The sequence below is a fragment of the Pristis pectinata genome, chromosome 23 (genome assembly GCF_009764475.1).
Source record: "Pristis pectinata isolate sPriPec2 chromosome 23, sPriPec2.1.pri, whole genome shotgun sequence".
Lineage (NCBI taxonomy): Eukaryota > Metazoa > Chordata > Chondrichthyes > Rhinopristiformes > Pristidae > Pristis > Pristis pectinata.
In genome coordinates, this window is record NC_067427.1 from 1,049,847 (window position 1) to 1,318,531 (window position 268,685).

At 46.6% G+C, this 268,685-nt stretch overlaps 1 protein-coding gene and 1 pseudogene across 1 annotated transcript; both read right to left on the minus strand.

The window, feature by feature from the left end:
* Positions 1–41,136: 41,136 nt before the first annotated feature.
* On the minus strand, positions 41,137–240,438 carry LOC127582148 (multiple epidermal growth factor-like domains protein 9). Its single transcript, XM_052037198.1, has 6 exons — positions 240,170–240,438; positions 178,859–179,054; positions 122,584–122,723; positions 96,583–96,732; positions 57,400–57,663; positions 41,137–46,624 (listed from the first exon to the last, which is right to left on the minus strand). The coding sequence occupies exons 1-6, from the start codon at positions 240,432–240,434 to the stop codon at positions 46,167–46,169; spliced, it is 1,473 nt and encodes a 490-aa protein (XP_051893158.1). The 5' UTR covers positions 240,435–240,438; the 3' UTR covers positions 41,137–46,166.
* LOC127582115 (60S ribosomal protein L7a-like) lies at positions 183,414–185,754 on the minus strand (annotated as a pseudogene).
* Positions 240,439–268,685: the final 28,247 nt, after the last annotated feature.

A 268,685-nucleotide genomic window follows, 5' to 3' on the forward strand; every position in this document is an offset into this window, starting at 1 on the left:
AGTGGGACAAACCTATCCAGAACCCCATGCAAATGTTCCCTAACCAGCCTCCATGTTTCTGCTGTGCATTTCCCTGGAGCATCTGTTCCCAATTTACACTCCTGCTGAAGTTCCTGCTGAATACCATCATAATTAACCCTGCCCCAATTAAAAACATTCCCATATCATCCGTTCCTATCCTTGTCCATTGACTAGACTAAAGGTCAGGGAGTTGTGGTCACTATTTCCTAAATGTTCGCCCACTGAGAGGTCTGTCACCTGACCAGGTTCATTGCCAAGTTCTAGATCTAGTATGGCCTCTCCTCTTGTCAGCCTGTCTACATACTGTGTCAGGAATCCTTCCTGGACACACCTAACAAATTCTGCCCCATCTAAACTTTTTGCACTAAGGAGGTGCAAATCAATATTAGAGAAGTTGAAGTCTCCCACAACAACAATCCCGTTATTTTTGCACCTTTCCAAAATCTGTCCACTTATCTGCTCTTCAGTGTCCTGGTGACTATTGGGCGGCCTGTAGAATACTCCCAATAGAATGATCGCTCACTTCCTGTTTCTGATTTCCATCCACACTGGCGCTGTAGATGATCCCTCCACGACATCCTCCCTCTCTGCAGCTGTGATACTATCCCTGATCAGCAAAGCCACTCACCCCCCACCCTTTTACCTCCGTCCCTGTCCCATTTGATAAGATAAGATAAGATATCATTAGTCACATGTACGTCGAAACACACAGTGAAATGCATCTTTTGCGTGGAGTGTTCTGGGAACAGCCCGCAAGTGTCACCATGCTTCCAGTGCCAACATAGCACGCCCACAACTTCCTGACCCGTACATCTTTGGAATGTGGCAGGAAACTGGAGCACCCAGAGGAAACCCACGCAGACGCAGGGAGAACGTACAAACTCCTTACAGACAGCGTTGGGAATTGAACCCAGTCGCTGGTGCTGTAAAGCATTATGCTAACCGTTACATTATCATGAAACATCTAAACCCAGAACATCCAGCAGCCAATCCTGCCCTTACGACGGCCACAATATCATAATTCCAGGGGCTGATCCATGCTCTAAGTTCATCACCTTTATTCTTAATTCTTCTCGCATTAAACACATTTCAGCCATTCCAACTGACTGCATTTATTCCCTGCCCACTGCCTATCCTTCCTCACAGTATCTCTGCGCATCGCATCTACCTTCACACCAACTGCTCCAACATCTGACCCAACACTCTGGTTCCCATCCCCCTGCCAACCCTCCCAACAGCTCTAGCAAACCTGCCCACAAGGACATTGGTCCCTCTTGAGTTCATGTGTAACCTATGCCTTTTGTACAGGTCATACCTTTGAAGCCTTAATTTTCCAAAATCTCTAGAATGGAAAACAGCAAAGTAACTCCTTTATCCAAAGAGGAAAAGAGACAGAAAGCGTAGGCTGGTTAGCTTAACATCTGTCACAGGGAATATGTTAGCAGCTATGAATACAGGCATTATAACAGGGCACTTTTATGGTAATTGGGCAAAGTCAGCGCCCCTTTAACAAGTTTGACCAATTTATTGGAGTTGTCTAAAGAAGTAACAGGTGCACTGTGTGTGTGAACCAGTGGATGTTAGAGAACCAGTGGATGGAGAACCAGTGCATGTGGAGAACTAGTGGATGTGGAGAACCAGTGGATGGAGAACCAGTGGGCGTTGGACAACCAGTGGGTGCAGAGAACCAGTGGGTGTGGAGAACCAGTGAATGGAGAACCAGTGGGTGCGAACCAGTGGATGGAGATCCAGTGGGTGTTGGAGAACCAGTGGGTGTGGAGAACCAGTGGATGTTGGAGAACCAGTGGGTGTTGGAGAACCAGTGGATGTTGGAGAACCAGTGGGTGTGGAGAACCAGTGGATGTTGGAGATCCAGTAGGTGTTGGAGAACCAGTGGATGTTGGAGAACCAGTGGGTGTGGAGAACCAGTGGGTGTTGGAGATCCAGTGGATGTTGGAGAACCAGTGGATGTTGGAGATCCAGTGGGTGTTGGAGAACCAGTGTATGTTGGAGATCCAGTGGGTGTTGGAGAACCAGTGGGTGTTGGAGAACCAGTGGATGTTGGAGAACCAGTGGGTGTGGAGAACCAGTGGATGTTGGAGATCCAGTGGGTGTTGGAGAACCAGTGGATGTTGGAGAACCAGTGGGTGTGGAGAACCAGTGGGTGTTGGAGAACCAGTGGGTGTTGGAGAACCAGTGGATGTTGGAGAACCAGTGGGTGTGGAGAACCAGTGGATGTTGGAGATCCAGTGGGTGTTGGAGAACCAGTGGGTGTTGGAGAACCAGTGGATGTTGGAGAACCAGTGGGTGTGGAGAACCAGTGGATGTTGGAGAACCAGTGGGTGTGGAGAACCAGTGGATGTTGGAGATCCAGTGGGTGTTGGAGAACCAGTGGGTGTTGGAGAACCAGTGGATGTTGGAGAACCAGTGGGTGTGGAGAACCAGTGGGTGTTGGAGAACCAGTGGGTGTGGAGAACCAGTGGATGTTGGAGATTCAGTGGGTGTTGGAGAACCAGTGGATGTTGGAGAACCAGTGGATGTTGGAGATCCAGTGGGTGTCCTGTACTTGGAACTGTAGAAGCCATTTGATGAAGTGCTGCAGTATAGGTTACTGTGGAAAATGAGCTCATGGCGTAGGCAGTAACGTGTTGGTGTGGATTTATGCTTGGCTGGTAAACAGGAAGCAGAGTGGGCATAAATAGGTACTTCTGTTTGGCGAGATGTAATGAGAAGTGTGCCTCAGGGATCGGTGCTGGAGCGTCAGCTCACTATGGGTTATAGAAATGACTTGGATGAAGGGTCTGAAGGCACAGTTGGTAAATTTGCTGACGATATAAAGGTAAGTAGGAAATTAAGTTTTGAAAATAAGGAGGCTGCAAAGGGATATCAATAGATTAAATGAGTGGGTAAAAGGAGTTTCGTGTGAAATTGTCCATTTTGATGGAAAAAACAATGATCTAAATGATGAGAGATTACAGAACTTTGAGATGTGGAGGGATCTGGGTGTCCTGGTGAGGCTGGTGGGCGGATACAGCAAGTAATTAGGAAACCTAAGAGAATGTTACTGTTTAATGTGAGCGGAATTGAATACAAAAGTAGGGAAGTTATGATTCACTTATCTGTTGAGAGCACACCTGGAGCAGTGTGTACACTATCGGTCTTCTTGTTTAAGGAAGGATGTCATTGCATTGGAAGCAGTTCAGAGAAGAGTTGCCAGATTGATACCTTTGAGAGAGCAATTTGCCTTCTGAGGAAAGGTTGGACAGGGTAGACTTTTATTTACTGGAGTTTAGAAGAGTGAAATGGATTTCGATTGAAACATAAAACACTGAAGGGTCCTGACAGGATATGGAGAGGATGTTTCCCCGAATGGGAGATACCAGAACTAGGGGTCACCATGTAGAAATAAGTAGTCATCCATCTAAGGCAGAGATAGGGTGACAGTTTTTTTTCTCTCAGAGGCTGGTGAGTCATAGAACATAGAAGCTAGATCATAGAAGAGCACAGTACTGGACAGGCCATTCAGCCCACAATGTTGTGCCGATCTTGATGCCAGTTTATACTAAACGCCTTCCTCCTGTCTCCTGTGTATCATCCATATCCCTCCATTCCCTTCATATTCGTGTGTATATATAAAAGCCTCTTAAACTCCACCAAACTGCCTGTTTCCACCACCACCCCTGGTAACCCATTCCAGGCGCCTACCACCCTCTGTGTCAAAAAAAACTTGCCCCTCACGTCACCTTTAAACTTCCCCCTCTAACCTTAAAAGCACGTCCTCTGGTGTTTGACATTTCTACCCTGGGTAAAAGATACTGGCTGTCTAGTCTATCTATGCCTCTCTTAATTTTATAAACCTCTATCAGGTCTCCCTTCAGCTTCCGCTGCTCCAGAGAAAACAACCCAAGTCTGTCCAAACTCTCCTTATAGCCCATGCCCTCTAATCCAGGCAGCGTCCTGGTGAAACTCTTTTGTACCCTTTAAGAATCTTTGCAACTGTTTTCTTCAATGGGCAGTAGAAGCAGAATCTATGAATGTTTTTAAGGCAAAGTTAGATAGATATCTGATAAGCAGGGGGTTGAGATTGGGATCAGCAGCCATAGATTTATTGAATGGTGGGCAGGCTCTGGGACTGAATGGCCTGCTGGCCCTCACTTTTTTTTGAAGTTTCTTAACACTATTGCAGCGCCAGCGACCTGGGTTCAATTCCGGCCACTGTCTGTAAGGAGTTTGTATGTTCTCCCCGTGTCTGCATGGGTTTCCTCCGGGTGCTCCGGTTTCCTCCCACATTGCAAAAAAAAGACATACAAGTTAGGAGCTGTGGGCATGCGCCCTTGGCACCTGAAGAGTGGCGACACTTGCTGGCTGCCTCCCACACATTCTTAGTAACGAAAAAAAATGCATTTCACTGTGTGTTTCGATGTACATGTGACTAATAAATAAATATCTTATCTTATCTTCTTTATCTGAAATTTTCCATGTAATTAGCTGAAGTGCTACCGTTTCAGTAAATGTTTGAGAAGAGTTCTGGGTTGCGCTGCCCTGCCAGTTTGACCAGTGTTATCCCCAGGATGGGTCAGGCTGAGCATGGATGACAGGGTCCGGGGGACCACTAGCTCTGCGTACAGTTTGTGCTCTCCATACAAGAACATAGGAGCAGGAGTGGGCAGTCAGGTCCTTCAAACCTGCCTCACCATTTGATCATGACTGATCTATGCTGGCCTCTTCATTGCCAATTATCCAAACCCCTCTGTTCTTCAAGCTTTCAAATATTTATCCATCTCCACTTTAGATACTCCTAATGATCCAGCTTCCACCACCCTCAGGGGCAGGAGATTTCTGGAGATTCACCCCCCCGTGAGAAATTTCTACGTATGTCAGTGTTAAATGACCAGCCCCTTATGGTTATGTCCCCTTGTTCATGACTCTTCCATGAGTGAAAACATCCCAACATCTACCCTGCGGAGCTCCCTTTTGGATCTTGTATGTTTGAATAAGGTCACAGCTCATTCTTCCAAACTCCAAGGAATACAGACACAAACTATTTAGTCTCTCATGGTAGGATAACCCTCTAATCCCGGGAATTACCCAGGTGAATCACCTTTGGATTGCCTCCTATGTTGCTGTAACTTTTTTAGGTGTGGAAACCAAAACTGTGCACAGTAATCCAGGTGTGACCTCACCAACATCCTGTACAATTGCAACAAAACCCCCCTATTTTTAAACTCCAATCCCCCTGCAGTGAAGGCCAAAATGCTGTTTGCCTTCTTAACTACTTGTTGGATCTGCCTGGTAACTTTTTGTGATCCATGCACCAGAACACCTCAATCCCTCTGCACTTCACTCAGTTGCAGTCTCTCCCCATTTAGATAATAATCTGCCTTTTGATTCCTCTTACCGAAGTGCAGGACCTCACACTTCCCCACATGAACTTCAATTGCCTGTCTTTCGCTCACTCACTCGATCTATTTATACCCCATTGCAGAATGACAGTACCCTTAGCCCAACACGACCTGCCACCTATTTTCATATTATCAGGAAACTTGGGAACCTTACACACTGTTCATCCTCTCGGTCATGGTAATTGTGGGCCAAGGATTGATCCCCGGGGTACTCTGCTAATTACCTCCTACCAGCCTGAAAAGGACCCATTTATTCCAACTCCCTGGTTTCTAAGAGACAGCCAGTTTTCACTCCAACACTGACACACTTCCTCAGATACCATGGGCTCATGGGCAGTTTTCCAATCTTCTGGTAACTTCCGAGAGTTTAGCGAGTTATGCAACTTCTCAACCAATGGGTCCACTTTCTCTCAGCTGCTTCCTTTAAAACCTGAGCATGCAGTCTGTTGGGTCCTGGCGAATTGTCCACCTTTCGCCCACTGAGCTTTTCCAGTACTTTATCCCTAGTAGTTGGGATTTCTGTAAGTTCAACCATGTTATTTGAAATTAACCCATCTGATATCTTCGGGACATTGGCAATGTCTTTCACTATGAAGACTGATGCAAACATTTAGTCAACACACCTACCTTTTTTTGTTTTTAATTCACCAGCCTCGTTCTCTCAAGGCCCCACATTTGCCCCAGCTGTCCTTTTCTATTTGTTTGATTTTGTACTCCATGCAAGTTTTCCCTTGACAATCACTTTCTCCTTGATGCAGGGTTTCGACCCAAAACATTGTCAATTCCTTCACCCCCGCCCCTCCCCCAGGCCCTGCCACAGACACTGCTCAACCTGCTGATTTCCTCCAGCAGATTGGTTGTTGCCCCAGGTTCCAGCGTCTGCCATCCCTTGTGTCTCCTGTATTCATTTTCTTCCTTCTTATGAGCTTTTTAGTCTTTTGCTGCTGCTCCCTGTGGTCTACTGTCATCTCTTGCCACTTTGTAGACCCAACTTTTCAATTTAACATTATCTTTGACCTCCTTTGCACACCACAGATTGTCCCTTTTTCTCATGGAATTCCTTTTGATTGGAATAAGCTCTTGCTGAACATGATAGACTAGCTAATTGAATATCTGCCACTGTTCCCCTACTCATTGGTCTCTTCACTTGTTTACCCAGTCTGCCTTAGACAACTCCTCTCCTCATACCATGCTAGAGGACCTCATTTAAGCTGGAGACGCTGATTATAGACCTTTGGTGTTCATCTCAAACTGCATGTGGAATTCTATTATATTGTGGTCACTACTCTCTGGGGGATCTTTAACCACAAGATCCCTTATTAATCCTTCCTCATTACATGCTACAATAATAGTTTTTGCTAACAGGCCATGTCTGCAGCTGTGTGTGTGGATCAATGGCAGAAATTATCTTACAGATTCATCAAGAAATAATTTGTTACTAGAAAAATCCACCAGATCTTCCCTTCCAATCCATCACTCAAATTTATTTGTGGGCAACCGTGTTAGTGGGATGCTGCTCAGTGAGCACAGCACAGACGGTGTCACCAGCAGCCAAGGGGTTTTATCCAAGTATTTCTTTCCATAGTTCGTGGAGTTCATACAGCACGGAAACAGGCCCTTGAGCCCAACCGGCCCATGCCGACCAAGATGCCCCATCGAAGCTAGTCCAATTTGCCCACATTTGGCCCATATCCCTCTAAACATTTCCTATCCATATCCATCTGTATGGATATCATATCCATCTGTACATGTTCTTGACTCCCCAAACCTGGAAAAAAGACTGAATGCATTCACCCTACCTATGCCCCTCTGTAAGATCACCTCTCAGTCTCCTAGGCTCCAAGGAATAAAGTCCTAACCTGTACAACCTCTCCCTAAAACTCAGTCCCTCAAGTCCTGGTAACATCCTTGTAAATCTTTCTCTTCTAATCCTTGTAAATTCATAGTGGACATGGGTCATTCAAAATCTGACTGCGATCTCCTTATTCCAAGCAGAAACCACATTAATCCAAATAGGCTTCACTTCCTAAATTACATTAGTTGTAATAGAATTATAGGAGGTTTATGGTACAGAATGAGGCCATTATAGGAGGTTTACGGTACAGAATGAGGCCAATCAGCCCATCCTGAGGAAGAATCACACAGTGCACCCACACAGCACTGGGTCCACCACTCGGCAGATCACAGCTCTTCACGTGCACAGTGAGTGTGATGAGGGTATCTGCCTTCACCGCTCTTTCAGGAGTGAGCTCCAGACACCCACCCACCTCTGGGTGAAAACCTTTCCCTCCCCCCTTCCCTTCCTTCCACCAATCACGTGAGATCGATGCCTCCTGGCCTTTGACCCCTCTGTGAAGGGGAAATAGACCCGTCCCATTTCCTCCACCAAGGCCCCTCATTTAAGTCTCTCCTCAGGGTCCTGATGCAGGGTCTTGACTCGAATCACCGACCATCCCTCTGCCTCCACAGATGCTGACTGACCCATTGGGTTCCTCCCGCAGTGTGTGTGTTGCTCCAGATTCCAGCATCTGCAGTCTCTGGTGTCTCTCTGTTCCAAAAACAACACCTCCAGTCTTTTCAATCTTCCCTCGTACCGACAAGTTTCCAGTCCTGGTGACATCCTCATACATCCTTCTTTCCCATCTGTCCTTGCAAACACACCTTTCTTCTTCTGAGACAATCCCTCAGGATCGAGGATGACTTACCTCCACTCTGGTTCTGTGGGTCCTGAGGTGACTGATAAGGCTGATATGTCCACAGGTGGGGCAGGAGGTGACTGATGGAGTAGCCAGTGTGTGAGGAGTGTATCCCTTCCCTGAGACAGGGCATTGTGTGAACTGATGAATATGTCCGCGGGTCTGGGGTCTCGGACACTCCTTCACCTTGGCCAGAGATGCCCAGGAGTTGGTGGGGATGTTGCTTTTGACAAGGAGACTTTCAGCACATCCTTGAATCTTACTTTCTCTCTGCCGTTCTGAATGGATCCCTCAATTCAGAAGTCTGGTATTGTCCACATAAACTGCACGGCTGTCCAGCAGAACCTACTGAGGGCTGCAGTGCTGTGGATGTTGACCAGGGAGAGGCACTGCCATTGGTTCCCTTGTCCTGCCCGTGGTTTTGGAGGGTTTTACAGAGGCAGCTGTGGTGATTGCTCTCCAGTACTTTGAGGTGGGTGTTGTGGGTAGTCCTTGTCTCAGGCGTGTGCAGGAGGGCAGGATCACTGCTGCCTGGGACATCATGGGCTGGGTTTGAGGTGTCAGGTGGCCATTGGCTGTGCTGGTGCACTGAAGGTGGTGGGTGAATCTCATCACTAATGTCTGTCTCTGCTAAGCAGCGGTTCATGAGATGTGGGAAGTGGTCCACATTTTCTTTCATGGACCTTCGTTAACAGAAGATGGTGTTGTAGAGTGGGGACAGGTAGGCAGAGATAACAGGTGACAGTTCAGTGTAAGGTCCATCCTCTTGTATGCTTCAGTGAGGGACGTAGTAGGAAGCTTCTCCCCGTGGCAGAGGGGTCTGGAATCAGAGGGCAGGGGTTTAGGGTAAGGGGTAAGAGTTTTAGGAAGAAGTTGTTTCACCCAGACAGGGGTTAGAAGCTGGAACACACTGCTTGACAAACATTTGAATCGCCGAGGCTATGGGCCAAGTGAGAGATCAAAGGATTAATGTCATGGTGGCCAAGTGACCTCTCCTTGTGCTGCATGAATCTGTGACTCTGCCATCATTCCCAAGCTTGGGCTGTCTTTACTTCTGGGGTGAAAGTGGTGGGTGGAACTGTTACCCGTTAATGTAGATTAGCTACACTGCAGTGAGAGCCTTGTCTGGGATGAGCTGCAGCTCTGTGGAGAGAAACATGACATCTGCTCTCGAGGAATTGATTCTTAGTTGGCATTCAACCTTTCCAACTTCCAATCAGTGAGGGGTGCAGTGAGATGGACCTGAGAGTCTGCTGCAGAATGGAGCCAAGGACACTCACAATAATGAAAGTTGTGGCCAGGAGTTCTACAACGTGTCCCTTACAGCAGGTGCTGACTGCCTCTCTGTTGCCCACATGGCTGATTCTTGTGTCATCTACAAGTGTAAGTCGTTAACAAAAAGTAATATAGAGAACACTGAGCCCTGTGGTACTCCACTGGCGAACAGTCTTGTCGGTACAGAACACCCAGAATCAGAATCAGATTTATTATCACTGATATATGATGTGAAATGTGTTGTTTTGCGGCAGCAGTACAGTGCATGACATAAAAATCTATAAATCACAAAAACAAATAAATAGTGCAAAAAGAAGGAATAATGAGGTACAGAAACCCCACAAACATCACCCTTTGCTTCTGTTTTGGAACCGGTTTGTCTCTCCCTTGTATCCCATGAGCTTGTCAAAGCCTTGCTGAAATCTATGTAGACCACATCAGTCATCAACATGCATTGTTACCTCCTCAAAAAGGTCCAGTGTGATTGGACCGGCTGAGGGAGTGGCACATACATGAATTGTACAGAATACTGTGGGCAATAACAAGAAGGCAGATGATGATCTAAATGGCCAGAGTTTGGGGAAGGGGAAGCTGCCACGACATGTGTTGTTCTTGGGCACCAGCCACTGCAGGTGCAGCAACTGGGTATGAAGGAAAATGGTGTGCTGACCTTCACAGCAGGAAGATTTGGGAACAGAAGGAGGGATGTCCTGCTGCAATTGTACAGGTCCTTGCTGGGTCCGCACCTCGAGTGTTGTGTGCAGTTTGGTCTCCACAGCTGAGGAAGGATGTTCTTGCTATGGAGGGAGTTCAGTGAATGCTCACCAGATTGATGCCTGGGGCGGCAGGACTGATGTATGAAGAACAACTGTTTTGTATTCACTGGGGGTTGGAAGAATGACAGGAGCTCTCCGAAACCTACAAAGTTATAACATAACTGGACAGATTCACTGCAGGAAGAATGTTCCTGATGGCATGGGAGTCCAGGACCAGGGTCACTTCCAAGGATAAGGAGAAATTTCTTCTCCAGAAAGAAGTGAACCTGCGGAATTCTCCACCACAGGAAGAAGTTGGAGGCAAATTACCAAATATATTAAAGGAATTGGGTATTGTCCATAGGGCTGGAGGAATCGAGAGATGTGCGGAGAAAGTTGGAACAGGGACCTAACGTGGGGGATCACCCGGATTATTTTGGATGGTCGAGCAGGCTCGAGGGCTTGACTCCTGCTCCTGGGTTTCCACGTTCCTCTTTTCTAAAAATTCAACCAACTTAATCATTCACAACCTGTTCTAAACAAATCCATGTAGACTGTCCCTGAAGAATCTGTGCCTCAGAATTGATTCCAATGTTGCGCCCAGTACCAGTGTGTGTGATTACCCAGTTAACTCTTTCCTCTCCAGTTACACAACGTGCAGTCCCCCCAACCTCCTGCCCCCCTCCTGGGGCCTGGGATGACTGAGTGTTGGTCAGAATGTCTGCATCTTCCTCCCTGCTTCCTTGAACAACCAAAGGGGACTTCAACAGGCTGTGTGACTTGTGTGTTCCAGAGGTGCTCATCTCCTTGCTACTTCACCCTTCACTGTTTATCTGATCAGTATTTCACACCTTTCTCTACATCACTGCAGTGTCACCATCATTCCCCTCTGGTGTGATGAATTATGAAGAACCTGACCACATCCTCTGCCTCCACACTGTGCACCTATTTGGTCCTGATCTTTTCTCGGTTTTTTTCTTACACCTGATGTACTAATGAAACAGCTTTGGATTTTCTCTGATTTCATTTGCCAGTAATCTTTCACGCACTTTCTTTTCGCATTTCCCTTAAATTTCACCCTACGCTTCCTGCACGCTGCTTTCTGCTGATTTACGCTCTGTGTGCGACACGGGCTTCCTCTGTTTGCTCTACCCTTTCCTCTGTCCACCTTGTCAGCCAGGAGCACTGGTGTGCAGTCTGCAGGGATGACCCTGGGCTGCCCATTGCCTGTCCTTTCAACCCTCCATCCCACTCTGACCTCGGTGTCAGAGTCCTCCTGCACCATGACAACAAGGCCCAGCATAAGCTTCAGGAACAACACCTCACCTTTTTCCGGGGCACTTTGTAACCTCCAGACTCAATCAATTCAACACTTGGAGTATGGCGCCTTCTCTAATTGTTGGTTCTGCTTTGGGGTTCCATTAGTGACACTGACTCAGTTTCCCTCCCCAGACACTGCTGAGTGTTTCCGGCAGACCTGACCCTCATCTTGCAGCTTTGGCTCCCTCACTTCTTTGTTTCTCTTACTTTATAGTTTCCCTCATATCAACCAAATGACTTTATCCACATCTTATCCCCATGGTAACCCTGGCCCCGCCTGTTATGTTTGTTCTTCATCAAGAGACAAACTTTGCGTGGGTTTAACACCTGAACATTTTATTAACCAACACACCGGCTTGGCTCGCTTTCCCTCTCTTTTTACAGCCACTTCCTGTTCCCCATGTGACCCCCTTGCATTGCCTACTGGGAACTGTAGTTCTTTATTATAACTACATAACAACACATAATAACACATCTTCCCCCTTTAAAGAAAAACAAATACAATACTTTGTCCTTATAAACCTGCCAAGAACCCTTGTCCACTCAGCAGCTTTCAATCAGTCTCTGAGGTGGTTTAATGGTCCTTTTTGGTCTGGGACTTGTTTCTGCAGGTGTGTTGCTTTCATTTGCTGCGTTGGTGTTTTCCTGGGAGCTCTGGTCCACATGTTCACTTTCTCCATATGCTGGCTCCTTTGGTGTGCTGACAGGGGACGGGTCACAGCCATGGGTTGGAGCTTGTGGTTGTTGATCCACTCAGTTCCTCCTCAGAGGTGTCCCTCGCTCTGTCTGGATCTGGTATGAATGTGGATTTACTTCCTCTTGCACAACTCCTCGCATGGACCATGTGCCAGAATCATGATCTCGGATCCGCACTTGATCCCCAGGCTTCAGGACTAGTCGGCTTCTCGCTGTCTTGTGATTCCGTTTCTGTTTTTCTTTCCCTTCCTCTTTAGCCTGTTTGACCTTGTGTGCTCCTTCAGGTGTCAACAGGTTTTCATGTATTGGAAGGTTAGTGCGTATGCGTCGACCCATCAGCATTTGAGCTGGTGAAAGGCCGTTCCGCAGTGGCGCACTTCTGTAAATCATTAGACTTCTGTGGAAATCCTCTCGTCCATCTTGCGCTTTCTTCATGAGACCCTTCACCACCTTAACTGAACTCTCTGCTAGGCCATTCGATTTTGGGTGAAGTGGGCTTGAGGTTATATGTCGAAACCCCCAAACATTGGCAAAGGATTCAAATTCACAGCTCAAATTGTGGACCACTGTCTGATACTACTTCACATGGAACCCCATGCCTCGCGAACACAGCTTTCAGGAACGAGATAACTGCTTTGCTGGACGTTGATTGTGGTGTTGCAACCTCTGGGTAATTGGAAAAGTAGTCTGTTACAACAATATGGCTCTTCCCATAACAGTCAAATAAATCCACTCCAACTTTGAAATACGGCCTGTCTGGTACAGGCTGTGGTGTAAGTGGTTCTGCTTGCTGCTTTGGTCTGTAGATAAGGCATATTTCACATGAAGCAGTGGTCTGGCTGATGTCTTGGTTCATTCTTGGCCAGTATGTCACTTCACGTGCTCTACGTTTACATTTTCCCTCCCCAAGATGTTCTTCGTGTACCTTCTGGAGCATCTCTTTGCGTAGTGACACTGGAATCACAAACCTATTCCCTTTGAAAACCATATCTTTCACTACTGACAGTTCAGCTCTGCATGCCCGATGATCCTGAATACACATTGGACAGTCATCCTTTGCTACTGGCCATCCTTTCCGTATTATATCCTTGAATATTTTCATTGTTTCATCTGCCACTGCTGCTTTCCTAATCTGCTCTGTTCTATCCAGCGGTACTGGAAGAGAGGTGACAATCATGTCAACATCGGCCTGTATATCTGCATTAACCTGTTGGTCACTCTTTTCTGTCTTGTCGACCACTCGAGACAGACCATCAGCAGCAAACATATATTTTCCCGGTGGGTAAATCATCTTCACATTATATTTCTGCAGCCTGATCAACATGCGCTGTATCCTCATGGGACAGTTATTCAATAGTTTGGACATAAATGAGACCAATGGTTTGTGGACTGTCTCCACTTCAATAGCTTGCCCATAGATGTACTGATGGAACCTTTCACATGCATATGTAGTGGCGAGAAGCTCTTTCTCTATCTGTGCATAGTTGGCTTCCACACTTGTTAAAGCCCTTGATGCAAAGGCCACAGGTTGCCACGTGCCATCATGCTGCTGCAGTAGTACTAATCCAAGACCATGCTGAGACGAATCAGCTGATATCCTGATACACCTTTCCGGATCATAAAACTTCAGCACGGGCTCTTCAGTTAGGACCCTTTTCAACGTCTGGAAACACTCTTCTTGCTCATGAGACCAAATCCATTCATTTTGTTGCTCAAGGAGTGACCTAAGTGGTGCTGACACTGTTGACAGTCGAGGGATGAACTTAGCCAGTTAAGTCACCAACCCTAAGAAACGTCTCACCTCCTCTTTGTTTTGGGGGCCTCTCCGTGTTTTTAATGGCTGACGTCTTTCTTGGGTCAGGCTTCACTCCCTCTTCAGATATGACATCTCCTTTGAAGATCAGTGTCTTAACACCAAACTTACATTTCTCTTTATTTAATTTCAAATTGACATTCCTTGTCACGTCAAGCACTTGTCTCAGTCAAGTGTCATGTTCCTCCTTGGTGGACCCTCAGACTGATGTCATCCATCATGGTCTCGACACCAGGTATACCCTCAAAAATCATGTAGATGGTTTTATGGTAGACTTCTGGTGCAGACAGGATCCCATATGGCAGCCGAAGATAACGATATCTTCCCTGTAATGTGTTAAAAGTACACAGTCTCGAACTTGCCTCATCAAGCTTCATCTGCCAAAACCCAGCCGATGCATTGAGCTTGCTAAACCATTTGGCACCTGAAAACCGGGACATGATCTCCTCCCGTGTTGGCAATTTAAAATGCTCTCTCTTGATGGCTTTATTGAGATCTCTTGGGTCTAGACATATCTACAATGTTCCATTTTTCTTTTGCACAATGACCAGTGAACTCACGCAATCTGTTAGTTCTTCAATTTTCTGTATGACATTCATCCGGTCCATGCGTGCTAGTTCTTGTTTAAGTTTGTCTCTAATTTGAAATGGATTTTTCCTGCATGTATGGACAACAGGAGCCACGACCTCATTTATGTGAATTTTGTGTACACCAGATAAGCATCCGAGCCCCTCAAAGATATCTGCATACTCTTCCATGAGTGTTGTGTGGTCTTCTTTGGTATGTGAAGCTACAATGAAAACTCTTTTCACTAAGTTGAGCTTTTCACATGCACTCAGACCTAATATTGGCTGTACTCTCTTTTCTACAATCAGTAGCTGTGATTTTAAGTGCTGCCCCTTGTGCTTAAAGGTCACCATATAGCCCCCTTTTACTGGAACTTTCTTTCCAGTGTAGCCTGTCACTTTTAACTTCAGAGGGTAAATCTTACTCTTTACTGTGAGAGTCTTATAATCATCCATGGATAACAGATTCACCTGAGCTCTGGTGTCAAGCTTGAATGGAATTACTGTCTCATTCACAGTTACTGGAACAATCCATTCTGTTTTACCAGCAGCCACAGTCTGTACAGAATCCACAAAGAATTCCTCCATTTCCTCATCAACTGTGTGCACCTTTCTCTTGTTAGCCCCAGCTTTGCAGTACCTTGCAAAGTGATTCTTCTTCCCACAGCTATTGCAGGACTTCCCATAAGCAGGACACATCTTTGGAATGTGTCAACCTCCACATCTGGGGTATTTGCTGTTTGAGTCTTCCTCTTTGCTTTGCTGTTGCTTTCGGAAATGCCTTGTGTGTTGCTTCTCTGTTTTCACAGCATACACTGTTGTGTCTGCCCTGTGCAGCTCCTTAGCTTGAGCTCGTGTGGTTTCTGCTGACCTACACATATTCACCGCCTTTTCCAGGGTCAGATCTTTTTCACGCAACAGTCTTTCTCTGAGTCCATTATCTGGAATTCCACAAACTATTCAGTCTTTAACTAGAGAGTTTCTCAAATCTCCAAATTCACAAGACTTAGGGTGTGAAGCTCAGCTAAGTATTGGTCGAAGATAACACCTTGTTTCTGGTCACAGGAAAATTACTTCTATCTCCCAGATGTGATGTTTTTACTTGGGATAAAATACTCCTCAATTTTTTTCATCAAAGTGCCCAACTTAAAAGCTGTCTCATCATTTTGAAAGCCGTTAGAGATGTCCAAAGCATCTTCACCAATCATGTGTAGAAAAATAGATGCTTTCAATTTTTCATCATTCCCTCCCACTCCCCGAACATCTAAATATATGTTGAATCACTGTTTGAAGCATTTCCAACTATCGGTTAGATTGCCAGTAAACTTCATAGGTGTGGGAGGACTTAGCTTATCCATAACGGGAACTCTCGGCCTCTCACCTGAATCTCTCTTGGCAAATCCGGTGACTGATGAACTTCAGGAACAACGTGCTCCCTCGCCACACCGGCCGGCTTTTTCTCCGTCTTATTACAGCTTTTCTTTTGTACTCACTGAGATTCTTTCTCAATTTCACACAGTATTCATCTACTCTCCCTGTTCGGACCTCACACCAACTTCTGACACCATGTTATGTTTGTTATTCATCAAGAAGCAAACTTAGCGTGGGTTTAATATCTAAACATTTTATTAACCAACACCAGACTGCTCGCTTTCCCTCTCTTTTTACAGCCACTTCCTGTTCCCCATGTGACCCCCTGCATTGTCTACTGAGAACTGTGGTTCTTTATTATAAATACATAATAACACAGGTACCTGCAATGTGCTGCCAGGGGAGGTGGTGGAAGCAGATAAAACAGAAACATTAAAGAGGCACTTAGACAGACACATGAACAGGCCGGGAATGGAGGGATATGGGCCATGTGCAGGCAAATGGGATGTAGATTGGCATCATTGTTGGCACAGACATGGTGGGCCGAAGGGCCTGTTCCTGTGCTGTACTGGTCTATGTCCTACAGGGGGCAATTAACCTATCAATTACATGTCTTCGAGATGTAGGAGGACACCAGAGCACCCAGAGGAAATCCACGCAATCACTGGGAGAGCATGCAAACTCCACACAGACAGCACCTTTGGCCGGGATTGAAGGTCAGGGTGTCTGTTGCTGTGAGACAGCAGCTTACTCACTGCACCACTGTTATTGTATGCAGTTCTGAGGGACAGTTACACAGGCACAGCTTAACCAGGGGCTGTCAGCGTGGATTTGTTATGTTGTGTCCGGTCTCTGCAATCATGGCCTCTGTCAATGTTGACTTTAATCAAATCACCACTGCCTTCAGCTGGGACCTAAAGTCAGGGATTTCCGCCCTTAGTCTCTCCCCACCCCCAGCTGTCTTTTCCTTTAAGGACCCCTTAAACCCTTCCTCTCTGACATTCCAAGTTCTCCTGAAGTGGCTGTGTTGATTGTCGATATTCCTGCGAAATGCCTTGGGACATTTAAAGGTTGTCTAGAAATGGAACTTGTAGTAAATTGAAGTCTCTCCAGTTACATTATCAGTTCTTTCACTGAATTTGTGCTTGATGCACAAGGTGGCAGTGTGTCACATACATCGGCCATTCAAAATGTTCTCCTGTTCTCTGATCTTCAATTGATTCCTCAGCAGGGCCCTGAGACAGAGAAATTCCTGTTCATTCTTTTCGGAAAGGAAAGTGCTTTTAAATGCCCAAGGATTCAGATGACTGGGTCTTAGCTGAGATTTTAATTCAACTTGATCACAGATGGTATCTGGGCCCCACTCTCTCTGCTTGGCGTGGCAGAGTGAACCTCTAGTGTCTGAATTCCAGAACAGGTGCAGTGGTCTGAAATTTGGAGCAACATCATTCGTGGGAAATGTGAAACTCCCCGCTGTGGACGGCCAGCTCTCAACTCTGCAGCTGAGGCTGAGAGGTTTTTGTTAATCACAAACATGGGGAAAGGTTATGGAGCTGGGCAGAGATACGCCACAAGTTCAGAACAGGAGGCCATAAGGACAGGGAGCAGGCACAGACCACTCGGTCCATCGGCTTGCCCCATCTTAGCATACAATCGTGGCTAAACACCACTCACCCTGCATCTCTTGATTCATTTAACATCTACAAATCTGATGAACTTTCATTTTGAATACAATCAGTGACTGACCCCCCCACCACCACCACCACCCCCACACTTCATCACCCTCTTTGTGAAGAAGTTTCATCTCATTTCTGTCCTGAACAGCTGATCCCTTATTCTGAGACTGTCACCCTTGGTTCTAGACAGCCCAGCCAGGGTAAACATCACCCCACATCTTCCTGTTGACCCCCATAAGAATGTTCTATGTTACGATTGCCTCTTATTCTTCTAAACTCAAGGAAGTTCACTTAATCTGTCCTCAAAGACCAAAATCCCCATCCCATGAACTAATCTGGTGAACCTCCAATGTAAGTGTAATCGTTCCATAGCTGTTAGGACAGATCAGCACACAATATTCCAGGGTCAGTCTCACCAGAAGCTCACATTAATGCAGTGAGATGCCTTTCCCCCTGTACCCAAATCTGCTTGCAGTAAAGGCCAACATACTGTTTGTCCCCCTGGTCACATGATCCACATACAAATTAGTTAATTGATTCCTCTGTAAGGAAACCCAGGACACAAATTGGAACTGCCCTGTATTTCTTCTGTTTCAATCACTCACCTTTTTTGTTACTGAAATGATGGCCTTACCCCCAGTTTTCCACTGAAGCCTCTCTGCATCCTCCTCACTCTATCACTTTGTATCATCACCAAATCTGGATATATTAAACCTGGTCCTCTCATCCAAAGTAACTGTGAACAGCTGGGTCTCAGCACCACTCCCTGCACTCTGCCACTGGTCTCAGCTCCCAAGACAAAGGGACCTGTTTATTGCTACTCTGGTGTTTCTGTCCGTTAAGAAATTCTCAGTCGTTGTCAGTATATTAGCCTCAGTAGCAAGATCTCTAGTTTCATTTAATAACGCCCTGTGCAGCACCTTATCAAAGGCCATCTGAAAGTCCAAGTGCTACTTCCTCTGGTTCCCCTTGTCTGTTCTGTGAGATACCACCTCGAACGAACTCCAGTATGATTTCCCTTTCATAAACTCAAGTTCACTCAGCCCAGACCTGTTATTATTTCAGTGCCATGTCGTAACTGCTTTAATAATAGATCCCAGCACTTTCTCTACTGCTGATGTCAAGCTGAGGGGTTTGCAGTTCCCCTCAATGGGATTACGTCACCTACCTTCCAGTCTGTGGGAACTGTTCTAGAATCCGTGGAATATTGCAATATCTACTCAGCCACTTCCTTCACAATCTCAGGATTCAGGTCCTTCACTCTGCACCTGCACTACTCAAAGTCCAGAATGTTTTCTCTGATTTCTTACATGAAAATATACACAGAATATTTGTTTAATTTCTCTGCTGTTTCCTTATTCCCCAGTATGATTTCTCTGGATCAGTCTCCTTGGGACCCAGGTTAAATCTTTTTAATCTTTTCCTTTACACAGACCTTTGGAAGGTTTTGAAGTCTCTGTCTGTGCTTCTTGCTGAATTACTCCCGAATTCGACTTCCCTCTCCTTATCAATGGCTCGATCTCCTTTCCTGGGTTTGGAAATGTTCCCATTTCTCAGGTTTGTTCTTCCTTTGGCAACATTATTCACCTTTTCTGATCTAATTTTAGTTTTACCTTCTTTGATGAGGGTTCTGACAAAGGCTTTTTGACCTGACACGTTAACTGTGCTCCTCTCTCTGTAGATGCTTCCTGACCTACTGAGTGTTTTCAGCATTTTCTGTTTTTATTGTAGATTTTACTTACTTTAACTTGCTGACCACTGCTGGAACAGGTTTTCTGACAGCCTTCTGTGCTTTAAAAGGATATATATTTGTTGTAAACTCTGTGCTTGTACGCTGTCATACCTTTTAATGCAGTTCCCCCATCTCCTGTAACCAGCTTACACCTCATGCCTTCATAGTTTGATTGCTTTATTTAAATTTAACACCCTGCTTAATTACTTGAACATTTTAAGTACCTTCACTGCCACAGTGTCATTCAAACAGAGTCTCTGGATCACTTGTCTAGAACCATAGCTGCTGGTTCAGTAACTTAACTCTAACAGCTCTGGGGGAGCTAGAGCTGACTTCTGTTTATGAAACAGTGAAATGTGTGCTTGGGATTCAGTCATAGCACAGGTGGAAAGTGTCATGGTGAGATTGGGGAACACCATCTCGATCACACGGTGGTCGAACCTCGTCTTTCCTGACCTCCGGTTGCCTTCTAGCTGGTGATCTTTTGTCTCATTATTCCTTTGTATTCCTCTTCTGCCTGTCTGTAAATATTTGGGGTTGGCTGTTCCAGAATTAATTGCACAAATACTGACCAAATTGGAAATGTATCAATTGCACAGATTGTATTGTGAAAGTGAGAAGGATGGTGTTTTGTGCACTTTTGTAAATAATGAGGTCTCAAAATGTTCAGACGATTTCAGAATCCTGCAGAATTTTTCAAATCCAAGCAATCATCTGTGTAGAAAGATGTTTTGTGTGAACCAGTGAGAAAGTAAAGAGAATTGGCCCAGGAGGTGGGAAGGTAATCGTAGTACTGAAGTAATCAGAACTGTTAAAACTGGAATTTAACGCCAGGAAATAAGACCCTGCTGTCGGCAGAAGAGAAGGATCTGGGATTATATTTACACAAATCACCAAAGGGATCAAATCATGTTAGGGTAGGGTGCACAGTCTTGCAGCAGTTAGTGCTGCTGCCTCACAGCGCCATAGATCCAGGTTCAATCCTGACCTTCGCTGCCGTCTGTGTGGAGTTTGCGCATTCTCCCTGTGACTGCGTGGGTTTCCTCCGGGCATCCCAAACACATGCAGGTTGGTAAGTTCATTGGCTGCTGTAGTTACCCTTAGTGTGTGGGTGAGGGGTAGAATCTGGGGCAAGTTGCTGGGAATGTGAAGAGATTGGGTTACAGGATTGTTCTGAGAGCTGGCATAAATTTGATGGTAGAACCAATGAGAAGCAGCTATTATGTCACATGACAGGATCAGCCAATGACCCAGAAATGTCAGGACTGGGTGCACTGCAGACTAGAATGTTATTGCTGAAATTGCTTCTGAAACTGCCAAGTGAAGAAGTTTCATTCTGCATCTACCTCTGTTGTGTCTGACTCATAGTTGACTCTGGAATATACAAAGATGACAATGCTGTTTTTAGATTTTTCCTTTCAAAAAGATTTAACCATCTTCCTCCACCTACTCTAACAAGCACTTGCAAGTTATTCCAGAGCTCCCGACCCCCTTTAATATGAAGTGTCACTCTGGATTTGAAAGATTGATGCTATTTACCTTTATATTGATCGGACTAGCTTGGTGCCACACTGAAGGGGGAGATTCTCTTTGTCTCCTGCACTCATGCAATTGACAAGAGAAATTTTTACAGAATGGAACCAATGTCTTCAGGCTTCTGTTCCCCAGTGACTGGGATTCAGCGAGAGATCAGGCCACAAGCATTCTCAATGCCAAGGAATCTGATACTTTCAGTAACCTTTGATCATTTGGGAAGATTTGGGCCTAACCTGAAATTGGCTTTTCCCCTCCGTCATTTTAAAGGGTTACAACAATTTCAGACACGATTAACAACAACTGTCAAATGGGCCCCTGGGGTTGAAATTCACTCTACCCAGAAGCAAGATGGTAGCAAGACTTCTGAAATAATCACCGAAAATGCTGGGAAGGTCTGAAGCCACAGACACTCCCCAAACAGCTGAGAGTTCCAACGTTTTCTGTTTTGATTTGGTGTCAGCTCTTCTCTAGCTGAGCTTCACACCCCAGCTGGGGCAAGGCATTCCGAGCGCACCAGAACAATGCCAATTAAACACTCGGTTTCTCTTCAGCCCCATAATCAGAAATCAGAGTCACTTCTCAACCCAGTATTTCAAAGTAAGAGCCGTTGTCGGAGCTGATTCTGAGGTGGAAGAGACTGCTGTCGTGATGAGGATATTTCTTCAGCCTTGATAAAAGCAAGATACAGAAAGATCTGGCAGCACAGGTTGGGATGGGAACTCCTGCTGTCTGGACATTACTTCCACTGCAATTCGGCTTCGGAAACATTGTTTAAAAGTTCACAAAACATGAAATCATTTGCCAAAGTGACAAATCTGAAGCTTGCTCTGAGATTTTCTTCAAGACTGCTTTCTGGACATTGAAAATATTCAAACTGTAAAATGCGATGTGCGATGAGACTGACTGGGGTGAACTTGGGGGGACCAGCCTGTGTTATTCATTGCCACTCAGATAAGGGATCAGCTGTGTGATGGTAGGGTTAGTAGCAGTTCTATAGCTGGCAGTGAGGGCTAACACTGCACTGGCTGATGTACTGCACCGTGACTGGGCGTTAAGGGAACATCTGTGATGGGTGACTGACAGTGAGAGGGTGACAAGGGTTCGGGGCAGCAGAGTTGATGATGATATTGTATTTAATCAACATTTTATTTAAGGATTAACTTAGTTTCATTCCCATCAATCAGTCCACTCTCCCTCCTGCTGGGAGCTGTGACAATCAGATAATTTAATGTACTTCATTGATTAATTTTTAATGTGAAATTTTAATCAGAAAAATTAATTTTATTAATAGGCTTTGTAATAACATTGCGTTTTATATGACAGCCACAATCAGACTAACTACATGTCAGATGTGGATGGCACCTTCACAAAGCGTTGGCTTCATATCACTTACAAATTACTCAGTATGAACAATGGGCACCTCCTTTAGATTTAGCGTTGGTGCTCCTGAATGATGTTCTTCTCAAGGTGAGAATTAGAGAGCTGTGATTTGTCCCCATTTCACCATTCTGCTGTCTCTCCCGGTTTTCCAAGTTACTACACGTTTCCATCTCTTCCTTGGTTTGTGCAGCTCAGCATCTCAATCAGCGACTCTTTTCATCGGTGGTGCAGTGGTTGCTGCTGTTGCCTCACAGCTCCAGTGAACCCGGTTTGATCCCAACCTTTGGTGCTGTCTGTGTGGAGTTTGCACCTTCTCCCTGTTCCCCTGGGTCTTCTGCTTTCCTCCTGCATCCCAGCGATGTGCAGATCGGTCAGTTGGCTGCTGTGAGTTGCCCCAATGGTAGGTGGGTGGCAAAAGAATCAATGGGAAATTGACAGACGTGAGGGAGAGTAAGTTGTAGGGGAGGGGGGGGTGGGGGTGGTGGGACCACTTGTTGGCACTCGGTGTGAAACTGGCATGGACCTGTATCACAACAAGGTTGGTCAATCAGGTCTGTTGCTCTTTTCTTGCCCTTTCTTGTTATTCATTTTTGAAAATAATAACATTGCAGGTTACCAGCAGGACCAAGGCTTATCATGTTGATTTGAAATTCCTCTTCTGACTAATTCAGCTGAGGTGTTAACCTATTTAAAGTAGATGAGTTAACCACTCTGCTAAAATAGTGGAAATATAAACTTCAGATGACTGTATCATGTATTCATTTTGTAGTAGCAATGAGCTCTTCCTGTAGAACCATGGCTGGCGGAGAAACCCTTGTCCGTGGGTCGGAGAATCAGCTTCCTCGTGTCACTGTTCTGGGATGGATGCTACAGGCACTGAAGATCTATTACTACTGTTTGTTTAAACTGTATCTGCGTCATTGTTAGCATTATTCACACTGGCAAACTTTGGTGAAACTCTCCATCTGATTTGTTACTTTGGGTGGGATTCAAGTGCAGCTCCCTCCATTATCATAAGGCCCACCGATGTCATCCTGTCCTGTTGGTACAACATTCTCAGTTTTATTTCCAGATTGTTGATGCTCATAAAATGATATTTTTATTTTAAATAATTACATTTTAATTTATTAAAACTTCTGTCAATGTAGCTGCAGAATAACTGGGAAAAATACCCCCAGCCTCTACATGGAGAGTTTAATGTATTGCACAGGTGGGGAGTTGTCTCTCTGTCCACCCCTCCACGTACAGAACTTCTGGTGGCTCTGACTGTGTGGAGGGAACGCTGCTTAACTGAGTTCATTTTCTTTCAAATTCATCCACTCTGTAAGCTAAAGCTAATTTCACTGCCCTTTCCTGAATTTTCACCGTGGATGTCTGAAAGAGGCAGCGAGTGATACTTCGGTTGGAATTACTCTCAGCAAGTATCTTCCTTCCACCAGTGACGGCCACATTTTCACCAGGACCACTGATGGAAAATGTCAAGGAATGAGTCGCAGCAATTCCCTTGGTGTTCAGGTCAAGTACTTAGCCTCTGGTTATAGGCGCCCTCCCAAACAATTCCCAAACAATTCCCTAGTTAATGAAAATCTAAATAAACTGCAGATGCTGGAAATCTGAAACAAAAACAGACACTGCTGAAAAATCTCAGCAGGTTAGGCAACGTCTCTGGAGACAGGACCAGTCAGTTTGGGGTCTGTGACCCTTTAGTCGTTCAGTCAAAGAGTTGTTCAGTGCAGGAACAGGCCCTTCAGCCCATCATGTCCATGCTGACCTTCTCGTCCATCTACACTACATTTGCCTGCGTTAGGTTGGAATCCTTCTATGCTTTGCCTATTTAAGTTCCTGTCTAAATGTCCTTTAAACGTGCTGATTATGTCTGATTCTACCACCTCCTCTGACAGCTTGTTCTAGATATCACCCACTCTGTGTATAAATAAGAAAAAACTTTCCCCTCAGATCCCCTTTACAACTCCTTCCTCCCACCTTCAACCTTTGGCCTCTTGATACCCCTACCAAAGGAAAAATACTCTGATTATCTACACTATCTCTGCCTCTTATAATTTTATAAGCCTCTATCAGGTCACCCCTCAAGCCTCCTTCATCCAAGGAAACCAGTCCCAGCCTGTCCAATCTCTCCCCATAACTAAAGCCCTCCAATCCAGGCAACATCCTGGTGAATGGTGTCAGAACAATTTTGTAGTTAATTTTGTTTTGCCCAACATCACTGGAGAATCACATGTCCTTAAATAGTAGCGGATGTACAGATAGCAGCCCCCCTTTTGCTGCAGTGTAGAATTCGAGCTGGTCTGTTCATTCCCTCCTACATATGGAACATTAATCTTTTAAACATTATAAACAACTATTCTGCAGATAATCTTGGAGCATGGCAAAAAGGCTCTGATCCTTCGGTAACATGGGGGATTTCCAATTACCACAGAACATTCTATGGTTCTGTAAAATTGTCATTCAGTAAATCTTTGTCAGTGTAAAGGAAATGGACTGTTCTGAAATGAATAATCTGCTGTTAACTGTGGCTCATTTACTACTGCAAATGCAACTTGGGCTGGCTCATTTCATACTTCAGGTTTTAATACACAGCCACAGAGCAGCATTTATTGCTGACTTCATGAAATTGAACAAAGTACCAACAGATTCAAAGAGCTGGCATAGACTTGAAGGTGAATATCAGTCCTCCGCATCATTCAATGGGAGTAAAGTCACAATATTTGAAGATCTCAATATTTAGTTTTCGCCATTGGTATGAGTGTCCCTCGAGCCTAATGACCACAATTACATGGGGCTTTGGTGGGACACACCTGGACATCATCTGCAGATTTGGTCCCCTTACTTAAAATAAATCTTCCAAGAAGATTCTCCCTGGAGGACACATCTATCACACAAAGGGACATTGTGCAGGACAAACATCTGTTTAGAGTTTCGAAGAATGAGAGGTGACCTCATTGAAAAGTACAAACTTCTTTGAGAGCACGAGGAAGTGACTGCCAGGCAGGTTAAGGGTTTGCCCTGTCTGAGGAGTGTGGAACTGAGGGTCAGACACACTGAAAACTGGGGGGTCGCCATTCAGGACTGAGATGAGGAGAAACTTCTTCAACCTGAGTGGGTGAATCATTGGGATTCTCTACCCCTGAGATCCTTGGAGTCACAGATTTCAAAGAAAACCCATCTGTAAATTATGAAGGAGTCGAGGGATATAGAAAGGAGGGTGGAAGTGGTGTTGAGGGTGATGTGTTGGATATGTAGGCTGGGGGGATGAAATGTGAGGACAAGGGGGAACCTCGTCTGCCACTTCCGCTATCTCCAATGAGACCCCACCACAAAGCATATCTTCCCCTCCCCACCCCTTTCTGCCTTCCTCAGGGACCCTCTCTCCACAAATTCCCTAGTTCACTCCTCTACCCTCCACCCCCCCCCCCCCCACCCATCCCGCTCCCAGCCCGGGAACTTTCCACTGGCCCCGCCATAGGTGCAACACCTGCCCCTACATCACCTCCATCCAGGGACCCAAACAGTCCTTTCAGGTGAGACAGAGATTCCCCTGCACCTCCCTTAATATCATCTACTGCATTCGGTGCTCCAGGTGTGGCCTCCTCTACATTGGTGAGACCAAACGCAGACTAGGTGACCGTTTCGCAGAACACCTGCGCTCTGTCCGTAACCGCGATCTGCATCTCCCGGTTGCCGGTCACTTCAACTCCCCCTCCCACTTTATCACTGATACGTCAGTCCTCGGCCTCGTCCACTGCCGGGAGAATTCCAAGCGCAAACTGAAGGAACAGCACCTCGTTTTCCATCTTGGAACTTTTCAGCCTAACGGCACGAACATTGAATTCTCCCATTTTAGGTGATCCCCACACCTCCCCCACCACACCCCCCAACACCCCCCCACCACCCCCCCACCCCATGCCTTTTCTTTTCTTCCCTTTCCTAGCCTATCTCTCTTTTCTCTGCTCCCCTTTTTTCCCTCCTTACCTTTGACCCATCCTCTGCTCTCCCCTCCTCCCCCGCACCTGCCTCTCACTATCTCTTACCTGCATCTACCTACCACCACTTTCTGCCCACCCCACCTCCCCTCTTTTGTCCACCTATCACTGCTCTGCTTTTCCCTCCTATATATCGGGCTTCCCCTTTTCCTATCTTCAGTCCTGAAGAAGGGTCCTGACCCGAAACGTTGACCGCCTGCTTTTCTCCACAGATGCTGCCTGACTTGCTGAGTTCCTCCAGCATCAGAGTGTTTTTCATCTAGATTCCAGCATCTGCAGTCCTTTGTTTCTCCTGGAGTATCCTGTTCTGGCCAAATTTGACTGATGAACACATGTCCTTTCCTGAAGTGATACTTTGGCACTTTCCTCTCAGCCGTGGGCTGAGATCAGTTGCCATCAGCGACCCTTCTGTGGTCAGAACCCCCACATCAACACCATTGTTGACCGTTGGCTCCACCTGTTCAACTGCCAGGACTTCTGGTTGACAATTGCCACATCTTATAGTGACCCAGTGGGCAAAATAAATTCCCTCTAACATCTAAGTTCAGCATGAAGGTAGAAAAGGGCAAATAACCAAAATCCCCCTCCCTCCCAGATTGTTGGAGGACATTTAAGGTTGTTGGTCAATGCTGATACTCAGATGTGAAGCATTTCTAACACAAGAGTTGTCTAAATAAATAATTGCAGCATATAGTTAAGGGCGCAGTGACTACTATAGGTGTACATTTTAAATTCTCTGTGTTGTAAAATATTTGCGGCTGCAGTAAGTTCTCACACACTTGAACAGAATGTGTTCCACTTTCTGTTCTGCCCCTGGGAACCCTGTTACCTCAACAACACAACCACTGTCCTTGTGATAAGTCAAAGTCAAGTTTATTGTCATAATCATAAGTACATGTGTGCCCAAGTGCAATGAAAAACTTATAGCAGCATCACAGGCACATAGCATCAGAGAAGCAGCATTCACAAGAAAGCAAATATTTGTAAAGTAAAGATAAGCAAGTGAATATTTGCTTGGAGAGAATGGTGTGTCTATAATCAAATGAATCAATTTATAATCAATAAGTGGCTGCTGATTAATGCATCTTCAGAGTAGTTGAACACAGACGACTCCTAAATGCTCACATTAATTGTAAGAGAGATCAATGGTGATTGAGTCAGGCATGGCCTTCATTATTCATGCCTCATCCCTCCTTATCTGGGCACCGAAGATATTTCCTGACCAATTAACAAATTGATCTTCCCTGTCTAAACACTGCTCCAGATTTAGTTCAGCCTAAAGGCAAACCCTTAATGAAGAAAGATCTCATACACTCTTGTCCTCTAAACTCCTCTAAACCCATTTCTACTTTACTCTGAATAATAAGGCTACAGGCTAATTAGAAAGCTGAATCACAGCATGAACCATGGCATTTAAGTAGTTTACAATTATTATCTATTCCTTGGTTGGATTCCAGCCTTTGACTTTTTCCCCTTCGATATATCTCTGTGCTTATTTAATTGGTGTTTTTGTTGATGATGTTGAGAGGGTGTACAACGTCCTTGGTGCACTGAGTGTTAGGGGTGATTGCATTGGTTGCAGTGTCTTCAGACATGTTATTATCTACAGAAATAATTCAAATTAAATAAGCAAGATCTTAGTAGCAATCTTTAAGGTGAGCATTGAGAGGGTTCAGAGAGGCTCCATGTGATTTGGAAGGCTGAGGGAGAGGGTAGCTACATATGTTGTGGCTAAATGTGAGGTTTGGCAATAACAGGAAGGCAGGTTATTAACTGAACAGTGACAGATTGGGGAGGGGGAGGTGTAACAAGATCGGTGTCCTTGGGCACCAGCCACAGAAGGTGGACATCAGGTACGACAGTTGGTTAAGAAGGCCAAGGGTGTGCTGACCTTCATAACGAGAGGAGCAGGGATGTCCTGCTGCAGTTGGACAGAGCCTTGCTGAGGCCACACTTTGACTATTATGTGCAGTTTGGTCTCTGTATATGAGGAACGATGTTCTTGCTGTGGAGGGAGTTCAGTGAAGGTTCACCATACTGATCCCTGGGATGGCAGGACTGACGTATGAAGACAGATTGGGTCAATTAGGTTTATATTTACTCAAGTTCAGAAGAATGAGAGGGAATCTCAGGAACATTCAAAATTGTAACAGGGCTGGCCAGGTTAGATGCAGGAGGAGTCCAGTAGTAGACTGATAGTCTAAGAAGACAGGGTAAACTATTCAAGACTGAGGAGTAATTTCTTCTCCCAGAACGCAGAGAGCCTGCGGAATTCTTTACCACAGAAAGCAGCTGAAGTCAGATCATTGCATACATCCAAGAAGGAGTTGAATATTATTGTTGATGAGCAGTCTGGAAGGGTTGAATGCCCTACTCCTGCTAGTCCTTTCTCTGTTACAAGATGGTGTGTGGAGTTGGCCTTGCATCTGGTCTCAGCTCTCCAATCTCTGTCCACTTTTGTGAATCTTCTGACGTACCTTCATGTCCCATGAACCAATCAGATGCCAGGAGCTCCGACTCCAGCAGACAGGGGCAGCCGTGGATGGTTCCTGCTGCTACCTGAACACGGGCAACACAATAACTGACTCAGTTCTGAATGATGGAGCAAGAACAGAAACACTGGTGAACTCAGCCAGTCAGGCAGCACCTGTGGAGGGAGGAACCAGTCAGTGTTCCACGTCCGGGACCCATGCTTAGAGCTGGGGGACAGGGGAGGGGTGGCCGTTTGAAAAGCAGAGCTGGGGGCAGAATGAGGTGGGAGGCAGAAGTCTGTTTGGGGACTGGTTTGGACAGACCAGGTGATAAGGAGGGTGAGTACGGACCGAGGGAGACGTCTTACGGGAACGGGGTGAGGAAGGGACATCGGCACGATAACGGGGACGGTGAGAGAGCAGTTCACCTGAAGTCGGAGAACTTGGTGTTCATTCCAGAGGTTGCAAAGTGCCCAGATGGGAGATGAGATGTTGTTCCCCTGGTTTACGTTGGGCCTCACTATGGCAGTGGGGGAGGTCGCAGGTCGCAGGCAGAGCTCACAGTGGGGTTGGCAAAGAAATTGCCAGCATCAGGAAGCTCAGGGTCACCCCTGTGGACTGAACACAGCTGCTCCACAACGTCCTCACCCAGCTGTGTTTGGTTTCTCCAGTGCAGAGGGAGCACACTGTGGACCCTGAGTGTGCTACACTGGGTTGGAAGAAGAGAGAGTGACTCACTGCTTCACCCGGAGAGATAGTTGGGTCCCTGGGTGGTGGGACGAGAAGTGGTGAAAGAACAGGTGGTGCATCTCCTCTGGTTGCATGGGAAGGTGCGGTGGGATAGGGAGCGGAGGGTGGGGGATGGAAGAGTAGACCAGGGGGTCAGGAAGTGAGCAGTCCCTGTGAAATGCTGAGAGGGGAAGAGGTGACTGGTGGCGGGGACGTTGGAAATGCCTTTGCAATTGTTCACACACATCAACTGGCAGCAAAATCCAGAGTAGCTCCCTCACCATTTGTGTAGTAAATGAGCAAGAGATCAACGGGAATAAATGGGGATTTACCTAGCAGTTCACTTCTGGAAGTCACAGAGCAATGCAGCACAGAAATAGCCCCTTTGGCCCAAATCATCCGCACCAACCAAGATATCAAAACCTTTCCTATCCATCTACCTGTCCAAATTGTACCTGCCTCAACCACTTCCTCTGACAGCACCTTCCATATACCCACCACCCTCTGTGTGAAGAAGTTGCCCCTCTCACCTTAAACCTATGCCCTCTGGTTTTTGATTCCCTTTCCCTGGGAAAAACACTGAGTGTGTTCACCCTACCTATACCATTCATGATTTTATACACCAGTATAAGGTCACGTCTCAATCACTTGGAATAAAGTCCCAGCCTGTCTACCCTCTCCCTATAACTCAGGACCTCGAGTCCCAGCAACATTCTTGTAAATCTTGTTAATGCCCACATGGAAGTTGTGCAACCGGTCCAGGGCCAGGTTCAGTGTGAGGTTCCTCAGACACACAGCGTTCCTCATGTTTTGCACAGACTGGGGAGTCAGCTGCTGATTTTCGGAGAATTTACAATAAAAACATCTTGTTTGTGAATCAGAAGATGAACAGATTAACATCAGGCTGCAGTTTTTGCCTCTTCCTTTTTGGTAGATATTTATTGAACCATGATGTAGTCACATCTTTTAGATATTTAGTGGATTTAGGATTGTCAGCCAATTGAAGCAGTTTGCCCTGTGAGATTTGATGCTTGGTTGTACGATGAAGGAAGGGGAGCTGAGAGGCACCCTATCAGGCATCTTACCATGGGATTAGCTCATGCGGAGTAGGACACTAATGATCTGACTCTCTGTCCCTTCCCCACAACTGCAGCTCGAGTCATCTGAGCTCATGCGGAGTAGGACACTAATGATCTGACTCTCTGTCCCTTCCCCACAACTGCAGCTCGAGTCATCTGGAAACAAATGGCCTGAAGAATTTCCATCTGGCAGCCTGAACTCAATCCAATGGTCTGTTGCAATGTTAAACCGTTATCAGCAACACAATGATTGGAGGATGGAGGGGGCTTGGTCAAGTTCAGTACGACGATATGACAGAGGTCCACAGTGCCTGTGATCTGATTGTGAAAGCCCCGTCCAGCTAATGTTTCACTGCGGAACCTTCCCAACAAGACAGCAAACAGAACATAACGAGAGACCAGTGTAGGGGCCCAGCAACCTCTAGCCAGTGACAGGCCACACTTTCATACCCTGTAGCATCTGGTTAATCATTAACACCAACCTTAGCCTTAACTACACTCTCTGAGTCATATTTCCTTCATGTGCACGTGGGCTTATCGAGTCCCCTTACTGTAACCAACAGTGTCACAGCAACCAATCATCTCTGACCTGTTCGCAGGAAGTAAGGCTCAGTCAATATTATTTGTTCAACTATTTTCATTTCCATAAAGTATTTCAGATTAAGAAATATTTCTTGTGTAATAAGGATATTACACTGAGACAGTTAAACGAATAGCATAACTGCTATAAACAGTTGTGGTCTTGTGATCTTGCTGAGTATTCACAATATCTAGTCTAAGTGTGAAAGGATGTGTTGCTTATTGATAAAATCTCATTAGTTTCTGCGTACTGTTATTTATTTACTTGAACAGGTTTGTAATACTTGTCGAAATGTCATTTATAGAATTAGAACAGTCCAGCACAGGAACAGGCCCTTCAACCCACCACGTTGTGCCAAACTAATTAAACTAGTAATTAAATGCCTAACTAAACTAATCCCTTCTGCCTGCACAATGTCCATACCCCTCCATTCCCTGCACAATCGTGTACCCATCTAAGAGCCTCTTAAACACCTCTATCGTATCTACCTCCACCACCACCCCTGGCAGCACATTCCAGGCACCCACCACTCTCTGTGTAAAAAAAAACTTGCCCTGCACATCCCCTTTGAACTTACCCCCCTCTCACCTTAAATGCATGTCCTCTGGTATTAGACATTTCAACCCTGGGAAAAAGATACCAGCTGTCTATCTATGCCTCTCACAATCTTATAACCCTCTATCAGGTCTCCCCTCAGCTTCAGCCACTCCAGGGAAAACAACGCAAGTTTGTCCAACCTCTCCTTATAGCACATGCCCTCTAATCCAGGCAGCGTCCTGGTGAACCTCTTCTGCACCGTCTCCAAAGCCTCCACATCCTCCCTGTAATGGGGTGACCGGAACTGAATGCAATACCCCAGATGTGGTCTGACCACAGTTTTATAAATCTGCAGCATCACTTCCTGAAAGTTATGTCTGTTACGGGTGTCTAGGGCCCTGCACAATGGGAATTCCAAATTATGGCTGCAAAGTGAGCAATTCTGTCCAAAAAAATCCAATAATGTTTCTTGCAGGACTATAATTGAAAAGAAACCCCCTTTGTACATTTAGAATGACAGTTAAGTTTTTAGATATTTCACCATCCAAACAAACTGTAACATTGAAATTGATCACTTTCTAAACTGCAAATAAGAGCAACAGATGAAAATATAACAGTTTAGAGCCAGGAATGGATAAGTATTGAAATCACATTATGAGGCAGAAGGAGTAGCACTTGGACGCTGATATCCAAATGAGAATGGTAACAGAACTGAGGTAGAATTCACCACATCCACCGCCCGACTCACTTACAACACTTACAATGCACCAGAGACAAACCAGTGTGATTGACCCAAAGACACTCGATTCAAAGGCACCTAGGGATGGCAATAAATACTGACTGATCCAGCCACACCAGGAACATATCAACAAATAAAAAACCTTTCCAAAATGATTGGAACTCATTACCATTTCATTCTCACTCTGAAATGTCTGACAAGCAAGGTACCAGCACCAAACCTTGGAAGGATGAAGATCTATTGTGGTGCCCTCTTTAAAGAACATTCCCTGTATATCTCACACTGTAGCTATTGCATCTTGTACCACAAACTATATCTCACACCACCGTTCACTAAATCAAACTGTATTCTAAAGAATACTATGGAAAATCTCTTTTTCAATAATGGACTTGTTTTGAAAGCCAAATCAGCACCAAAGGGTTAGTCATAGCCCTGGTGAAAGGGTTAGAATTTCCTATTATGTTATAAGTGAGGGGAAAATTCCAGCCACATTGCCTAAAGCTAGGAACACAGGTGGCTCACTGTCTGTTCATGAAAACGTTGCCTCTGGCAGATTTGCACCATCAGCAGAATTTGACATTTGGAGCAAAAATCCCTGGGCCTGGCTGCACCAGAAGGTTCACCTCAGTGCTAGGCCTGCAGTTGTTTGCTCTCGTGTCAAGGAGAGGGAAGACCAGTGACCACACATCACTAACTAGCTTCGGCACTGCTTGCTAGAGGAACATTACTTTTACCTGGTTGCTACTTGTACTCTCCACGTGAAGACTTTACTGCCACTGTAACTGCTCCAGACAGTGGAACAGCAGAACAACACTGTGATGTGTGACGTGATGTGGCCGCACTGTTGTGATCAATGCTGTGTTCTTAGCTTTGAGGGGGGGGGAGGCTTCACCTTCTTCTGCTGTTCAGCAGTTTTACTCAGACTTCACTGACCTTGAAGTGGAAAGTCCCAGGATTTTCATAATTTTTGCTAATCTGTTTGTTTTCTTATTTTTCTTAAATGCTTTTTTTTGCATCACAGAAGGTTTCTGAGCAGTTGATTGGTTTCTGTAACCATTCAGTTGTGGTCAGATTTTCCTTCACTGTTAATCAAATTCTTTAAAATATTGTCAGTGCAAAGTGAAGTGACGAACGTTGAGTCAAGTTGGATCAGGCTGGGGATGGCCATTTGGAGCACAATGCCTGAGTAATGAGCACCTGTCTCCTGCTGCATCAGTGCACGGTGTTTAAGCTCTGATCTCACTATCAGATTTCAGCAGGAGCCACCACAGTCCATTCCCTTCACACACCACCATCTCATCAATCAAGCCAGTTGGCACCCAGTCAAGCCAGCCTGCATCTCTGAAAAGGGGAGGTGGTGGGAACCATTACCCAGCTACTGGGGCCTTACAGGAGCCTCTGGTGTGTAAGACGGAGAAGGGGAGAGAGATCTGTCCTCACAGTGGTCGGGAAGACCCCAGGCCCATGCTGAAGGAGCAGTGGGGAGAGAGGGTGTTGCTCTCAGTGGGATGGGTCAAACCATAACATGGAGATGCACTACAGGAGGTTCGTTGGTCTCACACATAGAACTAGGCGCAGCACAGGGACCGTGCGATGCAGCCTCTCACCAGTGTATCACCCCTCACCAGTAGTTTCCATCAATCAGTGTTCATATCGTCCCCACAGCCTCACCTTGGGCCCTCGCCACTTCCACACACTGCCAGCTATTCAGCCATGGCAGGCACTTGGAGACGTGGATGCATCTCCCTCTCCTGCAGGACAAGACGGTGCATGACCCATACCACCTCCCCTTGACATGCCAGGGCATTACAGTCACCGAGTGGCCCAGTCCAAACACACCGGCAGTTGCAGTAACCAGAAACTCAACCAGATCACCACATAAGCACCGTGGCTATGAGAGCAGGTCAGAGGTTAAGGGTCCTGTGGTGAGTGACTCACCTCTTGATGCCCCAAAACATTATCACCATCTACAAGGCACAAGTCAGGAACAAGATAGAACACTCCTCACTGACCTGGATGAATGTGTCTCCAACAAGGACCAAACGAATGACAGTGGTAGAGCACAGACGCTGTCGGACCAAGAGAGGTGTCTGGCATGAGCCCAGACCACCTCGTCCATGGCAAGGGGTACTGTCTGAGGTCAGGACATCCTGGCCAGAGCTGCTCCAGGTCATCCAAGGGGCTGACTGCAGCTCTTCCACAGCCAGTGACCTAGCCCCTCCCTCCTCTGGGACTCTGCAGTCACAGGGGAACAGACAGATACAGGGAGACTGGCACTAGAAGATGCACCAGGGTGATGAGTCAATGAACTGGACCTTTGTCATCGTTGGATGTGCCACATTACACTGCTCTGTGACTGTGATTTCAACTCACGTTGGTTTCTCTCTAACTCTGACTCTGAACACAACCCATTCTGACAACAGAGCCCATCCCCATCTGTACAGGTGACTCCTGTCTGCAGTTCCCTTGCAAATGGCTCTTTAACCTTAAATATTACTCACATGTGCAGCTCTTGTTACCTCCAGATGATTTCAAACAGAACTCGTTCTGGTGATCACTTGGAAGAGTCTGTTCTAATGTGTACAGGGGATTAATCCTGTTCACAGCTACTAGCAGGTTGCCAGAGTTTGTCCTGGACCCTTGTTGTTTGGAATGTAAAGGTCACACCCAGGACAATTCACTTGGTGGACCTCCCGTTGATTCTACTGTCTCCATCCTGAGAGTGTTGGGGACCTCCTTCCGACAGGAGGGGACCTGGGAACTGAAACGTTTCTGCAGGCCTTGTGTGGACCAGCCTGCAAAGATTGAGGAGCCCAGACAGTGGAGTTCCACAATGTCCAGAACCGTTAACCCTGTTTTTTCTGCACAGATGGTGCCTGAACCACAGAGTGCTGCCAGCACGTTCTGCTTTCGTTTACCTCCACGTTAATACCAGCAGCACCGATCAATGAAGTGACTTTGCTCTGGTGCTGTGGTGTTTTCTTCCTTGTGTACCTGTCCCAGTGGTTGTGGAGTAGTTCTCCGGACCTTGAGCAGAGCTGAGGAGAGGAATGGGTCACACAGAAGGTTATTGCAATGCATTAAAGATAAGATAAGATTTCTTTATTAGTCACAGGTACATCGAAACACACAGTGAAATGCATCTTTTTGTGTAGGATGTTCTGGGGACAGCCCGCAAGTGTCGCCACACTTCCAGTGCCAACACAGCATGCCCACAACTTCCTAACCCATACGTCTTTGGAATGTGGGAGGAAACCGGAGCACCTGGAGGAAACCCACACAGACACGGGAAGAATGTACAAACTCCTTACAGACAGCGGCTGGAATTGAACCCCGGTCGCTGGCACTGTAATAGCGTCGCGCTAACCACTACACTACCGTGCCTGCATCTCCTCAACTTAATGCAAAGTTCACATGAGTTACTGCTTTTTGCTAATGACATAATTTTACTGGCAGGAAACCTTGTATCAGGGTGCAACACTGATAGGAAATGGCAGAGGTATGAACTCGCTCTTCACAAACCAACTCTGCCCAAAGTCCTGAGGTGGGTCATTTGGGTTAGAGACCTATACGTGCAGAGATCAGTAGAGCACACCTAGAAATAGATGAGACACTCGCTCATATTTTGAAGATGATTCCTAATGACAGCTCGACTTGGGAGCTGAGGGCAGTGATACATTACAGCAAAATTTAAAAAAAGGACGAATGTATCAACAGACATCCGGATATTGGATCCAATAGTGCCCAGTTTTCATACTCACATTGTACATTAAAGATGACTTATCGAGCAAGATTGAGCCCATCAGGGAACAGCCTCCACCACTTCCGTAAACACTTCTCTGTAGCACTTTGACATTTTCTGCCATTGTAATGCATCATGTGCTAGCATATGATGTCACAAGTCATAGACCACACACTCTCTCCAAAGTTGCCTTCAACTGGAACACGGGGTCCAACCCAAAACTTTAAACACACAAAAAGCTAAAGCCAGTATTACGATATTGTGGTTTCAGTGTGCATCAGGAACACGGGACAGGCGCCCATACTCACTGTGGCCCTCTCCCTTGCCTTTTCCCTCAAGCCTGCGGCAGCTTGTTTTACAGCTGTTCTATTGCTACCATGGGAAGGGTCCTTTAAGGTTGGATGTCCCTCCCAGTATGGCAAAAGCGCAGTGGTTGGGACTTCCCAAGTAGCTGCCATCGGGGACTGCGTACTTCCCATCCCAGAACAGGGTTCTGTGTGCAAGATGTTTTCAACTTATTTTTAGCCAAAGCCATGCACCTCCTGCAGGGAATCCATTTGAGTGTTTGCGTCATTCACAGAATGTTTCACACTTCAAAAGTGGTGTGAGTCTGATTTCCAGGCAAGTAACCAGCGGAACATCAGCTGTGGACAGCACATCTCACCATATCCACATGTGCTGCTTGAGCTGAGGGATTACTGAGACTCCACGCTCCTGAAAATCTTTGCTCAATGTGGAGCTGAATAAGCCTGTTGATACATTTAGCATTCAAAGCTGGCTTAACTACAGATGGTGCAATAAGGCCCAAAGTCTCAAAGCTGTGTTAAATCTGCTTCAGAGATTATAAATGAGCACATCTCACTGAGTTGAGTTGGTGCAGATATTTTCATGAAATTTAGCTGAAATGATTCACATGGTGGAAACTTTCCCCCTTCCTGCCCCTCCCCCATTCCTGCCCCCCCCCCCCCCCAGGCCTGCACATTGGGGTTTCCATGTTATTTGTAAGTTGGAACCAAAGCCACTTTTGGACTTTGCTTCCGTTGAATCCAACGTTCACTGGGCAAGTGGTCTGGTCATGGCGCAGGTGTTGAAGGATTCCTCCCGGCAGCTCTGGGTTTCTTTTGAGTGTGACACGTGTCTGCTCCTGGGTGCTGCTCCCTGCTCCCTGCGGACTGCGGTGTTTGTGTTCAAGGTTGAGGCACGCCATTATCTCTCACTCTCTTCACTTCCCCCACCTGTGCACAATGCTCTAACTGTTGTCTCATAGTGGGGGCAGCTTGTCCTTGGTCACCAGCACTGAGTGTATTCGGGACTGTCAGTACAGGGCTGTCATCATTTCCCGATGTTCACTGAAAAGCTGAGCACGACTGGCACAGTGTGGCCCAGGAGGCACATTCCTCCCTTACTCTGATCGCCAGTCACTTTGTAATGAAGACCAACATATTTGCTTTCCTGATTGCTTGTTGTTGTTACTTACTGATTTGTGCACATGGATACCCAAGTCCCTCAGAATGTCCACGAGAATTCCAGTCGGAGAATGGTTCTGGGAAGGCCGGTGGATCCATTTTACACAACATGATTTACAATCATTTGGACAATTTGGTGTTGGACATTCTCAACATGATTCGGAGAATATTGGTCTGGTCTCAGTGCTCTGGGTCATTTGGAGGAGTGACCAGTACAATGCTCGATGATCAACTGCGAAGTCAGATCCTCAGTTTTTGTTGAGCATTTGGTGAAGACCTATAGAAATCAACTGGTTTTAATCAAACCAGTGCGATTATTGGAACAATTTGTACTGGATCACTAACCCATTAAGGCCTCATTGGGTTATCATTAATGAGGTCAGATATAATGCGGTCTGGTCATGAATGGAGATTCGCTATCTTCAAAGCTTAAACTTTGATGGTTCACTGATAAGTTAGATTTACTGATGCCTTAATGGGGCTTTCGAACGTTACGTGATTGAAATGTCATTATTTTTCATTTATTTACAAGTTGTGTTTGGGAGGGGTCACTGCCAACATTTGCCCTTTAACAATGCTACCAGGTTCATCACCAATATTCTTCCAACTCTGAGCTTTTACTGTTCATGTTATAACATTGGATGATTTGTACCAGGCAACTTTTCGATAACATTTAATTTATATTTGTTTTTTGTGGATGGAATGAGCAAGAAAGTTCTCTCACAATTAACTGAGTAGCATCACCCGTTTATGGACATCAGACCAAGGAGGCCATGTTGAGTCATGGAGCAGAAGGGAAGTCCCCCTTTCATGCTGAGGATTTACCAGAGATGGTGAGAATGTGGGATTTTCTCACGGAGCTGTTAGTGCAAATAGCAAAGTGGATTTTCAGGGAGAGACAATGTAAGAATATAAGAGGCCAAAGAAATGCAGAAGATTGGGAGGAGGTTGGAGTGGAGCATAAATGTAAGTACAGACTGGCTGGGCCGAATGGCCTCCTGTGTAATAATTCAAAGAAAGATGAAAGGCAGGTACAATAATAACTTCTAAAGGACAGTTGGAGAGGTCCGTGGATTGAAAGGGTTTGGAAGGTTATGGGCCACACACTGGCAAATGGTAGCTTGGATGGGGCATCTTAGAGAAACAAAGGACTGCAGATGCTGGAATCTGGATGAAAAACACAATGATGCTGGATGAACTCAGCAGGCCAGGCAGCATCCGTGGAGAAAAGCAGGTGGTCAACATTTCGGGTCAGGACCTATCTTCAGTCCTGAGGAAGGGTCCTGACCCGAAACATTGACTGCCTGCTTTTCTCCACAGATGCTACCTGGCCTGCTGAGTTCCCCTAGCATCACAGTGGATGGGACATCTTGGTTGGTATGGACCAGTTGGGCCGAAGGGCCTGTTTCTGTGCTGTATAACTCTATACCTTTACAATTTATTTTGGGTTTCAAAGACATGGTGCAGTTTGAGGATAAATATTTCACTAATACCATGACACAGTAAGACACAGTAAGACTTGCAGAAAATTCAAAGGACAATCAAACTTCCCATTTCCTAATTATTGGCCAAAGCCCCTGGTGTGGAGGAACAGAGGGATCTTCGGGTCCACGTCCATAGATCCCTCAAGGTTGCTGCGCAGGTCGATAGGGTTGTTAAGGAGTGTTGGCCTTCATTAGTCGGGGTATTGAGTTCAAGAGCTGCGAGGTAAAGTTGCAGCTCTATAGAACTCTGGTTAGACCACACTTGGAGTATTGCATTCAGTTCTGGTCACCTCATTATAGGAAGGATGTGGAAGCTTTAGAGAGGGTGCAGAGGAGATTTACCAGGATGCTACCTGGATTGGAGAGCATATCTTATGAGGATAGGTTGAGTGAGTTAGGGCTTTTGTCTTTGGAGAGGAGGATGAGAAGTGACTTGATAGAGGTGTACAAGATGATAAGAGGCATAGATCGAGTGGACAGTCAGAAACTTTTTCCCAGAGTGACAATGGCTAACATGAGGGAACATAATTTTAAGGTGATTGGAGGAAGATATAAGGGGGATGTCAGGGGTAATTTTTTTACACAGAGTGGTGGGTGCGTGGAACGCACTGCTGGCAGAGGTTGTGGGGGCAGATACATTAGGGACATTTAAGAGACTCTTAGATAGACACATGAATGATAGAGAAATGGAGGGTTATGTGGGAGGGAAGGGTTAGATAGATCTTAGAGCAGGATAAAATGTCAGCACAACATTGTGGGCCAAAGGGCCTGTACTGTGTTGTAATGTTCTATGTTTAGCAGACAGACCCAAATATAATCTAGAAACAGTCAAGTGATCGTTGCACTGATGTGAACATTTTGGATTAATGAATGGTCAGAACAAAAGAACACCCAGTATGCATCTTACATCAGATCAGACCCTCTCTCTCAAAACACCTTCCTATCACTCTTGAAGCACAGGTGTTTTAATTATTTGTTCAAAGGTGGCAGCCAATGAACGGATAGAAGGTCGAGGCGACAAGAGACAGCAGACTCTGGAATCTGGAGCAACAAACAACCTGCTGGAGGATCTCAGCGGGTCGAGCGGCACCTGTGGGGGCAGAGGAATTGTCGACATTTCAGGTAGAAACCCTGCATCAGGACCCAAAATGTCAACGATTCCTCCCCCCCCCCCCCCCCCCCGCCCCAGATGCTGCTCAACGCACTGAGTTCCTCCAGCAGATTGTGTGTTGGCCAGAAAGTCCTGTGTTAACTCCCAGATGGGGAGGAATGTTGGCCATGGCACTGAATAACTATCCCCAGAACTTCACTCTCAGCACCAGTAGCGATGGAGCTGTTGTCCCCTCAGCGCATCAAAGTTGTTGCTATGCCAGAAGCAGTTCACGTTGCCCAGGATGGAAGTGTGGGCTGAACCACACATCTCCGACTCAGGTGAGGAGACTGCCACCAATTGGACTTGAGTGATACTGCTGGCAAATGTGTAGGAAGGGCAGCTTGTAACAGTGTCTTGGACATGGGGCAAATAATTTTCCAAGTCAGACATTTTGTACTAAGGGGAGATCATTGGAGCGTTGATTTGGGTGTGAGAGTCTGCTTTCCACTACACCATTCTGGTTCATGACTGGGTGGAGTAGGTTTGTGTCTGCCTATGGGTGAAGGTTTGCATAAGCATTGTGTGTGTTGCTAGAGCACTCAAATTGTATGAGACTGTGATGAGTCATTCTCATGGCCTTGGACTCCATCTGAGCTGATGATGTCCGTGTTCTCTCCACACTGACACTGATTCCTTCACCTCACTGTGTTTCCATAGATTCAGTGCCCACATACTCCACATCATCACTGAATTTATTCAAACTTCCACAGTGAAGTTTCTCTGTTCAACACTCAGTGAAAATAACTATTCCCCATCTTAACAGCAAAGTGTTTCCCTGCCACCAATTCCAGGGGTTTGATGTTCCTTGAACTGTTCTTCCACTGCACTATTTTGAAATGCTTTGACAAGTTCGGAGCCCAGTGATAAAATATACCAAGACAATCAAGGTATTATTTAAACATTTTTTATTCACTGGTCATGTTTCAGTATGTTGTAAACTCAAATCAGGATAAGGGAATACAAAGGTATACAAGGTTGGGATTTCTTAACTCCTGTCAATATATACGTGTCCACAAGACCATTTTAGTAATAGTTACTGTTAGAGTGCAGTGGAAATATCTGACATTGCACATCCATTCCTGCTGTACGGTTCTCCTCTCACCTGTGAATGAAGTCGTAAAATTGCTCAGCAAGGTTGTCAAGTGGTGGAGCAGTAATCTAGCCCAGGGTCTGGCACTAATCGCCTTAATAAAATGTTAATGCCAATATTCATATAAGAAGCTTTAACAACTTGACAAGCAGAGTGGAAATGTGTCTATGGTGCCTGAGAATAAAACCTGGCATACACAGCATAATCATCTGGGCTGATATTAGTATTGACTGGTGAGGTTTGATTTGTGTGTTTATACCACTACATAGCATCTGATTAGTCATTGGCATACTCTGTTTATGAATTACCAGTGCCTCAAAGACTCTTCATTTCTGGAATGCAGTATGAGTAATGAGATATTTAAACCCACACACAGAGATTCCACTGGCTTTGAAGTATGCATCAGATCAGGAATGTCCTTATGTCAGAGGCTAGCACACTGCATGTTTATTACCGGCTTTAACTTTGTCAACAAACATTTTTTCAGGTCTAACTTTGAAAGATTAAGCAGCAATCTCGCTAGGGTTGTTGTTACATCACTACTTCCGCTCCCCTCTGTACAGCTTTGCTCTAAACTGATGTACAGGGTGACTGTTCGGATGACAATGGCTCTCCCACCCCACAAAGTTAAAAAAAATGCTTCTGATGCTCAGCAGAATGCCATAGCACTCCTTATCGTTCACTCATTGAAACACTGCAGGAATGGATGTGCAATGAATGATTTGCACATTTCTATTAATTAGTTACGTTATTCACACCGGTCCTTCCTGATTGCCAAAGCAGTATTGGAAGCAGCATCTCCCCAGCACCCGTCTCCTCACTGAAACTTAGCAAAGTTAATGTTGCAAAATCAGCAACATTTTACAGGTTCTAGACACTTTATACATAAATACAAACACTTAACATTTAGGGAAAGAAGTATGTACTCAGTCAATAAACATCTTTAAACTCACACTCTTTTCTAAATACAAGTATTTACAAATTTTTTAAAACTTCTTTATAAAGTTGCCTTGTAGCAAACAACCAGTTTCCACAAACTGTTGTCCATTAAAAGCAAGTGCTGGAACTGTTGTATCTTCTTCAACTGGAAAACGTGGGAATCTTTTACTGAACAAACTAATCACTATGGCTTCAACACAAATGAATTGATGCTGCCAAGCTGGATGTTTTCAAATCTGATGACCATGGAATTATAAATGTTAACAGTCTGCAAAATATTGAAACTAAGGCATTTGAATGTAATCAAATAATCAAATATCTCCAATATATGTGGCATCACTGAAGAAGAAAGTTATTGCCAAGTATCTTGTGCGTCAAGGATATGAACTTGTAGTTTATATCCAATACTGTGTTACATAGTACACCTTTTACAATGTCTCCACCAATTCCAGAAGCTAATGTTTTAGTGGTCAATATGTGACAGATCCTGTAATTAACAAACATTGTGATTGGAGGTTTGGTTGGCCAATGGCGCCGATATTTATGGAGCTGAAGGACGTTCACATTTCTCAGTTCTTCCTCTCCCAGTGCATCACCTGGAAACACTAGGCCCTTCTCCAAAAAGGGAAACCTCACCCTATGCACAAAGTACACAGGTGTGAGGTAACCAGCTCAGTTCCAAACACATCAAAGCAACAAAATGCCTCCTGCATGACCTGAGATCTCTTTGATCCACTGTCCCCTGGTTCCATGATCTGCTGTGTACCGACCATCCTGGGGACAGTGCATCCAGACAGCGGCATTTGTTGAAACCACCCTGTGGCCATGTCCCCTTTCTCCCATTGTGAGGGTTGGATCTGGAATGTAGATATCCTGTAACAAAAAATGGGGGAAGGCCAGAGAGCACAGTGGAGTGAGGCAGCCTTTGTGGTGATGATACTAGTGGAGAGGGAGCAAGGAAGGAGGCCTGGAAAACAGAGTACCCATCCTTAAAGTCTACTCAATAGACAACGTCTGCTTTCCCACTATGACTGGACCACCCTGTGAAGAATGATATCTGCAATTTTCATCAGCTCACTCCAAGTTAGAAGTATTCAGGTTTGACTGAACTGCTGAGAAGAGGCGGAGGAGCAGGGAGGTAGGGAGTGGATCAAGAACCTTGCTCTCTGCAGATTTAAAATAATTCAGCTGGATCAGTAACTACCATCCAATGATCTACTTCAGATTTTTGTAAGAAGAACTTTAAAAGAAAATCTTCTTCAACATCCATCCCAACAGTGCCTACACTTTAAAAAGTACCTTACTGGTCTTAAAGGGCCTTGGGCTGTCCTGATGGAGGTGTGAAAGGCGCTATAAAAATGCAGGTTAGCCTTTCCTAGCCCTTCCTCACAGAGGAGGAAGAGTAGGTGGCCTGCTAGTGGGAAGTGGTGAGGGGGTTCCTTAAGATGGTGGAGGGACCAAAGGCAGGGAGGGAGGAAGCCAGAGGAGCCACCGAAGCAGCTTAAGGTTGATCCACTTCAGGGGGACTGGGAGAAGCTGGGGCATTCACACACACAGAACATTGCTTCATTGTTCTGTGGTGAGACTGGAGAGGTTGGGGCTCCTCCAGTCAGAGGAGAGAAGGGAAGGAGAGATTTCATGAAGGTGTCCAAAATCAGGATGTGTTTTGATTAGGAGAAACCACTTCCAGTGTCCGGAGGCTTGGTACACTGAGTGAAGGGGACCAATAAAAGGGGAGATGGAGAAAAAAACAATTTGCTGGTGGAACTCCTGTTGCTCTGCTCCAGATTACAGCATTGTCAGCCTCTTGTGTCTGCCAGATGAAGAAACAGTTTACTTGCTGAGTTGCTGTGGTCTGGGATACCTGCCTGAAAGGTAGATGGGAAGATATTCAATGGGAACTGGATAATTACTTGAAGAGAAAAACTTTAATTGGGAATTGGTGACCCATTCACAGAGAGCTAGCACAGCCACAAAGGGTAACTCTGCGGGAGGTGGAGATGACTTGGAACACAGGGTGGCGTGGCCTGGGTGTGAAGTAAAGATCAGGCCAGGTGCTGGAGGTGGTGTGCAAGGAGGGAAACTCGAGGCCACGGGTGCACTGGTGATGTACCCCCAGAACCTGAGCCACTGAGGACTGGTGACAGAGCAAGGTCTGAAAGGCAAGGTTCTGTGGGATAGAACTAGACAGCCTTGTGCTGGATCCTGTGGGCTTTGAAACCCCAGTATAGAGAAATATTCAATGAAAGCATTACACTCTGGCTTAAGTGGACATGGACAAAGCATCAGCTCCAAACCACCACTGGGTAAATTCATCTTTAAAAGCAAAAAGCAGAACCCATTAGTCAGAGCTACCCATTGGCAAGATCACTGATTACAGCTTTATCCATAAATGATCAGGGAGTACCACAGCCGTAACCTATCATCCTCCCCATGTACGGGACTTCTGATTAACAGGGTGATCAAAGCTCTGGCCTGCAGTGCCAGCGATGAAGGTCTGTCAGGTCTTGGTCCAAGGGAAGTGATGAAGCAAACAGACAGGAGATATGGGATGCCAAGGGAACACACAATGGGATGCACACATGAAGTTGGGACAGTGAACAATTCCATTTACCATGATATTCTCCTCACTGTAACAGCCGGAATGGGTGCTTGTGAGCCCAGACAGGAAGAATGGGACACGGGCCTATAACATGAAGCCTTCAAGGGGCAGGACAATGGTTGGCGATGGTTCCTCAGCTCCTCTGACCACATCCTCCTCGTGAGTAACTGCAGCACAGAGCGGCAGTGGTTAATCACTTCTTCCTCCTGAGTCTTGATCAGAAAATCATTCCCTTCATTTTTTTATTGGCAGACTGATCCAGAATGGGCTCGTTTGTGAATACCTCACCCCCAAACAGGGTCTCGTTTTTGAATTAAGACTGCCTAAAAGTCTCGTTATATGGAATTGGACTGAATGCCAATCTTTCTTCATATCGAGAGTGCTGCAGGCTGAGAAAGGTCTTCTTCATACGTTAAATTAAAGAACTCATTCAGGTGATTAGCTTGTGGGGTTTTGCAGCAATCTACAATTGCACCAAAGCATCCTGTGGCCCTGTCTGTGCTTACAATTCTCAAGTAGGGGGCCTTTTAAGGCTTTAGTTTACAATCGGCATTCCTGACTTGACCAAAGAATCTATAGTGTGGCCAGTTGGATACCTACTGTATGCTCACCTGATGTTAACCTGTTAGAAACACCCACTCACTCAACATCTACAGTGAGATCACAATTCCTCCTCTCCTGAGATGTAACATCAATAGTCACCACTGTGAGTGCAGCAGGAGGCTGGAGTCCAAGATTCTCCTTCATTGTGAATCAGTAGCGGTCCCAATGCATTCAATACTGGAAGCATATTGGCCCTAACACAATTATTGCCATTTCCCTCAGCAACCATTAGAAACTGTCCATAGTTTACAAACAAGAATCCAAGAGCTTCTCATCTTGTAAAATCTTTGCCCTCAATGAACATTCCAGTCATTGTTTTATAAAATTATTTACCCCAAGCTCACAGGAACTGAAGTCTTTCCAGTTGCATTGTAATGCACAATACTTGCATGTTGCTTTAGGTAGGTAATGTCCTTTAACTAATCATCTATCTTCTCCATACTGGGAGAAGATTTGAACCTGGACATCGTTGCATCTTAGCTTTGTACAAAAATAGAAATTCATTTGGGGTGTTTTACACTGGTGAATAGAGTAAACAAAACTCAATTCATCGGCTGCAGACTTCTCAGGAACATCATTCAGCTCAGCAAAGCCTCACTCCATCTTTAAGTAGCATCTGCATCGTGCTTGCTTTACAGAGTGTTCTTGCTGCAGTGTCCATGGTGTGCAGTCCGTTCTCCAATCTTTTGTTTGCAGTAGTCTTTAAGTTTGTTTATATCTTGTACGAGTTCATTGGTGTTGAAAGAGTCAGCTGTCCGTTTGGAACCACTTCATTGCCATCATCCTCCAACAGCCCAGATACATCAGCATTGGGGATGCTGTCATGGTAACTGCTGAAACTTATGTTGTCTTCCTTCAGCTCTATTGTCCAGAATGGAGCATTCAGCTTCCGGTTTCGGTACTCTCGGTAAACGTAGACAGCCGCCACAAAGCCCATGAGGAGGACCACCACGGCGATAATGACCACCAGCACCACGATGTTGAACCGGGTCCATGAGATTTCGGGGGCGATTGGGGCGGATGTGCTCACTCTGCCCTGAGTGGTGGTCAGCACTGTCGACAGGAATGTCTGGTCATTTGTACCCACTGTACTGTTAGTAACCGGTGTGGCTGTGGGTGTGGTGCTGGTACCCAGCTCTGTGGAGGTTGTGGGCAGCACTGTGGTTATTTCTGTGTCGGGGGATGAGAAAGAGAAAGTGGTTAATGAACACTGCGGAAGGAATAATCCCAATTAATTAAAGGTGGGTCACAGAGAATACAACAGTAACTAGGAATAAAGATAACCGCAAATGCAGAAATAAAAACAGAAAATACTGGAAACACTCAGCAGGTCAGGCAGCATCTGTAGAGGAACAGAGTTAAGAATAGCACCCTGGGAGAGCCTTGAAGCAAATCCCAACCAGAAACACATAGCTCCTCAGGAGCTTTCTGAGCATCTGCTTCCCAATATTATTCTGACATTTCTGTGATGAGATACTGTCCTGCTCTGAAGGCCAGGCAGTAGATGTTTTGGCTGGTGTGGAGGAATTCTGATGAGATCTGCATCACTGCCAAAAAGACACCAACAGTAAATGGGTATTTGTACCAGCTGCCTCATGGAAAGTAACTGGCGGCACAGGAGCTGGCAGCTCCACAATGGTGCTGATTATAAGTACCTTCCCTGAGAAGCCCTCCCTCCGTAAATAACCGAACCATGAGGAACTGGGAGAATCCAGGTCATGAACCACACAATCACAGAAAGCATCCTATCCGGATACATCACGGCTTGGTGTGACAACTGTTCTGCCTAAGACCACAAGAAACTGCAGAGAGTTGTGGACACAGCTCAGCACATCACGGAAACCAGCCTCCCCTCCATGGACTCTGTCTACACTTCTCACTGCCTTGGTAAAGCAGCTGGCATAATCAAAGACCCCACCCACCCCGACATTCTCTCTTTTCTTCCCTCCCGTTGGGCAGAAGATACAAAAGCCTGAAAACACATACCACCAGGCTGAAGGACAGCTTCTATCCTGCTGTTATATGACTCTTGAACAGACCTCAAGAGTACAATAAGATGGACTCTTGACCTCACAATCTACCATGTTATGACCTTGCACCTTATTGTCTACCTGCACTGCACTTTCTTTGTAGCTATAACACTTTATTCTGATTCTGTTATTTAAAAAATCTTTATTTATACTGCACGGTAACAGGCCCTTCTGGCCCAATGAGCCTGCGCCGCCCAATTACACCCACGTTAACCTACTAACCTGTACATCTTTGGAATGTGGGAGGAAACCGGAGCACCTGGAGGAAACCCACGCAGTCATGGGGAGAACATACAAACTCCTTACAGACAGCTGCGGGAATTGAATGTGGGTCGCTGGCGCCGTAATAGCGTTACGCTAACTGCTACACTACGGTGCCTGCCCTTGTTTTCCCTTGTACTATCTCGATACACTGATATGATGAAACGATCTGTACGGATGGCATGCAGAACAAAGTTCTTCACTGTACCTCAGTACATGTGTCAATAATAAACCAATTTACCTCCAATTTAGAACTGAAATATATTTGTGTAACGTATAAAAACATCGTTAGCACTTTCACCTTACCCCTGCTCTGCCTGCACCACAACATTTCAATAGTGTCCTTTGATTTTTTTTAACCTGGAACAAGAGAAATAGAAGGGCAGTGCTCCAGCTTCACTCTCACTGAATTCATTACTGAAACTACTTACCAGCAATAAAGTGCCATCTGCTAGTTCCTGCAGCTCTGTCCCTGAGGTCCCCTGGCATTTGTATCAGACTGCACCACATTAACATCAACCACTTAGCCAATTGTCCCATAGATGACACACAGTTACCAGCACCGGTTATTAATCATGAATAATGGATAAGCATTTCAAAACAGAATATTTAATAAAGCAATGCATCATCATTGTGTTCAGAGAAGTGTTGTCTGATGCCTCTCAGCGAGTTCAATACTGACAGGAATGATATGTGAAGTACCCAAAGTACCTAAAGGTAACGTGGGACCCATGTGCTGCACAAGGGTCGGACCTGCAGCCTCCTTCACTGGTTGGTGATGGTGGAAGACAATACAGGGACCCAGCGAGGCAAATGAAACCAGGCCACATTCCACCATGTTCCACCATCACCAGGGTTAGAAGGGAAAAAATAAATTCAATTAGCATCTTAAGTCCTGTGAAGAGCTTATCATTACGGTGATAAGCACTCAGCAATTTAAGCAATTATTAAAAATACTTTAACCTGTCATGTTAAACAGAAACACAATGGATGGAAGGGCTGTATCAATTTTTGATGTCGGGCGGGAACTTTTTATGAACCATGACTTCATTTTCAGATACATGGCTTTTCACTGCATAAAATCAAAATCACCATCTATGTGAAATCATTCAGTATACTCTGATCTACTAAATGACACTATTGCCCTTAATAAGCAGCTCAAATTCAAAGACTATTGGAAAGTAACTGGATTAAATAAAAATGAAATAAATTACAAGTGTGACTTTCTTTATGTCTGTGCAACAGGTTCACTGAACCCCGGATATCCCCACAGAATGCTCAATGAACCCCACCTATCCCCACAGAATGCTCAGTGAACCCCGGATATCCCCACAGAATGCTCACTGAACCCCACCTATCCCCACAGAATGCTCACTGAACCCCAGATACCCCCACAGAATGCTCACTGATCCCTGGATATCCCCACAGAATGCTCACTGAACCCCAGATATCCCCACAGAATACTCAATGAACCCCACCTATCCCCACAGAATGCTCAGTGAACCCCGGATATCCCCACAGAATGCTCAGTGAACCCCACCTATCCCCACAGAATGCTCACTGAACCCCGGATACCCCCACAGAATGCTCACTGATCCCCGGATATCCCCACAGAATGCTCACTGATCCCCGGATATCCCCACAGAATGCTCACTGAACCCCACCTATCCCCACAGAATGCTCACTGATCCCTGGATATCCCCACAGAATGCTCACTGATCCCCGGATATCCCCACAGAATGCTCACTGATCCCCAGATATCCCCACAGAATGCTCACTGATCCCCGGATATCCCCACAGAATGCTCACTGAACCCCGGATACCCCCACAGAATGCTCACTGATCCCCGGATATCCCCACAGAATGCTCACTGAACCCCACCTATCCCCACAGAATGCTCACTGATCCCTGGATATCCCCACAGAATGCTCACTGATCCCCGGATATCCCCACAGAATGCTCTCCAAACTGGACGTGTGAAACTGTCGCAGCTGCCTCCTCGCTGACTAAGAAATGTTTAACTGCACTCTGCAAGCCCAACTGTGAAGTGGGAATCTGGGGCTTCTGTCAGCTCCCAGCTGTACTCTCTGCGTCAGTAAAGGGGTCGGAATTGATCATGGGCAAGAACAATGAATTGAGCTCCTGTGACTGAGTTCTCCTGTTTTCACCATACAGACATACAGGATAGAGTCGTAGAACCAGGCCCTTCGGCCCACTGTGTCTATAGTGACCACCATGCCTATCCACACCAATCCCACTCACCAGGATTAATTCCGTATCCCTCTGTGCCCTGCTATTTCAAGTACCTGTTAAGATGCCTCTTAAATGTTGTTTCTGCTGCTGCCTCCGCCCCCTCTGGCAGCTCATTCCAGATACTGACTACTCTGTGTGTGAAACATTTACCCCTCAGATCCTCCTTAAACCTCCTCCCTCTCACCTTCAACCCAGTTTTAGACACCCCTACCCTGGGAACAGACACTGGCCATTCTCCCTATCTATGCCTCTCATAACTTTATATAATTACGATGGTCAAATATAATGATGGTCCCATATGTCACCCCTCAGCCTCCTTCACTCCAGGGCAAACAGACCCAGACTATCCAATCTCTCCTGATAACTCAACCCCTCCAATCCAGGTAACATCCTTATGGATCTCTTCTGCACCCTCTCTACCTGAACCACATCCTTCCAGTAGTGTGGTGACCAGAACCGCACATAATACTCCAAAAGTGCAGCCTAACCAACGTTTTGTATAGCTGTAACGTGACGCCCCACCCCTTGTACTCAGTGCCTTGGCCAACGAAAGCAAGCATTCCTCATACATTCTTCAATACCCTGTGTCGCCACTTTCAGGAACTATGCACTTGTACCCCAAGGTCTCTCTGTTCTACAACACTCCCCAGGGCCCTGCTGTTCACTGTGTATGTTCTGCCCTGGTTTAACTTCCCAGAACACATCAACTCACACCTATCTGGGTTAAATTCCACCGGCCGTTCCCTTGCCCACTATCCCAGTTCTAGACCTTGTTCCTGTCCACTACTCCACCAGTTTTGGTATCTTCTGCATACGTTCTGGTCACGCCACCTACATTCTCATCCAGATCATTAACACATCACCTCTTCAAAAAACTCAATTCAATTTGTGAGACACGATTTCCCACACACAAAGCCACGCTGACCACCTTTGCCTTTCCAAAAGCAAATAAATTATGTCTCTCAGAATCCCCTCCAATAACTTTCCCACCACTGATGTTAGGCTGTGGTTTCTTGGTTTATCCATGTTTCCTTTCTTAAATAAAGACACGACATTAGCCGCTCTCCAGTCTTCCATTACCTCACCTGTGGTTAAAGAAGATACAAAAATCTCTGCTGGGACCCCAACAATCTCCTCCCTTGCTCCCCATAACATCCTTGGATACAGTTGGTCGGGCCCTGGGGACTTACCCAGCCTTATACACATCAGCACCTTCAACACCATTTAGAACTGAGATGAGGAGAAGTGGTGAACGCATGGATTTCTCTACCACATGAGGTAATTGAGGCTGAGTCATTAGAGGTAGTTCTTGTAGCTGAGGGGATCAAGGGATAAGGGGGCAAGGTGAGAACAGGGGACTGAAGTCAGATGATTAGCCATGACCATATTGAATGGTGGGGCAGGCTTGAGGGGCTGAATGGCCTACTCTTTTTTACACTTCCAAGCTGGACAAACTGAGGACACAGCAGAGCACCTAGTGGAGCCCCTGCTTCACAGTGCCAGAGACCCTGGGTTCTGTCCTGACCTCTGGCGCTGTCCGTGTGGAGTTTGCACGGTCTCCCTGTGACGATGCAAGTTTCCTCCAGGTGCTCCGGTTTCCTCCTACATCCCAAAGCTCTGTGGGTCGGTGGGTTAATTGTCCACAGTAAGTTGCCCTTAGTGTGTGGGTGAGGGGTAGAATCTGGGGGCAGTTGATGGGAATGTGGGGAGAATGAAATGGGATCAGTGTGAATGAGTCGTTGAGGGATGGCATGGACGGTGGGCCAAAGGGCCTGTTTCTGTGCTCAATCTCTCCATGACATGAAAACAGAAAATGCTGGAGATACGCAGCAGGTCAGGCAGCATCTGCATAGAAAGAAAGAGTCAATATTTCTGGTTCAACAGAACTGGTGAAGTGAGAAGTGTGTTTTAAACTGCAGAGAGAGCGAAGAGGGAATAAGACCACGAGATCTAGGAGCAGAATTAGGCCATTCGGCCCATTGAGTCTGCTCCGCCATTCAATTATGGCAGATTTTTTTCAACCCCATTCTCCCCATAACCCTTAACCCCCTCACCAATCAAGAACCTATCAATCTCTGCCTTAAATAGACCCAATGACTTGGCTTCTACAGCCGTCTGTGGCAACGAATTCCACAGATTCATCACCCTCAGGCTGAAGAAATTGCTCCTCATTTCAGTTCTAAAGGGACGTCCCTTTATTCTGAGGCTGAGCCCTCAGATCCTGGACTCTCCCACTGATGGAAACATCCTTTCCACATCCACTCTATCCAGGCCTTTCAGTATCTGGTAGGTTTCAGTGAGATCCTCCATCATGTCTGTGAATGCCTTTGATAGGATGCAGACCAAGGTTGTCAAGGTGACAATTACTTTAAAAACTGTCAGTTAGACACAGAAAAATGGAAATAAATGGAAACAGAAGTACAGAGAAAACCTGGTGCTTTGCCAAAACAGTGAGGTTCAATATCCCGAGGCTGTAATGTGCTGGGTGAGAAGACAAGGTGCTGATCCCTTCACTTACGATGGGTCCTGTTGGCAGAACGTAGCCGACTACAGAGGTCGGAGTGAGAAAGGGGCAGAGAGTTAAAGCGACAGAAAACTGGAGTCTCGAGGTCGGCCTTGTGGATTGAACCCAGGTGTTCCGCAAAGCGGTGATCCAATCCCCAGGGCCGTGGAGCAAACATCAGGAGTACTGAACGCAGTCCAGTAAACTGGGAGAACTACACATGAATCGTTGCTTCACCTGGATGGTGGGTCTTTGGATACTGAGAAGGGAAGGTGTTGCTTCTTCTGCAGTTATGTGGGAAAGTGCCATGAGAAGAGGGAAGAGTGGAGCAGGGAGTCATGGAAGGAACACTCCCTTAGGAATTCCGCAGGAGAGGGGGATGTGTGTCTGGTGGTGGCATCTCATTGAAGGCGATGGAAATTCCTGAGGTTGCACTGTGAAATGTGGAAGCTGGTGGGTGGAAGGTGAGGACAAGGGGAACTCTCGCCTTGCCCTGGATGGGAGAAAAGAGGTGCAGGAAACAAACATGTGGCTCCAGTCTTCTCAACTCTGGTGGACGGGAATCCACAGCTGAGGAAAAAGCAAGATGTCTTAAAGGCACCGATGTGAAAAATGCTGTCGACAGAGCAAATAAGATGGAGACGGAGAAACTGGGAGAACGGAATCAAGTCCTTCCAGGAAGCAGGGTGGAGGATTTGCAGTCAGGGTAGCTGTGGGAGTCTGTGTGCTTCTGGTGGACACTAGATAGCAGTCCTTCCCCTGTGATAGAGTCAGAGATGTCAGGAAGGGAAGGGAAGGGGAGAATCAAGTGGTTTTGTTTTTGTTTGCAGTGAGTTGTGCTGAAAGGGAGGGGGCAGATTCAAAAGCAGCCTTCGAAGGACGGCTGGATAAGCAGTTCAGCAGGACAATTTGAAGTAGGTGGGGAAAGAACAGGGTCTGAATGGAGACTCCTTTGAGAACCAGCACAGCCTCAATGGAAACACCTCCTTCTGGGCTTTGTCATTCTCCAGTGATTATGAACGATGTTAGGTTCTGACAAACATTTTTAGAACAGGGATTGAGGTGGGTGGGGGTGGTGCAGGGGATGGAGGAGGTAGGTTGCAGGCAATGAACCTAATAAAGAAGGCTGTGATTATTAGGTGACCTGAAGCTGACAGTCGCCTCAGCGGGAGCTCATCTGTGCTCAGCACTCCCGTAATTATCTCCAAATGTAACCCTGCTCGCATCTTTGCATTGAAAGCAGACTGCCAAACAATGCAAGGAGAAAATCCTGACATTAAACATCCCTTGCAGCAGAAATTTTGAAGTATTTCCGGATGGTCTGAAGAAATGTCAGCCCAGTTCACACACCATTCTGCCAGTGCGGAGTGGTTATAGATAATGAGGGAAGAGGGTGTGTAGCAGGGTTGCAGAGTTAGTGCAGGAGTCCCAGCCGCTACCCACCAGATTTATGCTGAACACTTAATTAGTTTTTAAGCTTCTGGCACAATTTCCCCAGAACGCTGCAGGTGGATAACTGGATGCAGGACGCAGTGGGCTGTGACCGTGGTCAGAGGAGTGAGAACGCGCTGTGAGCCGGCACCCTCGCTGAACTCTGGCTTTGCATCATTAAACATAACCACGTGAAGCAGCAGAAAACAGAACCCGACCGCAGGGCGTTGTGCAGTGAGGCTCCAGGACTGTCCGAGCCAATGAGACCGTGGCTCCTGCCTCACACCAGCTGCGGCTGGAACTCTGGGTCGGTTCCGGGTGTTTTCTCAGCTCCCAACAATCTCCAGCAAGATCAGGTTTGTTGGTTATTAAAAACTTCACACCCTCAGCCCAACTGAACTGAGATTGGTGACAATGCCCGACTGTATGGACTTGTTAACATTCTGCTGCTTACCGGGTTAGGGCTGGGTTTGGGTTGGACTGGGGATGGGTTAGGGATGGGTTAGGTTTGGGTTGGGTTAGGGCTGGGTTTGGGTTGGGCTGGGGATGGGTTTGGGTTGGGCTGGGGATGGGTTAGGGATGGGTTAGGTTTGGGTTGGGTTAGGGCTGGGTTTGGGTTGGGCTGGGGATGGGTTTGGGTTGGGCTGGGGATGGGTTAGGGATGGGTTAGGTTTGGGTTGGGTTAGGGCTGGGTTTGGGTTGGGCTGGGGATGGGTTAGGGATGGGTTAGGTTTGGGTTGGGTTAGGGCTGGGTTTGGGTTGGGCTGGGGATGGGTTGGGGATGGGTTAGGTTTGGGTTGGGTTAGGGCTGGGTTTGGGTTGGGCTGTGATGGGTTGGGTTAGACTTGGGGTTTTGTTAACATATAACATAGCACAGTACAGGCCCTTTGCCCCACCATGTTGTGCCGACCTATATAAACACCTACTCCGTGATCAACCTAACCCTTCCCTCCTACACAGCCTATAACCCTCCATTTTTCTTTCATCCATGTGCCTATCTAAGAACCTTTTAAATCTCCCTATAGTATCAGCCTCTACAACCACCCCTGGCAGTGTGTTCCAGGCACCCACTGCTCTCTGTATAAAAAAATTACCTGGAGGAAAGGTGCTGGCTGTCCACTCTGTCTATGCCTCTCATAATTTTATACACCTCTATCCAGACGCCTCTCATCCTCCATCTCTCCAAAGAGAAAAGCCCTAGCTCGCTCAACCTATCCTCATAAGACATGCTCTCCAATCCAGGCAGCATCCTGGTAAATCTCCTCTGCACCCTCTCTGAAGCTTCCACATCCTTCCTGTAATGAGGCAACCAGAACTAAACACAATACTCCAAGTGTGGTCTAACCAGAGTTCTATAGAGCTGCAACATTACCTGGCGACTCTTGAACTCAATCCCCTCGGTAATGAAGGCCAGCACATCATACGCCTTCTTAACCACCCTACCAACTTGCGCGACCACTTTGAGGGATCTATGGACTCGGACCACAAGATCCCTCTGTTCCTCCACACTACTCAGAATCCTGCCATTAACCTTATACTTCTCCTTCATATTCGTTCTTCCAAAGTGTATCACTTCCCACTTGTCCGGATTGAACTCCATCTGCCACTTTTCTGCCCAACTCTACATCCTTCCTATATCCTGTTGTAACGTACAACAACCTTCTACACTATCCGCAACATCTCCAACCTTGGTGTCATCTGCAAACTTACTAACCCATCCCCCCACTTCTTCATCCAAGTCATTTATAAAAATCACAAAGAGCAGGGTCTCAGAGTAGATCCCTGTGGAAAACCACTAGTCACCGACCTCCAGGCAGAATACGCTCCATCTACTACCACCCTCTGCCTTCTGTGGACAAGCCAATTCCGAATCCACACAGCCAAGTCTCCATGGATCCCATGCCTCATGACTTTCTGGATGAACCTTATCAAACGCCTTACTAAAGTCCATATACACCACATCCACTGCTCTACCTTCATCTATTTGTTTTGTCACCTCCTCGAAAAACTTAGTTGGGCTCATGAGGCACAACCTGCCCTTCACAAAGCCATGCTGACTATCCCTAATAAGGCTATGCTTCTCCAAATGCTCGTAAATCCTGTCCCTAAGAATCCTCTCCAATAGTTTGCCCACCACTGATGTAAGACTCACTGGTCTACAATTCCCAGGATTATCATTATTACTTTTCTTGAACAAGGGAACAACATTTACCATTCTCCAATCCTCTGGTACCTCCACATTTCTGCTGTGCATTTCCCTGAGAGCATCTGCTTCCAGTTTACACTCCCAAGTTCCTGCATAATGCCATCGTAATTATCCCTCCCCCAATTAAAAACTTTCTCATGTTGTCTGTTGCCTATGCTAAATGTCAGGGAGTTGTGGTCACTGTCCCCGAAATTCTCGCCCACTGAGAGGTCTGTCACCTGACCAGGTTCACTGTCTAGTACTAGATCCAGTATGGCTTCTCCTCTAATCAGCCTGTCCACATACTGTGTCAGGAATCCTTCCTGGACACACCTAACAAAATCTGCCCCATTAGACCTTTTGCACTAAGGAGGTGCCAATCAATATTGGGGAAGTCTCCCATGACAACAACCCTATTATTTTTGCACCTTTCTAAAATCTGCCTACTTACCTGCAGTGTCCCGGTGGCTATTTGGGGGCTTACCGAATATTCCCAATAGAGTGATTGCTCCCTTCCTGTTTCTGACTTCCACCCACATGGACTCAATAGTCGATCCTTCTATGATGTCCTCCTTTACTACAGATGTGATATTATCCCTGATTAGCAATACCACTCCCCACCCCTTCTACCCCCTTCCCTATCCCTTTTGAAACATCTAAACCCCGGAACCTCAAGCAGCCACTCCTGCCCTTGCGACAGCCAAGTCTCTGTAATGGCCACAACATCGTAATTCCATGTTCTGATCCGTGCTCTAAGTTCATCACCTTTATTCTTAATACTTCTCACATTGTTGGGATACGGTTGGGTTAGGATGGGGTTGGGTAGGGTTAGGGCTGTGTTGGGGTTGGGTTGGGTGGTTCTGGGTTGGGTTTGGGATTGGATAGGGTTGGGGATGGGTTGGGTTAGGGATGGGTTGAGACTGATGTTGGGTTAGGGTTGCATTGGGTTTGGGTTGGGTTAGGGATGGGGTGGGATTGAGTTGGGTTAGGGTTGTGTGGGGTTGGGTTGGAGTTGGGTTAGGTTGGTTGGGTTGGGTTAGAGTTGGGTTGAGCTGGAGTTCAGGTTGGGTTAGGCATCACCACGGTCGCCCCAGTGACTGGTACAGGGCACAGACACACTGGACCGGTTCACGCAGCATCTACAGCATACTGGAAGAGACGGTGGGTCCACACCGTGGGCATGCTGCCAACACCAGGTTTCATTGCACGAGGCACTGACCAGCTGGCTGGGGTATGGGCTCCAAACCAGGCACAATCCCACCTTTCCCGGGCAGATCCTTACCTATCCAGCAGCCCCCGGCCAGGGCGTCACCACTGTAACCCTCCGCACATTCCTCGCAGTGGAAACCGGTGGTGTTGGATGTGCAGCTGAGGCAGCGGCCAGACTCGGAGTCACAGATCGGGAGCCTGCTCTCTGCATCAATGTTGTTGTTGCATTCACAGCGCACACAGATACTGTCTGAGTTGTAGTAGCCGTCCGCACACTCCTCACAGTGTGCACCAAAGTAGCCCAGCCGACAGTGGTCACACACCGGCTCCCCCGACTCTGCGCAGAGGAAGGAACAAAACCAGGCTTAGGGACAAGGTTTCTCCATGGCACACAGCCTCCAACACACCCTCAAACACAGCCCCAAACACAGATCCAACACAGCCCCAAACACAGATCCAGCACAGCCCCACAGTCCCAAACACAGTCCCAAGCACAGATCCAACACAGCCCCAAACACAGATCCAGCACAGCCCCACAGTCCCAAACACAGCCCCAAACACAGATCCAACACAGCCCCAAACACAGATCCAGCACAGCCCCACAGTCCCAAACACAGATCCAACACAGCCCCAAATATAGTCCCAAACATAGATCCAACACAGCACCAAACATAGCTCCACAAATCCAACACAGCCCCAAACACAGATCCAACAGTCCCAAACATAGATCCAACACAGCCCCAAACACAGCTCCAACACAGCCCCAAACACAGTCACAACACAATGGTAAGGCCCTGGGGAGTGTTGCAGAATAAAGGGACCTAGGGGTACATAGTTCACTGAAAGTGGCATCACAGGCAGACAGGTTGGTGAAGAAGGCGTTTGGCACGCTGGCCTTCAGTCAGGGCACTGAATACAGGAGTTGGGATGTTATGTTGCAGTTGTGCATGATGTTGGTGAAGCTGTTTTTGGAATATTGTGTTCAGTTTTGGTCACCCTGTTATTGGAAAGATGTCATTAAACTGGAAAGAGTGCAGAGCAGATTTACGAGGATGTTGCCAGGACTCGAGGGCCTGAGTTATAGAGAGAGGTTGAGCAGGTTGGGATTTTTTTCATTTAAGTGTAGGAGAATGAAGGGTGATCTTAGAGAGGTGTATAGAAACATGAGGGGCATAGATAGAACCATAGAACAATACAGCACAATACAGGCCCTTCGGCTCACCATGATGTGCCGAGCTTCAAACCACTCCTAGGACTATCTAACCCCTTCCTCCCACATATCCCTCTTTCTTAAATTCCTCCATATGCTTATCTAACAAGCTCTTGAACTTCACCAAAGTATCAGCCTCCACCACCACCCCAGGCAGCGCATTCCATGCACCAACCACTCTCTGCGTGAAAAACCTCCCTCTGACGTCTCCCTTGAACTGCCCCCCCATTACCTTAAAGCCATGCCCTCTTGTATTGAGCACTGGTGCCCTGGGAAAGAGGCGCTGGCTGTCCACTCTATCTATTCCTCTCAATATCTTGTATACCTCTATCATGTCTCCCCTCATCCTGCTCCTCTCCAATGAGTAAAGCCCTAGCTCCTTTAGTCTCTCCTCATAATCCATACTCTCTAATCCAGGCAGCATCCTGGTAAATCTCCTCTGCACCCTTTCCGACGCCTCCACATCCTTCCTATAATGAGGCGACCAGAACTGGACACAGATAGGGTGAATGCACTCAGTCTTTTTCCCAGGGTTGGGGAATCAAGAACTAGAGGGCATGGGTTTACGGTGAGAGGGGAGAGATTTAATAGGAAACTGAGGGGCAACTTTTTTTCACATGCCCTCTTCACGTTACTACCATCGAGGAGGAGGTACAGGAGCCTGAAGACCCACACTCAACATTTCAGGAACAGCTTCTTCTCCTCTGCCATCAGATTTCTGTACAGTCCATGAACCCAGGAACATTACCCCATTATTCTTCTTTTGCACTATTTATCTATTTTTGTAACTTATAGTAATTTTCATGTCTTTATGTCTTGCACTGTACTGCTGCCGCAAAACAACACATTTCACGACGTGTCAGTGATAATAAACCTGATTCTGTGGCATTAGGATAGCTGGGAGAGATGATACTAATCTTATTTTTTCTTACGCCAAGCTGCTGACATATGGTTCGCTAATTCTAATCACTGTTTGGTTGACCACAGTAATATCCAACGTCAGATGACAGAATGGTTCCAGCAGGGAAGAAGGCTGTTCGGCCCAATGTGTCTGTACTAGTTTTCTATAAATGCAAACCTACAATCCAACAACAACCCACTGCCCCACCCTCTCCCAAATTATGCAGATTATTTCGTCCCAGATACTTATCCAGTTCCCTTTTGAATATGGCAACTGAATCTGCCTCCACAACCCCTCCCGGCAGTGCAGCCCCCACCCTGACTACTCGCTGCCTGGAAACACTTCAGGCACGGGAGTGTAGCGGTCAGCGTAATGCTTTACAGCACCAGCGACCCGGGTTCAAATCCGGCCATTGTCTGTAAGGTGTTTGTACGTTCTCCCCGTGTCTGCGTGGGTTTCCTCCGGGTGCTCCAGTTTCCTCCCACATTCCAAAGACGTACGGGTTAGGAAGTTGTGGGCATGCTGTGCTGGCGCCGGAAGCGTGGCGACACTTGCGGGCTGCCCCCAAAACACTCTACGCAAAGGATGTATTTCACTGTGTGTTTCGATGTACATGTGACTAATAAAGGTATCCTATCTTATCATCTCACTTTTGGTTCTCTTGCCGAACACCTTCATTCTGTGTCGCCTGGGTCTTGAACCCTTTCCGATTACTTTATGGGGACACTTCCCTTTGTTTACTTTGCCTAAATCCTTCACCATGTTAAATACTCTGTCAAAGTACAGTCTTCTGTTTGAGGAGGACACCAACTTTCCAGCAACAACGCGCTGGAGGACCTCAGCAGGTCGAGCAGCATCTGTGGGGGGAACGGAATTGTTGAGGTTTCAGGTCCTGCTTCAGGGCTTCCGCAGTGTTCTCTCAGCTCTCGCTAACCTCCAGCAAACTCTGATGCAGGGTTTGGACCCGAAACATTACCATTCCTCTCCCTCCACAGACGCTGCTCGACCCGCTCAGTTCCTCCAGCAGATTGTGTGTGCGTCTGCAGTCTCCTGCGTCTCCACCAACTGTTCTGGTCTGTACTCAGGACCAAAGTCCCTCAGCCCTGGGATGGTTTTGGTGATCTCTTCTGCATCCTCTCTAAAGCCTTTACAGTGTCCCCCCCCCCCCCCCACAGGACGAGACACAATACTCCAGCTGTGGCTCAGCCATGGTCCACAAAGGTCGATCGCACTTCTCTGCTGCAATCTACACCTCAAAAGCTCAGTACTGCCAATTCTTTTAAACTAATTTCTCCAGCTACCCTGACACTTCCCACAAACGGGGCATGTAACCTACATCCCCCTCCCTGTGCTGTCTGGTCCTCCTTGGAGTCCATTATCATCCTGCTCACAGTTCACTCTGTCTCCACCTTTTGTGTCACCTGCAAGAGTGGAAGTTGTACCGGTGCTCCCCAATCCACGCCATCAATACACATTAGGAGAAGCAATGATCCAAGCTCTAACCTCCGGGAGCCCCACTGTGCACACCTCACTGTGCACGCCTCACTGCGTACGCCCCGCCAGTCTGAAAACAACCCCACTACTAACCTGTGCTTACTGTTGCACTGCTAGGTTTATATCCACGCTGCCACAATTCTTCAAGAACACAAGTCCTAGTTCAGTACTCCACTGCCAAGACATCAGTAAACATCCACCCCTTTCCTCCTCAAAGGCTGCTGCCTCCAGCTGAAGACAGCGCTTTAAATGATTCTGGATCACAGTGGGGGTCTGGTCAGACCCCTCCCACCCACACAGATCACCCCAGACAGGCAAACACTCAGACGTGTGCGACGGAGACAGACCTGCTCAGGATTCTCTGTCCTGATGTTGAGCTAGGCTGCCACCTGGCTTCCTGTTTCAATTACTTGCTGCTGATGCTGCTGTGTGCCGGGGGCTGTGACAGCAGGGGGCTGACACCCCGCATGGAGTCAGTCAGAGAGCTGTACAGTACAGGAACAAGCCATTCGGCCCAACTCGTCCATGCTGTACATGATGTCAATCTACACTAATCACATTAGGCCCGTAAACCTCTAGGCCTTTGCGATCCATGTATCTGTCCAAACACCTTTTAAATACTGTATCTGTACAGAACTAAGCCCTCCGTTCCTGCCAACACCCTGGTGAATCTCTCCTGCACTCTCTCCATTGCTACCACATCTGTCCTGTGGTGTGGTCACCAGAACGGTACAGTGCTCCAGGTGTGACCTGACCAACGTGTTGTACAGCTGTAACATGACGTCCCAACCCTTGTACTCAATGCCCTCTTCACTGCCCTGTCCACCTGTGTCACTATCTTCAGGGAGCTAAAAACTTGCCCCCCAAGGTCCGCCTGTACATCAACGCTCCTGAAGTCCCCGTCACTTACTCTGTATGTCCTGTTAATATCTGACCTCCCAAGGTGCATTACCTCCCACTTATCCGGATTATTCCATCTGTCACTGTCCCGCCCAACTTTCCAACTGATCTGTTTTTCTGTATCCTTTCACAACCTGCTTCACTATCTACTGCTCCACCAATGTTTGTGTTGTTGGCAAACATTAATCAGTTCACCTACATTCTCGTCCAAGTCACTTGTACACATGATAAAACAACAACAGTCCCAGCACCAATCCCTGTAGTACACCCTGGTTACAGACCTCCAGTCAGAGAAACACCCCTTCACCACCACTCTCTGTCCCCCATCACTAAACCAAACCAAGTTTGGATCCAGTCTGCCAACACACCTTGGATCCCACATGCCCTAACTTTCCGCACCCACCTCCTGTGTGGGGCTTTGTCAAAAACCTTGCTAAAATCCATCATCAACTTCATCAATTTTCTTAGTTACAGCCTCAAAAAACTCAGTCAGATTTGAGACATCGTCTCCCCTGCACAATACCTAACCAGTTCCTGCCTTTCCAAGTGAACATAAATCCTGTTCCTAAGGACTTTTTTCAACAACTTCCCACCACTGAGGTAAGGCTCACCGGCCTGTAGTTTCCTGGTTTATCCCCACTGCCCTTTTTTGAACAGAGGGATAACATTAGCTGTCCTCCGGTCTTCGGCTACCTCACCCATGGATAACAGAGACACAAAAATCTCCGTCAGGGCCCCAGCAATCTCCTCTCCAGGCCCTGGGGCTTTATCCACCTTAATGTGCACTAATATCTCCCACACTTCCTGATGCAGACATGTTCCAGAATATCACTGTAACTCTCTACCCTCCACTCCTTCTTCCTGGTGAATACCGATCAGAAGTATTTGTTCAGGACCTCACTCACATCCCCTGGCCCCACACAGCATTCCAGCAAGGCCCAGCAAGGCCCAGTGACTGTGAGCCCCACACACCGTCTGTGGTGGTCTGGGTCAGGCTGGAGTGGGTCAGGGAGCAGGATTTAGAGGGTGTGCACTCAGCTTCAAATCCCCCACGTGGTGATGCATTAAACAACGATGTTCACATCTGACAAGATGCAGCTTTTGGATTTTATAGGTTTAAATGAGAGAATGTAAATTCCAGCACTTAGACTTGTCCGGTCTAATCACAGCCTGCTCTGTTTGTCTTGCCTGTCAGCACCGTCGAGTGTGGTCACTCACAGGGCAATCCTACTAAAACATCACAAGGCTGACCCCAAGCAGCAGTGATGATTAAAACCAGATTCACTGGGTTTTGGGAGAGATTTGTTGCTGGAGGAATTAACGGACTACACTGTGTCCTGACGAAAGGCAAAAGGGTCTGACTGTGCCTCGAATAATGACCCCGTGGATGAGTAAAAGCATCAGCCAGGGGCTGGGACATCAACCACTGATGGAAGCAAGTAATAGCTTGGGGAGGGCAACATTCATCTGAAATGACACCATTCAGCTCACTGTACGTTCAGATGGATTCCTCTGCCTCTGCCATCACCCAACTGCTGACTTCTGGCTGGATATCTGATTAAAGTGACCCTCGAGTTACCTGAAGCCCAAGTGAGCAGGGAAAATGGCGTCCCCTCAGTGGCCTGAATATGGACTGAAGTAACTCTCTGGTGATAAGTGTGGTTGGAAGCTCTCTCCTCACCGACTGACAAAAGCCGAGGCCCTCTCAGCCCGCAGGCTGCTCTCTGAACTACTCCATAATTCTGTCTGTCGTACCATGTCTCTGGATAACTAGATCCTCACAGAGGACCCACCATCTTGCCTTTTGTGGGAGAGAGCTTAGAAGTAGTAGAAATGTTTCCGAAACTCACTCCTGAAAGGCGGCTTGAATTCCTCGAGTTCCTGACTCCCCTACTTGCTGGAATAGTCCAATTAGTCATTGGTCCAATAGTCTTTCTGGCTTCTGCCTTCTTCCTTTCCAGTCCTGGTGAAGGGTCTTGGCCTGAAACATCAACCCTTCATTCCCCTCCACAGATGCTGCCTGACCTGCTGAGTATCTACATTCTATGAGTACCTATCTACATTCTAGAATTTCCTGCCTAACAGCAGTATGGGAGCAGCTTCACATGATCAAGGCAGCAGCTCACCAGCATCATCCCGAGCAACAGAGGGATGGTCAATAAATGCTGGCTTGCCAACAACATTCAGATCTTGAAGAGGAATGTAGAACGCTCTTTGCCTCACCAATGGCTGTGGAAGCAGGTTCCACTTCCTCACTCTGAGTAGAAACGTTTCTCCCAATTCTCCGCCGGACATCTCGGTGACCATTTGACATTGATGGCTTCACGCTCTGCTTCTCCCCACCAGTGGAAAACTTCTCTCTGTGTCCTCTCTATCAGAACCCTGCATCATTTTAAAGGCCTCTGTCACATCACCCACTATTTGAAAGAGAAAAGTCTCTTATCGTAATGTCACTCCCTCTGAGACCAATATCTCCTCTGTAAGGTGTGATGCTCACCGAGCCCAGGATGGTCTACGCAGAGCTTTGTACACCTGTAGCATTAACCTGCACCTGTGCCCTCTGCTCCTCTGCAGGTAATGCCCAGCATTCCCTTCCATAGCTTTCTGTGGCTCCTGGTATGTTAACGCTCTGTGTGCACGGACCTCGCTCCTTCACTCCTCCCAGCTTTGCAACAGCTGCAAATGATCCCTTACATCACGAGCTCTAGTCATTCACCACATTCCACGATACAATTTAATCGCTTCAGCTTCTATTTATCCTTCTCAAACTGTACAGGCTCTTCCTACAATTGGTCAGATTTGCTGCGCTGTTTGAGACTGGAATACCAGTGCATGGAGACATAACTGCAAACTGGGCACCAAAACTCACCTCCATAACAACAGCTGAACCAATACTGCTGCAGAGGTAAGCAAAGACAAACCTAATCCTGCCCTCTCCTCTGTCAGTACAGTCAAAACCACCATCGCCTCAGCTTCCCCTCAATCAACATTCCATTGCTGATGATTAACTAATTACAAAAACAGGAATGCAGGAAGGGTCAGTCAAGCAGCATCTGTGGAAAGAGGAATCAGTTAATGTTTCAGATTAACTGGTTTCCCTTTTCACAGATGCTGACTGACTGAGTTCTTCCAGCTTTTCTGTTTTTGTTTCAGGTTCCAGCATCTGCAGTTTTATTTGTTTTTGATTAATAATAACCCACTTCACATGTAGCTGGTAATTCTTTTTAATTCAAGGATATTTTTAAGCTTCAGTGACAGTACATGTTTTACCCCAGTATCTACTGCTATTTCATTTCTTTCTACTTTGATTACTTTTCTTGGCTTTGAAAGTCATACTTTTCAAAGTATGACTTTCAAAGCACTGTTTTCTGAAGCTTTTGGCGTGAGTTTAAAACTGAGAGCTGTGCAAACTGAACACAGTTAATCCTCTTCTAGCCTGGTTACCATTTGCTAAATAACGTCCCCTGTGTTTTGGGGGGTGGGAAGGATAATATGACAGTTCATTGATTTCTTTCTCAAAGTGCCAATGCATAATGCCAGTTGGCCTGCCTCCTGAACCTGCTCATAAATGAAACTATTAATTTAACAACAGAATCTAAGAAGATTAAATCTGTTCTTCTCAAAAACTTTGCAATAAGATCCTGAAAGGAGTTAAGATTAAAACCCACTGTAATTGCAAGATCCCCACCTCGCCAATTCCATCACGCCCAAACTATACTTGTACCCACAAGTTGCAGCATTTGGAGAAAGTTCAGTTCCTGTCATCTGGGCCTTCACAAAAATTCACAATAGACAAGTCAACTGACTCAGAATCTTGAAAAAGACATTTGGACAGGTACATGGATAGGAAAGGTTTAGAGGGATCTGGGAAAGTTTTTCATTGGGGGAGGGCTAATTGGGACGGTATTAGGCAGGAACTTGGAAGCGTAGATTGGGAACAGATGCTCTCAGAGAAATGAACAGCAGAAATGTGGAGGCTGTTTAGGGAACACTTGCATGGGGTTCTGGAGAGGTTGAGACAGAGAAAGGATGGTAGGGTGAAGGAACCATGGTTGACGAGAGAGGTGAAATATTTAGTCAAGAGGAAGAAGGAAGCAGACTTACAGCTTAGGAAGCAAAACTCAGACAGGGCTCTTGAGAATTATAAGGTAGCCAGGAAGGAGCTTAAGAAGGGACTTTGGAGAGCTAGAAGGGGGCATGAGAAGGCTTTGGCGAGTAGGATTAAGGAAAACCCCAAGGCGTTCTACACATACATGAATAACACGAGGATGACTAGAGTGAGGGTAGGACCGCTCAGGGATAAAGGGGGAAACATGTGCCTGGAGACAAAGGAGGTGGGGGGGGGGGTGGGGAGGTCCTTAATGAATACTTTGCTTCAGTATTCACCAGGGAGAGGGACTTTGATGAATGTGAGGTCAGCGTAGAACAGGCTAATGTGCTGGAGCATGTTGAGGTTAAGAAAGATGCAGTGTTGGAGCTTCTGAAAAACATTAGGGTACATAAGTCCCTGGGACTAGACGGGATATACCCCAGGTTACTGCGGGAAGCAAGTAAAGAGATTGCTGGGGCGTTGACAATGATATTTGCATCCTCCCTGGCCACAGGAGTGGTACCAGAGGATTGGAGGATGGCAAATGTTGTTCCCTTGTTCAAGAAAGGTAATAGGGATAATCCTGGGAATTATAGACCAGTGAGTCTTACATCAGTGGTAGGCAAGCTATTGGAGAGGATTCTTAGGGACAGAATTTACAAGCATTTGGAGAAGTATAGTCTTATTAGGGATAGTCAGCATGGCTTTGTGAGGGGCAGGTCTCATGAGCCTAATTAAGTTTTTTGAGGAGGTGACAAAACAAATTGATGAAGGTAGAGCGGTGGATGTGGTGTATATGGACTTTAGTAAAGCATTTGACAAAGTTCCCCATGGCAGGCTCATCCAGAAAGTCATGAGGCATGGGATCCATGGAGACTTGGCTGCGTGGATTCGGAATTGGCTTGTCCGCAGAAGGCAGAGGGTGGTGGTAGATGGAGCGTATTCTGCCTGGAGGTCGGTGACCAGTGGTGTTCCGCAGGGATCTGTTCTGGGACCCCTGATCTTTGTGATTTTTACAAATGACTTGGATGAGAAAGTGGAGGGGTGGGTTTGTAAGTTTGCAGATGACACAAAGGTTGGAGGTGTTGTGGATAGTGTAGAAGGTTGTCGTAGATTACAACAGGATATAGACAGGATGCAGAATTGGGCAGAGAAGTGGCAGATGGAGTTCAATCCGGAAAAGTGTAAAGTGATACACTTTGGAAGATTGAACTTGAAGGCGAAGTACAAGATTAATGGCAGGATTCTTTATGTTGTGGAGGAACAGGGGGATCTTGGGGTCCACGTCCATAGATCCCTTAAAGCTGCTGTGCAAGTTGACAGGGTGGTTAAGAAGGCATATGGTGTGATGGCCTTCATTAGTCAGGGGATTGAATTCAAAAGCCGTGAGGTAATGTTGCAGCTATATACAACTCTGGTTTGACCACACTTGGAGTATTGTGTTTGGTTCTGGTCACCTCATTATAGGAAGGATGTGGAAGCTTTAGAAAGGTGCAGAGGAGATTTACCAGGATACTGCCTGGAGTAGAGAACAATGTCTTATGAGGAAAGGTTGAGCGAGCTAGGGCTTTTCTCTTTGGAGCGACGCAGGATGAGAAGCGATGATAGAGTTGTATCAGATTATGAGGGGCATAGACAGAGTGAACAGCCAGCACCTTTTCCCAGGGTGGCAATGGCCAATACCAGAGGACATCAGTTTAAGGTGAGTGGAGGAAAGTTTAGGGAAGATGCCAGAGGTAGTTTTTTTTACACAGAGAGTGGTGGGTGCCTGGAACGCACTGCCGGGGGTGGTGGAGGAGGCTGACACAATAGGGACATTTAAAAGACTCTTAGATAGGCCATGGAAGTAAGGAAAATGGAGGGTTATGGGCTGTGTAGGAGGGAAGGGTTGGATTGATCATGGAGTAGGTTTATATAGGTCGGCACAACATTGTGGGCTGAAGGGCCTATACTGTGCTGTACTGTTCCGTGTTCTATGTTCTCTGGTTCAAATGTGGGAAATGGGACAAACTTGGTGGGCACTGCAGTCAGCATGGACGAGTTGGGCTGAAGGGCCTGCTTCCCCATGTGTTACTCTGTGACTTGGAAAGTGGCATTCTCCAGATTGCGCTGTTGGAATCAGAGTCCGAGGAACTTTATTTCACTCTGTATTTGCTGCACACTCAGCTGTGACAACTGCAAAAGCTCTACTGGGTCACTGCAAAACAAATCAGAGAACTGGTCAAAATCCAGTGTTCAGGCCTGGGGCAGTGTGAAGGCTTTGTACCCGGAAACAAACACTAAACCAGGACCTGAGAGATCCCCGATGGGACCTCGGGAATTCCCACACTTTCCCAACACTTTACTGTTCAGCAGCCTGAGGCGACAGGTTGTCATGGAGGAGGCATGGGAGAGGGGACCTGGTCGAGGAGATCCATGCCAGGAGGAAGGTCCAGGGGCTGGGAGATGGCCAGGCCTACAGTGAGAAGAGCTGGTAGGAGTGAGGATCTCCTCACAACGAGCAACACTGAGTGGATACAGTGAATGGACCTCCTTTATTCAACAATCGAGGGAGACAGAAAGTAGGAAACTACAGGCCTCTGCCTTGGGGAAAATGTTCAAGGCTATTTTAAAGGCATTATAGCAGGGCATCTGGTAAAATTCACGGTAATCAGCCAAACTCAGCATGGGTTTGTGAAAGTAAAATCATGTTTAACCAACATCAGAGTCTGTAGCTGATGTGGACAATGGGGGACCAGTGGATGTTTTGTAGTTAGAGTTCTAGAGGCCTGAGGCCATGGCTCATTGTCCTTCGGTATTCCCAGTATGTCCTGTTCAGCCTCCCTGTCATCACCCACCACAGGCTCCAGGTGAACATGACCTTGACTGAGAGAAGGTTAAAAATTCCCCTAAGTACATCAACAATCAGCTTGAGCAGACAGTCCTGTCCAGAAAACCAAATCTGACAGAAATCTATTCCCAGGAAATGGAATGGAAGAACAGAACAGGAGGCCAAGTTATATGGGCAAAGTGCAGGAACAGGGAGAGTGTTGTACTGGGACAAGGCAGGCTGAAAACGGTGGGTGAGGAGCTCGGAACACAGACCTACCGTTCCATCTGACTGCTCATCACACAAGACAGGCCTTCCATCTACCGACAGCTTCTCTCTGTGACATGCAGCAGGACTTTGGAGGCTTGAAAACCATCATTTCAGTAACCCCCCTCTGCCCTGTCCCTTTGATGTGTGCCAAGGCATTATACAAGATTTTCTAAGTTGTTACATGGAAGAAATTGTTTTAAACTATCAGTTCTCCAAGCTCTACATTTTTAGTTCAAACTTTCTCAAAGGTCAGAGCAACTTGGGTTGTTTTCTCTGGAGTATCGGAGACTGAGGGGAGACCTGATAGAGGTTTATAAAATCTTGAGAAGCACAGCTAGGGTAGGTAATCGGAACGCTTTTCCCAGGGTGTAAATGTCAAACACCAGAGCGCATAGGGTTAGGGGGGGAAGTTTAAAGGAGATGTGTGGGGCAAGTTTTTTTTACATAGGGAGTGGTGGGTGCCTGGAACGCTCTGCCAGGGGAGGTGGTGGAGGCAGATACGACAGTCAAGTTTAAGAGGCATTTAGACAGACACATGAACAGGCCAGGGATGGGGGGATATGGAACATGTGCAGGCAGATGGGATTAGTTAAAATTGGCATCATGGTTGGCACACACTTTGTGGGCCGAAGGGCCTGTTCCTGTGCTGCACTCTTCTGTGTTCTATGTAATACATGCATACACTAAAATCTGCCCTAATTAATCCTGTAAGGCCAAAGTCTATTTTTGTTGTGTTAAATTATTCTGGTTTAGGGTTTAAAGCACTAAGTGGGAGCGAAAAATCTCAGCTAAACACAAGATGGAATGCCAAGACTAACAGCTCACTACACTCAGCTGCTGGAGCCTGAATCAGGCCTGAATGTTATCTGACATTGCACAAATATAATCTGCCCCACAGCTCAACAGCCAGACAGCTATGTCAAAGGGATCAAGTTATTTTAAAGCAATTTCTTTTAAAAGAGATAGGCCTTCAACTAAAATCCAGAAAGGTACGTCTTAAAAGTAGCAAACAATCTCTAAATGTGGCATTGTTCAGTTTATCCCGGAGCAGAGAGCAGGATTAACACAGTTAAAGGACTGTGTGGATGGGAATGCAGAGACACTAAAAGGAAGGCAGATGATAATCCCTGGCCAAATATGGCAGGAAGCTGGAACCACGGATAATTCAGAATTTCACATTTATTCACTTCACCCAAATCTGAAATTTGGTGTTTCTCCATCGCCGTTCATCCTGAAGATTCCGTGTTGTTTTCATTCTGATTAAATCTGAAATGGCCTGGAGTAAATCATGGCAGTGGAGTGATTCGTGATGCACAGTCCCTTTCCCAGACATGTCCCTGTTGGGTCTGTGAAGGATGATGGGTAAGAATTCCATTCTTGCCAACATCCTCAAGAGCTAAAGCCTGTCTCAACAGCTCGAGCAAGTAAAGACCAATGTTATGGCAGGTATTAGGGCTGAGAACAACTGACAGCCAAATGATCAGATCCTGCGATGATTGTTGGCGTTATCCTCACCTGACTGGCCTGTTGATAGACTGTGAAGCCTATCTACACTAATCCCTCTACACCGTTTCCATCCAAGTTCCTGTCCAAACGCCTTTTACAAGTTGTAACTGTATCTTACTCTCCTGTTTCCACTGGCAGCTTGTTCCATATACCCACTGTCCTCTGTGAAATGCTTTTTAAACATTGTAACTGTACCCACCTCTACCACTTCACCTGGCAGCTCGTTCCATATCCCCACCGTCCTCTGGGTGAAAAACCTGCCCCTCAAGTTCCCTTTAAATTTCTCTCCTCTCACCTTAAACCTGTGTCCTGGGAAAAAGATTCTGATGATCTAACCTCCCTATGCACTCATAATTTTATGAATCAGTAAAGTCATCCCTCAGCCTCCTACGTTCTGATGGGAACAAACCCAGCCTCTCCAATCTCTCCTTATAACCACAGCCCTCCATTCCAGGCAGCACCTTGGTGAATCTCTTCTGCACTCTCTCCATTGCTACCACATCCGTCCTGTAGTGTGGTGACCAGAACTGTACACAATACTCTTGGTGCGGTCTAACCAACATCCTGTACTGCTGTAACATGACGTCCCAACTCTTGTACTCAGTGCTCGACCTATAAAGGCAAACATACCAAAGCCCTTTTCACTACCCTGTCCACCTGTGTTGCCACTTTCCAGAACCTAGGGACTTGCGCCCCAAGGTCTCTCTGTACATTAATGCCCCTAAGGTCCCTGTTGTTTACAGTATATGTTCTACTAAAATTTGACCTCCCAAAGTACATATCTCACACTGATCTGAGCATTGAGAAAAGCTCATTACGCTGCGTGATGCCCAACAACATGGAGATCGGACAGGAGGCAGGACTTAAATTTTCAACAATTCAAAGGGGAGGCATTGAGATAAAGCAGAATGCTTAGTGACGCAATGACTGTGAGCTCTGGAGGAGGACACAGCTCCTCGGGTCACTGAGCAACTGTAGTCATTCTTTGGTCCACAGTTAGAGTGACTGGAGACCAGGACTGAGCCTCAGACCCAAGGAGAGGGGAAGGAGGTGACTCAAGTGGACATTACCAGCACCAACAACCCCCCAGCACTTCACTTCAGTCTCCGACTTTACCCATGGCTCTCCATGTGGAGACATTTGTGTTTGCATTTCATTCAATACCTGCACCAAGATGGACAATACCAATAGTTGGAACTAACTGTTTATACTTGGTACTCACCAATAACTTGCTCACTGATTACTAACCTGCTTACTGATCAATAACCTGCTCGCTTACTCACCAATATGTTGCTCAGTGAAGTTCGACCTCACACAGAGGAAGATGGGTGTGGGTGTTGGAGGTGAATCATCCCAGCCCCAGGATATCATTGCAGGAGATCCCCAGGGCAGTGTCCTGGGCCCAACCATCTCCAGCTGCTTCATCACTGACTTTTCTTCCATCAGAAGGTCAGAAGTGGGGATGGTCACTGCTAACTGAAGCAGCCCCTGCCTGCACACAGTGACACCTGACCATCGTGGGCTGACAAGCAGCAAGAAACACTCATGCCAAAAATATGCCAGGAGTGAGTCTAACTACCTACTACTGCACTTCAATGGCATTGACATTGCTGACTCCTTGACCATCATTCCTGGGGGAATCACCATTGACCCAGAAACTCAACTGGACCATCCACAAAAAAAAAGTGAGGCTGGGTAACCTGCAGTGAGTGAAGGAACGAGGCGCCATCAGTGAGAGAACCCACAGCATTTCACGGCCAGAACTCTGCTGCACAGTGCTGTGATTGTGTCTGTGGTCTGGGCCTCCTCCCAGTGCGAACTTTCCCTGGTGGGATCTTTCAGTCCTTGTTCTGCGCATTCAGCATGCTGACAGTATTGTTTACGTGACACATTCACAATGAGGCAGGATGCTGGCCAGCTTCACTGCTCCATCAGCGTTGTAAGAAGTGATATGTGAAGGCTCTGTGAGGTTACACACCGCCGCTGCCTCTGTTCCCCACCTCACGCTGCCACAGCCCCATTCACAACGTGAGGGTGAGGGAGAGCAGGGCAGAGAGGCTGAGTGAAACTCACCTGAGGGACTGGAAGGCCTCGCCCATTGTGACTGATTCAGCCCAGGTGAAAGAGAGATGCCTTAACATGGCTGACAGTTTGTACAGAAAGATCCTATACGTGTCAACGTGTTGAAGAACATGTCACCACACACCACAACGTTTAATGCACTATGCTAATGACTTTGTGAAAATTCCTGTCATTAAATACCGGCAGTGTTTCCGGAAATGAGATGCAAATCGTCTGTGTTTTCTTCATGTGTCTGTTACCTGGTAGGGTAAGGCCGTGGACTCAGCTGCAAACGCAGCAGCAACAGTCTGCACAAACCAAACACATCTGCACACATCTACACCAGCCAGAACACATCTGCACACGTCTACACCAGCCGAACACATCTGTACACCTCTACACCAGCCAGAACACATCTGTACACATCTACACCAGCCGAACACATCTGTACACATCTACACCAGCCAGAACACATCTGCACACGTCTACACCAGCCGAACACATCTGCACACATCACCAGCCAGAACACATCTGCACACGTCTACACCAGCCAGAACACATCTGTACACATCTACACCAGCCGAACACATCTGCACACATCACCAGCCAAACACATCTGCACATGTCTACCTCAGCCGAACACACCTGCACACGTCTACACCAGCCAGAGCACATCTGCACAAGTCATCCCAGTCCCCCCACCAACAGTCACTCCAGCCCCCCCACCTACAGTCATCCCAGCAGCACCCCCCACCCTCTCTGCAGTTTAACAAGCTTCCTTCGACCTGAGACGTTGACTCTGTTTCTCTTCCCACAGATGTGACCTGACCTGCTGAGTGTTTCCATTTATTTTCTGTTTTTACTCCTTCCGCGCCTTTTCTGTCTAAGGGCCTGTCTTATTGTCCCTTAAATACAGTGATTGTATCTGATTAATGAGCTGCTGTGCTAGAGAGCTGGCATTGACATGACGGGCCAAACTGCCTCCTTCTGAGCTATAACCAGTTGATGATGCTGTGAACTTCATTTGCTTTAACTGGGGATGACTCTGAAGTTTGAAACCCCAGGCAGAGTTAGTGAGGAGATAAACACCTCCTTCTGACTCACTGCCAGATGTCAGATGTGAGCACTGGGTCAACAAAGAGTCACAATGTTCAGGGGGCTGCACCTCGGGTTTTCCAGATTCTGCACAATTTTTTTCATCTGCTCATCCCCCTCCCCCCCTCCCCTCCCCATCTCCTGGCACTTCCCCCTACAATGGTAGGAGGTGCAACACATGTCCCTTCACACCCCCTCCCTCCCTCCACCACCATCCAGGGATATAAAGAGCCCTTCCAGGTGAGGCAGATGTTCACAGGCACCTCCTCCACCTTGGTCTGCTGCACTCGGTGCTCGCGATGTCACCTCCTCTACATCGGAGAAACCAAGTGTGGACTGGGCGACTGTTTTGTGGAGCTCCTGTGCTTTACAAGGGTTAGTTAGTTAGCTAACTAACCCTAACTAGTTGGATTACTATTAGTTAGCTTACCCTAATGGTGTGAACACAGAATTTTCCAATTTCAGGTAACCCACACCCCTAGGGTTCTCCTCCCAAACACTCAACTGTCCACCGAGGTCTCTTCTCCCTTTGTTCACCTCCCCATCTGGTTCCATCCATCGTCTCCCAGCCTCCATCCCACCCCTCTAGGTTACGCTTAACACTGGCCTCTCAGTCCTGATACAGTGTCTTGACCCGAAACCTTTCACCTCCACAGATGCCGCCTGGCCCACTGCAGGTCTGCAGTGTTGTGTTTCTGTTGACAGTTTTTTTTCCAATGGACTTGGGGAGTTTCCTGCTTTTCTGGTTGAATGATAGCACAACTCAGGGTTTGTTCACAGGGTACAGGACACAGAGGGCAGAACAATATTTGCCAATATGAGACAGGTGTGTACACCATAGAGGCTGTTTTAGCCTCAGAGTCCAGCATTCCCTCTTTAAACCTCTCTACCTAACCCACCACTCCACATTCCTTCTTAAAACCCATCCTTTACATCAGGCTTTCTTGGAAGATTGACAGTTCAGCAAAAATAAATCATTCAGGAAACTATTTGATTAAAGTTGAAAGTGCAGGACAATTACTCGGGACCTGAGCTTCCATTACCTGTCACTTCAATGCTCCTTCCCTCCCCACCCTGACCTCCTTTGTCCTCCTGTATTGCTCCAATGAAGCCCAACAGCACCCTCGGGTCTCAACACTGAATTCCACAACTTCAGATAACCAGCCTTTCACGTTTGTGTCAGAAGTAGCCTGTTCTTACATACAGTCATCCACCCAGACATTCACCCAGCTTTTCTCTCTCCATAGTTGCTTCCTGACCTGCTGTGTGTTGCCAGCATTCTGTCTCAGATTCCCAGTAACTGCTGCTCTGTTCCTCACAGTTCCAGCATTGCTTCCTTTTTCACTATGCTGCCCTCATTTGCCTCTGACCACACCACCGGCACCGCAGATCACTACTGACCACACCACCGGCACTGCTGATCACTACTGACCACACCACCGGCACCGCAGATCACTACTGACCACAACACTGGCACTGCAGATCACTACTGACCACAATACCGGCACCGCAGATCACTACTGACCACACCACCAGCACCGCAGATCACTACTGACCACAATACTGGCACTGCAGATCACTATTGACCACAACACCGGCACTGCCGATCACTACTGACCACACCACCGGCACCGCAGATCACTACTGACCACAATACCGGCACCGCCGATCACTACTGACCACAACACCGGCATTGCCGATCACTACTGACCACAATACCAGCACCGCAGATCACTCGCTTGTTCTGTTCTTCTCTTCTGCTTTATGGGACAATTCCGGAACTGTGAGGCACAGACAGTAAGCTCAAACGGTACATGGAACTTCTTGCTGCAAAATGCCCAGTTTCAGAATCCCACTCTAACCTCACCCCAGCCCACCCTCGTACTCAGCACTGCCCGCCCCTCCACTGCACTGCACCCCCCCCCCCCCCACACACAGAGTGTGCCAGGGTCCCAGCCCTCAAAGCCTCCACCTCAGCGCTGGAAGCAACAGGAAGAAGCTCTGAATCTGTGAAGAGTTGGGGAGGGAAGACAGGGGCCTGTGAGGGGTTATACAGTTCAGTAAAAGGAAAGTTTGGAGTTGATTTTGCACTTGGAGAGTTCCAGGCCTCACTGAATTGCGACTTGAGGGTGGGGGTGAAGGGGGAGGAAGGGGAGAGGTTGGCAGCATATTGGATGGCAGAGAGGTCAGGAACCTGTTGTGCTTTCCATGTGGCAGAGGGTGAGGAGGCAGAATCTGCACTTCAGCAGGCACCAGGTGGGCAGTTTTGGTGTCCTGGGGAGAGCAGGAAGCACAGTTTGGAGGGAGCCACAAGGCAAGGCTTGTGCTGAGATGGGAAAAGGTAACAGGGGCTCTCTCCAGATGCAAAATTAGCTCCAAACTGCCAGTAGCGACACTGTGAAGGTTGTGACGACTGAACCGACGACAGGGAGGTATTACAGAGCCAGCGGTTCAGGTCACTCCCAGTTCCGTCACCCCACTGAAGTAATAACCAGGCTTTACAGGCTGCTTCAAAGTCGAAACCGCACCCCTTCAATCCTGATGTAGGACCCTGACCCGAAACTTGGGCCACCTTTCTGCCTCCACAGATGCTGCCTGACCTGCTGAGTTCCTCCAGCAACTTGTTTCCTGCTTCAAGTGCTGCTAGAAGATAGAACATAAAACAGTACAGGCCCTTCGGCCCACATTGTTGTGCCGACCTATATAAACCTAGTCCCTGATCAATCCAACGCTTCCCTCCTGCACAGTCCATAACCCTCCATTTTTCTTACATCCATGTGCCTATCTATGAGCCTTTTGAATGCCCCTATTGTATCAGCCTCCACCACCACCCCCAGCAGTGTGTTCCAGGCACCCACCACTCTCTGTGTAAAAAAACTACCTCCGACATCTCCCCTGAACTTTCCTCCTCTGACCTTAAACAGATGTTCTCTGGTATTGGCACTTGCTGATATTACTGCTGTTAGATTTTATCATCAAAGAAGTGAACTCCTTGGATGTCCACAGAAACTTCACTTGTTGGTTCAGCCTTTCATTATAGAGGTACTAGCCCTGAGATTAACAGTTTCACCAGAACAAGCTAGAATGGTTATTTATAGTAATGTGATTACTATGTTGCACCAATATGCATTCTGGCTTACAGGGGTACAATCTTACAGCTTGGATCCAGATCTCACCTTCCGGTGAGTGAAGCTATTGTAAACAACTGAAGTGGAACTCTGTGTGAAACTGAGATTTTTACCAATTTGCAGTGTTTAAACAGCAGCTTGTATCTGACTATATATAGGTCATGACACCTCAGTTAGTTTAGCCAGTATTGCAGAACTGGTTCTGTGCAGTATCTGCAGGCATAAGCACATACAAAATATGTACATACACATACAAGCAGCTTCTAATATCTCCTATGTCCTTTCCTGGATTGCAGTTCTGTGATGTACAACTGCAGGAGAACCAAATCTTCCTGAGGCATCAATTAGAATTCACTTTTCAAGCCCTGAGTTTGATTTTATTACAGAAGTTTGATCATTATGTTTGTTACTTTAGGATCTATACCAGTACTTGCCGATAACTTTGAAGTAAGTTACCAACGATCAGCTGGTTTTTCAGTCTGAGGCTGTTCCAGTAACCGGACCTAGGTGCACAGGTGAACTTTGGAGGTGGGTAGAACAACGTTCTATCCAATAATTCTGTGTCATGTTATCAGTTCTTCAGAGTCTGGGTTCGAACCTGACAAATTCTGAGGTAAAATGGGCACACTGCAAAAATATACTGCAACTGAAACCCAATTTTATGTGACCAGCAATCCACATCCTAAATGTTATCCATAATTTAATTCAATCCATGTCATGGCCTCTAAGGGAGTGGTTTACCAGGTGACAGTCCAAGGGACCGGATCCTAGGTTGGATGGTCACAGACTAGCTGTAGTTTTAAATAAAAACAGAAAATGCTGGAGATACTCAGCAGGTCAGGCAGCATCTGTGGAAAGAGACACAGTTAATGTTTCAGGTTGGTGACCCTTCACTAGAACTATTTCTTTTTTCACAGACACTGCCTGAACTGCAGAGTGTTTCAGCATTTTCTGTTTTTATTTCCGATTTCCAGCATCTGCAGCTTTTTTTTTGATTTTCATCAGCTGTAGATTTAGTCTGAATTTAACCTTAATCTGTCTAGAGTAAAAGTAAAATAAAAATAATAGTCTGCCTCCCTTCATTGAGTTATGCTTTTGGTCAGTGGAAAATTAGCCAACAATCTGCTGGAGGAACTCAGTGGGTCAAGCAGCATCTGTGGGGGGAGAGGAATTGTCAACGTTTCAGGTCGAAACCCTGCTGAGCTCCTCCAGCTGATTGTTTGTTGCTCCAGATTCCAGTGTCTGCAGTCCCTTGTGTCTCTGGAAAGTTAACCAAGTTGCAGTGAATATACAGATCTAATTGTGGTGAATAACTTTTACCTAACATAAGCATAGTCATAAATATCAGCCCTCGCTGAGGGGATTCCTTCTCTGCTAAACTGTTTACCAGCATAAATCATTCAGATTTGCCACATTGGAAGGGAAGGTATATATCACTTGCAGAAGGTGTATTGTTAACAGCGGATACACAAGGCACCATCTCCTGTGTTGCTCAAAGCCACAACAACAAACTCCTCATATTACTGCAGTCAAGACATCACAGCCAAGAAAGTTGGGACTGGACTATACAGTCCAGTCTGTCCGAGGCCCTGTCTGCACTCTATACCACACAGATGGATATACACCAGGATTCAATGATGTGTTGAGAAATGATTAGTTTAATATAGTATCGTGCTCGGCAGAGACATTGTTGGCCGAAGGGCCTGTTCCTGCTGTACCATTCTATGTTCTGATGCAGCGGGATGGAGAAAGTGCTGGGGTCAGGTGACAGGATTTAACCTTGTTTTATCAGCTGCACAATACAACTTGTCAGGAACCTGATTCCTTTTTTCCAACAGTAATATAAACTATGCCTGGAATATTCAGGGGCCTCTGCCTCTGCAAACTCCTTGCGACAAGTAAGCACACTCTGCAATCCTGCCTTTTCCAGGCACTGATTGACAGGGAAGCAGCAAGCCCATGGGCAGCTGGACTAAGGTCAGCTGGGGTGAAACTCGCTCCGAACATTAAAGCTGAAGACACAACAAGCCTCAGATGCCCCAGCCTAGGTTGACACCTAACCCATTTCCCCACAGACCTATGCCGAATGCAACAGTTAATTTCACTGCTGGAGACACAAGAGACTCCAGATGCTGGAATCTAGAACAACAAACAAGCTGCTGGAGGAACTCACAAGAGATTCTGCAGATACTGGAGTCTGGAGCATTCTGTGTGTGTTGCTGGAGGAATTCAGTGTGTCAGGCAGCATCTGTGGAGGGAAAGGGCTGGTCGATGATTCAGGTCGAGACTCTTCATCAGAACTGAGAGTGGTCTTTGACCTTCCTGCCCCTCAGTGAAACTCCTGGTATCAAATGTTGAAAATCTATCAGCAAGATACATTTGAAAGTAAGATACACTGAAGAGTTTTAAGGAACCCATACAGTGGTTATTCTGATCCAGGGAAATGTATATTCCTGGAAAAAGCAAATGAGGTGTCCTTGCACAAGCTCTAATCTGTGCTTTCGAGGTTGCTGCCTGAATTGTATTGAGTAGGCTGAGTCTGCACTGAAGTTTAGAAGAATGAGATGTGATCTAATCAAAACAAGGTTCTGAGGGGATTGACAGGAACGATGCTGGAAGGCTGATCCTCTACCTCTGTACCATATTCCTACTGGTCTCCAACACTCCTTTGATATGCTATGATCTTTTCAAATGGTGGTGTGGACTCGGGGGATCCTACGTTCCAATGTACCCTGAAAAAATGCAGGCATTTTAGTTTCAGTTCCGCATAAGGAGTCTAACTTAGTTAATAACTTAACAGTGTGTGAACCTTGATCAAATACCAAACGTAATATTAAGTTTAATAAACTGTTTAGCAAAACAGCTATTGAGATTTTAGATTAATGCGAGGTGATAGGGCAGGAGTATCCACCAAGCTAAGTTGCTCAGTATTCCACAGTGAACCACTTTACACCAACAAGGGCAGGGGCTATATTTGCCAACACAAACACCCCTGGACAACTGAAGTAATAAAATACAATATAAAACTAACAGAAAGAGCCACGTAAAGGCAAGATCCAGTACAGGCGTGGTGACTGGGAGATAGACAAAGGGTGGCAAAATGTGGCAAGACAGTGACATACACAAACGTGTGAACAGGAACTTGCAAAGGGGAATAAAAAAAACACAAAAATCATTTCCAATTATTTTTGGAAAAATAGTTGGTTCAGAACATTATGAACCCCTTAAGGACCAACAAAGATAATATTCCAAATGGAAATAAGGAAATGGCAGATTTTTGTTCTTCATTCACATGTCGGGGCGGTGTACATGCACCTGTCTACATCAACGGTGCTGAGGTCGAGAGGGTTGAGAGCTTCAAGTTCCTGGGAGCGAACATCACCAACAGCCCGTCCTGGTCAAATCACATAGATGTCACGGCCAAAAAAGCTCACCAGCGCCTCTACTTCCTCAGGAGGCTAAAGAAATTCGGTTTGTCCCCTTTGATGCTCACCAACTTCTATTGATGCACCATAGAAAACATCCTATCTGGATGTATCACGACTTGGTATGGCAACTGCTCTGCCCAGGACTGCAAGAAACTGCAGAGAGTTGTGGACACGGCTCAGCGCGTCACGGACACCAGCCTCCCCTCCTTGGACTCTTTTTACCTTTCGCTGTCTTGGTGAAGCAGCCAGGATAATCAAAGACCCCACCCACCTGGGTCATTCTCTCTTCTCTCCTCTTCCATCAGGTAGAAGATACAGGAGCCTGAGGGCACGTACCACCAGACTTAAGGACAGCTTCTACCCCACTGTGATAAGACTATTGAACGGTTCCCTTATACAATGAGCTGGACTATGACCTCACGATCTACCTTGTTGTGACCTTGCACCTTATTGCACTGCACTTTCTCTGTAGCTGTGACACTTTACTCTATGCTGTTATTGTTTTTACCTGCACTACATCAATGCACTCTGTACTAACCCAATGTAACTGCACTGTGTAATGAATTGACCTGTACGATCGGTATATAAGACAAGTTTTTCACTGTACCTTGGTACAAGTGACAATAATAAACCAATACCAATACTAAAACCAATACCAATACATCATTGGATATTACAGCATTTATTGCCCAGCCCTCTTTACCCCTACACTAAGGAGGCAGTTGAATGATTTCTTCGTACCTACAGCATGTGGAAATCCTGAGGAACCTGACACTGAACCAGAGAAAGGGACAGACCAAATTGACTGGAGTAACAGGGCTAGACGTTTTGCTGCAGTGATGAAAAGCCTGACTGGATCTCACAGGAGGTAGCAGGAGCAGTTCCAGATCCCACACCCTGGGGGAGGAGACATTGGTCACTCCCCCCACGGTTTGTCACTCTTCGCTGTATGTGTAGGGGTTTCCTGTCTCACTGTAGATACCTCACTGTATTATGCCATTAAGTTCCAGCTTTGAGGATGTGTTGATGGTACATTTAAAATTTAACAGGCATGATAGTAACTCCACTAGAATACTTATGAGACTGGATCAGCTTACGAGTATTTGCTCTACAGAACGATTTCTAACTGGCAGCTCTGAACACACTGAACACAGACACAAATGCTTGAAAGCTCTTTCTCTGCACTCAACCGGATATTACACAGACCACTGAACATCCATCCATGTCCCAACAACAGTGGGATGGATGGTCAACTGGTGTAGAAGGTGTGCTGTAGGTCGAGTGGTGCACCAATGTCTGCTTTGGCCATGAGCTGTGGCAGACAGAAGGAACCCCATTCTACTGTCTGGGATCAAGGCTGGCCAACTGGTACCCATGCAGGGGATGCAGTTGGCTGGCCAGAGTTCAGGACATTGTGGGGTGTGTGGAGGTCAGAACTAGGAATTAGGGAGCCAATTCTCACCAGTTCATTGACCTGAAACATTAACTGCTTCTCTCTGTACAGATAGTGCCTGACCTGCTGGGGATTTCCCACACTTTCTCTTGTGATTGCAGCTCTATGGAGCCCAGTTGTCTCAGGACCACACTGAAAATGTGGAATAATTTCCTCTGGAATACTCCAAGAATGTCCCATGGGAAAGGCTTTCACTGATGCACTTCTAAGGCTGAATTTCCATCTGGCTATCAGTCAAGTCCGGTTAAATTTCCAGAATGACATGGTTTGATCTGGGAATGGTCACGATTGCTGTTTACATTGGGTAAAGTCTACTTTCAATGCCATAGCACTGAAATAAACAGCAGACTTCTTGGCCAGTGACTGTAATACTGAGGATGCAATAAAATAGCATAAATGTGAGTACTTTCATTAGCAAAACAGATGCAGAAAGAAAACTCCCTTTGCAATGCAAGGCCAGGACACAGTGAACTGCAACAGCTGCCAAAGAGGCCTATGGTCTCTGCACAGCTCACATCTCCAGATAACCCCGGATTCTCACCGTAATGCCAAAGGATCATGGCTCCTGGCTTGTTAATGAACAATATTAGCTGGTTATTGACAGTTATTAAACAGTATTGGATGGTGAATGACAGTTATTGTTTCACTATTGACAGTTATTGGGCAGCATTCGCTTGTTATCATTGGTTAGTAAACAGTACGAGCAAGTTTTTGATGGTTATTAGACAGTATAGGCCAGTTATTGATAGTTATTAAACTGTACTGGCTGGTGCTGTGAATATAGCATAATAAAATGATTTAAAAAGTCCTACAGGGAACCTAGTGAAGTCAAGAGTGATTACAACAGTACAGGAAGGAGGTTGGGAGTGGAGGGAGGAGGCAGGGAGTGTAGAGGAGAGAGGGAGTGTGGAGGACAGAGGGAAGAGGGAGTGAGTAAGGAGGAGGGAGGGAGTGTGGAGGAGGGATGGATGAACAGGTCAAATTTAAGATCAGCAGCGCATACTTGGTTAAACTGCAATAGTATTGTCACACACGGAATGTAGGAAGATCGAAACACTGATAATATAAAAATATACTTTCTTTATAACTTCAGACTTCCATATTTGAATGAATAGGAATTCACATAAATAAACTAATTCCCTTTTAATTGTAAGGTCCCATACATGACCAGCAGTGAGATGCAATTACCAGCCAAATACCCTCTAAACTAATTACATTATCACTTTTTAGTTGTTTAAATAAGCAAACCCATTCTGGCCACTGATGTCCATTCTTGCTACTTTAAGTCTGGAAATCTTGAACAGATCTCCAACCTAGTGCATCAGTTTTCAATCTTTGCTGATTAAAATCAATGGAAAATATCAATACAAACACATTCACATGATTAGCTGTGTGTCCTGATGTTCATACCGGTGTATAAACCTATTTATGCTTCTATATCATGGCACAAAACTCAGAAAATTTTATGAAAAGCAAAAGAACCGCATTTGTTGGACATCTGAGATATAAACAGAAAATACTGGAAATGTTCAGCTGGTCAGGCAGCATCTGCAGAGAGAGAGATAAGAGTTAATGTGTCAGGGCAATGACTACCTTTGGAATTAGGAAAAGTCATAAAACAAAGATAGTTGCAGTTGCAGAGAGAGGAGAGGAGACACAATCCCTGTGATTGACACGATCCTGATGCCAGTCCCACTTGGTGTGCCTGGTGAGCTGGGATTCGAACTCCTTTGCTTTGTTGCTTGGAGCAATCAGGTGGGTTTACTGAGTGTATCCTTGCTCTGGTGGGAGGTTCTGCTTGGTAAGTTACAGGTCTGGGAAAACGAGCCTAGTTCCTGACTCTGTGCATCAATTACCTGTTGGCCCAGACCAGTTAACAAAAACTGGCAAATTCTGGGGTTTGGGCTCATCCTGATTGGATAGCATCGGGTTAGGAGAGGTCAGGTTTTGATTTCATACCCAGGCTAAACTCTATGGAGAATGACAGAGGCCCACGTTATGGACTTGTTCTGTTCTGGAAATGAAGCAAAGCTGTGGTGGATTGTAAACCAGCAGGAACCCAGCATGGTAGCTGCCAACCCTGATACTGGGTTCAAGGAGTCAGGCATCCTGACACTTAATAAAGATGTTTATCTACATGTTCAGTGGCAATGAGGACAAAGAGAAGCCTTCTTGTAATGTCTGCACAGTGAGCTTTATCGAGCTCAATTGGCACTGCTGTTGAACTTATGAGGTTATTTGGTCCTCATGGATCAGACACAAATGACCAGATTTTGACTGTAGATTTGCAGGGGCTGAATCCATTCATTCTGTAATAACAGGGATTAGTCCCCATCGCGTGGAGGTTGCTGTTAACTGACGATGACAGGATCGGGTGCTTTATGTGTATGACTAATGCATTTTAGGAAGATAATCTACAAACTGGGTTTCTAATAAAACAATGACTGAATTTTTCTACAGCTTATGACAGTTGTAAGTGGCTCCAGGTAGAACCTGCCTATTCACACAATGAATTCACATTGCACAGTGTAGGTGAGATCAATATTAGACCCAGACCACAACCTCAAATGTAGGCTCATAGAGTCGTACAGCACAGAAACAGGCCCTTCAGCCCACCAAGTCCATGCTAACCATTTTGCCCATCTGCACTAGTCCCATTTGCCTGCATTAGGTCTGTATCCTTCCACGCCTTGCCTACTTGTGTCTGTCTAAATATCTCTTAAATGTAGTGAGTGTATCTGACTCCACCACCTCTTCTGGCAACGGGTTCCAGATATCAACCTCCCTCTGTGTAAAAAATTCCCCTCGTATCCAGGCCCAGCCTATCCAGTCTCTCCCCAAAACTAAAGTCCTCCAATCCAGGCAACATCCTGGTGAATCCCTTCTGCACCCTCTCCAGCGCAGCCACATCCTCCCTACAGTGTGGTGACCAGAACTGCACGCGATACTCCAAATGTGCTCTAACCAGTATTTTGTAAAGTTGCAACATAACACCCTAACTTTTATATTCTACACCCCGATGCACATAGCCAAGCCCACCATATGCCTTCTTCACCGCCTATCTACCTGTGATGCCACCTTCAGGGAACTGTCAACCTGGACCCCAGTGTCATTTTATTCATCAACATTTCTTGGCTCCCTGCCACTTACTGTCTAAATACCACTCAAAATGCATCACTCCGCACTTGGGATTAACTTCCATTCACCAGCGCTCCACCCAACTTTCCATCTGATCTATATCCTAGTGTAAGCTGCAGACCACCTTCCTCACCATCCACAACACCACCAACTCTCATGTCATCCACAAACTTACTCATAATACCTCCTACATTCACATTCAAGTCACTGATAGATAATCACAGACAAGAGCCCCAGCAGTGATCCCTGTGGTCACCACTGGTCACAGACGTCCCATCAGTAAAGCATCCCTCCACCACCACCCTCTGCCTCCTATCACCACGCCAGTGTTGGATTCAATTAGCCAGCTCGCCTTAGATTTCAGTGCCTTAACCTTCTGGACCAGCCTTCCATGGGGGTCCTTGTCAAATGCTGCACCAAAGTCCATTTGGACAATGTTTACCACTAGGAAATATGTCTTGATCCAAAGCTTCAGCCTAGCCTGATCATACACCAGTGCACTCACATTTCCCTCGGATCGGAATTCCAGTGGAAAGTTCAGCAGATTGTTACTTCTAACCTTCACGACAGGTGCCACAAATACATCACTTCCATGGCACAACCACCGATCGATCAAGAAATTATCGTCAGCAAAAATTGTCCGACAAGCAGTTAAAGATCATCCATGCGAGACACTGCTCTGTGCAGCAGTCTGACACAGGAATGACGTGCAATGTTGAGTTCATTTTGTCACGAGATGAGCGGAAGGTTGTCAAATGAGCACAACCACCTTTTCACGTGTTGCTGTGACCGTGGTGATAACTAGTGTAACAGAGGATGGCTCTGCTCCAGGGGTGGGCACCGTACACCCATTCCTCTGCAGAGTGCAGAGAAAGGGCAGCCGCTGGTGATGTTCGTCACTCGGGGAACCGGCGACAGTAAACAGTGGAGGCAAAGTTTAATTCATTGCAGGTAATACTGCAGGATCAGGGGCAGGTAATACTGCAGGATCAGGGGCAGGTAATACTGCAGGACCAGGGGCAGGTAATACTGCAGGATCAGGTCAGGGGCGGGTAATACTGCAGGGCCAGGTGATCCTGCACAATGGAACATGCTCAAAGAATGGCAATAAAGGGGGCAATGAGATAGCTTTGCCAAGAAAATTAAGGAGAATCCAAGTAAATTTTATAGGTATATTAAGGGAAAAAGAGTAACTAGAGAGAGAACAGGGCCACTTAAAGACCAAAGGGAACATCTTTGTGTGGAGCCGCAGGAGATGGGCAAGGTCTTTAATGAATATTTCTCTTCTGTTTTTACCGTGAAGAAACACATGAAAACTTCAGACCTTGAGATGGTAAATGGGGAGGCCTTGAGGATGGTCTGCATTACAACAGAGGAGGCGCTGGATGGCTTGAAACCTATGAAGGTAGATAAATCCCTGGGCCTGATCAGGTATGTCCAAGAACACTGTGGGAAGCTAGAGAAGAAATTGTGGGAGCCCTGGCTGAGAGATATGCATCATCGTTAGCAACGGATAAAGTGCTAGAAGCCTGGAGGGTGGCCAATGTTGTTCCTTTATGGCTGCAAAGAAAAACCTGGGAACTATAGACCAGTGACCCTAACATCTGTGGTAGGTAAGTTACTAGAGGGGATTCTGAGGATTAAGATATACAAGCATTTGGGAAGACAGGAATTGATTCGGGATAGTCAGCACGGCTTTGTGCGTGAGAGGTCATGTCTCACAAATTTGACTGAGTGTTTTGAAGAAGTTACCAAGAAGGTCGATGAGGGCGGGGTAGTAGACGTGGTCTATATGACCTTTGATAAGGTTCTACATGTTAGGCTGCAATGGAAAGTTAGATCGCATGGGATCCAGGGAGAGCTGCTGATTGGGTACAGAATTGACTTGATGGTAGGAAGCAGGGGGTGATGGTGGAAGGTTGTTTCTCGGATTGGTGACCTGTAACTAGTGGTGCGCCTCAGGGGTTGGTGCTGGGCCCATTGTTGCTTGTCATCGATATCAATGATTTGGATGAGAATGTACAAGGTGTGGTTAGTGAGTTTGCAGATGACAGTAAAGTAGGTGGTGTTATTGACAGTGAAGGTGGTTATCAGGATTTACAGTGGGTCCTTGATCAGCTGGGTCAGTGGGCCGAGGAATGGCAAATGGAGTTTAATTCGCATAAGTGCGAAGTGTTGCATTTTGGGAAGACAAATGAGGGTAGGACTTTCACAGTGAACGGCAGGGCCCTGGGGAGTGCTGTAGAACAGAGGGGCCATGGAGTACAAGTACATGGTTTCCTGAAAGTGGCATCAAGGGTAAAGAGGGTGGTGAAGAAGGCTTTTGGCACACTGGCCTTCATCAGTCAGGGCACTGAGTATAGAAGTTGGGGCATTATGTGAAAGACGTTGGTGAGGCCGCATTTGAAATATTGTGTTCAGTTTTGGTCACCCTGCGATAGGAAAGATGCCATTAATCTGGAAAGAGTGCAGAGGGATTAGCTTAGATGGACATCTTGGTCGGCACAGACCATTTGGACCGAAGGGCCTGTTTCCTTGCTGTTTGACCCTATGACTCTGTGACATCTGTTGAAGATCTTGATTCTTCTAGCAGAGATAGAGGTAAGTGATGCTGCAATTATGTCGATAGCAAACAATTTGAAGACTCATTGATACTACATGTGCATCAGTCTACTGGGTGAATCGGTGCAGCCATTGGCCTGCAATCCTTACAAAAGATATTAAATCTCTACCCCTGTTTGATCAGGGCAATTAGTTTAGTGAAAAAAATCACGTTAATCATGTTGGTGTCACAGTGTTCAGTCATAAAGACAACTTTCTCTACCTTAATGGTTCAGTGACAATGTTTTCAGGCTAAAACCTTTCCTCTCTGTAATGAGATTTTCCACTCTCATGGGCTGAGTATAAGACTTGGCATAAAATTTCCACCACTTCAAAAATAAACTTTTCACTGTTCGAGTGCAGTATTTCAGTGCTAATTATTGTGTAGAATCTATAAATGTTTTGTCTGTCCCAAATCAAAGAAATATTTTTGATACATTAACCAACAAGCCAATTGGTATTGGTATAATACCAATATAATTGGTATAATTGTATAATAAACCAATACCAATACCAAGAGTGCACATTGTCTTACAGAGACAGAGGGTGTTCAACTTCCAATTCTTGAGTCAACATCTGTTACTGTGGAGCATCTCATTATCTTTTTGACCAGGTGACTTCCCTCTGTATTTGCAATTGGCCTGAAGCAGGGGCTCCTCCAGCAGCGAGATCTAATTTACCACTGCTGATGCTCTTTCTTTAACCCCTCCACCACATTCCGTTACCTGGTTGTTTTCGTTTTCCTTTTTTAAACCTTGCTTCTAACTCAAATTAACTTGACCAGGGATGGACGCTGGGAGATAAGCCGGCTGAACTTTGTACTTTCTGCACAACTTTAGTGCCTATCCCAATGCTATCATCACTGTGCTGAGCCTCTGCAGGTTTGTCTTGCAGTTATTAAATCCTTAGCTCTTCTACTGAAGGACAACAGAATAATTGCCTCCTTTCCATCCTCCCTTGAATGGAGAGATGATTGGAAATCCCTGCATCAGATTGTCATGGTTTAGCTGATGTGAGGCTCACTGTTAATTGTTCTTTAGCAGGTAGGTTGCAGAGCCGCAGGGAAATAAGGAGGGGAACGGGTTCAGTGGGATTGTTCTGCTGGCAACCAGCATTAGGATTGTTCTGCTGGGAACCAGCATTGGGATTGTTCTGCTGGAAACCAGCATTGGGATTGTTCTGCTGGGAACCAGCATGTACTTGATGGTCTGAACAATAAGCAAGCAAGTGACAGGCTCATTAAGGTTTAATGTTCAGCGGCTTGTATAGGGAGCTCCATTTGCCCATCCCATGTTCTTGGCTGAGGACTGCATTCAAGGCTGGGACTGCTACATTTTTAGACATTCGGGGGATCAGGGACATTGGATCTGGCAGGAAAACAGATGATGAGAAACATCAGCCACGAACTTGCTGGGCTGGATGGTCTCCTCGTTCTGCTGGCCCTTCCCCATGTCGTATCCGAGATCCGTGCTCGATAATATTACCCTACCCCAGTAAAACTGCCTGCCTTAAACAGCCGAGGCAGTCTTAAAATTCTTCCGTTTGTATCCAGTGATCAGCAGTTTTTTTCATTTTCCTTGTTATAATGTCCAATTTTTTTTGTCATTTTTATGTGCCTCTCAATCTTGAGTGCACGTACTTTAGGTTTAAAAATAGATCACCTTCGGAGCCCTGACCCCCACACTGTGATGGAAACGTGGCACACTGCAAATGACTGATCTGTTCAGCACAAGCTGAAGAGTTTTACCCATTAATATAAGGTGAACTCATATAAGACGCGAATTAAAAATCCATAACTCTAAAAGTCACCTCCAGTTTTTATGGTTCCATAGGTTCAGGGGGTTTAAAGTGAAGATATCGAGGGCACAGACTTGGAGCCAGAGGTGAAAAGTGAAAACTGCTGTTGGCCATTCACATCAATTCCCAGTTTATTCTCATTCCTTTACGATGTGGAAGAAGAGTCCATTCAGCCCACAGAGTCTATGCTGGTTCTCAGAACAATCCCATTTATCTGGCTGTCTGGTTGCTCATCAACCCCCCGATTCTCCTTCCAACACCATACCAGGGACAACTGACCCACCAGCACGTCTTTGGGATGTGAGAGGAAACTGGGGAACCTGGAGGAAACCCAGGCAGTCAGAGAGAGAATGGATAAACTCCACACAATCAGGATCCGGGATCAACAATGATGGAGGTGTGAGACAGCTGCATAACTCGCTGCACCAGCCCAAAGTAATGCCAACTAACAGATACTTACGTATTTCTGGATCTTTGTCAGTTGAAGATAGAACTGAGGGAGCAAGGTGTACTTTGAGCTCAGCGCTAATGGTAGTTAAAGGGAAACACAAAGCAAGATCCAGTGAGGCGTCATGACTGAGGGATCATTGACGGAAAGGTCAACTACAGCCATAGTCAGAGTGTTGTAGAGTGCAGAAACAGCCCTTCAGCCCACCACGGCCTTGCCAATCCTGTTGTCCGTCTGCACTGATGGCAGTTACCTGAAATGGGTCCATCCCCTTAAATGCCAGTCCAGGGACAGATGGGAACAATGTTCCCAAGGATGGGGGGAGCATGAATGTTACCTTCCATCTCAGAATGCACAGTTACAAGATGTGCCACAGAGTTTGGAGGTGAGTTGGCCAGGAGATGTTGGAAGGTCTCAGATGGCAGAGGAGGGAGGAGGGAGAGGACGGAGCCCCCCATCCCCGATCAGGAGCTCTGTGGGTGGGTTATCCAACAGTCAGATTACTCCCAGGGGACACAAACTCCCCGCCTTTGTCAGCAGCAACCCCCCTCCTGGCACCATCACTGGGGAACAAGCCGCTCACACAATTCTTCTTTACTTCCCCAGTACAGTAACAGCAGCCTCCTCTGGACACTGCATTTGAACTGAAGAGAGGGAGCACCCTGGAGTGTGGACACAGGGTCTGCCCCTGAGGGTGTGCTGGGTTAGGGAGCTTGTGGACCAAAGACTCACACCTCAGTGAGAAAAGAAAATTCTTCCTTGGCTCAGTGAACACTGAGGGCCTGCCGAGGAAATGTCCTCTCACCCTGTCCAGCCCTCAAAGCTTCTTATCTGTTTCCATGATTGCCTCTCATTCTTGTAAATTCCAATGAGTGCCAACCTGTTAAAGCCTTCCTTGTAGAAGAATCCCTCCAGACCCAGAACCATCCAAGTGAACCTTCTCTGAACTGCCTCCATTAAAATGGTATCCCTCCTCCAACAGAAGGATCAGAATTAGCTGTAGTACTCTCGATGTGTCTCACCAGTGCCTTGTGTAAGACTTCCCCACTCTTATACTCCAACCCCCTTGAAATAAGGGCCAAAATTCCAATAGTCCCTGTCACCTGCTGCCCTTGTCAGCTTGCTCCTGTGTACAGAGATCCCCAAATCTTTTTTGCACTGCAGCCTTCTGCAGTTTTCCTTTGGCAGACAATCTGTCTCCTCTTTCTCTTCTCTTTAGACTTGCAAACCAACCTCATCCTTTCCTTTGCCTCCAACTGCAGAGAGATTAATTGGTGATGGACTGGCTGCTTTGTTGACACTAATTAGTTGCAGCCTCTGCTCTTCCTTTTACTGACGATAAGGAGTTTATTCTAATGCCCTAACAGAGCAGCACACATCAGCAGCTGACGTCTTATCCATATGCTTCTCTTTTCTCGGTTCCAATTTAGAATCTGATTTGTTATCGATGTGTAACTTTACTACAACACTCAGGGAGTCGGACTCTTATCACTGCACATGGACGATTAAGTGAACCAGAAGCCCACATTACTGCTGTAATATATACAATGTCATGAAAGGCTTCTTAAAGCAGCATCAGTAAGTGATACCGTCAGGTCTCGGGTGGATGGGCAGTAGGAGACTGCAGCCACAGGACACTGTTGAAATGCAGCTGTTTTTTGTTCGGGTTCCTGAGTGGCTCTCCTGACACATCTCGCAGTTGTTTGGCCCAATGTTGGTGCGTAACTTTACAAACTCATCACCAGAGAAGGTGACTCTCACACCTCATGCTGCTCCTGGAGATCATCGTAGAAACATGGAACCAGAGGTCATTTGGACCTCCGAGCCTACTCTGCCACTCAGTGCGACCACGGCTGACCTTCCAGCTAAACACCTCACTTCCACTTTCTCCCAATACCTCTCGTTAGCCTTTGTGTCTGGAAATCTATCTCTGTAGAGTTATACAGGATGAAACAGGCCTTTCAACTCAACGGTCCTTCTTAAATATATCCATCGACTCGGCCTCTGCTGCCTTCTGGGGTTGGGAATTCCACAGGTCCACCACCACCTGAGACTTTACACTTCAACACATCTACTCTTTCTTTAAAATACAAATCTCATTTTTTTTCAACTGGATGGAGCTCCCCTCGTCCCTCGGTGAGGGAGGCAGTAGTCTGCTGAGAGTGAAGATCCATCACAGAGCTGGAAGAGCTCCTGACTAACAAGCAGCTGAGCTCCTTGGTGATGGGCTGACGTGATTGTGATCGCCTGCAGGTTGAAGTCTTCAGTGACTGACGGAGGAGAATTTTCTGAAGTCCCTTCGCCCTAAGCTGGGTGTTCGTCAAACGAGCACTGGCGATGGGTGTGCGGCAAAACTAGGGTTTGTGATGTCAATACCAGCGACAAGCTGGGGATCTGGAAGTGATTGTAATACAGTCATCGTTCATAGAGGCTCAGGTGGCATTAATGTGTCTAAAACTAGAGAGTAAAGGTTTAAGGTGAGAGGGAGAGGTTTAAAGGGGATCTGAGAGGTAAATGTTTCACACACAGAGTAGTTGGTATCTGGAACAAGCTGCCAGAGGGGGTGGGGGAGGGAACAGGAACAACATTTAAAAGGCATCTGGACAGGTACCTGAATGAGCAGGGCACAGAGGGGTGTGGAGTTAATGCAGGCAAGTGGGATTGGTGTAGATGTAGTATAGACACGGTGGGCTGAAGGGCCTGTTTCTGTGGTGTACAAGTCTATAATAATGACAATCATATGCTTCACTAGAGTAAAGTATAGTCCCATGCCTGTTACCTCTGCTTTAAGGGGCAGTTTCTTCTTCTTATTTTAATCCATCCCTATCATCAACTCCATGCTTTTAACACAAAGTGTTTATTGATTTAAAAATTATTGCTCCTGAGATTTCAATTAATACATGGGTAAATTCTATGGTTGGCCCATAGATCCGAATCACTGGGTTACCATGGAAAGTTCGGGGCCTGAGGTATTGGTATTGGTTTATTATTGTCACTTGTACCAAGGTACAGTGAAAAACTTGCAAACCGATTGTACAGGTCAATTCATTACACAGTGCAGTTACATTGAGTTAGTAGAGAGTCCGTTGATGTAGTACAGGTAAAAACAATAACAGTACAGAGTAAAGTGTCACAGCTACAGAGAAAGTGCAAGGTCACAACAAGGTAGATCGTATAAGGGAACCGTTCAATAGTCTTATCACAGTGGGGTAGAAGCTGTCCTTAAGTCTGGTGGGACGTGCCCTCAGGCTCCTGTACCTTCTACCCGATGGAAGAGGAGAGAAGAGAGAATGTCCTGGATGGGTGGGGTCTTTGATTATGCTGGCTGCTTCGCCAAGACAGCAAGAGAAGTATCTGCTCAGGACCCACAGCCCTTGGCCAATGGGTCTGTGCTGATGTTTCTGCTCCAGGAGGTTCCTGCCACCAGACTGCATCACACCCTGTCACAGTATCCTTCCACTCCTTTCCTGCTCATGGACCCATTTCACTCCTCTGCAATGTACCCACACCACGTGGCCAGCTGAAAACGCTTATACTGCAGTGAACAGGGGTGAGGGAAACAATGAAGCAATTCAACTGGCAAAGGCAGGAGGTTAAATAGACCGCTGCTTTAATGCCTGCCCATCTACAACCAGATAAGTACAGACTATCATGCTGGTAATTGTGTGATTCAGACTGCTCTTGTATTTGGGAGAAACGTTTCAGATCTAGCTGTACACATAAATTACAGGTCTTTTGCACTCACTGACACAGACAACACGCTGCTGACAATGTAACATTCTATATTTACCCCTTTAATGTAAAGCAGCAGTAATTGTCAAAGCAACCTTCAATATGAGAAAAGCACCATGAAAGAATTGTCCTTTGTACAGTTGAAAAACAGGGAGGTAGCTGAGATAATGCTCCCTGACTTGTCAACATGTTATTTTCTTTCCAAAGAATTCAGTGAAAAGAATCCTGTTGCGGAATCTATGTGCAGTTGACTTGAGTACTGGGGAAGGCTATATCTCAGCAGGAATGAACGCTCAATGCACAGGTTACTGGACCACGCATTTTACACATTCAGGAGATGTGCCGGGTCACCTTAATTGGCTTCTAACAACGTGAATGGCAGACAGCTCAATCTCCTGTTAATTGATGGAAAGCAAATGAAGGTTTCACAGGTCTGGAAATGCTTCCGAATGGACCACTTACAACGCAGCTAACAGCCCAATGTGACATAAGTAAAGACAGGCTGTTGTCAGCAGTGAAGGCTGAAGCATAACATGACAAAGAGATGTTAAAGGATGAAGAAAATGGACAAACGGCAGGGCTTGGGTTTTGGTGAAGGCAAATAAGTGATCTTTACTTTGGACTTTAAATCGACAGGTTAAAGTGCTCCCTAAACAGGGAAGAGAGGCAGAGGTCAAAGCAGACTTGAGACCTCTGCACAGACACCATTAAAATGCCAAGGATGGGTACAGGGAACAATGGAAAAGGCTAAAATATTGCTGGCTTTTAGATGTAAAGGACCAGAGAACATGTGGGTGGAGGTTATGCTGAAGCAATACAAGGTTATGGAGTCCACCCCAGCAATGGTTCTGAGTCCTACATCTCATGGCTTGGAGGGAGGTGGGATGTGGGGGAGTCCAGTGCAGATCCCAGCACTCCAAGGGTTAAATTATGAGCTGTGCTTCCACAAAGCAGGGTTGACTACTGGAACGTGAGAGGGGTAAGGATGATTTGATTGCACGATGCTCAGGTCAGGCAGCAAGGAGCTCCTTCCAGTGGCTGCAGAGAGGAGAGTGGAACCTCAAGCAGAGAACATGGGCTTCAGGAGTGGCGTTGGGAAACATTTCTACACAGTGATTGGTGCAGGGCCTGAGAACGACGGACTCTTGTTGTCCCAAGGTGGTAAGGGAAATGGAGAAAGGGCAGGCATATGGAGGTGTGTCATAGGTTAGTTGTGATCACACTGAATAACAGTACATCATTGAAGGGCAGAATAGCCTCCTCCTGATCCTTTGTTCCTAGACTCATAGAAGCACGCACACAGAACCAGGCCCTTCAGCCCTCCGAGTCGCTGTTGACCATCAAGTTCCATCTACACCAATCTCATTTAGCAGCACTTGACCTGTTGCTTGCTGTGCCTTGGTGATTCAAGTGCTGCTCCGGACACTGGTTAAATGTTGTGAGAGTCTCTGCCTCAACTGGCAGTGCGTTCTTATCTCACTATGTCAGGAATCGATATTTGATAATACCCTGTGTGAAATGCCAGGGGACACCTTATTATGTTAAAGCTGCTGTACACATTTTGAGTTATTTTAAAAGTTAGGGTCTGACAGAGGGCGGTGAGAACTTCCCCACTCCACACAGACCTTCCCTTCAGATTCTGTGAGGAGGTGATGAACTGCTCCAATGTCAGTGAATCAGAACAACCAAACAATAAGGAGGAAGGGCAAAACCAATAGAAATTCAAACTATGAAAAGACAAAGGAAGGAGTAAATTACATTGCCCACTGGTGCTTGGTCACTGTGCTGCCCACTGTTGTTAACAGGACCTGAAGCTTAGAGGTGGCTCCTGCCTGCCCTGATGGAGGTCTATCCACACATGGCCATGCTGTGGTGGACAGGTGACCAGCCCACAGATCACACTCCCACAGGCACTGAGAGATATTGTTGCTGTTGTGGAGCTGTCTCCATTATTTGGCTCCAGTTCCTCTCCCAACCAGTCCGGGTGAACAGATGCCACGGGGACTGTTATTTGCACGTTAGATTGTCTGAAGGATGCCTGGAGTGATCTGATCGTTGTCCTACAATGGGCAGCTTTCATTAATACACAGAGGTGGCTGTGCTGGTGGATGCTCCATTGTACTACTAATGACAGGAGGCCCACCTAGCCCTTTCCTTGAACTGGTTTCCAGGACATGGCACTGTGTATGTCCACAGATTTGGAAACAATTCCATTTTCCCACAATGAACACCCCCAGTTCAGAGACCACCAGCTCACACATTCCTGCTCCCTGCACACACCCATCCATTCAGCATGTCCCACGCTTTTCATGCTAACATGCTCTCTCTCTCTCACACACATACACTCACACAGTTTAATAGGTTATCTAACAAATATACTATTTCTCACTTCTGGGATCATAAGGGTGAACCTTTCACTAAGATCCTTTGGTAATATTTTTGCTAATCATCAAGGTGCCATTTGATGAGTTGTCCCAGAGGTGGGGCTGTTGTGGGAGTGGGGCCCTCCAGGATCTCCTGCTCCACAGGAGGGACAGGTGCCCCAGCATTGGGTGAGGTGCCACCACACATCCTTCCTGCATGGACCAACCAACACATCATCAACACCATGGGCAGAACTAGGTAACTAACCCTGCAGTAATGATGGGTGGCACCTCATTGCCAACATTGTTCCAAATACAATGAGTCTTTTTTCCACAAGGTGCTTTATCTAATGCAAGTCTCACACTGGCTTCTGAATGTATTCAGCAGTGCTTCCAATGCTCAATGATACATCCACTGTCCTCAGCCACACAGGAAGTCACAAATCCTTCTGATGCTGCAAACGTAACAATTTTTCTCTTTATTGTTCTTTGTATGTGGTCTACGTATTGGGATTAATTACCTCTTTCACACATCTCATGTAATTCCTTTGTTATTTAATTCTCTCCTGCCCATTATAGTCATTCCCTTTTGCTCTTTGCTCCCTCTTGCTTTGAACCTATTATATGTATTTTACAAGTTTATTCGTTTCTCAGACAAGGCTCTGGCTTGATGGATCTCTGACAGAAATACTGATTGAGAAACCACATAAAGGGTGTTCATCTCAATATCAGAGTGAGATTAGCATCCATAAAATCATGCAAGCACTGAGTGTTAAGAGTTGTGCTCCCTGGAACCTGAAGACAGCTTGTACCCAGGGATGGTGGCCCTTACCTAGATGGCAGCTTCCACTAGAGGTCACCACTGAGCAGGGGCATCGCTCACACACAGATGTCGCGTTAGCCTGAGGCTTCCTGTAAAAACTCTCCTTGCACTCCCCGCAGTTAGGTCCTTCAGTATTTCCAGTGCAGTTCAAGCAGATGCCTAGACAAATAAAACAAAACAAATGAGGAGAGAGCTCCAGTCAGAAATGGATGCAGAAGATTTTGACAGTGGTCCAGATTTCACCTGGCCACATGACCTGGTGCAAGGAGCGTGGTTTTAATTCAATAAACCTAACTGGCAATCAACTAACTCCAGAGATATGATCAAAGGCAGTCAGAGATGCTCAGTCCGTACAGCCAATGGCAGCAGCTGGACACACAGCACACATGAACACAGTTAGCTCCAACATCTGGGATGAATGTTCCCCTAGATCTGGGTCTACTTATCCAATAATTACACCAATGTAGAGATGTACATTGTACAATATTTAGCCCAGCTATTGCAAACTGGGAGCTGATTAGAGCTCACGCACTCAGTCATATTGTGAATTTGTAACAACAATTAATTCACACTGGAACCAGGGAGGCTGCAGTAAGTAACATGTTCACATGGAATTCTAACATTCAAATTAGGAGAGGAGGAGTTCTCTTGGGCCTCTGAGCCTGCTCCTCCATTAATGAGAGCAGGGTTCATCTGACCATAACCTCAACTCTGCATTCTCGTCAATTTGTGGTAACCTTTCACCCCCTTGCTTATCAAGAATGTCTGCCTTAAGAATACTCACTGACTCAGTTTCACTGCCCTTTGAGGAAGAGAGTTCCGAAGACTCACCAGCCTCTCACTGAAGAAAACTTACCTCATCTCTGCTTTAAGTCGGTGACCCCTGATTTTTAAACAGTAAATCCTAGGAAACATCTCTCCACATCCACCCTATCAACACCCCTTGAGTCTTATGCTTTAATCAAATCCCTGTCCAACTTTTCTTCATAAGACAACCTGATCATTCCAAGTATCAGACCAGTAAACCTTCTCTGAAGTGCTTCCAATGCAAAAAAAGACCAATACTGTACACATTGCTCCCACTGTGGTCTCACCAGTGTCCTGGGTAACTGAGGTACCACTGCCTTAGTTTGGTATTCAATTCCTTGAACAGTAAATGACCACATTTTGCTTGTTTTCATAATTATTCGCTGTACCTGCACACTGGCCGTTTGGGAATCAAGCATCAGGGTCCCCAGCTCCCTCTGGGTCTCTGAGCTTAGCAATCTCTCACCACGCATGCACCTGTGCAATGAGGGATCATGGAAGTGTTGGGAACATTCATATTGGGAGAGGAGGGGGGTCCCTCAACCCCAAGCATGCTCCCACATTTAATGATATCACAGTTGATCCCACCATAACCTCAACTTCCCATTCCCGTCAATCTGTGATAACGGGAATCCCTGGCGCACACACTTGCTGTGTTATGCCAACCAGAAACTGATCCATTCATGCCCACTCTCTGCTACCTACTGCACCAGGAGCTTTTTATTCTCAGCAATACCCTCTTATTGCAGAACCTACTGAATGCCGTCAGAAATCTAAGTACAGGGCATCACTGGTTCCCCATTGCCCACAACATACTTCACTTCAAAGAACTGTAATAAACTGTTCAAACATAATTTCTCTTTCACAAAACCATGTTGATTTTACCCAATTACCCTGATTTTTTTTCTAAATGCTCTGCCATAATATATTTAAAAATAGCTTCTGGACGTTCCCTGTGACAGATGTGAAGCCTGTTGCTTCCTGCCGCTGCCTCCCTCACTAAGTTACATTGACTATTTTCCAACCCAATGGAACCTTCCCCAAATCAAAATTAAAACCAATGTACCAACCAGCTCACAGGCCCCGAGATGAAGCCTATCAGGGCCCAGAGACTGGTCATCCATCAGCTCCGGTCTCACCCCACTGCTGACTGTCATTTCCTGAGTCCCTCCCTCCCTTCTAATTCCTGATTTACAGCTATTTTGGGGATGCCGCTTCTCTGCTCTGCAGTAAGACCAATGCAGATACCTGTTCAATTCATCTGCCAACTATTTATGTTATAAATTCCTCTTACTCACATTCTCCAACACTCTATTTTTACCCCCTCCCCTTCTACCATCCAGCTGAACAGCAGAGAATGGGCAAGTCAGCCCAGCAAGTAAATTCTGCCTTTGATTTGAATTGATATCTTTATTAGTCACATGTACGTTGAAACACACAGTGAAATGCACCTTTTGCATAGTGTGTTCTGGGGGCAGCCCGCAAGTGTCGCCACACTTCCGGCGCCAACATAGCATGCCCACAACTTCCTAACCCGTACGTCTTTGGAATGTGGGAGGAAACCGGAGCACCCGGAGGAAACCCACACAGACACGGGGAGAACGTACAAACTCCTTACAGACAGCGGCCAGAATTGAACCTGGGTCGCTGGCACTGTAATAGTGTGACACTAACTGCTACACTACCGTGACTGCCCATAAGAACAATTTATCACTTCACTATGTCCATGTTCCTGCATTTTCATAAAATATAAAGTACTCTGGAAATGATACTGATCATATCACATTTCCCACCTTGGATCACAGCCAACTACTGATAGGACCATCTCCACGAACAGCCACACCACAGAGGTTGCATTAGTTTTGTAAGTACCTTTGTAAACACTGTAGGACCGATCAGATCCCTGCACCCTGACTCATTTCTTTCTGCTCACTGTGCTGCATCGTTACAGGCTTCTGGATAATTCCATTATATGGTGAGACCGTTCCCCTGAGACCTTGGCTGGAGGAAGATGTGTTAAGGGGTCGGGTGATGCAGGGAGTGGGCTGGATGTCATGTCGTGTAGCACCAACAGCTCAGGGAGCTAACGGCATAACCTGCGGCTGGGGGCTGGATTCTTCCACCACAGAAAATCACCCCCCCCCCCCCACAGAATTCAGGAACAATAAACCTGTGAAATTATCACTCGCAAAACTATTTAAAACATCCACTGATTATGGAATAACTGTATAATGGTTCGGTAACAACCCCATTGATCAGAATTTGATGTGCTTCATCAGTCAGACAGCAGTAATTGAGACAATTATCTCGATCATTACCGCGGCATCAATCCTGCACTGCTACACATGACGTTTTGACTGTTTCTTCCCTGAACATACTTCACGAGCTGGGTACTGTTGTAGAATTCTTTGTCTAGTGCAGTAAATGTCTTTGTTAGAAACGACCCCACCTCATGCAAGTGTCCCGTGAGAGGGAGATGCTCCTGGCGAGGAACCTGAGAGCTTCAGGCATGTGAAGAGGTCGTTCTTACTCTCGGGTGATGGGCAGTGACAATGTCAGGCTCTGAACTGTGAGCTCCACGGGCGGCTGCACTTGGCTGTGTTGCTGGAACACTTCCTCATGAGTCTGCCGCTGAAGTGGAACCAACACCACTGCATGAACAACCTTTGTCCCAAACCGGTCAACTCCAGACTTCAAACATGTTTGGGAGAAAACCCTTCATTATCTCGTCAAAGAAACGTAAAATCATGACAAGACCAGGAGGCCATTTGGCCCATTAGGTCTGTACTGCCTCCTTCTGAAGCAATCCTGACACACCCATTCCATCGCTCCCTGCCCTGATTCCTGGAAATTTGCTTCTCTCCCTTTGCCTGCCTCTGTTTCCGGACCCCTGGCAGCCAGTGGTTCCGGGTCAGCACCGCACTGTGCCCGAGGAAAGCTTCTTGTCACCACTGCTCTTTTGTCTGTGTCACTTTGTATCTGTGTCCTCTGATGCCCAAACCATCCACTAACGGGACCACCCTTCCTCCGTCACCCACCGTCAAAGCTCCTCTCAACATTGTTTGCTCTTAGTTTCTCCGGTCCAACCCTGGAGCTGAAACCCCTCACCCCTGGAACTGTTCCAGCAAACTCTGCATCCTCTCAGGCAACCTTGCACCCTTCCCAGTGGGACGTGACTAGAACTGGCAGCAATATTCCAGTTATGCCTGACCAGAGGTTTATCAAGATCTCTCTGACTGACCAAGAGGAAGGAGAGGTACAGTTTTGCTTTTAGGTCCCTTGCAGTAAATGGGGAGGGGGAAGGTGCCAACCAATGCAAGGGATAACGGGGGTGTCCAGCCCTTTGTGCAGCCAACTGGTGCAGGTTCCTGCCAGAGTCCATAACATCCGGTGAGGAGGCTTCATTGCATCCAACTCTCAAGGAGGTCTACATAACTATTGCTGTTTTAACTGTAGTCAAAGCTTTCCCCAAGTAGACCCAATCATTAATCGTAACCCCAGTGTGTGTCACACAGCATTCTAACCCCAGCTGTAATCAACAACTGCTGGAGATCAGACCAGGTTAGAATGCTCTCCGATATTTGTTCTCCTTCTGACCAGTTTATTAATGTGTCATTGAAGTTCCCACCTTTATAACATCCCAAAAAATCAAGTGCTGAATGTTTAGGTTTAACTGATTTTACAAAATGGTTTGCAAACTATTCCCAAGGGGAGGATTTTAAGCAATTCTAAAATAGAGCATTTAATCGTAGATTTGTTAACTAAAGCTCAGAAGCTAGGCCACATCTGAAGGCAAAATGCAGCAAGGGCTCAGAACGTAAGAACTTTGTCCTCCGATCGTTGTCACGTTGCCAACAATAATCTCTGCAGACTCCAGCAAACATGACCTTGACTCATCAATCCCTTTATGAATTTCATTCAGTACAAAACTGCTTTTGATTGATGTCAAAATGCTGAACTGAAGCCACAAGAGTGAGGCTGCAGAACCAGCCCCACTAAGTCTTGGACTTTGATAGCTCCCAAAGTGCCAAAGTTAAATAGTTTGGGCATGTGTTGGCCGACCAGGAGGAAGTGAAATTTCCACTTCAAACTCAACTTCAAGAGTCTCCAAAGAAAATCTTCATAAAGTTGGCCAATCAGGAAATGCTTATGCTTGGATCAGGATTTCTCAAATGGAAACAGGTTTCCTGGAGTGAGAACTCACCGTGGGAGGGTGTCCTGTCCGTGGGACCACTGCGGGTGGGTGTCCCGTCTGTGGGACCACCCCGGGAGGGTGTCCTGGCTGTGGACCACCGATGAGACACTGTGGTGACGAGGACCTCTGCAACACTGGAATTTATGCCTGCTGACACAACAGTTCACATTACCAGGAATTGCTCCCACTAAACAAATTCAGTGTAGAGAGAACCTCAGACTGATGCACAATGCGGCTTTTCTCTGCACTAAAACTTACCTTTTCTGAACGCAACAAGTTGAAGAGAGCCACTCATCCTTCAGTTTGTACTTTGAAGTCAGCTGTTACCTCTGCCTTCTCAAAGGAGACCCTGTCTGCTTCACTACTGGAGAAATTTGACGGATCATTCACTCATGAACGTTTCTACTCGACACATTTTCGCAGCTCACCACTCTAGGGTACGTTGCAGCCCAGTCAGAGTCACTGTGTCCAGAAGAGGAAATGTTGTCCGATGTTACAGATTGATCCCAGCAGCTCGGTGGAGTCAGCTGCTCCGGATTCTGATTGAATGGCCACAGTCACGGAAAATTATTTGGGCCATTGGTGTTTGCATACTTGTACACGTGGGAATATTTGTGCTATATAAATAAGTAATCGTTACATAAAATCTAATTGCAGTGTACATGTGTGTATAATGTTTTTAAGAAATGCATGGTGTGGTATGACCCTGGCACATCATTGTACCCAGTGACTGCTGCCTTCTTGTTGCTTGGCCAACGCCCTGAATTAAGGAAGTGTTAGTTAAGCTCATGCAGGAGCTTCAATGAAATCTGCAGGCGTAACAGTCGTGTTATAATGAACTAAATGTTATTTCTAATGTCTCATAACATGGCATAAACTGAACAGGAAAGGCAGAGTGTGACGATCTGTGAGCAGCAGCAGTGGTGATACAGCTGAGCATCGTGCCAGGGAACTGCTCTTCGAGTAGTAGACACAGCTTGAAGCACTGGGCAGCAATAGTTGGACCACACTTTGGAGCAAATCAAGACGCTGTAATATCAATCGCACGGAGATGCCAGAATACTTAATCTGATGTTACAAAAGATTAAAATCGGAAAGATGCAATCATTGTTTTAATAATGAACAGATTTCACAAACAACCAGAGCCAAGAATAATCTGCAGTTAGTTTCACTTGAGGAGTACACGGACAATTCAGTCCTCCTGGGAACGGCAGCACAATCTATCTGCTGACTGGCTCCCTTGTAATGTGTCGTAAATTATGCTCTGAAAAGTCTGGCCTAATGTGCAACATCACATAAGGCCCCGCTGCGAAGATGATTTAACAGGAACCAGCCTCTGCAGCAGTCTGCACATTGTCAGGAAACTCTGAAACTCAACAAAAACAAAATCCAAGCATTCCTTTGGGATACATGTTCCATAAAACTGAACAAGTAAAAGAAAAAAATCCCTTGCTGAAAACCATTCTCTGTAATCCAAGCAGCTCCTGGGTAAACTTTCACTCAACCTTTTCTCTCTTATAAGTGAAGACCTCAATCACACAACAGTCCTGCCTTTCTCAAGCTGCATCTCCTCACCACAACCTCCATCCCCCTCCCAGGCAACCAGATGAGCCTGAACTGGATTATCTGTAACCTTGCGTTTAAGGTGACCATGCATTTAAGGTGAGAGGGGGTAGGTTCAGAAGAGACATGAGGGGTACGTTTTTTACTCAGAGAGTGGTGGATGCCTGGAGTGCATTGCCTGATAGGGTGGTGGAGGCAAATTCATTGGGGCTTTTAAGAGGGGCTTGGATGGGCACATGAATGAGAGGAAAATGGAGGGATATGGGTATTCTGTAGGTAGGAGGGAATCACTATGTCGGCACAACATTGTGGGCCGAAGGGCCTGTTCTGTGCTGTACTGTTCTATGTTCTGATCTGAAACCCTACTTCCAAACATACCTGTAACATAGCTGAGACTGCCCATCCCCACCTCAGAACACTGCCTGATCACCTTCCCTCATGAGCTCGGCTGTGAAGTTTACCCTACGCACCTTACGTGATGTAGAAGAGCTGACTGTTCCGTTAGCTCTTTGTCATTTGAAGCAATGAGGAGTTGAACAGTGATGTGATTGTCTGCTCCACCCAGAGTGTGGCTCCAGTGCGGTGAACTGGCTGCTTGGCCTTGGAGAGGGGTCTGGGGGAGGACACACAGGCCTTGCAATCATGGCAGCTGTCAACTGGGTTGATCACAGGGATGTGGGAGTTGGCCAATGAGGAAAGGCTGATGAAGATTGGCTGATACTCAATGGAGTTTAGAGGTGCCATCACTGAGGACCAAGATTCAGAGAGGGATTTACTCAGGCAGAGAGCCAGGAACCAGGGAGTTGACCTCAGGATAAGGGGCAGATGTGTAGGATGGAGATGAGGAGGAATATTTTCTGCAGAGACTTGGGAGTGATCTAGAACAGAGGGCAGTGCTGCTGCCACTGTGGAGATTTGAGCTTCAGATCATTAGATTTTTGGACATTTGCAGGAATCAGGGATGTGGTGATGGGGCAGGAAGATGGATGAACCCAGGATCATCCATGATCTTACTGAATGTGGAGCAGAAACTGAACTGGAGTGGTCAATGTGGCAGGTCAGAGGCTGGGAATCCTGCGGTGAGTATCTCACCTCCTAACTCCCAGAGCCTGTCCACCATCTAGAAGGCACAAGTGGGGAGTGTGATGGAACACACCCCACTTGCCTGGGTGCGTGCAGCTTCAGCAACACTCAAGAAGCTCGACATCCTACAGGACACAGCAGCCTGCTCGATCCACACCCATTCACTCACCCCACCACTGACACACAGCAACAGCAGTGCGTACCATCTACAGGATGCACTGCAGCAACTCACCAAGTCCCCTTAGACGGCACCTTCCAAACCCACCACCTCTACCAGCTAGAAGGACAAGGGCAGCAGAAGCACGAGGAACACCACCCCCTGGAAGTTGCCCTCCAAGCCACACACCAACCTGACTGGGAAATATGTCACTGGTCCTTCACAGTCACTGGGTCAAAATCCTGGAATTCTCTCCTGGACAACATTGTTACACCCACACCTCAGGGACTGCAGTGGTTCAAGAAGGCAGCTGACCACCACCTTCTCAGGGGCAACTAGGGAAGGGCAATTAAATGCTGGCTCAGCCTGCGAAGCCCACAGCCCCGGAATGAATGAAAAACTTGGGAAGAAGGATGCCTCTGTTTCTGCTTCTTGCTTTAACCAGACCTTCACTGACTGCACGGGGCTGACAGAACAGAGAACCTCTGTCTGTCGATGCGTTTACTACTAAGAGAGTGTGGTGACAGACATGAACACTTCTGAAATGTGTATGTGCACCAGCCGGGAGTTAGAGCAGAGCATGTGCTCCAGGAGTGGTGTGAGACCACCTTCAAAGGTGGAGTTCACCTTCCTTGCCTGAGGGTGCCATTGGATGCAGCTCCACACTGTGACACAGCCGGGAATTAATGAATGACTGGACTTGATTTGTCAGCTCTGGGAAGCTCTGGGGATGGAAGGTGTGGGAAACTTCCAAACCCCACTGGGACAGAGCTACTGGTGAGACACAGGGCTGGGACAGAGCGTACGGGACCTGACCTGCATTTGCCATTGTGTCACTGAGCAGAGAAACAGGCCCTTCGGCCCAACAGTCTGTGCCAACCATCAACACACATTTCATACCAAGTCCACCTATTGACCCCACATTCCCATCAACTCCCCCCAGATTCTACCCCTCACCCACACACTGGGGGCAACTTACAGCAGCCAATTAACCCACCGACCCGCCCATCTTTGGGCTGTGGGAGGAAACTGAAGCATGTGAGGGAAACCCACGAAGTCACGGGGAGAATGTGCAAACTCCACACAGACAGCACCCGAGGTCAGCATCGAACCTGCAAATGCGAGCTGATACATTTTGGGAAGTTAAGTCGGGATAGGACATATACAGTAAATGACAGGGTGCTAAGGAATGGACTCAGAGGTTCACAGAGAGATACAGCATGGAGACAGGCCATTCGGCCCAGAGTCCTTGCCGACCATCAGCCACTAAAAATTCTTCCCACATTCTTATAAGGCCCTCCCAAACTCTACTCCTCACCTACACACTAGAGACAATCTTCAATGGCCAATTAACCTAACAACCTGCACATTTTTGGGATGTGGGAGAAATCCAGCGCTCCTGATGAGACCCACACAGGGAGAACATGTGAACTCTACAACAGACAGGAGCCCAGGTCAGCATTGAACCTGAGTCTCTGGTGTTGTGAGGAAGTAGCTCCACATTGATCAACAGAGCTTAGTTTGCTGGAAGTGTTAAGTAGATGGACAGGACAGTGAAGAGGGCACTGAGTACAAGAGTTGGGACGTCATGTTGGAGCTGTACAGGATGTTGGTTAGACCGCACCGAGAGTATTGCGTACAGTTCTATTCACCACACTACAGGACGGATGTGGTAGCAATGAAAAGGGTGCAGAAGAGATTCACCAGCGTGTTGCCTGTACTGCAGGGCTGTGGTTATAGGGAGAGATTGGAGAGGCTGGGTTTGTTCCCACTGGAATGTAGGAGGCTGAGGGATGACCTTATAGAGGTTCCTAAAATTATAAGAGGCACAGATAGGGTAGACAGAGTCTGTTTCCCAGGGCAGGAGAGTCTAGAACCAGAGGGCACTGGTTTAAGGTGAGAGGGGAGAAACTTAAAGGAGATCTGAGGGGTAAGTTTTTCATTCAGAGGGTGGTGGGTATTTGGAAGGAGCTGCCAGAGGAAGTGGTAGAGGTGGGTACAGTTACAAAGTACAAAAGGTGTTTGGGAAGATACTCAGATAGGAAAGGCATAGAGGGACATGGGTTATGCAGGCATATGTGATCAGTGTAGATCAGCTGGGACATGGTGGGTGAACAAGGCCTGTTTCTGTGCTGTATGATTCCATGACTCAATAATTCTATGTTTTCGCTGGAGCGAAGGAGGCTAAGGGGAGACCTGATGGAAGTAGATAAAATGATCAGAGGCACAGACAGGGGAGATGGTCAGTCTTTCCCCCATTGTAGGGGCATCAAAAGGGCAGAGGTTCACAGTGAGAGGACGGAGCTTCACAGGGAATTTGAGGAGGAAGTTTCTTTTACACAGAGAGTGGTTTGTCTCTGGAACTCGCTGCCAGAGGAGGTGGTGGAGTCAGATATAGTCTCTACGTTTAAGAGACTTAAATAGACAAGGCAGAGAGGAGGCCAGACCTAGTACAGGCAAAAAAAGATCAGCATGGATGTGGTGGGTGGAAGGGCCTGACTCTGTGCTATCCCACTCTATGAAATGTACAGGGGCAACTCTGCACAAGGGAGGGCTGATGTCTTTCCTTACCACAGCGGATCAGTGCATCTGCCACCGCACCTTCCCTTGGTGTGTTTACAATATCCTCGCTGAGCTAATCAGCAGGGTTACAGTGAAATTCAGGCAATGATTCGCTGCATTAAATGCAACTAGATAAACTGATTTTTCTAATGGAATAGCACTCAGTGACCAATTGAGAAGTTTTAATGAACAGGAAAGGAATTAAATTCTAATTGGACCATTTCTTCCAGCAAGCCAGAGCAAATGAACAAAAAAACATCCAGCCCATCAGCTCATCACCATGGCAACCACTGATGATATGGTGTGTTACAGTTCCCATTACTGATGCAAGCTTGCAAAAGTCGTTTTGCCCAATTCTCTGGTGTCACCGTGATAATCAATCAGCGGCAAGGAGTAAACAGCCTCTTGCTTTTGGTTCAGTGGCTGCAGAACTAAACGACTGCGATTAGATCTTCTCCGTCGTGAGTAGGTGCTGACCACAATGTTTTTACCCAGAAGTTCAATATGCCCCAAATTTTCAGCTTCCTAAGCAGAAACATTCAAAATTCCTGAATTTAAACAGACACGAGACGATTGTAATTTCAAATGCTTCAAAATTGAGCAAACCCTGTAACCATAGTAACGTCGAATGGAATCCATGCTGAACCAAGACCCCAGTCAGACCGGTTGTCATGCTGTCTGTGCTGAACGAGATGGGTGACCGGGGAATTGCATCTGTGTGCAACTCCTGTCCCTGACACCACAGAAATTCACCCGCTCCGAGACAGGAGGGAGAACCAGGAACGAAAAGTAAGCCCAAACCAAGCCTCACAACCAGCACTCAATCTTGTAACCAAATATCTCCAGAGTTAACACGACAAACACAGGAACAACTCATTTCAATATTGCCATGCTGATGGCACTCAGTCCCCCGGTACTGAATCACAGAATCGTACAGCACGGTAACAGGCCATTCGGCCTAACCCGTCCACACTGAAGGGGGCATCCTTCCACATTAACCCCATCACCCAGCACTTGGTCCACAGCCCTCCATGTCTCAGCGGTTCCAGTGTTCACCCAGACACTTCCTAAATGCTGTCAGCGCACCAGCTTCAGCCACTCTCTCCTGTAGGACATTCCAGGTGCTGACCACGCTGTTTTTGGAGTGGCCATGTGGAGAGCGGCTGTTTTCAGGTCGAAGTGCTGTGATTGAGGTGTCTGTGTTGAGGTTTTGTCTCAAGGGGCTTCGGCGAGGAGGCTGTGCACGTTAACATCTGTCACTTTCCTCTCTAGACTTGGTGGTTTTGAGGTGGCAGTCAGGGAACAGTCCACGAACCCATGAACACTACATCATTATTCCTTTTTTTACACTATTTACTTACTTTTGTAAGTTATAGACTTTGATGTCTTGCACTGTACTGTGCCGCAAAACAAATTTCATGTCACACGTCAGTGATAATAAACCTGATTGATTCTGATTCAGTGTATGTGAACTGCAGCACACTGGGCGGAGGTGAGACACTGCGCATTCAACAGGTGTGAGAATGCACACACCATAAGCATGAGACACTCCGTGGTCCCTGGGTGTGGGACACTGCAGGATCAACAGGTATTAAAGTACACACCCAGTAGGCCTGCATGATCAAGGTGTGTGAGCCCCGACAGCCGTGCACTTCAACATCACCAGCCTGAAGGTCTCCTGTGTGCACGTTTTCACAATGCAAAGGAAACCTGCCTTAGCTTCAGTCAAAGGACAACTGCTTCACATGTCCGTTACCATGGAGACTGGCCCTTGGATGCTCCTGTGGGATAGACAGTAACTTCCCCTCACACATCCCCTGCACCCACCTCACCACTCCCCATGGGTCTCCCCCCCCCCCCCCCCCTCCTTGCCCTACAGGACCCTTGCCCAAGCAGTGACCTTCCACCACCACCCTACCCTGGACCAGCTGTTACCCACCCCCCGCTGCCCAAACCTCGCTTGTTTTTTGTTAAGATTGTGAGGTATCAGAATGTGTAAGAGTTGAGTCACATTTCCATGTGCTCCTGAGTGGGCAGTGCACAGATCTTGACATTAGCCAGTGCTGTTGACCTTCTGACTAAGCACAGTAGTTCACTGAGTCCCAACTGTGTGAGCTTAACCAGGCAAATCCAGCCAGAAACACGTTGAGATGTGGCAGAGACAGCAGCAGTTCAAGAATGGTTCAGATTACACTTACTCAGAAGTCACACATCCTGTTTGAATATTTGAAACAAGGCAGACTCAACTCCAAAACCTAAGGTCATCTGAACTGCAGCAGTTGGGCCTCAGCTGGACCGGGCCCTGGAACTCCAGCACATTAACCTTTCATGTGGACAGAGCTGCCCTCTGGCTGCTCTGCTTCTCAGTTCCATGGGTTGTGAAAACCTTGGAAGAGGCTGTTTAGTTCATTTGAAATCAGCACCGAAGAGAAGGGATCGAAGAAAAGGAGGCAACAATGTCAGAAAATTAAACAAAAGAAAGCCCACTGAGAAACAGGCGAGACCGCTGGTGGGAGCAGAGGAGTGAAAGAGGAGTTTAGTTCAGTGTCTAGCCTGGTGGTGAAGAAACTGGAGTGGGCTCACATCCATCTCATCACAGAGTCATGCAGCATGGAAACTGGCCCTTCAGCCCAACTCATCCATACCTGAGCTGGTCCCACTTGCCTGCTTTTAGCCCGTATCCCTCGAAACCTTTCCAATCCATGTTTAAAGACAATTGGACAGGTACGTAATTGTAGACCGCTCCCTCCGGCAGCTCACTCCACACACCCACCACCCTCTGTGTGGAAAACTCAGGTCCCCTTTAAATCTTTCCCCTCTCACCTTCAACCTATGCCCTCTAGTTTTAGACTCCCCTACCCTGGCGGAAAGACTGTGACCGTCCACCTTATCTATGCCCTTCATGATTTTATAAACCTCTATATGATCATCCTTCAGCCTCCTTCGCTCCAGGGAGAACAGCCCCAGCCTGTCCAGTCTCTCCTTATAACTCAAGCCCTCCAGTCCCAGCAACATCCTTGTGAATCTTTCCTGCCCCTCTCCAGCTTATTCACATCCTTCCCACAGTGTGGTGACCAGAACTGCTCACCATATTCCAGCTGTGGTCTCACTGTCTTGTACAGCTGTACACGCCGCGCCAACTCTTGTACTCAGTGCCCTGACTGAAGGCCAGCGTGCCAAACGCCTTCCTCACCTTCCTGTCTACTTGTGTCGCCACTTTCAGGGAACCATGGACCTGCCTCTCTAGGTCTCTCTGTTCTCCTCCTCAGGGCCCTACCATCCACTAGGATCTTGCATTGGTTTCTGCACAAAGATGCACGGAAAATTAACATGGAAAGGTTTCAGTCGTCTGCAGGATAACTGTTACAATCACCCCCATGACCAGAAAATGCTGGAAACACTCAGCATGTCAGGCAGAATTTGTGGAAAGAGACAGAACTGAATGTTAGTTCAGCTTGCCCCTCCACAGATGCTGCCCGACATGCTGAGTGTTTCCAGCATTTTCTGTCTTTATTTCAGATTGCCAGCATCTGCAGATTTTCAGTTTTCACAACTAAACATTCACTTACTTTATGACAGTGGACCACAGCTGGATTGAGACTTCTCATCGATTTGTGTGAATTATTTATTTAGCCAGCTGCAATCAATGAATCATAAACTGTATTATTCATTAAGTAACATAATATTAAGGTTTGGCTCTGCAAAAGTGAGCAGAAGAGATTGCTGAGTTTATACTGGAAGGGAGGAGGTGGTGGCCATGGGGGTGGTGTTGGGGGGTTTTATTGTTCTACACACAGTATCCTCTACTGCTGCTCGGTAGCATGAAGCAATGTGAGCTAATAAAACATTACGCTGAGGTTAGACTGTGTAACGTGAAAGTGATGCAGCATGCTCCGGGCTAATGGACAAACAATAGTCTGTTAGCTGAGGTGCCTTGGGGAAACTAACATTTTATGTGATTTAAAGAGAGAGTCCAAACACTTTGGTGTTTGGTGTATTTCTTGACCAGAATGAGCTTGGTGCTTGTTGCACAATACAGACATCAAATGTTTCTCCTCTGATTCAAGCAGACAATCCATCTCCAGCTGGAATCTCCTTCAAATCCTGTCTCCGACAGGAGTATCTTTCATTGTCCAACTGCTACTGGGACCTCGTTGTCTCTCATTTTATGACCAGCAAGCCATTTAAGGCAAGCAGTCCTTTAAATTCCCAGAAATGCTCTCTCCCTGGCATTGTGGAGTGTGTTAAATTAAAAACTACTTTGGGGTACTGTGGATAAACTGATGTCCAAATTCCATGAAATAAAATTTCTTTGCATTAAAAATTCAGTGGCAACTTAAGACTTGTCATTTTCAATTTCCAAGTTTCAAAACCTTGATATAATCAAGATTTTCAAGTGAGTGTGACCATGGTGCCACGAGAAATGATTCCCAAATCCAGGTTCCTGTTTCAAATGCAGAAGCAGCCTCCTGCCCTTGTGTTCTGGCGGTTGGCTCCTCAGTTAATTGGTTTCATTTTAACAAAAGTTGTAATCTGGAGAATAAAAGCAATGAAAAGATTTATTGATTTACAATTTCTCCTCCTCACTCCACTTGCTGTATTGATCTGGATGGCTGGATTTTAACCTGAACATCAGATGGGTCTTTCTTGTTGGACAGCATGTTGTACACTTCATTTTATGTCCACTTGCTTTCAGCGATGCCCACTGACCAGAAGAGAAGCATTGATTTTGACTTGCTTTCTTCGCAATGCTCAAGCACCACCTGATCCTACTCACTCCCTGCTCCAGTCACCCGTATGGGTAATCTAATTATTAACAATGGATGATTCTGCACGGGAACATTGCAAGCCGCTAGATACAGGATGATTTGCCTTAAAGAATGGGATGGACAGTTGGTGACGTGACTGGGTTAATAGAGAATAAAACCTTGGGGCTACACAGATCTTCCAGCGTTCAAACGACCAACAAACAGCAGAAGGCAAGGCAGCACTGTGCAGCCATTAGAAGTAAACAAGGTTAAGTCAGGTCTCATATTCATCTGTTTTCAAATCATAGGGGACTGTGTTAAGTTTTTCAGTGGCTGCAGTGATCCTAATTTTAGGCATTTAGATACAGCTGTTGGAAGAAACTTTAATATATTTCGGATCATTTAATCTCAGGCTTTAAATAAATTACCATATTTAGCTGATGCTTTCCATTTCATTTCTTGGTATGCTTTTCAAACTGTCTCAACTAGCAAGAAATATGAAATAAATTGATGTCTTGATGGCAGATTCAGACTTGTAATTTTCAGTTTCTTACACATCTTCTGAAAGTTAAGATCTGACTGGCATTTTAGTCATGGGAGTAATTTTAACTCTTGCCTTCAAGAGGAATGATTTCATTTTAATTAACAGGTGGGACATCTGTAGTTGGAGTCACGTGCATTCCCGTTTGAGTGACCCGAGTGTGTGAGCCTTTCAAAGTCACAAACTTGTGTTTCCTCCTGGCACTGGTTAATGTTCAAAACTCACCACTGAACACCATTCAATTCTACTGAGATTATCCAGTTTGTCGGTAGTTAGCAAAAGGTGTTTCAAGTTAGAGATGTTTAAGGACTGCTTCAAGAAGTCAGTTACTAGAAAGATAATTGAGAGCAGCAAAGCTGAAAGTCATTGGAAGTACAAATTAATCAATATTCCCAGACAGCTTACATCCACTGGGTCAAAAATTGTTCACCTTGTCACCGCTCAGTCTGATCCAGCACGTAAAACCGTGCCTGTACCTGGGATGGCCCGTATAATGGGGTAAAGCCCTCAGCATCCTCTCCCAGACTGGCACGCCCAGTACCTAACTACACCTGGCCATCTCCAAGTCCACCCACCCCGTCCACATATCCAACACCAACAGAGGTACTCTCTTCCAAACCTGGTCATCACAAGAGGTTTACAGGAGGGAGGAGGAGATACTTCCAGAACATTCTCAAACTCTCATCCACTCTTGTGATTCCCTGACGTGTGACTATTCAACATGGGAAGGCATTGTGTGCCTTGGGTCATGGAGGCACACGGAGCTGTCAGTGCCAAGTGCAGGGAGCGCACCAACCCCCAAACAATCCACCCCAGCCAGCACCTCCTGCCCCACCTGTGACAGTTCCACATCATCTTCATCAGCCCCTTCGGTGCCACAGAACGGGAGTGGAAACAAATCACCCCCTGCCCCAGGGGACTGTTGAAGCAGAGGTGATCCTGCCCACTCCTTCTCCTCCCAAAGCTGCTGGTCACTGGTTTCTTGGACAGTCCCCAGCACTTTGACCAGATACTGGTGTGAGCCTCAGTAGTGAACTGTGCAGATCCTGTGGGTGAAGGCTTGTCTCCCAGGGAGATGTTTCCAAGAGACACGGTTCTGAGGGCCATGATTCCTAAAAACACGGTTCTGAGGGACACATTTCAGAGAGGCACAGTTCTGAGACACATCATCCTGTCCCCATTAGCGGCGCAGAGCTGAACATTCAAACGTTCAGAGTTCAAGGCACACTCTGAGGCACAGCGGTTAGGTCTCTGCACTGAGTCTGGCTCTGTGGCTCAGAAGGGAAGAGGGGGGAGAAGAGGCAAGCAGTAGTGATAGGGGATTCATTGGTTAGGGGAGCAGACAGTAGATTCTGTGGACGGGAATGAGACTCCCGGATGGTACGTTGCCTCCCAGGTGCCAGGGTCAGAGACATCTCGGATTGAGTCCACAGCATTCTTAAGGGGGAGGGGGAGCAGCCAGAGGTCGTGGTCTACGTTGGTACCAATGACATAGGCAGGAAGGGTGACGAGATCCTGCGAAGTGAGTTTAGGGAGTTAGGTGCTAAGTTAAAAGACAGGACCTCCAGGGTGGTGATCTCAGGATTGCTACCTGTGCCACGCGCTAGTAAGGCAAGAAATAGGAAGATAGTGCAGTTTAATACGTGGCTGAGGAGATGGTGCAGGAGGGAGGGCTTCAGATTTATGGATCATTGGGCTCTCTTCCAGGGCAGGTGGGATCTGTACAAATGGAACAGTTTGCACCTGAACTGGAGGGGGACCAATATCCTTGCGGGAAGGTTTGCTAGTGCTGCTCGGGGGGGTTAAACCAGAGTTGCAGGGGGTGGGAACCAGAGTGGCAGGGCAGCAGGTGGAGAGGCTGTGGGGAAAGTAGATGTTAAGCCCACAAGCAAAGACAGAAATCGACAGGTTGATGAGGCTGGTGGGACTAATGTTCTGAGATGCGTCTATTTCAATGCAGGGAGTATTGTAGGTCAGGCAGATGGACTTGAAGCATGGATCGGCACGTGGAATTCTGATGTTGTAGCCGTTAGTGAGACTTGATTGCAGGAGGGGCGGGTCTGGCAGCTCAATGTTCCGGGGTTCCGTTGTTTTAGACATAATAGAGGGGGAGGTATTAAAGGGGGAGGGGTGGCATTACTCATGAGGGAAAATGTCATGAGAGTGCTCAGAGAGGACCTACAGGAGGGCTCGTCTACTGAGGCAATGTGAGTGGAACTGAGGAATAAAAAAGGGACGACCACTTTAGTGGGACTATCTTATAGACCTCCCAATAGTCAATGGGATTTAGAGGAACAAATTTGTAGAGAGATAGCAGACTGTTGTAAGAAATAAAGTTACAGTATTGCGTGCAGTTCTGGTCAGCTACCTACAGGAAATATATCAATGAGCTTGAAAGAGTGCAGAGTAAATTTACAAGGTGTTGCCGGGACTTGAGGGCCTGAGTTACAGGGAAAGGTTGAATAGGTTAGGACTTTATTCCCTGGAGTGCAAGAGAATGAGGGGAGATCTTATAGAGGTATACAAAATGATGAGGGGTATAGATAGGGTGAATGCATGCAGGCTTTTCCCCTCAGGTTGGGTGAGACTAGAACTAGAGGTCATAGGGTTTAAGGTGAAAGGTGAAATATTTAAGGGGAATCTGAGGGGGAACTTCTTCAACTTCTCCGTAATTCCTACCACTTTCAACAGGATTGCATCAGCAGACACATCTTCCTGTCCTTCCCTTTTCAGCATTCTGAAGGGACCATTCAATTGGTGGCTACCTGTCCACTCTCCCAGTTCCTCCAACTACTCCCCTTCTCTCAGCACTTCCTCTACAACCACAGGAGATGCAACACCTGCCCTTTTTACCTCTTCCCTTCCCACCGTCCGGGGATCCACACCGATTTCCCAAGTGAAGCAGCGATTCACTTGCACTCCTTCCTATTTACGGTAATGAGTCCAGTGTTCACAGCGCGGTCTCCTCTGCACCGGAGATATGCAGGATGCTCGGCCCACAGTGGTGACCCTGTTGCTAATCACATTAATCGCCTGCCCCACTCCCGCTCTGACCTCTCTGCCCTTGGCCTCCTGCATGTCCCGATGAAGCTTGAGCGACAGCATCTCATCTTCCATCTGGGCATTCAACAGTTTCAGAAACCAGCCTCTCCTGTTTGTGCCGGGACCGTCCACCTCTCATGCAGGGCCATCCATTTTAACACAGTTCTTCCCTCTCTTCTCTCTGCCTGGTGTGCTGCGTATCTCCAACATTCTGTCTTCTTTCAGATTTCCAGCAACTGTTGTGTTCCACCTCCCAGAACTCCAGCGTATTCCTCTCTAACTGCCTTCACTCATTTATTAAGTAGACCACTCCAAAAGCAGGACCTTTAACAAGGTCCCGCGTGGTAGGCTGGTCTAGAAGGTTAGAAGCCATGGGACCCAGGGCAGGCTGACAAACTGGATCTAAAGCTGGCTTGGTAACAGGAGGCGGAGGGTCATTTTTCTGGTTGGAAGTCTCAGGCCCTGGTGTGCTGCCGGGGTTGCTGCTGGGATCAGTGATGCTTGTGAGGCACAGTAATGACTTTGATTTGAATGTAGGAGGTCAGATAAGTAAGTTAATCATAAGAAGAATCAATAAGTAAAACAAGCAGATGACATGAAATTGGTGATGTTGTCGATAGGAAGGTTGTCTAAGGCTGCACCATGATGTAGATCCGTTGGACAGTTGAGCAGAGCAGTGCCAAGCGGAATTCAGAGTCAGTTGTACAGCACATGAATGGGTCCTTCAGCCCAACACGTCCATGCCGACCTGTTTCATCATCTTACCCTAACGCCCACATCAGGACCGTACCCTTCTACGCTGGTCTCAGTGACACTTGTGTCCTGGGAGATACTGACTCCCTGGTGATGACTGTATTACTAATGTCCTGCATTCAACCTCACACTTGTCAGCACCACTGACTTTGAAATGGTTTCTAAAATTAATTTGATTCTGCAGCATCGAAAAGGAATTTAACAGAACAAATCTCACTTTAATGCAATAAAGGAAAATATAACAAGGGGTAAGGTTCACAGAGAGTATAATCTTTGCAAACTCACCCTTCCTTGGATGTCACGAACCCTTTGATCAGGCATCAGCCCAGCAGGAAATCTGGTATTCTCCAGATTTACCACATTGCTTAAATCTGAATATAAATCTCTCTTTCCTGCTCACAAAATATCCACTTGAAACTGATTTTAGCTGCTGTCTCCAGCTCTTTTGTCCTACTCAAGCTGGTCTTTCTTGTCACTGAGTAAATAGAAAATAATCAGAACCAAAGTTTCCCCTCACTGTGGAGAGAGAAACAAGGTCTTACTGGGACCAGGCACTTGACACACACTATTCACAGTCCTGGTTGAATGCGATCTGAAGTTTCCTTTGAACCAAGATGGAATTTTCCATGTTATCTCCGCACTCTCTCACATGCTCACGGCAATTCTGGCATCAACACGTTCGGTCAGTAACAACAACCTTCCTCTCAGGTTGTCCCTGCAGATTGAGGGGGACTGGTTTGCACTCCAGGTCTCTGGGTTCTTAAGTGACTGATGAATCAATGAGGGAACCACAGACACTGTCGCAGCTGGACAGGATGGTATATGAGGTGGTGTGCGCCTTCTCCCATTACTGCAGGGCTTCTGTCCACTCCTAATGCTCCTTCTCTGCTTTGAGTGGACGTGGGACGGGGACTCCCAGGAATCTGTGGAGATGCTGCATTTTGTGAAGGAGGTTTTGAGCACATCTTTAAACCATTTCCTCCGTCCACCTGGCTGTCTCTTCCTGTGGCAGGGCTTGGTAAGCACTGTCTGTTTTGGGAGTCTGGTGTTGGCATGTAAACAACGTGGGCTTCTCAGTGGAGCCCAGTGAAGACTGGAACCTCAGTGCGAGGGCAGTGGCTTGGGTGAGGACACTGGTGGTGATTCACTTTCCCTGTCAGTGGATGGCGAGGATTGTGCAGACAGTGTGTAGTTCTGTCTCTGCTGAATTTGTAATCCCTCTTTCCGAACAGCATACGATAGGTTGAAGGCTTGGACAGACCCATTTAGCAATGGAAATATTTCTCAACGTTGCAAACACCAGAGAGCAGATCAGCTGCTGCATGAGGTGAAAACATAACAGGAACCTTTAGGTGCTAATTGGGTTCTGGAGTCCAGATTTCACTCTGAATGATCAGTGACGCATCCAATGACTGATCTGTGTTTAATTGTCAGAGGACAGGTAAGGCTTTCACTTATCACGTGTGCATGTGTTGTACCTGAGCTTCAGTCCGTGCCAGAGGCAGATAACGAGAGTCCTTTCCACCCGTGGGTGTGATCTGCAGAGTGTGTCTGCAGGGACGGTGGAAGCAGGTTCAATAATATCCTCCAAAAGGCTAACACAGAAAATAGGAGGCGGAGAGGACATTTACCCTTCAGGCCTGCTCCACCACTCAGTATATGGCTGATCCTCTCTCCCCACAGCTGACTCCCCCCTCTCCCCACACCACACTCCCCCCTCTCCCCACACCCGACTCCCCCTTCTCTCCCCACACCAGATCCCCTCTCCCCACACCACACTCCCCTCTCCCCACACCACACTCCCCCCCTCTCCCCACACCACAATGCTTCTGTTGGCTGCTTAGATACCTGAAGCAAGTACTTTTGTATGGTTACAGGACAGTATCGACAAGCCAGCTGCATCATCTCGCATGCCAGGACAGAATACTCAGAGAAGGTAGGCCCATAAAGTTGTAGAGTCATACAGCACAAAATCAGGCCCTTCAGCCCAGCATGTCTATGCCAGCCATCAAGCACCCATCTCTACTAATTCCTCCTCAGATCTCCTCTAAACCTCTTACCCCTTATCCTAAACCTACAACCTCTTGTTTTAGATGGAAAAAAGTTTCCTACTATCTAGTTATCTATAATCCACAATATTATATCCCTCCATCAAGCCCGTCTCAGCTCCCTCTGCTCCAAAGAAAACAACCCCAGCCAATCCAGTTTCTCTTCATCCCTGAAACCCTCCACCCCAGGTAACATCCTGGTGAATCTCCTCTGCACCCTCTCCAGTGCAGTCACCTCCTTCCGATAGTGTGGTGACCAGAACCACACCCAGTGCTCCAGCCGTGGCCTAACCAAAGCTTTGGAAAGTTGGACCATAACCTCCCTGCTCAGAATACAAGTGTCTCGGCTGCTGATGGCAAGTCTCCCTCATGCCTTCCTCATCTCCTTGGACCTGTATACTGGATTCCAGAAGGTGGCAGCATAGGATATGGCTGGATGCAACGGAAGCTGAGGTTATTGCAATGGTTTTGCCTCCCTACCTGGTCATGAGATGGGGGAAACCCCACCTGCAGAGAAGGAGATACAAGGATTGGCACAGGGGTGATCGGGGATGCTGAAAGTATAAAGACACACGTGTCTCCACATTACAACATGCTTGGAAAAATTTGTCCCTGGTAATTCCGAATCCAAGTGTACCTGTCTGATTCCAGGCTCCTGAGATTTCACTTCCAGGAGGAAGTTCAGTGGAGTTGTTACTAAACCGGAGAGGAAACCTGGGGATGGGGCAGTGGCAGTGATTTTGTTTCTGCTGCCTTCATAAGTTTTTAATGCTGTTTTGAATTTCTAAGCCAATTCTTTTTAAATCTGGTACCCTTAAAACTGAGTGACAGGCCACAAATTCAGGCTTTAATTCCATCATCTTCCCTCCTCTGCACATCCCAGCCACTCCTTGGTTGCACTGTTGATCGAGCAACTCTGTATTCCCAAAGTCATCCTGGAAGTATGCATCACAATGACTTCCAGTTGTGTTCTCTGCATCGATTCCACTCAGAGCTCAAACTGCAATGAGTGAGCCGTTTGGGAGGAATTCCTCTTTTAAATTCCAGCAGAACTACTGCCAATACAATGAACTTCACTTGACTTTCAGTTACTCTTGGAAGCTCATCAGCTCTTTCATAAGTTGCGTACTTTATGAACTGGTAAGGTTAATGTGGAGGTAAAGTCTAGTGTTGAACGGGAGTGATTAAAATGTCAACTGGACTGCTAATTAGACAAGACCTGCTTATTCCAGGACTGGGTGTTGATGTACAACACAACACAAGTACAATGCTCCAAACTGATCACTGAGCCGATGTCCTTGGTAACCATTTTGTAGGTTATTCTGAACTCAGGACTTCAGCCTGTTCCAGTGGTGCACTCGGACCTGATATTGGACATTCGCTGTGAGCACTAGTCCGATAGTTCAGGATCCACGCACAGGAGGAGGCCTTTCAGCCCAGCTATTCTGTACCAGCTCCACCACTCACTCCCACAACACTCCTCTTGACTCTGGTCCTTGGGGGGGAATACCTTCACACGCTCCTCATTCTGAAAGGTTTGAGTTATCGGAGCTGAGTGACCAGCAACAGCTGACCAAGTGAGGAAGAAGTGCTGTTCAGGGCTTGCTTTGTGTGGGTGTGTGGGCAGGTTGCTATTGGGCCAGACGATGTAACTAAAGAATGACTGTGTGCAGAACGTCAGGAACCAAGAGGAATGAGTGCCAAATATTTAGCCACTAATCTATCATTGCATGGCAACCCAGCCACCAGGGAGAAGGAAGTTACAAAAGGTAATGAAAGGACATGGTTTACAAATTCCACCAGGTGGTGTAACATGGTAACTGAAGTCCTCTGCAGTGATGCCTGGCAGAGAAGGTCAGGGACGTGGGTGACTCAGTGAAGCTCCATTCCTCCACACATATGGTGCACCATGTACCGTGAAGCCTGTACACGGCAGCCTGCCCACACCTGGATGGCACTGGCTCCTGCCCACGTTCAGGACTGCAGGTACAGGAGTGCACCTTCACTGCACCAGGTGTGCTTTGTGATTGGGTGAGGGGGAACTGGTCCCGGGAGCTGGCCTGGAAACCTGCCCCTTCACCCTCTACACTTCACTGGTCTGTATTCATGCCGTAAACCGTGCAAACCCCAAGGCTGCGGACAAGACGCTTGGCATCAGCTTGATCACATTTGTTATCTGGGACAGGACCCTGGGGACTGCAGTAGAAGGTGGAACACCAATAGGTTTTGATCCAGTCCCAGTAACTCTGCAAAGTGAGCAGAAACTCCCAATCTGCTCATAACATCACCCACAGCCTTGTCACCAGTTTTGGCTTGGCTGTAAACCTTGCCCTGTGTGCAATGCCTGATGTCTGATCGAGGCTTGAGTCCACTGCTGCACGAGGTAGGCGGTCACATTAACTTCTTCCCCAGTCAATGGTTCAGCCAAAGCCTCTTCCCAAAACCCTGCTGCACGCTTTACAACAGGCCAGCCTTGCACTTACCCTTACCGTGATTAATGAAAGGTCTAAACCAACCCACTGCCTAAACATTCTGAATCCAAATGAAAACTGATGCTGGGAACCTGAAATAACAACAGAAAATCTCAGTGGGTCTGGCAGCATCTGTGGAGGGAGAATCAGCACAGCAGGTCTTCGACCTGAACCCTTAACTCCATTTCTCTTTCCACAGATGCTGCCTGACCTGCTGAGTGTTTCCAGCAGTTTCTGTTTTTAATTCTGAATCCGAAACGTTGACAGTTTCTGCCCTGTGTTCGCCTCTGTTACCCAATGACAGCGCCACTTCATTTCATCACAGCAATTTTTGTTAAACCCACAACAGCAGCTCAATCCACAATCTCCAAGCCTAATGGGCTGAGGCAGGTAGACTCACCAGCTTTCACTCAGGAAGTTGGCCTGGCTATTGGTGGGGCAGGGAGATAGCCTCATTGGTGGGAGAAGGCTCCGAGTTAAAGACACTGAGTCATAGAGTAATACAGCATGGAAACAGGCCTTTCAGCCCAACTCGCCCCTGCCGACCAAGGTGCCCAATGAACTCTTGATTTCTCCTTCTACCTCGTTATAGCCGTGCACCTTACTGTCTGCCTGCACTGCACTTTCTCTGCAGCTGTAACACTATATTCTGCATTCTGTCTGAGACCCACACCTTAAACCTTCCCAACTGTCATTCTTCCTATAAAACACCAGTCAAAACCCATGTCTGTAACCAAACCGTGCCTCACCTTTCCCACCTCTGAAATACAAACAGAGATTCTTGTTGAAGAAAAGTCTCAAATTGGTCTCTCTCTGCTCTTTAACAAAGTACTTGGCCAAGACTCGGTCTCTCACTGTCTCGTTGACACCCCCTCCCTGGTAGCTAAGCACAGCTCTGACTTACAACACACCAATGCTGTTACAGAAATTACAGCGGCATTGTTGTCAATATCCTCATACTCTGGTCTATAACCTGTCTGAGAAAAGAACTGACAATAAAAGTTGCAAAGACATTTTGGGCGTTGCAGCCGCAGCTGTGCCTGGAAGGATGACTGTGAGCTGTACAACTTCCCGGAGTAGGCCATTCAACCCCACCCCCCTCTCCCCCCTCCCCCCCACCCCCCACCCTGGTCTGCTGAACTCAGCGGCATTTTCCTGCATTATCCCCACATCCATGATCTCCTTAACATCCAAACATCTCTGTCTTGAAATACTCAGCTTTGGAGTCTCCACAGTCCTCCCGGAACCTCTGGAATTCACTGTGCTGGATAAAGAAATCCCTGCCCTGAATGGCCATCTCTTTACCTGGAGAGTGTGCCCCTCCCTTTTGTACTCAACCAGGAGAAGCATCCATCCTGTAAAGCCCTGTGAGAATGTACTGGAATTCCATAAGATCACCTCTCATCCCACTAAACTCAACAGAGTTCAGGCCCAGTAAATGAAAATCAAAAAACCTGCAGATGCTGGAAAGCTGAAATAACGATGACAAATGCTGGAAGGACTCAGCAGGTCAGGTAGCGTCTGTGGGGAGAGGAACAGAGTTAATGCTTCTGAGACCCTGGCGGGTTCTGACGAGGGTCTCAGTCCTGAAGGTGAACTCTTCCTCCGTCCAGAGCCGGACCTGCTGAGTGTTTCCAACCTTTATTTGAGATCCGGTTTGTGTCACGTCTCTGTACCAGGAATGTCACACCAGCTACAGCAGCTAACTAAAGCAATGCTGCTTCCATTGGCGGAACATGTATCTGTGGATATGTGGATGATGTAATCTCTCTGGGAATTTACAAAATCTCACGACTCATTAACTAATCCTACTCACAGACTCTACAGCACGAGGAGACCATTCAGCCCATCATGCCCACACCAGCCAAAATTGGACTTTAACCTGCCCCCACATCCCAGCTCTTCAATGTCTCATCCAAGTGTGTTTCCATGTGATGACTCTCCGTCCCACCACCCTCTACCTTCCTCTCCCTCCTGTCCTGCCAATGACACTTGGGGTGTTTGGCATCTTGTGACACGTGGAGGATCCCACACACATACCTGTTCTGTGGTCACATGCCAGTGAGAGGTTGTTGCACTGGCAGGGTTTACATCCAGCTTCACTCAGCTCGTAATGCAGCAGCTGGCACTGGCTGCACTTCACACCCGACACGCCCTGTTTGCAACGGCATTTTCCAGTGCTGTAGAAAAACGCAGACGAGAATGTGTCAGACCTGGGAAATTCAGCTGGATTACACAGAACCACTTATCTCATTTTAAATCTATTGCTTAGTAACAAGTCATAGATTTGTGGATTTTTACGGAAATTTAAGCTCATAGTAGGCAGTCCTTTCAGTGTAAAAAAGACACTTGTATGTAGAACTCAAGGTTTTCTCCAAAGACTTTAATGCCAATTCTACCCAGCTACACACGGTGCTTTGTCATTTTATCTGTGCCGTTGCTGAGTGCCCATACACCTGGTTTGAGAACTCTGCTTGCTTACACATTGAACTAATTTTGAGAAATCAACTCAAGTACACAATTTAAGAATTGTTCTTTAATCCCTGGATACCACACTTACAAAGCTTTTAAAACAGTCACCTGCTCTGTCCTCTGAACATGAAGCTCCGAGCATTGTACTGGGAAAGACTGACCAGACATTCAACGATTTACGAGCAGTTTCTCCTACCAACCTTTTAGGCTCCTCTATAAAATTCGACAAACTGCCATCTTAAATATGTTCTAAGGCAGATAATTTGTAGAGTAACTCAATTTAAAAGTGTGTTAATGGAGAGTCAATTTTGGTTTCTCAATAGAATGGCAAACGTGTAAATGAGAAGAGAGGATGTGTCCTAGACTGCCATCGCGATCAATGCTCTGTGACCAGCTAATGCTCCACTGAAGCCACTAACTGAGAATAAGCCCTTATTGAAATTATGTTGGAAATATGTTACTGGTTTGTAAATATCTCATCATTAACAGGCAGAATCAACAAAGCTCAACATTTCCCCTCATTTTCAATTATACAGCAAACTGAACAGATGAAGCAAATGTAATCTCATTATTATTGCATTAAAAATGTATTTAGTACTGAAGAAAAGCAGATATTGTTGATGGTTAGATTGGGTGCTGACCTCTTATCCTGGTTATGAACTGTGTTTATTTTGTGGACTGGAGTAATGTCTAAAATACACTTTAACTGGCGGAGAAAATGTATAAACCCACTGTCAGCACTCAGGAATCAACATTGAGTCTCCAACCAGTATTCACAATATTACACAATATTCCTGAACCCAACCACAAAGAGGTTGTAAACACCTCCAGTTAATCTTCTGGGGACACCAAACATTACAGATTTGAGATCTACTTACAGATGCAACTAAAGTGAGTGTTGACTACAGTGAATTCAAGGATCTGCCCCTTTGGGAGTTGTGAGCTCACTAGCCGTGTGTTTATTTACCATGTGGTAAAGCAACACCTTCTCCTGCATCAGCGCAAGATGCTCCCAGTATTCTGCAGGAGAGCCGTGGTTGGTGTGCATCCCACTCTAAAATGGAAATAGCTTTCAGCACATAGTTTAACCTAAAGGCAGTCAGAGACTGAGATGGATGCATTAAAACTACAAACTGCTCAATGTAGTGAGCAGCTCCACCTCATTCTGTTGCGATCAGGATGCGTAACCATGGAAATGCACATTCCCATTCTGTGTTCCCTTCTGCTGTGTGACACAGATCTGTTGGTCATTTACTTTTATTACCTGACATTAATGATTTATTATAAATGTTCTTTAATCATTTATTAAACTGAATTCATTAATTAATACTGCTGCAACATTTTTTTACTTTTCAGATTTGTTTCAAAGGGAGGAATTAATTTGGTTTTTGAAAGATGATTTGTATATGTTTTGTTTGGGAGTGAGAGGCTGCTTGCTGTAAAAGGATCGGTGAAAGCCCACAGCTGGGTAGAACATTCACCGGGCTATCCACACACCACAGCCACTGCACCATGAAAATTGTAGTCAATATTCTGCCCAGTGAGAGACTGGAGCAGGAGGCCGCACCACCTCGAGTTTGCTCCACCATCAGCAAGGCAGAAGGCACTGCCTCCACTGGAAGGACTGCTTGTCTCCGAGCAGCAGACTGGGTGACCGTTTCACCGAGCACCTGTGTTCAGTCCGTGGGCTTGACCCTGAGTTCCACTTTAATTCTCCCTCTCACTTCTACCTGCCTGTGGCCCGCTGCACTGAAGAACGCCCAATGCAAGCTTGAGGAACACCACCCCATCTTCTGTCTGGGCACGTTGCAGTCTTCTGGACTCGATATCCAATTCTACAACTTCAGGTAACTTGCTTTCTGTGTGTGTGTCAGGTGTGGCTTGGTCATACGTCTGTGTCATTGGCTCAGTTTCTCTCCCCATTGGCAATTACAATTCTGACCTTTCCTTGTCTCTGCTCTCACTAACAAAGGACCCTGTTCCCATTCTCTAACTGCCCCATTAACCCATTGACCAGATGCTCTCGTTTGCAGCTTATTCCTGGGTTAACCCTGGCCACAGAAGTATTGCCTCTGTCCTGTCCACCCACCCCTCCCTCCCTGCTGCTTTGCACTAACTTGTTTTCTCTCTTTCCCAGTGCTGACAAAGGGCTTTTGACCTGAAACATTCTCTTTCACAGATGCTGCCTGGCTCGCTGTTTCCAGAATTTTCTGCTTTGCTCCACCATTCAGCAAGGTTGTCAGAGATCCCCTGTCCTCTGCCCGTTTCCCACATCCTCGGATTCACTCAAGGTCCAAACATCTCTCACCACCAGCCCTGAATCTCCTCAGTGACTGAGTCTCCACCTTCCTCTCAGGCAGGAACTTCCAAAGATTCACAGCTTCCGAGTGAAGAAAATTCTTCTCTTCTCAGGTCCTGAACAGCCAGACCTGATTTTCTGACCCTTGGTTCCAGAGAGTCCAGTCCGAGGAAACAGCCCCTCAGTGCCTACCCAGCCAGTCCTCAGAACTTCTAACTACCATTGGACATAGGTCCAATCAATCACCCCACCACCAGCCCACCCCACCACAAACCCACCCCATACCACAATCCCTAGATGCCAGTCTGTGGCACTTCAGTTGGCCAAGCTGAAAGTAACAAGCTTCCTCTAGTCTCAGAAATGGGAGCCTTTATTTCACATTCCAAGCCCATGTGGCACCTTCTCAAAAGGCTATTGAAATTCCAAATATGGTCCTTTCACTGCTTCTCCAGTATTAACCCTCATGTTATATTCACAGAACACACTATTAGGATTTCAAAGACAACTTCATTTCTGTAAATCCACACTGTCCCACACTGTGGCTCTCTAAGTGTCCTATTCCAGCGCCTAAATGATCGACTCGAGCACATTCCTAACACCAGGCTAACTGGCCTGTAGTTCCTTATTTTCTTTGGCTTTTCATGAATGGTGTTTTATGGAACGTTGGGACAACCAACCGCTAAAGGTGATTAGAAAAACTGAGGACACAATGCTCAGGTAACTCCAGTGACACCATTTTACAGGTGTTCAAAACAAGAACTGTAGGTGCTTCAAAGATTTTCAGTGGAATGGCAAGATTGTTAATCCAGCAACTGTAATGGGAGAGGAACTGGCCCTGTCCCTGGGCAAGAACCAAGACAACCCCAAACACTCAGACAAGCTCTGCCATCATAAATGCCAAGGATCAGCAGCTGACACGAGTTCAACAAACACTAACCTACAGCATCAATGAATAACAGACAATCAGAATTTAGAAGTTAGTTCATGAGACTTTGGAATTACTTTATGCGGCTTTCAGCTCCTGTAAGTATTCAATTATTGCTTCACAGAACACAGAGAAATCAAGTTTTCCTAGTTCACCAAAGGTTTGCTGAAAACTGCTTGCTTTGCACCTCTTGAGTTGTTACTGCATCAGTAAAGAGAGTGAGAAGCTTGTTCAAAGTGTTCAGGAGCTACACACAACGCTTATCAAAAGCTCCAACAGCAGTTTGTGAGTCTTTCACTGTCTGATAACTTCAGTGTAGCTGAGACAATGGATGAGGAAATTTCTGAGCCGCTCTTTACAAAATCTCTCACAAGCTGCAGAAACTAATGCTCTATGAACTGATTTACTGCTCCACAAGTAAGTTTGTCATTGAATTTTTCCAAAGTCCTTTCCACTCGTAAACAGTGATTTCCAAGATTACATTAGTTTCTTGGTTCAACTGATTTTGGCAGTAACTCACAAAATCATGAAAGATCACGGATTAAGAGCTAAATTAATGGCATTGAGTTTGAAACTGCACCACTCTCTAGGGTGTCATTAGTTCTACATCAGAATAATAATCCTTTGGTTATATCCTCGCCTTGCTATCTGCGTCCACAGTAGTGGTTTACACCGAGACACCAAATGCCTACATGTTACAAATCCAAGGACTCCCAGGAGTTCCAACAGACTTTGTAAATTTATAATTTGTGAATGCCTCTTGGTTCTAGTGGACCTCAACCAACAGCTTGTCTGTCTGAAATCCACATCGCAACCCAAAGTAAAATACCTGGTGCAATGCAGGTGGTCCATGGGACTGATACACTCTAAACTTAAGGTCAGCGACCCCCACCTACACAGAGCTTGAAGTTGTTTCAAACAGCTTTGCGGCTGTGAGATTACCCAAAGCTATGGTGATGAGCACAGAATTACAGTGGGCACCAGCAAGATGCAGTTGACAACTGCTGCTGTTTAGAAGCCAACAATTCAATGAGTCAAATGCAATATTGCACAGACCCACCAACAGGGCTCATGGAAGCAGATCCTGTGACCTCGTGCCAAGCCCTGTTGTGTGGAGAGTTTGGAAATAACAAGCCAATAAAGGCACATCAAAGTGTTCACTCCCGTCTTGCGTCAGGCTACTTCAGGCCGCTACTTATTTTAATTTTTCCTACCTCAACCATAAAGTTTTGTGTTAAACAGGCCCACAGTAACATTTGGAATTAAAGAAAATGTAAGAATTAAGCATTATGGAATAATTCAGAAACTCTAGGAGCAAAATTCAGTCTTTGTTTTTTGACACTGAAAGTGATTTCCTGTTTTTGCCTTTTAAAGTACATGTTCACCTTGCAGTGAGTACTTTTGCCCAGAGAGCTTGCCTCCTGTGTGAAACAAGTTCCAGCTTGAAAACTGTTTGTGCTTCAGGTGCTTTTGCTACTCCGTTTAACACACAACAGACTATTTGGAACCAAGGAGTATTGGCTGTTAACTAGAACCAGAACTTGGAATAAAGGAAGAAAATACCTGAGACTGGAAGTTGTTAAGCAACTGACATCATTTGTTTTCCAGAGCGAAACACAACTTCCATGTCAGAGTGCGGGGGATACTGCTGTTGGGGCACTGCAGGAAACTTGGACTGTCTTGACCCGGCATTCCCAGGTCACCCAGATTTTCCAGACATGGTTGTCTCCAACTTGCACCAACCCCTCACCATCCCTGCACCCCAATGGAAGTTCTGGTCCCTGAGCCTGCGGTGGGTTCTGCTTCCACTGTTCTCTCAGGCAGTGTTTCCCAGATTGTAACTTGTTGCATAAAAAGGCCTTTTGTTTCTGCTTCATTTGCCAATCACCTTTGCTCTATGTCCCCTGGTCACCAACCCTGCTGCCTCAGGAGACGGCTTTTCCTGGTTTCCTCCATGTTATCTTTCACTCAAGACGTTGATTCAATCTCCTGTTAATCTTCTTTGATCTGAGAGAACAGCTCAGCTTCTGCAGCTTTACATGTTCCTTGGGTCAGTCCAAGTAAACCTCTCTGCACCTTCCCAAGGTCCTCACATCTTTCTGAGATATGCTGCCCAGAATTGGACACAGCTGGGGCTTAAGCAGGGTTTATGAAGTTGAGCTTTCTTGCTTTCGCGTTGTTAGTAAAGCCTCAGTTCCCATATACTTACTTAGCAACCCTTTCAATGCCCCTCCCCCAGCTCCAAAGATATGTGTCTGTTCACCCCAAGGTCTCTCAGTCCCTCTAACCCCTTCCAACTGGACATTCCTGACCATCAGACTACCTTCAGTCATTGAAACTGTGCCCTGTTCACCCAACTCCAGGGCGTTAGCACATACAAAAACACCAGTGATACCCATCCCAAGGACAGATCACCAGTCAAACACTCTGCTGCCCGTCATGTGTTATTTGTGTTGTATCGTGTTCATTCTGTGTCCATGGGGTGTCTGTGTGATCTCCCCACCAAATCTGGGCTGTATGTTTGTATCTGTGCTGTATTTGCAGTATATCCTGTTGTAATCCCTGTTAACAATGGGATCACTTCTCATTCTCCTAAATTCAAGAGAGTACGGGCTGCTCACACCATAAACCCACTGTCCCAGGAACCAGTCTAACCAACCTTTGCTCCACCTGTGTGTAACTGCATCTGGAATATTGTGTTCAGGACCAGACTCCCTACGTAAGGAAGGATAACACATCTGTAACAGAGGGAGTGGAGCAAAGGTTGGTTAGACTGGTTCCTGGGACGGTGGGTTTATGGTGTGAGCAGCCCGTACTCTCTTGAATTTAGAAGAATGAGAGATAATCCCATTGAAGTGTACAACATCCTTACGGCACTTCACAGGGTGAACGTTTTCCTGGCTGGGGTGTCTGGAACTGGGGCTCACAGTCTCAGAATAAGAGGTCGGTCATTCAGGACAGAGCTGAGAAGAAATTTCTTCACCCAGAGGGTGGAGACTCTTTGGAATTCACTTCCCAAGGGGCTCAGTCACTTAGTATACTCAAGGCAGTGATCAAGAAGTGTTGAGTCATTAAGGGAATCAGCAGGAGTAGGATTGGTGCAGGAAAACGGAACCAAGATAAAAGATAAACCGTGAGCTTAACAAATGGCATAGCGTCCTCGAGGGGCTGAATGGCCTACTCCTGCTTTGACTTCATAGCAGGTAATGAAAACATTAACTCTCATTTCTCTCTCCACAGCTGCTGCCCGACTGCTGAGCATTTCCAGCATCTGTAGTTTTGCTGTTTTTCTGACTGCAGCTGAATTGTCCAATGACCTTTTCACTTCACATTCCCATCTTATTCATTTTTCCTTCAAACTTGTCTGCAGTTACTTAAATTATCAAACCCTGCCACAATTATTCAGGACAACAGTGTAACTGGTCAAGAAACATCATATTCTGAATGCATTGAACAGCAAGGTGGACAGATCCCTGTCAGTTCACTATTCTCGGGGCCAACACGTTCAGGGGATGTGGGAATTGCCGGCGAGGTGGCCATGGACAGGCCAGACTAGACCTGACCGGGGAAGGATGGCGGACTTCCTCCCCTGAATTAGATGGGTACTGACTACAGTCTAATGATCACAAGACCACCAGTGGTGAAAGTAGTTTTTACAGTTTAAATTTGTAAAAAAGAGTTTAGACCCCTGCAAGTTCCCACAGCTACACCACTGACTTGGAAAAGGTGAATAGAGTTGATGGAGAAGGTGTTCAACATGAGGACAAGTTCAGCCAGGCAAATGAGGCTGGTGATGGAGGGGGACTGGTTGGGCTTCTGTCCACAGGAGGAGCGAAGGACCCTGAAGGCCTTCCTGGTGTGGAATGAGGTGAAGAGGGCTTGGATGTCCATGGTAATAATGATGGAGTTGTGTTTCATATCTCTTCCCCGTACCAAAGTAGACATTGGGCCAAGTTTGTACAAACCCAGCTAAATCAATGTCCTGAGAACATTGACAGGAAGTTTGACGCATAAAGCACCTTGTTGTTTTATGTGGTTATTGGTTTCCTTGGATCCGAAGAAGCCTAACATTTAATCCAGTCTCATCAAGCACAGTTCAAGAGAAAGCTTGGGTACAAATTTGAACACCAAGCTTTACCAAAGCCTTATACAAGACACTGTAAACAAATTATCTAGCTGTGGAGGCAAGGGGATGGTCAACGTTTTGGGTCGAGATGCAGGGTCTCAACCCGAAACATGGACCACTCCTCTGTCTCCACAGATGCTGCTCGACCCGCTGAGTTCCTCCAGTGGTTTGTTTGTTGCTCTGGATTCCAATGCCTGCTGTCTCTTGTGTCTCCAAATTAGTCACCTCTCTTACCATTTCACACAGATACAGAAATTCATGTTCATATTCAACTACACAAGGTTAAAAATTGCAGCCAGGAAAGGCAAGTTTTTTTTTGCAGCTCTAACTCCTATGTTACATCCTGCTAAAGTCTCAGTAGATCACAGACAGCTTTAGCTGAGATGGTTCTGTGATTTAAATCAAGGAAAAGATTCTCCTGAAAGGGGGGAAGTGAGGTGCAATCTCAAACTGAAGCATGAAGTCAAGGTCACTTTCACACCATCAGTCTTGTTCCACTGCCTGAGTTCTGTAGGGGCTTGTGTATGCAGAGAGCTAAAGCTGAAGCTGTTTTCTTAAAGACCAATATTGAATCTTTGTCCTGTTACTAATCATTGAACATATCCTTCAGAACACTCCACTGAAGTCCACTGTCTGGTAATGATCTGTCAGCTGATAAAAACGCTCTTAATTTTATAAAAGGCCAAGGTTTAATTTATTCACTAGCTGCCTATTTCAAACATTGCTATGACAACAGCGAGAGGCAGAAGCCCGGAATGTCTCGCTGCTTCCCAGGGTAGAACAGCACTAGTGAATGTACTGTGCACAGATAGATTTCCCATCCACGGAATTCTCAGCATGTTATTCTGTCCAGCAATACAAGCACGATACATTTTTAATAAATGTACATCTCTGCAGTTTTATACCAAGGATGTGGGAGTTGGGTTCTGTGACACTGTTGCCCCATTTTTAATTAAACACTCCAATGTCAAGATGTTAGAGTGGACGGCACCTGTTTGTGGTTATTTATTCATTCTTCAGGATCTGGCTTCACTGGCAAGGCCAGCATTTACTTCCCATGCTTTGAATCAAGGGTCATATTCAGCTATATCCGAAGGCACTTAAGAATCAACCACATTGGAATTATATATAGCCCAAAGTGGGTAGGACAGCCCGAAGGAGTGGCCCAGATAGGTTTTTATAACATCAGTAACTTTGTGGTTATCATTACTCATGACTGGGGTTTTGGTCAAATTATTAGCTGAATTTAAATGGCACAGAGGCCATGGTGGGGCATGATCTCAGCTCCCTGGATCACTGGTCGGGTCATTTAACCACACTGCCGAAGTAAAATCTGTTCTGCATGTTTGCACTTTATCAGCTTGTCCCTCTGTTCTCTCCTTCCTCATAGATCAGATATTTATAAGATATTTATTTATTAGTCACATGTACATTGAAACACACAGTGAAATGCATCTTTTGCGTAGAGTGTTTTGGGTGCAGCCCACAAGTGTCGCCGTGCTTCCGGCGCCAACATAGCATGCCCACAACTTCCTAACCCATACGTCTTTGGAATGTGGGAGGAAACCGAAGCACCCGGAGGAAACCCACGCAGACGCGGGGAGAACGTACAAACTCCTTACAGACAGCGGCCGGAATTGAACCCAGGTCGTTGGTGCTGTAATAGTGTTACGCTAACCGCTATATTACCGTATTCCATTGCAGATTCTTCACCTACTCGAGGGAATGTGGGGCTTCCTAAAATACCTCGATCCCTGAGGAAATTCAGTTACTGCTAAGGTGCCCATTCTGAAAATTATTGATGTCTTCTCATGTGCTGCTGCCTCCTCACACTGTGTACCCAGCCCCTTCTGTTGTGGGGCTTCTCCCCACCAGGACATGCAGGACTTCTCTGCAAAGATGGACAAATTAAACCTTGGTACGAAAATAAAACATGGCTATTGAGTCCAATGCCACACTGTCAGTTTGCATGTATTCTTTCATACGAGTCCACAAGGGGTTTGCCCTGCTTGGGTGACTTTACCAATCAATGTGAACATGGTCAGAACGTTTCCAGGATGGCTTGTTGTGTTTTAGAGAAAGGATTCTGGATGTTTATTTTCCTCCATTCACGGCAAATTGAGCATTTGTTTTGCTTGGCAGCAATGTGTTCCCCAGTGAGACAGACCAACACAAGAGGAGTAGATATAAGGACAAGATTATCTCTTCAGAATATTCTGTGTTTACTCTTTCCATTTGCTGAACAACCTCGTGTTCCTGCCACATGGCTCTCAGTCCCTACCTGTCCGGGCTGAAGACACAAGGTCTGGCGGTTCACCATACCCGACAGGGTGCTAAAGCAGATCCATGCTGAGTTCCCACCCAGCAGCAACATCCTGCTGTGTATGACAAGCAACAAGAGTGGTGGAACAGAAGGTTAAGGCAGCAACGTCCTGCCACTGCACAGCACGGTCAGTGTGTGTGACGGGAGGGTCAGATTGGGCGGAATGGTTTTTTGGGGAAATGACTGGGGGGTGTGGTCTGAGGACTGGTTGAGAGGGAGGGGGCTGGAGCCGATCAGTGGCAAACAACCTACTGGACTTCAATGGAAATGGCTGGGTAAGTCTGAGCCTTGTTTCCCTCCCTTCCAGTGTATGAGATCTGCTCAAACGGCATCAAAAGGAGGGCTGCTTCTCACCCTCCATCACTGTTCACACCCGGACTTTGCACATGCCCAACACACACTGCACATGTTTAGCACACATAGCACGTGGTCAGTTCCTCCAACCTACAAGCAGCAGGAGCTCAGCACATTCTGGGCAAGTGCTCAACACGTGACCTGTACCCAGCCAACAAATGCTCAGCACGTGGCCAGCACATGCCACATGGGTATTGTGTGCATGTGGGCCCCACATCACTGGTGGCAGTCTGTGACTAGGGCTCTAACACCTCAGCATTGCCGGTAAACCAAGCGGGTGTAAACTTGGGTGCCAGTGAGAACTCAGAGGGACTTTGGCTGGTTCCCCCTTGCTGTGCTTATCAGGAGTGGACAGAAGCCGTGGGCTCCTGGTTTCCTCTCTTGAATCAGACAGCAGCTGCTGAAGGAGATAACGCACTTTCCCTGGGGCTAGGCCAGTGCCTGTGGGGTGCAGATGGGTCTTTGGTTGTCAGTACCATTACCCAGGCCAGCTGTATATCCTCTCCCGTTATCCAGCCCCATTGGGAAGGGTGTGAACCTGTGGCCGTTACTATAGTGGCTGCTTAGCACCAGCAGCCAAACGAATTTTATATCTAAAATTCTGCAGAGGGCAACGTGCAGCAGCAAACAGCAGGTGATGTGAACTCTGGCTGCAAAACACAAAGAAAATCAAACCCAGCATTGAAGGTGTTCCTTTAATAAAAGTGCTTTATGTATAATCTTGGAAATACGTGCACATTTGTTTCCATGCCAACAGGCTCCCTGAGATACGTACTAGTGGTTATTGCTTAAACAGAAGATTCCCATGGTCAGGTACTGCCACAGAAGACTCTGGGGTTACAGTGCCACATTCAGACCCTGCCCTTTCATTGCAAGGACTGCCATTCTACCGCGACCTGCTCATTGGTCAGAACTTTACCCTTTGAAGATTCTATTTGCATTTCCAGAAGATAAATAGTTATTTTCATCTCACTTCCTTGTGAACCGACTTCACAGGATGGATTCGTGAGAAGCAGCATAAAGCTCGAAAGATTCACAGCCAATTGCCCGTCTGTCTGCACTGAATGTAGACATCAGGCTCTGTGTTAGTCTGGACCAGGTCTGCGTTGTTCATCAAAGCAGGGGATCTGGGTGTAGCTGGCATGGCCAGCATTTATTGCCCTAACTTCCCTTCAAACAGTGGGGGTGAGCTGCCTTCTTGAAATGCTGTAGTCAATGTGCTGAAGATGTTCCAATGATGGTGTTGGGGAGAGGTCCAGGATTCAGAGCCAGCGACACTGAATGACTAGTGATATATTTCTAGGTCAGGCTGATGTGCAACTTTCAGGGGAACCTCTAGATCGCTCCGCAGGATGAAAACTTTTAACATTCAATTCGAATGACGTAACAAAATCACTGATTAAAAAGATGAATGCTTCTATGAACTGAATGTTTGTTAGTCTTGTATGTTCCTCTAAGGGTACATATCATAGGTTAATCAGTCAAATCATAAACCAACCACGAATGAAGTTAGAAGCGACCAATTTCAGGAGTTTACCTAGAATGTACTGCCTGGAAATTCACCTGCAGTCAGTCCCCTGTGTGAGATATTTGGTGACATCTTACATTGTCCTCGACTAACAAAATTTATTCTGTTAAAAGTCAACAGTATGATTTTCAGAGCTGACACAAGCACACTACCGTGACTGTAACGCCGTCAGTGCCGTCAACTTTGGATACATCCCTGCACACTGGAACGCTCTTGGCTTTTGGTTTCCACTGAAGGACTCTGTGACTGGGCTTTGGTAGGGTGACAATTACGTTTTAACCTGCTTTCTACAGACACTCTCACCTCAGTACAACATCTCTTCGCAAGTTATCTGTGACTATCTGCATTAGGATATGGTGGGAAATACCATTCCCAAATTCAATGTCAGTTTCAGTGGTCACAACTGCAGAGGTAAAATGGGAGGGAGTGTCGGGTTCCTGTTCGTTAGGCACTTTCTGCACCATCGGTTCCCCTGCTACCTCATGTGGAGGTGAATCCCAGCGGGCAGCTACTCCCACACTCAGCACCACCCACCAAGGTTGAACTTCTCTCCCAGGAATAGGCAATAAACGTGTTTACTTTAGTACTGCCATTTACTGCAAAACCAGCAGCTACATAAGGATCAATCTCGGACGGGAAGCTTCCATTCTGTTCTGTAGTAAGTGTAGTTTGTTGTATGAAAAAGACGATAAATATTTCTTATATGTGAGGGTGACTGAGAATCGCTACTGGGTACAATCTGTTTTCACTTGACTTTGTCGGGAAGCAGAATGTGTAACACATGTTCTGTTCACCCTTCCACGCAGCTTTCTCCACCATGGCACCGGTGTGATATTACCCAGTCATCCCCGGCTGGGGGCTTTGATCTTTGATTAACAACCCATAAATCTGAGTGGGGCTAATGCGAATTATGCAGATTAAGGCATCTGGCATAACCTTGCTGGAATTTCACAGGTAGTCTGCTGTGACAGAGAATGCTCGCAACACAGACAAGCCTGGACCAATTCTCCACATTTAAAAGCGAATTACAGTTTTAGATTAACATTATCTAAAGTGTTGACTGAAAAGCATTTAACTTCAGTTGGGTTTAAATAACAGTGGAGTTCAGCCATGTGATTACGGCTGGGTTACCGCTCTAGTTCTGTTGCTGCTGTTCTCCTGCAGCCGGTGAGAAAACAGCAGGGATTGTGTGGTTATCTACGCATCCACCTGCTGTTTCCAGGTATATACACTTTATCTGACGAGCCCAGCTGTGTGTTGTGCATGCATGGAATATTTTTAAACGCAACTTCAATTAAATAATTTTGAGCCCTTGAGGATTTACACTTTCAGTACTTTTCATCCACGACCTGAAATGACCTGAGAATGCTTGTGACACATTTCTCCTCCTTACATGAACTTTTCTCAGAGAGAGTGAACATCATGAGGCTGGAATTCTGACCGTCGTGTGTCTGCAATTATTTTGGTATTTCCAGAGTATAGTGAATATTGAACCAAACAATAATCCTCTGATACAATCTGCAATTTTTATCAGTGAGCAATTATGAAGGATTTCATATTTTCTCATTAATTATGAACAATATGCAGACTTTGACGAGAAAGTGTTCTCCACAGTGGACAGATAGCAACTCAGTGAATTAGCTGTCTCTGTCAAAGCTTCCTCACTCTGACCTTGAAATAAACATGAGGAGAGAAAGCTAATCTGATATCCACTGGAACAAACCATAAAATGTGACTTTAAACTATTAAAAATTAATGCTCCCAATCAATCCTCTTGATCTTGTCTTCCTTGTGTTTTGACCTTTTTTGTTTTCTAACTGAACAGTATAACCTGTTGCATATTCTGTAACATTGTGCAGACAAACTTTCCCAGATTTCCACCTGCTTGTTCTGGAGTTGACAAAGTGTTGAAAAAAGTCACCTTTAGAATTGGCTAGAACCCAGCTCAGTGGTAAACAGAGGCTAACAATGTCTAACTACCCTAAGCAGAACCAGCTTAATGTCTGGTAGGTGTTTGGTTTGTTATCCATGGTGCTGACAGCATGATCACATCTGGAGCACAGAGCTCCAGATGTGAGGGTAAGGATACACTTACAGGAAGGCTATTTTCCACGGAGCACCAGAAAGATCTCAGCTTCTCTTACACTGAGCAAAGCTTCGGGCCAGTAGATTGCAACATTGGAATCTGCATAGAAAAGCTGACACTGCAAGGAAAAGCAGCATCCTTGCTTCTGTCTGAGAGTGTTCTGCTGTAACTCCCCCTCACCCGTGCTGTCTAGACAAGACAGGGAGGTGGGAATATTCTGAGTCCCTGTCCATCTTCACCCAACTTTACCCCATGTTGTACTGTGCCCAATGCTACCAACATCAATGTGTGGGTTCATGGACTGTTGGCATGGTCCATCCTCTGTCCATCCTCACCCACCCACCCATGTTCCAGCCTCCCCTTCACCCGCAGGGAAGTGCAAAGCACCACACAATCTGCAAAGGAGTCAAAGGGAAGAGAAAAACTTCATCGGACAACTTTGGAAAGATCTTCGAGATTCCCTATCCGATCAAGGCACGTTCTGGGAGACAATGGTTTTTGCTTACTGACCCAGCTCCTGATATCAGCCCCTGATCCCTCCCTACTGAATGCCTGATGCAAACCTGCCCTCACCAACCCTGGGGCAACACCCCATGTTCTGACAATGCTCTCTGCCTTCTAAGATCCCACACAGCTCCTGGTGTTCACCAGGTCTTGCTTGCCCACTTCTCCACTGACACACCTGTGTATGAAGGTCAACGTTACGCCTTCATGTGGTCTGGACTTCAGTCATACCTCTATCTTGAAGGCCATGTTCTGTTAACCTGCCCTGCAATGGAAGGCACTTGCGTTAGCAATCAAATCATGGCCACTCTACCCAAGCTTTATTCTGGGACCAACATCTCTTGGAATGTCTGCAAGACACAGCCCCACCAAGGGCAAGGAAGGATAATATTTCCCATTTTATATTGAATGGTCTGTTTACCTTTGTTCTTACCTCATGGCACAGGTAATGGAGCTGAGAACGCGGAGCCCTCATGCAGACAGCCCAGTGCACTCTGCCCTGCTGGTGATGCTCATCCTGTCCTGGCTATATCTCCCTTCTCACCCCTTCTCCACTGTGGGAGGTTACTGCTACAAACTGCAGTATTTTGTTCTTGTTCCAGTAACATCAATGTTTTTAAACTCCTGGCAGGCAGGGAAAAGTCTTTCCAGAAATAATGGATTTTAATCTTGTTTCCTGTAAGTGCTTTTACATAAATCCCCAAACATATGGGAATCTGCATGTCAAGGGAGACACGTGGCCTGTGTCCACAGACAGTGCAGTAGCCTGGTCTCATACATTTTGAATTAGTCCTTGCTTTGCTGAGTTTTGGGGATTTGAGACTTTCCTTTCTTGATGTGAATAAATTCCGGCATGCTGATTTATCCAAAGTGCTCCAGGGACAACCAGCCAATTGGGAAAGATCGGCAGCAGGAAGCAGCTTAACCGAGCAGTGAGTTTGACTACAGGTCAGCTGAACAGTGAAATGAATGAAACATGAGAAGCAGACTGTGTCCCAACACACAAAGTGTGGATGAGGCAAGAAACCTTGCAGAATTATCCTGTGTTTACACTGCTTGTCTCTCTATGGCTGCTCTGCTAATGCATAATTAGCAAAGTTCCACAGAGGTGCATACAGCTGCTGATGGTTCCTCAAATTAAATAACCTAGTTAGCGCACTTCAGCCAATGAGGCAACTGTCTAATGTTTCGTGCCTCTCCTCTGGGTCCAGTCCTGCCTACAGTATATCACTCCCCCAATGCTGGAGCAACCTAATTACTGCAGCGATGATCAATTAACATTTTGTAAACTAATTAAACTAATAGGTGGAGAAAGACGTCAAATTACTTCCAGGAGATTTGAGTGATGGATGTTCAGAAGCATGAGCAGGATTTGTGGGTGGGTTACCTTGCTGAGGGCCAAGTGTTGGGTCACAGCTTCTGTGCAATGTGACTGGTTACTAAAGGATGTTGCCCACCACTCCACTTTTCCCCGTGGCAACAGAACCAGGAGCCAGTGGCAGCCCCTCCCTCGGGATCTGGGATTAGAGGGTCCAGCCTGGGAAAAGCCTTCAGGAGCCGCAGACACGGCACGTAAGGTGAAATCATGAACCCGAGCCCGGGGGAAACTGCCCCAATCTCACTCTGACAGTCACAGCTGGCTGGTGGGAGAAGCCGTGGGGCTGGCACTGAGCCACGGTTCCATGTCTAGGTCAGGACTGAGCAGGCAGAGGGGTGAGGGGTGGAGGGATGGGGAGGGGGAGTGGGTAGAGGCTGAGGGGGTCAGGGGTGAGGGGTGGAGGGGCACGGGGTGGTGGATGGGTGGGGAGCGTGAGTGGGTAGGGGTGAGGGGTGGAGGGGTAGGGGCTGGGGTCAGGGGTGAGGGGTAGGGGCTGGGGTCAGGGGTGGAGGGGCACGGGGTGGTGGATGGGTGGGGAGCGTGAGTGGGTAGGGGTGAAGGGTGGAGGGGTAGGGGCTGGGGTCAGGGGTGAGGGGTAGGGGCTGGGGTCAGGGGTGGAGGGGTAGGGGCTGGGGGCAGGGGTGGAGGGTTAGGGGCTGGGGGCAGGGGTGAGGGGTTGGAGGTTGGGTGGGGGAGGGATGACAGGTGATGAGATGGTCCCTGTTTACACATTTCACCAATAACTTTCACCCTGAAGCCCAGAACACAGCGGCACTGGAACCTCGCCAGGAAGCCGATATCACAGGTGGACGGAAGGGTCAGCTGGGGCGCTGGCGATGGTGTTGTGGGCTGTGACCCTGCACAGGCCATTACATCACAGCTCCCATCGTGTAGGAGGTACAGAAGCCTGAAGTCCCAGGTTCAGGAACAGCGACTTCCCTTCAACCATTCGGTTCTTGAACCAACCGGCACAACCCTGATCACTGCCTCAGTACAGCAACACTGGGACCACTTTGCATTACAGTGGGCTTTGTTTTGTTGTTGTTCTAATTGTCTTCTTTCTTGTATAATTTGTTTTTCTTGTGAATGCTGCGTATCTGATGCTCTGTGCCTGTGATGCTGCTGCAGGTAAGTTTTTCACTGCACCTGTGCACACATGGACTTGTGCAGATGACAATAAACTCGACCTTGACTTCGATCAACAAGTGACCAGAGTCCAACAACCACTTCCTCAGACTCTGCTGCAGCATAAACAGCTCTCCCTTCCCCACAAAGGTCTTTTGCCCACAAGAACCCTCTCTCAGTCCATTATTGACTCTGAAGAGGTGCAGGTACTGCGAGCAGCTTGCAAATGGCTTGAAGTGCATCTTGACGTTGGTCAGTCTGTATGTTTGTGATGTTGGCAGTGGCCAAGCTGCTCCCTGTCCACAGAGCTCCTCACTGGGTCCTGGGTAAGCTGTGTGGAGAGGTGGAGGAGGGTCTTTGTCATGTGATATCTCATCCCAAACACAGAGCCCCTGCCACAACTTCTGTCCCATTAAGGGGATTAGAAGGAGCCACATTTCTCCAGGTCATAATGTCTGGTGTGCCAATAAATCAGATAAATGCCGCTTACCCTGAATTACGGCTCCTGTATCAACAGCAGCTGTCATCAGCCTGTCTCTGGGCTTCAACAACAGTGAGGAATCACTGCCTCACGGCTCGACAGCACAAGCTGTTGCAGCCAGATCAGGCCCTTCCGCACACTAAGCCCACGGTGACCATCCAGTACACAGTTACACTGATCCCATATTATTGCCTCACTACCTCCCCCCCATCCCCATCCACTCCCCCCAAACTCTACCCCTCACCCTCACACTCGGGGCAATAAGCCCACCAACCCGCACGTCTTTGGGATGTGGGAGGAAGCAGGAAGCAAGAGCCCCTGGGCGAAACCCACACGGTCACAGGAAGAATGTGCAAACTCCACACAGACAGCACCAGGGGTCAGGAGCAAACCTGGGTCACTGGAGCTGTGAGGCAGCATCTCTAGCAGCCGTACCACTGAACACTGGTCCTCCAGCAGAGTTCATGTCCTGTCCCAAGCGGGGTCAGACTGCAGCAGGGTACATCCAACATCGAGACCAGAAACCCCTGACCGGGAGAACACACTGTCAGTATCCCAAACCTCACCCCCCACCCACCAACCTTTAACCACCAGCACTGCTCAGGAATAATCACTGCAGCTTCCACACTGCAGGCAGGGAAGCTGCCACACTGCTCCCTGCAGGGATGGAGGTGTGAAGGCTGGCTTAATGTGCAGAATGGACAGAGGCTGCTGGTGGACAGTTGTGGCTGAAGAACCTTCCAGAGCCCTCTGTACACAGCACTGATATTCCCGTCCATAGTGAACCTCTGTTACTGCAGACCTCAGTCACAAACAGAAAATGCTGGAAACCGCAGCAGGTGAAACAGCATCTGTGGAGGGGGAATCAGTCAGAACCAGCAAGGGTCTTTTACCTGAAACGATGACCATGTCTCCTTCCATGTTGTTTTCACGACGTTTCCAGCACTTTCTCATTTTATTCCAGATTTCCAGTATCTGCCACTTTTTGATTTGTAGTTTTCAACCATTTCCCTAGAGACAGGGTGAACCTGCTACCAACAGGGATCCTGGTAGTGCTGCGTGTGGAGGGCTCTGTGACGACATTCACCAGAGCCTCTGAACAGTCTGCACACGGTAGTCAGTGCAGCTCTCACACTGAACATTGTGTGGGGAGCAAGGCAAAGCAAGGTAGGGTTCCCCCGGCCAGCTCGCTGCGGCAGGCACTCCCGGTTCACACCCCTGATCAAAGTCTTTGTCTGCATTTTAATCTATTTTTAGTTGCTACAATTATTGTGCAAAGTGCTTGAATCTGTGAGTGGATCTCTGGGCAGCAGCAAACTCAGCAGGTTCCTTTTGCCTGGGGATGGGCACTGTAGATGGAGGGCCACAGTTCTGAATCCCGAATGCTGGACACCGAGTGAGGGAGATCAATGCTTTGCACAGACGCTCAGCTACTGGAGGCAGCACCTGAAGTGCTGTGCAGAGATACAGGTGCCTCCTGGAGTGTTAGGGTTTGTTACCTGGGCAAGCATTTGCTCACTCCAGCTGTTGAGTATCAGGAGAGATCTGCAGTGTGAATAGATCTCAGCTGTGCGGTGTGTGGAGGGTTCTGTGAAGGAAGCACGGTCACAGCAACCTTCATCCACCCTTTAAACGAACCGGTGTCAGTAAAAGGCAGAGCCAACTCTGCATCACCAGCAGGGGAGGTGGGAGAGGTTCTAACCCCCCCAGTGGGGTGAGGGCGAGTTCAGAACTGAAGACCTTGCCCAAAACAACCTCTTCTGACCTCAAGGGAACGAGTGGTCCCATTAGCAGCTCGACCCTCCAACACTGGAGCCAAGCATCTGAAGGGCAGTGAGAACAGAGGGACCCCAAAGGTCCAGGCCTTCCCTGTGCTGTCCTGAGCCAGGAGGGGTGGAGTGAAGACCCAACTTCCATTTAAGGAAGTTGATACCAAGGGAAGAAGGGGAGGGGGCACACGGCTCAGAGGGAGAGGCGACGACTGGGGGAGCTGGATGGCCTCCCCTGGTCCTGACTGGTAAGACTGCACAGCCAGACCAAGTGTGGAAGGTGGTCCTTCCTGTGTGAGGAGAGGCAGTGCTGGATGTACTGGTCACCACCACCAGCCCAGCCTTGGGGCATCGCCATGGCCGCTAACGAGGCCCGCATTGCTTTCAATCACCACTTTTTCTTCAGATTTTTATTTCAATATTATATTTTAATTGTTGCTGTGGCGGAACATTGTTCATCAGCTTGGGCAAGTGGTTCACACAGACAGAGGTGGCTGCCTGCAACAGGCCGCCAGAGGTGGTGGTGAGGCAGGAGTAGTGGTGTGTTACAGGCTGTTAGTCAGGCACCTGAGTGTGCAGGGAGTGGAGGGACACGGACCACGTGCATCATGGTCAGCGCAGACATGGTGGGCCGAAGGGCCTGTCCCTGTGCTGTACTGGTCTGTGTTCTGTCAGCTTCTGAACTTCAGCCTATTCACAAACCTTGCTCACCCATACTCCAGGCGATTTGAGGACATAATTACTTCAACAAAAGGGATAAAAGGATGTGAGGCCCATGACTGTGCGATCCACAGAAGCCTCAACGATAGGATGATTGCCATGATGGAGAGGGAGGAACACGGTCGGTTGGAGCTGCTGGAACACAGCAGGGTGGACAATCTACTGGAGGGAGCAGTTCAGTGACAGAGAAGGTGCGAGTGCTCCAAGCTTAAAAACCAACAATTCCTCATCGATGGTTTGGAGAACAGGAACCCAATCTCACTACTGCCCCAACTGAGCTCGACTTGTGTGAATGAAATCCCATCTCAGGGTTAGTTGATGCAACTTCATTCTTTAAACCAACTTCCTTTCACCTAAGTTGACTCTCTCTCAGCAGAGATGGATGTCAGATGACCTGGCCTAGTACAAGCAGTCGGAGAGTGACGAGCGGGAATCCCACCCAGACACTGGGAACTTTGCAGCTCTCTCATAATCCCAAAGGCAAGTGGCTGGTAGTTCACTGAACATGGGGAGTACAGAGGAAGATCCCAATGACAGACAGACTGAGGAAGTCGTGCAATGTGGACCTGAAGCAGGATAAGCCTAAACCTGCCATCTGCTGATCCTGACCTCAGGTGCTGTCCCTGTGGAGTCTGCACGTTCCCCTGTGACCAGGACACTGCTGTTTCCTCCCACATCCCAAAGACATGCGGGCTGGTAGGTTAATTGGCCGCTGTAAATTGCCCCTGGTGCTGATGGGACTGTGGGGAGAATAAAATGGGACTGTGTAGGACTGGCGGTTGGCACGGACTCTGTGGGCCAAAGGGGCTGTTTCCGTTCTGTGTGACTCTCTGATACTGGGCTTGCTTCCTCCTGTGCCGTGGAAGGCCTGGCTCCATGGGAAGAGCAAGGTGCTGGTGATTTGGAGGCCGTGGCTCCAGACAGCCCCTCTGAGAGCTGACAGAGTTCATTCCTGCGTTTCATACATGGAAACAGGCCCTCGGTCCACTGAGTCCACACCTGCCCTACCTCAACCATTCACCGCACCTGCCCTCTGGCACCCATTCACCGCACCTGCCCGCCCCCACCCATTCGCCGCCCCCACCCATTCGCCGCACCTGCCCGCCCCCACCCATTCGCCGCCCCCACCCATTCACCGCACCTGCCCTCCCCCACCCATTCGCCGCACCTGTCCACCCCCACCCATTCACCACACCTGTCCTCCGGCACACATTCACCACGCCCACCCATTCGCCGCACCTGCCCTCCCCCACCCATTTGCCGCACCTGCCCGCCCCCACCCATTCGCCGCACCCACCCATTCGCCACACCTGCCCTCCCCCACCCATTCGCCGCACCTGCCCTCCCCCACCCATTCACCACACCTGTCCTCCGGCACACATTCACACTTAAGCCCAGGGTTTTCATTCTCCCTACACTCCCATCAACTGCCCCCAGGTTCTACCCCTCACCGACATACTGGGGCAACTTACAGCAGCCAATTACCCCTCCGGCCCCCACGTCTTTGGGATGTGGGATGAAACCAGAGCACCTGGGGGAAACCCATGTGGTCACAGGGAGAATGTGCAAACTCCACACAGACCACGCCGGAGGTTGGGATCGAACCTGGGTCACGGTGCTGGCCCCTTGGGGGCAGGTTTGGCAGTGAAGGCTGGGTCATGAGTACAGCACAGGTGGGGTTCAACATTACTCCGGTGCTTTGCTCCGTCCCTCCATCTTCTCCCTGGACAAAGTGACCAATTATGGCCCGATAGCTCTGCTCCCTGCTGCAGCCCGAACCAGGAACTCTGGAAGTGTCTGGCACAGTCCCCAGACAACCTTGTCACTGAGGACACAGGACTATTCCACCACGGGTCATAGGACAGCAGCTGCCGACGTCTTTCAGTTCCTGTCAGTCAATTCCTTCCCACCACTCAATTACCTCAGAGGGTTGAAGGTCCTTGACCTGCCCTTCTTGAAAGAGCCCTCTTTATGTCATAGGGCAACGTCGTATTTTGTGTCTATCTTACCTGCAAGTCTGTACATTTGGGTCAATCCACAAAACCCAGGGACATCCTGCATCAAACTTCAACCATTCGGCTGAGTACACCTTCACGGCTTTGATGCAACAGTTACGATGGTCTCACACAGTGACAGAAATCGAAACCACTATTTCCTGTACAGTCTGGGACAATACATAAAATACTTCCAATCTGCAAAATAACAGACATAGCACAAGGAACTCCTGCCTGATCTGAATGAAGACTCTGTACACTGAAACCTCTCCCCTTTTACCTGAAACTGTTGCTGTGGTTTCGTGAATTCTACACCCAATCGCATGACCGTGTTGTAATCAATTAACTGGAAAGAGACGGAAAATGAGAGCAGCAACTTAGCAGGTCATGCAGCATCCACAGAGGTAGCAGATGTGTTCCCGATCCAGACACGGCTCTTTCTAAGGTACTGTAATTAAATATGGACAATCTGATGGATTTTGTTCCCTTTTTAACTTCGAAACATTTACTACAAACTGGTGGATGGCACTGATCCCAAAGGCTCGGTGAATGGGTTTTCAAAAGTTGCACAGATGATGCAGTTGTCTCTCTCGAAAAATAACAGCCAATGCAAAAGTACCAGTAGAGAGGAAATCAAAGAACCGATTCCATTGCCAGCAATTTCTCTGTGCACCTTTTGGGTGCATTGTTTGCCAGAGACCCTCCTGGGTACATAGTATGATCCCATGGCACTGTCTGAAAAGTAGATAGGCAAGTAGTTCCTGTCTCATAGTGCAGATCCGGTCATTGATCGTTGCTGCTTGTGGGAGCTTGCTGTGCATAAATTGATGGCTGTGTCTCCTATGTTACCATTGTGGCTGCAGTTCTAAAGGATTTGATTGGATGTAAAACCTTCAAGGTTGTAAAAGACACGATAGAAATGTATGACATTCTTTTCTGCAAGTCAAGTTTATTGTCAGATGCACAAGTCCATGTGTGCACAGGTGTAGCGAAAAACTTACCTGCAGCAGCATCACAGGCACAGAGCATCAGATAAGCAGCATTCAAACATAAATTACACACAATTTTAAAGGAAAGAACACAATTAGAACAAAAATAAAGCTGAACAAATCCTCTGACTGCTCGCAATCCCCTGAGCTAGGTGGTTTAAAATGGCTGCAGTTGCTTTCATTAAATGGAAGCCAGCAGATAATGGGGTGTTTTGGAACACTGACACTACAGTCGATGCAGCTGCCTCACATCACTGACCAATGCTTCCTGTACAGAAGGCCCCTGATACATTGCGCAGTGGGCACTGTGAAAGGCATAAATACTCCCTGCATTAAATGACTTGAATCTCTCCAAATGTCACACAGCCAACAATATTCACTAACTCAGATTTTCCTGAATAGCAACCACAGGCGAGAGAAAGAAGTTTTCAAAGCAAGCTGTCCTTAAGTTGTGTGCTGGATGTGAACTGCTTTTGGCCCCTACTACAGAGTGTTCTATGTCACTGTTTTAATGCGACTGCAGTCCAGGACACATCCTGTGGACATTACAAACAGCTTACTGTTCACTGGTTCCATTGCTCTAAAGAATGTGACATGCAGTTCATTCAAGATCACAAAGATAATCCTTTCAAAGACCCAGCTACAACATACAATTGACAGTAGTCTCCAGCACACAATGCCAGCTTGCTGCAAAGGTTTTCAGCCTGTGCCAGTGGAGTCTGGTGGTATTGCCAGTGGAAGAGATGTGACATTGTTCCTAATGTGTCAAAGTCAGACCACAGCACTAAAACAAAATCGCGCAGAATTTTCTGGCACTTCTATGTTTTCATGTATTTTCCACCAAGGCCAGCTCACCAATTGTGAGTATCAGTGGGTGTGTCTACCCACTTGGCAGTATCTTCAATTGGCAAGGAAAGACATGAGCCCTCAACTGAACCTTCAGAACATCCCTAATTATAACAGAATATAAAAATAGAAGATTGAAAATGTACAGAATTGCCTTCTCACTGCAATGGTCACAGAACGTACAGCAAAGTCCAACAAAGGAGCAGGTTCCGTGAATGAAGCAACCTGTTCTACCCCAACCCCTCTTCACATAGTGCTGGTCTCCACCTCAACAGTCACTTCAAAAGCACCTGACATCCTAAAGAGACCTCTGTGCAATGATAAATTCTCCTGACATGCTCCTTCTTGCTCTATCCACTTTAGGATATCAGAGATAGAGTCAGGCACGGTGTAAGTGAAGAGTGCAGCATTCTAACCCATTAGCAAGGTCTGGTTTCTGCTCCGCTAATATATAAATTCTTTCACAAGCAAAATACAAACTGCTGGAGGAACTCTGCAGGTCAGGCAGCATCTGTGGAGGGAAATGGACAGTCATCGTTTTGGGTCGAGACCCTTTATCTGGACTGAAAGATAGAGGGGAGATAGCCAGATTAGAGGTGAGGGAAAGGGTGAGCAAGAGCTGGCAGGTGATAGGTGGATCCAGGTGAGGGGTAATGGGTAGATGGAAGAGGGGAGGGTGGAGATAGCGACAGGGGCTGGGAGGTGATGGGTGGAGGTGACAGAGGGCTGCAGATGGTGGGATCTGATAGGAGAGGAAGGTGGAGCCTGGAACCAAATAAGGGAGGTGGGGAGGGCAGATGGGGACAGTGGCGGGGTGGCAGTGGGAGGAGTGTGTGGGCGATGGCAGATCGAATATAAATCCTTTCACAATTTTAAAAGCCTTTCTCAGATTTTCCCTCAAACTCTCCTGGTGCTGTGAAGAGCTTTGCTGTGAGCATTCCTTCACTGTTGTCTGTGGAGTTCAGGGCCCCATGAGCAGAGCCCTGATAACAATGATCAAGTTCAACATCATGCTGGGGATGATACACGTAATACATAGAAACATAAAGAGAGATAACATGCTCTTCCTTCCTGTCTATAGAAGAACTATTTTTGCCTGCCATCCTTTCTTTTCCTTTCTGTACGCAGTCTGGCCTACTCTTGACCTCACAATCTACCTTGTTTGACCTTGCACCTTATTGTCTACCTGCACTGCACTTTCCTGTAGCTGTGACACTTTACTCTGTATTCTGTTACTGTTTTTACCCTGTACTACCTCAATGCACTGTGTAATGAATTGATCCGTACGATCGGTATGCAAGACAAGTTTTTCACTGCACCTCGGTACAAGTGACAATAATAAACCAATCCCAATGGAGCATGCCTGAGACACAGGGTGACAAATTACACAGTCTTAGTAGGTTAACCTGATTCCTACAGCTTCACACTATCGGAAAAATTCCCCTTGTTCCACCCATCGCCCTTCCCCACTTTCGCTGCTATCTACACCAACTCATTTCTCGTTCTCAACTCCTGATGTTGATTCTTCCAGCTGGCTCGGTGAAGCAGCCGGCATAATCAAAGACCCCACCCACCCAGGTCATTCTCTCTTCTCCCCTCTCCCATCAGGTAGAAGATACAAGAGCCTGAGGGCACGTACCACCAGACTCAAGGACAGCTTCTATCCCACGGTGATATGACTATTGAACGGTTCCCTTATACATTGAGATGGACTCTTGACCTCACGATCTACTCTGTCACAAAGTGTCGTAATAACCTTGCACCTTATTGTCTACCTGCAATGCACTTCCCTGTAGCTGTGACACTTTGTACTATTATTGTTTTTTTTATATAAGACAAGTTTTTCACTGTACCTCGATACAAGTGACAATGATAAACCAACACCAATACCTTTTCCTGAAACGTTAACTGGATCTGAGGCTGCCTGACATGATGAGTTTTTACAGCACTTTCCATTTTTATGTTAGATTTCCAGCATCTGCAGTGTTATTGATTTTCAAGGATAGGTAATAAATGCCGACCTTGTCAGTGACACTGATATCCTGTCACTCAATAAACATACTGACCTGGTTAGTGCCCTGCACGGGGTAACTTCTGGGCATTGTCTCTAGATGGAAGGGATCGGTGAGTGAAGTCAGTGGAATGAAGGTCAGAGGCAGGGGACAACAGGAGGGGAGCAGAGGTTCATTTCGTGGTAACTGACCAGGGATCAACTTCTGAAACTTTACTTCGGTGCACACATTTCCAGAAGGAAGACGCACATTTCTCTGCAGTAAACCCCACCCACCGACGAGGACACTCTCCACTAACCTGAACAAAAATAAAACAGGGCTGGAAACCTGAAATACAAACAGCAAACATTGGAAATAGCAGCTTAGACTGTCTCTGATGAAAGGTCATCGACCTGAAGCATTAACTGTGCTGAACAGCTTCTAAGGAGCTCAGTCAGTTGATCTGAAATGGGAGAGTGCACACGGGATCTTTCTTTGTGTTAAGAACAAAGGAAAAATACAGCTCAAGTCACCTGCTGCACTCACTGAAAGTCAAAAGGACAAACAGAAGCCTGGATTCATTTACTTTGGCAGCATTGTCTGAATGTTGGCTTCAGATGTCTCTCAGCAGCACACAATCCATGGGACCTGTGGATCGATCATGATTACATGATACAAACAGATAGCTGCTTCTCTGGCAGGGATCATTCACCCTCAGGACAAGAACATTTTATCAGGCGGCAGGAACAATTTGCATTGGCTTTGTGTTTATTTGTGGCAAAGCCGTTTCCCTGCACGTCGATGCAGTGATATATTCGGAGGCAGACCTCTCACTTGACAGTGCACATATGAATCCCCTTTTGTAGCAGTAAACAGTAGATGTGGAACACATAACATGTTGAGGTAATCCGACATCTGGGTTGGGTGTGATCTGACCTTCAAGTGAGCGTGATCCTAACTTCCTGACAGTGGAAGTGCTCGGGGGCTCCCTCTCGCCTCAGCAGCTGAGTGATGAGGAATCAAAGCCACCGGAGGACAAAGCACAAAGGCCTCGGCTGACGCTGTGGCGCTGCACTGAGAGCAGGCTGCCCTGTCCGTGTGCCGTCTTCAGCAGGAGATGTTAAACTGTCCTCTCTGATGGACGGAAAAGATCCCCGGCAAAGTGCATCGGGAAGCAGTTCTGGGGCTGTCCTGTCCAATGTTGATCTCTTGATCAACATCACATAAAGCCCTCAACTATCAGTTGTTACCACAGTGCTGTTTGTGGGAGCTTGCTATGCATGAACTGGCTGCTATGATAATGGTGAGTAAATGTCCAAACTACTCACTGGACTGAAAGAACATGGGGACACTGGGACAGGTACAATAGGGAAGACTTCTCTCTCACAGTCCAGGTTCAGCTATCCTATTGCCCAGCAGTCTCGCGTTGATGCCTGTACCACAGAAACACTGTCACTTTCCTTTACAACCCTTTCAGGGCCAGAAATGCAGCGTGTTGTAAATAGAGCTCACACTCAAATGGGCCAGAGACCCCTGAGCATCCACTGGGAATTCAGGCACCAGGTGACAGCCCATTAGTTGGGGAGACAGTGTGTGGAAGGACCCATTAACCAAGCCAGATTAAATGCAGGTTTAACTTTCACTCCCCCCCAGAGAGGCAGATTGAAGACAGCCAGGAAGATTAACACTGAGCTGAGAGCAGTTATACTGTCACCAGTAGCTTCTTCCAGACATTCAGGGATGTGAAGTAAATGCCATCCTTGCCAGCAACACCCAAACTCTGTGGATGAACAATAAAAAGCCCCATGATACCTGCAAATATCTTACCCCTTAACTTTCTCAGATGTGACGTCATTGTCTGCAAGAGCTCAGACCGCCCCTGACTGCCCTCCTACCTGGCACCACACCCACCACAGAGGTGTCCTTGTAGCAGGTTCCTGCTTCTCTTGTTTCCTCATTATTCTTTCCTTTTCACCTGGACAGATGGGAAGTCTGGGCTAATGCATTTGAGGTTAATGTACGTTCAAGAGCTGAGTTAAAAATAAAATGAAAAGCAGAACTGAAAGGCAGTGTTTCTTGCCCAAACTCTTTGGGAGCCTCTCGTCAACCAGCAGCAGATGGGCAGGCCTGTAGAGTTGCAGCGAGAGTTTCTGAAATCTTAGAGTAGTTAGCACTTATAAAGTTTGTACGTATTAAAAAATTTGCAACTTCTCATTCTTGAATACCACCCTCAATCTGTGTGTTCATGCAACAAATGCAGTTTTTGATGACCGGTAAAATTTGAATCCCATGCACTGAGTGTAGACCTCGGAGGATGGAGGCTCTATGCAAAACTTGTATCTAACTTTAGGAAATGACCGCTCTGCAAAACAGAACTGAGTAAGAACAGATCGCTGAGGCGCTCTGTTATTCACCACCACAAACTGTAACCTCACGGTCTGCCACATCCCTCAGAATGTTCAGCAACCCTGGTTCCATTAGGAGTCCAGACGTTATGCCAAAAGCAGCACTGGATAAATCTAAAAATGCTATTCCAACCTGGTGAAGCCACCAGATGTGTGATATAGCTACCAGATGTGTGCTAAAGCAGCACTCTGCACTAGGAGAGAGGTGATCCCATAACCAACTGATCTGGTCCTGCACATCCAGTTGTAGTTAGACAGCCAATTGGAATAGAAGGCACCGTCACCATCTCCTACCTCAATAGTGGTTGATTGGCAAAGCCAAGGACGAAGGTTTACAAGCATCTTCACCAGAATCCCAGAGTGGGTGCTCCGTCTCAGCTTCCTTTGGGCATCCCCGTGATCACTGTGAACGTTCAGTCCACCTGAGTCATTGCAAATCGGGAAACAGTCACTGATCCCGACAACATCCCAGCTGTTGCACTGAAGGCCAGAGCTCCAGTGTTCCAGCACAGTCACAACACTGGCAGTGTCGAAAGTTGCCCAGTGAACAAAACACAGGAAGAATCCAATCCAGCTAATTACCATCCAGTCAGTAAAGTGAGAGAGGATGTGATTAATGTTGTCATTAAATAAAACTTGGCTCCAGACCTCATCATAGCCCTGGCCAAAGAAATGGGTTCCTGAGGTGGGGAGGGGTGGGGTGGGGTGAGGTGGGGTGGGGTGGGGTGGGGAGGGGAGGGGCGGGGAGGGGTGGGGTGGAGTGAGGTGGTTTGAGGTGGGGTGGGGTGAGGTGACAGTGACCATCCTCACCATCACGTGGGCATCAAGGAGTCCTGGTAAAATTGGTTACAGGCACCCAGTGGGAAAGCCACACCCTCACACAGGAAACAAACAAACTTGCTCCCACAGAGGCTACAATTCTTCCCAACACAAAGATAGAAAGATTTCTTTATTAGTCACATGTACATCGAAACACACGGTGAAATAAATCTTTTGCGTAGAGTGTTCTGGGGGCAGCCCGCAAGTGTCGCCACGCTTCCGGCGCCAACATAGCATACCCACAACTTCCTAACCCATACGTCTTTGGAATGTGGGAGGAAACTGGAGCACCTGGAGGAAACCCACGCAGACATGGGGAGAACGTACAAACTCCTTACAGACAGCGGCCGGAATTGAACCCGGGTCACTGGCACTGTGTAAGTTCCAGGTCTATGTTGCTGACATCCAGCTTCAACCAAGAAAGTCAACAGCATTAGTACAAAGGCGTTAGCAGTGGGTAAACACTGCCAGCATGCCCACCACTCACTGCACATCAGTTCTAAAATTTATTTTTGACTCCATACTGAATTATACCCGCTGGGCTCATTCGGGCTACCCTGCATGTGCTGCATTATTTCAAATTCCCTGTCTCTGCGTGCCTTGACTAAGCACGGTCTGTCCCATAGAGCAGCAGCATAAATCACGCTCTACACCAACAGACTCCCAACAGTTAACCTTTTGATTTTTTGATCTCAAACCTTGCAGTGGAAATGTAATCCAGCCCAGAGGCAGGCTCAACTGGTGATCCGAGAGGTAGCTGGCATATCGATCCGACATTAATAACTCGAGTGGAAATTACCGCTCTCTTTCATTTACTTCCATAGATTTACTTATGCAAATCTTGCTCCCCAAGAGACACTGTAGTGTTATCAGCTTTCCATTCCAATTCAAGTGATATTTTTACTCTGAAGTTGTATTAATGATGCCGGTTTTTTGGAAACTCTGAAGGTCACTTGTGATCTGTATTCCTAGGCCCCATATCGTTTCTCCCACAAGTTTCCAGCACCGATCGTGTACACAGTATAATTTTACCATCTGATTTGTAATCCTTAAATATCAAATAGGTCTTAATCACCACTGGAGAAAGGGGTCCAAGGTGCTTTGATGTAAAGATCCATGCTGCAATTAGAACAAGTGTTCCATTTGCAGGGCTTATTTGAAGGTTAAATCCCAATTATGAGAAATACAAAAACAAATCCCCTCTCAAAATTACGTAATTTCATCCTGAGATTTCAGATACAGATACTGTTTAATGTTCAGGATGTGACGCATCTGCGTATTAGAAGGTTTTGGAGAGACTGCTGTACACTCAACAATCTGACATAATTTAAACCATGGTGCAACTGTGCATTTAATAGCTAGTCTCTGTGGGAAGCATTTAGAAAAAGTGCTCTTAAGACCTCTATCTGAGTGACAAACAACTCCAAAGAAATGATGAGATTAGTAACAAAATTCAAGTGTTGCTGTCAAATCTATGCCAGGCATTGTACTTAGAATGCACTTTGTCTCGGTGCCATGGAATGATCTTCGTTCCCTCAGCACTGCAGGCACACGGTAACAGGGAGGATGTGAATTCTGTTCAAGAACCATTAAGGCACTGTTCCAAACTGAAGCAAAAACAGAAAATGCTGGAAATACTCAGCAGGTCAGACACTACCTGAGAGAGAAACAGTCCTGTTGTGAAGTTTACACAGACCCTTCAACAGTCCTGACAGTATCTAACTCAAAATGATGATGTAACAGAAATAAAGGACAATGAATAATATCAAACAATAATTTATTTTTCAACAAGGTCTCAAAACACATTTGTGACAACCTCCTGGTTCATACCCCAGAGGGAGACAAACTCATCCCCGTGGGCAACAACATTTGAGGAGAAAGAGTAGGCCAATTCCAGCAGAGTCCTTCACCTGACAGACATTTTGAGCAATGCCTTAACATAACCAACAACCTGATTTGTCTGAGGGACCACTGCAAGATTTCACGGAAACACTCCCAGTCCAAGCAGCAGCATGAATTGGAGTGTATGATCGTATGAAGCTGTGCCGTGACAGGCAGTGGTAACAGCTAAACCGATCAACATCTAATTCACTCTGTTACCTCTATCAGCCTGATCCCAAAACAAGAGCAACAACAGAGGTGTGGCTGCAAGAAGATCAAATTCCAAGCTCTCCTGGACTCCAAGGCAGCTCTGCTCAGATCGCACCTCACAGACAACCTGTCAACTCCCTGTCTACATGGGCCACAGAGTGCTCCCAGCAAATGGGCTTCCCTGAGGTCCCCCATAATTACACCTGGGAAGAGACTCTTAGTTTCTCTAACAGAAAGAATCAGTACTGGTTTGATGAGAATGACCAGGAGCTAACTAACCAAGTTGTTCTGAACTGGAAGTTCCACCAGTCCTCATGGGTAGAGGACTCTTCTCCACACCTAAAGGCCAAGGTCCAATAGAAAAGCTCCAGGGAACTGTGCAGAAGGCCCAGCAGCTCACTGACAACCATGACGTGTGGTTGGTCTTCAGCAGTGTCGATGCCATGTGCAACCCGATGCCCCAAGACCCACCCCACCTACGGCCAAGAACTGAGGCAAACTCATCAGGGATAGTAGGGAAATGAGCTACTGAAGGCATTGTGTACACAAGACCAATAACCCTGATCCAGCCTGATGCTGCCGTATGTGTTGGCCCTGGATTTGGTCACCACTGATCCATCAGCAGCTCCTTCATGAAATATGTCAGCATTATAAAGCTTCAACACAAAGGACTGGCAATAAGCTGCCAGTGTCTTTCACCAGGTTCCAATCACTTTCAGGAAGAAAAAATCCAGTGCCCTACGGGGAAAGTAAAACTGCTGACAGGACAACCCATTCCACACAAGATCTCAGAGACAGCTTAAAGCACTCTCCGCTTCCAGCATGCTTTAAAACGTTGTAGGTAGTTTTCTGCCAAGTAACAGGGAACTACTGCTGAATCTGCCAACAGGACCTTTCAGTTATTGCTTTTCTAGTAACTTTTCAGGACAATAGACAACTGTACAGATGGCACTGCTAACCATCAGGAATAATGGTCCCTGCAATAATTTCTTGAAGTAGTGGCAAAGATTTTTCTGCCAACGGTACCATGACCTTTGCTTCTGACAAAGTGTCTGCTTTAACCGTCTCCATCTCTCCCTGCTTCCTCCCCCATCAGTCACTGAAACCTGCCTCTGAGCACCCTTCCCCACACCTCTCCATGGCTTGGTCCAAACGCTTTTTCAGAATATCAAGGGGAACTATGTTGAATTTAAAGGATATTACAATCTGCAAACGGGTGTTTTAAATGTGAAATCACCAAACGTATCTGCACAGTTGTCACTACAAAGAGCACAGAGCTGGATGAAGGTGGTGCTGGGTAAATGTTGAGCAGAAACCCTCCCACAGACCAGCACTTCAAGCTGATGTCCACCAGTATTGGGGGGTTTTAACTGAGTCCCCATTTCACTCGTTCCGGCAATAAAAGCCATGGCTGGATAAGAGCAAACCTGTGCTTACTAGGTGAGGACACCTGGGCTGTTAGGAAACCAGGGATCACTGACGTAGAATAAAGCTAGCTAAGCCGCACATGGTTAATGGAGGATGCAGAAACCTTCCAAAATATCTATGGAGGCTGAGTGGGCAGCTCCATCATCTCCCAGAGTAGAGGCAATGGGTCCATCGGCCACTCCAGAGCTGAGCACAACTCAAATGGATAGGAAACGCACAGTACCATTTGGAAGGGGAGCTGATGAGTTACCACCAGTGTCCTAGACAATATTCACCCTTTTACTCATCAGCACCTTCCTGTTTGTGGGATCTTGCTCTACACAAATTGGTTAACTGCATCACGATAGTGATCATAGTTCAAAAGTACTTCAGAAGACTTTGAGATGGTGATGGACAAGATAGAAATACAAGTTCCCCACTTTTTAAAAAGTGACAACCTGCAACAAAAATAAAATTAAAAAAACTGTTCACAATGATCAGCAAAGTGAGGAATTGTCATCAAGAGTTCTATTAAGTCGAACTTACTCAATCATAGTCTGTTCACTGAAGTCCAGCTGGGGTTCCGCCAGGACCACTTAGCTTTATCACTGGACCTTCATCCAAAGCCAGCTCTGTGATGCCAGTATCCCGGGGAAAATACTCCAACAGTTGTAACTACGTCCCTTCATCGGAGACCTTTCCACTCATGGAAACATTTCATCATCCCCCTTGTCATGCCCCCTAAACGTTTCAATAAAATCACCTTTCATTCTTCTAAACTGCAGAGAATGCAGGCCTAACGTTTATGGCTGTTCATGACAGGGCAACTGTGCAGTCCCAGGAATTAGCCTGGTGCCTCCCTTCTGCACTGCCTCCAACGGCAGGATATCCCATCTCAAACAACAGCACCAAAACTTTCCACAGCACTCCGGGTGTGGTCTCCCAACACTCTCTACAACTACAACAGTACTCTATTTCTAAACTCCAATCTCCTTGCAACAAAGGCCAATGTCCATCCCTCCATCCCTCCCCCTCTCTCAGAGTAGGTCATCATTGACCAGAAGCTCGTGAGCCACCGCATAAACATGGCAGCTACAAGATCAGGTCAGAGGCTGGGAATCCTGCGGTGAGTAATTCACCTGCTGACATCCCAAAACCTTCCACCATCTACAACCATGTCAGAAGTGTTCAATTTATATTTATTTTGTGTTTTTTCTTGTGAATGTTGTGTCTCTAATGCTCTGTACCTGTGATGCTGCTGCAAGCAAGTTTTTCATTGCACCTGTGCACACATGGAGCTGTGCATGTGACAATAAACTTGACTTTGACTTTGAGTGATGGAATACTTTCTATTTGCCTGGATGACTGCAGCTTCAACAACTCTCAAGAGGCTCAACAACATCCAGGACAAAGCGGCCTGTTCAATGCGGCACACAACGGCTGCAGTGTGCACTAGCGACAAAATGCACTGCAGTCACTCCACCAGGCTACTCTGAAAACTCCTCCCACACCCGTCCCGTCCCCGACCCCACCCCTCCCCTCCCGGACCCGTCCCCTCCCGGACCCGTCCCCTCCCTGAACCCTCCCCTCCCAGACCCCACCCCTCCCCTCCCGATCCCGTCCCCTCCCCAACCAGTCCCCTCCCGCACCCCACCCGTCCCCTCCCTGACCCGTCCCATCCCCTCCTCTCCTGGACCCGTCCACCCCCCTCCACGACCCGTCCCCCACCCCCCCCCCCCCAAACGACCCATCCCATCCCCTCCCCTCCCCATCCCCTCTATCCAGATGGAGGTTTACAGGACACCAGAAGGACTTCAGCCGTTGAAGGAGGTGGCTGAGCCCCAGCTTCTCAAGAGCAATTAGGGAAGGGCAAGGAACGCCGGCCCTGCCAGTGACACCCAGATCCCAAATAACGGATATCTAAAAATACACAAATAGAATGGGCCCTCCTTTTCACAAAGCTGTTCACGATACAACTACACAGAAATATATTTACTATGGATTGAGTAAATGATGAAATTACTACATTCAAAATCTTACTTGACACTTAAATTGGTAATTACAAATTCTGCCAATTCTGGCATTGAGAACAGGCATAAATTAACAACAATTCCGTGTAAACTAACCTTCTGTATCTAAGTTCACCTACGCATTACTCATTCCCCAAGTCCCTTGCTGAAATGCACACAGCAATCTGCATAATCAAAACCAAAAGCTTGGTGCTTGGTTTTGGCTTGGTTTTCGTTGGTTCCTCTTGTGTTTGGACAGCTTCCACTTTCCCTCGTCCAACACATTCACCCTTAATGGTGCTAAACCAAAAGAGGTTTCATTTCTGACAGGCAAACTATCTTCAATTGACTGTTACTGTGATGGTGCCCAACTGTCCTGGGGGAATTGGCACAGAAAACTCATTCGTTCTTTCATTGAGATTAAATGGAGAATACACTCACCCTCACACACACACACACACACACACACACACACACACACACACACACACACACAAACCACATCCAACCCAACTACATCCACATGCAGAGCTACACTTCCACAAATACACACATGGAGCTACACTCATACAGCTGCTCACACACATACAGCTGCACTAGAAGTGACACCATACACACACAGGGCTGCACATTGACTGACAAAATCAAACTATTTTCAAATACACACACACGCACGCACCTCTGCGCCTACAGATAAACTCCCAGTACCCATGGCCTCACAGACACATGGGTGTATTGATCCAGAGTTTCAACAGTGTGGACCTGTGGACAGTCAGTTCATGAACAGAATTGAACTTGCTGGGCCGGCACTGATTGGGATTACTGGGGTGTTAGTGAAGCACCAGACAGTGCCAGTGTTCTAGTGGCATTCTCTCCGGTGTCAACCCATCCAAATGACAACATCCAGGGATCAGCATCAACACACTTTTGGCCTTTTAAATTTTCTTGCTGATAATCTTTTAATTTGTCCATTTGACACCAACATGGATCTCACCGGTAAATTTTAGCTGTGTGTGTGTGTGTGTGTGTGTGTGTGTGTTGTTGTGTGTGTGTGTGTGTGTGAGAGAGTGTGTGTGTGTTTGCACATGTTTGTTGTGTGTGCACGTGTTGCATATGTGCACGTGTGTTCGCGAGTGTGTGTGTTTGCGTGTGTGTGTGTGTATGTGTGAGCACGAAGTCTCGCCAGTCAGTTCTGTGCTGAAACTTCTGGTTGTGACTGACAGTACACAACAACCGGGTGACTGACTGTAGACAAACAACTGGGTGTGATACACATCAGAATATGCAAACACTGTGGGGCAACACCTGCCCTTCACCCACTGGTCTCTGATTCACTTTTCGCTCTGTCTGCTGACTGAGGGAATTCTGTCCCAAATGCCCGTGCACCAAGGCCAACCTTCTTAAGCTTGACATCTTTTCCCTTCCATTGCACTTAATCAGGTGCCTGTTCAGTGTTATGCGCTGCTCTACAGCAATGCCACCAGCTGGGAACAAGACAAAGGAGCTTTCTCAGTTGGCACAGGGAACGTGTTTCATTTTATGTGCGCATGTTTACTGGAAAAGGAGGAGATGGAAGGGAAGCAGCCAGCTGCTCTGTGAAGCCTCGTGTCGTGATGCAGTTCTGAGGATGCAAATCTGCTTCTGAACAAGGAGGGCACAGCTCGTGCTCCAGGTGCTCTCTGTTAGATGGCTGCCAGCTGAGGGCGGTTAATGCATTGAAATGTTTTCTCCCTTGCTGCCCAATGTGCTTTGATACAAAAGAGAACTTAGTGCTTAAAAATTTACATTTTATAATTGACAAAACGCTGGAGCTGCTGGGAGGTAGAATTCACAGCGGAGGGAGTAACAGCAAATCCTGCTGCTCACACAGAGAGATCTGCCTGTCCTGCTCTCTCTCTCTCTCTCTCTCTCGCTGTATAAATGTGGCAGGCTTTAATGAAGAACTCTACCTCAAGTACACGGTTAGACTTCCCAAGGACTGCATCAGAACTTCAGTCTGCACACATGCTCAGAGTAAACCACATGTCACTGGCCCTCGAAGCAACAGCTGGCTCCACCTGGTAGTGTTGCTGCATGACTGCAGCGTGACTGCAACGGGTAGTGCTGCTGTGTGACCAGCGGCGGGTAGTTTTGCTGTGACCGGCGGTGGGTAGTGCTGCTGTGTGACAGCAGTGACACGGGTTCAGTGCCGACCCCGGGTGTTCTCTGCTCGTTCTCCGTGGCTGGATGGATTTCCCAGGATGCTCCAGTTTCCTCCCACACCTTGGAGGTGTGATTAACTGGCCACTGTAAATTGCCCTGGTGTGTGGGTTGGTAGGAAAAGGATCAAAGTAGAGTTGACAGGCACAGGAGGGAGAATTACTTGCAGGGGTGCAGGCAAATAAAGGAAGGGTGAAATGCACCTCTGCTCAAAGCCAGCAGGAACATGATGGGCTGAATGGCCTCTTTCTGTGTCTTAAGTGAGTGAATAACTCTGAAGGAGGCCATTACTTCCTACCCTGAACAACAATTCTGTCTGAACTTTAACTACAACTCAGTTGTGAAACTCTTCAGATGAAATGTGATAACACTGATGTTGGACCTACAGCAAGGAGAGGTGACGTGAAGATGAATAATCTGGCTGAGAAATATTTACAGCGAACCTATGCAATAAATACAAACCCCGGTGAAACAGACTCCTCCACTGTTCTTCCCTCCTGCACACACCGTACAACAGCCCCCCGCCTACTCCCTGTGAGCTGCCGCCTCGAGCGACTGACTCAGGATAATTCCTCAGTATTCCGTCACCTCTGTCAGAAACCTTCACATTTTCAATACTTACCATGCTCGGTCTAGTTGTATATTGCACGGACTCTCCCTCCGGTACCACACACACTGAGAAGCCTCCTACATGGACAAGTACTGTGTACACACCAGACACACCCTGCTTGGCCTGAAGTGTTGGCGTGATAATGGTGCTGAGGCTTTGCTGGGAACATTCATCCAAAGGATTGAGGAGAACTGCCTGACGATTAAGTTAGCTGTTTGCTTTCAGTAACTGGGCTGCAGAGAGAGAACGGCCTGGGTACTCTCTCAAAAGGGAACAGATAACCAGCACAAACAAATCACGGCAGGGTTTGAGAGCTGGTTAGGGGAGATAGTACTTCACTCCTCACTGGTCCCTGGAGCGTTGAAGAGGACTATTGAAACATAGTGGGAGACTTTCAGGGATACTTCATCAAACTTCACCAACACTTCTGCAGTCACTGGCCTGGAATTTCTCCAATGTGACCGGTTTGTTGCTGCAGCTTGCAGGGGTCTTCAGGGTAGAGGGGTGAGTAGCCAAAGAGTTTCTCCAACAGAAGGGAGAGGGAGACCAAGGTGAAACAGCTCCAGTCACCACAGGACACAAGGATGAGGCAGCAGGGCAGGTGTGAAGAGGAATCCTTGCCCGCTGTGGGTATGGGACACCCTCTTCCTCCAGCCTTCTCTGGTGCCAAGTCGAAGAACCTTTGTACCCTCCGCCCTCTCCACCGCCACCCCAGTCCCTGGGTCACTCTGCCAGCCAGCACCCTCCCGGCTTCAGTGAGAGAAGCCCACACGTTATCACTCCAAGAAAACCCCTTCCAGCAGCAAGAGCCTCTCCCCAACCCCAGCCACTCTGAGGTACAGAGCTCTGACAGTCAGAACCCACCTCCACTGTCCACTCTGCTGCTTCTGTGGGGTCATTCACCGAGAGATGTGCAAACTATATCAGTACAGAAACCAGGCATGCAGCAGAGGATTAGAGAGCAGAAACCAGGCATACAGCGGAGGGTTAGAGAGCAGAAACCAGGCATGCAAGAGAGCAGAAACCAGGCATGCAGCGGAGGGTTAGAGAGCAGAAACCAGGCCTGTAGCGGAGGGTTAAAGAGCAAACCTCCAACAAAGGAACCAGGCTGCTGAACCCCAATGAAGATGCAAGCTGACGATCTCCCAAAACCGATGATGCACTTTCAGAAACACTGTGCTGACCTTGTGATGACATCTTGGAACATTATCCAGATGCACCGAGAAACCAGTTGTGGAAACAAAAGCGTACATTAAGTTCAAGTGGAAATTCTGTTAAATTAATTTAAATATCATTTGTTTTATTTAAGCTCAGAGTCTGACAACCAACAGGTATTTTTCAAGCCGCACACTTCCGAACAACATTGACTTTACCCTGAGACTTACTTGCACCAAATTAACTGTCAACTTAGCCAGTGACCAACACAAGCCAACTGACCGTGACCATACACAGAATGACTGACGAATGCGTTTAAAATCACTTATCAGAAACACAATCCCAGCTGGGGCTCAGACCAATTCTGGACAAAAACGTCACTCCACAGTCCTTCCGTAGGACAAAACCTGATGATGCCAGTGCTTAATTCCTGTAGAGATATCTTGGGTTAATTGCTTGGCCCACAACACTGTGGGGTGCTTGGAGTATGGGGCAGGTAATAATCCGGAGACTTTATTTCTACGGCCATACAGTGCCTGACTGTGCTGGGAAAGCTCTATTGAAGTGCCATGTTGCCAAATCTGGTGATGGCTTCTATGAAACTGTAAATTAATAACCATTCCTATCTAACCTTATTTTTCAAAGTGCTTCCTCATGTTAGGATGATAAAAGAAAATGCCAACCACGTTTTTCCAAAGCAGATACACAGTACACATTATGTTACTACAGGAAATTAAAGGTTAAAGGCCACGGTACTTTAGTGTGATGTTCCTTTGTCTCATTGTTACTCTACTATTTAGTCAGAAAGAAATAGAAAAATGACAGAGGAGGGGAATTAGAGTCAAATAAGGGAGAAGAAAAATAAAGGAAAGTAATTGGATCAAGAGAGAGAAAAAAAGAGAAAACACAACTAAAATTTTTAGTAATCTCCAAATTGATTGCCCAGCTGTCTGAAGATGAACCAGTTTAAACTGTTCCAGAGAGATGGATTACATTAACAATTATTACACTGAGAGTAATTAATGTGTAAATACGACAAATTCTTTCAAATAGCCGTGGTGAAGAGTGAGGTGGTGTGTTGGTGAGGGGAACAGCAGACTGAGCAAGATGCCCTGCAGATTCATGCTGCTTCTCCTCAGTCCTGAACTCAGCAGCTCATCTGTCTGCTAACTCGCGGGCAGTCCCACGGGATCGAGGATGACTCTGGTTTCATGGGCTCAGAGGTGGCTCTTCCATAGATGAGTCACATGATGCCTGTCAGGACAGCTGAGTGTTTGGTTAGTTGGTCAGATGCTCAGAGGGCTGCTGTTAATCTGTTCATTACTGTTTCACCATTAGTGCTCTGGTTGTGATACTGCTGTAAGCAAACTTTTCATTGCATCTGTGCAGACACGTACTTGTGCATATGACAATAAACTCGACGTTGACTTTGACTTTGTTATATTTCCACCAGAACTAGGTCTGTTTCTCAGAACACGTGGGTCTGACAAGGAATGTTTGGCACACTATATCTACGCTTTCCCTTGCAACCTTAATCCCTCAGCACCACTCCCTTTCTACAGTACCAGATCTTTCTCTGCTGTAAATATATCCAGCGAGACAAAGATGGAGTGGACAGGGAAAGACTCGTCAAGGGTGGATATGGCTAGGATGGAAAGGAAAAGGTCAGACTGTCCTGGTCCAACCGAGTGATGCCCAGACCAGCTGCACTCAGTTTCACAGTGGCCAGACAAGCCATATCCTGTCCATCTTCTCGCCCAGGTACCCTTCACCAGGTAAGCCCTTTCAGAGAAGAATAGTGACTCGTTGTCATTATCTGTTGCTCAGCCAAATGAGGCAAATTATTCAGTCATTATCACATCATGGGGGCCTGTTGACCAGTGGCCACCTGGCTCACGGCATTTGAAGAGTGCAGTTTAAGTACAAAGTCTTTCTTTCTACATGTGACTTCAGTGTTGTGGCCACTGGAAAACTGCTCATTATTTCAAAATGACCATAAAGGGGTAACAACGAAAAAGGCCATGTACCACATGGACTGCAGCAGAGACCAGACAGATAATGTAGCTCATGGTATTTGTTTTAAACTAAGAAATCCAAGATGTGTGCCCCTCTCTGCAACAGGCTGGACGCATCCCTCACCGGTCCAGCTAAATCACCGAGGCAGTAAGTTTTATCCAAGTCTGACTGACTGGACGACACAAGGTGCCCTGGTGATTGCGTGTCCAATCTTAAATGGTGGAGGCCAATCGCCCAACCCACCCTGAAACCCAACACGCTTCAGGGATTAGTCACCACTGAGGTGGTCCACAGCCTCTGTTACCTCTGGAGTAACCCTGGCCCCTACAAGGGGAGACTGGTGCACTGGTTAATTACTGGCTGTGCTGTTGATCTGGTCAACATCAGTCTGAAATCCACACAGCAGCTGGGGAACTTAACATTAGTTAAGTGAATGTGGTGTTTGTAAAACGGAGCTGGTCTCAGTACTGGTGCTCATGAAGCTACAAACACATCTGGTTCACTGACGGAATCCAGGGAGGAAGTCTGACGTTCTGACCCAGTCTGGCCTGTGTGAGACTCTGGACCCACAGTGTTCCTGATCCTGCCCACGTAGAGATGGACAATAAATGCCAGCCCTCCTCGCAAGCCCCAGATGCTGAGCACCTCCTGGACCAAGGCCTCCTGCAACACCCTCCAGTTCCATGCCTTCCCTCTCACCAGAAGTGCAGACCACCCACACACCCCACCGACAGCCCTGGTGACAAGTCCTGAACGGGAACAGTGAGCTGGAAACTGGAATCAGCAGGACCACACACGGCAGGTAAACCAATCCCACAGTGTTCCTGGGCGCCTTCCAATTTGCACCCATGTACCTTTAAATACAAACAACAAGGGTCAACAAGGGATCGCCAGAGGTCAGAGACCACCAGGGTTCCACAGGGACCTGTACTGGGACCTCTGTTGTTTGTCTTGGATGAAAGTGTAGGTGACAAGTTTGCAGGTGACAGGAAAATTGGTGGAGTTATGGATAGTGAGCAAGTCTGTCAAAGGATTCAGCAGGATGGAGATCACTTGGAGATTTAGGCAGAGAAATGGCAGATGGAGTTTAATCCGGACAAGGGCATGCATTTAAGGTGAGAGAGGGTAGGATCAGAACAGACGTCAGGGGTACGTTTTTTACTCAGAGAGCAGTGGATGCCTGGAATGCATTGCCTGATAGGGTGGTGGAGGCAAATTCATTGGGGGCTTTTAAGAGAGACTTGGATGGGCACATGAATGAGAGGAAGATGGAGGGATGTGGGCATTCTGTAGGTAGGAGGGATTAGCTATGTCGGCACAGCATTATGGGCCGAAGGGCCTGTTCTGTGCTGTACTGTTTGATGTTCTAAGTGTGAGGTGTTGCACTTTGGGAGGTCAAATATAAGAAGAGGAAAGTGTACAGTAAAATGGCAGGACCATGAGGAGCACTGGTGTACAGAGGGATCTCAGGGTGTAGGTCCAGAGCTCCCTGAAAGTGGCCACATGTGGATTGGGTGGTGAGGAAAGTGTGCGGTATACCTGCCTTCATCAGTCAGGGTGCTGAGTGTAAAAGTCGGGAAGTCACGTTGCACCTGTATAAAACTTTGGTCATGCCACATTTGGAGTGTTGTGTGCAGTTCTGGTCACCACACTACAGGAAGGATGTGGAGGCTTTGGAGAAGGTGCAGAAGAGGTTCATCAGGATGCTGCCTGGATGGAGAGCATTAGCTGTGAGAGGCTGAACAAACTTGGGTTGTTTTCTCTGGAGTGCCAGCGGCTGAGGGGAGACCTGATAGAAGTTTATAAAATTATGAGAGGCACAGATAGGGTGGATGGTCAGGGATTTTTTTTCCCAGGGTGGAAATGTCAAATACTAGAGGGCAGAGGTTTAACATGAGAGTGGGAAAATTTAAAGGAGATATGCGGGGCAAGTTTTTTTTAAACAGAGAGTGGTGGGTGCCTGGAACGGGCTGCTGGGGGAGGTGGTGGAGGCAGATACAAATAGCAATGTTTAAGGGGCACTTGGACAGACACTTGAACAGGCAGGGAGTGGAGGGATGTAGATCACATGCAGGCAGAGGGGATTAGTTAGATTGGCATCATAGTCAGCACTGACCTGGTGGGCTGAAGGGCCTGTTCCTGTGCTGTACTGTTCGCTGTGATAGTTGATGGTCTAACCTGGACACAATGGATTGGAAAGTTTGAGAGGAATATGGACCAAACTCAGGTAGAGGGACTAGCTAAGGTAGGCACCTTGGTCAGCATTAAGGACCCTCACCACCCGGGACATGCCCTCTTCTCGTGACTACCATCGGGGAGGAGGTACAGGAGCCTGAAGACCCACACTCAACGATTCAACGATTCAGGAACAGCTTCTTCCCCTCCGCCATCAGGTTTCCGAACGGTCCATGAACCCAGGAACATCACCTCGTTATTCCTTTTTTTTTTGCACTTTTTATTTATTTTTGTAATTTATAGATTTTACGTCCTGCTGCCGCAAAACAACAGATTTCACGTCACACGTCAGTGATAATAAACCTGATTCTGCTGGACGAGTTGAGCTGAAGGGCCCATTTCCGTGCTGTATAACTCTATAATGTGGACTAAGGCTTCAGTGAAGGGTTGATATGCCACCACTGAAACTGGAACTCTGGCTATCTGTAGAGACGTTACTGTTTACAGAGCCGGGAGGGTGAACTGGCTGACACACAATCATCATCACACCACGACTTTGCCCAAAGTGATGGCTACGTTCCTCTGAAGGGATGAACTCACTCCAAAAGAACAGCTCAGTAGCTCAAGGAAATCTCAAGAATGTGGCAGGCACTATGCAAATGTAAAAGCAATGTGAGCTAAGGCAGCGCCTGGCCTTTTTTGTGAAGTGCCCCAAGGTGCTTTGTTTGAGTGTCATCCAGCTGAAACCTGAGGCCAAGCAATGTTGGGCGATACAGTGCAGGTGACCATAACTCGCTGTGGAAGGTGCCGAGGTTCAGGGAGGTCCGGACCCCGGCAGCTGAAGGCAGGTCTGCCAATGACAAAGTACCTGAAATTCTGCGATGATTGAGAGACAGGAATGGGCAGAGCATGACATTTTTAATAACATTTAATATCTAATGGTTCTTAAAAGTTTGAGAGTTTTGTGTAGGTTATTTGGCAGCATCAAGAGCTGGAGCAGACTCGAGGATTCACCGGCTGTCAGGTTGACATCTACAAGGCTCTGCTGACTTGGCAAGTTGCTGCTCACGGTGGAACCAGCTCCCCGGCAGAAACTTTGGTTGGCCCCTGGTCGAGTGGGTTCAGGGGGTAAGCAGGCAGCCCATACAGACAGCAAACCCCCTCCGAGGAAATTCTGGACACGCCCCATGGGACTAATAAGTGTTTCAGAGACTATTCCTGAAACGACAGCTCCTCAGCAAGTAGCAAGTTCTGGAACAAATTCCATCAGTATCTCTGTAACAGTTGGAACTCATCCCTTCTGTCTGCCCTGTAGTACTGTGACATTCTTTTGATGCACACCATAAATAGCACAGTTGTCCCATTGATTTTCAATTAAAGCAGTTTTAAACCCCCTTCCAATTGTTCTGATGTTGTGGATCGCTGGGATTCCTTGAGGTGGAACCAGGTCGATCCCAGACTGACAGGAGAGCAAGCAGTTACCTATTGCCGTGCTGGTTGAACCACCATCAGTTTCAACTCTCAACATACCATCTGTGGACTCCTGTTCAAGCTGATGTCTGTGTGGATGTACATCGCTGGCACTGGATCTCTCACATGATGGCTTGCACAGAAATAGAACTTGTTTTTGCTTCTCTGTAACCAGTGTGGAAAAGAATCCATTGAAGATTTCTAACTGTTGGCATTAGTTTGTGCATCCAGTAAGTGAAAGTGCATGTACGTTCAAATTACAATCCTTAAACCGAGGTCAAATAACTGTGTCACAGTTCAAATTCCAGACCTGATTGGAAGATACGCTCCTCTCAGTAGGAACATTGAAGAGGCTGATTCCTCACCTGTCAACCTGTAAACATTGCACTAGAGAGCTGAACATCTTCACGTTGAATGAGGGTGACGAGCTTGGTTAGAAGGTGGGCAGAGAAGTACAGTGACACCTGCATCAAATATAACTGACCATTCATTCCAAACAAGGACAGGACATCTTCTCCCTGCCCACTGAGCCCAACACTGCACTCAGGACTGGTGGGTAAATGTGTTTCGGGCTACACAGGATTCCTCAAACCCACCCATTTTAATTATGGTTTTTAGGGTTTAAACTTTGCTCTTTATTAAGTTTAAAGAAATATTTAATGTCACACAATAAAGTTGAAGACTTTTAAATAAGTGTGTTTTCCCAACATGGTGAAATGATAAAAACACAAGATCCAACATTTAGTACAATGCACCTTGCAGCTTCAGTCACCCGGGGAGGAGTTACATTGGGAACAGCCGAGAGTTCGATATCTGACCTTGATTTGCTGGGCTTCCTTTCTTATTCATGGTCTCATCTGATCACAGCAGAGCTTGCAAGGCTTTCTCCTTACAGCACTGATCGTTCTGAGTGGGACTGCCCTGCACAGCCATGACACAGCTGATTTCAGTGTTTACTTTTTATCAGAACACATTCCGTGCTGTGCAGCCAACTGACAGGTAACAGAACAGGAATCCTTCCAGATTCCACCCACGTTTATCTGGCTCTGTCAGGTCAGGAAGCTCCCGATCAGTTTTTAGTTACTCGAGCCTGCGAACCTCACCAATGGATTTTTAATTTCGAAGCGCATGCAGGGGTCATGTTCTGGAGGTGTGTAAGATGGTGTGAAACCAGAATTCTTTGCTGAGGTCCACGTACCTGCTGCTCAGGTCATCAGGTAGAGGTCCACGTTTTCAATTAATGAGAGCTGACTATCGGAGGATGGGGAACAGCTAGCCCCACGTGGTCTGACCTGGAGGTACCTGCTCTCCTGCACACATGGTCTGTGTAGTCACGCACAGACACCACTGGTTATTGTGAGCTGTCATCCACGTGTCCTCCGAGGCTGGTGTCAGTTTCACACCACTCACAGGTCCCCAAATCAGCTTAGACTCAGTTTCTTCCTTTCGTTGGACCTCCTGTCACAGGAAGCCTCATCTACTGGGAAAGCAGTGATTGGAAATGTCCTGCCACTTGATGTGTTGTCTTCTTTTTAAACGGCAGAATTACTGAATGGTGGAGCAACCATGAGGGGCTGAACTGCTCCTATCTCTTGTATTCTTTTGTTCAAAAAAGCAGAACCATCTTTCCATGGGAGGGCAACGTACGAGTGGGAGACTAAAACGGAGTCATACGAGATGGCAGATGCTGGAGTACTGGAGATACTGGAGGAACTCAGCGGGTCAGGCGGCATCGGTGGAGGGAAGTGGACATTGAGACCCTTCACCTGGACTGAAGTGGAGCTGTGTTCAAACTGAAAGGTCTTGTGAAGTCACATTTCTGCAAAGATCTTGAACTAAATTCACCCAGTTTAACTGCAGTTTGATCAATGGTTTTACTGATTAAAATGTGCTCCTCACTTTGCCACCATATCCTAAAAGCAAGAATTTCTGCACTTGGTCTGCTCACGTAATCTATTTATTAATCCGACAGCCCCACTGAGGCAAACTGTTCCACACTTCCCAGCTTTGACACAAACTGCATTATTCCACTCAGAAAATGAGGTGCTGCACTTCTAACACAGAAGTTTAACTGCAGGTCAGTAAACAGTAAATAAAGCCAAGGTTAAATTACTCTTCAAAGTGCAGGTAAGGAACCAGTCTGTCTTTACACGTGATTACTCAGGCATTGCAGAAATTCAACAAGTATTTTCAAATTACTCCAGACTTTGCACAATCCAAATGATGTTGTTAATGTGCCAAGTATTCTGGGTGGGAAATCTATGCCAGATGTTGGACAATTCACTGTGTTAAAGGTGCTACATAAATGCATATTGTCGATGCCAGTGTTGCCATATTTAGAACATTCAACTAACTTTCCCAAAGCATTGATGGTGGGTGGGTGATGTACTGTTCCATAGAAACCCCAGTGTTATCAACAAAGTGTTAATAGGAAAGTGTTACAGAAAACCTGACATTTAAAAGGAATATATCTCGTTTGCAAAAAGTCTTTAACACGTTAGGCAGACACAATTCCTTTAAGTTGTGCTTGAGTGCCGCATTGAAATCGTTATCTCAAAGTATTGGCAAATCAGAGTTTAAGGGCAGGTAACGTACAGTTTAAAACCGAGGGAAATATCAGTGACAAGATGATTTTAATTCACTACGAGCATCACAATTGGAGCCAAGCCCTTCACGACTCAACTCCTCGCTATCATTAACCCTTTGCATCCTCCATGACCCAACCCCTCCCTATGTTAACCCCTACACCCACCATGAACTGACTCCCAACATCCGACATGACCCAATCTCTCCCTACTGCTCACCCCCTGCATCCCCATCACCCTCAGAGATCTCGAGTGCTGTTAGGGAGCAGTGTGCGTCACTGAATTTTCCTGCTCCATACAGGGAAGAACACAGGAATTTAGACATCTTTTGGAGGGGGCATTAGATATACACAAACACACACATCCTCACATTTAATAATCAGTGGGAGATCTGGGGCCCCACTGCCCTCACCGCCCATCCCACTGACCTTCCTGCTTACAGCTGCCAAAGCCCCACCCTCCAGAGCTCCCTCCCTAAACCCCCCCCAGAATCCAGCCCTTTGACCACACCTTTGGTTACTCGACCTAGTCTTTGTTGCCATATGTCATTCACTGCTTTTCGTGTGAAGCCCTGGGAAGGCGCGAGCATTGCTTCTGCTCGTGTTTAGCAGGAGTTCCAGTGAGGGAGGGGGGGGAAGGTGTGAAAATACACCCCCTCCGTCCCAGCCCCTGGGAGCCCCCAAAGCTACAGAAAACATCAACATCAAACTCTGCTTCCTCGATGAACCTGAAGGGAGGGGTTCATGAGATGATTAAACTTCCAACAGCTGTCATCTCAAGTGCCTCTCTTGGAGAAAGACACAAAGGCAACGACAGCCCAGAATTTCTACCTGTAAAACCAACAACGTCACTGCCATTACTCTGAAACCAAAAGCCAGCACCTGGTATCCGCTGTTAAAGACAGAAATCCACAGTTCTTTTCATTTATTCCTGACCAGGGTGTGGGTGTCACTTGTCAGGCTCACATTTATTGCCCATTCCTAACTGCCCCCGAACTAGGTGCTTTGCTGGGCAATTAAACGTCAATTGTGTTATTGTGGGTGTGGAGTCACACTTAGGCCCGAGTGAACCAGGCAGGTTCAGGTTGTCATGGTTACTGTGTGAGTGCAGATATTGGGGGTGAGAGCACGACTTACACACCGAAAGTAGCATGGGGAGGTTTTCTGGTTTCTGCAGTGATGACAGTTGGGGAAAGTCAGGCAAGGTACATGACACAGCTTTTAAAGAACAGAATGAGTCAGTAAAATGACAGGATGGAGACACAGAGGTCCTGCAGCACAAGAACAGGCCCTTTAGCCAAGGCCTGGGAAATCCACAGCACAGAGCCACCAACACTTTCTGGGCTGGCTTTGTTTTTTTTTGAGGTCAATGAGTGACATCCCTTCAACATTGACCTTGGAGTTAGCTGTTTCTCAGCTCTCTCTCAGCAAGTTCTCCCTCACACTCGTTACATGTGACGTGGAGATCAGGCCAAGAATGCTGCCCCTGCCCCAACATCATTAGTTGAAGCCACCTCTCTCCCTGCTGTACCCCCCAAGCCCAGAGTTAATTAAAAGGGCCAGTAAACTGCAGAGATGATCAAACATCTCCCGAGGCTCCAGTGAAACACCAGCACGGGTAGCAGCCTGTGACTGCTGTTGGGAGGGTCATGCACATCTGGCACTGACCCCCAAAGTGGGTGTTTGCCGCAGGAAAATACACAAAAACATCCTATTTTATCATTCAAATAGTCATCTAAACACCTTATGGTTTTATGTCCCAACACACAAAGGAAGAGGGGAGATAGTCAGTATAAAAAGGTGGGGGGAGGGGGTGGAGCAAGAGCTGACAGGTGATGGATCCAGGTGAAAGGGACATGATGGGCAGGTGGGGGAGGGGAGAGTGGGAATGATGTAAGAAGCTGGGAGGTGATTGGTGGCTTTTATACCGGCTATCTCCCTCCTCCTTTCCAGTCCTGATGAAGGGTCTTCAACCCCAAATGTTGACTGTCCATTTCCCTCCATAGATGCTGCCTGACCCGCTGAGTTCCTCCTGCACTTTGTGTGTTGCTCCAGGTTTCTAGCATCTGCCGTCTCTCCAGTGTCCCAATTCCCTTGTTTGTCGTTAAAGTCGAAATCTAACATAGCTGGTGACTTGATTGTGTAAAATGCCAAGAGGAGAAGCTAGTGGTCCACAGTGGTATTTTGTGGGAGATAAGCCTGTGTCACTGAATGATGGGAACTGCTCCTCCCAAACTTTCCGATGCAGCTGACCCCCTAGTTACACCCCTCAGGACACGGCAAAGCTCTAGGCTCCTACATCAGTTTACAAGCAGCAACGAGAGGCGAGGGAAGGAATGGAGAAAGTTGGGACCACACAACAGGAATATGGTGTGTCCTTGTATCTCAACATGCCCCTCTGCAGGACAAACGGATGCATCAACTGACTGGATGGTTTTATATTCTCACTCAGTGGTCTCATTAGAAATATGAAGCAGGGTAATTCCAGTGTTTGAGAGCATGCAGTCCACAGATTCCAAAGCCTTAAGGCTTTTTTGCAGCTGCAGGGGAAAGCCTCTCACATCTTGTACAATATTTCAGTGGAAGTGAAATCTGATACTGGGCCGTTACAGACCTGATTGTGTTCTGGTCAGACTCCCAGCTGCCTGGCCTCAGCCTCACGGTCTGGATGTTTGTCAAAGACTTGTTGTTGGCTTTCCACAGGGGAGAACTGAACGAGGGGCGGCTTCTGCTGCCAAACACAACAAGCCGGCAAAGTCTTTGCATGGTTCTCCTCACAGGTAGACTGTAATCAGACCCCTGACCCCAAGCAAGGATGCACCATCCAGTTTATGCAGTGAGTAGTTGGTGACAACACAGTGAATGGCTGGTCACCAGGGACTTGGATCCAGGCACAGAATTTACCCTGGATGTAACTGCGGCTGTTTGAAGCTTCCTCGCTTCTTTCAGCGTCTCTCTCAAGAACAAGGTTTCTCGGCTGTGACGTCTGAAGACACAGTAACATCTCCCAACCCTACTAACACAATGCACACCAGCCAGGAGGCTTTAGGGCAGATGTTCAGTTTTGGACAGGGTGTGGAAGGGAGCTCCTGGGACTGACTCAAGGCGAAGGTCTTCAGTCAGACTCATTTCCTCTGCAAGAGAGGGAGCTCAGAGCAGATTGAACAGAGGACTTCAAAGTCATTCGACAGTGAACAGGGAGAAACTACTTCAGCACCAGAGGACACAGAGTGAAGGGGATCAGTGGAAGACCTGGAGAGATGAGTGGAGATGTCTTCACACCACCAGGTGTTGTGGTCTGGGACATGCTGCCTGACAAAGAGTGGATTCAGCAGAAGCCTTCAAAAGGGAACTGGGTAAGAACTGAAGCAGGTAAAATGGACCAAGATTTGCAGAGAGCTGAGTGTGACTGACTGGTTGCTCTTTCATAGGACTAGGACAAGTTTGATGGGCCAAATGGCCTTCTCCTGTGCTGGACTGTTCAATGAATCAATGAAGTTGGAACTCTATACACTTAGATCGTGTTCTTTCTTGCTCCTCGCTGTTTTATCCTGCAGGACTTGGGTAAGGGCAGGGCAAATCACAGGAAGAACAGAGGAGGGTTTTAACTGCTCCAATTGAAGGTAGGTACCAACAAGGACATATAGCAAGATGGCAGCTCGGTCTTTGTCCTCCTACCAGACTCTCTCGAAACCACGTTCCCGAAGCACTTCTGCAGTGCATTCCCGGGACGTGGGTTAACGACAGGGTTAGCACAACTATCCATGCTCCACGGCCTTATAGCTGAGGGTCTCAGTGGGGCAAGTAAGGGGGCAGTTAATCATCAACCACACTGGTAGGTCTGGAGTCACACGTAAACCAGGCGGGCTTGAACCAGGGTCGCTTACAACCATCTGACAACATCACGGTCGCTGTCAATAGTACAACTCTTTTAATCCTACATTTTATGAAATGGATTTAAATTCCACAGCTGCCAGGGGATTTGAAGGTTATGTCTCTGGATCACAGCTCAGTTCTCCATATTATGGATCCTGTACGGCCATCAAAGACCGACAGTGTTCAGAAAATACGACACATTACAAGGAATGAAATTCACATCATTCACCGTTTTCAACACCACGGGGTTCTGCAGGTGCTGAACTTAGGAGAAGTTCCCTGGGGATCAGGCTGACAGCACCGAGGGCTCCACCACAGCATCAGCAGAGTGGTGGGATGGACCAGCTCACTGCAGCACGCAAGGTGCCACTCCAAACCGGCGAGAGAACCTGTCCTTTTGCAGAAAACTTGTCAATTTCCCTTACATTATTTACTCAAAGAGAATTACACTAGAAAATTGTATTTATCTGTAAAGGGAAATTATGGTGACCATTAACAACCTGCAAAGGCTCCAGAGGTCACGTAACCACCACCTCCCAAGGGCAACTAGGGATGGGCAATAAATGGTGGTCTTGCCAGTGACACTCACATCCCAAAAAGATGAATCAGTAAAGGTTGTTGATCCTAACCGAGCTGCTGTGGCTAAATCAAAAGCTGAATTAGCTTCAGAACCCTTGTAAGCAAATCCTTAACAGGAAACTTCAGGGAGAATTTCAGGATATATTTCAATATTCGTGCACAATGCCAGCAAAGATTTATGAATCAGAGAAAATAAGCTAGGGATTAGCAAGTTAGAATTCAAAACCAGTCAAGCATCTGGCTACAGTTCTTAAGAAATATACTTAAAGTGACATTGTCAGTTTTTCAAATAGTGACCTACCAGAGAGGGTTTGCAATGGGTAACTTTGCTCCTCCTGTAATATTTACATCCCACAAATACTGGTACAACAATATCTTCCCCACTCGTTCTTCCTTACTGCAATGAAGATACATGCTGAGAATCTGCTCACCACCTGGACTGGATGCATTCATTTGATGCCAGCCAACATGTTGTCTGGGCTCCCATTGCAAAATGCAGCAGTGTGGAAGGTAGAAGGGACGGAGTGCTCCAGAACAGTGTGCACTGTGTGAATTCCAAGGTATCCCCATCACACACTCCACCACTGCAGGTCAGTGATGGATCTAGGACAAGTCCTGGGGAGGGAAGGGAGTGGAGGGGAGACCCAAAGTGGTTGGGCCATGTGCCTGGAAAATGGAAAGATGGATCGCAGAGGGGAGATGGATGTCACGACCTGCTGCTGTGGACTGTTGGGGTCCTGAGGGAAAGTTGCTGCAACAAGAAAGTATTTAGCTCAGAGTATGTGGCTGGCCTGGGTGCTCTGTACCAGACTCAGTCACAATGGGCAGGGCATCCCAGGTGTTACAAGACACTGTCCTGCACAAGGGGCTCATGCCAGCCATGGGCCACACCGTATTGACCAAAAAACACAGAGGCAAGTGTGCAGGCAAGAGGTAGACACCAGGGACCCTGCTCTCAGCCCTTTGGTCATCAGTGCCTTGGGTATGTGGAGCTGTCTGAGAGAAAACCCAGAGTTCCTGGAGGTGGTCCACCATTCCTGTTCAGAAGCCATCTCTTTGTTGAAATTGTACTGTACAGCCTAGACAAAACCACTCTGCCACACAATCCATTGCCCAGGCACACTGGGAACGGTCAGCTGTCCAATTGTGGTGAGAAGTCGTCCATCTGAAACACTAACTCTGCTTCTCTCTCCACGGGAGCTGCCTGACCTGCTTAGTATCTCCAGCATTCACCATTTTTATTTAATTTAAGCTGCCAGCTGTCACCACATGCCAGATGTGCTGCAGAGAATGACAGCAAAAGCACAGATGTGGTGATGAGGTTGGGGAGGGTCATGATGCAGAGAGAAATGCTAGAAAAAAAATTCCCCATTGTTTTTACAGAGGAAGGGATTTCCCATTTCTTAAATAAGGAGCTCAATAATTTGTATAAAATAAATCTGAAAGCAGGAGGACAGGGGAGGGTATTTTTACAGCATAACAGCTGAATGGGTTAAAAAGATTCAGAACTGTAGTTACCTTCATTTGCAGCTAGATCCTCCTCTTATCATCTACATTTATAAATAAAACCACGGTAGTTTTGAGATGCAGGAGGTTGCCTGCCCCACATCCAACCATCCACCATCGTGCTGTGACGAGATTTTCTTCATGTGATGTTGACACATTTAATGTGAGCTACATCTCATTACTGTGTCAGGATGTAGCGAGGAAATTACTATATTGATTTTTATGACCTTTAATTTGCCAGTGATTCATTGAGTTTACATCAGAGCATTTCACAAAATAAGAATCCAATCTCAAAATTCAGAACAACATGCCAAATGGAACAGCAACTACCTTTTTACCATCTAATTGCCCTTAACTGGAATATATTCTCGATATACTCTCAACAACAATTTAAAGTATGAACACAACCATATTTATTTTTGGAGACACAAGAGACCGCAGATGCTGGAATCTGGAGCTAAAAACAAACTGCTGGAGGAACTCAGTGGGTCAGGCAGCATCTGTGGAGGGAAATGAACAGTCGACGTTTCGGGTCGAGACCCTTCATCTAGTCCAGATGAAGGGTCTACAAGGGTCCAAATAGGTTACTCCTATTTCTCTTGGTAACTCACTTAACAAATGGATGAAAAAGTGCAATTTGTTTATAAGATCACCTTGCCAGGCAAAGCAAGCAATGAAATGAGTCTCTGTTATATGATGCAGAGTGAACACCAAAGACCGGTCTGGAAACTCTCCACACAGTAACCAGCAAGAACCATCCTCCCTGTAAGTAGCCTGCAGTTGAACAAGCTGCACAAAGAACAGCAAACAGCTCACTGTCCCATGGAGCAGTGGGACATGGAGATGTGGCTGAGGGCTCATGTCAGGGAGTGACACCTTCAGGCGTTTGAGGAGGTGTGCACTGATCAGGAGTGGTCAGCGCCATTTGAGGACAGGCAGTGCTCCCCTGATTTAACAGAGTGTGTCTGCAGGACGGCCCAGGGTGTGAGCGATGAAGGACATGTGGCGGCTGGGGGGCGGACCTCCAAAAACAGGAGATAAGGAGCTATTTCAGAAGCTGTCTGTGAGAATCTGGGCGCCTGCTGTTGAAGGTGAAAGTGGCCATCTGGACAAAGACACGGAAAGGACATAAAAACCGGTGGAGAGACACGTGGATCTTTCGAAGTAGTTGGGTTGCAGCATGGAATGTCTAAACGTTAAAGGCACCGTGAAAATGCAAGATGTTGCTGCATTGGCCCTTGCTTCATTTTTATTTAAACGATTTAGGGGAAAGGACAAGCAGTTATTAAAGTTCACTCATTCCAAATAAAGGGTTTGGAAGCTGGGCTGCTCCAACGCAGGTTGCTAACAGGGACAGGTACCATTCAACGCAACAACATCCATCTGTTCTGGGAACAAGGAACGCTGGGAGGTGCCAGAGTACAAGGGAGCGTACAGTAAATGGTGAGAGATCGAGTGGTGATGGAATAAAGGGTCCTTGGAGTGTACACCCATATATCCTGAAGGACTGCAGCCACCGTCAGAAGGGGGTTAAACAGTCAGACAGGACTGTGAGAGTAGGGACGTTATGCAGAGCTGTCTGGCACACAGCCTGAAGACTGGGTACAGTTCTGGTCACCACATTACACTAAACATCTGGAGAGTGTGTGGTAAAGGGTTGCAAGAATCCTACTGCGACTGGAAACTTGTGGCTAGGAGGAAAGCTTGGATGGGCTGGGTTCCTTTTTGGAACAGAGGAGGCTGAGGAGGTGGTGTCTGGGCAGAAAGGTCAGCAAGGACGCGATGGGTGAAGGGCCTCCTTCTGTGCTGTACCTCCCTATGGCTCTAAAATTATGAGGAGCCCAGATAGAGACCTATTCCCCTTAGCAGAGGGCCAGAGATTTAAAGTAATTCATACAAGGATTGGGGGGCAGGTGCGGAGATAAGACCATAGACCACAAGGTATAGGAGCGGAATTAGGCCATTCGGCCCATCAAGTCTGCTCTACCATTCAATCGTTGCTGTTTTTTTTTCCCAAGCCCATTCTCCCACTTTCTCCCCCTTACCAGTCAAGAACCTGTCGATCTCTGCCTTAGGTACACCTAGTGACTTGGCCTCCAAGGTGGGGAAACCATTTTCTCCCAGAGGCTGGTGGGGCTTCTTGCCTAAAACAGTGAAGGCAGAAAGCCCGACCACAGCTGAACAGTTCCTGCATCTGTGTTTGACGAGCTGCGAGGTGCAGGGACATGGAATCCATGCTGGAATTAGGACTAGGCTGCGTGAACCTTTCTCAACCAGCACGGGCAAGGTGACTCCTCCTTGCTGCAAATTCAGCTGATTCCACATCCGAAATGTCAACGTCTGACCAGCATGGACATAAAAGGAGTTCCAGGGTTGATAACATGCATTGTTTTGGAGAGAGGTACATTTGCACAAACTATAACAAAAAGCTGTGCCGGCAGCACAATCCGTTTCCATTTTGAGAAGATTCATACATCTGAGCATTGGGTTTAGAAGCATGGAAGTGATGGTTGGATTTGCCCCAGGAAGTGGTCAGGCTACATTTGGAGTACGCTGGGCAGTCCTGAACACTCCTGTTCGGGTGGGGATATTAGTTCCATGGTGAAGGCAGGAGTGAGAGAAACAGTTCTAAAGGAAATCTCAAATGACATCCTCTGTTTGGGAAAGGTAAAGGTGGCGACCAAAGGCCTTTCCAATCCCATCAGAAACCAGAGTAAAAAATTGTTCCCAATGTTTGGGGAAATGGGAGAGGGTGCAGAGCAGATTTACAAGGATGCTGCCTGGAATGCGGAGCATGCCTTATGAAAGCAGGTTGAGGGAACGCGACCTTTTCTCCTTGGAGAGACGGAGGATGAGGGGGGACCTGATAGAGGTGTATAAGATGATGAGAGGTATTGATCGGGTAGATAGTCAGAGGCTTTTCCCCAGGGCTGAATTGGTGGCCACAAGAGGACATAGGTCTAAGGTGCTGGGGAGTAGGTATAGAGGAGATGTCAGGAGTAAGTTTTTTACTCAGAGAGTGGTGAGTGTGTGGAATGGGCTGCCGGAAATGGTGGTGGAGGCGGATATGATAGGGTCTTTCAAGAGACTGTTAAATAGGTACATGGAGCTGAGTGAAATAGAGGGCTATGGGTAAGCCTAGTAATTTCTAAGGTAGGGACATGTTCGGCACAGCTTTGTGGGCCGAAGGTCCTGAATTGTGCTGTAATTGTTCTATGTTCTATCATCAAGCCTTGTCATCCTGAGCAGCTGTGTAACAGAGGACTCTGATCTATGGGCTTTTTCCAGGGACATATATCAAGACTGACATCAATGCTGCTGAAAGACCATCAACTCGGCTGAAGGCCATGGTTTGGAAGGAACTACTTACAACTATGCCATTTTCATTTTCCATTGTTGTTATCTAACTAATTAATGCCTCCTCCAAGAACTCATTGCTGTTAGTCAAGTACTGCAGCTCCCATCCTTTGCACCATTTCAATGAACAGAATATAAACTGCTTACCTGTCACATTGGGAGCTCGCTGCTCCTGTGTCATCGCATTCACATGCAGTACACTGTCCATTGTTGTGGTAAAACCTTTCTGCACAGTCACTGCACTGTAGACCAATGTACCCAGGGAGACAGTCACACTGCCCCGACGACACATTGCATATCGTTTCATTGGTGCTTCCAACAATACTGCAGTTACATTTATATTCTGTAAGGGAGGAGAGATGAAGTAATTGATAATTGTCTGTTATCGATACAATACAATAAATAATCATTGAGAATTATTGTCAATCTGATCATTTGTGGAGAAAGGGGTTGATCTGAGTTTGGCCAACTGCACAGATTGCCAGAGAGTGGTACCTCACTCCAGCGATGACTTGCACTTGTTCCTGCTTTGCCGTGAGTTTGGCTAGTCTATCAGTTAGCATCACTGACCTGAAACGTTGACTGTGTTTGTCACCACAGCTGCTCACTGACCTGTTGGGGATTTCCAGAGTTCACAACATTTGTTTCTCCACTTGGATAATCTCCACACCACGAGCAGCTGATCCACCTCAGGGAAGGTGTCTCAAGAGGAACACAGGCAGAGTGCCAGCCAGGAGATAGCACTGCTCGGTGTGGAGTGGAACGGTTTGGATCATTGCTGCATCCTGACTGTTCCAAGACTCCCGTGGAAAGGTCAGAGCAAGTTTCTGTTGTGTGTTGAGGCCACTCAGTGTCTCAACGTTTTCATTGCAAAGGGCAAGTCCAGTCATGGAGTCACAGCTTTCTGTCTCATTCAGTGCGTCGACCCATTTACACCAATCGCATTTTATTCTCCCCACACATCTATCAACCCCTCCTCTGCGCACAAGAAGAAAATTACAGTTGCCAATTAACCTTTGCCTCTTTCGGATGTGGGAGAAAACTGGAGCACCTGAAGGAAACCCACGTAGTGACAGGGAGAAGGTGCAAACTCCATTAGACAACACTGAGGTCAGGATTGAACCAGTCGCTGGAGCTGAGAGGTAGCGGCTCTACCAGCCGTGCCTCTGTGCTGTCCAGACAGGGTAGCTGGAACACAGGGAGCTGGGGACGTGTTGCAGTCACTGACGCACATGGGATCATAAATAGAAGCACGGTAGAAGAGCAGGGACGGAAGTATCTACAGGAAGCGCTGCCTCAGGAAGGCAGCATCCACCATCAGAGATCCCCACCATCCAGGCCACACCATCTTCTCACAGCTACCACTAGGCAGGAGGTACAGAAGCCCGAGATGTGTAGAGATCACGGCTGGTTTATGCAGGGTATGCAGGGGAAGGTCTTCCCATTCGCAATTGCATCAAGGAGCAGGAACAGATTTAAAATTCTGAACAACAGATAAAAGCAGAGGGGGAGGTAAAACCTTTGTTCACTCTGAGGGCGGTTCTGACCTGGTCCCACTGCCTGGAGAACCAGTGGAAACAGAGTCACCCCGAGCTTCTGACTGGGAACTGGACAGAGAGACAGGATCACTGGCAGGGTACTGGGGAAAGAGTAAGGGATCATGTTCCATTAGCAACTAACAGTGGGATGGAGTGCAGCCTTCTCTCCTGTAAAAATACCACATTCTGGACCTAAGGTCAGGAGACCATGAACTGTTGCATATCAAATGAATTGAAGGAAGACAGTTATTTAAAGTAATCGAGTTATAATTACAAACTACAGAACATTAGCTTAAAATTAGTAAGTCTCAAACAAGAACGGAAAGCTCATTATTGGATTTGGTAATTAAACACTCCTTTGGCACACTGGCTCCTGTGATACGAGGATGGTAGTGAGACAAATGGAAACTGTGCTGTGTGGTTTGAAATGTCTGATTCATGGTTTGAGCTCACCCTTTGTCCAATAGCAGCCTCCCTTCCCCTCACCCCCAGCCCAGACTCTTGCTCCTTCCTCTTTCCGAATTGCTGGGGCCACCTCAGTGGGTCTGTGGCTATGAGCTTCCCTGAGCATTTGTCTGTTCTTTTGAACATAGAACATTACAGCACAGTACAGGCCCTTTGGCCCACAATGTTGTGCCGACATTTTATCCTGCTCTAAGATTATCTAACCCTTCCCTCTCACATAGCCCCCCATTCCTCTATCATTCATGTGCCTATCTAAGAATCTCTTAAATGTCCCTAATGTATCTGCCCCCACAACCTCTGCCAGCAGTGCGTTCCATGCACCCACCATACTCTGTGCAAAAAAACTTACCTCTGACATCCCCCTTTATACCTTCCTCCAATCACCTTAAAATTATGTCCCCTCGAGTTAGCCATTGTCGCCCTGGGAAAAAGTCTCTGACTGCCCACTTGATCTATGCCTCTTATCATCTTGTACACCATGGGGGAACAATTTTTATCAAAAATTAGTGAGGGGAACGGTGCCAACACTGGGTACACAGTCCCATTGCCTGGTCTTACGCTGTCTACCTGTGAACGATGCCAACACTGGGTACACACTCTCACTGTCTGATCCTGCACTGTCTACCAGTGAGGGGAATGGTGCCAACACTGGGTGCACACTCTCACTGCCTGGTCCTGCATTTAACAATTACTCAAACTTGCCGAAATATCACTTTAAGCTGCCATCTGAAGCCCTTTCCCCACCTCTTTGCACTGTTTGGCCTACCTGACTCTGACAGCACAGCGCTGTACCCAGAACAATCCTGGCACTTCCTCACCTTTCCAAATCCCAATGCTTCAATCCTGCAAACATTCAAAAGGGAAATCCCGGCCCAGAAGAGGAAATTGGTTTTATCCTCATCCTGAGCAGGCAGTCTGCAAAGCCTCTGCTCTTACACACAAATTGTGCTTAAATTTAGCAGCTCGGCCCAAACTAATTGGCCCCACGAGTATCCCCACATTGTACCCTTCTGCCCTACTTCAGTAGAAAAATAAATTCTCAGCCCCACCCTCAATTGATTAGTGGAAGTAAACCTGACACTGCAGCTTCCAACAGAACAGGGCAACCTGCTTCTGTTTAAATGTTTCTATTGCGGGAAAAATCCATAACATTGTGCAGGAAGTGTTTACAATTTCACAATGAAACCATGAATAGCACAATCTCCCCAGATTACGTACCGCACTATTGATGTGGTTTGAAGGGATAAAACATTTTTTTATCGCCACAGTTCCAGTCTGTAAGCAGTCTGAGTGCCACAGCATGTGGCTGCATATTCTTAAACCATAGAGAGCTTACAGAACACAAAGTTTTATAAACCGTCTCAAACTAAACATTTACTAGCCCCGTCCTCACCCTCCAAAGCCTCAAACATGAAAAGCTGTGGTAAGATGGTGCCTGATCATGGGATGGTGAACCCACACTATGCTGTGGCCAATAAATACCCTGCACCCCGAGTTCCTGACCCAACATCATCCTTACAGTCCTCAAGACTTACATTTATGTAGCTCCTTCCCTCTCCCTTTCAGGACCTCTCAAAGCAACTACGGCCAATAGCAACAGGTGAGGAATAGTCACTGTAACAATGTAGGAAACACAGAGGCCGATCTCAACACAGCAACATCCCAACAACAAAGTGATTGTGACAAGACCATTTGCTTTTGATAATGTTGACTGAGAACCAAATGCTGATCGGGGCAGGAGACATCGTACTGAGTCCTCAGAATCTTCACCATGGACAGTAGAGGCTCCCAGGACCTCAGTTTAACAAAGGATCACAAAAATCAGAAGGCACTCAAGGAAGACTACAATGATCAGCATACAACCTTGATTGAAATATATTTAATCAAGCTTCTCCTTTCTGCAATGTCAATAAACAAGTTCCATTTTGTGAGGGTTCCACAAACCTCTCCCACCTCCCTGCTTTCATGGGCTCCATTCAATGTTTAGAAAAATCACCAATATTTGGCAACAATTCCCCTCCCTCAGTAAGGGCACAAAAGAAAAAGCTGCAAAGATTTCATGTGATGTTGGAGCTGAAAATGATGCTTCAGGTTCACTATCAGTCACCAGTGCACTGAGGTCACGCACGGAGGAGCAGCAAACCACGCCACATAGAACCTCTGCATCCTCACGTTGTTATCATCTACAAGGGGCATGTTTCAGTATTCCCAGATCAACACTGCAGCCGATAGTCAGAGTGTTCTCTGCATCCAACACCGCTGGCCAACTGGAAAGTGAGTTGCAACCTCAATGGAATTGCAATGTGAATGGGCAAGAAGGTAGATTCATAGGGAAAGTTTGCCAGACCCAAACCTACTGAGCTGAAGACCTTCTCTGTAGCTGTCACATTCTGACTTACAGTCATCTATACACTGACACAGAGTGTTGGTGGTTAACATGGCAGCAGTGAGTGTTGGTGAGAGGGTCAGCAGGACATTCAGTAAGTTTCCAGGCTCCGGTGATTAATGCAACTGTTGCACTGCGAAACAATGGCCCAAATCTGGTCGGGATGGTCTTATGCCCCACCGTGACTGGCCTGCACAGAATTTGCCTGCAGTTATAATGGACGGTTAATTCATGCTGTGCTTTCCTGAGAGGATAATGGACATCGACTGTCCTGGTTCCTGGTTGGCTGATGTAGTGGAAAGTCTTTATCACTTCAGGACCTTTCCGTCACTGATCTGTGTGTGACATGAATTGGACAGCCATCCCTCCATTTTTTAACAATACGATTGGCTTTATTTGTGTACAATGGGCAGAGTTGACATGATTTAGCCAAGTTTGGTGCCAATTCCTTGGCTTTGGGCTTCTCCAGCTTTGTAAGATGAGCCACAGGTTTAGGCCCAGGGATCCCACCACCCCATGCCAACAGATCTCACTCGAGCTTCCACCCTTGTCCTTGGGGTTGACTTACTGTGTGCAGGACAAGTCTGGCTTTGCCTGTGACAGTGCATTCAGGAACAATCTTATGGCAGGGTGCAGGCAACATTGTGTGCAATCTCAGCACGAGCTTCCATATTCTCCACCCACGTGGTGACAGTATTCACAGCTGATCAGAGAACAGCAGGACTCTCTGTGGGAGCATCAGGCTTCCAGTGCCTTCTGCTCAGCCCTGCCCAGCAACCTCTGAATCAGAAGTAGAATCAGGTTTATTATCACTGACTTCTGTTTTATGGCAGCAGTACAGTGCAGAGACATAAAATTACTATAAATTACTAAATAAATAAATGGTGCAAAAACAAAGGAGTAACGAGGTAGTGTTCATAGGTTCATGGACTGTTCAGAAATCGGATGGTGGGAGGAAGCTGTTCCTGAAACGCTGAATGTGGATCTTCAGGCTCCTGTATCTCTTCCTAACAAAAAGAGGGCATGTCCCGGATGGTGAGGGTCCTTAATGATGGATGCCGCCTTCCTGAGGCACCACCTCTTGACGATATCCTCGATGGTGGGGATGGTTGTGCCTGTGATGGAGCTGGCTGAGTCTACAACCCTCTGCAGCCTCTTTCGATCCTGCACACCAGGCAGTGATGCAACCAGTCAGAATGCTCTCCACCGTACAGTTGTAGAAATTTGCAAGAGTCTTTGGTGACAGACCAAATCTCCTCAAACTCCCAACAAAGTAAAGCCACTGGCGTGCCTTCTTTGTGATTGCAATAATATGTTGGGCCCAGGATAAATCCTCTGAGATGTTGATGCCCAGGAACTTAAAGCTGCTCATCCTTTCCACCACTGACCCCTCAATGAGGACTGGTGTGTGTTCTCGTGACATCAACCAGCTGATCTATCTCGTTCCTGTACGCCGCCTCATCGCCATCTGAGATTCTGCCAACAACAGTGGTGTCATCGGCGAATTTATAGATGCCATTTGGGCTGTGCCTAGCTACACAGTCATGAGTGTAGAGAGAATAGAGCAGTGGGCTAAGCACACATTCTTGAGGTGTGCCTGTGTTGATTGTCAGCGAGGAGATGTTACTACCGATCCACACTGACTGTGGTCTCCTGATAAGGAAGTCGAGGATCCAGTTGCAGAGGGAGGTACAGAGGCCCAAGTTTTGAAGCTTGTTGATTAATACTGTGGGGATGATGAGTTCAAGAGCAGAGAGGTAATGTTGCAGCTCTATAAGGTGCTGGTTAGACCATATCTGGAGTATTGTGTTCAGTTCTGGTCGCCACATTATAGGAAGGATGTGGAAGCTTTGGAGAGGGTACAGAGGAGATTTACAAGAATGCTGCCTGAATTGGAGAGCATGTCTTATGAGGAGAAGCTGAGCAAGTTAGGGCTTTTCTCCTTGGAGAGACACAGGATGAGACGAGACTTGATAGAGGTGTATAAGATTATGAGAGACATAGACAGAGTGGACAGTCAGCATCTTTTCCCCAGGGTGCTAATGGCCAATAATGGAGGTCACCCATTTAAGGTGCATGGAGGAAAGTTCAGGGGAGATGTCAGACATGGGTGGTTTTCGTTTTTACACAGAGAATGGTGGGTGCCTGGAACGCACTGCCGGGGGTGGTGGTAGCAGCAGCCAATACAATAGGGTCATTTAAGAGACTATTAGATAGGCACATGGAAGAAAGAAAAATAGAGGGTTATCGGAGGTGAAGTAGAGAGGGGGACAGATTGAATGGGGATGGTTATATAGGTCGGCACAACATTGTGGGCCGAAGGGCCTGTACTGTTCTGTGTTCTATGTTCTGCTTCTTCTGTTTAGCCTCAGGCCTGTACCTATGCCACCTTGGTGCAGTCTGCCTGTCCGAGGCTGAGGTGAACCAACTGACCGCAGGAGACACCTTCAGGCACCCATACAGGACAGCCTGCTGGCCTAGAACTGTTTCACAAACCTGGCCAGGTCCCTCTTGGGCTGAATATCCTGACTGATCCCAAAGTTCTCAGGTCTCTTCTCAAACAGAAGGTTCATGACCTTTTACACCTCATGCTTCTTGACATCAGAAGGGGCCGGGGCCACCTTCTTCCTCTTGGCTTTCCTCCCTTTCAGCATGACGGGGAAAAGAGAGAGCGAGCGAGAGAGAGAGAGTGCGAGAGAGCACGGGAGAGAGAGTGCGAGAGAGAGAGAGAGAGAGAAAAAGTGAGATAGAACAAATAAGAGAAAATACTACTGGCATTAGGAAAACACAACAACTGATCACCAGCAGCGACAGGGTTCAAACCAGAATGTCCTGCTCTGACCACACGGACCAGTGTACCTGTGGACCCTGCTCACACCGGTCTCAACTTCCTGCAAGATACAAGATACAACTACTTTCTCTCAATTTCCAGATCGAGCAGAAAAGGATGGGAACTATAATGGGCATGGTCCCTTCAATCAAACTCTTCATGAAACTGCACCAAACACAGCTTCCATTTCCTAAAACATCGCAACCAACCATCAGGAGGCTAAATCGCCTGAGAAATGATGAAACTGGAGACTTGTATACTTTTCTCATTGGCCAGATTCCCTCCACAAGGCATTGGTGTGTAGGGATTATCACAGGGAAGAATACTGTGGAAAACAAAACTGCGGTAGTACAACACAGAAATGTAGACCAAATGAGTAGGTGCCAACTTTAGGATTGATGCCAGAAGCATCTTCATGCAGTAATCACTTCCAGCACTTGGATACCTGTACAGAGAGCTCTGGGAAAGAGTTCCTGAAGAAACGATCAGTTCCAACTCCTGTGGGAGGGTGGAGTTATTCAGAAGGATGAATTATGATGGCTGTTTGAGTATCACCACTCCACAATCAGTTGGCACAGAGCACAGGCAAACCCACACATGAGTGAACACACTCCTGAATGATTAGCATTACAAGAAACCTCAGAGGGCGTGATCAAGTGATACAGACTAGCTGGGCCAAAGCTCCAGAGAAACTTGGGAGAAATGGGAGGCATTTAAAAATAGTCACTTGTAAATTTGGGGAAAATGCACACTATTTGGTGGAGTCGCTCAAACCTTCCTCTCCTTTCAGTTACTCCCAGCTGGACATGATGTGTGCCTGGCGATTGCTGTCGATGCACTGGGCTCATTTGCAGGCTTATCCCGAGAGAGTAAGCACATTGCTGAATGGGACTTGATACGTGGAGATGCACCCTCCAGCAAAGAAGGAATGTATTCATTCCTAGCACAATCCACCACTTATAAATAGAATGCACAATAAGGAAGCATTTCACACTGTCCCATCATTTTACAAGCTCCAAGCAAGGAGCACACAATATTCCTGAAAATACTCAATAAACATCCACTCAAAACTCGGCTGAGACTTGGAATCATTTACCCAGTCCGAATTCCCTGCCAAGTATTCAGACATGGAAGCTTTGCATTTCACAGTCAATATCTCTCTGTCTCTGTATGAATAATTTGCTAACTTTGCTCAAAAGGGGACATTTTGTTTGTATTTAACTCAGCTGGTGGGTTTGGGGTTGGGACGGTGGCTGTTCTGATCTGCAGGTTCTGGCCATCACTGTGGGTGGAGGGGTGGAGGTGTGTAAGTGGCTCACTCCGACACCCCGTATCCAGGTGATGTTCTGCACAAGCAGCAGGTGCAATGTGACTGGGGAGCAGTTCCAAGTCTTCTTACAACCTAATCCTGTCTGTGGACGCCAGTAAATCCCTGTCAAGTCCTGAGAGTCCCAGATGTGGGAGATAGAGTAGATAGTTGGTATCTTTTTCCCAGGATTGAAATGTCTAGTACAACGGGCATGCATTTAAGGTGAGAGGGGGCAAGTACAAAGGAGATGTGTGGGGCACAGAGAGTGGTGGGCGCCTGGAATGCACTGCCAGGCAGAGGCAAGTAACATGGAGCATTTAAGAGACTCTTAGGCAAATGAATATGCAGAGAAGGGCGGGCTATGGTCAATGTGCAGGGAAGAGGGATTAGATTCATTAGGAGTCATTGGTTTAATTAGTTTGGCACAACATGGTGGGCCGAAAGGCCTGTCCTGTGCTGTACTGTTCTGTGTTCTATGAGCAGTCACATTATACAACCACCCAGGGTGGTTCACACTCTTAACCAGCCTAGTGTGCTGCTGTAATCAGAATCCTCGCTATTCAGAGAGATGAATTCTCGAGGTACGGTGAGGTGGAGTGGGGTGAGGGTAACTGTCCTTGATGTCAAAGCAGCATTTGACTGAGAGGGGCAGCAGGGCACCTGGTTAAACTGAAGTCAACAGGCCTGAAGGGGCAAACACTGGAGTGGTAGGAGTCCTTCCTCACACAATGGATGATGACTGTGGTTGATCAACCATCTTATTGCAGGAGATCACTGGGGACTTCCTCAGGGCAGTCTCCTCAGCCCAGCCACTTTCATTAATGACCTTCCCTGCATCAAGGTCAGAGTGGGGACTTTCATTGATTATTGCACAATGTTCAATTCTTTTTCACATCTCCTCAGCAACTGAAACAGCTCTCGTCTGCGTGAAGCAAGACCCAGACGACACTCAGATGTGGGCTTACCAGTAATATTAGCTCCAAAAGTGCCAAGCCATGGCCATCTCCCTGCCTTCTACCCTTGTCATTCAACAGCACCCTCCTCCTAAGGCGTCACATTGACCAGAAGCTCATCTGCACGGGCCATAGAACACTGGTTCTAAAGGAGCAGGTCAAAGGTTGGGTAACCCATGATGCGACTCTCATCTACTCAAAATCTTTCCGTCATCTCCAAGGCACAGATCAGCAGGGAACTAGAAGCTGGGGAATTTAAAGTCAAGTAATTAGTCATCACAGAGCTGGATTCTTTTTAAAGCCAGTTCCAGTGACCAGGAAACTACAAGGCTGATGAAAAAGCCAATCTGGTTCACTAACGTCCTTCAAGGAAGGGAATCTGCTGTCCTTACTTAGTTTGGCTCATATGTGACTCCAGACTATCCAGGCTGAATCTTAACCACCTCCTTGGTACCAGGATAATCAGGGAGAGACAACAAACTCCAGAATTCCTGGTGGTGACCACACCTGTGCTGGAAAACTGCTTCCTCTTCGCCAAAGTGGAGACTTTACCAGTAACAGGCATAACCAGTCTTTGGTTTGTCGTAATGAACTCCACTGACTGAGTTCTTCACCAGAGCCCTGCTCAGACCTGGCTCCATTGGAAGATACACATCCAAAGCCCATTCACCTCTCAGGCAGGGCATGGCACACAGAAACACAGCAGAGACTGTGTAATCACGGTACATACACAGTCGACTTGAGCCAAGAAATGCACCTACCACCTTGTCAGCATTCAGAGCTAAATCATGTATGGTAACTATTTTAAACAACATTTTCAGGTTCCTGATAAAATTACTTGTTCATCAGATAAAAGTAATTAATTAAAGGCCTGAAATAATCAGAGAAATGACATAAATGGAATAAACTTCCAGTGCTTCAACTAATCAGATTTATGAAATGATCCAAGAACATGGTTTTCTTCACTAAATGTTGCAACCCAACCGCTCCCCCACTTCCATCCCACTGCCCTCCTCATCCCCATTTTCCCCTCCATCAGCTCCCTCCACACCCCTCTCCCTCCCCCCTCCTCCACCCTGCCCAAGGCACCAATCCTGGCCCTACCCCACCTGTCTCCACCAGAGGCCAGTGTGTCCAGCAGCACTTGCCACAGAAAATCTTTTCCAAATGATTCCAGTCAACAAATATTTAATGACCTCAAATGTCCTCGTCCAGCAGCTGTATAAACGGAACTCTTTGAATAACTCGCGGGAGGCTGCAGTAACCATCGGTGTCGCCTTGGGGTGGGACTCCTACACTGGAGCAGGGATGGTAGAGCTCTTTCGCCCTGCCTGTCACCTCCGCAGCAAACCAGGTCCACAGCTCATTCCGCCCCTCCTCTGCAGAGGACCCACGGAGCCAGGAAACAGTGCCCGGAGTGTGCTGGCTGTGGATAACACTCAGGCTTCAGGTTTAAACAGGTGTGTGGCAGATCGAGGCTGAGCTGATTGACTTCATGGAACAGGTGGAGAGTGGTGAGGAGGGTGAGGCAAGTGATGCATGTTGAGTGGTGAGGGTGATGCTGTTAATCCAACACCTCCATCCTTCACCTCCCTCATATGATTATAATGCTCTTGTCCAACACTTGGAGAACATCAGACTGCCCCTTCCCAGGAGATATCCGGACCAGGTATTCCCAAGACCCGTACCTTTATGGAATCAGTTAGGGAAAGATCACGGAACTCTGCGGGAAAGTTTCAGTAAAAGTTCTTGCATGGTGATGTTCACTCACACCTGGGGTCGATCACTCACACCTGGGGTGTCCGGTGTCATTCGCTCACACCTGGGGTGTCCGGTGATTGGAGTTTAGACTTTAATTTGACCACAAGGCCAAAAAGGAATTGCAGGCTTTCTGAGGCGAAGTATCTGTGCAGACTCCAGTGTAGACACGAGGGGGAGGGGGAGGGGGAGGGGGAGGGGCTCAGCAGAAGGAGGAAATACTGCAGTTGTTACTTAAGCTACAATTCAGACCTTCTTATTCCGCTACTTGTGCTCACCACACCGAGTGACAAACAGGCAGTGAAAACAACAGTGACATATTGTGACCGATCACAGTGGTTGCAGTCTTGGAGCTGCCGACTGCCCGCCTCACCTGAATCTCTCACAACAAAGGACCACCCTCCCGTCAACCCTCCTACATCTCCTGGGTAGTTAAAGTGCTGCGTCTGCGTCTGAATCCACTGGTTGAAAGAGTTAAGAACGGCATTTATGCAACAGCAGGTAATAACACACGTCTGCCTACAGTTCATGGAAAGCATAGAGACAACAAAGTTTGGTTAATCTCTTCCTGATGACAGCAATTCTGAAACACACCTTGACCTCTGCCCTTCCAACATGTCCAGGAGTGGCCAAGTGAAGGGTCTGGACCAAGGCAGCTGGTGAAATCCACTTGGGTTCCTTTTATACCTGGGGACCTGATGTTTGGAAAGGCTGTAAAATTGCAGTGGGTAGTGTGGGGCTCCGCGTGCCATGGTGATGAATTTTATTGCCAGTGTAGTCAATGCTTGCAGGGGGTTCGGTGGTCCTCAGTGTGTGAATGCCTTCACTGTGGCACTGGGCTGACGCCTATCAGTCCAAGTGCTCCGTGAGCATTAGCTGGGAAGTTTCACTCCTCGGTTTTACTTAGGGTGAGAGGGGAAAGATTTAAAAGGGCCCTGAGGGGCAACTTCTTCTACGCAGAGGGTGGTGAGTGTGTGGAACGAGCTGCCAGAGGAAGTGGGTGAGGCTGGTACAACAGGATCATTTAAGAAGCACTTGGACAGGTACATGGAGGGGCGGGGTTGGAAGGATATGGGCTGAACGCAGGAAATTGGGACCAGCTGGGTGAGCACCATGGTCGGCGTGGACTGGTTGGGCCGAAGGGCCTGTATCCGTGCTGTATTTCTCCGAGTCTACGTCTATGGTTAGCCGGCCACATGGGCCTTGCCTGCGGATCTCACCAGCTGATTTACAGAAAGAAAACAAAAATCTTTACTGCATCAGGTCTTGTATTTTGACTTTTTCCTTTGACAGTTACTCTAGTTTTGCATTCTGTTTTGTTCAGACAGCTCTGCTGAAGGCCCTGCCCAGCTCCCCAGCTGACGTTAGCTGCAACTTTTGTGGGTTTGGACTAGTCGGTCAATGGGCGATTTGCCACGACTGGTGCAAAGGCTGGTGCAGCGAGCCCACTAACACTGGCGGAGGGATCACCTCCCGCAGCATCAGTGATACACTTCCACTGATTCGGTTCCGGCAGGAAGCAACTTAGCAGACCATTCCTTCTACTCAAAAACAAAAGGCTCCACTGTGAACCGTGTGACTATTATTTACTGTGATTCCATTGCATGAAATCTGTGTGTGTGGCTCATGGTGACCTGGTGAATGCAGGATGGTGATGGTGATATTGCAGAACACGCCACACGTTATTCTGTTTCCAGGTCAACTCCTTTAAGTTGTCCAGTCCCCTCGAGGCAAAAACCCTTAAATCAAGGCAGCATGCAGATCAGCAGATGTTTGTGAATTCCTCAAGTTAGAAGAAGCCATCATTTACAGATACAATCTCCCTCAATTCTGCCAATGCAGCTGAAGAAATACACATTTTAAAATGATACCTGTAATATTTCCCACACAGTTGCAATGCTGTGCTCCTTTTAAGATGTAAATTTCAGTTTAAAATCCAATCCAATTATGCACTGACCGCTTTTAGAAAATTTATTAGGTCTCAGGATTGCTTTATTTATTTATCTTGGCAGCATTTGTTCAGAGATTGGGAGAGTCAGGAGCAGAACTTTGAAATAATAAGTCCCCCACTTTACTCATGAATGAGCATTTTCCTTTCCAGTGCCATTTCCTGTGTTCAGATCAGACATAGAACATAGAACAATTACAGCACAATTCAGGCCCTTCAGCCCACAAAGCTGTGCCAAACATGTCCCTACCCTAGAAATTACTAGGCTTACCCATAGCCCTCTATTTTACTCAGCTCCATATACCGATCTAACAGTCTCTTAAAAGACCCTATAATATCCGCCTGCACCACCGTTTCCGGCAGCCCATTCCACACACTCACCACTCTCTGAGTAAAACACTTGCCCCTGACATCTCCTCTATATCTACTCCCCAGCATGGGGAGGGAAAAGCCAAAAGCATCCTCCTTGACTAGTTTGGTGCGACCAGGCTATTACACCTGAAAATGCAGAGCAAAGGCAGACCTAGAGTTGGCAGGATTACTGTCGAAAGCGAGAATCACCCAGCTCCAACCTCAGCACAGAATCATTCCCACAGCCACACCTGGCACTCAGCATGGAAGAGGGAGCTAGAAGCAGCCAGCAACCTCAGCCCAGATGGGACTCTATCACTGTCAGGGCCTATGCAATGCAGAGCTGTCAGGGACACTGGAACTGGGTGCAGAAATGATTCACAAGGATGTTACCGGGACTGGAGGGCTTGAGTTATAAGGAGAGGCTGGACAGGCTGGGACTGTTTTCCCTGGAGCGAAGGAGGCCGAGGGGTGACCTTAGAGGTTTATAAAATCACGAGGTGCGTAGATAAGGTGAATGGGCAGTCTTTTTCCCCAAGGCAGGAAAGTCCAAAACTAGAGGGCATAGGTTTAAGGTGAAAGGGGAAAGATTTAAAAGGGACCTGAGGAACCACTTTTTCCACACAGAGGGTGGTGGGTGTGTGGAATGAGCTGCCAGAGGAAGTGGTCAAGGCAGGTACATGAACAATATTTGGAAGACACTTGCACAGATATGTGGATAGGAAAGGTTCAGAGGGATATGGGCCAAACGCCAGCAAATGCCATTAGCTCAGGTAGGCAACTTGGTCGGCAGGGATGAGTTGGGCCGAAGGGCCTGTTTCTGTGTAGTACGACTCTGACTCTACAACTGCCAAACCTCGCCGGCAGATCGCATGTTTACTTCCCCCATCGGGACGTCACCTGATGGTTGGACACTCAGGATCAGCCAATGGGAAAACAGCAAATCCCGTCAGGCAGTTGGCACCCAGTCCAGGGGTCAAAGGGCATGGAACATGGCAGCCCAAAGGCCAAGGAGCTCTCAGCACGCACAGACAAGATAGGCCGAATGGCTCATTCTCCATTGCAAATTGCTTATGATGCAGAAGGGAGAAGCTGACTAGGACAGCGTTCCTGAGTCACGGTGATGTGTAGCTTGGAGAGGATGTGGCACTGGCTGGGGACAGCATCCCCCTGCCCTCCCCAACACCACCTGGCTGGGCAGTCCCACCACCCTCCACCCTCCACCCGGCTGGATAACTCCCCCCCCCCCCCCAACCCCACCACAGCGCCTGGTCTGGGCAGCAAGGTGAAGGCCACTCGGCCCCTCGAGCCTGCTCATGGTTCTGTAACCTCCTGGCCACCCACAGTAACCTGTCACACAATTGTTCATCAATAATCTGCCTTAAAAACATTCAAGGATTCTGCTTTTACTGCCCTCTGAGGAAGAGAGTTCCAAAGATTCACAGCCCAACTGGGCAAATACTCCAGGAACGGTCAAACCTGTGTTTAGTAAAGGGTCATCGTGAATTCTTTGCTTCTGTGCAGTAGTAACAGGGAATGTTACAAGATGGTTGCAAAAGGGTTAATATCTTAAATATCTGTCATAACTAAAAGATCTCCAACGCCCTATTGAACAGATTGTATAACCTACGGGTAAAAAGACAAGATTATGAACTTTATGGCCTTTAAATGATATAGTGTTTAAAAAAAATGAAAAAAGTGTCTCAGTAAAGGTCATAACTTCTTATGGAACAGGGAACAGTCGAGCACAGGAACAGGCCCTTCAGCCCACCATATCTGTGCTATGATGCTGATCCGACTGATCCCATCTGCCTGCACCTGGTCTGTCCCTCCATTCCCTGCCCAGTCACGTCTCTGTTTCAATATCTTTTGCACGTTGCTCATGTTAGTATGCATTAGGAACAGCAGCAAGTTGCCCCTGGATCCTGCCCCACTACTTAATGAGATCACAGCTGATCTGATTGTAACCTCAACTCTGCATTCTCATCAACCCCAATAATCTTTCACCCCCTCCCTTATCAAGAATCTCTGTCTCTGTCTTAAAAATATTCAGACTGTTTCCACTGCTCTTTGAGAGTTCCAAAGACTCACAACCTCTGTGAGAAAAGTTGTCTCAGTGAAACAACAGTTCCGACTGCTAATCCAGTGATGTTCATTAACTTGATTGGAGACTTAAATCTTTAAGCAGGGTCTACAAACCCAAATTACAGGACTGCTAACTTACCCCATCTTACCCGAGTCACTCGCATCTTGTGGAGCTCTCCACTCTCATACAGCAACTCACAAATTAAACAAAGATTACAAAGCAAAATGCAACTGGGTTTATTTCCACAGCTGGACTGCACAGATGTTTCTAGATTTCATGCATCATCACTGAATAATAAGGAGTAGTGCCTCAACCATAAGTGACTCATGGAGTATCAGGATTAGTTATATTTAGTTTGCTTAGGTTAATAGTTCAGCATTATGCAAAAGCCTTATGTGAAATAACCATATTTCCTGTTTCTCATATGGTATCACTGCTTGATTTTAAATGTTAAAGTCAGGCATATTGTTGTAACGGTTGTGAAATAACTCAACTTGCTCATTTTTGTGGCTTTCAAGTAAATGAGGCTGCACACAGGTAGTAACAAGAACATCTCAAAATGGAAGAGCACGTGGTTCTGTTCAGTGAGAGTGCAGAGGTTAGAGTTCAGATCCTCAAACTCTAAAACTAATAAAGATTGAGATGATGGCTGTGCAGTTGTTTAGAACTGAGCTACAGCTTTAAGGAGTGTATGACTGTTGCTACTGACACAAGGTTTTTGAATGAATATCGTTTGTTCTTGTTAGAGAGCAGAGATGAAGCAAGTAACAACCACAACACTACCACAGCAAGCAGACCACACAACTGAAGTATTTGACTTCCAGCCACCAAAATAATTATCTGCACAGGAAACAGCCAAATGGCACAGTTGCATCGGCCGGTGTGAGGAGTCACCACTGTTTCACCTGGCATTGGGAACTCAGTGCAGCCCAGTCACTGAATGGACATCTGGATGTAGCTCCAGCTTTGATCTTCTCCCCAAAGGAAGGACATTCTCTTGCTACCAGGTGTGCAACCACGCCTGATTTCTGAGAGGTAGGATTTGGTGTACGAGGACTAAGTGAGCCTTTCTCGATCTGGATCACAGAATGAGGAGAGGGGATCCTTTTGCAACATGAAATAATGAAGGGGATTTGACAGGGTGATGGAACGGGGCAGTTTGCCCACCCAAGCCAGAAAGCCCAGAAGCAGGGGACACAGCTGCAGGATAGGAGGTTGGCCATTCTGGACTGAGATGAGGAGACTTTCAGCTGGGGGCCATGAACCTTTGGGTCTCTCCCCCACAGGGATGTGGATTGAGTGTAATCATTCCCAAGATCCACAGACTGCTGGCACTGGCAGTTGAGGATTATGGAGACCAGGTAGAAAAGCTATGAGGGGCTGAATGGCCTTCTCCTGTTCCCATTCCTTATGTTTTTATGCTTCTGTGCATGGAGGGGACATTACACACAGCCCTGTAGCAGCAGTAATTGTACTGCAGAAAACTAACTGTTGTAAAGTACACTACAATCTCCCCGAGAAGTGATATCCATTACAAGCCTTCCTCTTATAATACCAAGAAATGGATAAGCAGCGACTGATGTACTTCATCAGGACTAAACGTATATGTATGACAACATGCGTATAAATATATAAATCCTCGAGGAATGTGCAAGCACATGTAAAACTGAAGTGCCAGACACAGAAAGTGAGCACCCACATACTCAGCTCTGCAAAACAAAGTGAACGCACTCAGTGAGAGTAAATGGCAGATTGGCAGTGAATACCTGAGGCACAGGAACAGCCAATGATTAGACAGGAAGTTTTATCTGCTCTCAAAGAGCAGGTTGATCTGAATATAAAATATAACAAGCTCGAAGATGCCCTGGACTGATCCTTGGTTGATGAATATTCATGTGGGGAAATCTGTCACTTTCAGATTGCTAGCGGTTTTCACAACCAATATCTGATTTTCAGCATTCAAGGGCCAGCTTTGTGATGAGAATTGAAACTGAATGGAAAGAGAATAAATCAATATTTAATGAACATAAAGCCAAAGTAACATGGTTTGTCCCAGTGCAAGTTATCTCTTGGCTGGCTATCCATTGCAACAATGGAAGGAGCTGTGTATATGTTAGTCCGTCTCCAGGGAAACATCAATCCACAAACTCTCCACAGCCAGCCTGCGTGGGTGCCTCGTTATAGAATTCAGTGACAAAGCTACATACTGTAGCCGTGCAGGAATCTTCAGAACTTGTTAGCTTTAAATATAAATATTGGACAATTCAACCTCTGCAGCTTGGAGAGAGACGTAACTGAAGGCACCCTTGACAGTAGAGTGCCTGTCCAGAGTCAGCAGCACGTCCCCAGCCGACAATCCTCCCTCCCCCTCTTGGCCCTCCTTTGAACTGAAATACCCCCCCAGTTCCAAAATCTCCAGACCAGTAAAGCTCGAGTGGAGTGGATCCTGTCGAGTGCAAAGTACCTAACTGAAACAAGGCACACAAAACCTGAGCTCACAGCAGCAGTCTCACAGGAGTGTAGGCTGACCCTTCAGTGCAGCACTGAGGGAGCTCCGCACAGCGAGGGGGGGGGGCAACGAGGAGGGAGCTCCGCACAGCGAGGGGGGGGGGGGCAACGAGGAGGGAGCTCCGCACAGCGAGGGGGGGGGCAACAAGGAGGGAGCTCCATGAAAGTTTAGGCCCTCTGGAGATGCCGAGAGATTTTGGTGTCCTGGTGCAAAAATCACAAGGGCAAGAAAGCAGGAAGAGAAAGTGGAGCACGGCTTTGCTAGAAAGACGTGGTACTGCTGTACTGAGCTGTGGTCAGAGCCCAGCTGGAGACGTACGCTCAGTCCTGGGACCAGGCTCGGGAAGGAGAGACTGCAGCAGGACACCCTTGGCAGGAAAGTACACAATACTGGGGCTGAAAGGGTTAAGGTTTAGAGCCTGTGGCATTCAGCACTTAAGAAACTTAAAGGGGGGTCTGACTGAGGTAATTAGGATGATTAAAGTAATTGACTGGACACATGGAGTGAACTTATTTCCTCTTCTGAAGGTTTCAGAAGAAGGGGGCAGTTTTGAATTCTCCCCAGAAACACTAGGATGCTGAGATTCAACTGGAAATGTCAAACTGAGACCAATGGACTTTTATTAGGCTGGAGATTACAGGTTACAGAGCTCAGTGTGTAGAGCAGCAGTGATATACACAGCCATTATTCAAATAACAGACAGAACAGGCTTGGGGGAATGAATGCCCTCCTCCTGTTCCTATCATCTTGTAACCACTACAAATCCACGTAGTGATATGACAGAAGTTTAACTGCACTGATCCACATGCCCTTGTTGATACATTATAGGGTAAGGTAGTTTGTGTCCATAATTTGTTTCTACAGGTGTTAACATCAGCAATTGGACTGAGTTTACAACTCAGTGGTTATTTTTGCAAGGCTCCTGCAGGACTCCTGGGCATCTTTCTCCAGAAATCTGCATTGTAAATAAATATGCAGAATGTTCGTGCTTTAGATTGTGGTGATTCATAAACAACAAGGCTTTCCTGAAAGTAGCAGGGGGTGAGAAATGCCCCAGGATCTCAATTATCATAAACTAGGAACCAAATCACACCACAAGGTTTCATTGGCAGTCTGCTTTTGATCCAATACCATAATCGGTGCTCTGGAATGAATTTTTGCCACATAAACTAGGAAATATGTTTCATAAATGCATGAAAATTCTACGATAGGAGGCCATCTGGCCTACTGAGTGTGCACCAGCTTCCTGCAGTCCCATTTCTCTGCTCTGCTATCCATACAAAGTTGCCAATAGTGGGAAACTGGAAGATTGAGAAAACTTTAAGCAGCAGTAAAGAACCAATAAGCAAGCAATAAGGAAAGGGAAGATAGATTATGGAAGTAAACTAGCACAAAATATAAAAACAGATAGTACAAGTTTTTAATAATTCTATAAAGTGGAAAAGGGTGGCTAAAGTGAACGTAGGTCCCTTGGAAGATGAGAAGGAGGAATTAATATTGGATAATGTGGAAATGGCTGAGGCCTTGAACGACTATTTCGTGTCGGTCTTCACGGTGGAGGATATGTCTAATGTGCCAGAGAGAGATGTTATGGATGCGATGGGAAGTGAGCATCTCGATACAATCACTGTCACTAAAGAGGAAGTGATGAGCAAACTAGTGGGCCTAAAGGTAGAAAAGTCCCCTGATCCTGATGGGATGCATCCCAGGGTACTGAAAGAAATGGCGGAAGTTATAGTAGAGGCGTTTGTGATAATCTACCAAAATTCTCTGGATTCTGGGCAGGTCCCGGCGGATTGGAAGACAGAGTGTCACACCACTGTTTAAAAAAGGATGTAGGCAAAAGGCAGGTAACTACAGGCCTTAACGTCTGTAGTCGGGAAAATGCTTGAAGCTATCATTAAGGAAGAAATAGTGAGACATCTGGATAGAAGTGGTTCCATCAGGCAGACACAACATGGGTTCAGGAAGGGCAGGTCCTGTTTGACAAACTTAATGGAGTTCTTTGAGGATATAATGAACGCAGTGGATAGAGGGGAACAGGTGGATGTTGTACACTTGGATTTCCAGAAGGCGTTCGATAAGGTGCCACATAAAAGATTTATCCACAAGATAAGGATGTATGGAGTTGGGGGTAATGTGTTAGCATGGATAGATGATTGGTTAACCAATAGAAGACTGAGCTGGGATAAATGGGCATTTCTCTGGTTATCAATCAGTGGTGAGTGGGGTGCCGCAGGGGTCAGTACTAGGCCTGCAACTGTTCACGATATACATTAATGATTTGGAAGAGGGGGCTGAGTGTAGCGTATCTAAGTTTGCTGATGACACTAAACTGAGTGGAAAAGCAAATTGTGCAGAGGATGCGGAGAGTGTGCAGAGAGATAGAGATATGTTAAGTGAGTGGGCAAGGCAGATGGAGTACAATGTTGGTAAATGCAAAGTCATCCACTTTGGAAGAAAAAATAGCAGATCAGATTATTATTTAAATGGTGAAAGGTTGCAGCATGCTGTTGTGCAGAGGGACTTGGGAGTGCTTGTGCATGAATCGCAAAAGGCTGCTTTGCAAGTGCAACAGGTTATCAAGAAGGCAAATGGAATGTTGGCCTTCAATGCCGGAGGGATTGGATTTAAGAGCAGGGAGGTTATGCTGCAACTGTACAGGGTACTGGTGAGGCCGCACCTGGAGTACTGCGTGCAGTTCTGGTCTCCTTACTTGAGGAAAGACGTACTGGCTTTGGAGGCGGTGCAGAGAACGTTCACCAGGTTGATTCCGGAGATGAGGGTGTTAGCCTATGAGGAGAGATTGAGTGACCTGGGACTATACTTGCTGGAATTCAGAAGAATGAGAGGGGATCTTATAGAAACATATAAGATTATGAAAGGGAGATAAGATAGAGGCAGGAAGGTTGTTTCCACTGGTAGGTGAGACTAGAACGAGGGGACATGGCCTCAAGATTCGGGGGAGTAGATTTAGGACGGAGATGAGGAGAAACTGCTTTTCCCAGAGAGTAGTGAATCTGTGGAATTCCCTGCCCAGGGAAGCAGTAGAGGCTACCTCTTTGAATATATGTAAGACACAGTTAGATAGATTTTTGCATAGTAGGGGAATTAAGGGTTATGGGGCAAAGGCAGGTAGGTGGATCTGAGTCCACAGCCAGATTAACCGTGATCTCATTGAATGGTGGAGCAGGCTCAACAGGCCAGATGGTCTCCTCCTGCTCCTGTTTTATGTTCTGATGTTCCCCCCCCAGTCCTGCTTTACCCTTGCTTGTGCCTCTCTGGATCCCTTCCCAAGGCCCCAAATGGGTTTTCTCTGCCACCTCTACAGGTGGTGGATCCTACATTCTGAGCATTCTCTTCACATCTTCAACCGGTTGCCCAAATCTTTCTCTCAGTGAACCATCCATGAATGGTTACAGCTTCCCCCCTCCCACGACCTGTCCCTCTCTCCCATTGTGATCTTCTACAATTTTTGAGAGTACAATTCTTCATGAGAACACAAGAAGAGGCCATCCAACCCCTTGGCCCTGACCATGAATCATCCTAAAATCCAATTCCAATCACCCACTCTTTCGTCAATTCCAAAAATCTGTTGCTCTCATCCTTGAAGATCCTCAATGACTGTACATCCATCTACAGCCCTCCTGGAGACAACTGCAAAGATTCCCAATCCAAAGTGGTATTTTTTCTTCATCTCTGAACCAAATGGCTGACCCCTCACCCTGGGGCTGTGCCGAGGAAGCAGCCTCTCAGCTGCTGAGAGAAAAACAAACTCATCAGTAGTCTCCAGTCATCAGTAACAGTGACTGTAAAACTACGAGATCGTCATTCTCGAGGAAGTAGATGACAAACTAGAGTAGACCCAGAGAGGAAATCTATCACCCTTATCAGTCTCACCCATATGTGACTCCAGACCACCAATGTGGTTGACACTTATGTGCTCTCTGAAACAGTCCAGTGAACCACTCAGCAGTTCCATAACTGCTATATTAAAACAGGGAAGGAATAAAACCAGATGGATTACTCGACATCAACTTACACATCAAACTCGACATGGCAAACCTGAACCCGACCCAGCCGATTTTGCAAAATCCTCCTCAGAAAATCTGGTGACTGGTGTCTAAATTGGGAGATCTGTCCCACAGACTAGTCAAGCAACAGCCAAAGTCTGCCACCGAAGGTACGGCAGGAGACCACACAGAGGAGGTTGCGCATTGGTATTCAGGCAGAAGGGAGTAGACCCCTTGGAGTCCTCAACATTGATTCCATGAAATTTCATATTACTTGGTCAAATGTGGGTAAGGAAAACTCTTCCTGATTACCATCCACCATCCTCCCTTAGCTGATGAATTGGTGCTCCTTTATGTGGTCAACGTTTGGAAGAACCACTGGGAGAAGCAAGGACACAGAACGTCCTCCAGGTGGGGACATCAATGTCCATCACCAAGAGGGGCTTGAAGCACTACCTGAGTGAGATTCACTCCATGTAATACCAAGATACGGCTGAGAGCACTGGATGCAGCAAAGGCTACGGGACCAGAAAATGTCCCAGATGAAGATCTGTACTCCAGATCTAGTTGTCCTTCCAGCCAAGCTGCTTCAGTGCAGTTACAACACTGGCATCTACCCAATCACGTGGAAAGTTGCCTAGGTATGTCCTACTCCAGACAGGACAACTCCAAGCCAGTCAATTACCCCCCAGTCTACTATCAATCATCAGCAAAGTGTGGAAGCTGTACTGAGCGCAATAAAGTGGCACCCATTCACCGATGAGCTGATCACAGGTTCACCACAATCACCCAGTGTCAGACCTCATCACTGTCTTTGTCCAATCATGGACCAAAAGAGCTGAATTACAGAGGTGAGGTGAGAGTGATTGCCCTGAAATCAAGAGAGCCTTTGGCCAAGTGCAGCATCAAGGAGCCCTGGTCAACCGGAGGTGAATAGCATCAAAGGTAAACACTTCAACACTCCAGCGGCTGCAGCCTTACCTCACAAAAAAGAAGCTGGAGAGGATTCTGAGAGACAGGATGGATTTGCATTTGGGAAGACAAGGACTGATTAGGGACAATCAGCATGGCTTTGTGTGTGGGAAATTGTATCTCACACATTTCATTTAAGTTTTCTTTTGAAGAGGTGACCAAGAGAACTGACGAGGGCAGTGTGGTGGACATTGTCTACACGGACTTCAGCAAGGCCTTTGATAAGGTCCCACATGGTAGGCTGGTCTGGAGGGTTAGAACATATGGGATCCAGGGTGAGCAAGAAAAAGGGACACAAAACTGGCTTAGTGGTAGGAGGCAGAGGGTGATAGCGGAGGGTTGTTTTACAGATTGGAAGTCTGTGACCAGCGGTGCACCGCAGGGATCGGTGCTGGGTCCACTCGTTTGTCATCTACATTGATGATTTGGATGAGAACGTAGGTGACATGGTTAGTAAGTTTGTGGCTGACACTAAAATTGGTGATGCAGTGGGCAGTGAAGGTTGTCGTAGGTTAACCAGGATGTAGGTCAACTGGGGAAGTGGGCAAGGGGATGGCGGATGGAATGTAGCTCGAACAGGTGCAGAGTGATGCAGTTTGATAAGTTAAACCAGGGCAGGACATACACAGTGAATGGTAGGGCCCTGGGGAGCATTGCTGAACACAGTTCCCTGAAGGTGGCAACACAGGTTGGCAGGGTGGTGGAGAAGGTGTTTGGCATCCTTGCCGTCATCAGCAATGACAGTGAGGTCACGAGTTGGGACGTCATGTTACAGTTGTACAGGCCGTCGGTTAGACCACACGGAGTGCTGTGTGCAGTTGTGGTCACCGTGAAGTATGTGATTAAGCGAGAGAGGATTCACAACATGGAGACACAAGAGACTGCAGATGCTGGAATCTGGAGCAAAAAAGATTCACAAGGATGTTGCCGGGACTGGAGGGCTTGAGTTATAAGGAGAGACTGGATGGGCTGGGGCTGTTTTCCCTGAAGTGAAGGAGGCTGAGGGGTGACCTTATAGAGGTTTATAAAATCATAAGGGGTGTAGTTCAGGTAGATAATCACCGTTGATTTTCCCAGGGTAGGGGAGTCTAAAACTAGAGGGCATAGGCTTAAGGTGAGAGGCGAAAGATTTAAAGGGAACCCAACAGCAGGTTTTTCCCCGCAGAGGGTGGTGGGTGTGTGGAACGAGCTGCCACAGGAAGTGGTAGAGGTGGGGACAATTACAACATTGAAAAAACATTTGGTCAAGTGCGTGGATAGGAAATGTTCAGAGGGATATGGGCAAATGGTCCAAGCTTAGGTAGGTATCTTGGTTGGCATTGGATGAGTTGGGCTGAAGGGCCTGTTTCTGTGCTGTACAAGTATGAATCTATGATTCTGTGGGTGTTGGAGGTCAGTCATCCCAGCCCCAGGACATCACTGCAGGAGTTCCCCAGGGCCGTGTCCTGGGCCCAACCATCTCCAGCTGCTTCATCAATGACCTTCCTTCCATCAGAAGGTTAGAGGTGAGCTGGTTCCCTGATGATTGCACAATGTTTAATTCCATTCGCAGCTCTTCAGCAAATGAAGTAGCCTGTGGCTATACGTGGTAAGGCCCAGACAACATCAGCCATGGTTGGGCCACAGAAGTGCCAGCAAATGCCCACCCCACTCTCTCGTCTGACCACCTACCTTGACATTTACTGGTGTTACCATCACCAACCAGAAACTCAATTACATCAGCCACATGAATAATGTGGTCAGAGGACAGGCATCCAGCGACAAGTGACTCACCCCATGAGGCCCTTCAGCCCTTCCTGCACCTACAGGACACAAGTTGGATGAATGCAGCTCCAACTCTCAAGAAGCTCACCGCCATCTGGGACAAAGCACCCATTTGACTGATTTCTCATTAACCATCCTAAGCATTCATTTCCTGCACCACTGACACACAACGGCTCCTATGTGTACCATTCAGTGTTCTGTAGTTATTGCCCGTCACAGTTTCTCTGAAACCTGCCATCTCTACTGCCAAGAAAGAAAAGGGCAGCTTGTGCGTGGGAAACACCACCACCTGCAGGTTCCCCACCCAGTCAGGCAGCGTCCTGACGTGGAAGTACATCGCCGGTCCTTCTCAATCACTGGGTCCAAACCCTGGAACCACCCCCCTTCCCCCCCCATACAGAGCTGTGGGAGCTCCTTCCACATTGCCGTGGCTAAGCATCATTTTCCCATGGGGAATTAAGGGTGTGCAGTAAATGCTGGCCTTGTCTGTGTCCTAACAAATTCATAAACAAATCTCACTCATGGAGCATCCCTGTTTTCCCTGATCTGAGTGCTCGTTGGGCCATTTCTGTGTTGTGTGTGTGTCTGGAGTCACTCTGAGGCCAGACTAGGCAGAGACAGCAGTTTCCTCTCCAAGGAAAATAGAGCCAGATGATTTTTTTTAATCCAGTAGTTTTAATGATTATTGTTACTGAGTCGAGCTCTCTTATAGTTTTTATCAAGACTTGATATCAACTGTAAAGATGGCTTTCACCATCATGAACTGATGCCTGTGCCCACCTGTAATTCACAGCAGTCAGAGACATCATCAGTCACACAGCATGGAAACAGGCCATTCGGCCCACTAGCAGTGGGCACCATCTACACTAGCCTATCTTCCCCTTCTATGTCTGGTCGATTCCAGTGCTCATCTTGACCCTTCTTAGATGCTGTCAGTGACGCTGCTTCCCCCACTCTCTCAGGCAGCGTGGTCCAGGTTACTCACCACTCTCTGGCTGAAAAAGGTCCCCTCCAAATCTCTTTCCCCTCACCCCAACTCTATGTCCTAATACCTGTTTGCCCTGCTGCTGCCACTGACCTTCCATCAGGCTGAAGAGCCTGTTCTCCAATTCCTCTGGGGAACGGCATCCCCTGGTGCCTGGTACCCACCACACTGGATATGTCTGCCAAACCCCCAGTGTTGGAGCACGTTGCTTGTGACTGGCCCACACTCCAAGGCCTGCCCCAAATCTGGCAGCTGCCTGATACTTGGTGGCATGCATGCAACTGATATCAGTGATCTATTTCAGCCCTGGGTTTGCAGATATCATCCATGGGATTCGGGCTGTTGTGGAAAACACTGCAGCTCTCTTCCCACAGCAGTATGCTCATCAGAAAGCCACAGCTCATTAGGTCTGATGATTGATTTTTCTTTCCACGTGAGCTGACAGAGTGTCAAGGAAGATTTTCAAAAGATGTGCTTTAATATTTTGAAGGGCAAATATTGTTCCTTGGTAATATCCTTAATCCTCCTTCAGTGAGAGCACTGCCTGAGCAGTTTCACCCGACAGGATTATTTGTGAAAATTCCAGTTTTATACTGCATTTTATAACAAGGTGAAATCAGCCACTGGTTGTGGCCACAGCCCAGTGCTGACCCCATGGCTCTGGCTACGTGTGGAGGTTCAGTTTGAGGCTTATTAGTGACTTTTGTTTTGAGGAGGCAAAGTATTAGTCATTGCATAAAAAGACCAGATTGTTTTTTTAATGGTTAAAAGCCTCTCCTGAAGGTTTGTTCGTTTAATCCTGTGTTTGGTCAGTGTCATTGAGTAAATCCACTCTCTGAAGAGGAAGGAACTGGACAAAGAGTTGGGCTGTCAGATAGATCTGTGCACAAATGTTAGAAATTCCAACTTATACAATTATTGTTCCATGAAATTCTAACCATTACACTGAAGCTCTGACATTGAAACATAGATTTTAGGCATAAGTTGTTAAATTCTAATGGTTAGTTTCTCCCCACCCCAACTCATGGAGCCAAGAGACACACCCCACATCCACCTTGGATGGGCAGAGTACAATGCACCGGTGTGTACAGGTTCCCCGCATTCATGTCAACGTTCTATCCAGCATGCTCTCAACGTTCTCACAACTGCTGGTTCATTGCTCTGCAGCCAAGGCACTTCCTTCAGCATCCAAACAGCCAGAGAGACAGAGCATCTCCAAACCAATACCATCACCCCAAAGATTCCCAACCCCATGTTGAACTCTACCCCTTCCTCTCTCATTCAAACAAGAGGCAATCGATAATTCAGAAAACAATGTTATTAAGAACATTAAAGTTAAAACCGAGAATGCTGGAAATGCTCAGTAGAAGAGAGAAACCGAGTTATTGCTTCAGGTCGATGACCTTCCGTCAGAACAAGGAACAGTCGGAGATAAACAAGTTATAACAGAGAGAAGGAGGGATGGAGGGAAGGGACGGTCTGCGGGACCGAGGGGCTGAAGGACACAAGATAAAGAAACTCCAGGAAAGGTGAAAGGGCAGAAAAATTATCTGGAATTACTTATGAATTTGGAACGACTGCTGGAAACCTGGAAAATAGTGATGGAATGCTGGGCATTGTGTCCGAGATCACACAAGTTCATATCCTCTCACAATTCTATTTTTAGCATTGCTTATTTAGTGCAGTTAAATACTTGATGAGTCCCAAGAAGCGTCACCAGGCAGATTGGCTGGTGAAACTGTTTGGAACATTGCATTGACATTACAGCATCTGGCACTATTTTATTTATCCATGGAGTTCCTCTCTCAGTCCATTCTCCCTCTACCCTTCCCAATCACACTCCATCACTCATCACACACAATTACTCTATCCAAAATCAGTGCAGTAGTCCCAAAAGAACAATATTACCATGACATTGGCTTTAAATCCTTATAGAAAGGAGAAATTAAAACCAGAACAACTTGATCTGCATAACTGACCTGACCCCTTGTTCAAGTTCACATCCTGTGATGAGTGCTTGGTTGCAGTTTGAAGATCACGCAAAATATCTTGTATAAATAAAGTCCATTCCTCATCAGTCTGGATCATCTTAAAACTAAAACTGAGAAGTCAACTTTTATAAATGTTTACTGTTGTGGGGCAGTACCATCTAGTAGCTTGCTGTAATGTTAAGTATCTTTCCCCAAAGAGAGCCAGTTCTTATAAAAAGGAAGCAATCGGGCTATTTTCTCCAACTTGGTAATGCCGACATCTGTGACCTTGGTCAAAGGCCCCTCCCTTTCACAATGTATCCCTCCTGTGTCCCGTCCCTTCACCGAACACTCCCCATCAGGATTTTCCTTTTCAAGGTTTCGAGGGGATTGGATGTTGCTCCAAGGCAAGATATCAAGGCAGTCGAGTGCAAAAGTAGGGAACGGGGAATTCAAAGCAAGTCAGACTCAGAAATTAATTATCCAGAATGGTCTTCCAAGGTCAAATAAGAGTGGGGACACATCAAATGCTGAACCAGCACAGGTTCAGAAATAGCCAGGTGTTAAGAACAATGAGTCCAGCCTCCTCATGGATTTTATTTGACCAAAGCTGTTAATTAGGACTATTTTACCATGAACAAAGGCAGCAAAACGCAAGCGCTTAGAAATCCAATCACAGAGCACTTTTTAAATCAGAAAATGAACCATGCCCAGAGTGAAGTGCAATATTGACCATTTGTGTTGCTTTGTGAAACTCCAGAAATTCAACCAATCACAGAAATTTCAGAGCAGGAGGAGGCCATTTGCCCCTTGAGCCTGCTCCACCATTCAATACCATCACATTTGATTCTCCATCTCTGTATCACATTCCCTCCCCACACCCCAATGGCTTGTGTCTCGAGATCAATCTACCAGCAACTGGGCCTCCATCCTCTGAGTGAACAAACTTCTCCTCATCTCTACTAAACATCCTACTCCATATCCTGAGACTCAGCCCTCATTCTAGACATGCCCCAATCAGGGGAAACATCCTCCCAAGCCAGGATTCCGTATGTTTCTGTGTTTTTTTCTAAACTCTCATTAAAACAGGCAGAATATACCCAATTTCTCTTCACTCAACTGTCTTGACATCTCAGGAATCTGTTTATTGAACCTTTGTTGCACACTCTCTACCACAATTATATCCTTTTTTGGATAAGGATTCCAGAACTGCACCTGACACTGCAGGTGTAGTCTCACCAAGGCCCTTGTAGTGTGATATGATATTCTCAATTCCTCTGGCGATGAAGGCCAACATACTATTTGTTTCCCTACTACTTGCCACACATCCGTGCTTGCTTTCCATGTGCACAAGGGCACACCCAGGTTCCCTTGTACATCAACATTTCACAACCTAGCACCACTTAAATAACAGTCTGTCTAATTATTTATCCTAACAAAGTGGATAACTTCACCTTTATCCACATTATATTACTTTTGCCTCGTGTTTGTGCACTCAGTTTTGTGAAGTTAACAAACTTAGAAATATTACAGTTGGGCCCTCACCCAAATCATTGACATGCTGTGCATAGCTGGGGCCAACGCAGATCTCTCCAGTACACCACTATTCATCGTCTGCCACCCCAAAGGCAGCCCAGATAGTCCGACTCTGTTTCCTTTCTCTCAACCAAGTTTAATTTTGCATTAACTTTTATGTAGGATTTTATCCAAGGCCTTCCGAAAATCCAAGGACCTCACTTCTACTGGTTCACCTTTATCTCTTCTACCAGTAATATCCTCAAACAAAACTCCTATGGTTTTGTCAAACATGATTTCCCTTTTATGAATGCAAGACGACTTTGTCTAATCTCACTGATGTTTTCTTAGTGTCTGATTATCACATCCTTCATTGCAGGCTCCAGTGTTTTCCCTACAACTGCTGTTGGACTTGCCAGGCTGCAAATCTGTTCATCCCCTCCCTCACTTTCTTTAAACAATGGGGTTATATTTGCCACCCTATAATCTGCAGGAACTGTTCCATAATCCACGGGAAATTGGGGAATGACAACCAATGTATCTACTATTCCCATGGCTACCTCCTTCAGTACACTGCAATGCAGATGATCAGAACTACAGGATTTACCTACCGACTTTCAGTCCCATTAATTTCTCCATTACAATTTTTTTTACCAGTACCTATTTCCTTCAGTACCTTCTCATTAGATTTTGGTTCCCTCACGATTCTGGGAAGCTATTCCTGTCCTTTTTTTGCTATGTTTAATTACTCTGCCATTTCTTTGTTCCCTGACATAAAGTCTCCATTTCTGACTGTGAGGCACTCACTCTAATCTTTCTCTTTTCACATACCGGCTGAAGCTTCTACAGTCTGCTTTTATAATCCCTTGCAAGTTTACTCTCAAAGTTTATTTTTGCTCTCTCAATTACCTTGGTCCTTTTTTTGCCGAATCCCCTGCCCCCCCTCCATGCTCCAGAAAGGAACGTATTACTGTTGAAGTCTCTCACTTGCTCCTGTCCACCGTTATCTTTATAATGAAGCTCCCCAGGGCATCACTGCCGACTCATTCCCCCAACCTTCAATGTTTCTTCTGATTAAATTTAGGAACCTAGATTGGATCGAACAATTCACTTTCCAAATCCATGAAGAATTCAATCACATTCTTCCTTAAAGAGTGATCTTTAGCTAAGAGCTAGTACAGCTGCTGCCCCACAGTGCTGGTGACCGGGTTCAAGCCTGACCTTGGGTGAGTTTGAACGTTCTCCCTGTTATTCTCATGGGTTTCCTCTGGGTGCTCCGGTTTTGTCCGACGATGTGAGGGTTGGTAGGTTAATGGGCCATCAAAAGTTGCCCCTAGTGTGTTGGTGAGCGGTAGGATCTGAAGGGAGTTACTGAGAACATGGGGAGTAAAGTAGGATTAGTGTAAATGGGTTCTTATCTCTCTACAACTCTTTAAAGGATCCCATACCAAACTGTTATTAACTAATCCCTTCCCATTGCACAGTTCCCAGCCTACAATCGCCCCTTTGCTCCTTGAACCCGTTACTTGTCAGTGTACATTGTACTCATGCATCAAGAGATGTCATTCCCTGTGCTCTGCTCCTTTGGGAGTGTTCCAGGGAATATGAGTCCTCATTATCCGAGAGTAACCATCAGTCGCCCTCAGGACAACTAGGATTTAACAACACTGCTCTGGATTGGGAATCAGAATCAGGTTTATTGTCACTGATTTATATGACGCAAAGCGTGTTGTTTTGCAGCAGCAGTACAGTGTAAAGACAGAAAACTTACAAAATAAGTAGTACAGAAGAAAAAGGAATAATGTAATAGTGTTCATGAACCATTCAAAAATCTGATGGCAGAGGAGAAGAAGCTGTTCCTGAATCATTGAGTGTGGGTCTTCAGGCTCCTGTACCTCCTCCCTGATGGTAGTAATGAGAAGAGGGCATGTCCTGGATGGTGAGGGTCTTTAGTGATCGATGCTGCCTTCTTGAGGATGTCCCCGATTGTGGGCCACACTAAACCAAATCTTTTACCCTTCACCTCCTCCCCCCACAACCAAGCATCCCCTCCCCCACCACCCCTCCTCTCTCGTCCAGGGGCTCCAACCCCAGTCCCCCAATTGCTCCCGGCTGAGGCTCTTATGGACCTGATCCTCCCACTCAATCAGGGCCCCAACTTCAGGCCCTCCCGCTGACCTGGTACCAGTTCCCTCCTGCCCAACTCAGCCAGTTTGTGCAGGCCCTCTGCTTGACTGCCGGTCTGATCCCAGAGCCACACGTCCCTCTGTGTTCTGCCCTCCACACAGGAGGAGGGTGCAGTGGGGGTCAGAGCACCCATAGCCCTGGGAGAGTGCTGGTGCAGAGGCTGCTGAAGCAGACGAGCCATGGGCCACCTCCCTCTAAAGCACCCACACCCCCACCCATGACCCTGCTCCCCTACCGTTATTAACGTCTAAACCCATGACCCAGGCTTCCAACGGGCTGACAACGGCGGATCCCATCAGGTTACTGTATCTGTGCTGCCTCATGCTGCCAGTGTTCTGGGAAGGGAGATAATGACATGGACTGACGTCACTTGAGGAAACAGGTGGCAGGTAATCACCTTGGCTTTATTTGGCATTGATGCAAAAGCTGACACGCAAGAGGGAAATAAAATGAAAATAGAAATTATCACACGAGCAAACACAGCCCAAGGGTGTGGATCACATCCATCAAAATCATGCCTATTCCCAGCAGTGAATGAAAGGGCAATCTCACTTTACCACACCCAAACACAACATTCATCTTTAAATGTAAAGAGCAAAACAGGCCACTGAAAAGGACCTCTATCCTCACAAGCACACAGCACTCATACACACAGAGAGCTGCTAATCAATGAAGAACAGAAATTTCACAAAGCATCCAGCTCATCCTTGTACACAAACTGGACACGACGAGAGGAGGCTTATGAATCCCCACAACAATTAACATCAACAGCAGTGAGATGGCGAATAGCAGTGCATCTTAGCAGCAGCTGACGTGTCTCATACAAAAACTCAAAGCAGGAGCAAATATGCGTAAAAGTGTTTCAGCCGCAACAGGATATTTTATTCATATTGATCAATATACTTGAAATGCTTAAGTGGAGAAATACATCTAAAGTTAGTTGATTTTGTTCTTTCCAATTAAACTTAATTCAAACCATTTTTCTAAACATTCACTAGACTTTGCATCTGATCCAAATTGAACAGAATTGCTTGGGGCATTTTGTGAAGTTTAATCCATTCAAACATGATGAGTATTTCAACAGATGCTTGTTTCTTATGAAGTCTGATTTTGCAGAAATATGTTTTTCTTCCCCAGTTGGAGAAGTGTGGACTTCTCTGAATTGAATTCCTTTGAATCAATACTCAAGTGAGTAGCTGTTAATTTTGTACAAGGTTTGGATGCAAAAATTTCAGACTTGCCCCTGGTTAAGCTGGTAATACTATCAGGATATCTCGTCACAGACCACTTGTTTCCAACCAGGAGGGTACAGAGGGTTGCCAGTCAATGTACTTATAAAAGTCTGGATAGCAAATGAACATGTGACCAGAAATAGCAGGAGCAGGCCATTCAGCCCCTCATGCCTGCTCTACTTCTCACTGCCTCAGGAAAGCAGCCAACATAATCAAAGACCCCACCCACCCCAGACATTCCCTCTTCTCCCCCCCTCCCATCGGGTAGGAGATACAAAATCCTGAAAGCACGTACCACCAGGGTCAAGGGCAGCTTCTATCCCGCTGTTATAAGACTCTGGAGTGGACCTCTTGTACAACAATGATGAACTCCTGATCTCTCGATCTACCTCGCCATGGTCCTTGCACCTTAGTTGCCCACCTGCACTGTAACACTATATTCCGCATTCTGTTATTGCTTTTCCTTTTATACCACCTTGACGTACTCATGTTTGGAATGATCTGGCTGGGTGGCATGCAAAGCAAAGTTGTATCGCGGTACATGTGCCTATAATAAACAAGTACCAAGTTTACCCTTTCAGCTCAGTGCCACTTTCCCATAATAACCCCACACTGTTAGATTCTGCCTCTCTCTGCACTTCTATCTAGTTTATCACATCCATCCTAAGTTTCTCACTGAAGATGCAGAACATGAGGGAGGTTTGGCAGGGAGGCTTGGCAGGGAGGCAGTTGTGAAAGCTGAGGGTTTTCCACTGTGCATTCAGACAGCACTTTGTAACAGACCACAGCTGCCCTGCCAATGGTGAGCTGCTGACCTCCACAGCAATCTTTCCTTTCCAGATGTACCGGTCTCACCTTGCTGCCCAAAGGCCACGCCAGCAGCAAAGTCTCATCACATCCGTGGGCCAGGACAAAACAGCCAAAACCTCAAAGCCAGTTGAGTGGAATCAGTTTACAGATCATGAGTTAACCAGGTGCTTCAACACTGCAGCCAACACTGATGTGTCCTCTATGGTAACTGCAAGTCCAGCTCACAGCCAGTCTCAGCAAATTCACATCACACACCATCTCAATATCTTCTTGAAAGTAGAATTGCTGAGTTGTATCCAAAGTGGACCTGCTTAGTTCTGCAGAAGTATGACAAAACCGGCTCCCCATCAGTGGGCAGCAGGCCTGTGACCCAAGGTGAGCAACCAGTGGGAACAGGTATGTAAGCACAGCCGAGACTCAGGACGGCTTTGGTAAGTTAGTGTGCAGTCTCCTAACGGGACCTACTGAGTTAACAAAGCATTGTTCCTGTATGCTGACAACTGAGTGGTGTGGGGCGGGCATGGGGAGTTCTGGAGTTGTGAATGGCTCCTCCTCCCTCCACACTGGTGGCTACTCACCCGCCTGCCTCAGGATGTTCCCCCAACTCAGTTTCCCCAAGTGCACCCTTCGACAATGGGCACATCAAAATCAAAAACTGCAGATGCTGGAAATCTGAAACAAAAGCCGAGAATGCTGGAAACACTCAGCAGGTCCAGCAGCACCTGTGTCGAAGACTTCAACCCAAAACATGCGCTGTGTTTCCCAACCACAGACGCTGCCTGCCCTGCTGAGTGCCTCCAATGTTTTCCGCTCTGTTGTTTCAGAACAAAGCAACTTTGGACCAGGTACTTTGCTTGAAAGGGTGAATGCCTGTCCAGGAGAGGCGAGTGGAAGGCTTGTTGTCCACAGTCCCTATGGCAGTCAGTTGACTTAACTGGAGAGGCCAGCTGTACCAGTCACCTTTTTGGTCCTCCTGAAAGTATGAAGCCAATGCCCCGACTAACACATTTACATCAAATTGAAACGAGTGCTGTTTCTCCCCAGCAGAAGGTAGGTTGTGCATCACTGCACTGTTTCATCCTGGGCCCCAAACTCAGCTCCTTCTTGTGCCAGGTTCCAGAACTCCCTAAGAACTCACTTCCCTCAAGTATTTGCCATTGTGGTAAATGCAAATGGGAGGTTCTACCACCAAATGAGTCATCAAAGGCCGAGTCCTGACTACTTAATAGTTTTTAAAAATATGAAATAATCCATGATCTTTCAGATCACCTGACACTACTAGCTAACTTGTGTGACCAATCAGACGCTAACAGTAGAGAAATTCAGTAACACTTTCACTTGATCCCTCTCCGCGATTCCCATCTGAGGTGCAGCCAGATACTTCACACCATGGTCCCGTTTCACCCCATGATAAGCCTCAGACTTCATGTCCGCTCCATCACAAGTGCCACTACTTCCACCTGTGACATTGTCCAAATGCTTCCCTACCTCAGCACATCCACTGCCGAAACCCTCAACCTTGCCGGTCCCCTTCAGACCAGACGATGCAGCAGTCTCCTGGCTGAACTTTCCTGGTCCAGCAGTAACAAACTCTGCTGCTGGGTCTCAACATCCCATTCACCACCACCCTGGGGCCACCGGCCTCCACCGGATCCCAGTTAAACACCACCTCCATTTTCATACCCTCAACCCCTCCACAATCTGAACCCTTCTTGTCTTTGCAAACGCCTCCTGATATTCCTGCCTCTGGTCCCTTCATCACATCATGTCACCTCAGGCAGACGTGCCTTCGGCTGTTGGGGAACTGAGCTCTGGATGCTCAGTACAAACCCCTCCCCTCAGTATGATGCTCAGTACGAACCCCTCCCCTCTCCCCCTCCCTCAGTACGATGCTCCTTCCAACCTAATACTTGGGCCAAACCTTTATCCATTATCCCCAGAATTCCCTGCTGTGGCCTGGAGGCAAATGTTGCTTCCCACCAAGATAATTACACCCCCCACCCCTCTCCTGTCAGGATGTTTTCTTCCACTAAATGTTCCATGTAATTGGAAGTTATTGTTGTATAATACACGTTACTTCCTCTGATACATTCTCAGCAATTCCTACATGAATTCACTTCTAGGGCATAGGCCATTCAAAAGCAGGGAACTGCCTGCTGCTGTGTGTGTGTGTGTGTGTGTCAGTGTGTGTCAGTGTGTGTGTGTAAATGTGTGTGTGTGAGTGTGTGTGTGTGTGTGTGTGTAGGGAGGACGAGTACATGGGCCACGTCCCCTCGAGGAAAGCATGCCGAGGGCCAATGCCTCTCCTCCACACCCTCGCAGCCTGAGCTCACGTCAGTATCTGGAAACTCTTCCTGCCTGACCTGTTCCATTTTATTATTCCAATGTACCTGGGGACCAAACCCACAATCAGTAGAAAGGCAGGGTGAAAGTTCGACTGCAACACCCAGAGCTATTTTTAGACAGTGTTGTTATTCAGCTGTGACACGTTTGGTGATGCACCTCTGCCGAGAGCTGGACCTTGCAAATCTGTGGTTCTGGTGAACCTGTGCGTTTTACAGATGATGCTTCACAGAACTAGCAATAATCAACTGGAACTTCTCTCCTCTCGGATCACAAGGTCATAAAGAAGTTCCATGGAGAGCCAGGGAGGAGAAAGTGATGCAGCAGCTGGTGGAATTGCAGGGAATATATCAGCATGAACGGCCAGGGAGCTGATAAATGGGGAGTTTCAGGCTGGTAACTGGTAACCACGATCAGCACTGGCCCTAATACAAGGGCACTGAGGGCAAATGTTCAGGTCTGCTAATGACATCAGGCTGGATGGGAAAAAGAGCAGGACGCAGAGTTTGCAGAAATGTGCGGTTTCCCATCCAGCCTGATGTCATTAGCAGACCTGAACATTTGCCCTCAGTGCCCTTGTATTAGGGCCAGTGCGTGAGCATGGCCTCTGATCCTGTGTTGCTGCTCCTCCTCCTGTCAGCTAACCCCCCGCACGGGATGGAGGAAAATCCCAAGCAAAAGGCAGATGTTTCTCTGCAAGGCCACAAGCTGCTAGACAGAAGCACACCAACACTCTGCCAGCACACCAACTTCCTGCCCTGACTGAGCCTGAAGTCTGACTCAAGGGCTGTCTCAACATGAGCAGCCATGAGAACAGGAAACCCAAACGATATTCGGAGGATACTGCATCCTCACGTAAACAGGAGTAATTATGGAAGCTAGTTATTGTTGCTGAAGGACAATTGCTTCAATGGAGAATGCCACAGAAATCACATCAACGATGCTTTTCCCTTTGAAAGGGGAGGGAGCTGCTGAGAGAGGATAGAGAAGCAAAACTATTTTTCTAATGAACATGTACGATGCACTGAAGTGAAAGGTGGCAATGATGCCCCAAAGGTGACAGGGAACGGCCATCTCCCACAAGTCAAACCATTGAGCCTTGGCATTCAATGGCATTACCATCACCGAGTCCCCACCATCAATAACTGGGGTTCACTACTGACCAGAGAGTGAGCTGGCCCAGCCACAGAGCAGGTCAGATGTTGGATATTGTGTGGTGAATGACTCACTTCCTGACTCCCCAAAGTCTTTTCTCCATCTACAAGGCACAGGTCAAGGGGTTAATGGAATACTTAAAAAATCAAAAAAAATTGCAGATGCTGGAAATCTAAAGCAAAAACAGAAAATGCCAGAAACCAAATATCAAGAGTATCTGTGGGAAGAGAAGCAGAGTCAATGTTTCAGCTGATGAAACATCTCCACTTGCCTGGATGAGTGCTGCTCCAAAAACTCTCAAGAAGTTTGATACCATCCAAGACAAAGCAATCATAAACATTCACTCCTTCCACCACCGGTGCACAGAGTCCACAGTGTGCACCATCTACACAATGCACTGCAGCTGCTCATCCAGGCTACTCTGACAGCACCTCCCAAATCCACAATCTCGACCAACATGGAAGAGCATACCTCCACCTTCTCAACCTCACTCAGATGACCAATAGTGCTGGTCTTGTCTGTAACATCCAGTTCCGCTGAATCAATTTTTAAAAAAAGTTAATTATCTATTCTGAAGACAACCAATCCAGAGTTGCATCACTCACTGAAATAAAGGTTGCAACATATCCTGCAAAGAATAGATTCACTTAACCCGAGATGGGAACGTGGTGAGAGATATCTCAGTGCACAGCTGAGAAATTCTGACGAGAATCACAAAACCGGTGAAGGCAGCACATGAACATTACCAGAGGCGAAAGATGGAGTCACTGACCTTCAGACTGTGCACTGCATCATGAGCTGTGTGCTAGACAAACCATAATACCAAATTAAAATAATGCAATGGATATTATCCGAACCAGGTTCGGGGGACAGAATGTGGAAGGAAGGACAATTAATGATATTTACAAACAGTAAAAGATTCACCCAACTAACCCCTCAGTCTTGTGAATCATTTCAACAACATGATTCAGGAATGTGAACATCAAGCATCAGTCCGTCCAGCAGTTGGACAGCTGCAGGCATCCGGTTCGACAGGAAGACAGGACACATCCTCCAGTTTCAGTGCAACTACACCTGAATAAAGACTTTTATTCATTCACCAACACGATCACTACTAGTAAGGATGGTGGTTACTGCCAGCCCCAGAATTTCGTGACTTATATTCAACATACGTCTGGTACTTTTTTAAAATATTGTGACTTGCATAGTGACAATAAATGCCAAAGTTAGATATAATATTTGAACTGATGCATTTCCGGGGTTGGTGGTCTATGGTAAATGCTGGATTAGAATGTTGTGATTTCAGGCTCCTGTCCAGAGGACGAGAGATGCTGGAACACAACCAGAGAAGACCCTCCTGTTTGAAGGAGTGCTGCACTGTCACAGGTGCCATCTTGCAGCTGTGATGTCAAACTGAGGCCGGTCTCCTCTCTCGGGGGATCCCACAGCCACTATTTTGAAGAAGGTAACATTTCCCTGGCGTCCTGGGGCCAATATTTAACCTTCAATTAATATCACTGAAATAGAGCAGCTGGCTGATATCCCAACATTACAACAACCACTACACTTCCGAAGAATTTAATGAACTGTAATGCATTATGGATATCCTGACAGCTGTGAAATATGCTGGAGAAACAAGCTTGTGTTCATAAAGTAAGCAGATATTCTGGCTGCGATGTTGCAGTTTCCACCATCCAAGGAAGAACGGGACGGTATTAAATTTACCACCAGCAGAGCAGTGATGACCCTTGAATAATCCTCCCTACACTCACAGCATTGATATGTGCGTAATGATCAATGGGGACCTAATTCAACTCGAAGATAGATAAACAGGTAGCCAAAGCAACAGGCATTAAGGCAGTTCAAAGTCAAAGCAAACCGTAGTTTCCACTCAAATGCCAAGATAATTTTGATTCATTAGCCATCTTATTAAAGGGTTAACATAAGCCCACAGTGTCACAAGATCTGGACTCCCGTTGACTGAGGGGAAAGAAGTTTGGTTGGAACAGAGAGGTGGTCTCCACATGAGGGTAAGCAAATGCCTTCTTTGTAAAGCATTCACAATTTTTTTTTCAAAACTCTAAATTAAATATCAGCAGTCTAGTTTGTTAAAACACAGTACGTAGAACATAGAACAGTACAGCACAATACAGGTCCTTTGGCCCACAATGTTGTGCCGATCTTTAAACCTCACCTAAGACTATCTAATCCCTTCCTCCCACATATCCCTCTATTTTAAACTCCTCCATATTCTTAACCAGTAATCTCTTGAATTTGACCAAAGATTGTTTAACCTTATTCTGCTGGCCCTTTCTGTATTTGTAATCATATTTCTATCCTTCCTCATCAAGTGTGTGTGATTTTAACATTTCCTCTTTGTAACATGAAGACCACCCGTGCCTTGTCCCTCCCGAGGCTGAACTGCACGTTTACCTTCTCTTCTCCCTAACCGATTTACATCTTTGCTCTCCGTTTCCCCACTGCTAAAGCTGCCCATAAAGAGCTTGATTTTCCCACTTGTGCAAAGACCAGATCCTTGACGGATGTGCATTGGGGTGAGGTGGGACCAGAAGGTCTGGGACAACAGTACTGAGGTTCAATGAGCTCATCCTTAATGAACAGCTGACTGTGAGAGAACTGCCCCCCTCAGAAGCAGTCAATATGGTCTTGGCAAAATTTTAAAAAGGCTCAAAACCAACAAAAATTGTTGAAAAAAATTTTGCCTCATATCCCTGGGGTTCAAACTTAAGACCATAAACATGTGAAACTTATTTACAGATAATGCTTCAGCTCCTCACTCAATGTGCATTATATTTTTTATATATTGTCCAATCAGATTTCTCCACTGGAGTTACCATTGTCCACAGCTGGTTTTTTTTGATTAATCATTCAACCATTCTAATCACAGCACTAGTTACACTGAACTGCTTTTGACATTTGTCTTTCTTTGGCCAGTAAATGTGTATTTTCAATTTATAAACCAAGATGTTTACATCCTATTCATCTTTATACATGAAACCTGAACCTGTGATGAAAGAGGAATTAACCATACAAACCTAAGCCCAGAACGGGTAAGAATATTTCTCGCTTGAGATGACTCCTGTCATTAAATCTACAAAATCGCAAACCCGGAGCCAGTGCAAGAAATGCAAAAATGCCAATTGTTAGGACTGTACTGATATTTCTGTTCAATGGATTACAACATACAGAAGTCAAAATACGTTAAATATAACTAGTCATGACAAAGTAAGTTAATTATAGAATGGCATGTAAAACATAGCCAGTCATGGTGAATATTGTACGTCATGGTGAACGTATCCTGTTTAATGAGCACAGCACGTGCTCCAGTGAAAAGCTGCCCAAATAGTCAACATGCCAGTGCTTGAGCCTTTAAGGATTAAGCCAGAACACAACACTACATCACCAATGAGTTGGGGATGTGTCTTTTGTGCAAAGAACATCACTGTATTTAGAAGACAACCTCTAATAAAAGAGAAAAGGAAACAGAAAGCTTCTCCCAGTAAAAAAAAGGGTTCCTCTAAAAATTACAGAGCATGAGGACAGTTACACATAGATCATGTGTGTGAAAACAACTTTAATGATAATCAAGCTTGTCTGGCAAGAATTCCAATTCATCCCCACTCTAGCTGTAGTTTTGTCATTATACCTAGTCTTAAATTTATTTCTCAGATGTGTTTGTACTGCTTTAAGGGGAGCAGCCAAATTAGACACAGTCTCTGTACCGTGAGCGTGACTATAAAATAATCAGCATCACGCCACTGCATTTCTTTTGCTGCAATCGCCTGGATCTTGGGAAACTCTTGACGTGCAACGTAAGTCAGAGCTTTTCCTGTACCTTTTGGTTTGAAAATCGTGTGTTGTAACTTGCTGGAACTGAGAGCTAATATTGACACACGATAAGAAGCCAGCTGTGGCCTACTTGAACAGCAGAACCAAGGGCAGGTCTGGTAATCAATGAGAACAGAGAGAAAAGAGCAACAATAACACAATACAGGTACAACAGTGGACCTACTGATCTGGAAACACGAGTTCGAATCCCACCACAGCAGCTCTGAGTTTAAAGTAATCAAATAGAATCTAAAATAAAACTAGCAACAAGAAAGGTGTCATGAAATCTCAAACATGACTTCTCCACTTTTATATTCAGTGCCCTGCCCCATAAGATCGGGGCTGAAGTGCGCTCGTGTCAGTGCAAGGAGTATTAGGGATAAGGTCAACAAACTTGGAGCCTGGCTGAGTGTATGGAACTACGATGTTGTGGCCATTCCAGAGATGTGGTTGGGAGAGCAGCAGGACTGGTAGCTCAACAGTCCAGGGATTCGCTGTTTCAGACATGACAGAGAGGGACGTTGAAGAGTTGAGGAGTCGCACTGCTGATCGAGGAGGATGTCACAGCTGCACTCACAGAGGACATACCGGAGGGCTCATCCACTGAGGCAAAAACCAGTAAAGCTCAAAAATAAGAAAGGTGAAATCACTCTGAATGGGGATATATTAAAGGCCTCCCGATTGCCACTGGGAGATAGAGGAACTGATATGTGGGCAGATCACGGAAAAAATGGAAAAGCAACAGGGTTGTCAGAGTGGGTGACTTCAACTGACCAGAACTTCCTTAGTGCAAGAGGCTTAGATGGGGCAGAAATGTTAGGTGTATCCAGGAGGGTTTCTTGACAGAGTATGTCGATACTCCAAACAGGGAAGGGGCCATACTAGACCTTGTATTGGGAAATGAGCCTGGTCAGGTGATTGGAGTTTCAGTGCGAGAGCATTTTGGGAACAGTGATCACAGCTTCTTAAGTTTTAAGATGTTTTATGGATAAGGACAAGTCTGGAGCTTGGGATAATGTGCTAAATTGGGAAAACTTGGGGTATATTACAACATTATGAGGCAGGAGCTGGGGAGAGTAGATTGGGAGCAGCTGTTATCAGTTGAAGTCCACATCTGACATGTGGGTGTCATTTATAGGCAGCTGGTCAGAATTCTGCACTGTCATGTTTCCAGAGGAAGACAGACAAGGGTGGCAAGATTCAGGAACCTTGGATGATTGAGATATTGTAAAGTTAATCAAAAAGAAAAAGGAAGCATACACAAGGTTAGGAAGCCAAAATCAGACAGGGCCTTAAGGAATATAAAGAAAGCAGGAAAGAACTCAGAGAATCAGGAAGGCCAGACATGAAATTTCCTTGGTGAGTAGGATTAAAGAGAATCCCAGGGTATTTTATACACACATTAAAAACAAGAGGGTAGCTAGGGAGAGGGTAGGACCATTCAAGGACAGAGGGAATTTATGCCTGGAGCCAGAGGAAGTGGGTAAGGTACAAAATGAGCACCTTGCCATTGGTATTCACCAAGGAAAAAGGGCATGGAGGATAACAAGGTCAGCGTTGGGTGTGCTAATATTCCAGAGCACGTTGATAGAGGAGGCAGGAGATGTTGGGGCTCTTGAAGAACATTAAGGTGGATAAATCCCCAGGACCTGATGGGATCTATCCCAGGTTATTGAGGAAAAGCAAGAGAGGAGATTGCTGGGGCCTTCACAAAGATCGTTGTATCTTCTCTAGCCACAGAGGTCCAGGGGACTTAGACAGTAACCAACGTTGTTCCTTTGTTTAAGAAGGGCAACAGGGATAATCCAGCAGAATTATAGGCTGGTGAGCCTCACATCTGTGGTAGGGAAGCTATTAGAGAGGATTCATAGGGGTAGGATTTACTTGCAGTTGGAAAGCATGGCTCAATTAGGAACAGTCAGCATTGCTTTGTTTGGGGAAGGTCACATCTCACAAACTGATGAATTTTTGAGGTGACAAAGATGATGGTGAGAGTAGGGTGTTTGGCAAGGTCTCTCATGGTAGGCTGATCCAGAAGATTAAGAAACATGGGATTCAGGGTGACTTGGTAGGTTGGATTCAGAATTGCTTGGCCACAGGAGACAGAGGGTACTGGTGGAGGGGGGGTTACTCCGACTGGAGGTCTGTGACCAGTGGTGTTCTGCAGGGGTCAGTGCTGGGACATCTGTTGTTTGTGATGTACATAAATAACTTGGACAAAGATCTAGATGGGCTGATGAGTAAGGTTGCAGATGACACAGAGATTGATGAAGTTGTGGATCGTGAAGAAGGTTGTCAAAGGGTTCAGTGAGATATAGAGAAATGGCAAATGGAATTAGTCACAGAATCACACAGCACAGAAAAAGGCCCTTCGGCACAACTGGTCCATGCTGACCATGATGCCCCATCCAAGCTAGTCCCATTTGCCAGCGTTTGGTCCATAATCTTCTAAACCTTTCCAATCTATGTACCTATCCAACTGCCTCTTAATCCTGACAAGTGTAGAGGTGATTGTACTTTGGGAGGTCAAATGTAAGCGGAAAGTATACAGTTTTAGCAGGACCCTTAGGGGCACTGATGTACAGAGGAATCTTGGGGTGCAAGTCCATAGCTCTCTGAAGTGGCCACACATGAATAGGGCAGTAAAGGCAGTGCACGGCGTGTTTACTTTTCATCAGTTGGGGCACTGAAAATAAAAGTCAAGAAGTCATGTTGCACATGCGTAAAACTTTGGTGAGGCCACATTTGGAGTAATGTGTGCAGTTCTGGTTGCCCCATTACAGAAAGGATGTGGAGGCTTTGAAGGGGGTGCAAGAAGAGGTTTCACCAGGATGTTTGCCTGGATTAGAGAGTATAAACTATAAGGAGAAGTTGGAAATATTTGGATTGTTTTCTCTGGAGTGTCAGAAGCTGAGGGGAGACCTGATAGAAGTTTATACATCTGTATGAATAGGCTCCCAACTCCCTCCCTGTTAGCAGGGACTCAGCATGTACCTTCAATAATTGGGTGTACTTCTGTTTCTAGTTAGTTGGGTGAGAAGTAAATTGGCTCTTCTGCCTCAGCGTGGAACATACATTCCTTGGACCCAGCCCAGTTCCACGCTCCTGCTCCCAACACTGCACATATTTAACACGCCAACTCCCGCCCTGTGGTCCTTGCTGGTTACAACAGTTTAAGTTTTTAACGCTGTCCAACATGTGCACACACTTCTCGTTCTCAAGGACAAGAAACAAACAGACATTTTAGATCATTATAGTTGAGCTGCTAAGTTAACTCTTTAACCACTAAATTAACATCTGTCTGCTGCCAAATGGCCAATGGTTTGGCAGCACCACTAATATAACCGAGCACAGCTTTGTTGTAATATTCAGCTTTCTCCTCAGCTGCATCTCCCATCCCACAGGAGGAAAACTGAAATGAAAGAATCACTAAGTGGGAAGCATTTGACTGATTAGGAATTGATTGAATCATTTATAATCTTCAGACAAAGCAGCGCTGTTCCTGGGGTGTCTGCCCATCAGAACCATGAGTAACTGGTGCCTGTGTTTCAGGGGTTATTATCCAACACCCCACTACAATTAGGTACTATTTTAGGGTTCCAGGTGACAGATGTGGTCTCGTGTCAACAACTGGATCAAGTCGCAAAGCATGAGGTTTTGTTTTACATTAAATAACAGTGTGGCACTGGGATTTTCAGCACCAAATACAAATGGAAGTTTATTGAACTCTTAAACTACCCATTATGTTTGCTTTATCTCCCTGTATTAGTTGATACCTTACTTCTTTTTAAAATAATCTTTTCCATTTGCACCATTTTCACTGATATAGTCACTGACAGAGAAATACAGCCAGGTTTACATTTAAACAAAGTTAAATCACCTCTCATTACGAAAGAAACATTATTTTCTTTGTTTGGGCAAAACATGCCCTTGGGGTCAGTTGAGGATATGATGACATCCGAGCCAGCCAAGTGGTTCCGTTTGATCGGTCTGTGATATGCCAGTTCAGGGCAGGACTTTGCAGGGTGATTCCTCTCACCACTGGCACATGGTGACTGCCCCAGTTGTTCAACAAACTGGCACATTCCCTTCACCATCACAAATTCCAATATTTACAAGAAAACTATAGCCAGGAAAACTACAGGCAGTGAACTTTATATGAGCAAGGAGATTACTTAAAAAATTCGAGGAGACAGGATTTATGATCACTTGGAAAGGCAGGAACAAATTAGGTACGTCAGCGTGGTTTTGTGCAGGTGAAGTCTTGTCTCACAAGCTTCTTTTGAGGAGGTATTTAAGAAAATTGATGAAGGCAGGGCAGTAGATGTGGTATACATGGGCTTTGACAAGGTCCGGCATGGCAGGCTGGTCCAGGAAGTTAAGGGACAGGGATCTAAGGTGTGTTGGCATCTGCTTGGTGATCGAGGTAGTGGTGGACAGTTGCTTTTCTGACTGGAAATCTGTAACCAGCCAGTGGTACACCACAGGGATCAGTACTGGGACCTCTGTTGTGTGTTATTTACATATAATGACTTGGATGGGAATGTAGATGTTCAGATTAGTAAATATGCTAACAATACAATTGGTGGAGACATAGATAGTGAAGAAGGTTGTCTAAGGACACAGTGGGACATAGATCTGATGGAGATTTAGGCAGAGGTATGGCTGATGGAATTTAATCCAGACAAGTGTGAGGTAATGCATTTTAGGAGGTCAGGTCCTGGTAGGACATATATAGAGTAAATGGCAGGGAACTCAGGGCTGTTGATGTACAGAGGAGACCTTGGGGGGAAAGTTCACAGTTCCCTGAAAGTAGCGACAAAAGTGGATAGGTTACTGAAGAAGGCATTTGGTATGCTTGTATTCAATGCCTCATCCCATGAAGGCAAGAGTTGGGATGTCCTGTTGTACAAAAGTTGGTTAGGCGCACTTGGAGTCCTATCTACAGTTCTGGTCACCACAGTACAGGACGGATGGGGTGGCACCGGAAAGAGTGCAGGAGACAGTGATTTGGATGTTGCCTGGAATGGAGGGCTGTAGTTACGAGGAGAGACTGGAGAGGCTGGGTTTGTTCTCACTGGAGTGTAGGGGGCTGAGGTATGGCAGAAGGAGAGCATGCCAAATGCCTTCTTCAGTACACCATCCACCTATGGTAGATGGTCAGTCTTTTCCCCAGGTTAATAGAGTCTAAAACTGGAGGGAACCGGTCTAAGGTGAGAGGGAAGAAATTGAAAGGAGACCTGAGGGGCAAGTTTTTCCACACAGAGGGCGGTGATGATATGGAACGAGCTGCCCGAGGAGGTGGTAGAGGCAGGAACAATGACAAGGTTGAAAAGGCACTTGGCCAGGTACTGGGACAGGAAAGGAGTGGAGGGGTATGGCTCCAACGCAGGCACCAGGGTCAGCATGGACGTGGTGGGCCAAAAGACATAGGAGCAGAATTAGGCCATTCGGCCCATCGAGTCTGCTCCGCCATTCGATCATGGCTGATTTATTTTTCCCTCTCAACCCCATTCTCCTGCCTTCTCCCCGTAACCTTTGACACCCTCACTAATCAAGAACCTGTCCAACCTCCGCTTTAAATATACCCGATGACTTGGCCTCCACAGCTGTCTGTGGCAATGAATTCCACAGATTCACCACCCTCTGGCTGTAGAAATTGCTCCTCATTTCAGTTCTAAAGGAATATCCTTCTATTGTGAGGCTGTGCCCTCTGGTCCTAGACTCTCCCACTACTGGAAACATCCTCTCCACGTCCACTCTATCCAGGCCTTTCAATATTCGGTAGGTTTCAATGAAACCCTTCTAAACTCAGGCTCAGAGCTCCTCATACATTAACCCTTTCAACCCATTCTCATAAACCTCCTCTAGACCCTCTCCAATGCCAGCACATCCTTCCTTAGATATGGGGCCCATTTCTATGTCGTGTTGCTCTTTAAGAAATTTGCATTGGAGGTGGCTCAGACTTGAATGGAAACGTTTACTTGTGCATTATTACACAGGGTCCTGCACGCCCTCTGCTCTGCACCCTTTGTACAGATGGGATTTTGGATGTTGCTTATTCATGTTATGCCAAACTGTGATCCCAGTTAAACAAAAGATGGAACAATCATGGTTCACATTTCAAATAACACAGTGTGTGTGGGGGCAGAACGGAAGAGATAATTTCTGTGGAAGAGAAGCCTCTCCCCTCACCCCACACCGAGTAGTAAAATCTCCTCAACACCTTGAATGAAAAAAACAATGAAGTCTGAAGGGAAAACAGAGTGTAGTTATCGCTCTGATTCAACTTGAGCAACAGTAAGATACAAGGGATATCAGATCTCCCTTAAGATGACAAACAAATGGAATTCATCAGCTCCGCCCACATTATTTCAGAAGTGCTGATCTGGTGATGTGTTTAAGCCTGAACTGGAAATTCTCCAGAATCTTCTTCTGAGAGGCAGCTTTTGTAATCTGGCATTGTCCTGTATCGGAGCAAGGAGCTAACATATTGACATCCAAAAGATGTTTGAAGATCCAAGAAGCTTCCTCATCTGTTCATTGATAAAGAACAGAGTCAGAGCATCAATATTGATCCCTCAGGATGGCAGTTCGATTACCAATCTTGGATAACTCCTTCAGGTTTTGAGAAATGCATCTCAAAGTAGAACATTTTGGGAGCAGACTTGCATCCTGAAGTTACTGGCCTCATCTAAACAAAAATTCCCTTTCTTTCACAGAATGCTATTTTTAAAGCTTCAGCCAACAGCTACCAGAATTGTCTGACGCTTCACTGGCAAGTGGGAGGAGACTCCCAGGATTCTCAACTTTACCAAGCTGGCCTGGAGCCGACAGAAAATAAAGAACAATCTCCCTGGCATGTCTGCATGTCAAAAAAATGATCAACATTAAAACAAAACTTGTTATTTTTCCAGAAGTAAAATACTACAGAACAGATGCTGGAAATCTGAAAAAAAGATTTCAGAATTGATAAAGGTCTTTGGTCTGAAACAATAACTCTGCTTCTCTCCAAAGCTGCTTTCTGACCTGTCGAGAACTTCCAGCATTTTCTGTGTTATTTGCTTTCTCCACTTATTTGCTTCGATTGTCATAACATTCCAAAGCAAAGGAATTGAGCAGAAGATCAGCAGCCGGTGAGATGGGTGCAGGTAGGTGTCCAGCTTGTAAAACCTCGAGGGTCTTCAAACTAGTCACTCAAGATCAAGACAGAGTTCCCACGTTATCTGACCACTGCAGGAGCCCCATGCCTAGATCAGGGTGGACAAGAGACTGCAGACGCTGGAATCTGGAGCAAAAAACAAACTGCTGGAGGAGAAACTGAGTGGGTCGAGCAGCATCCGTGGGGGGGTGGGGGGGGGGGGGGGGGGGGGGGGGGGGGGGGGGGGGGGGGGGGGGGGGGGGGGGGGGGGGGGGGGGGGGGGGGGGGGGGGGGGGGGGGGGGGGGGGGGGGGGGGGGGGGGGGGGGGGGGGGGGGGGGGGGGGGGGGGGGGGGGGGGGGGGGGGGGGGGGGGGGGGGGGGGGGGGGGGGGGGGGGGGGGGGGGGGGGGGGGGGGGGGGGGGGGGGGGGGGGGGGGGGGGGGGGGGGGGGGGGTGGGGGGGGGGGGGGAGGGATGGTACATCCTGATGACCCAAAATATCGACCATCCCTTTACCTCCACAGATGCTGCTCGACCCGCTGAGTGCCTCCAGCAGTTTGTTTGATGAGTAGAACTACTGGTCACTTGTCAAAGCAAACCAGGCAAACCAACTCAACTGCAGACAAACCTCACACTAAAGTGAAGCTTTATCAGTCTCAGAATCGACGACGTCCCCATCCATCTTCAGCCCTGCCCACCCTCATGGCCATAGGGTGATCGAGCTAAACCACATGGAAGCAGGCCCTTCGGCCCAACTCATCCATGCTGACCAAGGTGCCTTCCTGAGCTAGTCCCATTTGCCTGTTTGTCCTATATCCCTTTATAACTTTTCTATCCATGTACGTCCAAATATCTTTTAAATGTTGCAACTGTCCACCTCTACCACTTCCCCTGGCAGCTCTTCCACAACCCACCACCCTCTGTGTGAAAACTTGCCCGTCAGGTCCACTTTAAATCTCTCCCCTCTCACCTTAGACCTGTGCCCTCTAGTTTTAGACTCCCCACCTCGGGAAAACGACTGTGACCATCCACCTTATTAAACCCCTCCTGATTTTATGAACTTCTATAATGTCAAATCAGCCTCCTTCACTCCAGGGAATGAGTCCCAGCCTCTCCTCATAACTCAAGCCGTCCAGTCCCAGCCAAAAGAACACAGATAAAACCTACAGAATCCAGAGGAATTCTGCATTGCTGGATTAACCTGGACCAACACAAACACGAACACTCATCTTAGTTTTTCTTCCCAAGATAGCTGGAAAACCTTTCCTGTGCAAAAGGGTTTCCTACAAGGCCAAGTGAAACAATATTCCAAGTGCTATAATTACACTTCCTCTCGGGTGCAGTTTTACTATTGATTTATATTTCCTGAGCAACTCAAGAAAACTGAATTACTGTCAACTCCAATACAAGCAAATAGAACAATGTACTAAACGTTGGTTATGTTAAAATCAGTCCTCATTGTTAATGAAACTATGTGGAGGCACCTCAGATGATCCTACTCCAAGTACCGATTCGGGCACACTACCCGAGGTGGAAATTCAGCAATTTCTAGTTGCAACAACAACTTGCATTTATGCTGCACCTTTACTATAGCAAGTTCCCAAATTTCAGACAAAATTTGACACACAAGGTAATGGGGCATAAGGCCCAAAGCTTGTCACTCAGGGAGAGCAAAGGAGAAAGAGAGAGATGGAGTTTGAGGAGGGGCGTTCCAGAGCTCAGGCCATGGCAGCTGAAGACATGCAACTAACATCAGGGAGCAAATGAGGGGAAGCTGCAGGAGTGCAGACATTCTGCAGGGTGAAAACACGGGAGAGATTAGAAAGGCAGGGAGGAATTTGGGAACAAGGTTGAAATTTCTAATCAAGGTTTTGTATAACCGGAGGTTAATGTGAGTCACTAAGGGGTGATGGGTGAAGAGAAAACATGCCACAGAGTAAATGGATGCTCTCATGTTCCCAGTGAATGAGGGAGGTGAGCTGGCAGAGTGCTGTGACGGTCGAGTCCACACGTGGCAGCAGATGGACTGAGGGCTCCAGACTTTGTTGATTGAGGTGGGGCGGAGTTGTACAGCGTTATGGAGGTGAGAATAGGCAGTCTCAGATACACGGCTGGAGCTTTGCCCAGGGTCAGAAGTTCTGTTTTCCAACAGATAGAGTGCACGGAATGGAGAGGTGGCAGGAGGTCAGCACGATGTCTAGCTGAGGAAGATTTCTGCTCGACCAGAGAATTCAAAGAGAGAGGGAGAGTGGAGGGAAGGCAGGGGTGGGGGGTCTCAGCAAGGATACAGTCAGAGAGATATATAGAATGGAATCAGGCCCTTCGGCCCAACTCATCCATACCGACCAAGTTGTCTACCTGAGCTAGCCCCATTTGCTGGTGTTTGGCCCTTATCCCTCTAAATCCTTCCAGCCATGGACCTGTCAAATTCTTTTAAACACTGTAATCGTACCCCCTCAATCTCTTCCTCTGGCAACTTGTTCCATATACCCACCACCCTCTGGGTGAAAACGTTACCCCTCAATCCCTTTTAAATCTCTCCCCTCTCACCTTAAGTCAATGCCCTCTAGTTTTATCTACCGTGGAAAAAAGGCTGTGACCATCCACCTTGCCTGTGCCCCTCAATTTTATAAACCTCCTCCTTGTCCTTCTGTTCTTGTATCCTTATCCATGTGGTTCCTCACAACCTGCTGCAGTGTCCTGGGGTCAGTTTCCCACTGGGTCTTCATTAAAGAAAGCAATACCTCCTACATAACGTCTCCCTTCTCTTCAAATCTGCCATCTGTGCAAAGGGCTAACCCAACCCCTTTCATCCTTGCAGACTACTGTTTCCAATCTCCCTTTTCTCCCTCAAGTCCTTGACCACACTGTTGCCTCCCAAATCTGTGTCCATCCGACCCGTGTGTTTCAGTCCATCCATTCAGGTTTCTGCCCTGTTGCAGTATCGTACTGCTCTGATCCGTGACGTCTTGTACAACTATGAGGAAGATAATCTCCACCTTGTTGTCCTTCTCCACCCTTCTGAGACATTTGACTGCACCATCTCAGCCAGTCCTCTGCACAGACACCTTGCTGGGTGTGACAGGAGAATGCTGTCCACTGAGGAAGTGTTGTCTTCGGCAGTGGCGGGAGGGGAACTCAGATAAAGGAGCATTATTTCTGAACTTGAAGGTAAGGAGAAGAACCTGAAAACATTCCGACGTGCTTTGCTGTGGTCTTTCACTTCAAGAGCAGGAGAGAGAGTGGGTGGTAACTGGTCAGTCTGTCTGGGTGCTGCAGCTAGATGGCTAGTAGAAAATAAAAGATTATTTTCCTCTATACCACCTCTTCAGTAGAGCTACACATTCTTTTACATGAAACGACACTTTACAAAATGAACAAATGTGGCATATTTGAAATAATAGCAGGTATTGTGTGTTTTTGGGAGCTGAAGAATTGAAATTATGCTTTCAATCATTCAGGCATCCCCACCCACCACTTCTCCAGCTTGTTATTTATTTGCCGGTCTGCCGTCTCTCAACAGCAAGTCACCAGAACAGATATATTGCATAATATTCACACAAGCCAGAAAGTACCACAACAGGGAAAATCATAACTGCTCTTCCTAGAACTCAAATTATGCAATCACAGTGTTTGGATCTAAAGATAGCCCCTAATTTATACCGACCAGGGACAGGATCGACCAGAAACTCATGACTTGTCAATGTTTCATCAGTTTAATTAGCCTTTTGTTCATTTCAAACATTTAAAGAATCCAGCAGTTACAATTCCAACACAATGACCTCACTTAATTAACAAATCTTCATAAATACCAACCAGAAAATAGGGCTATTGTCAATGAAAAACATCACAACAATGATCGAAATATTCCAAGACATAAAACCTCCAACTACATCTGGGGGTCACCATTGGCCAGAAACTCACCTAGATCAACCACATAAATAATGTGGCTATAAGAGCAGGTCAGAGGCTGGGTATCCTGCAGCAAATGACTCACCTCCTGACACCCAAAGCCTTGCCACCATCTCCTAGACCTGTCACAAATCTGAGGGACTGCTGTCCACTCACCTGGACGAACAAAGCTCCAACAATTCTCAAGAAGCTCAACACCATCCATGACAAAGCAGCCCACTGGACTGCCACCCCATCCACCCCCCTAAACATTCGACCCCTCCACAGTGTCTGCACTGTACACCATCTACAAAATGCAGGTTCCTCCACGTCACACACTTCCCCATGTAGAAATATATTCTGGTTCCTTCATTGTCACTGGTCTAAACCCTGGAACTCCCTCCCCTGCAGCACCATAGTAACACTTTCACCCAGAGGACTGCAGCCGTCTAAGGTGGCAGCTCACCACCACTTTCTCAGGGATGGACAATAAATGCTGGTCTGGTCAGTGATGCCCACATCCCGAAAATGAATAAACACAAAACTGCATCATCGAATGTGCAACATATGGTTATCGGTATCATTGGTTTATTGTGTACAACTCAAGATAAATCCACGACCTTGAGTAGCCGAGTACGTGACACACCAGAGACTGGATAAATTAGCTCTCAGTCAACACTTCAAAGCCACTACTTCATGGTTTCTTACACTGGTCTCACCATTCACTTGACATCGGCTGTTCCCCATTTCAAGGCGAGTCACAAAAACATTCTTGTCCTCACATAATTCATTCTCCCTTTTCATATTTTCTGAACAGTCTTTGTTCTAACCTGGCCACACAACATCTCTGGTGGAGCAAGCTCCAATCAAACTGTTGGTGTAAGGCTCACAGATCCTGGGGCTGTTTCCTTTGGAAGACAGAAGGCTGAGGGAAGAGTTAATAGTAATGATTAAATCATGAGAGTGGATGGAAAGTCGTCATTTTCATTAGCATAGAGGGTCAATAACCAGAAGTCACAGAGTCAGAGGGGTCATGGATTTAATGTGACTGGTATAAGGATTAAAGGGGAGATGAGGACAAATTCTTTCACCCAGAGTTAATGGGTGTTTGGGTGTCCTGACCTCACTGCCCAAAAGATTGGTGGGGGGTGGGGGGGGTTGGGAGAGGTAGGCACGGATGAGCTTGATGCTGGTAAGCTGTAGGTAACGGAGGAAGACCTGAGAAGTGAGATTACCCTGGATACCTTTACTTTACCAGCACGGACTCAATCGACTGAGTGATCGTCGGTGCTGTAGACGTCTCTGATTCTACAATAACCCTGCTGGTGCGAAACTGGCAGCTTCTCTTCTCCCCGTCATCGATGGATCTCACTGCTTACTATATATTTAGTCAGTCTTCCCCGTCAACTTCATCAGCTGGATCAATGTGAAATATCCCAAAGTTACCGTTCAAACTTTAAATTACAACAAATCAGCAAAATTAGCTTTCTTACTTCATTGTGAACGATGTTACAGATGCACTGCCTTGTTTGAGGAAAAGCATGTTTTAAGATGGTGACTGTACTGGCTCCAGGACTGAAGTCTGATGTAAAACAAAGACAGCTAATGCTGGAAACCCTCAGCAGGGCAGGCAGCTGCAGTGGGGAGAAAAACCGAAAAGCTGCAGTTGCTTGTCCACTTCAGATGCTGCCTAACCTGCTGATTATTTCCAGCACGTTCTGTTTTGTGTTCGCATTTCCAGCATCTGTCATTTCACTGCTTTCGAATGTTGTTGGCTTTGGTAAACGCCTGTGTTACAGACGGGTTTGCATCCTGCAGATTAATCACTCACGTCGAATGGAATGTCACCGAGTGTCTGCCAGAGGCCTCCTCCACAAGGCACAGCAGGTGACGGCGAGTCTGCCCACCTGCCCACCCTGCATCCCACAGGCACTGAACAGCCTGACAACCTGGCCACAGACAAAGAGGGGGAAATGTCTGTCCAAAGCAGTGTTCATTAAACTAACCAAATAAATTGATTCAAGGGACTGCACACAGAACCCTAACCAGCCATACAGTACCTTGTTCCACGTGGCCAAAGCACAATTCTGAATTTTGTTTAAAATTCTTGTGAACCAGAGCTTGTTGATGAGTTTTCTAAAACAATTTCAGAATAGTAATGCACTGCTGTGAGGATCCTTACATCTTCAATCACACTCAGCCACGTACTGAGGAAGGGTCGAGCCTGCAGATCCTATGGTTTGCAATGGCCTTCACCAACCCTCGCTGCTAATAACAATGTGGTGACAAGCTTCCTGAAAGCTAAATGGTGTAAGTGCCTCCTTTGCTCGCAGAGAGGCAATCTAAACTGAGGCAACTGCTCCTGTGAACATCATCAGCATATCTGCCTTGCCAGGATATAATTCTTTCTTTTTTCTGACTATTTTGTTTTAACTCTTTGCTTGAAAACAATACTCTGACAGCCCAGCAGAGAGTTTAGACGCCTTCACCAAAGAGTTTGAGGACAAAGTTATCTGCTGATCTCAATATTCATTTAAGGTAGCACAAGCAGCTGTCCAGTCTCCCTGGTAACTGCATTAGTACATCATCACAGGATCCTGCACTCTGACCGGTTCTGTGAATCAGCTAAATGATCGGTGATCACTCCCATCTTCACCTACTTGCCTTCGATCCACATCCTTTTCCACCCCTACCCAATATCCACAAGTGAAGACAGTAGCCAGCTGGGCTCGGCGGTGTGTCACTGGAGCACAGCTTCCTTCCGTTAGTATTCCAGGCCCACTGGGATAGAAGCTGAAATTCCATCTGGTTTTTGCTTATTCTACCAGAGCATCATGTTAGAGAAGCACCTTTAGATGCCCAAATCCTTGTGTTTGTGCACAGCCACTAATCTTTCTGATTTGTCTTTCCTGGATTCAGATTAATTGTCAAATACACCAGGGAACAATGAAACTCCTTGGTCATGTGAAGCTCACAGAGTGAACAGTGTACATGGTAAAGGTTTGAAATGGCAAATGATTCAAGGTGGATGAACCCATGGTGGATGAACTTTAGCCAGTTCCACTCATTTATTTCATCCACCAATGACTCTTTGTAACTTCCCCATCTCTGTCCACAGAAAGATTACTTTACCTAAAACCTTAATTCTGATTCTCTGCGCAGATATTCTCCTTGACCTGCATTGGTCCACAATCCACAAACTTCACTTGATTCATCTGCGAGCTCTCTATGGGCGCAAAGCTGAGACACCAGAAAATGACCCTGATTCCTTCCATCCCAATTCTTGCCTCCAAGACAACTGCCAACCTGTGAAACAAAGTTAACTCCAATTCTATGCACTTTGGCTTTTGCTGATAACCTCTTTGTGAAACCTTTTCAAATGCCTTCTGGCAGCTCTGGGCAATATCTCATACTAACATCATCTGTGAGCACTCTCCTTCCACCACATTAGTGGCTTCAGAAGTTTCAAATCAGTTATTCAGAGATGAATCACTTCTCAAAACCCATGCTCCCTCTCAACCCTCAGTCAGGCAAGTTTCATGTCTGCTTGATGCAAGTGTCCAATATGAAATTATTTGGGATAGCTTCAATTCTTCCCACCAGCTCATTATCTTGCATCGAAGAGCAACTTCCTCCCACGTCAATCACATGAATGGTTTAAGTCAGGAATAAACCACACATTGAAAGGACTTGCTTTTCCGAAGTTGAAGTACATCGAGGAAAGGAATAGCGAGTTGTACCGTGCATTTATTTCTGTTACATCCATGATTGTCAACATTGCGTTTAAAATGAAGAGGCAGATAGTGGGTTGGACTAGTTTGCCTCATGAGGGAGAATGCTGCTGTGGCTCCCGGAAACAATAAAAGTCACATCAAAAATGTCACAACAGAGTTTACTTTGCATTATTTTCACAAAAAGCAAAAAGCAAGAGAAGTATTTGTCATGGACCAAAGCTCAGCATTCGAACTGAAAACATTGTTAACAGTCGCAAATTGTGACCATCACAAATAGAGTTCTTTCATTTTCCATAAAAGAGCGTTAATGCCACTGTGGCAAAAGGATTCGTCCTCTGATTTTAGGCCAAAGGATGAGTTCTTTGAATGTGAGTGGTGAATTGGGTACAAACTTAACAAATTGTGAGTTTTCATGCAACTTTTGTTAAGTTTTGTAATAAAAATATTCCTTGAAATAGTTATGAACAGTAATTTGTTCTTATTTGATTAATATGTTACGGGTTACACCAAATCTAAGCATGAATAATCATCCAGTAATCAACTTTAAATAATTAAACTAAATTTAAAACTCCACTTGCTAATCATTTGTTACATTGCTGTACTTCAGTTGTTTCAAACTAAATTTAAAAGTAATTGCCTGCAGATTTAAAATGCAGAACATTATTTTTCACGATTATACAACTGACAATTTTTTTCAGGAGTAGACGATGCCGACATCCAATTCCAAGCTGTTTCACATTCCTTGGAAATTCGACTGGAGACCTAGAGTCACACAGCACGGAAACAGGCCCTTCGGCCCAACTCATCCCTGCTGACCAAGAGGCCCCATTCAAGCTCGTCCCATTTGCCAGCATAACCTTCTAAACATTTCCAATCCTTGTATCTGTCCAACTGTCTTTTAATATTGTACCTGCCTTAACCACTTCCTCTGGCAGCTCATTACACATACATAGCATCTCCTGTGTAAAAAAAACTTGCCCCTCAAGTTCCTAATAAATCTTTCCCCTCTCACCTTAAACCTATGCCCTCTAGTTCTTGATTCCCCAACACTAGGAAAAAGACTGAATGCGCTCACCCCATCTATGCCCCTCACGATTTTATACACCTCCATAAGGTCACTTCTCAGTCTCCTGCACTCCTAGGAACAAAGTCCAGCCTGTCCAACCTCTCCCTATAACTCAGTCCCTCAAGTCCTGGCAACATCCTTGTAAATCTTCTGCACTCTCTCCAATTTAATCACATCTTTCCTACAGCAGGTCGACCAAAACCTAAAACAATATTCCAAGCACAGCCTCACCATTTTCTTGTCCAACGCATCATGACCTCCCTACTTTCATACTCAATGCCCTGACTGATGAAGGCCAGTGTGCCAAAAGCCTTCTTCATCACCCCGTCTCCCTGTGACTCACCTTTCAGGGAACCATGTACTTGTACTCCATGGTCCCTCTGTTCTACAGCACTCCCCAGGGCCCTGCTGTTCACTGTGAAAGTCCTACCTGGATTTGACTTTCCAAAATGTAACACCTCACATTTATCTGAATTAAACTGCATTTGCCATTCCTCAGCCCACTTATTCAGCTGATCAAGATCCCCTGTAATTTTTGATAACCTTCTTCACCGTCCACTGGACCACCTATTTACGTGTCATCTGCAAACTTACTAACCATGCCTTGTACATTCTTATCCAAGATATCGATATAGATGACAAACAACAATGGGGCCCAGCACCGAGCCGAGGCACACCACTCGCCACGGGCCACCAGTCCGAGAAACAACTTGCCACCCTCACCCCCTGCTCCCTACCAGCAAGCCAATTCTGTATCCAATTAGCCAGCTCTCCCTGGATCCCATGTGATCTAACTCTCCAGAGCAGCCTACCACGTAAAACCTTATCAAAGGCCTTACTAAAGTCCATACAGACCACATCTACCACCCTGCACTCATTGACCATCTTAGTTACATCATCAAAAAATTCAATCAAGTTCATAAGACCCAATCTCTCACGCACAAAGCCATGCTGACTACTCCTAATCAACCCATCTTTCCAGATGTACGTACATCTTATCCCTCAGAATCCTCTCCAGTAACTTACCTACCACAGATGTTAGAATTGCTGGTCCCCAGTTCCCGGGTTTTTCTTTGCCGCCCTTCTTAAATAAAGGCCCAACATTCTCTACCCTCTAGTCTACCGGCACCTCACCGTGGCTAACGATGATGCAAATATCTCAGCCAGGCCTCCCACAATTTTTTTTCCAGCCTCCCACAGTGTTCTTGGATGAACCTGGTCAGGCCCTGGAAATTTGTCTACCTTCATACATATTAAGATGTCCAGCAGCTCCTCTACTGTATTATGGACTATCCCCAAGATCTCCCATTTACTTTTCCTGGTTCCAAAGTCTTCATGTCTTTCTCCACTGTAAAAACAGAGGAGAAATGGACCCCGCCCATCTCCTGCGTCTCCACACACAGGTGTCCACTTTAGTCTTTGAGGGGCCATATTCTCTCCTGAGTCACTCTTTTTCCCTTAATATACCAATAAAATCTCTTTGGATTTTCCTTATCTTCTCCGCCAAAGCCATCTCACACCCCATTTTTGCCCTCCTGATTTCCTTGAGTACACTCCTCCTATACTCCTCCAGGGATTCACTTGATCCCAGTTGCCTGTACCTGACCAATGCCTCCTCCTTTCTCCTGGCCAGGGCTTTGATATCTCTCATCATCCACTTCCTGGCACTAGCCATGGTCATGCCCCGATACGGTCTCCGCAGGGCCGCACACGATCACATCGATCCTGCACAATGTTCCTCTTGGATCACTGTGGGGAACTTGGATGACATAGTCCTAGTACGCCCATCCTTGGTGCTCCCAAGGACTTCTTACAAGCATTATAATATTGTCTCGGTACCATCACCCAATCATGTTCCCCAACGACCAAAAGCCAATCTCTCACCTGCCAATAAAAGCTAGGCTCTGATGCCCCTCCATCTGGTCCCCCAGCCTCCTCGAGCCATAGACTGACCAAGGGCACGGACCCCATTTCCAACTACTGAAATGAGCACTGGGTCTTGTACAATTCTACTGCCTAGTCTCAAGTGACCACCCCCACCCAGAGCCACTTCCCTCAGCATCCATCTCACATTCTCAAAATGGTTAAAAGCTTTTAATGCTCGCCTGTGGCATCTTTATACCTAAAAATCATGAACTGTAAAACCTTCACCCCGGAGGCACAAATAGCAGCAGTCCCAAGCGGCAATAGCTACCTTGCACAGTGCTACTCCTCAAAGCACCATATTGGCTGTGAAGCACTTGGGGAAACTCCAGAAGGAATGTGAAAGATGCTATAGAAATGCAGATTTTTAGCAGAAACATAATGTAGCGATTAATTCAGGCTGACAGTCTGGCTGGCCTTGCAAACACAGCCAGCACCCACTACAGTGTTTGATACACGAGTGCAAAAGATGATATAGAACATAGAACAGTACAGCACAGAACAGGCCCTTCGGTCCACAATGTTGTGCCGACATAGCTAATCCCTCCTGCCTACAGAATGCCCATATCCCTGCATTGTCCTCTCATTCACATGCCCATCCAAGCCACTCTTCACTGGATGTGCTTACGATTCTGTCATCTTTGACTCAGGTTTTGTTAATTTTGGGGCAACTGGTGGACAGTCCAGGCTCTGGATATAATTTGACACTCGGGAGTTAAAAGTCCAAATGAACATACAAACCAGGCAGAGGAACAAATGGACTGATGGTCGTGGGTTAGACGACAAATGTCTCGAAAACCAAAGATTTGTCCAATTCCCCAGACTTTGAATTGACTGCCAGATATTGGTTATCCTTTAAAAAACTACAGTTAAAGACTTACTCTGAAAAAATAGTCCCTTATTTAAGTCAGCTTCATTAACTACAGCACAGATGCTGTCGTACTCAAGGGCGAGCTGAGAGCTGTCGATTCAGCAGTATGGAACTGGTGCCACTGCACAGATTTCTCTTCCCTCTCCTAGTTCTCCAGAACCAGCTGTTTCTTTGGACAGTCCTGTCCCTCCAATATCTCAACCAGGTGACCCCACTTCAACTTTAAAGAGAGACAGTGAGCACTGATAGGCTGCACAATGGAGCAAGGTCATCACAATCAGTCCAAAAAGCTCATCAACCTGACACACTAACCAGTTCTCTCTCCACAGATGCTAATTGACCAGCTGAGTATCTCCAGCATTTCCTGTTTTATAGTCAAACATAATCCTGCTTTTAACTGAAAGATGTTTATCACCAAAGGACCCCGGTTCCTTTTTTTTTCTAACCAAGGACATTCAGGTAAATGCTACAGACTAAAGTCTGCAGATTAAACACATCCTGGGTCATTCTGACCTGCAGTGTTCTCTCCTACTTGTCTTTATTCACAAGGTTACCAGAGGAACTCATCAGCTATTTGTTCTTGTATAAATAACAACGCATCTGCTTTGCGATGAGAAAATTTCACATTTCACCTGGCTAAAATATCACAATAACATTACAGCTGCAGTGTAAACACACTATTGGACAGCACGGGCATAACCCTCCCCACCATCGAGGATATCTTCAAGAGGCGGTGCCTCAAGAAGGCGGCATCCATCACTAGGGACCCTGACCACCTGGGACATGCCCTCTTCTCATTACTACCATCGGGGAGGAGGTATAGGAGCCTGAAGACCCACACTCAACGATCCAGGAACAGTTTCTTCCCCTCCGCCATCAGATTTCTGCACGGTCCATGATCCCAGGAACACTACCTCGTTATTCCTCTTTTGCACTATTTATTTTTGTAATTTGTAGCAATTTTATGTCGTGCACTGTACTGCTGCCGCAAACAACACATTTCACGTTGTGTAAGTCAGTGATAATAAACCTGATTCTGAAGGTTGGCAGCAAGACAGAGTTTCTGCTCTGGCATCATAAATGCCGAGAAGGTCTGACAAATTTCCTGGGCACTTTTTAAACTGAGTTTCCTCCTGCTGTGAGCAGGAGCCCACAGGCAGGGAGCTCGAGCTGTGTGCAATGTCCTTCCTTCTCCACAGCTCCTGAGTCACAGCAACACCTAGGCCATGACTCATGATGTCATTTGAAACTTGACTTCAACAAGGAAGTGACAATACCCCAGTCTGACTTCAGTTTCGTTTAGTACCTAGGCCACAGCTCTTTGGTGACATTTGAGGAACCCTTGGAGCTTTCTTGGAAACGCTGGAGTAGAACGATAGCACTCCCAAGTTCTTCCCTAAAGACATCCTTCAATCACAAGTAAATTTAAAATAAAACGAGGCACACATGTTCTGCCTTCACACGGGCATAAACAAGTGTCTCTACAGAATGCAATTAATTTATTCATTGTGTATAGATAATGTGAGTCAGGCCCATATGTCAATGTACCACTGGCTGCCAAACGTAAGGAGCCCCGGTTCGAAGCCACACTGTGCGAGGCAGGGATGGCCAGAGCGCGTCCACCTCCTCTCCAAGTGTGTCTGGTGGACGAGGGAAGGGCGAGGGACCGGGACACCAAATGCCCAGATCAGGCAACCCTGCAGGGGCTGAGGCACCCACCGTGCCCGGGCTGCCGTCAATTCCCATTGTCTTCAGGGGGCCCGGGAACCTCAGCGGCCGCTCCATCCCCACCGTGCGGACCCCCACCGCCCCGGCTCTGCCCACGCCCGCCCGGGTCGGCGTCGGCACCGGCTCCCGCATCTGCCCGGTGCCAGCTGCAACCTGACACATGCCCAGCAACACTCACCTTGCAGCGGCTGGTCCGGCCGCTCGGTGCCGGGCGCCCCGCCGGCGGCTGGGGCTGGGTCGGCGGTCAGCAGCTGGCCAGCGGTGCTGGTGTCCGGCGTGCTGCCGGCATTGCCGTAGCCCTCGGTGCCGTTCCAGCCCGCCGTGCCGGCCACGGGCCACGCCATGCACAGGATGACGAGGGTCAGCCTCCGCCCCGGCGGCCGCATGGTGCCGGGCTGCCCCGCCGCTCGCCGCTGCCCGCAGTCGGCTCGGTGCAGCCGCATCCCGGCCGGCCTGAGTGACAGCTGGTCCCGGGAGCCGCGGGCGGGGCCAAGGCGCGACCGACGGGCGGCTGGGCCAACCGCAGCGCGCGGGCCCGCGCCCGCAGCCAATTGGCATCGGGGAGCGGCGGGCCGGCGCCAATCAGAGGCCGGCGCGCAGCTAGCAGGATTCCCCCACCCCGCCCCCGCCCCAACAAATTAGGTGGAGGCGCGCACCGTCGAGGCGTCTGAAGTCGGAAGGTCAGATTAATTGGTGTTGGTTTATTATTGTCACTTGTGCCGAGGTCCAGTGAAAAACTTGCCTTGCAAACCCATCGTACAGGTCAATTCATTACACAGTGCAGTTACATTGAGTCAGTACAGAGTGCATTGAGGTAGTACAGGTAAAAACAATAACAGTACAAAGTGTCACAGCTACAGCGAAAGTGCAGCGCAATAAGGTGCAAGGTCACAAGGTAGATCGTGAGGTCATAGTCCATCTCATCGTATCAGGGAACCGTTCAATAGTCTTATCACAGTGGGGTAGAAGCTGTCCTTAAGGCTGGTGGGACGTGCCCTCAGGCTCCTGTATCTTCTACCTGATGGAAGAGGTCAACATTCGGGTCAAAATCCTGCATCAGGCATTTGACCACCTTCCCCAACATTTTGACCCATTTGAGGCGTGGAGGCTGGAATCATCAACGTGAAATGTTAACTCTGTTTCTCTCTTCACAGCTGCTGTCTGACAGGTGGAGAATTTCCATCACTTGCCGTTTTATTTGAGATTTCCAAAATCTGGAGCATTTTGCTTTTGTTTTGAAAAGGATACAGTCAGTGGTTCAGCCCCTGTGAAAAGAAATGTTGGCCTCGGGTGCAAATCTAGACCCACAGACTTTCATCTACAAGTAATTTTTGGAAAACAAATGTACTGTATGAGTCATGCCCTGAACATAGAATAATTTACCTCATAGAGGCTACTTCAGGAACAGGCCACCAGACAAGGATCAGTGGGGTAAGATCTACATAAAGTTCAGTGTGGGACTATAATCCAAATGAGACTAGGAGTGGTCATAGAGCTGAAGTTCAAACTGTTATCTCTCTACTGAGAAGCAGCAACGTGTCATCTATTAACAGGTTTCAGCAGATCAGAATTGATCTTTAAATAGTTACAGTGTTAAAAAGAAAGGATATTAACTCGATCCCACCTCTACAAATCATCAGCCATCATAGTGCTCATTTCTTTCACCACTTTTGCCCCTAGGAAAGTCCCTGGGGAGACGTAAACTCACAGTGGAGTCTTCATGTTCAGCATTACTGTGATGAAAATAGTCACGAGAAGGTAATTGGTTGGAGGCAAAGGTCCAGATCTATTCGTAGGAGAGAATTTGGGGACTGGGGTGGAGGCTTGTGCTTCCTGTCTGAAAAAGAAGAGGTGAGCACCACAATGGATTGAGGATTTGCAGAGGTTGGGGACTGTGAGACATTCAGTTCATAATCCGTGTCTCTATTTCCTGTCAGTCTCCCTGGTGATCCTTTAGTTCTGGTGAAGGGTTAATGAACATGTTAAGACCCCTGCAGATTTTGGTCAATTCACTTGCAACATTCTCCTTTATTGGGGTACAAGAACAAGAAATTCCCGATGATCCTTTATGGGACATTGGTTCAGCCGACACTGGAGTATTTGCCTGGTGTGGGTTCCACACTTTAGGCAAAATGCAAAGGCTTTGATCTGGGATTTGGAGAGATTTACTCACTGCAGGGATGAGGTACTTTAGTTATTGGATAGGTTGGAGAAGCTAGAGTTGTTCTTCTTGGAACAGAAGAGGTTGTGATAGAAGCCACCCCTCAGCAGGGTAGATGCAGGGAATCTATTTCCATTGGCAGAAGAGTAAGGAAACAAGAGAGAGAGAATGGAGGTGAATGGCAAAAGAACCTAAAGTGAGATGAGGAAAAACTTCTTTACGTGGCGGGTGACTGGGGCCCAGACTGCACGACGGGGAGGTGTGGAGGCACGGTCAACTGTAGCGGTCAACGGAGACCTGGATATACATCTGAAAGGGCAGTACCTGCAGACTTGTGGGGAGAGACTGGGAGAGAAGGACTCGCTGGAATGTCCTGCATAGTGCCAATCCATTCTGTGATTCTATTGATTCAGATTTGCTGTAATTATATTGTTCCTACTTTTTAATGAACATTTCATCAATACATCAAAGTACATATGCAGGGCCACAGGTCTGACAAAAAGAACAGTCTTCAAAACATTTTGAAATCAAAAATATAACAGACCGAAATTTGGTAATCATTTCGTGCTAAAACCAATTCCTGCTTTCGCAGAGACCTGGTGTAGTTTCCAATACCTGACTGGATACTGGAGTGGACAGAGGATTCTGCTGTCCAGAGGACTACTGTGTATTAACCACAGCCTCAATGGCAAATCCTTTATTCTGGGGAATAATTCATTCCAAACTCCTCCAGGAAGATGGATTCAAATGGTTTTTTGCACTATAAAACAAAAAGTGAACGATTCTTAACCAAGGAAAGATTTTTAAACAGGCAGACTGCATCCCTGGGCTTCTCCACAAATGCTGCCTGGCCTGCTGAGTTCTTCCAGCATCATAGTGATTTTCATCAAGATTCCACAAATGTGCAGTCGTTTGTTTCTCTCGAAGGAAAGATTCTGATACATAAAAGAAGCTTCAAGAATGTATTTGTTTTTTTGTATGTAATTTTCTGAAGCTTGAACTCATGAGATGTCAGGCTCCTGATAAGAGGAGTTTTGTCTTGAGAGCCGGGAGTAGAAGGAATTTGCAGATGAGGCCACGTGGGCTGCAGCACCCCTGCAGGTACGACTGCCTGAGAGTTGTTAAATTCAATTCTTCCAGTGCCGGAACATAAAACACTGTTTCCTCATCCACCCTATCCAATTTTCCACTTTCCTGATGCATAGCTGTGAGTTATTTGAACCTGTTTAAATAAATTGTCCTTGATGGTGCCAGCAAAATGCAAGGTATAACTCACTGTCCGTTCCAGGGACGTATTAAATTTGTCATCCTGAAGTCACCCAGCGAGGCTGGCAGACTCCCCTCTCTGAGAAACATGAATGAATCCTCTATATTGTAATGGAATTCCAAGCGTCATTATCCGGTGCAGACCAATTTATTAAATTCAATTTCACTCTGGAACATACATCTTCTGGGTTGCAATTTCATTATTAACAATGCTCTAACTTGTCTAAAGCTGACCACACTCTCAGTTTTCTTTCATTCATCTGCCCCAGTTCGATGTCCTCCTACGTCACTTCATCGCAGAGGAGCAGGCCATTCGACCCATTGAACTGCCCCACATTCATTCAGAAGTTGGATGACCTGTGCCTTTGCTTCATTTAACCACTATCACTCTCAGTGGCTGAGCCTAACTATACTTTTCTGCCCAGTTGTTGTTGTTATCAAGTTTTATTTTTTATTTGTTTTATTTACAGCATGGTAACAGGCCCTTCTGGCCCAACGAGTCCGCGCCGCCCATTTTGAACCCAATTATCCTACCCGTACATCTTTGCAATGTGGGAGGAAACCAGAGCACCCGGAGGAAACCCACGCAGACACGGGAGAACGTACAAACTCTTTACAGACAGTAACAGGAATCAAACCCCGATCGCTGGCGCTGTAATAGCGTCCCGCTAACTGCTACGCCACGTGCCGTGGTAACAGAAAACATCAGATTAATATTAATTTAGCAGGATGCAGAAATACGTGTTTCTGTCTGGGAGGCTAAGATGAAGTATCGGCGCAAAGGTTAACTTGACTTTGAAGTGATGGTACTCATTGGTGACTTGAAACCAACCTGGCTGTGAAGATCTCTTGATCTCAGAATCATTGGTTGCAGTCAGGTATTGGCTCAAGGCACAGCTCTGGGATCAAGGCACAGGGATGTCATCAAGCAGAATGAGCAGCCAATCACATTGAATTATTCTCACAGCACACCAAAACAAACAAAACACAGTTTCTAAGGAACTCTTTAAGCATCTTATGCAGTGCAAAACATAAGTTGTACATAGCTGTGAGATCCAAGTAAAATCCTGAAATAATTAATGGACTGAATGCAAATTTCCACATATAAGATTAATGACTTCAAGATTTTCCAAACAATAATTATGGCCATTAAAAACTTAGTTGCAGCTCCTAAAAAAAAGATACATTATTCCATAATGAGAATAGTTCATAAATACCTGAAATTCTCATCAGTTTACTGACTCGCCTCAACTATAAATATTGATGAAGGTTGCAATGCAGTGCATACCTTAAAAAAAACAGCAAATCACAGCCAGTAACTTCAGAGTTTTCTCCATTAAGCTGAGTGTCTGCAGGCTCCAGAACTTCCTGTCAAGTTTCAATATTAATACAGTGGGTGCTGAGGGTCTTTTGTCATTTTCAGCATAAATTCCAGACTATTATGTATTCTGATTCCTGTCAGATATGAGAGAATTTTATACATTAATGAATTATTTACATGGTATCTGCCATACACAAAACCTACCCACCAATATGTCATGCATAAAGTGTGGTTGGCCAGACTGCAATCAAAAGGAATCCCAACCGAATCCCTTCTGTTACCCAAAGGTCTTGGAGCCAGCTTTAATCTCAGGGGAATTTTGCACATGGAGTGACATCTGCAGTACACATCCTGAAATAAGCAAGTTTATCCAAGTCAAGATAACATAGTTGTCCATTCAGCTGCCTTTCATGTGGATGAACCAGCAGTGTGTGGTGAACAGAAGTTGGCTGCTTTTGGCCACTATCAATCCAACAATAACAGCAGCAGATCACAGCTGAAGTTGGTAGTAAAGTCTCAAGTCTGGAGTTTTGCAATAATCAGTGTCAGAGAAAAACAAAGTTGGAAAAGCCCCCACCCCCCGTGTCCCTTTCTGAACTTTATTGAACCTTTTAAAATCTGTTGATGCAAATAGTCATTGTGTGGGGCATTATTCATTATTGTTAATGCAAATATTCACTGCTGTACAGTTAATGTTACAGATGGATTCCATATGAAATTTCCAAGACTGCACTGCTGTCCTGACACTGCTCCATCTTGTGTTTCTTCTCAGTCATTGCATCGTTACTTGGTGCCTGGCTTTCCCAGGGACCACCATGGTTACCTTATCCAAATATCTCTTGGTTTTAGCTCATTCCTATTCATCCCTGCTCTGCTGCTCTTTGTCTGTCCCTCCCGTTCTCTGTCCGCTTCTGGTGTTCTCACTATTCTCTGAGTCACCTTGCCATCCTCTTATTGTCTTTAGCAATGCTCCTGGTCTCTGGTTACTTACGTAAATCAATTAAAATAAAAATGGCTCATTTTTACCACTTCTTTCTCCCTGTATCTGTCCCTCAGGCAATTCTTTGGATCTCCCTCAGTCCACCTCTCTCAGTCCATCTCTCTCTCTCTCTCTCTCTCTCTCTCTCTCTGTCTCAAAGCAATCAATTTTTATTTTCATTGGGCTTCATGCAAGTGAAATTCAGCAGTTTCTGTAAAAAGTCTGTAACAGCAGTTTGTATCGAGGTGGCAAGGTGAAAATCTCCTGCTTCTACTGCTCTGTCTGACTGAGCAGAGTGGGCCATTCTCTCCAGACGTTAGAACAATGAGAGGTAATCTTACAGGACTGGTAGATGCAAGGGAGGGATGCAGAACCAGAGGCCATGGTCTCAGGATAACGGAATGCCCATTTAAAACTATATGAAGAACTTGTTTTCTCATGGGGTTGTGAATCATTGTGATTCTCTGCTCCGGATACTGCATTATGAAGCATGTGCTGTGGACAGATTTGTGGATTATTGGAAATCAAGGGTTTTGGGAAACAGGAAGGAAATGGAGTTGAAGCTTTAGATCAGATGAGCTGTGATCTTATTGGATGGGAGAACGAGTTTCAAGAGGCCAAATGGCCTTGTCCTGCCCCTATTTCTGATGATCACTGACGGTTCTTGTCCCAGTGCACACTTAGTGTAAATGCTGTTCCTACATCGGAAGTGAAACTACTGGGTTTCAGTTTACTTGAAAACGCCAACTGCAGTTTTAACTGGAATTCCAAATAAAATAAACTCTGAAATTTAATATGTTGCTATGATCTAACTGCTTTGAAGCAGTGATCTTGATTGTGGACCCTTTGGATGCATTTTTAGAGCCATCAACCTTCCTTGGAGAGGGGAGGTTGTTGTCAGCTTTTATGTTATCGTTCTCCAGGTTAGTAGAAAAATTTAAATAGTTTAGCATACATACAGCTATTGGATGTTCCTGCCACATTGTCAATTCTCTACGTGAAGGAATATTTTATTAAGATAAATAGAAGGTCATTGACTTGTAACATTCACTCTGTAAATCTTACCACAGGTGCCAAGGATTTCCTACATTTTCTGATTTTATTTTTTTTCTTTTCCATAGGAGGTTTATTCAATGATTAGAGCATCACATGATTACAATACTACAGTATTCCATGACTCACACTATTTACAGTCAGTAGCTTCAAATTACTACACAGTTATCTCCATCCAGAACGCACTCGAGTCCCTGTGGTGTCCACTCATCCTGGAAAGCCCCCAGTGTACCCGTGGATACCACGTGCTCCTTCTCCAGAGAAACACGGACATGGACATAACCCCAATGTACCTGTGGCTACCACGTGCTCCTTCTCCAGAGACACACGGACATGGACATAACCCCAATGTACCTGTGGCTACCACGTGCTCCTTCTCCAGGGACACACAGACACGGACATAACCCCAATGTACCCGTGGCTACCGTGTGCTCCTTCTCCAGGGACACACGGACATAACCCCAATGTACCCGTGGATACTGCGTGCTCCTTCTCCAGGGACACACGGGCATGTACATAACCCCAATGTACTCGTGGATACCGTGTGCTTCTTCTCCAGGGACACAGGGGCACGGACATAACCTCAATGTACCCGTGGATACCGCGTGCTCCTTCTCCAGGGACACATGAGCATGGACATAACCCTGGAAGAGGGGCAGGCAATCGGCTCGGACAGAACTGTTGACTGTCCGTTGCCTAGACCTATGGTTGGCCGCTTTGGCCAGGCCCAGGAGCAAACCCAACAAGGAGATTTTCTGTTTGTATTAACACCTCCAACGATATATTGCTTGTGACATAAAAGTGAATTTGGACTGATGAAACACATGCCTGAATCCTCCTTACTGTTTGGCAGTGGTTCTGTAGAGGACTACCAGCAAGATGCTCTGTGTGGGTAAACTTTTTTCTCTCTGCACCAAACTGCGGAAATCAGAGGCAAGCTGGGGATTGGCACACCAGTGCTACCGACTCCACTCCGACACTCAACTCAGCAACGAGTCCAGGGCTGGAACGTAAACATCCTTAGCTCAGGGGCCGGAGGCACTCCGCATCTACCTCTCAGTGTGTGTCAGTGAGGACAGCTGCAGGTAGCTTGGCCCCATTTGTTCATTACCATGGATACGTCATTAGTGTTTTTCTAATTATATATACTATTAATTCCTCGATGAATTTATATAACAAATGTATTCTTAAGTACATTTATTATTTTTATTTTGTTTTACTTATTTTGGTTCTTTTAAATTATTTTGAACAGTTTTAATATTGCTAATCATAGAGGAACTTAAACAGTTCAAAGGCCTTTGGTAACAGACTGAGTGCAGGAATCCCCACCTGAGGCCTAGTTGTCACTTGTGACTGCTTATCCTTCTGGTCAATCACAGCAGCCAAGCTTGCAAGATACCAGAACCCACATAGCCACGCAAAGTAAGTCCAGCCATGCGAATAGCGCGGAAAGTGGGTCAGATCGTGCACTACCTGCCCATCAGCTGAGAGGTTGTGACATGAATAAAAACAGAAAATGTTGGAAAAACTCTGCAGGTCAAGTAGCATCTGTGGAAAGAGAAACCGTCTGAGATCCTTCACCAGAACCGAGAAAGAATAAACAAGTTAGACTGGGAGGAAATGAAGATGGGGAAGGGCAATGATGGGAACAGGGAAATGTCTGTAATAGGGTGTGGAGCATCTCTGTTCAGTCCACTGGAGTGACCCTGACAGAAGTTCATAGATTATGAGAGGCATAGGTAGAGCAGACAGCCGGTATCTTTTTCCCAGGGTGGAAATGTCTCATACTAGAGGGCATGAATTTAAGGTGAGAGGGGGTAAGTTCAAGGGAGGTGTGCAGGGCAAGTATTTTACACAGAGAGTGGTGGGTGCCTGGAATATGCTGCTAGGGGTGGGAGTGGAGGCAGATACGATAGAGGGGTTTAAGAGGCTCTTAGACAGCCACATGAATGTGCAGAGGATGGAGGGGTATGGACACTGTAGGCAGGAGGGACTAGTTTAGTTAGGCATTTAAAACTTTATTTATACAACATGGTAACAGGCCCTTCTGGCCCAACGAGGCCATTCACCCAATTACACCCATGTTAACCAATTAACCCATACGTCTTTGGAATGTGGGAGGAAATTGGAGCACCCGGAGGAAACCCACGTCGGAAATAGATAGGGACCACAGTGGTAGTTGATTTATTATTGTCACGTGTACCGAGATACACTGAAAACCTTTGTTTGTGTGCCATTCAGACAGATCATTTCAAACATCAGTACTTCAAGATAGTACAAAAGGAAAACATAACATAATGCAGAATATAGTATTACAGACGCAGGGAAGGTGCAGTGCAGGCAGACAATAAGGTGCAAGGGCCACGATGAGATGAATTGAGAGATCAAGAGCTCACTTTTATCGTCTGCAGCCTGACCTGCTGAGTATTTCCAGAATGTTCGATCTTTGTTTTAGCAACCTGTTCTCTCGTTCTCATTCCTGGTGAACGGTCTCAAACTTGAAATGTTAACTGTTTCTTTGCCCGCAGGTGCGACCTGACCTGCTGAGTGTTCCAGCATTTTCTGTTTTTATTTCAGATTTCCACCCTGGGTTTTTTATTAATTTTCAAGTTGTGACATTAAAGCAGACTTCAGCCCACCTGAAACGTTTGTACACATCCGCAGATTAAAATAAATCAATAGATACTCGACAGCTCTGTCATAGTTCACTCGTTCAGATACAAGTTGAACTATTTTTCAAAGTGCAGTAAGATGCAGCACAAATTCATATCACGTCTCCAGCTGTTGTCCATATATTATGGGCAAGTAAACAACTTGTACAAGTTCAGCGATAAGTTCTGTGGCGTGGTCAGACCCACATGTGAAAGGCTGCACATGCAAGAAGAATGGATGATAGTTTTGGTTTATCTTTACATTTCCTGTGGCAGTCTGCTTCTGGCAGTCAGCACTGCCAAGGGGGTCAATTACATTAGACTCTCTGAAACATGTAATACACAGCATTTGCGACATTGGATTAATTTTATCTTTGCCAGCTTTCCACAGCAACACACATTTCTGTCCAAGGAAGACCGAGGTTCTGCTGAGGGAGTGTGAGCAATCGGGGTCCAACTTACAAAGCAGAACTGCAAAATTATAACTTCTGGAACACTACCTGAGCCACATGCAAATTGGCACTGGATCAGTAAGATCAGAGAGCTGACTGCTTGGCTCAAAGATTGGTGAGTGAGCCCTAACTATTCACAAGCTGTGTCAACAATTCAGCTGAGGGGACCAAGTTTAGTACTTCCAAGTCTGCTGATAACACAATACCAAGTGGTGATGTGGAGCAGTGATTGGATGCCAAAGAGGCTTCAATGGGATATAGAACAGCTGAGTGAATGGGCAACAACATGGCAGATTGCCATATTTCCTTGTGACATAGGAGGCTGTTCAGCCCATCAAGTCCATGCCAGCTGACAGAGAAAGCTCTTTCCCTCACTAGCTTTACCTATAAACTGTTCTCCCTACACAACCTATGAGGGGTGGGGCCTGGAGGGAGAGGGGCAAAGCTTGAAGAGAGGGGGGTGGGGCCTAGAGAGAGAGGGGTGGGGCCTGGAGAGAGAGGGGTGGGGCCTGGAGGGATATGGGCCGAATGCAGGAAATTGAGACCAGCTGGGTGGGCACTGTGGTCGGCATGGACTGGTTGGGCCGAAGGGCCTGTATCCGTGCTGTATTGCCGCTGTTCAATAGACACATAAATTGACAGGGAATGGAGGGATGTGGACCATGTGCAGGCAGAAGGGATTAGTTTAATTTGGCATCGTGTTGGTACAGACATTGTGGGCTGAAGGGCCTGTTCCTGTGCTGTCCTGTTCTATGGTCTATGGTCTATGGACTCTATACTCATTAATTCCACCCGGATTCTACCACTTATTTACACAGAAGTGACAATTTAGAACAGTCAATTACTGTCCCAACCCCACGTCTTTGGGATATGGAAGGAAAGCGGGGTACCCTGAGGAACCCCACGTGGTTACAGGGAGAACATGCAAACTCCACACAGACAGCACCCGAGGTCAGGATTGAACCTGGATCACCGGAGCTGTGAGGCTCTACTGGCAATGTAACATGGGAGGAGGTGGTCATTCACTTCAGTGGAAAAGAACAGAAATACTTAGTATGTTTTAAATGGTGGTTGGCTGGGAGATGTTAATGTTCTCGTACATACATCACTGAAAGCTGACATGCAGCTGCAACAGGTAGTCAGTAAGGCAACTGGTATGTTGGCCTTTAATGTAAGAGAATTTGAGGAAAAATGCGTAAGTGTCCTATTATGACTAAATAATGTCCTGGTGATACCACACCTTTGTATTGTGTGCAACTTGGTCTCCTTACCTAAAACTTTATCACAGAGCGAGTACAGTGGAACATCATCAGACTGGTTCTGGGGATGGCAGATCTGACACATGATGAAGTGATTGTTAGGCAGGGACACAATTATACAAAGTTTAGAATGGGAGGTGATCTCACTGAAACATAGAATGTTCTTGGAAGGCACGATAGGGTGGATCTAGGGAGGAATTTTCCCTGTTTGAGAAGTCTCGAACCAGGGATCACAGTCTCAAAATAAGGGGTAGACCTTTCAAAACTGAAATAAGGAGAAATTTCTTCATTTGGGGAGTGGAGAATCTTTGGAATTCTCTGCTCCTGAGGGCTCTGGAAGTTCAGTCACTGAGTTCATTCAAATAGCCATAGATTTCTGGATATTGAGGACATGAAGAGATATTGGGATCGGCAGGAAAATGGTGTGTGAGGTGGAAGATCAGTAAAGATCTTGTTGATTTGTGGAGAGGATTGAGGGGGCTGAATAGCCTACTCCTGCTCTTATTTCTTATGGTTTTAGTTTTAATTGGATTTCAATTCAAGGGGCATCAACATCAGTAATGGGAAGGAGGGTGCTACTCTTTTAGGGACAGGCTTCACCTGCACTGGGCTTGTGTTCCAGCAACTGAAGTTAATAAGGAAGCAGATAAAGCCTAACTAGCCAGTGAGATGGAGGGTTTTGGTGAGAGGAAACTTAGAAAATTAAAGAGAAAGAACAAGGCACTGGTGTTGCATGATATTGGTCAGAGTCTGTCAAGAAGGGGCGGTGTGTGCAAACATATACCTCCAATAGGAGTCAGAGCAGGGAAAATGATAAAAGTGATAACAAATGAAGGTTTCTTATCTGAACACATGCAGCCTTGGTACCACCATAGCTGAATTAACGGCATAAATGGACATAACTGGAATGACAACCTAATAGCCGCTATAGAGATATGGTTGCAAAGTGACCAAGGTTGTGATAGAGGAGATGGACAAAATGGAGAAGATGATACCATTGCCCTTAGAGCAAGGAATGGACAATGACAGTAAAGAACAAAATCTTAGAGAAGACAGTCAGAAATAGAATCAGTTTGGTTTGAACTAAGAAACAACAAGGGGCAGAAGATGTTGGTGGAAGTTGTCAATAGGCCCTCAAACGGTAGTAGAAGCCAGTGTTAGTCAGGAAATGAGAGGCACTATAACAAGGGTGAAACAATAATCATGGGGTAGCTTCATACACCGTACAGAAAGACTGGGCAATTCAAATTACCGGTAGTGGTGTGGAGGATGAGTTCATGGAATGTACACGAGATGGTTTTCTAGAGCAGTAGGTTAAGGAAACCACGAGGGGAGCAGGCTGTCTTAGATACTGTAATGTGCAAGAGGAAAATGTTAATTAATAATCTAGTCATTGCGGGGCCTTGAAGGAAAATGATCATAATATGCTGAAACTTTATTATAAAGATCGAAGGTGATTTAGTTCCACCTGAAAGCAGTTGCTTAAACTGAAGCAACTGTAAGCATGTGAGGGGTGAATTGGTTGTAGTGAATGAAAAAAAACAAGAAATGGCTAAGGGAGAGTAGGATACAAATGTGACCTGGTGGAAAAACAACATGAATCTTGATTAAGTAAGAGTTTGGTTCAGTATATAAAATGAAAAAGATTAGCAAAGGTTAATGTGAGTCTGACACGGTGAAGATATATTGGGGGGTAAGGAAGTGGCAGAGAAATTAAACTGAGATCTGTCTTGGCAGAAGAAGGCACAGAAAACCTGGAAACAGTGGAGAACAACAGGTCGAGGTTTACAAGCACTTAGGAGACGTTAGTATAAGTAACAAAATATATAGTGCTGAAGAAATTAATGGGATTGAAAACCGATCAATGCCCAGGACCTGTTGACCTGCATTCCAAGGTTTTGAAAAAGGTAGGAATGGAATAGTGGATTTCCAGTTGTTATTTTCCATAATTCCATAGATTCCAGAATGGTCTCACTGACTGGAAGGTTTCAAATGTCACCCCACTATTTAAGGAAGGAGGGAAAGTGAAAAGAGGAACGAAACACCCCGTTAGCCAGCAGGGAAAAATGCTGGAACCTGTTATTAAGGAGTAGTAACACTCAGGAAGTAGTTATAGGTCTGGGCAGAGTCAACATGAAATTATGAAAGGGAAATGATGTTTGACAAATTTGTTAAGAGTTTTCTCAGGTTGTAACTAGCAGAATAGACAAGGAGGAATAAGCTCAGGTGATGCTTTTGGACTTTCAGGTGCTGAACGGTAAAGGCATTGAGTACAGGAGTTGGGACATTATGTTGCAGTTGTACAAGTCATTGGTGAGGCCGCACTTGGAGCACTGTGTACAGTTTTGGGTTGCCCTGTTATAGGAAAAGACAGTGGTTAAACTGGAAAGAGTGCAGAGAAGATTTATGAGGATGTTGCCAGGACTAGAGGGCCTGACTTAGAGGGAGAGGTTGGCCAGGCTGGGGCTTTATTCCTTAGAACATAGGAGAATGAGGGATGACCTTATAGAAATGTTTAAAATTATGAGAGGCATAGATAAGGTGGACGGTAACAGTCTTTTCCCAGGGTAGGGGAGTCCAAAACTAGGGGCATAGGTTTAGGGTGAGAGGGGAAAGATTTTAAAGGGACCTGAGGGGCAACTTTTTCACGCAGAGGGTGGTGAGTATACAGAACGAGCTGCCAGAGGAAGTGGGTGAGGCAGGTACAACAGTATCATTTAAGAAGCACTTGGATAGGTACATGGAGGGGCGGGCTTAGAGGGATATGGCTGAACGCAGGAAACTGGGACTCGCTGGGTGGGCACCGTGGTCGGCATGGACGGGTTGGGCCGAAGGGCCTGTATCTGTGCTGTATTGCTCTATGCCTCTGTGCCTCTGGCAGCGGAGAAGGCCGAGACAGACAGTTCGGTGTGGGAATGGGAAATGAGCTGAAATGACACGTGACCCAGAGCTCAGGTTGCCCGCTGTGGGCAGAGCACTGGTGCTCTGCAGAAAGATCCCTAGTCTACGCTTGGTCTCACCAGTGTAGATGAGGCCACACCGTCAGCACCGAATGCTGTGATCAGGTTGAAGGAGGTGCACTTGAATCTCTGCCTCACCTGCAGGGGTGGTTTAAGTCCCTGGGTGGTGATGAGGGAGGAGGTGTAGGGACAGCTGTCGGGGAGAGTACCAGGGGATGGGAAGGGGTGGGTGGGTAGGGATGAGTGGTCCAGGGAGTCAGGGTGAAGACGTGGCTAGTGGTGGGATCCTGTTGGAGCCGGCGGAAGTGAGGAAGGATCATGGACGCGGAGGCTGGTGGAATGAAAGGTGAGGAAGAGAGAAACTCTATCTCTGTTCTGTCTGGGAGAGGGAGCTGAGGGTAGGTGTGGCGGGAAAGGGAGGAAATGCTTGTGAGAGCACCGCCAGCTGTGGCTGGTGGTGGGTGGGGGGGGGGGGATGGGGGGCACATATCCTGAAGGAGGACATTTCAGGCCTGGAGTGGAAAGCCACACCTTGACAGCAGATGAGCAGAGATGGAGAAATGGAGAGAAGGGGATGGTGTCCTAACAGGACACAGGGTGGGAGAATGACTAGCGGAGGTAGCTGTGGGTGTCCGTAGATATACAGCAGATATCGGTGGGTAGTTTGTTTCCTGAGATAGAGACGGAGTGGTTCAGAAAAAGAAGAGTCAGAAATAGCCCAGGTGAATTTGCGAGCGGGAGGAGGCTGGTGACAAAGGTGATCAAATAGACAAATTGCAGCATCTGTACAGAGGTCTTTCTTGCCATTGGGCTGCAGACTACCCAAGCAGGATGTGAGGTGCTGTTCTTCTGGTTTGTGTTTGTTCTCACTGTAGCAGTGGAGGAGGCTGAGGACAGACAGGCTGGTGTGGGAATGGGAAGGGGAGGTCACATGACATCCAACCTGAAGCTCGGGATGGCCACTGCGGACAGAGGGCAGGTGCTCTGCAAAACAATTGCCTAGTCTACGCTCAGTATAGAGGAGGCTGCATTCGGAGCACCAAACGCAATAGACCAAGTTGGAGGATGTCCACGTGAATCTCTGCCTCACCTGGAAGGGCTATTTAGGTTCCTGGATGGTGGGAAGAGATGTCTTGCTCCAATTATAGAAGGTCCTGCTGAGACCGCACCTGGAAAATTGTGTACGTCTGGTCTCCGTATCCAAGGGAGGATATACTTGCAACAGAGGGTGTGTACTGAAGCTGGATTAATTCTTGGGATGAGGATTTTGTCTCATGAGCACACATGAAACTGCCTGGGCTTATTCTCCCTGTACATTTGAAGAATGAGAGCTGATGTCATTGAAGCATAGAAAACTCTGACAGGGCTTGACAGGGTCGATGCAGGGAAAATGTTCCCCTTCTTGGAGCTTCCACAACCAGGGATCACAGTCTCAAAATAAGGGATTGGTCAATTGAGAATGAAATGAGGAGACATTTCTTCAAGAGTGTGCGAATGAATGGAATTCTCTGCTCAATTGGTAGGTAGTGGAGCTACCTCTGCTCCCTACCTCCCTACTACTTACACAGCTATGGCTGCTCCTGTGGCCCCGTCGCCATTTCAACTGATTATTTTTTTTAAAAATGACGTTAAGAGATACGTTCAGCCCCAAAACCAAAACCTGCTTCTGCCCAAGGATCAGTTCAAGCACACTTGAGCCATCACTCGATTACTTCAGTCCATGGGGCAGATGACAACTTGGAAAGCAGCATTTTGGACTTTGCATAATTGTAATGTCTGAGTACTTGAGTGGTTCGTCACTGATAAAAACTGAATTTTGCCTTCTCCTTCTCCTAGCTCAGCCACAGTGAGCAGGGAACTGCTGAGAGGCAGGGGTGCGCTCAGGGTGCGCTGAAGGCTGCCGTGTGTGCCTAGGTAGACCACCGTCAGTCCAGGAGAGTCGCAACCCCCTACCCTCCTGGCATGTCTCCCTCCTTTCAGTAAAACAAAATGTTCCACTTGTTCAATCATTTGAAAAGGTTGTAAAATGTCACTTTTTCTCTCCAACACATAACTGAATGGGAACAAAAAAAGTATTTGATGTTCAGAGATCAGCTCCTATCACTGTCTCATACTCAAAACTAATATGTGCATTGTGTAAATTCATCCTGTCTGCTACATAACTTTACCATATTAGGACATTAAAGCAGAGAATTTCAACATATGTAAAACCTACGTATTCATTAATCTTAGTTACAAAGTGATTGCTGGAAGAGAGGACACTTTCTCTCAGAATTTTTCCAACCCTCGTCTTTCTTCACTCACCCTGTCTCCTCCTCATCTGCGGGCAATTCCTTTCGTTTCCGTACTTCCTGCCTCCCTTTTCCTTCAGATTATTTTCTTCCACTCCCAGGCCGCAGCTTCGGAAGAACTCAGTCACCCCTTAGGCTTCTTGATAAAACACAGCCTCCACCAGGAGTTGAGAAACGTCGTTCTCTGGGCAACAATCAAATCCTTTTTCAGATCTCTGTCTCAGGCTAAAGCTGCTGTCTAATCCACACCTGGCCTTACTCTAACTGCACCTCAATTTTAAAACCCTCATTCTCCTCTTCAAATCTCTCCAAGGTAATGCCCTCCTTATTCCTTTAACCTCATCCCAACCTACCAATCTTTGAGGTATGGAAGTTCATCCAACTCTGGTCTCCTCACACTCCTCAACTTTGGTTGCTCCACCTTTATCAACCAGTTTCTCAGCTGCTGGAGTTCTAGGCTCTGGAATGCCCCTCCCTGATCCTCCCTCTCCCTTCCCAGCTTAAGGTGCTCTTGGGGAGACAACTTTTGGTCATCTGTCCATGGTGCCAACAATGCTATTAATGTGATGCAGTCACTCAGTATGGAAACTGGCCCTTTGGCCAACCTTGTCCACACCAACATGAAGCACCCATCTGCCCTAATCCATTTCTTTGCCTCTCCCATCCCCATCCCTCCTCCCCCACCATTCTCCTGCCAACTACCTACAGTAGGGGCAATTTACAGTAGCCAGGTTAATCTATCAACCAGCATATGGGAGGAAACCAGAGCACCAGGGGGAAACCTACATGCTCAAAGAGAGAACATGCAGATTCCAGGCATACAGTACCTGAGATCATCATCATACCTGGGTCTCTGGAGCTATGAGGGAGCAGTGTTGAACACTGCGCCATGGTCTTTCGCAAAGTTCCTTGGTGCCATATACTTAATTATAAGGTACTATAGATGCAAGTTATTGTTGATCCTTAACTGTGCTACTGATCCCATGTTCTTCAAAGACTGCCTACTTCTTAACTCCCCGGTAACAAATCATGTGCCAGAACTGGAAAAGCCCAGACACCTCCATTATGTCCCCTGACTCTACCCCACCCTCAGTCCTCCTGCTGATAGAACCCTCACTCATAGTGTGTTGCTTCCAGGGAATGTGTACTGGTGGCACACCGAGCAAATATTTCATAAAATTGGAAGTTTAAACTCATGTGCCCTCTTAATCCTTCAGTCAAAATGGAAGAAGAACATAATTGCAAAGCCTTTTTCTTCACAAGAATATTTATTCCTACCATCATTCTTCGCAATATTCATGGATGAAGAGAAAGCCAATCAGTATCTATTGTCAATCTAACCTGATATAAAACCTTTCATATTCAACTTCACTTCATGAAAAACTGAATCCTGTAGCTTTGGTACTCTGTGTTTATGTCCAAATCGTTTATATCCACGGATGACAAAGAACTGCCAGTATAATCTGTGCCTTCTTGAAGCAGTCTGGTAAAAAGAAGTATGATGTACGGCACTCCTTCACGTTTCTCACCTGCAGGTGCCCATGGCCACCAACAGCATCTTGTGCAGCCAGCTCCACCACGGGCACAACCCTCCCCACCACTGGGACATCTTCACGAGGCGGTGCCTCAAGAAGGTGGCATCCATCACTAAGGACCCTCACCACCCAGGACAAGCCCTCTTCTCATTACTACCATCGGGGAGGAGGTACAGGAGCCTGAAGACCCACACTCAATGATTCAGGAACAGCTTTCTTCCCCTCCGCCATCAGATCTCTCAACGGTGCATGAACCCATGAACACTACCTCGTTATTCTTTTATTGCACTATCTATCTATCTACCTATTTGTTTATCCATTTATTTATTTATTTAGTAATTTATGGTGATTTCATGTCTTGCACTGTACTGCTGCTGCAAAACAACGAATTTCGCAACATATGTCAGTGATAATAAACCTGATTCTGATCTGTAAAATTTTAGTTGTACACATTGCCACCTGTGCCTTCAGCTGTCCACACCCTGAGCTTGTTTTTCTCCCTCAATCTACCACAAAGACCAAGTTGAGAAACAGAAAACACTGGATCCGCATCGAGCATTTGCAGCATTTTGTTTTAGAACAGTATAGCACAGGAACCTTGTGTCAAACTAATTAAACTAGTGATTAAACACCTAACTAAACTAATCCCTTCTGCCTGCACACAGTCCGTCTCCCTCCATTCCTGACACATCCACGTGTCTGTCTAACAGCCTCTTAAACGCCTCTGCCTCCACCCCCACCCCGTTCTCTTTTTATTTTAGATTCAGTCCAAGGGATGACCTGAACCTCCCTTTACCTGCCACTTTAAATTCTCCATCCCACTTCAACCTATTGCTGGGTGGCTTCCAGCACTGTTATAGTGAGGTCTAATGCATGCCTGAGGAACAGCACCTCCCCTTCTGACTGGCACATTCTGGACTTAATACTGAATTCTACAACTCCAGGGAACTTGATTTCTCTGTCTCTATCAGTCATCCATCTGTGATATTGACCCAGTTTGTTTTTTTCCTCTGCGAGTGGTGGACATGCCAGTCTGATCTGCTGGGCATGTCCTCCTGCTCTGCATTTCCCAAACTCCTACATTTCTTTGTCTCTGTTCTCACTCTCTAACTGCTGCCATTCACTCATTGGCCAGTTAACATTGTTAGCAGTTTATCCCCACGGTCACCCCGCTTTTACTGTATCCCTCCTCCCCACCCTTACTGCAACTTAACGAGCTTCTTTTGTCTCCTTCTTAGTTCTGACGAAGGGTCTTCGACATGAAAAGCTAGTTCTGTTTCTCTTCCCACAGATGCGGCCCGACCTGCTGAGAATTTCCAGAATTTTCTGTTTTTATTTTACATTTCCAGCATCTACAGTTTTCAGTTTTTTTTGATTTTCACATTGATCATGTTATCTGTCCTAATATTCCTTTATATGGCTCAATATTAAATCTTATTTAGTAATGTTTCCAAGAAGTGCATTCAAACACTTTACCCTTATTAAAGTTCTATACAAATGCAACTCCCTGGTATTGCCAGTAAACATAACATGACACTGGTCCTCTTGTGCTCATGTCCAAATCATTTCTATCAATAGATGACGAAAAAACCCAGTACAAAACCCACAGGACGCACCAATACCCATGTACACCAATCCACAATTTTAACAGAAGATTGCCAAAATGCTTGCTTAGTCCGAATTTTGATTCAACTTCTTTTGTGTGAATCTGTCAGATTAATATTTCACAATTCACCATCTGCAACAAACCCGAAGGAAGGAGGGTTTTACAACTCGACACTTTTTATTCCAATCTAAACTTGCCACAGTGAGGAACACCAAGTTCTTACTGAAGGTGAATCGTGAACTCTGGATAAAGTAATATATTTACCAGAATACCTCACCAACTGGGTGCGTGACAGTTCTTCCGTGGTTTCAGGTAAATTGAGTAGAATGAAAATAATATTTTCCTTAATTTCCTTTTGCATCTCAACTTTGCTGAATTTTCAGTGATCTTTGTGCTGACATTTGTCTGACTCAGACAGGGAACAGCGCTGGCAGTGCCTTGGTCTCGGGCAGTTCCAGCATCCGGTGGCATCACCTCGCCACACCACATTTTGGTATTTTAGTGCGGATATTTCACTCGTGTTGTAGATTACATAAATTGGTAAGAATAAAACAACTTGGAAGCACGTGCACGTTAATCTCTGGTTAAAACAGCATGGATACTTATGCAGCTTAGCTCATTAGTTACGGTAATTTTTATGTCAAGTGATTGTGGGCTCATGCCCCACTTCAGAATCTGGGCACACATTCCATCCTAACACTTTAGTGCAATATTGAGGGTGGCTCAGATCTCTTAACTTAAGATGTAGCATCATGGTGGGAGCCTGCCTTGTATCACTGTTCTGGTCATTGGCAGGTGCTGTTTTGATGACCCTCTGTCACGCTGAGTTTGCAGACACGTGAACTCAGCAGGCTTGAAAAAATAAACAAACTGACTGAAGGACGAAGCTCTGCCTCCGCGGTTTTGCATGGTGAGATACAACACACTGATGACAAAGAGAACTGTTCCCCAAGTCAGGCTAGAACAAAGTGAAACTTTTATTTACTAAAAAAAGGCAAGAGAGAAGCAAAGTTATAATACCCTCTGAAAATAGCAAGGAAAACAGCTGTAACAATAAGCTTGACTGCAGCATTTAACTCTCCACACCCAGACATGGGAACGATATTGTCAAATACTATCACGTCTCTTTGGTGCAAGTGACATTGCAGATGAAGATAAAGAACTTTATTCTACATGTGGTCTGATGAGAAACCTGCTGACCTCTGTGAGACTCGATTAATAATTGAAGGAATTGGTGCAGATGAAGATAAAGAACTTTATTCTACATGTGGTCTGATGAGAAACCTGCTGACCTCTGTGAGACTCGATAATAATTGAAGGAATTGGTGAATTCGTTGAAGAATCACTTTACTCCAAAGCCAAGTTAGATCATGCAGAAGTTTCAATTTGATTCACAGTTAAAAAATCCTAACCCCAGAATCAGATTTATTATCACTGACTTATATGTCATGAAATTTCTTGTTTTGTGGCAGCAGTACAGTGCAGTCATGAAATTAGAACCATACAGCAAAAATAGGCCTTCGGCCTACCATGAATTACTATAAATTACAAAATAAATAGTGCAAAAAAAAGGAATAACGAGGTAGTGTTCATGGGTTCATGGACCGTTCAGAAATCTGATAGTGGAGGGGAAGAAGCTGTTCCTGAATCGCTGAATCAATGAAGTGTGGGTCTTCAGGCTCCTGTACCTCCTCCCTGCTGGTAGTAACGAGAAGAGGGCATGTCCCGGATGGTGAGGGTCCCTAGTGATGAATACCACTTTCTTGAGTCACCGCCTCTTGAAGATGTCCTCAGTGCGGGGAGGGGTTGTGCCTGTGATGGAGCTGGCTACAACCCTCTGCAGCCTCTTTCAATCCTGTGCATTGGAGCCTCCATACCAGGCAGTGATGCAACTCCTCAAATCTCCTCAAACTCCTCACAAAGTAGAGCCACTGGCTTGCCTTCATTGTGATTGCATCAATGTGTTGGGTCCAGGATAGATCCTCCGAGATGTTGATGCTCAGAAACTTGAAGCTGCTCACCCTTTCCACTACTAAAAAAAATAGTGGATGAGTTTGTAGCTAAACTGAGGAAGTAAATATGGCAGCGCCCTCTCACAGATGCTGAGGGACAGATTTGTTCGTGGAACCAGTGATGACTGGATTCAGAGGCAGTTGTCATCAGAAGTGAATCTGACCTTTGAGGATGCACTGAGAATTGCCCAGGCAATGGGAATGGCAAGTAAAAACATCTGGGACTTGTAAGTGAGACCAGCTGTTCCCTGTAAACAGCACACAAGAACTGAACTGAACTCAAGAAGGCAAGTTAAATCTGACAATTGTATAGGTGAAAGCACTGAAGTAGCTGGAGTCACTGACATGTCAGTGAAATACCAAGGACATATTGTCAGTAGTGACTGTTGCCAGCTCCAGCCAAAGGCTGGCTGAGTGAAATTCCAATGGATTGGAGATGAGGCTGGAAGATTCAGAGATGTTAGATATGAAGATGTTTCAAAGATGTGTTGGCATGTTGAAGGGCCAGGTCAGAGGCTAGTGCAAGAGATTGATCGGCTTCTCAGAGAAGAAATGTGATAGCATCTGTTGAGTACTCTGAAGGGACAGCGCCCGTTGTACCAAGATGGAGCTAACTGGACTTCTGGAGATAACAAGCTGAGCCCCATCCCCAGAAAGTATCCCGTTGTTACATTAGAAGATTTATTTGCATCTTGTCTGGAGAACAACAATTTAGAGTAGTTCAAAATGTTCTTGAATGTCAACAGACACAACATATAACCGACTACCCTTCAGATTCATTTGTACCTGCTAGCTTTCAGAGAACTGTGGCGGGGCTGCTACAAGCCATCCCCAAGGTCGCTTTACATTAGATGACATCCAGATTACTGGAGCCCAGAGAGATCAACACCTGCGGAATCCAGAAGAAGCAATGAACGGACTGGAAAAAAAGATCTTAAGAGAAGCAAGTGTACTTTAATGGCAAGTGAAGCATAACACTTGGACACCCAGTGGATCTTAAACGATGACACCAACTTCAAGAGAAGATAAAAGCCTTCACTTCTGCTCCTGCCTAACTAATACAACTGAGTTGAAGGCATTTCTGAGATTGTTGAATTATGATCATTCTTATATTAGGTTCCCTATCCATGCATCTCATGATGTTATATACATCAATCAGAGTGTCCCGCAGCCTCCGAGGCTCCAGAGAAAATGGTCCAGGTTTGTCCAACCTCACCTTGTAGCTAATACTCTCCAATCCAGGCAACATCCCGGTGAACTTCTTCTGCACCTTCTCCAAGCCTCCACATCCTTCCTGTAATGTGTCGACCATAATACTCCAAATGTGACCGAACCAAATTTTTAAACAGCTGCAACATGACTTGCCAACTTTTACACTCAGCACCCTGACTGATGAAGGCAAGCATGCCGTACGCCTTCTTTACCACCCTATCCATGTGTTGCCACTTCCAGAGAGCTATGGACTTGCACCCCAAGATCCCTCTGTACATCAATGCTTCCAAGGGTCCTGCCATTACTGTGTACGTTCCTCTTGCAGTTGACCTCCCAAAGTGCAACACCTCACACTTGTTTAGATTCAACTCCATCTGCCAATTTCTCCACCCAAATTCCAACTGATTGAAATCCTGCTGTATCCTTGGACAACCTTCCTCACTATCCACAACCTGCCGATTTTTGTTTTCTCTGCAAACTTACTCATCAGCCCACCTACATTTTCATATCACAAACGGGGGTCCAGCACTGATCTCTGTGGCACACCACAGGTCACAGACCTCCTGTCAGACAAACACCCCTCCGCCACTACCCTCTGTCCTACGGCCAAGCCAATGAATCCAATGTCAAGTCACCATGGATCCCGTGTGCCTTAATCTTTTGGACCAGCCTACATGAGGGACCTTGTCGAATGCTTTACTAATGTCCATGTAGACCACATCCACTGCTCTGCCCTCATCAATCATCTTCATCATCTCCTTAAAATAACTCAAACAAGTTCATAGTACCTGGCCTTCCCCATACAAAGCCATGCTGACCACCTCTAATATCTTCTTATACTTATTGTAGACAGTGATTTAGCCCATTGAATCTGCTCCACCTTTCTGTCAGCCATGACAGCTTTATTTTTAAATCCTAATCTCTGCCTTTGCTCTTTATCACTGATATGTTAACGGTACAAATGACTTCTGACCTTCTGGGGTGGTACATTTCTCATCACCGCATTGCATTACTCCTGGTTCTCCATTAATGTGCTTGACTTAAAGTCTAAATTCATTGCAACTTTTACTCTATTTGTCTACTAAATTATTCATTCCCTTTGTTATTTTAAGACTAGAATCATTTTTGATTTCTCACTGTCTGAGGATTATGACCTTATTTTCTCACTTTCTTGTTTGGTTATTTATCGCTGTCCTGTGGTACAGGAAATCCAATTGCTCTTTAAGCTGACACATGGATTGTAATGTGTTGCCTACATGTTTCTTTAGAACTTTTTCTTTCTTTACTCCATTGAGAATGCTCCCAGTTATCAACATTATAATTTACATTTGTCTATAATGAACTGCATTTGCCATATCTCTGTTTATTTCCTTATGTTTGCTTTGAGCTCTCTGTCAAGTGAACAACACATTTTGATTTAACTTATCCCCATGTTCAGGTTATCTTTTGACATGAATATTGAAACAGCTCCCAAATTATAGTTATCAATAGAAGAACATGCCATTGTATTTTAGCAACCTCAAACATCCATTTACTCCCCCGCCTTCCGACTGTTATCACTCAGAAGCCACTTCAGCAGAGTTTTCCTTTTGTGTGCCCTACCCTTACCTGAGCTCCTCCATCATCTCTCCAAAATGTCCCATTTCCCATCCCACTTTTCCCTTGCCTTCTCGGATAACCTAACCGTCTCAAGCTCAGCCACTTCTAAATATTATTGTGTTTGCAAGTCCTCAGTTGTCCTGATTATTACTTCACCTGGTTCAGGCAAGAACTCTTGACAACAACAGAAGCCAAGGAGTTGTCTTCCTGATTGCTACTTTATTCAGTATTGTTTCAACATCATCATCATTATTGGCAGAAATAGCACTGGCACCTACTATAAACCTCAATTATATGCCATGTGAGCATGGATTTTGATCAAATCTAAATGTATAATTGGAATTGGTTTATTATTGTCACATGTACCGAGGTACAGTGAAAAACTTGTCTTACATACCGTTCATCCAGATCCAATTCATTACACAGTGCACTGAGGCAGTACAAGGTAAAACAATACAGAATGGCAGAGGTAAAGTGTCACAGCACAGAGAAAGGTCAGTGCAGGTAGACAATTAAGGTGCAAGGTCATTACGAGGTAGATTGTGAGGTCAGAGTCCATCTTGTTGTACTAGGAAACCGTTCAATAGTCTTATAACAGCAGGATAGAAGCTGTCCTTGAGCCTGGTGGTACGTGCTTTCAGGCTTTTGTATCTTCTGCCTGACGGGAGAGGGGAGAAGAGAGAATGTCCAGGGTGGGGTCTTTGATTATGTCAGCTGCTTTACCGAGGCAGTGATAAGTGTAGACAGAGTCCATGGAGGGGAGGCTGGTTTCTGTGATGTGCTGAATGTGATAACTTCACTGTTGATAAATTTTTTTAGCATTTCTCCAAGATTCCAGATTGTGGAACAGAATTTCTAATGTTTACAGTGATCCTACTTCAGCCTAAACACATCTGCTGTTCACCATTGCTGTAATACCACAACTTATGCAAGCAGTATATCCCATGGCTGACACTTGGTGAAGATACTGAACACATTACAGAAAAGGCAGCCTAAATATGCAGATGCTGTTAATCTCTCACTTGATTAGGAATGCACTCCATTTTATTTTTCCTTTTCAATCACTTCCTCGGACAATAGCTGCTCGAGGATATGTTTTACTTCATTCCCCAATGATTGGTAGATCAAAGCTTAATTATCCCTTACCTTAAACTGATGTCTCTAGTTTTAGACACCTCTACTGGAGGAATATTTCCTGCTAGCCACACTATCTGGGCCCCTCATCATTTTTACACCTCTACCCAGTGACTCCACTCCCAGCCTATCCATCTCTCCTCGGAACTGAACCACCTCCAGGCAACATTCTGGTAAACCTCCTCTGCATCCTCTCCAGTGCAATCATGTCCTTCTTATTGTGTGGCAACCGGAGCTGTACACAATTCTCCAGCCGTGGTCTAACCCATGGTTCATGAAGTTGTGCGATAACTACCCTGCTCTTATATGCTATCCCCAGCTAGGGAAGGCAAGTATGTACCTGTGCTGCCACCTTCAGGGATCTTTGGACTTGTACACCAAGGTCTCTGATTCTCAATATTCCTAGCACCCTACTGTTCATTGTATATGTCCTACCCTTACTAAAATAACTAATTTGCACCTTCCACTTCCATTAAATTCCATCTGCCATGGTCTGCCCATCTTATTCACTGACCAGTATCATCCTTTAGCCAAAGACTGTTGTACTCACGATCAACAACACCACCGATTTCTGCGCCACCTGTGAAATTACTAAACATATCTCCTGCATTCATAACCAAATTGTTAATGTATTTATCAAACAGTGAGGGCCCCAGCACTGATCCCCGAGGTACACCACTGGTCACAGGCTTCCAGTTACAAAAGCAACCCTCCATCATCACCCTTGCCTGCTATCACCAAGCCAACTTTGGATCCAATTTGCTGATTTGCCTTGGATCCCATGGGGTCTAACCTTTTGGACCTGTTTGCCATGTGGGATGTTGTTATAGGCTTTACTGAAGTCTATGTAGGTCACATCAATTACACTCCCCTGATCAATACATTCTGTTACGTCTTATAAAACTTTCATCTATTTGTTCAGACAGGATTTCTCCCTTATAGAACTACCCCAACTGTCTTTGATTAATCTCTGCCTAAGTCTAGATGATTCCTGCCCCTAGAGATGTTTCCAATAACTTTCCTTCCACTAACGTTATCTACGTGTAGTGCAGATAAAAGCCTGCGCCCTTGCACTTACTGCTGTGGGCTAAAGTCGAAGAGCTGAGGCCCCTCTCCTGTGACCTGACTAATGCAGCAGCAAGCAGCAAACTGTGGGATGTACAGAGATCGGCAGCATTGGATTGGTCCTGACCGCCATGGCACTATAGTCTAGGCAGATGTGTGCAGCTGTATTTGAGCTTGCAGAAGGTCACTGATCACAGAGAGGACGAAGAATGTCATTTAAGGGTTTGCCCTTTATATGGGTAGCCTTCAGGGGGATTGGGTCAGTAAAGCTTGGCTGTTCTGTGACTAAATGAGAACTGTCTATTTTTAAGAGCTGTGTTTGAAAGTCTTGCTACAGATAGTTCCTGAGGAAAGCTATGCGCTCTGTTTATTAAGTAGTAGTGTTCCATGAAGTTAAAATTAAATCACCTTTATCTGCAGAAGTTTGACAATCCTGACCAGGTGCCATTTCCTGCTCAGGGTTGAGCCCTCAGATGAGTTTCCCCTCCAATGGGGATCTGCATCCCTGCATTTATAACATTAACTCTCAGCCTTGTACGTACATTGAGTGACATTTCTCTTTCAGAACCGTATAAACACATGAAATTTCCAAAGATTGGTCAGTCTATGGTACTTGATAAATTGTGAATTGTGGCAAAGAACATGAACAAATTTGACTACCAGACTTGATCACTGCACATCGGCACTGCCAACACTTTCGATATTTCTGCAGCCTTTGCTAATTTTATAGCTGCTGGATTAATGTGTGGCAAGGAACTTGTTGTCTCATGAACAGTGCTACAGGTTTGGTGATGTGAATGTATGCAAAATGTTATCATTTGGACATATTTTGGCAGGGGTACAGGGAAGGAACTGTGGTAAACTCTTGAAAGTGAAAACCACTAAGTACTTAACTCCGGTTTAAGATGCCCCCTAACACAACGATAGTGTTTTCTCCTCGCCCACTGCCAGCCGTCTGTCACATTCATCAACTGTTTAGCAGCAAACACACAAAGACAGATGGAGCTGAGCTGATAGAATCATAGAGTTGTACAGCACAGAAAGGGGCCATTCGGCCCAACTCATCCATGTCGACCATGGTACCTATCCTTGCAAATCCCATCTCCTTACATTGGGCCCGTATCCCTCTGAACCTTTCCTATCCAGGTACCTGGCCAAATGCCTTCTGAACATTGTAATTGTACCTGCCTCCACCACCTCTGCCGGCTTGTTCCGTATACCCACCACCCTCTGGGTGAAAAAAATGCCTCTCAGATCGCCTTTAAATTTCTCCCCTCTCACCTAAATCCTATCCCCTCTAATTCTAAATATCCCACCCCAGGGAAAATCCTGACTATCTACCCTGTCTATACCCCTCATAATATTATAAACCTCTGAGGTCACCCCTCAGCCTCTACGTTCCAGTGAGAACAAACCCAACCTATCCCATCTCTTCCCATAACCAGGTAACTTCCTGGTGGTTCTCTTCTGCGCTGTCTCTGTTACCACCACATCGTTCTTGTGGTGTGGTGACCAGAGGCTGTACACAATGCTCCAAGTGTGGCCTGACCAATACAGCTGCAACATAACATCCCAGCTCTCCTACTCAATGCCCTGGCCTATGCCTTCTTCACTGTCCTATCCACATGTGTTGTCATTTTCAGAGACACACGAATTTGCAGCCCAAGGTTCCTCAGTACATCAACAACCTTGAGGGTCCCTGCCATTTACAGTATATGTCCTGTTAGTATTTGACATCCCAAAATGCATTACATCACACTTGTCTGGATTAAATTGATTGGTTGCCAAGATCAAAAACATCATGTTAACTTGTTGGAGACACAAAAGACCACAGCTGGTGGAATCTGGAGCAAAAACAAACTGCTGGAGGCACTCAGTGAGTCAGGCAGCGTCTGTGGGGGGAAATGGACAATCAACATTTCGGGTCGAGATATTTCATCTGAACAGGCATGTTATATTCCTGAGTCACATTTTTCATCTAAAATTCTTCAGATCTACCTTGAATCAGTCCCTCACAACTTTCCCTGGACAACTTAATAAGATGAGATCTGTAACCAGCTGCTTGCCTCCATTCCCTGTGCTTGAACTGATCCCCTGGCCAGAGGAACCCCAACAAGAAGAGAGCATAAGTTGCAGAG

Bases quoted from the DNA above. Each gene is read 5' to 3' on its own strand.
- LOC127582148 (XM_052037198.1), bottom strand. From the start codon at position 240,434: ATGCGGCTGCACCGAGCCGACTGCGGGCAGCGGCGAGCGGCGGGGCAG. The intron at 96,733-122,583 runs GTATGTGTGTGG...TTATTTGTCTAG, and splicing joins GGCATGTGACCACAGAACAG to GCATCTGCTTGAACTGCACT. The intron at 46,625-57,399 runs GTAAGGATCTGC...CCCCCGACACAG, and splicing joins GGCCGGGGGCTGCTGGATAG to AAATAACCACAGTGCTGCCC.